This window comes from Onychostruthus taczanowskii, unplaced genomic scaffold, assembly GCF_017590055.1.
Source record: "Onychostruthus taczanowskii isolate IOZ18803 unplaced genomic scaffold, ASM1759005v1 scaffold10, whole genome shotgun sequence".
Lineage (NCBI taxonomy): Eukaryota > Metazoa > Chordata > Aves > Passeriformes > Passeridae > Onychostruthus > Onychostruthus taczanowskii.
The window spans coordinates 6,269,264-6,553,991 of record NW_024496526.1 but is presented as its reverse complement, the minus strand read 5'-3'; the positions used below and the strand labels follow the sequence as shown (position 1 = coordinate 6,553,991).

Below are 284,728 nucleotides of genomic sequence, written 5' to 3'. Positions count from 1 at the left end.
TGATTCATCTGATATTAAGTAATAAGCAAGTATGCTGCAGCTGGAAAAAAGTTTGATTAGCAAGAATCCAAAATTAGCTGAGCACATTAGTGCACTGAGAAATAGTTTTTCCAATGGTGAAAATTTGAGTGCTGAAGACTATGATGCAAAGAGGAGACGTGCTAGAAATATGTTGGATAGAATTAAAGAAAAAAAAAAAAGGCAATGCTGAGAAGATTTCTTCCTTGAAAATATTTTCAAAGCCTGGTATCTCCCAGAAGGAGTTCCTGGATGGGTTGGCACCACTTTGGGAATTAAGATCTCCATGACATCACCTAATGGTTTAACCTGTGGCACTAAAATAAGGGAAAAGGGAAGTAAAAAGATGAACACCTGACTCAGTGCAGGTAGGAAATCCTGGCTGAGGGTGCATGGCCAGGGCACCCTGGGAAGGAAACCCAGCCCAGAGGCTTGGAGGCCACGTACGCCGAGCCAAGTGCGTGCTGCTGCACAGCTGTCCTGAGGGCAAAAACATTGTCCCCAACAAAATTATTCCAGAGCTGCCCACAGTTTCCCTTTTCCATCAGATTCACCTCATTTCACAGCAGTGCCTACGAGGCTCTTGTTCCTCCAGCAGCCATAGTTATTTACTGTCACATGCATGGCTTGAAAGAAATGAAGAAAGAAATATATCCCCAAATGAAAACATGGGGATAATTTTGGTGATTGTTGAAGTGATTACTGGGGGAAAAAAGGGAGAGACATTCTCTTTTTTCTAAAGTTTTGGCTTCCTTTTGGTTCTTCCAGCCCTTGCCAATGGCTTTGCACTTTTCAATTCTCAAACAGTTTAATTTTTGATCTAATTATGATGATGGTTGTGGTTACCTTCTGGCCAGCTACACAAGCAAAGTAATTGAGAAAATGAACCTTTGGATTCTTGGAGACTCCCACCTGAAAGCAATGAAACAATTTTTTCTCTCTCATGAACATCGCAAAGTGGTGTTAATCTATCACCCTTCAGACTCCCATGCCCACAGGTGATGACCCTCTATCTCCTTCTGTGGAAGTGTCCTTAAAAATCTATTTTAGTGCAAAGCACCTGAGCCTCAGTGGTGCAAAGAGCATGACCAAGAGCCTGAACTCAGAGCCTGGGCCAAAGAGATGTGAAAAGTCATCACATCTAAGCTGTCCAGGGGATAAAAATGGTCACACAGGCAAGTAACTTTCTGTCCCCAAATTCTAGGGCCAAAGTCTTGGTATAGCCAGCAGTGTCACCTGCAGTGTAACCTGTGCTGATCCCTCCTGGTGGGGCTCACCTGTGGGTGCCCAAGGAATTGCCAGCCCAGTGCTGGCTGTGCAGTGCTTGGCACTGGTGGGAGCTGTAGAAGGATGCAATTAAACCAATTACAGGCTAGTGATTTTGCATTCAATGGAATAATTACTCTTGAAAGCTGGCAGTATGGGTGAAACTCGCTCCCAGCCTTAATATCAGGTTTCACTATCTTGCCAGAAAGTGTGATTGACGTCAGCCTGTTATTGTGATAAAGGCTATAAACTCACAGGCTCATAAAGTAATTTAGTGTGGAAGGAGTCTTCAAAAGTCATCTGGCCTAGACTTTGCTCAGAGTGGGCCTCGGCCAAAGGCTGCTGGGTGTTGTACAGGGTCAGCAAGGGGAAGCCCATGGCCAGTGCTAGCCAGGAAATCCAACCAGAGATTATAAAAACCCATTCTTGCCTCAGATAACTTATGAATCAGTAAGAAAAGATTTTTGTCTTTCCAGTGTTGGGTGGGAGAAAAGTAAAACAACATAGGTGTGCTAAGCCATAATTATCTTTCAGTTTGTCCCTAAAGAATGTATATTTAAAAATTATATTTTACTTTACTTGGGATATACTTATTAATTTTCCCCAGTGAATAGAAAAAAATATAACTTGGCAACCACTTTCTACCAAGTTGGGCAGTTCTTGTGATGGTGTGTTGCCAGCTAAAGATGGAGCTTGCCACTAAAAACTTAAGGTTTTACTTGCTAATAGTACTGCTTCACAATGATGGGTGGGATTGGCAGTGTGAGGGGTCTGGGGGGCTTTAAATTGGGATGAAACTTCAATGGATGAGCTTTTCCATACTCTCCAGATGCCATCATGTTCCACATGTGCCTGGCAGAGCAGTCTACATTTTAGGGAGCCGGGGGAACCTGTGCTGTGAATGCATTAAACCTCCAGTCTGGGTTGTGCAATTGGTTATGTGTGCTGAAAATTCTCAGCTCAGGTTGCTTCTTCTCTTTTTCTGATGTCTCCAGATGTGAGAGGTTGCATTAACCTAGCGCTTTTTTGGGGTTTTTTTGGTTTGGTTTTTTTTTTTTGTGCGTGATGAAAGAACACACAATCAGGAGGAGAAATGGCTGTGGAGTTGGTGGATAAGAGATGCTTATCCTTAAGTTACAGTCTTGAAGTAAATAAAGATGCAAGCTGTTTTCAGTGCTTTTTAATTTGGATGGAAAGGCTGCAACTGGCAGGGCTTTCTGCCCTGAAACTAAGGTAATTCTTACCAGCTGAGCCTGGATCATGGGCTACAAGCACAAGAAGCATTACATGGTGCTTCATGTGTCTTCTTTGAGGAAAATCAAGATTGTGCCCCTTCAAAAAAGGGGAAATTCTAGAGGGAACTTGATGAGAAAACTCCTAATCACCCAAGTCGTGACCATGGGCTTCACACTGAAGAGCCCTGTTCTAAGTGCAGCTCTCTCCGAAGAACATGAGACACATGCTAGAAAGGGTTCTGACTTCAGGAAGATTTTAAATGTGGAAAATGGCATTATCTGATTATGATAATAAAATCACTTATGTATTTTAGGCTTTCTCCATTTAAAATCTTACTTCACACATTTTCTATTCAGAATAGTCCCTGCCAACATTACTGAGCTTCTGTAGATACTGTGGTCTGTTCAGTAGTAAATGCATCATGGAATTTCATTTCAAACTTCCTTAAAACAGTCTACCTGTGACTGATAAAGCTTCTGAGAAAGAGAGACTTATTCTGTTTCATAACAATTTTTTTTTGAGTAATTGATATTTAGGGTGAAAATACTACTTCAAAACTACAATTCAGCAAATGATAAATTTAGATTTTGCCATTCAAAATTACTCCTGCCTCATTTTCAAAATGGGATATTCTGACACTGACTTCTTTTCCCTTGGCAGAGTATTATTTAATTCATTGTTCACCTCAGTAAATTAAAGGCAGCAGAGCAGGGTAGAACACGAACTGCTTAAGGTGCATTTTTATTTATCAAGTTATTTAGCCTGTACACTCTGTTCTCACTGCTTTGAGAACACAAACTGTTTTCTGAACAGGTACTTGATGTGATGGCTTGGCCCCAAGACCCATGGAATTATGTTTGATAGGTCTGGATGCCTCCTGAGTATTGTTGCAGCATCCCTGGGACCAGCACAGCTGAGATATATAGGGTTAATAGGAACTTTCTTAGAATTAAGGCCAGCCTTTACTACTTAATCTGTAACATTTTATTTCTTTATGTATTTTAGTGGAGTGTCTTTAAAAGGCCTTAAAAAAACATGGTGTTTGTCTGCAGGAATTTTTTGTTGTTGAGTTTTCTCAGCATATAAGAGGCAGCCATGCTTGGTATGTCCTAGTTCTTGCAAAGATTGCTGAAAAAAGGGCAGGATTTTTTTTTTTACACTTTTGTTATGTCCAGATGGACTTTTGGGGAGTTGATGATCTTTCTTTTCCATATAATCTTTATGAAGAGGAGAAACTCTGTAGTGCAAAAATTGTTTTGGACTGTCAGAAACCTGTGGCAGTAACTGAACTAGTGAAACATGGCTAAACCCTCTTTTCCACAGGGAGAAGATGGGATGGATGTGACTGCTCAGTGTTGAGGTTGGCACACAGTGCAGCCAGAGGCATCCCTTGGTGGTGGTCAGTGAAGTAGCACTGTGTTACAGAGCTGGCCAGGCTGTGCATCCTGCCACACTGACCAACACCTGCCCTGTATATTCTTGAGTAAGAATTTTTCTGTAGCACTTGATACCCAGCAACACTTCTCTTTGAAAGGCTTGCTTGAGTATTTAGATATTCCCAAGCAGATCCAAAGAATTTATGGGTTGATAAAATATTTTCCACCACAAACTGTGACTGAGCTGTAGGGCTGGTTGTGCTGGACAGCTGCAAAAATGGATGAGGTGTATGTTGTACTGCAGCTGAAGCTCTTGGATGTTTGTATCAGCCTTCTTGAGGGTCACTGGAGCAGCACTTAGAGATGTTACTGAATAGAAAGCCCTGCTGTACCAAATAGTGGGGGAAGTTATTCAGGAGTACTCATGCTTATAGCAACTCTGTCTTTAGGTCTATTGATCTTTCTTTGTGTGTGCTCCTTTTCCACCTAATTTGGCACAGCTCTGTTGCCAGTTGGTTGCTGATATTATGATGTAGGGGTTGATAAGCTCTTGCCAGCATTCAGAAACTTTCCATTCCCACACTTTGCAAGCCCTGGCCAATTTTCAAGCCTGTCAATTGAAGCTGTTTGAATCATGGAAGAACAATGACAAGTGAGGGAGAATCTGTTACTACTGATATTTATCTGGTAGCCTCCTTTGGTGCAATTACCAGCTGGGGAGATAAAAAGTGTGGTGCAAAGAGTGTGTTTGGATGATGGTCAAAAAACAGAGGTTAGTGCGCTCTAGGAGAAGCTGGAGAGCGCTGGATCAGCACCAAGCAGTCACAGCTTGTGTCACACTGCACAGGCTGCGTCCTCCACATGGGAAAATGAAGCCAGGGACACTCCTGGGACAAGGAGCAGAGAGCCCTGGCTTCACCTGTTCCCACTGTCACTGGAAATTTAGAGCTCAGAGGTGGAACTCCCTGCCCTGTGCAGGCAAGAACAATATTTGATCTTGCTGCACAGGTAAGGCAGGAGCCATGAGAGTCACCAGTGAATGCTCTGACGTTTCCTGTCTGTGCCCCACAAGTCCTCAAGAGTTTGTGATCCTGTGAACTAGCAAGGGGTAAAATCCTCATATAGGCATAGTGAGCTTGTTATTCACTGCTTTGCTGATCAAAGTAAACCTTTCCTCCCCCACCCTTGTACATTTTCTGTGTTCTGGTGTTGTGTGTCCAGACAGCCCCAGGAACTGATGTGTGTGTTAATGACCACTCACTACACACTCATAGGTAAGATCAAAAAACACTTGCCACGTGCTTCCTCTTCCACAGTATTTTGTTTCCATGCCCCCATCCCCAACCTTTATTCTTTCAGGTTTTCCATGTGTTATTTGCCCTGCTCTTGCTGCTGACCCTGCACTGCTTGTCTCTGGATGAGCTGTCTGTGCCTGGGATGGGCTCTCACAGCAGGATGTGTCTGCCTGCTGCACTGACCCCCAGAGATTCCTGCCCTGCATTCCATTTCTGCTGGGCTGTGGAGGCAGCCCTGTGCCCGTGTGTGTGCAGAGACTACTCCAGGTTAGAAATAAATGACTGGTTGTGACTTGGAAGAATTTACTAATCTGATTCATCTCATAGCTACAACAATGGGTATGTTGGTCCAAGGCAGTGTGTTTGAGGTGGCTGGGGAGAGAAAATGCACGTTCAAATGTGACAGGAGCAGCCTCACATGAAGACTGTGTGTCTTGTCCTCTTTCAGACAATACAGAAAGGTCAGCAGTGAAGCTGTGCTACACCCAGGGGGCTGGTTTTGGTTTTCAGTCGAGTGTGAATGAGGAGCCACATCTCCAACCTCTGTGAGCACCCCCTGTGATGGTTTAACTTCATCATCTTCCTACCACATTGCCTCTCAGTCCCTTCATCTCATCTCCCACGATGTCTCTGGCACAGCTTGTGTCAAACCTGGATTGTGAGAGGGGTGAGCACTTGAAGAAAATTGTTTTAAGCAGGGTCAGGTGCCCGATCTGATCCTTGATACCCCCACCCCAGGGTGCTGAAGCCCATCAGCAGGAAGAGCTGGGGTGCGTGGCTTGGCTGTGCCCTGCCAAGGCTAACCCGAGCTCTTTGCTGCTCCTTAGGGAGGTGAGCATGAACTCATCAAGTGGTTTATGTATCTGATTGAGCTCCTCAGCCAGGGATGAGGCAATTAACTAGTAAAAATCCACAGGCCCGTAGAGAGACAGCAAAAGTCTCCTGAGGAAGCTGGCAGCACTGTGCATCCAGAGCTGCGTGCAGCTTCCAGCAGCAAGGGCGGTGCAGCCCCAGCTCCTTACACTTGAACTTCCTTTAAAAAGCAGTGTCAGTACCATTATTACTTGGTGTGGGCTACTGTTTAATCACCCAGTGGAGCCCTCACTATTTTCATTCTTCCACTAAGTACAGCTCCTTAAAAGACAAATAAATTCATGGTCTCTTTTTATTTTCTCTTGAGACAAAGCTGTAAAACAGCCAAAGCCCTTAGTGTCTCTCAGTGATTTTGTTAGTGCTCTCAAAACCTCACACTATGTAAAGCTTTAGGATTGCTCAAACCAGGAAACCTGACACAGAGCTCTCTTTTTTATCTGCAAAAAAAGACTTTGTGTCATGGATTTTTAGGAATAAAGCTGCAAAACAGCTTGATGTGGGTTTTTCTTTCAACCAAAACAACTTGTTGAAGCATTCCAGATGTGTCAGTTTACTGAAGTTCATGGGGTGTGTAGAAGTCTTAAGATCTTCTACCTGCAATGACACATAAATGGCAGCACCACTAATTTTGCTTAAATGCTTATTTTATGGAATAATAAACCTTATGGGAAAGTGCAACTTTTTCCATAAGGTTTGGCTCAGAACTGCTCTTTTGAGATGAGTTATGGATGCACCAATTCCTAGCAAGACAGCATGACCACAGAGGAGACTTGGTGCATGTGCTGGTTGATCATCACAGGTAGCCCTGCTGTGGCAAAACTGCTTTCACATGGGATTTAGCACTGCACAAAACAAACTGGGAGATGTTGTGGCTCGGCAAAAGTGAGGTAGTTGATGCACAGACCAAATCCTTACCCTGCAGTATTTTTTTTTTAGGTATTAACTGGGAAAAACCCCAAATACAGAGAGCTTGTCATTCTGCAGGGCAGCATGGAATAAATGAACTGGTTTGCTTTAGGCTGCTCACAGACCTTTTCAAACCTAAGTTCTGATTGCAGAGGCAGAAATTCCTCCTTGTAAATTCTGAATATGGGCAGTGGTAGAGAAACTGTAGATTTTCAGATGTTAAGAAGAAAGTGGCTAGTAATACCAGATTTGGAAAATTGTCTTTCAGAACAGAAAAATTTACTTTTTTTCCTTTTTTTTAGCATGAATATTGCTTGCTGAATGTGATTAGTATTTTTCTGTAGAATTAATGAGAATTGATTAGTGACCATTTTCTTTCTAGAAGAATGTACTGTATCATCAAAATTTCTGTTAAAGGAAGGAGTGGTTTGAGTTATCCTATGATGACAAACTCAAAGTCGAGAATGAGACCAGTCAATTCTGTGATTTCTTGCTATGGAAGAGATGCAGGCACATGCTATCATTTGTGATGTTCTTCACATCACAATCTAAAGGTGTTTCTAAATGCTGTGGCTGCTGTTATTGTTATGATCTATTGTGAATCAAGATGCATCACTTGATTTTTCACTCAGATTCCACTTGATCTAAGCAACTGGGTTCCCTGAGGGGATGCAAAGGTTTGTAGGTGAAGGGTAGGGTACAGGTGATCAGGGCAAAATCTGTGGTAAAGACACCATCTTTTGGTGCTATATTTGGAAAAAGTTGGCAGGTTTTGAGGCATGAAAGAACATTTTCAGCAGTACTGCCTTCTCCTTACAGACAGTGCCTTGCCTCTGCCCTTACACCAGCACAACCACTTCTGTCTTCTCAAAGCAGTCACTTCCTTGGTTGCCTTCAAGCATCACCCAAAACACTTCTTGTTTTTCCTGCAGCTCAAATACAAACAATATCACCTTTGGTTTGTGTTCAGCAATAATCCTGATAAGATTTCTCAGGAACCTCAACAGAACAAGTTAAAAGCAATTTCATTGACGCAGCTCTGCGGCGCACCAAAATACATCAAATTGTCATTTATGGCATACTTGTTTTCTTTCTTTGTCTCAGTCCAAAGACATAAATAATTGTAATGGATTATTTGTGGTGTTTGAAGAAAAAAATGTTCTAGTCGTGTGTTTTAGGTTTCTTTCTCTTTTGGCTGTAAGGTCTGGAAATAATTAAACCTACTAGACTTAGAAAGAAATGCATATGGAAAGAAAATATCTGGAGGTAGAACTTTAAATCTATTAAAGGGAGTGAGTAAATAGCATATCAAGATGAACTAGCCAGGGGATCACTGGCTTTGGGCCCTGGTTTATAGGTCATATTTATAGGAAGAGATAGACCTGAGGTCTCCATAGTGAATGACCCCAAAGCTGGGGCATCAAAAATCTTATTTGAAACCACCTCTAATGAAGATGTAGATCAACTGAAGAGATGGTTTTAAAATATCATAGTGTTAGTAACAAAGAGGATAAATGTGACATTAGTCTCCTTGAAATGCCATGAATTAGGAATGTGGATGATGATGGTTGGAAATGTAATTGTGTATGGATTAGCCTGCTGATGTGAGGGAACAGAGCAATGCTGTTATACACACTGACCAGCTCCTGAATGGCTTCCAGATCATATTGGAAGATAATTGTTTGTACAGCTGGATCTTCTCTGTCTGCTTTCAAACCACTCTGCAACCATGTGGAGAAGATTTTATTATATTTTAAATCTGGGTATCTTCAGAATATTCCAATACCCCCTGAGCTTGGAGAAGAACTCTAATTATTGCATAGCTCCAAAAACTCTGGACTGGAAACATTTTTACATCTCTGTGGAAGGAATATAATTCCTAAAATGAACCAAGTCCTTAAGACATGAGAGTGTTTCCACTCTTAAGGCCCTCTAAGAAAGCTCAAGACAAGGTGTTCATCATTCTTTTAATTTTTTTTTTTTTTTTTTTTTTAATTTCTGGGTACACACATGGCAATCTGGCTGTATAATTGCAGAGCTATTGAAATTAATCTGAGAATCAGGATGTTACTTTGGTGGTAGATGAAACAATAGTACAACTGTCATAAGAATGCTAGGGGTTTTTGGATAAATGATAGAGTAAAAAAAGTAGAGGCTTACATGCTTTGAACAGCAATTGTTTTGGTGGGGTTTTTTTAGTAACAGTAATTTTTAATATATTTTACCATACACAGATTCCTTCCATTAAAAGCCTTGGCCTGATAAATATATGGCCTTAATATAAAATGATATTTTTATTTTACAACATGAAGCTCTTAAGAAGAGGAGAACATAGTGGTGACATGCAGAATGCAGAATTTTTTTCTTGGCAGTGGTGGACATCAAATCAAGATTTATAACAAAACAAACATATTTTACTGAAATGAATTGGAGGCAGGAGCTGGTCAGGATGAGTAACATGCTTCTAAAAAGTCTCAATCTTCTCTGTCTGACTGGATCCACCCAGAGAAAGTTCCTTCAACTCCATCAACACACACAAGAACTTCTTAACTGCAGAAGTGCCACTCATGCCAACCATAAGAAAGGCAAAAGGATGGTAATGGAAGTGGCTGTTGGTGAAAACAAGGGCATCTGGAATTTTGTCTAGTGTTGGAGAAGCTGCCTTGATGTCTTATCCTTGGAAGAAGGATATGCAGAAGATGCTGTGCCAAAGTACTATTTGCAGTTGCTCTGATGGGGAGCCCTGGGGAAGCCCCCTTTCCTGCTCTGGGCCCAAATCTCCTCTAGCAGAACTGGCCCCTTCCCTTTGTGCTACTGCAGAGAAAGCAGTGGCAGCAAGGCTGAGCAGGAGGAAGGATGGAATAAGAGCTGGAGGCTGATAGCTGCTTTGGGACTTTCTTGTAGGCTTTGGTTATTGCATTTCTTCTTTCTTATTCATTGTTTTCTTTCTGGCTTTTTTGTTTTGTTTTGTTTTTGATTTTTTTCATATTCCCCCCAACTTATGTCAAACTATCTTAGATTACAAATGCCAAGGGCTAGTTTGAGTTACACTTCCATCACATTTTCAACTCCTGAGCATTACTGCCTAGCAGTAATCTGCTCCAGGACAAGTCTGAGACTCAGCCTTGATACAGTTTGGCCCCTTATGGAAAAGGGTTTTTGTGTCTGCACTGCTAGGGGGAAGGACAACTGCATGCAGGGAACCAGCCAGGCTGTGGGGTGTGAGCAGCACAGGTGTGGGGCAGGTGGATGGATGGAAGATGTGGAGGTGCCAGCTGCATGCAAGCAGCATGGGAGGGAGCTGTCTGGGATGGGCTGTGAGCACAGAAGGGACAATACATGATATCCCCTAAGCCAAGCCTAAAAATACTTTATCCTACCCTGCAGGCCTCAGGGAACTGCCTGGTGCAACTTGCTGCTTGGATGCAGAGCTGAGCCCTGCTCTGTTCACAGTCACACTGGGCTGTAGCTTGTGCTCCTGTACCTTTGATGCCTGACTGATACCTGCCAATCACTGTGTTTGAGTATGCCTGTGCTTTCACTTCCCACCTGGGCTCCCACCTGCTCCTACTCTAATGAAGGGGCCTCTCTGCTTTGCAGCAACCCACAGAGGCTTTGTGCTCTGGGCAGAGGTGCAAAAGAAGCCGACCAAGCCATTGCAGAGCAGTGCTGCCCTTGTTCTCCCCTCTTTTGAGAGCCCAGTGCCTGCTGCTCAATTTCCACCACAAGTTCTCACAGGACAGACCCTTTCCATCTGACAGTGGTCTGGTGTCCTTGATGCTCATGTGGTTGGCTGGTGGGATGCTCGGGGAGCAGTGTCTTCCTCCTTGCTTCTGCAGAAATGTTGCATTTCTGAAATGAAATATGTTGTTTGCATGTCAAATGGCACGGGGCATTTTCGCAGCTCTTCTGGCAGCCACAGGTTTGGCATATTGCAGGCTGAAGGGCTGCCAAGGGCAAGCATTCAGAAAAAAAAAAAAATTTAAAAATCCCTTGCAGGCAACTGCCAGAGTTTGGTGCCAGGTTAATCAGAACTCCCCATTGTCTCTCTGAGACAAATGTTCTGATTAAATCTATTGTTGTTGGGCTTGATGGGACAAAGTGTTACTGAGTTACATCACAGCTATAATGTGGAAACTGGAACACAGCACAATTTATGGTGGAATGTTCCCTGGTATTGTTCAGAAATATCACCACAGAAGAAGTTTGTGGGAATGATTATTTGAAAGCTGCTGGTCTAACAGTGGCTTGAGCCCAGCTCCAGGGTGTCTAACTAGGCTCTGCTCCATAGCTTAAGTAAACTACTTAACCTCCCTGTTTCTGCTTTGCCCTTTATGAGCAGTGGTGTTAAAGTGTTTGTCTGCCTTCCTGCAAGGATCTGCTCATGTTTCCAGCTGGCTCTGGCTTAGGCACCCGTGCTGGTGTTGCAGACTCTTGCTGTGCCTGTTGGACTGGGGGTTTTCTTTCTGTCCAACCTGGTCATTGTGTTCTCATCGCTGCAGCATCTCAGAGATGACTTGGAGTGACTCTGAGTCCTGCCTGCTGGGGCTGACATGGCAGAGAGAACCTCCACTCACTGCTTCCACAGTTTGCTCCTGCAGGTCTGGAGTCCAGCACCATGGGAAGAGCACTGGGACTCCCTGGTCTTTAAACAGTGCTGGCTTAAGGGCTGTTTTAAGCACAGTTCAGGCTTAAGGACTATGTGGTTCTTAAACATGAAAAAGAAGCAAGTTGGTTGTGCAAGAGGCAACACTGATGAGACCTCAAAAAACAATTGCAGGACATGAAAGAGGTGGGAATCAGACTGTCTTGTCTAGCCACCTTATGTCACTTAATAAAATACATATATATCCATGTAGTGCATGAGATTGCAGCCAGATTTTGTGGCTCCCATCCATGCTCACACAACCTGAGTGCTGCCTGGCTCCTGGCTGTCCTCAGCTAACGGGGCTCACCGAGGTGTCACAGCACACTAGATAACTTGAGCAACCTTAGGATCATCAGTATTAAGCTGAACACTGAAATCTGGAGAGAAGGTCATCTGTCTCTTTCTCACTGACTCTTTTGTGTAGCAAACAACGAGGTTTGCGTGAGCACCCTCTGACATTTGATAATGTCATCTCTGCAAAGTGTCATTGTGCTGTAGAACAGGAGACTGAGGAAAGCAAGTAACAGAGCATACAGGGGTCTAAAATGAAGTCTGGGTGGGATCTAGCTGGTCAGGTTTATCATGATAATGGATCATAATATCTCATCTTATAGCTGAAATTTTTTGAAGATACTCCAGGTTCCCAAACTCTCAGGAAAATGTTTTATGATGCCAAAAATTCTCAGCCTTTGATGGCTCTCCCTGACCTGGCTGAGTCACCTGTTCAGCTGCCTTTCTTCCCCTTGTGCAGTTTGGGGTGGAGGAGAAACAGCACTTTCCTTCATCTCATCTTGTCTTTGCCTTTATCTTTTTTCTTTCTATTTTTGTTTTGTTTTACCTGGGTTTGGGGAGAAGGATGATTTACAAGCTAAAAAAATGCAGCCTGTGGCTGGGAGGGAGAGCAGGGAGCTTTCATATTGTAATCACCTGGGTTGTGTTATAGCTTTGTTGGTATTTTGGCCATAAACACACCACTCTCACTTAAAGCACAAAGACCATGCTGTAAGTTAATTTTGCTTGGCAGTATGTGCTTAAAAACTAAAAGGTTTCTTTTTGTCACATGTGTTTAACATATCAGCTAATGGGAAAGGAATGTTAACATATGGCATTAACCACCAGCTGCAACATAACAGCAAAGCTAAATTTGGTACTAGTGAAGGGCATAACCCAAGTACCCAGACCAGCAGACAATGGTTAGTGTTACCAAAAAGGGTTTTTGATATCAAAACAAGCAGGAACAGTTCAGCAGGCAGCTTGTAGATTGACATTAGGATCAGAGGTGTAGACAGAAATGAAAAAATAAAGTGACAGAACAGTTTTGAAAAGAGACGACTGCGTGGATTAGTTGCCTCATCAATTGATGAAGTTAGTTTGAGTACCAGCTGGTGAAGCTGTACCAATGATTTTCATGAGCCATGACAACTTATGGCTTATGGGCTACAATGGAGGAAAGTGCTGAAAATGTGTTCAGTGCTGTGAGGAATGGATTCAAGATGATGTGAACTGGGAGTATGTGGTGTGTTCTCATCCCTGGAGGGGAAGAATAAAACAGTCTAAAACTGTTTAGGGAATAGCATCTCAACGTAGTCGCAAGGACACCACAAGAAATAAAATATTAATTGGAGAGCTTCCAAAGATGGGAAATTATTGACCCAGAAACCCTGCTTCTTTCAAAGAGCAATGAAATTAGAGAAGTCCATAAAGATACTAGGAATGGTAAAAGGAAATTCTGCCAGCAATGAACCTGATCGTGGGTCCTAAGCACTGAATATTATAGCAGTGTATAATGAGGCAAAACAATGATCTGGGTTAGAGTATCTGGTGATATGATTTTTTCATCAATGAAAATCAAAGAGAGATAGTAGCTCAACATACAGAAGGAGTAAAGCCTTCCTGAGGGGAAAATAAGGGGGGAAAGTTGAGTGCGAGCAAAGGAAGTAAGACGCCTCCTAACACTGAGGAAGAAATTAGTGGTTGATGAGAAGAATGAAACACTAGACTCAAGCCTTCAGAGAAAAAAATACACCAATTTTTTGACTTGGGAATGCAGACATTGCATGTGGTGGGTGACAGTATCTGCTGGGATGAGACAGTGTAATGCTGTTACCAAACACGCTGAATTAACGAGGTATTTTTCTCAGGATCCAGATTTGTTAAATGTCTGTAACTCCTATATTTTTATGAGATATACTACACTCTGCCTTTTCTAGAAGACATTTATTAGACAGAGACTGTCAGTGGTCAGAACAAATGTTTCCTTGAAGATGAATTTATGATATTTTGGATGTAGTCAGATGATAACTTTAGCTAAGCTGAACAGGAGTCACTCCAGGCAGATGTCATTGAAAGAAACCCTCAGTATTCAGTGATGCAGCTCCACACAGATCTGCCTTCTGGAAAAATGCCATCTCCCTTGCCTGAGAAACTGAAATACTTAAAATAGATGGTGACTTAGGAACTGGAGGGGAACAAAAGTAGTTTTACTGTCACTGCCAGACCCAGTGCCTGATCCTGCTGTCTCTCAAGGCCTGGCAGAGATAAGATCTTGACATACACAGTCTGGTTTTTCATGTCAAGAAAACTTGGATTGCTTGGCCTGGAGGAAGCTATGGTATTACCCAGTAATGAAAAATGGATCTGGTGTCAGTAGAGCAGGAAGCACTCGGTCCTGCACTGTCTGGTGCCGAAACCATTCCAGGTAAAATGGCAATCTGTGCTTAGGAGTCATCTTTAGCCCTCCAAAAATCAAGTATCTTGTCTAAGCTAGTGATTTCCTATCCCACTATTGTCAGCTTGCATGGAGTAACTAGTCCAGCCCGCTTCAGGTCACTACACACGTTTGGGGTGAATCCTGCTTAAATGCAGAAGGAGACTGTGTGACCAGCATACACTGGTGATGAGCTTGTAAATGCTGAAGAGTGAATTAGTTGAGCCCAAACCTCCTTAAGTGTACCCCTCTCTTTTCTGGAAAGAGAGGAATTGCTCCAATCTTCTCTGAGTGCCTCCCTGTGGAAAGCTGCAGTTTTCTGTGCTTGGGTGGGTCAGTGTGATGCTCTTGAAGTGGGAGCATTCCTGCAGCCTCATTTCAGGCAGTTTTCTTGTTCAGTTGTTTTCTTGTTCAGTTTGACATTACCTGTTTCCTAATATGTTTACAAATTTTGACTTCCTTTTGTCCTGCATTCTGCTGTTCCAGGCATTTTTATTTTCAGCTTTCTGCTTCACAAAATGTCTGCAGCTTTTAATGGAGCTGAAATGTACCTTAGAAGGGCTAAACATTCATCATCAAAATCCTTCTAGGAGTAATTTCATTATTTTGAAAATGCTTTAAAGTGAAATGTTTTAAATGTTTTAGAAGTGAGGCCAAGCAGTTATTTGCCTGAACAACACCTTAAGGTGTTTAAACCCCAGCACAGCTGTAACCTATGTGACTGCTGCCCCCATGTCAGGTGAGCTTTGTCCAGTAAAAAATACACCTGATACAAAATCATTGCTGTGTTATCTCCAGTTCAAGGAAATAAAAATAAAAATGCAGATTAATTTCTCACTCCAAGAACTGCACGTGCATTGAGCTAGGAAGGACACCTTCCATCAGCATGACAACTTTGCCTGTGCTGCCAGCTTGACCAATGTTGCCCAGTGGGTCCCTAATTTCCAGCTATAGTTAATGATCTTCTTGTAAACATGCTCACAGGTAAGATTCTCCCTTGGAAAACGTCCTGGTATCAGGACTTCTGCCAGGCTTTGGACTAGTCTGTGGAGATTCGAGTTTGCTGGAAATGTCTGGCATGACATTTCAGTTGAGTCACCACCCTGGAGGTATTTAAAAGCTGTGTAGATGTGGTGATTAGGGACATGGTTCAGTGCTGGACTTGGCAGTGCTGGGTTAATGGACTCAGTGATCTTAGAGGTCTTTTCCAACCTAAATGACAGATTCTGTGATTCAGCTTGTCACTGCAGCCTGCTGTGCTCCCTGCCTGCTGTGTGGCTATGAGAGGGCTGTCCTGTGACTGCCTAAACCAGCGTGGTGGCACTCCTTTGTCTTCCCCGGTGTGTGAAAACTGTCTAGAGTGACGAGTGACTGAGGATTTTGTGTGCCCAGCTAGAGACAGGTCATCAGACACCTTCATTTTTATCTTATGTGTGTTTTAAAGTAGCAACATGTAAATCCACGTGCCACCTTAGGAAAGTCCCTGTGATTTAGCAGTAGGAGACCACAGACACACGAGTGCATCACGAGGGAAAGCTGCAACACCGCGACGCCTGAACCCCTTGACTGGCACCTGCCTCCACCTCCAGCTTTGTGGGAGGTAGTTAATGCTGAGGTGAACTGAGGACACATTCACAACAACTTATGCTTTTATATGTGCGTTATCTGAGATGCAGTTTATATGTGTGAAAGTATAGTAACCCCAGACTGATGGCAATCAGTATTATTGGCAAATAGTATCTACTTATTGTCACTGTTGGGAGTAGTGTACAATTAGAAGGATTTTCATAACTACCCAGAGCAGTGTGTCAAGGATCATTTCCCCTTGGCTTTCCTTGCAAGAGACTGATTGCTGATAGAAAGGACATAAATTTCGACCTGTTTGAGCTGGTTGCAGCCAGTTTTCCATAAACGCATTACAGTTTAACACCAAGGAATGCTCTTTAGAACAGATGGTGAGAAGGAATGGCACCCATTCAAACCAACATGGCTGAAGAAATTTTGGGTATGTTTTTGCATAATGAACATAATGCATGCAAATGTGTGTGTTCTTACTTATAGGTAGTACTTTCATTTATATAATTCTCAGTAAATAATCTCGACTCATTTTTCAGCTGTCAAATACCTATAGAAATATCAGCCACATTTTTCTGCTGTCTTGGTCATTTGCTCAGTATTATATAGGCTTTTGTTCTTCTAGTGACAAGACGGAAATCATTCACATTGATATGGTAACTGGAAATTTATTACTGTAAATCTTCTGTTTTAATTGTTAGAGATAGAACATACAGTGTGCTGATGCTGACGCTGGAAAATGTTGTTTGCTTTATCACAGTGCTTGTTTTTCAAAGGGCTGCCAATAAGTTTTTAAAAAGTTCTGAAAATATATTCAACAATATACAATCCCTATCAGAGCATTGACTTCCTCTATGAAACACAGATTTCCTCTGTCCTAGTTTTAATAGAATAGAATTTCATATGTGCCATACTTGAAGAGATTCTAAGTTGTTCTGAAAAAATATGAATACTAATTGACTATAGAGCTGGCCAGCTGTGTTTTCAGACATGATTTGCACACATGTGCTCACACTCCTACAGGGCTCCTCCTTACATGGGCTGTATAGGACAACACCAAGGTGGTCTGTGGCTCAAGTTCTCCAGTTTGCCCCACCAGCTACACGTGCTGACAGCAGTTTTCACACTGAGGGGAAATTACAAACCTAGCTGAAGGTTTGTGTTTTTGCAAAGTGTCTGGAGTAGCAATGAACACCCTTGTTCTTGCAGGAGCTTCCAGGAAAACCTTCCCTGTAACAAGATCAGATCATCTTGTTCGGATTAGCAAGTTGTCAGTCTGGTTGTTGCTCCTGCTTTTCTTTAATTTCTAATCTAGTGACAAGCTGTGAGTTATTTGATTTGATTCTTATGGTGGATCCAGGGAAAAAATGCAATGCCTTGAGGATCACTGTGTAGCTGAGAGTGAAAACGTATGTCCAGTCTAGAAGTCTGCTTTTTATGAACTCCTCAGTGATGATATGAAGCGCAAACTTGAAATCCCTGCCCGGGCAGTCTGAGAAATACGGATTTTATGAGATACTTAAGGAATTTGCAAACATTTTTGAGGGGAGAACCAACAGTTGTTTCAAATATATTTATCTGTGACCTAGAAAAATTGTTCTTGTGGTTTTGTGAGCTAATGTGGCTTGTGCTATAGACGTCCACAATGACTTTTAATAACCAATTCATTACCAGTAGTGCAAATCTGCAGACCAAAGACACCTTGAACAGCCATAAGAGCTCTGAGAGCATTTCAATTACGTTACACAAACAACATACTACTGTGTATGAAAGAGCTGTGCGACTTGTATTTTTGCTTCAGTTAAAATATAACCAAAACATAATCTTTTGTACATGGCCTTATGAAAGACTGAATCACGTGCAGCAGCACAGAATAGCGGCACTACCATAAAAATTAAGTGGTTGTTAAAGGATTTAAGATATGGCCCTTGAAGTTTGTAAAAGGCACTTCTTCTAAATGGGGGGGATATTAATCTCCACAGTTCTAGTAATTATATTTTATTACAATGTGTCATATTTTATTTTTGTGCTTTTTGTCACGGCCGAAGCAACTGGTGTGTATTTGAGGTGTAGTTTTAAAGCACTAATAGTGCTTTTGGAAGTTGGTTGCATTTCAGTGGTGGGGAAGTATCAAGTATGTGACTAAAATTTCAGTAGGTTTGTAGCTTCTAATTATATCATTCATTTGCCTGCTCAGCTGGGTTATGCTGCTTTCATCAGGTATGGGTGAGATTGACACTGGCATAGAACCTTCACCTCTAGAGCTTTTAAAATAAATATTAAAAAATTAATGGGGCACAGAAAAGTGCCCCCAAAGGGGGTCTTCTTTTACACTAAGAGAAGTAAGAAACTCTCTTTGTCTTTAGCATATGATAGGGCAGGCTAACTTTATTACCCTGAGTAGCTGCAGCAGCAAGAACAGCATGCCATTTCTTCTGGAAAGAGCAGCAAGGTGAAGGGTTTGCAGCTGAAGAGAGATGCTGGTACTTAAAAATAAAGCATAACTTTTAATGGGAGGGTGATTAGCCAAACTACAATGGGGTGGCATTGATTATCTGCCTCCTGGTAACTACTGCATGAGGTCCTTGCTGAAGGGTATGTTTTAGTCATACCAAAGTACTATTTTAAACAGAAGAAGCTGTTTCAGTAAATAGAAAGGGAACTACTGAAAGCAATATGGTTCATTCTGCCTTTAAATTCTCTGAATTGTCAAGGTACTGCTGTTTTTTGCAGCCATGCCATTTATGAAGTCTACCTTTCTCCAGTGTGCAGTCCTGGGAAAAGACCCAGCTAGTCCAAGGCCAGATGCTCAAAGATAAATGTTTGATGTTTATTCCTTTCTGCTACATTCAGTGGGTTTTATGCCATTATATATTTCATGATACTTGGATCCTTTCTGGGAAGGTAGGTGCATATGTGTGTTTTGTGTTGTTTTCCCCTCTTTTGGAGAGGGATGTGGCTTGCAGTGAGGTTAGGGAGACCCATGCTGAGCTTTTTATGAGACATCAGCCCTGTGCAAACATTGGGCTGAATATTTCTCAAAATCTGTGTCTTTGGATAATAGTGTTACAGATGTACAGTATTTTGTACTCCACCTCTTGGCAAACACATTTATTAATTGTGCATTTGGTAAAAAAATCCTCATATATGGTGGTAGGAAAAAATTAGATGGAAAAACCTTTTGCTCAATTCTCAGAACATGTGAAAAGTATTTGGGAAACACTTGGATGAGCAGTGTAAGAGTGCACATCAATTCATGATAATGAAAATTGCATCAGCTATCCTTCTGGAATTTTGGGGTTTACATATGATGCCCCCATGGCTACAAGGACCGTGTGTTCTCCTCAGCTGACTGTAGACAAGCTGGTGAGGAGCACTAATGTCAGCAGAATGTAGCAATGCTCCCCAGTGCGTGGTTCCCTTTGCTCTGTGTCTGGCCTCCCATGTTGGTGCTCTGCTCTCCGTGCCTGTGTTCTCACGACCGTCTCTGGTTCCTATCATGGGGCAGAAAACCTTCCCTTGGCAAAAAGGTCCTCCCTTGACCATCTTCCTTCATCTCAGTTGTTTGTTCCCAGATGAGTTATTGATCTGGTGCTGGTAGCCTTGAGCATTGTTTCCAAACAGCAGAGACAGAAGCTGCTTGGAAAAGCAGTGATGAAACCAGAATGATAATTGCTGTTAGTTATGAAGCATTTCTGCAGTCTCAACCAGGCAGGGACCGGTGGGTGGCCAAGGCATGGCTGAGGGACAGAACTGATCTCAAGACTGAGAATTGCTCATTTAAAGGTGAGTCAGGGATCTGATGGCAGGCAGTGCAGATGGATTATTGGCAGCAGACATCCTTCCACAGACCTGTGTTTCCTCCAGCATGAGAGAAATGGGGTGGTTTCTGAGCTTGCAAGTTGGAGTCTGTCTGAAAATGGTCTTAACCATTGCCAGGGGACCATCTCCCTCCCTCTGCCTTGGCGCTCCGTGAGCCTGCTTTTCAACAGCCTCTACAGCCATCCCCCTTCTGAAATTTATTAGAGGAAAAAATTGCTAATACTGGAAATGACCTGTTCACCTTCAGATGCCTTCATGCAGGCTCTGTCGGGGAATTTCATGTATTCTTTTTCGATAATGAAGTAAGCTGGCAATGGAGAGTTTTCTTTGCAGGACATCATTAAATAGCCCACGTGCTGGGCTGGCCGTTACACGTGTGCCCTTTTGCCCTCCTGGAACCAGCAAAAGGTGTGTCATAAGGACATTATTCCTGTAGATGAATCAATCCACTAACCCACTTTCCAGCAGCAACATTAGGTTCCTCTGTTCCTTGTCACCCTGAAGCGCTGGGTGGATGCTGTCTGTGGCTGGCTGATGTCTCTGAAGCTGAAATGACCCAATGACCAGCCAAGCAGACTTTTGTCTCCAGCAAATGTGTGCAAGAAACCGCTTTGCCAGCATGCACATGGACTGCTTGGAAGGTGTTGCATTAGAGCCTCTTCCTAATGAGCTGTGGGATCTGGGAGTTGTGCATTAGGCTAATCTTTCCAGGAATTTGACTTGAAAGCTTACCACATTTCCAAGTACAGGACATGCCCATGCAAATGAAGAGTAGGGTGTCTGAACTCCTATTTGACTGTATTTATTCTAGACATGTATTTGCCCTTGTTCTTGCAGGACTTTTTAAAGTCCAGTATAATGTCAGATGTGCTGAATGCTGTAAAATCCCTGACTCATCAATCTTGATGGATTTTTGTTTGGCACTTACAGGTTAGGCCTGGAGACACAGCCCTTTTATAAGTGTGCTGTGTGCTTTTAAACTCATACATAAGGACATTGAGGCATGAGGTTTGCATTTGCTTTGCACTGACCCAAGCCTGCAAACGAACCAGCACAGCAGTGCTGTATTTTCCTGCTCTCTGTGATGGTAGGACTCCCACAACCTGCTGAGGCTGGTCACCACCAGCCCTGTGCCCCAAATCCCTGGAGCCTGGGGCTGACACGCTAACAGGGGGAGCAGCCTCCTGCTGCAGAAGGACAGCCCATCTCCTGCCGAGTCCTGCTGTGGCAGCTGCATCACCTGGAGCCCATCCTGTCCTCGCTGTCAGACTGTTTTTTGCCATTCCAGCCTGTCAGTGTACCGCAGCCATCAACATAGACATTCCAGGGGAAGTTGTGCAACTGTCCCTGCTTAATCATTAACTGGGACGTTCTAGCTGTTAAATTTTTTTATTTATGTCTAGATTTTTGTGAGGGGAGACACTTGTTGGCCAGGGCAGGCTGAATTGCACACAGAGCTCTGGCGCTCAGCCGAGCTCTGCCCTGTGCACATGAAGCTGAGCGGTGCAAGGCTGGCCAGAATTGAAAGCAGGGCTTCCAGAGACAAAGTGAAGCAAAGCTGTTACTCCTAAGGAGCACTGGCTTTGCTGAAGGTCCTGGCTGGGAGCTTCTCCGTGCTGGGTGTTGCAGGTGTCAGCACGAGGAGCCTGCCCTAAAGGGGCAAAGCCAAGGCACAGGGGGTGACCCACGGCCAGGACTTGGGTACCTGTGTGTGGAGAGTCGGGCTGTCACAGCAAGAACCAAATCCCATCACAGTGGGAGGATCCCTGGAGGCTCACCGGGGCTGGGGTGTGTGGGGAGGGCTGCAGGGTGGTGCAGGTGGGGATTTCTTTCCCCAGCATGTGGAATTTGTGGCTCTTGCACTGGGGCTCAGAGCTCTCCTTTAGGCAATGCCGAGCCAGTTCCAGCTCACTCCTGGCTAGAGGTGGTTGGTGGGGAGATCATCCCTTCTTCCTCCTTCTTCCCCCACCTGATGCTGCATTTTACTGCTCAGCTGGGGCATATCTTGGTTTGAGTCAGTGTTTTGGCCACACTCACTGATTTCAGAAATTTGTGTATATGGAACACTGGAACAGCATGGCTTGATCAGCAGAGAAGCTGTCCGAATCCCTGCCCATTTTTCATGGGGTCTACTATGTCCCCGCTAAGCACCCCTCTCTGATTCACTATCACAGTGGATATTTTGGAAGGTGTGAGTGATAGCAGCTACAGCAGACAGCTCTTGAGACTGTTCTTTCATCTCTAGCTTGCAAGGTCCTGCCAAAGCCACAAGAACGGAGGAGCAGAGGTGAGAGCCGTCCCTGGGGCAGAGCCAGGGAGAGGGAATCTGTGTTCCCATCTCGTCTTCCCTGCGCCATTACCCCTGGGATCAGGAGCAGTGCAGCAAGGTTAAGGCAACATATTTTGCACCCAAAATATACTGAGCAAGGAATCAATCTAGCAAACAATCTCATGCTCCACAGAGAAACCCTTTAGCTGTGTTTGCTGTTGTTTGCAGCCTTGCTGCACCATGGCTTCCCAGTGAGGTCACTGAGCCCAGCTGGGTGTAACTGAGGGTGGTGCTCACATTGTCTGGGCTAAATGTCAGCAAGGAACAGCAGCAGTTGAACAAAATGGATTTCCAAGCATTTCCCTTCTTCTGGTCCCACAGAGCCCTCATTTTTGGATGACTGAGGCAAAAAAGACAAGAGCAAAGTTATTTTAGATGGAAAAGTACCTAAATGTTTTGTTCTTTGTGCATAGAAATAAACAGAAATGAGCTCTGGGTCTTGTAAACATCAACACCCAGTTTTGTATATATAGCCCAGCTGCTAGGAAAGTGTGGTGTGTTCTAACTCCACTTTGAGTTTAAGGAATAAACAGGATTCACTGCTCAGCCCATGGAGTTCCTGACCATGCTTCTGAGGATGCCCAGCCCAGACTTGAGAGTTTTCTGTACTGATGTGAACTGCCTTCCTTCACACTGGGCAAAATCAGCTGGGCTGGCCCGGAGCTGCCTCTGAAACTGTTTGATCCAGATGAATGGTCAGAGTGCTCTCGGGCAGATGGACCATAACCTGCTCCTGGATGCTTGTGTTGGTGTCCAAAGTTTCTCAGCTACTGCATCCACTGGTGTGACTAACACAGGTGATAGGAGAACACTGAGAAAAGCCCCTGGTTCTAAGACTTCCCAAAGAATGTGACCCAGAATTTGGACCAGATGTGAAATACACGACCTTCCTTTACCCTGATGCAAGTCTTAAAATGTCCTTGGTAAGGCACTGACTCTTCAGTGATGGTGTAGGGGGACGTGGGCCATGCTCCAAGAGGAGCTGCTGTCAGATGAAAGTCTGCTGTAAGTCTCTAAGACGTTAAAGACTGGCATATTTACATTGAATGTTTTGCTAATGTTGGTCTTCCAAGATACCAGTTGTAAAACTTGCTGCAGGACTGCTTCTGCAATTGTGTGCCAGACAGCAACTGGAGCCTTGTGTCCAGGACAGGGCCTTGTGAGCTGCTGTCTAGGAAACACTTCTGCACAAGGCAAACCCTTGGTTTTCTGTGTTTACTGTACTGTCTTATTGTGAAACCTGTTCTGAAATATTGTTCCTAACTAGAAATTATTTGAAACGGATTCCTTCTTGCCATCCTTTTTGTGGTGCTCAGTAAAGACTTGATTTTTTAATTCTTGACTGAAATTTTATTACAGTAACCAAGATATCCAAGTCAGAAGGGAAGAGGACATTTGGTCTTAACCTGACCTTCCAATAAGCATAGATACTGTTCCACTTTTCTAAAATTATGTGAAACTGGACTTGGTTTGTGTTCTTTTTGTACAGAGTTGAACTCTTCTGGAGTACATGTATTTATAAGTATTTATAAACTGAAAGTACATCAGCAGTGGGAAAGGAAACGGACAACTTTTAGTGTCTGCATGGACTGGCATGACTGTAGGCATAAAACTTGTAGATGTAGAGAACTGAAAAGCTATGATTTCCTAGGCTGTGAGGTGATGTTGGTGAGTTTGCTTGATCTTGCAGCTGTCACGTCTGTTGGGAGCCTGGCTGCCACACGCTGACAGCAAAGCTGGGCTCTGTGCAGGACAGCATTGTGCCCAGCACGTGCATTCTGCAGGACTCTTCTGCTCCCTTCTGGCCAAGTCTTGCAATCCAAACCAGAGAAGATTTTCTTCACATCTTGGCTGGATATCAGGATTGATTTTAGACGTTCTGTGGTAGACACAGTCCTTGATGCTGGTGGTACAGGAAATGAAGGGTGGGCATGAGTGTGCCCCATCATCAAACAAGTGCAACCATTTATGGGTCCCATTTCTCTTTCCTTTTCACCCACAGACTTCATGGTAACCAGTTTCTTCTAGAAATTGTTGAGGTCCTCAGAGGATATGTGCTCAAGAGTCACAGTTACTGCAGTGCTGCAGCAAGTTTGTGATTACTTTTCTCCTGCTTGGGGCTTGCTTTTCATGCTGATTTCTCTTCCTGGTGGCTGTATTCCTAATGTTTAAACTCAGGGACATCCTCACCGAACTACAGCCCGGACCCTGCAGTAATGGCACAGAACTGTCCTGTTTTTCTCCAGGGTAGCTGATTTTGATGTGGAGACAACTTCTGTCTCACAAGGCTTGAGAACTTTGGAAGTGGCAAAGTGCTGCCCATCACACCTCAGTGCCTCAGTGCTTGTCTGCAAGTCAGTGTGCTTATTCTTGACCAAAATTTAGTATACTGTTGAATTAAATGAAAGAGAATTTATAACCATGAATTGTGTTTGCAGAGGAGCTCTCCCCTCTTTTAGCATACTATTCAGCTGCTCTTAATATTTGAGACAAGTGGGATCCCACATGGGATTAGTGTCCCCTTTGAGGGACAGGAAACTTGGACACAAAGATACATGACTAAGTCCATATAGGGTCCTATATCCAAGGCCACATAAGGAGCTCAGTGTCCTCTCTAGAGGCATTGACCCAGGCACAGGGGTCCTCTAATTGATGGGGAAAGAGAGTTGTGCCACATTCAGACTCAGGGTCTCTACCTTGTGTGTCCCATGCCACTGCCCCCAGCAGACTGTGGGTGTTGCCATGGGTTCACACTGCAGTGCTGCTCTGCTCTGGGGATACAATGACCTAATCCTACACACCTGGCTCTGGCTGCAGTTCCCAGGATGAAAAAAATTCACCTTTATCTGTAATCAAAGTTTTAACCTGCACAACTGACAACCCTAAACAAAAGGCAGTTAAAAAAGAAGCCCAATGTTTATTACCTAACATGTTTTCAAAACCCCATGATGTTTAACCTAAACATACTGCTCTTAGGGGGTGTGAGTCATGTCTTTAATCACTAAGATTTGACAACAGCAGGTAAATTAGCAGGTCGCAATACAGGAAACCTTTTTTAGAATGTCACATTGCCAATCCTGTTGCAGGGTTGGGACCTCAGGTGTGTCTTCCAAGAACCTACCTAGGCTGTGGACCAGTATTAGTTAGATATGTTCAAATCCAGTGCAGCTGTGCTGGCAAAAGTTCCTGTGTAAAAATCAAGATGGTAAAAAAAGCCTTTTGTTGGATGAGTTGTATTACTCAGGCTAACCTGCCCCAGCATGAGAACTTTTGTAAGCTGTGTGCACGTGTGTCTTCATGCTAGTGGAATTACATTGGAGAAATTCTGTGAATAGACTTGTGTTGTCTTCCTACAGACACTCATGTCTCCAGGTGTCCACGGCATAGAATATAAATGGGTTATTCATCATCATGGACCAGCTAATGTTAAACTTTGCTGGGATTTAAAATAGCATCCCATTGGTTTCCTACCATCTTTCCAGCTATTAAATGACTACTGTTTTGTTTATATGACTCTTTTCTGGTACACACATATAACCTATGCCAATATTTTTGTTATTTTAATTATGTTGAAAGTGTTCTCCCATCTTTTTCTCATTTTTCTGTTCCTTCTCAGCCTTCTGCAAGCTTTCCTTTTTTCATCTAACCTCCCACAGACTACTGCTGCTAAAGGTATGGACACTGGATCACCACTAAGAAAAAAATCTGCTGATTGATGATGTTCTTATAGATATCTGCACTTCTTTTATATTATTACTTCTGTATATCTGTACCAAGTGGGAGAGTCTTGCCTTTCAGACCTTGTTTGCTCTTTTACCACTTCATTACCTGCCTTGTGCCCCCCACTCACCTGTGCCCTATGAAATGCTTATGAGCATCCTCAATGTCCTTATAAGGAGCCTGTGTCCAGCAGAGCTCAATGGCAGGGCTTCAAAGGAGACTGTAAGAAACAGAGAGCAAAACCAGGTATTTTCTCCTCCAAAGTCTATGTCTGTAATAAGTACTGATATAAGAACCAGTAGGCTAACAACTGCTAAGGGGGGCAGCACAGATGGAGTTAATGCACAGGTACTAGTGAGCTTACCTGTAGATTTGCACACTGCAAACTGATGTTGAATTATATATATTTCCATTTATATCCTCACCTAGTTCCTCCTGTATTTGCTGCTCATCTTTATAAGCTGTAAGCTCTTTAAGGTAGAGATTTCTGTATAACACCTGTCAGTCTTGACTGAGGACACAGCTACTTAATAATGATGCTAGATAAAAATGAGTGTGCTGGTCATGACCCCAGGTTCTCATTTATCCACAGCTTCATGTTGATTTCTTGATGAGAATCTCCTTGGAAGCTGAGGAAACTGGAACGTCTTGGACTTGGCATATGACACCAAGAATCTGCAAACTTTAGAGGCTCTGTTGAGAGTAAGTTAAGAGACAAACCACGTTTTTTAATTTCTAGGCTTCATGCTGTGCAGCTGGGTTCTTGTGAGAACCCGGCACTCTTACTAACAGGACATGCCTCAAGCCTTATGAATTCTGCCTAAGGTAGCACCACAGGCAGATGGTATAGCTCCATGGGCTTCCATGGTCAGGAAGAAGTTGACAGTTCTAAGGTTTGTCTTTTCTTCATAATGGAACTGCTAAGTTTGGGGCAACTCTAATTTTGAGTTGTATTCACCACTGACATTTTTAATTTTCTTCCTGGGCTTCATATTGCCTCGCTTTAGCCAAGAAGCAGGACGTGAGATATGGGAGGTTTGGTCTGACCCAGAGAAGTCCAGCAGCTGATCTGCCAGGAGCACAGCACCATTAATGAACCCCGGGGGTTCGTGAGCCCAGATCCCTGGAGTTCTGACTCTTGTGGAAGGGCTGAGCAGGAATGTCTTACTGCACAAACTCACTATGTCCAGGCAAGGCTTGCAGCAGATTGTCTTCTCCATGCATTGGAATACATTGTCCTTTGGTCTAGAAAAATAACAGGAAGGGAGTTTTACATATGAGGCTTTTGCCATGTTGTTTAGATTCTGATGTATCTTATCCAAGTTTTTAATGGAAAGCTTTCTTCTCCATTCCTACAGGCCAGATACTCAGCTGGTGTGAACACAAATGCCATCACTGCTGTGTTCTTTGACGCAAGGTTAGGGCTGAGCTCATGGTGGTGTTGTGTCTGGGAATATTTTTATCCTTTAGAGATATTTGCCCCCTCTCCCCCTCTGTCTCCTCAACGATTCCTTCTTCTCAGCAAATGTGCTCCTCTATCTGGAACATATGGGACAAGTATTTTCTTCCATTCCTTCACTACTCAAAAACAGTCAAATCAATTTGGCTAAAATTAAAACCTTTTGGGTTGAATCTTAGCCTAGAAAACCTCATCTCCCCGTGGAGTCCTTGAAGAAATTTGTGAGCAATTTCCAAAAAGGATGGAGCTGTTGATGCTTTAGGTTTTAGCTTTTATATTTTTCAGATTCTGTGCTGCTATAGTGCGTAGTTCTGAGTTTCATGTTAGGGGATGGTAAGTACTCTTCACAGAGTAGGTAGACAAAACAATTCCTTCTCTAACTTGGAACCAAGGACATATGATCCAAATTTCAGGCCCAAGAACATAAACAATGTGGACAGAAGAAAGAAAAACAAGGATGGGACTTCATAAGGTAAAGCTATAATTGGACAATTAACCCCAATATGCAAATGGACCAGAACTTATAAATGAGAGACCGTGTGACCAGTCATCCATTTTTTGTGACGATTTTGGGTTCATCTTAGGTGTAGCCCTGGCAGGGCTCTTGTACTCTCCAAGGTGTATCCATTGAGGCCTTTTAGTAAATCCCTACTTTATTTTTTAACTCTGTCTAGCCTCTGTTCTAGGTCGGCCTTGACAAGGCATCACTGTCTTATAAAAAAGAGCTGGTGCAGAAACCAATTGGAAAAGCCCTTTGGTAGTAGTTACACCCATGCCTTCAAGTGTACAACTTTGAGTGTCACACGAGAAGGAAGGGTGGCTGGTGACTTCTGCAGCTCTATGCAATCAGCAGGGTAATCAATTCTAGTGACCAAGGCATGCCCTTCCCCACCTCTGTTTTTCATCTGTGTGAGTCCTTACACTTCTGCTCTTGGCTGGAAATGTAAATGACTAAGTATTTGGTACCAGACTTTGCAGACTTCAGAAGGTCAAATAGCTTGGAAAAGCTTTTTAAGTTTTGGATTGTTTAACCCAATCCTTTGAGATTCACAGAAAATTATATAAAAAGCTGTCATCTTTGTGGATGAAATAGTGAAGGGTACAATGGTGAACTAGCAACAAGACTAATTCTTACAGTAAAACTTAGTTAGTTTTGTTCTAATTAAGCGACTACTGTCCTGATAACTGTCCTTCCAACCTGGGATTTTCTTTTTTTTTTTTTTCTTGGATATTGAATTGAGTCAGAGTAAGCTCTACCCTGGACTTGTAGCAGTTACAGTAGTGGGTGAATCACTAGCAGTTTGATTAATTCAGTGTGAGAAAGAGCTAATGTGGTTGTAGCCTGGTGAAGAGCATTATCTGATTTGGGCAGGGTGATTAGGACTTCTTGTTCACAGTGATTCATCCAAGGAGAGGACCTATACAAGGAATAAAAGGCGTTCACACCAAATGAACTTTCAAGTCCTGTACCACATCTGACATCAGTTATTACAGACACATTTCTAGCACCTTATATTGAGGAAACAGGACCTGACTGGTATGAAATACCTGCTTTGCCATAGAATTAGTTTCTTAGTAGCCCTGATGCCTTTGTTCTGTGCACTAGCACAGGTGGGACTGAAGCCTGGTTACATCTGACTTTTTATATGCCTTCAAAGTCTGCACAGAAAATCCAGTCATTATGATTAGAGCAATTCTTTGTAGCATATCCAGCAGACACTTTTTAAAGAACATTGCTCGAAGCTGGAACAAGTACTCTATCTCTGTCAGGTTAGAATTCCTATCAGAACACCTAAATGATGGTGTTTAAACATCAGACTTTACCTTTTGCAGATGTCTTTGCCCTTTTTAAGCACTTGAAACATGTTATACTACAGCCCAGTTTTTTCCTTTATTTACTGTAGCACATGCAACAGTGTTAGGCATGATATCTTTACAAAACAAGGAGAAGAAAAAGCTTTTTGGTAAATCCTAGTTGTTCTTCTAAATCCCATTGTTCCAGAGTACATATATCTTGAGGGTTGGCTTTACAGAGAACTAGAGACCTTCTGCAAGTTCTCCTTGCCCTCTTAGCACCCATCCCCTGCTTTGCACTCAGTATGTCACTCAGGGTATTGATAAAAACGTCACTGTGACATGTGCTGGATAATCTGACCATCTCTTTGCTGCTAAAGAACCTTTGTCCTCAGACTGGATATCAGTACCTTGAAAAGAAAACTTCTCTAAATTAGCTGGGAGATATTTTAAATGCCTATTGACTGGAAAACTGAAGGATATAGACAGAACAGGACCTGGAACCTGAAGTCCCTCTCCCAGCTCTGAGAAGTGGTCTGTGGGATGTCTGAGCTCTCTGCTTGGCAAGTGTGCCTCCGGGCCATTCTCATTTGCTGTACAAGCAGCCAGTGACCTGTGCCTGAGGCATCATCCAGGGCAGGCATGATCACACCCACTCAGGCACACACAGCAGCTTATTGTGCCCCCAGGCAAAGCCAACTGGGTTTTCTAGGGCTAAGCACAGAAGAGCAGGCAGAAGCCTGTGCTGCTCAAACCTGCTCTCTCAAACCAGGACAGGCATGACCTCTCCTTCTCAGATTTCCCCCTCTGTCAACCAGGAACTGTGACACTGCCTTCCTTTATTAGATACTTTGACATACACTGAAGGTTTTTTTTCCTGCTGTCAGGATTCCTAACCATGCAGAAAGATCTGCTAGGCTGACAGCAAAGAAAATATTGTGGTGTAACAAAAGGTTGAGCCTGCAATCTTAGTAGAAAGCAAAAAGCCTGCAATATTAGTAGAAAGTAGGCATTACGGATAGATAAATATTTTGGGGTAAACATGGGTGTTGTATATTCCTCAGGAGTCTATGGCTATATTCTTCCTGCCCTAGTTTCACCCAAAAATGTTGCTGCGTGCAGTATATGAAGAATTACTACTCATGCAAATTTAAATATTTACACTAAAATTGAAAGAGATTGTTCAGGTCATTGCTTCCTTATAGCAGATTGTAGCTGTAGTGCTCCCTGGATCATGGTTTTCACTCACTCTTGTTTTCATAATGCCTGTGACTATTGAATTTCTGTTACAAACAAAAAATTGCAAAAAAAGCAATGCTACAAGAAGATTATTTAGCACAGCACACTGGTAAGGACAAAAGCTCCTCACTTCAGTGTAAACACACTACAGAGCAACACAAAGATGTCTCTGAGGACACAGACCTGAACAGAAGCTGGGCATCTAAACCATTAGTGAAGGTGTGGCGTTTGTTGTAGGTGACTTATGTCCATGCTGGTGTTAAATAATCCTTGGTTGTGTTTGTTGGTGTTAAGTTCAAGTAGTTGTCTTGCATTTAAACAATTCCCAAAATTCTGTCAAAATATGGTGGAGAAGGGAGGAGACTGAGCACTCATGGCATTCATGGAGTTTGCTGTGTGTGTGCAGAGGTGGAGTAAAAGCAGAATTCTGCCTCTGTCCTCACCTTTGCTCGGTGCAAAACGCCAGGAACAAGAGATGGACTTGTATGCTTAGGATGGCAGGTGGGCACAGGAGGTTCAGCAGCTTGTTCTTCAACTCAGTTTGCATGGCTCTTGGATGGAAACATACCTCCAGGAAAAACCAAATGAAGCTTTCTGAAGGACTTTTCTTTGTGCAGGAATCCAGATGTGGGAACATGAGATTTTCTGCCTGGGTTTTTTCCTGCATGACCCACTGAAGCTAGATGGATCCACCTTAGGTGAGGGATAAGCCATCTGCAAGTAGGCTCAAAGGGATATTTAGTTCCATGTTTGACTCAGCAGGTCTGAAAATAAGTAGTCAATTTGGATGAAATGTCACAATGATATTTAGCTTGCTAAGTAGAAATCTGGGTGCACGGATAAGAATTAGGGTGTTGAATGCTTTCAAGATGACGTTGTGAATCTGTGATGCATCTGTGTCATGAAAATAGGAGGATTCTTTACCCCACTGAGCAACTTGATAGGATCAGCCATATTAAGGATTTAGATATGTTGAGGGAAGGAGGTAATAAGTGGAAGATTCCTCATGGCTGAATCAAAAGCATTCAATAAGTTTCTCCCTCTCACCCTCTCTTTACTTGATGCACCAAGATGGCCAGATAGAAAGTGCACTGTGAAAGGCTGAGCCACAGCCTCCCTTTGCTGAGCTCAGCAAGGTCTGGCTTGTTTGCTGTTTGTTCTGGATTTTCTCAGGCACAGCCAGCATGCACAGCTCTGCTTTTGACCACTGCTGTTTCACCTGCTGAGCCACCTCCAAATCCCAAACTCCTAACAATGCTCTGGCTGGAAATCTCCTCCATCCAGCCCATATAGAACAAAGGGGATATTGCCAAGCATGATGCAGTCCCAAGGAATATACTGAACTTGGTGAGATAAATGGATTATGTTACTGGATCTCATCAGTCAATACCAGTTGCTAATAATACCATTAGTACCAGTCAATACCAGCTGAGGGCTTGGTCTCTTGTGCTTCAAGGAAATCTTTCATAGTGCATGTGGCTGGCTGGGTCAAAGGATGCCTCTCCTCTTTGAAGGTGTGTGGCAATGAGATCAGTCTGTGCCAGGCAGGGTTTTTGGAGGTACCCACACCTGCCTGGGGGAGATGGGTACATCCACATCTCTTAGAACACCTTGCAGAGATCTCACTCAGGTGCCTGGAGTGGCATAATTATATGGGGTTTAATTAAGGATGTCCTGTCTGTGTGACATGCCAATTAGGGATGTGTGGTGTTCCCAGACTGGGAACTGCTCTAATGACAACTCTTCTTGCATAAAAACAGGTTTGCCTTATACTGGGAACTACATACAAGTGTCTATGACTGCTGAGAGAGATCTCCTGAGGATTTGAGCTGCAAAACAGGAATTCGCTCAGCTCTGAAGTTGTTTAGCTGAAATTAAGGGCAGTAAAGGAAATTTGCACCTTTTGCCCCTAATTATTGTAACATTTCTTGCAAACTTTGTAGTGAATTTCAGTGAAAACTCTCATACTCAGAATGAGGAGATCATCCATACTTAGGTGACATGCTGCTTCCCTAGGCTTTGGGACCAGGCATTTGAGTCAAGGAAGGCTCCTGCTGCCTTTATGGGCTTTGTTCAAATCTCAGAACCTCTGAAAGCAGCAAGCTTACGTTGAACCTTTTACTGCTGAATATGGTATTTACATCTGCTCAAATCCACAGAAAGCTGCACATGCCTGCACTTACACAGCCAGAGAAAGACCTGAAAATCCCCATTCCATTCAAAGGACAGAGGTTTGCCTTCCATTCCTCTGCCAGTCAAATCCTATGGAAAATAGTCCTATCTGAGCAGTAAATCTCAGATGCTTCTGCATGTTTATTCTCTATTTCCATCTCATTGGCCCGAGTTCATTTTTAACCTTTGATTAGGGCAGCTATGTAGTGGAGGCAGGCTGAGTGGGTATGTTTTTTTTTTTTTCTTTCTAACTATGCTTTAAAAAAAAAAAAAAAAAAAAAAAGTCATCTAGCAAAAGAGTAGGGCAGATGGTGACAGAAAGACTGGCTTTGCTTAGCAGTGCAAATAAGTGGTCCCTCCTTCTTCCTCTCCCTGTGATAGGTTAGACTGGAACCAACTGACTTGGTTCTGCCTGAGCCAGCTCCAGAGAGATGATAACAGCCAAGGGTAAAAACAAATTAAATACCTGCATGGTGTTTCAGTGTTGCAAACTGCAGTGTTTGCAACAAAGCTCTACAAAAATTTGGGTCAAATCAAGACCAGTCTGTTGGCCATCTGACCAAAATAATTTATTGTGTTTTATGCAGTACTTGCTCTTTGACTATTTTAGCATATGGCCTCAGTTTCTTGGACTCATTCAATTTCAGGTGGGCTCCTGAAATGCAACCTAAATTCAATTCAGTGCAATAACTAGACATGGATAACTGCCATGGAGAGATACCCTTAAAATTTCTACAGTTTGCAATTTGAGACATATGATGTGGGCCTGGATCTGCCCTTACAACAGCTCCTTGCTTCCTCTGGGTATGAAAATTAAAATTGTTCCCTACCAGAAATAGTAGTCTTGGCAAAATATAGGATCAGCAGAATACAGATGGGCAGTGCTACTTGTCTGCACTGCAGACAGGTTTCCTGTCTAGCTTTTAGGAGCTGATATGGACACTTTATAAACAATAATAAGCTTTCTTAAGACCTATACAAATGAGGTACTTTTCCCACAACAGGGTTACATTTTTGATGGGTAAGGCAAGAGCAAAAATATTACCTAAAAGATGTAATATAGATAAAATCACGTTCATGCTGGTGCTGTGATGCATTGGGATGATGCTTAAGTTGGAGCATCTCACATGGTGTGATGCTGAGCTGGAAAAAGAGGCACTATGAACATATAGAAATTCTGACAGTTGGTAGCCTTTATGTAAGAAATGCCATGTACAAACAGAGCTTTATTTGCAAGGTGTGACGCTGTCACCAGTAATTTCATGGCAACCATGACTACTAGGGTAGTAAAGTCTGCCAGCTGAGAGGACCATTCTTTAACTCAATTGATGAGTTAAAAACAAAGTTTAGGAGTTATTACCTCTCTAATTGTTCCCAACAGCATTTCTCTATATCTCCCTTAACCTCCTGCACAGAAATGTACATATTGATCAGTATGAACTTTCATCTCTCCTTCTGAACGCAAATTGAAGTCGGACCCTTTGACATGAAGAAGATGTGTGTACCTGCATTACCCTTTTCCTGCACCTTCATTTCCATGTTGGCCTCCCTTTATCTCCCTCATGACACTGTGGTGTCTGGGAAAGGGTCTGCCAGACATGTTCATTCTGTCCATAGCTGGCTGGTCTCCAACCCTCACTTACTTGGATGTGTCACTATGATTTCCAGATGTAAGTAAACGTGTCCCTTAGCCAGCTCATTCTGTAGGCAGACAAGACAAGATGGAGAGGGGTTTTGCAATAAAATTTTTTTCCAATGCTGACAGAGGAATCCTGTGGGCTTTAAAATGCGCAGAAATCTCATTCCTAGTAAATTTTCTGAAGAAGCTGGAGGTTGGTTGGTACAGGAAATATGCACAGGTTCTTCTTTTAGTTCTCTCACTTCTGATGCTTTGAGTACAGGTATAGTTTTTCTGGCAGATGATGGAAGGTTTGCATGTTGCATGCTGAAAAGCAGCCTTTTTTCTAGCCAAGCATGTACAGGAAATAATAGCTTTCTGGGATTTATTAAAAGCACTGTTTTTAATAACTTATCCAGTGTGACTGATGGGAAGGAAAAACTCTATAGTCACACAGAAGAAGATTCCAAACTGTCTGTGTTTGGGGGAAATAGGAGATTTATGTAGTAGTTAACATGCAGCTGTTTCAGCAACCATAGTGAAAAACAGTGATGTACTTCAGTCAGGATTCAGAAGTCAGCAAGCAAGTCTGGCCTCATATTCAAGGGATGGCCATCAAATACTGCAAAAAGCAGTGAACTGCAGTCATGCTCTGCACGACTACAGGGCAGGGATGCTGCAAAAGACTATTAGAGCTTGGATTTTATCCTTTGAGCAACTGAGGTATTACAGTGACACAGAGCTTCTAAATTCAGTTTCATGTGACCTAAGTCTAAAGATAAATTTGTGGGGCAATCTCAGGGAGATGAATACATTTCCATATATAGATAAGTGGCCAGTTCATCCTCTGATGTAAATGAGCATATAACCATTATTTCAATGGTTGTGGATATATTCCAGTGCAGTGACCTGGCACATAAGATTTAGAAATGTACAAAATCTGGTTCTCAAGATTGGCACCGATTTAACTCAACTGGCCTTATTTGTCTCTGCTGGTATTAACTCCACTAAGTACTTTGCATTTCATCTGTAAACAGCTTTTGGTCTTTCATCAGTTCCTTTACCATACATGGATTTTTTCATGTACCCTTCACATCATTAAAACAATGATGCAAACAAGAATCAGAAGAAACAGAGAACCCAGGGACTGAACAAAGCTTGACTGCTGCAACCATTTTACTTACCCATCTCTTTGGGGGACACTAATCTGCACCAAAAAAGCGCAAAATTGTGCAAAGAACATCACATAAAAATTTGTGCTTACATAAAAAGAGAATGTGTTTTTAATATTGGAAGAACTGTAAGATGTGCCAGGTTCTCAGCTGGAGTAACTGAGCACAGCTACCCAGATTTACATCAGCTGAAGTTCTGCCCAGATGTTTGGAGATGGGTGGAGAGAGAAATCTTCCAGTTAAGTGTTATTTAGATTGACAGCTAATTCCCAAGCTCAATAGTTCTTCAAAGACGCAGAATTATCTTGTAAAAAATCCAGATATAATTGTCAAATCCCCATTTTTTCCATGGATCTCAGAAAATACAAAGGATTGTTGGCTCATTCTGCAATCTTGTGGGTGAAGGCCACATGAACATTGTAAGCCTACTGAAGTACCTCCACCCAACTTGGAAGATGGGTTCTGAGAAGGATTCATGGGCAGGTTGGGTCAGGCTGAGTTTTTCTGGAGAAATGCACTTCTGTTTTGTCAGGGTAAATGCTGGAAGGTGATGTGCAGGGGGCAAGGGATGTTGACTGGAGTCTGACTGACTTGTCCAGCTGGGCTGAGGGACAGGAAGGGCAGGGCAGAACCATCACCACAGGGAAAGGAATAGGGAGAAAAGCATGCTCTGCTTGGTGAAATCCTCAGGGGAGCTTCCTCAGCCTGGCTGAATGGGAAATCGCCTGCAACCCTGAGAAATACAAAGGGCAAATGGAAAGAGTTAGCACATACCAGTGCTGCTCTGTGGAAATATTTACCAAGAAAAGCTCGAGATTGTGTTAAGATACTGAGCACAGTGACAAAAGTGTGAGATCAGATAAAAGATGAAGCCTTGACTCACAGCTTTAGCATTTTTGATGTCCCCTTGTCAACTGAGCAAGGACAGCACATGCCCCTTGCTGGATGGAGTCCTGTGGAAGTACCACCACCTCTGCTTGCTTCACTTGTAGCCAGGTCCCTTGCAGGGTAGTGGGTACTGTGCTTTTCTCTGGACAGTGCCCTGCTTTAGCAAATGTCACTCATGGTGCCTTTCCCTTTCAAGAAGCCAACAGCAGGTGCCTGTCTGCCTAAGCTCTCTGGGGTCTTGTCTGAGGTCTTCTGTGCTTTTCAGCATGAATGATGTGTTCTGAGACTTGTGAGAGGCAACAGGGCATTCCCTGCTTGTAGAGAATAGAGAGAGGGATGTCACAGTCTGTAAAGTTGTATTTTGCATGCCTTAGGAGATTTTTAGGATTCCAAAAGCCCTGGCAGAATGAAAGCAAGTGATGGCTTTGAGCTGAGGGCATACAGATCCCTGCAAGCTTTGATGTGCCAGTTTGGCTTCTTTTGGGTCAAAATTTGTGCTGCCCATTACCACATCTGGTCAGAGAAAGCACCTAATGAACACAATGAAGTCATCACATTCTTACCCAATTTAGCTGGTATTTCCAGGGACAATAGCTGTCTTCAACAGATTGCAAAGACTTGTGCACGTGATGAATCATAAGGTTGTGCTCAGAGATGGCATAGCTGATTTTATGTGGTGCACCCTATAACTATATGCTTGCTGGAGGACTTCTCCTTGACTTGTAGGCTTCACCTCTTGACCTCATTTTCAAGCAGAAGTTAAACTGTAACTGAATTGCTTTGCAGGTTGGTACAAATGGAGCCTGAGGCGCTCTCTGCATTCTTCTCAATTAAAACAGAGAGTAGAAGCACTTTGGACAGTGGACCAAACCTCAGAGTGACGTGGCATGGCCAAAGAAGCAACTCTGCTGGCTGGACCTATGTGCTCTGCCTGTGGATCTCATGGACTAGAGAGAAAGAACACAGGTTATTTCTGACTTTGCTTCACAGGCACTGGGTGGTCCTATAGAGCTTTTTGTGTTGGATAGCTTTTACCTCTAATGTGATCAGGAAGTAGTTTGTGCTTCCACATTTCCACAGCACCAATCCCAATGAGAACCCTGCCTGTGATGGAGGACTCCTAGGTTCTAGCTCGATATGTAGAATAAATATTTGTATTAATGATAAATGAATATTTGTATTCATTTATCATTAGATAAATTAAGATGCAGTCTATAGGGCCTGACAGCAGTTGAAGAAGAGGAGGAAAGAAAAGCACAGAGAGAGTGACTTTCAGGTGCAGCGCGTAGCTCTGGGTTCCCCAATATTACTCTCCGACAAATCCAGCCAATCTCCTATTTTTGTTTGTTTGCAAGACAGGATTAATTACAAAAAAACCTCAAAACCAAACCTGAAGCTTTCTTCTGCACTGACTTGCTATGATGCTTTTTTCTTAGTTGGAAAGAAGCTGTGGTAATGTGACAATACAGGTTTGTATTGCTACAAGTACATTTGGTTTTTTTTGTTTTTCTATTGGTAAAACCTCAGAGCTTTTGAATACATTGTGTTAATACGTGGCACTGAGATGTAATTTGGCTTTCACTCTTTAATTACATCTCTTCAAGCACAGAGCTAGCCCCATTAGTACCTGCCCCTCCTTCCTCTGTACATCTCTTGAAACAAACTTGTTCAAAAGATGTGGCAAAACAGTGTGCATTTCAGGGAATGCTGAAGACTTGTTTGAGAGGGGTCACTTTGGTCCTCTGGTATTGTGTGGCTGCTGGGAAGTTTTTTGAGGTCTTGGTTCATTTCAGCAAACACACTGATCTTGGCAAACCTTTGTGTGATGGAGAGGCAGGGTGTGAGAAAACAAGATTAGCATTTGCAGAATGGCTTTGCACCTGTGACTACAATGCACATGCAAAGGATTCCCTTCCCCGGACTTCCCAGAGGGATCCTGACTGCAGCACCCCCACTGCTCTGCGTGGCACAGGGCCCACCATGGACTGTGGATCCTGTGGATCTCCCACTACATGTGGAGACCAAGTGACCGCAGCCAGACAGAAACCTGGATGCAGGAGGCACCTAGGCCTGCCACTCTTTTTTTTTGTTGTTTTTTTTTTCTTTTTCTTTTTTTTCCCCTTATGAGGCTAGTGATATAGTAGCAAAAATCACACAAATAACTTCATTTATTATGGGAGAGAGAGTAGAAAATTCAAACTCTGAGTAAAGAATAGGTGGGGAAGGATTCTACTCTGCTGAGAAAGAGCATCTGCATTTGTGCTCCTTACTAAAATAACAGTACTTGCTGGAGTGCTGGCAGCTCAGCTCAGACTCCAGCTCTTCCTTTACTTCTGCATTACTGTCTGCTGCGGTGTTACCATGGGAAAGCCTGCCCAGCTGTTGGTAACAGTCAGAATGTCCTGAAGGATTTTGGAAAACATCTGTGCCTTTTCTTCATTCAGGCTTCTCAAATGGTTGTGCAGCACTGGCGCTGAGTGTCACACAGATGTCATTCTGCAGCCAGCCTGGAGCAGTGGTTAATGCACAGACAGAGACTGCATTTAATGTGCTGTGTGCAGATATTCACCCTGCTGGTGAGCAGCCACCTCCTGGGGTCTGCGATGGCAGCTGCTAAATGCTGCACAGCAGTGTTAGGTAATGTGTGGGAGAGGAGGAGAAGTAAACAGAGCCCTGCTGAAGTTTGTGGGAGCCCATAGTAAACAACTGCTGTCAGTCATGGAATATCCTGAGTTGGATGGGACTCACAAAGATCACCGAGTCCAAGTGACCTAGCTCCTGCTCTGCGACCCTTGCTGAATCTCTTTGAATTTACTGGTGGGTCCTTCCTCGTGGAAGCAGTCCCTAATCTCTCTTTCAGCTGGAGCAAGATTGTTTTCCCTGTCTGGTTGTTCGTTCTCCTTCAGACTCTGAGGAGAAAAGGCACTCTATTACTCAGGCCCCCAGGCCATCCCTTTTCTTTTGCGTGTTTTCAGTACTTGAATTTTCCTGCATTCACAGGTCTGTCCCACCACCCTACATTTTCAATAAGCTGGTTTTGGTCTGTGTGTGCTCCCTCCCTTTCTGACATTTGCATCTGGGCAAAGAACCTGTCTGCTCCAGTGTGCCCCATGCAGCTGATCCCTGCCTGTGCCAGGGAAAGCTGAAACCTCAGCTGTGTGTGGGGAGGGGAGGCAGGCTCAGAGCCTTGCTGGCATGTGGATCTGTGTCCTTTTACCTTTGCAGTCACTCTGAGCTACAAGGTGAACATGCATTTGGGAGCAGGGACAGACCTGGGCCAAAACTCTCCAGAAGCTTAAAACACCTTGAACTGTTTAGGGGAGGTAAAAGAGTGATGTTGTTTGTAGTTTGGCCTTAGGCAGGAGGCACTGGACGTCTGGTTCTGTTTGTTTGGAAGTGGAAATTATATTCAGCTTTGGAAGTGCTCATGAAAATTTGCAATGCTTAATGTGATTTTAGTGAGCTGGAAATTTGGTGATTATGCTGATTAATTGGGGGTAGGGGAGTTGATTCAGGAGTTAGAGGCACTGACTTGTGACTGCTCCTTCTGTCACTTGATACTGCTTACTTGCAGTTTTTCCTCATGTGGATTTTCCCCAAGGAAACACTGAAATCAGTAAACACATCCAACTTATATCAAAAGCAAAGTATATAAAAAATGAAGCTTCTTGGTTTCTCTTTCAGTTTTCCCACCTGTTAAAATGGTGTTTGGAAAATACTTTGAAAATGCAGTTTGAAAATATGCTGATAAAATGAATCATGCATAATCCCTCCCTGTCTTGCTCTGCAAAGCATATTGAACCACAAGGAGCTGCCAACATCCCACCTGCTGGGCAGGGACAGGCTGCACAGGCCTGCACAGGGCCCTCCATGGCCTGCGGGAGGGGTTTTGCTGCCTTCCTCAGGGTAAGTTGTCACAGATACAACATTCCTGAAAGTTCACTGGGTTTTTTTGAGGAGCTGAGCACGGATGGCGCGACAGGAGGAATATGGGTACTGCTTTGTGTCTGGGAGCACCCACTCCCAGTGGGTGTGATGGAGCGCGTGTGGGCGGCTCGGGAGAGTGCTGCTCCTGTGCTCTGAGGGCAGAGCAGTCATGGCTCACTGCTGGGCACTTGAGCTCATTTTAATGTTTCTTGGGATGAGTGCTCTACACCTACACAGTGTTTGTGACACATCATCTCCAGCCTCGACCTCTTCCTGCAGCTGGGAGCTGCGAGCTGCATTCTGTGCTCAGCATGCAGCCCTCAAAACCCCTTGGGAGGTGACAGAGGGAAATTTTTTTCTGCTTACAGCAAGTTTTCTTATATTTCTTTATGTATTTCCTGTCTCATATTTATAACTCTCTATACTGGGCTTGCTTCCCTTCTTATGTTAGGCTTTCTTTCTTTCTGTTGTATTACTCAACCATCCCCATCAGGCCTTGCTTTTGCCTAAAGCCTTCCTGGATGTAAACCAGCACTAGGCTAGCCATTATTTAAGTTATACATTAATTCAAAGCTATAGTAGGACTCCATTATTTGCCTGTAACAGATTACTTATAAATAGTAAAGTATTTAGTGGTTTTGATTTTGTTACTCCAAGAAAGCTCAAATGACTTAAAGCCAGGCTATACTAACAAACCATGCCTGGGGACCAAAAGGAGTTAAGAAATAGTTACAATGAACTGATTTCACCTCATACCTGAGGATGTGGACCCATCTTTGATACTATTTTATCTTCAGTGAAGAATTTACGTGACAAATTCTGACTTTCTTCAGACTGTGCTGATTTCAGGTCAACTAAGCAAACATGAAAGACAAATCCAAATAAAAAATCCTGCCATCTTTTCTGGGATTCAGCCTCATGATTTTGTGAAAAAGAATAAGATTTTTTGCAGTTTTTCACAACAAAAAGAAAAAGGCAGCATAGTGCCACCACTGGGAGTTTGTCACAAGAATAAGATTTTTTGCAGTTTTTCACAACAAAAAGAAAAAAAGGCAGCATAGTGCCACCACCGGGAGTTTGTCACCCCTTGAGCCCCCTTGTGAAAGTGCAGCTTACCTTTACAAGTCACAGCTCCCATGTAGTAAAGCTATCATATTGTTCCTGTTTCCCAGTTCCTTATTTATAATGTAAACATACATCCTTTTGGGAACCTGACCTTTTCCAGTGCTTGTGCTTGATTATAATGGAACTATTTGCATAGGAGACCAATTTTCATTCTCTGCTCTTGTGGCGAGTACACTGCGTTTTCTATTAAAGGCGTCGGTTTTCTGATTGCTAAGGAAACTAGGAAGGTTTACAGACAATAATGTCATAAAACATGCAAAGTTCTTAAAAGTACACCCTATTCTTTCATTTTATAGGCAGACCAGGATGTTAGAGGAGTCCTTCTCCAGTCTCCCAATCCCTGCCTGGTTGTTTACCAAAGTGATCAAAGTTCCCAGGCTCAAAGTTCTGCTTTGCCTCTTGAGGCTTCTGTATGAAGGGTTTTCATGTCTGTTCCCTCAGGCTTCAGCCTTGCAAACTTAACAGGGGTTCAGTAGTTAAGCCCTGGATTTTCTGCATCATCTTGGTTGATTGTAGCAAAATGTTTCTGGGGCATGTGGGTTTGTTCTGGTTTGGCTCAAATGGAAGAAATCTTGGGAAGGGCTTGAGTCAGCTGTGATGCATGGACTATTCTAGATCCTGTGCCAGCACAGGCAATGATCTGTACCAGCTGAGCTGGCTGAAGGGATAAGCTAAACATCAGGAGAAATCTGCCTGCAGAGCCTCTGGGTCAAGGTTTGGAGCACCAAGTGGTTTAGCCTTAAAGGCAGTGCTTAGGAAGAGGCAGTGCTGGCCTGGGATGACCTCCTGTGGCACATAAAAGTAGCATCGCATAGTAAATCGGCTGGAAGAACCTCAGGAGGTCTCTGGTCCAACTCCCTGCTATAATCGGTGCTGATTTTGGGTCAGGTTTCTTGGAGCCTTGCAGGGACGTGTGCTGGAAGTGCAGGGGCTGGATGCCTACAGCTTGTGGATGTGGGCAAAGAAGGGTGAGATATCCCTGAGAGCCCACAACTTCCCAGGCTGTTTTTCTTCAAGAAACTTTTAAAAAACTCTCTTTCTTGGTGAGTGGGAGCTGACCTGGGGTGTGAAGGAATTGCCTGTCCCAGGGTAGATGGTGCTGGGATGCAGCAGGGTAGAAGTCTCAAAGGATGGGCTTTTTAGGACATTGTGCTGCCCTTGCTCAGGACACAGCTGTCCCTTCTGCCACACCCCATGGAGGGCTCAGGTGCCTCCACCACCTTGTGCTGCTGCTCATCCCCACGGTGGGGCAGCCAGCACTGAGCCACTTGTGTGCCTTGCCTTGTTAAAGCCTGTTTTGCAGGACACAATGTCACACGACACCAAGTCATCTGGGGACAGTGTCGCCCAGGCCAGATCTCAGAGGGTGTTGTGCTTTGATCTGCTTTTCCCCCCAAATGCAAGAAACCGCAAAGACTTCAACTCCCTCAGAAATTGCCACGAGATGAAAATCCTGTGGAAGAACAATAGCTGCAGCATGGTTAGAACATGCTTTTATTTTTGTTCCTACGTGTTTCGTGCAATGTCAGGCTGTGGTTATGCTCGTGGAGAAAACAGCCAGTTCCCTACTGTTGCTGTGCGGCAGAAGCACTCCAGAGATGTGAATGTGAGAAGGAGCCATTGCAATCATATGTTGGCTCACATGTGCCTTGAGCAAAAACCTTCTCTCATTTCGGCTGCCCTAGCCCATAAATTAGATGATAATTGGGATGGCCTGGGCCTGGCCTGAAGAACAGCTTCATCCAAGCTTGCCAGGGTGTGTAGGGCTGCTGTGATAGCTCAGGCTGGGACCAGCCTTGTGCTGAGGCTCCTAGGCTGGTGTGAGAGCTCAGCATAGTGTACATGTAACTGCACTGCAGTTAGTGCAGAAGCAGTGAGTTAAATCTAACAGCATGCAAACAGCTTATCTTTAAATGGGCTTCTTTTAAAAATGTTTTATGTATGCCCATGTCAGATACTGTCAGATACTGTCAGGCCTGCCCCAGAAACTGAGTTTGCCACCCCTGAAAAATCCCACAGGAGGACATGGATCTGATCTGTTGAGGGATCAACAGATCAAATCTGGGTCAAATCCACCCACACCCCCCCCAGATATTTTATTCTGCTGGTTGATTGTCACTCTCACAGTTAAAGATTAAGCTAAGGAGAGCTGTGTGTGAGCTTATTACACTTCAGTTATTGCTTTATTCTTCTATAAAATTACTCACAAGCAGAGGTGCTGGTGTGTTGAGCATGTGGTAGGGGAAGTGAATGAATCTCTTGCAAGGTCAGCCTAGCCTTGCTGGCCCTGGCACATTTGCATCATTCATTTTTTTATTCTTTCCTGTGAGCCAAACACCATCAAAGAGCACTCCACATCTATAAAACCTCAGTTAATTGTAATCACTTTCTTTGTAAGAGAGTTTTATAACCTGCCAAAGCAAGTGGCTAAAGAAGCATCTCTGGGAACACCCACTGGGGCCAGCACCAGAGCTCTTTGTTCAGGGGGCTCAGAGCTGGCAAACTGTAACTATGCCCTGGGGGGCAGCCCCCAGGAATCCCCGAATTCCCTAGGTAAGCTGTGGCTCTGCCTTTTGGTTACAAGCAGAAGGACATTTCTGACCTTAGAAAGCTTTTGCAGGAGGTGTTAGGATGGTGGGTGTGCTGGGGGGGCTGCCAGGGGGAGCAGGAGCTGGGTTGCTCCAGAGTCCATTTGCTTGGTGATTACCTGAGTTCTCTGGAAAATGGTGTTTCCCTGAGTGATGCAGGCAAGGCTGCAGATGAAGTCTGTGGTGGCAGTGGGGCCCGGAGCCGAACACCACAACCCAGCCTCAGAGCATCGGTCTTTTCCGCAAAAACGAGCCCACTCCCAAGCTCGTTCAGAAACAAACATTCCTTTTCCTTTTTCCCTTTTTTCCTTTTTCCCCTTTTTCCTTTTTCCCCTTTTTTTCCTTTTTCCCCTTTTTTCCTTTTTCCCCTTTTTTCCTTTTCCCTTTTTTCCTTTTCCCTTTTTTCCTTTTCCCTTTTTTCCCTTTTTTCCTTTTCCCTTTTTTCCTTTTCCCTTTTTTCCTTTTCCCTTTTTTCCTCTTTTCTTCCCTTTTTTCCTCCCCCCCCCCCTTTTTTTTTCCTTTGCCTTTTGCTTTTTCCTTTTCCTTTCTTTGTGACAAGGAAGGAGGCCTTCAGAAGGCCGCACGGAGCAGAAATTCCCGGCTCTCCCGACGCCCCGGTCTCCCGGGGCAGCCGGAGCGGTGCGGGTCCCTCTCGCGGTCGCGCAGCTCCATCTGCTGTCGCTGGGCGCATCCCGGAGCGCGGCTGCGGCTTTTCCTCTGGCAACTGGGGTTAGCCTTAGGTTTGCCTGCTCACCACAAGGGGCTTAAGGAATTGTGAGTAAAGAGTCTTACTTTTGTTCTGCAGCTGGCAGAAAAGTTTTAGATCTGATTCAGCTGGAAGGGAAAGCCCAAGTCTTGCTCCCAGCCCGCCAAGATCCTACCCGACCCCACGGCAGCTTTTGGTGTGATCAGTGCTTTGTGGCTCTGAGAAGGCTGGAGGTAAGGGGGTCCAGGGCATTCTCAGAACCTGCAGATGGCTGATTACTGCCCTGAGAATTTTCTTGGGATCCAGAGATGCAGTGTCTGGTCCATCCTGCTTGGGAAGCCCACCCTGACCCCTTTTTTTTTTTTTCATCTTTTTTTTTCATGTATGGCCTCAAAAGGGGGACAGCTGGTGGCAGGGACTGGTGTCGAGGCTAGAACCAGACCTTCTTCTCCCCCAGTTTGCAATCTTGTAGTTTTTAGTCATATAAACAAATCCCATGGTTTTCAGGGTGATGGGAGTGATAATTTGGGAATAATGTGAGATTGTTTTCCTCTGAGAAAAGGCCAAAAGTCTTTGTAGCTGTGAAGTGGAAAATGTTAATGGATTTATTTCTTCTTGAATTTCACTTTTTTACAAGCCCTTCTCCCACCAGCTTTTCAGATCACTTCCCTGTTAAATAGTGGGAAAATGTCAGGAGTCTGTTTAATTCCCAGTCTTTATTATTCATGACTTGGAAAGATAATGTTGAAAAGATTACAAACATACATTAAAAAAATTACCCCTCTCCATGCTCTGGTCCAGATTTTGGAGTTATTATAACTTCTTAAAATATAGAGGGCTGGCCATGCACCTTTTCCACTGATGCTGAGTAATTTCCTCTATGCCAGTGCTAAAAGCCCTTTAAACACCTGAGCTCTCTCTGTCTCTTTCCTATTACTAAAATGGGGTTAACACCCCCTAATCTTGAGAGAGTTTTGTCAGGATGAAAAGACCCCTAAAAACTATGTGGAGCTGCTCAGTTACCACAGTGAGGGCACTCCCTTTTGCAAGTAGCTAAAGAACAGTGTGCTGAACAGCTGCCACAAATGTCTTTGGACAACTAATGGAAATTACTATGCCTTTTTGTTGAGAGCAACCTGAGCACCAGATATTCATACCAGACTGTAGCCTGCCACTCCCCTAGCCAATGTTTTCTGCTTTTCCCTGTACTTCAAAAGCTTGCCTCCCTCCACAGCTGTATGTTTATCTCAGCTGCTCCAGATGTTGAGGGTAACATCTGCACACTGCTCCTCTCTCTGCAGGCTCTTACTAGAGAGCACCCCCAGCAGCTCTGTGGCTGGGAGGTGACCTGAATATAAAGGTTCTGGCCTCTGCTGAGAGGGCAAGGACAAAGTCCTCAAGTCTTTCCAGCTCCTAAAGCCTCTGTCAATTCTGCCAGAGATTAAGCCAAGCACTAATCCTGGAGGAGCTTTGAAGGTTTTAAGAAAACCCCAGACACAAAGCTGCTCAGAAACTTGAGGAACGTGAGAGTTGTCTTTTGGGCAATTGGACTTTGAGGAGGAGCACTGTACTGGAGTCTGTCAAGTGTTTAGACTTGGCTTCACCACTCAAACGCAGAACAAATGCCAAAACTGTTTGGCCAGAGAGTCAGGGAGAGGAAAGGCTGTTACAGCTCTCTCCTGCACACAGATTTAATGACCAGGCTTTCTTCTGTCCCACCCTCAGATTCATCAGGGCAATTAGCTGACTGGTTACTGGTATGGCCAAACAGCAGGGCTGTCTCCTGAGTAACTCTAGGCTAAGCCCCACCAGCGTGGAAGAAATCCAGATAGTCTCTCTATAGTTCTGTCACCTTTTGAGGACCTTGATCTGTGATGTTGCTATCTTTTTCTTGGTGCAAAGGTAGTTGTCTTTTGGATAGTAACACCAGTTGGTATTGGAAAAGTTATTTGTTGTTGCTCCAAACTTACCTGTTAATTTTTGTTTAAGTCTGCAAATCAGGCTAAAAGCTTAACATGTTCCTCAAGGCTGTGTGTCTGTGGGAATGACACTGGGCAGCCCCTTGGAGCTACTCAGCATGACCTTGCTCTCTGGCCTTGCACCCCCAGCAAGTCCTCAGTGCTTTGTGTCAAGAAATGATTTGATTAATGAAGTGAAACCTAGGCAGAAATCTGTTCAAAGGCAGCCTTTCCTCCAGCAAATGTCTCCAAAGGCCATGGGAAGGAGCTGATTTTAAAACAGGAACATGTGTCCTGACATCTGTGGTGGAGATGGTGTTGGGACGGGGTGCAGCTACTGGATGGTGCTGGAGCACAAGCCCCTGGGGCCTTGCTGCTGGTTTACCCAGTGTGGTGGGACACGAGGGAGCTGAGCCCCATGTTCTGTTAAGAATGGGCAGTTTTTAACTACTGCTGAAAGCTCAGTACAACCCACATGGAGGTGACCCTGCTTGTTGTGGGTCAGGAGGGGGATCAGGTGCCAGATGGACATCCTGGGAGATGCCCATGACATCCATGAGACTTCTGTGCCCATGAAGGTTTCCACCTCTGCCCATCACCAGTGGGCAGGGCAGGATCACACACAAGTGAGAAGAGTTCACAACTTTCTAAGGGGAATGCCAGTATGAAGTGGCAAGCTGCTCACCTCCAGTGCTGGAGATCCATCCTGATGGGTCAGAGCATCAGGCAGACATGCACACCCACATCAGGGATGAAGCAAGTCAAGGACCTCTGGAACCATGTCTCTGCAGTTCTGTGACACAGATCTAAGGCAGCATTTAAATTTTTGGGGGTTTTTTTGTTGTTTTGTTTGGGTTTTTTTGTTTTATTTTGGTTTGGCTTTTTTTTTTTTTTTTTTTTTTTTTTTGGGGTTTTTTTTTTTTTTTTTGTTTGGGTTTTGTGGTTTTTTTTTGTTTTTTTTTTTTTTTGTTTTGTTTTTTGGGCTTTTTTTTTTTTTTTTTTTTTTTTTTTGGGGTTTTTTTTTTTTTTTTTGTTTGGGTTTTGTGGTTTTTTTTTGTTTTTTTTTTTTTTTGTTTTGTTTTTTGTTTTTTTTACCCAGACAACTTGCCTTCTCATCAGCTGAAGGATTTTCTGGGTCACCATGGACTCTGTGCATGGCTCACACCACGAGGCCCTCACTGACAGCAGTGCAGGTGTGCTGGTCCCAGGGACAGGAGGACATGGTGGGGGATGCAGGGTACCATCTCTGGGACCTACCTCCTGAAACTAGGTCACCTCCTGTGACAATAGAAATGACTCTCAGCACAGATGGCAGGTGGGACCTGGGAGTGACCTTGCCCTGTGGTCATTTTCTCATGCAGAGGCTCAGCTGGTGCACTGCAGGTAGCTGTTTGGTGACATGTGCAGCAGGTGCTGAGCTCACTGTGGCCAAGTTGTTTCTACAGCCATGGGGATATCTGGGAAAGCCACTTTTGCCTTGTGGCATTGTGCCTCCCCCTCCAGAGCAAGGAGGTGTCCTGCCACAGCTCATCCCAGAAAATGTGACAGGTCCCTTTCCCTTCTGCTCTTCTCTCTTTTCCTTTCATGCAGCCTAAGGGAAGGGCATCCCTTAGGAAATAATGGGACACATATAATGAGTCTGCTCCACCTCTCAGGCATCAAATTCAGACCAGTACTTTGAAGTAAAGAAAAGCAAACCATCACTTATTGCACAGAGACAGCTGGAAATGCTGCAAGGTCCTTTTAAGACTCACCAATTTTACTCATGTCTGGTTATTGCTGGGAAAAGCTCACATAGTACAATAATGTAGGTTCTTATCTCATCCAGCTTTAGTGGGCCATTTAAAATGCTTTAACTGAGCTCAAAAGTGGTGCTGTTTTCTCTCCCTTGAAAATACATTTAAAAGGCATTACATTTGTTTGAGAACTTTGCTGATTGACTCTAGGTAAAAATAAGCACCGTCTTGTATTACATTGTTATGTCACATAAGCACCTTGCATAATTACCTTAGCACCAACATAATTTTAATTATGTTAGAATTGGTGCAAAGAATTTTATCTGAGACTCATGTAAATATTTTGTGCTCTCAATACTTTGATGTGCCTAGAAAGAGATTAATGTTTGCTTTGATAATTAGTCTGTTGCATGTGGCCAAAAATTCATTACAAACACAGTTAATTAAGTTGTCAACAAACCTTTGGTCTCCGGCTGGTGAGAATAATTCAATAATTTTGTTCAGCTTGATGGGGGATTTTCTTTTTTATTGCTATCAACCCCAGCTGTCCTGGGGAGCCCATGGCACAGCAGCATTTTCTGGGAGGTCATGCAAAACTGGACAGGACACAATGCACATGGTGCTGCCCCGAGGCTGTAACACAAGGAAAGAAAATGAATACAAGCAAGAGCTTCCTTACTGTGCAGTGACCAAGCACTGGTAAAGGCTGCACAGAGAGGTTGTGGAGTCTCCCTCACTGGAGATACTCCAGAACTGTCTGGAGGAGAATCTGTGCCATGTGGCTCTAGGGTGGCCTTGCTTGAGCAGGGTGGCTGGACCAGGTGACCCACTGTGGTCCCTTCCAGCCTCACCCGCTCTGTGATTCTGGAGGGTGCCACTCCAGAGGTGGCACTGTGGCTCTGTGCCACAGGATAGAGGTGAGCATGGGCTCTAGTTCTGAGCTTGGGGGAAGCAAGGGATGCTGATGTTTATCCCCCAAAAAGTTATCTGCTTCTGCTGAGGGATGAGGAGCCCCAGTCCTGCTGCTTGGAGCTCATAAAAGATGGCATAGAGAACCTGCCTTGTGTCTGGGGAGATGGTCTGGAGCTTACCTACTGGCTGTTAATATTATGGGTCCAGAGAGGGGACAAATGCCACCATGTGCTCTAGTAATACAGCCCATGCCATAAGAAATCAAGGTCTTTTCCCCAAACAGCCTTTCTCTGTTGCAGGAACTCTTCAGGGGACTGTAGCCTGGCAGGATCTCTCTGTACCCCTGCAGCCCCCTGCCCCAGTGCTGTGATTGTGCTACAGTGGGAGCACAGACCTCTCTGGTGCCAAGGACCTCTTAGCACTGTGCTCACGCTTCGAGCTGGTGTGGCATGCCCCATCCTTTTTGTCTGAGAGCTGCAGCTGCCACTGGACTTGGACTCAGGTAGGTGAAAGAGAGCCCCAGGAGGAGTGTGGGTTTGGGGCATCACTCAAGGACCAAACATCCAGTACCTCCAAGTGACTCATTTCCATTTCAAAGAGCCCATTTGTTTTATCTGGCAATTAGCTTGCATCCTCTGTAGAAAATTACTCCATAAATACCACCGAGCTCCCAGCCAATCTCCCCTTTTAAATATATTTTAAGTGCATGATTAATACACTTTCCCAGCCCCTGTCTGGGACTGTGCAGGGAGGTCAGGGAGCAGGTAAATGAAAGAAAATGGCTTCACTCGGCATTGACTGGGCTATTAATCACTGCCCATTTTCTATAAATCATGGCAGATGGCAGGAGCAGGCAGGTACTCATGGGAAATGACACACTGTGCATGACGGGAATCGCAGATCGCAGCAGACGCTGCCAAGGGAAGAGGCTGCTCCTCACCCTGGTGTCCCCAGCACAGGGAGGCCATGGCACTACACCTGTGACTCACCTCCACGTGGCAGCTCTCCCCTGCAAGAATGGATGTAAAAGTTTGCAGGAGCCCTGGAGAATTCAGGGTATCACAGCTGGGCTGGATGGGCCTGTCTGGGGATGGCTCTGCTTCTCATCAGGTGCAGGGCAGCAGAGGGGAGGATTTGCTGCACGTGGGTAGTGAGTGTTTAGAAGGATGAGTCCTGAGTATCAGCAACTTCTAACCACCATGGTCAGAGATACTTCTAATCAGAGCAACAATTAAAATTTTTGCTCCTGACACTGAATGCTCATGATTGCTTTGCTTCAGAGCAGATGCAGGTGGGAAACGTGAGAGAAGAAGTTAGATTGATAAAGTGAGGGGGACAGATACATCCTAAAATGAACATGCATTTGGCAGCAGCATTCATCTAGGCATTTTCTGTGCTGTAGTCTTGGAGGGATTCCCTTTTCATGCCTGGGAAATGCAGGCTCTTCTCTCCTGGAATGGATGACCTTCCAATACTGCCTGGCAGTGCTGTGGGAGTTGTGCTTCCCTGTATTTGTAGTGTACCTATTGGGGGGTGGAAAGCAGCTACTTTTTTTTAGGAGGACAGACAACACTATATGTATAAATTAATTAAAAGAGTATTTTAAATGGAGGCGGTATGAAAGATTAAAAAAATTACAAATTATGGGCTCTCTTCTCCTGCACATTGCCAGTCCCAGTGAAACCAGTTGAAATAATCCTCTGCTGCACTTGGTATTTCTTCCACAGAGAATGGAATTTTTCTGTCACCTCTCTTTTCTACCAGAGAAGCAAAGGGATGTGTTTTAATCTCCTTTGGTGCAAGGAGAGCTTATGTTGAGCTAATCAGTTTTGCTTTTCCATAGCCTTGCATTGCCCTGCTTACCCCAGCCAGACCTGCAGCTGGACACCCTTGATGCTGCTTGGCAAGGAGAGCAGCATTGCTGGCCACAGCACCTCCTGCACAGCTCTCCCCTCCAGCCCTGCTACACAGCAACAACAGCTCATGTTTTGCTGGCAAAATAGTTGGAAGAGCAAACTAGGCTGGCTGCCAGGGACTCCCAGTTAAGTCACAACCAGCAGGGAGAAAATGGTCCAGAGTAGAGAAAACCAGGATCATCTGCTCCAGGCCAGAGTCTGTCCCGTCAGCAGGGAAAAGAATGGACGAGGGTGAGGGGGATGGACATAGTAAGTGGATTTAAGACTTGTGAAGGACAGCTTCTGTCCATCCCTATGAAGGTTAACATGGAGAATGACTCCCTGAGGGGTGTTTTGGGTACTTGGGCATGCTGAGGTAAGTGTGTGCTGCTGGGCATGAGAGTCACAGGGACCTGCAGGGTGACCGATGCAGAAAGTGAGCAGCAAAGTAATTTTGGAAACGTGTGACCAGCAAAGGAAGAAACAGCCTCAAAAAGCCAAAAGGACCCATAAAGAGAGTGGGAGATGTGAAGCAGAAGACATGTGAGATCAGGAAAGGAGAGATTAATATGCCACAGCCAAGAAAGCTTCACATTATAAAGCGCAGGCGGGGTGATGGAGAGGATGGCACGGGGACTTCAAACAGCAGCTGGGTGGCCTTGGTGCTTGCTGAAGTCATCTCCCCCAGCCCAGGAGCTGCTTGGGGATGTTGTGTGGCTCCCGCTGCTCCATCAGCACAGCTGGATCAGGCGAGGAGGAGGGCTGGTCGCCTCCACAGGCAGCTGTGTGCAGATGTTTTCCACTGAGGGAAGAGCAGCGAGGGCATAGTTTGAAAGGAAAGGGAAAAATCATAGCAGGAGCTGGAGAAAAATTGTTGCTGAAGGAAACCTTGCTCTCAGGCTGTCTGAAGCAATGTAGGGTGAAACCCTGTTTTTTTGGCACTGAGGTTCTTCCTTCCACCCAATGCTATTTAAACCGGATGTTTCTTACCCCAAACAAGCCGTGTTTGGCTGCGCTGGATTCCTCAGCTGCTCCACATCCCCACTGCCCTGGCTGTGGCTGGGCTGGAGGATTTGTAAGGAGAACTCGGGGGAGGGCTGGGTCCCCCACCCCTTCCTAATCCCCTCCCCAGCTCCCCCACAGGCCTCACGGGAGCCTAATATTTGTGCATGTGTGTTTTAACACGGCATATGGTCTTCATTACACACAGACTTCTCGCTTCCATAATTATACCATGATGGGAGTTCCTGTCAAAGCCATAAAGCAAATTCTCTTCCCCCTGCCGTGTCCCTCCGCCCCCATGAGCCCTACCCATAAAACTCACAGGGGTCTCCAGTTTTCCAGGAGGACCCTCCCTCGCTGGTGGAATTAACCCTTTGCCTCCTCCCATCCGGCAGCTGCTGGAAGAAAGCGGAGCTTTCCCCATGGGCGCTTGCTTACCAGAAAAGGGGAAGGTGTTGTTGTCCAGATTTCAGCCCTGTGAGAAAGAGCCGAGAGAGCCAGCAGTGCCTAAGCCACGCTGGGGAGGTGGAGAGGCAAGCAGCAGCCTAAGCCAGTGCCCTTGTTGCTGCTCTCTCAGCATCCTTGAGCGTGCCAAACCCACCCACTGCCGAAGCACAAGCGCCTCTGGGCAGCGCGTGGCAGCTGTTTAACAACACGCTGCAACACTACCCCACAGCTCAGGACAGGAAATGAAGGCGGCTGCATCTGCAGGGGGAATTTGAGTGCACAGGCTGCAATTACCTGCGCTGGAGTTTGGCCAGAGCCCCGCTCCTGCGAGCATCGCCACGGGGCCGGACGCCGGCGGCTGGCGCTCAGGTGCTGTGGGGTCCAGCACAGCTCTGGGGGGGCCTTGTGGGTCATGCCCAAACCTCAGCTGGGGTGAATGGAGGCAGGAAAGCATGGAGAATTTATGCACAAAGGGGAAGTTCAGCTTTACGTGTATGTGGGTACTGCATTGGGAGGCATTGGGATGATGCAAATTTAGGTGCCCTTTTTCTTGGTGATCAACTGGAAAATAGGCTTGGACAGTCTGTAATTGCACTAGACATAGTGAGTAATGGAGGGGACAACTTCTCCCAAAAAGTCTTTGTGGCCCCTAAGCCAGGGTGCTCCTGAGAGTCAGGAAAGAAACCATTTCTGGAGCTGCCCTGGCCTTTGTGGCCACTGGGATATCCCCAGTGAGCATGGGCTGCAAAGGGTTTGCTCAGGATCACACCAGAGATCCTGCTCTGCTCTGTGCTCAGCATGACAGGAAAAATTCTGTTTCCCACTAGGTGGTAGAGAAGAGCTTGGCTGAAAATCCTCCAGCTTCTCACAGCTCAGCAAGAAAGAGGGGGGGTTATATAAAACTGAAGACCTCTGTTTTAGCCAAGACTCCAGCAGACCCAAATGTAAGAGGGGTGTCACTGCAGAGGGCTGGGGGAGAGGTGCTGAGCAGGGCACAGGTGCCACCCAGCAAACACTGGGTCCTACTCATCATCAGCCACTGTGTGCCAGCCACTGGTGGCACATTTTTTTTGACATCTGTGGATATTTTATGACTCTTTACTGATTGGTTTTGGGAAATATGGTTTGAAATGGGTTGTATCTAGTAAAAGAAAGAGGGGAGCAGGGGAAGCATTAATGCATTTTCATCTAGCACATGCAGGTCCAGCATCACCCCAGCCTATCACAGAGCTAGTGAGCTTTGCCCACAAAGCTCACTGCCTGCATAGCAGTGACAGTACCTTTAGTATTTCCACTGATGTTAACTCCTTGTATCACCCTGGTATTTTCCCTCCCACTAGTCAAGCACATCTTCATTGACAGTGGTTTTAACTAGACACAGGAGTTATTCCATGGCAGGATTCATGCTCAGCCTGGACAGAGGGACAAGAAGGTTGGCAGGAGGAGCTCTGACACCTCAAGAAGGTGGTTTCCTATTGACATCTCCAGTCCCCACAGAGACAGCCCAGGGCTGGGATTCACAGTTGCCCCAGAGGACTGCCAGAGCTCCTTTTCCACACCCTGAAAGATCAGAGGAGTGGCAGTAGCTTAAAGAAGTCACACCTGAAGGCAGGATCAAAAACACTTGGCTCTTATTAGACAGGTGTTCTTTCATCTGACCACTGCTTAAATGGCTCTAATGAGGTAATTCTGCAGCTTGCCCTCAGTCTGCACTATCCTTATCCTTACAGAGATTTTCTTGCTCTCTAACTTTAATCTCTTTTTTGCCACACTTGATGCCCCTGACTTCTTTTGCAATACACCCTGGGCAGGAAAAGTGTTTTTCCTTTAGACTATAGTTTATTGCATATCTGAAGCCCAGTCCCACACCTGCACTCAGACCCCAGTATTTCCTGATCTTACCTCTACCCCTTGCACACATCTTCTGTGTGCTCTTACCCATTATCCAAATCTTCCTTGAGGTTTGGGCTCAGCAGATCCATGCAAAGTGATTAAACAATCACAGATCAGCACCCAGGACACTTAACTCCTGCTAGACCAAAGATTGGCTTGAATTTTCAGTACCTGCTTGCTTTAGTTTGTGCTTTCCAGGCATCTTTGTGAAGCTGGACCCTCAGTGAGGGGTTGAAGCAGGGAGTGAGGCACTCCCTCAGCATTCCATGCTCTTCCCTGACTCTGGAATATCACATTTCACCTTAGGAATTTTTTGCACTATCTAAAATAATAGTTCAATGGATGAAGGGTGACAGGTGCTGTGGACTGAGGGTGTGTCAGGATCCCATCACTCAAACGTCCTGCCTGGATCTATATTTGCACACCTCAGTAATTCAGAGGAGGATGGAAGTGCTGGCTATGTTTCTTTGAATTATCTGAAGTCTAGATGGATGAGCTGCATGTGATGGCATGAAAGCAGGAACTCTGTCTTAGCTCTGCTGGGCAAAGTGGATGAATGGAAGCTGTGCAGCTCAGCAGTTAGGGCTGGTCTCATCCTGGAGTGCTTGTGATCCCAGCACTGCACAACACTGGCTCATAACCTTTTTCTAAGCACACCAGTCTTGATTGGGATGGGGTACGATGAAAGGTCTGACCCAGCTGAAAGGACCAGTAATGCCTCTCAATCTGAAGGTACCTGCAATAACTTTGGGAGGTTTCTGCAGCCCTGAGGTGGTTGTTTTCATGGCATGAGTACTCAGAGGCAGTGTGTCCTGTGCTGAGTTGTCTAGGATAAGTGCTTAAATAGAAATAACTCACTTTTCTTCAGATAGGCTCGTGATAATGGTAAACATTTCCTAATAGAGCCTGAGAAATAGTGGACCTGAATTTTAGGTGTTTTTTTTTTTTTTTTTGTCAGTTGAAGGAGTAACATAGAGTGTTAACTTGCCTGGAGAGAAATGTCCTTTTTCAGGAATGTGCATCTCATGGGTGCAGAAGGAAAATAAACATGCAGCATGGTGCTGCAGATTGAATTGGAGGGCATTCAGCTCCCAGCTGGCTCCACACTTCTGGAATAGTGGCTGCCTCGTGTGAAAAGCAGAGGTCCTGGAAGCCTCACTGTCCTGTGCTAAAATACAAAACCACATTCCCCATGTGATGTGACCCTGGGCAGTGCATACTGTGCCAAAACACACTGTTAGAGTGAGATTTCCTCCAGGACAGGCAGACATGCAAGCCTTCAGGTTTGGAGGTTCATCAAATGGAAGGAAGGAGGAAGGAAGCAGGGCTGTGTGCTTGAGGAGTGGGGTTACAGTACAAAGGGGTCTCTAACCCTAACTCTGCAGGAGGTTTGTGCCAGGAGGTGCCTGCTGGGTTTGGGGGTTCAGTGTGAGCTACCCTGAAGCCACAACAGGGCAAGGCAAAGGAGGGACACATCTGACACCTGGTGGCTGAGCCCTTTCAGACTATGTGGCTCCAGGCTTTGCATTTGGGTCAAAGAGCAGAAAAGTCTGAAACCATCAGACTCTGTTCACAAGGAGAACTCTGAGTGGTTCTGAGTGCTGAAGGCTCCTTGGGGAATTCAGTAAGTTTTGCTTCTTCTTGAGCACAGTTTTCACAATAGTTTCCAAACCTCCTATTCCTGAGAGCATTCCTAGATACCCACACACTGTGCAGTCCCCTCTGGAGCACAGAGAGGGTTGCATTTGTTCTGCTTTAATTTGAACCTTCAAACCTCCCTTGGACAGTAACAACAAGTAATAAACAAGCCTTGTGTTGAAATACACTCCTCCTCAGTGCTACACTGACCTAACTTGCTTTTCCTATGGACAGTCTTGATACTTTGTTCTTTAATGCATTAATATTCACAAGATTCCCGGGATGCTGGGAAATGCTGCTGTTTCTCTCTCCCTCTTGTTTTTATGGGTAGGGAACTGAGATCCTAAGTATCACACAATCAACTAAATGCTGTTGAAAGTGCTTTTTTTTCACCTTTTCAGAAAACCCAGAGGCCAGCAGAGTGGGGTATGTGTGCTATGGAGGTAGATTGGACCAGAATTGACTGGATTGAAGAGCTCGTGTTGACCTGAGGATTTTTTCCTGCAAAGGAAGGTCTGAAGCTCCCACTGGACTTTGCTCACCTCCCAGCACAGAGCAAAGCTGGTGTCCCCTGGCAATGGAAACCAGCAGGTGGGTGATTTGGTGGTGTCTTCTGCTCTTGGTGTATTACCAGCTGCTTTGAGTTCCTGCTGCAGGGCCTGAAGCAGCCAGGCAGCCCCAAGCCTGCCTGCTTGGCAGACCCATTGGGACTTCTTGTCTCCCTTGTAATGTTTTGGAGTGAGGAGCTTTCCAGACAGTTGTGATGTCAAGTGTCAGTGCTGGTGGGAAGGGGGTGAGAGGGGCCCCCCTGTCACTGTGAGTGCTACTGGACCCCCCAAAAGTCTGAGAGCTTGGAAAGCATCCACACAGTCGATCACTTCCCTGAACTATCTGTGCTTCGTGGGCCTCCAGCTCATGAATCTTGGAAGGAAAGACCTTCTCAGGAGATTTGTGGTGCATCCAGTCCCAGCTAGAAATACCACAAGAAAAGCCTCTCTTGGGGAGATCCCAGTTCTAAGCAGGAAATTCAGAGTGATGTGAGAGTGAGAAGAAATCCAGATGTGGCCACTATCTGCTTTATTTTACTCTGGGAAACCAAGTTCTCTTTTGTGGGATATAGTTTTGTCAAGCATCGTTCTCAGGCATATCTAGCCCTTGTGTTCGCCAGTTGTAATTGAGTCAGAGCCACATATCAAAGCTCTGTGTGTGCGTGTCTGTGTGTCCGCTCTGTGTGTGCGTGTCTGTGTGTCCGCTCTGTGTCCGCGTGCCTGTGTGTGGAGACAGCTTCCAGCAGATCACTTTCTGTTGTTTTTCTGCTAACAGACTGAGCAGAGCTACTCACTCCCACATATAGACAGAGCTCTGGCTCACACAGCTGCCTGGGGAGAAGCACTGGCTTTTCTCCTCTTGGGCCAGTGTTGCATTTTTGAATTACTTTACCAAGAAGTGTTTAAGTATTTGAGTTTTTCAAAGCGAAACAGCTTCTCCGCTACCAAACCTTTGTTTCCTGGTGCAGTTCAGAAATTTTCTTTGCAGTGTTATCTTGTTTGCAGTCCCAGCCCAGCCTGGGAAACATGCAGCATAGTTCAATGCTGAGGAAAGTAACTCTTTCCTTTTAAAAGGGACTACTTGGTGTGAGTGACAGCGACCCAGGGGTGGGAGATATTTGCTGGATTTTGGAGGTATGCACAGGCTGTGGAGGGGTATTTGCAGGGAAGGAAAATATCCTGGACTTGCCAGGTAAATGCAAGCCTGAAGACATTTTATGACCTTGTGTGACATGGGTGCTTGCAGTGCTCTTGTGTGAGCTTTGCTCTCCTTGGCTCTTGCTCTGTGGGGTCGCTGTGATGTCCAGGCTCTTGTGGTGCCAGGGAGCAGGAGAACACTATGCACATATCCACAAGCAGCCAAATCTTTATTAAACCTCGAAAAGATCATTAATCTCACCCAAATATTTGCTATTTCTAAAATTACGTAGGGGGTAGATACCCTCAGGTGTTTGGCAGCTGACACTTATAATTAAAATTAATAACAGGAGCAACAAAGTGGAACTGCTGGTCATAATTCCCCTGCCCCTCACACTTTTTTTGAGTGCATCCAGTTGGCCCCAAACCAGTACTATTCCCCAGCAGAAACTTTCCAGCATTTATTCATCACACACAGAGTTGACAAGTGCCTCCAATTCTCTAGTTACCAATGCACTAATGAACATCTGCTAGTCTTTCTTGCAAGTTCAAGGACTTGGGCAGGGAGTAGACTGGGGACTGAATTTCTCTGTGTGTCTGAATAAGGTTAAAAGTGTATTTTACATGAGGGCAGAGCCTTACTCTGGGGTTCCTCATACTTCTCAATTAATGGCTTCCAAAGTCCCAACCTTTTGGTTAACAGCTGTTTCTGAGAAATGGGGCTTTGAGGGAAGGAGTGAATGTGTATTCACTCCTTCCCTCAGCAATACTATCAGAAAAACAAGAAATAGAGATAATTTTTAGCTTGTGAGGAAGTTAAACTATTCCAAGTAGTCTTTGCTGTTGCTAGTCCTGGAGAACTCGAAAACTTCTGACAACCATGCAAGGTCTTGCTTTGCTGCCTCTTGCTAGTAGGAATGTAAAAATTGCCCAACAATATATCAGCCAAACCAACAATCATCAGTTCCCACAATGAGTAACTTGACAGACAGCTAATTACTTCTCCAAAACCTGGGAATATTTGCTCTGGAGAACCATCAAATAGCAAGATCTGTCCTGTACAACAAAAACTGCTCTAGAGCTTCTGCACTGTCACTTTAGTCCTGCCACTGTTTTATTGCTGGATGTTACATACAGGAAGAAAATTCAGCTTTGACTTAACCCCTTGGATTAATAGCAGGTACAAACTGCAGTGGCATTTAACTCAGTCTTCTAGAAAGTAACTTGTTTGTGTTTGATGATTTCTGTCTTTCTTACACCAGCATTTAACTCTCTCATTCTGTGCCTTGTCACCCATTACCACCCAGCATGTTGTTTCCGGTGTGAAACTGGGATGTGGAAATGGCTGGAAATAGGGAACCCAGCTCCAAGGAGTATGTGCTACCTGGTGGGTATTGCATAGCCATGCAAGGAAGCCTAAGAGCTCTGAAAAATAAGAAAGGTACATGTGAAAGCTGGTGCATTTAACCACTGGGGCATCTTGTTTAGGAGGTCACTGTCAGCACTTTTCTTGGAGGCTGGAGCTGTCTGTAGGTGGCTGGTTACAGGTGCCTGTGCAGGGCAGTGGTGTCGGTATGAACTGCTGTGCAGCACACAAATCATTTCTGATGAAAATTAAATACCCAAAAAAGAAATTCCACTACCAATGGAGTGAGCAAATCATGCACAAATGACTAATAAATAGCACCACAATCTCTCCTTAAGCTGTGATTTATCTGTCTGGAGACTTATTAAAGAAATGTTCCTGCTGTTTGCACAGTTTTTATGATGGCGCTGCTTCTTGACCCTCTCGAGTGTCAAAGCCTCTTTCTGTGCTCTGGCAGTCCCAGAAAAAGCCCCACATGTCCCCTCCACTCTGCAGTGCCTGTGACTAAGTGCCCCCACACCCTGATGCCCTGGCCCTACTCTCTCCCAGCCTCACACAGTTGCTCTGTGCTGCAGTGAAATGCCCTTCTTGTGGTCTGTACCAGTGAAGGAGCTTTCTGTGTTTTGTCATCTCCTGATCAAGCATGGGACTCAAGGGAATGACAGGAAGGTGAGTCGGGAAGTTTAGGTTGGATAGTAGGAAAAGGCTCTTCACCCAGAGGGTGTTTGGGTACTGGAACAGGCTCCCCAGGGAAGTTGCCACAGCACCGAGCCTGTCTGAGTTCAATGAGTGCTTGGACAGTGCTCTTAGGCCCATGGTGGAATTCTTGGGATATCTTGTACAGGGCCAGCAGTTAGACTCAATGATCCTGATGTATCCCTTCTAACTCACCGTAATCTATGATCCTATGATCCTATGATTAGCTTTTCCAGGGCTGTTGCATCACTGCTTGGGGAGAAGCTTATGCAAGACCTTCCTCTTTCTCCGAGGCAAAACTCACCCAAGTCTGTTTGGACCAGTAACTTTTGGAATGTGAGTGGGTCAGGCTGTTTTGGGCAAAGCTGTGGGAGCTGTGGAGCTTTGCCTGGCTGCTCCTGCCCCCTTGTCTGTCTCTGCTCTCCGCAGTGCACTCAGAAATACTGAGCTAAGGCCAGATAGAGGAAAATCTCAAAGACATGACTTCAAAAATAAATACTTTTTTCTTTCTTTTAGCTAAAATGTGCACTTTGCATAGCTGGTTCATGAGTTCCAGCACATTTGGGGTCAGCAATACTTGGAGGTTCCAGTGTCTTGCTGACATTATTGGATGATGGGGCAACAAAACCCTACATGTCTTTTTGATGTGTGGGACATGACAGAAGCAGCTAAAGCTGTTCTGACTCAGCCCTCAAGCATTTCTGACATCAAAGTGCAGACCCAGGCAGTTCTGAATGGTCAGGACTTTGTGTTGAATCTTTTCTCACTGCTATCTGGGGGAAAAAAAAAAATCTTTAGCTGTCAATGAGGTTGACTTCCACTCTGACAATAGTTCATCCTGTAGAATATATAGTGTTATGTGACATGTAAAATTGAGGTATGATGTAATGTAGAGTTTCCTGCCCTCTTTGTGAGATGCACATCCAGTGCACATCCCCTTTAATAGTTAAAACAGTGGAGTATTTAGAAAGTCTCAGTGTTCAGAGTGGGAAATGGGAGGAGAAAAAGGCACTGATACTCAGTATCAGCTTTGACTGCCCTTTGCAGTGCAGGACAGGGAATATCTGCACTCATGTGTGTTGTCCCAGTCCATTGTTCAGAATCATCTCCAGCCTCGAGCCTGCTGTGGCACCAGCTGAATGAGCAAGTCCTGCTACCCACCGTGCTCCTCTCTCCCCAAGGCTGAGGGACTCTCCCAGGAACCTGCCATACAAGCTGGCTTCCCAGATGTTCCCAGGTGTGCACACAGAAGCACAGAAGCCACACTGCACATTGGATTGTCACATTCCTGACTGCAAGTATGTCCACAGAGGCTGAGGCCTGGTGACAGCAATGCTAGTAACAGATCCAGCTGAAATTAAGTTTATTTCATGAAAAAATTCATGCAGGAGATGGTCTTCAATAAAGTCAGCAAACTCTCTAGATCAGCTCTATTTACTTTTTTTTGGGATATTGCTTCAAAATCATAACCCTCTTTGTTGGGACTTTCAGGAATATCACCACCCTTCCAGCACCAGCTGGGGCAGCCAGGGCTGCTGGAACCCATCATCTGGGCTGTGGTCCGTGCTCTGGCTGCCCAGCTGTGCTCTGCAGCTCCCAGTCCTGAGGGGTCCTGCCCTGGGGCACAGCACACTCGCTCATACCCTGACAAATAAACGTAGCTGAGAAAGGTTGGAAGTTTCCTGCTTAGTGTCTGCTGTCAGAAAACACTGCCCTGCTACAGTCGAGCCATCCCCATGGGAGTGTGTCAGTTTGGACAAACTTAAGTTTAGGGGGGGGGGAAAAACCCCAGAATAACTCATTTCAATAAATTCAGAGCAGTCAGCAGTCAGCTGTCAGAATGGCACATTTCAAGTTTTGAGTCTCAAATGCCTTCTCTTTGGCACCACTGTGCATTAATGTATACAAGAGTACAAATTCTTACATGAAATAATGCAAAATGAATTATGAAGCAGAAGAATGTGATACAAATGTGGACTGGAATAGAAACATGGAGTCCTCAAAATATGAAATATACATTAAATATAAGCATAATGGAATGGAAAAGAAAAAATCAAAAAATGCAAACAAATACTTCAGTTGACATGAAAGGAAGTGTTTCCAGAATATTGTTTTGTAAGGGATTGTTGACAACCCCAAATTTCACCTTTCCTGTTCAGTTTTTAGTCTTATGTCAGAAATCCTAGATGGAGGGAAATCCAGGGCAGTAGATGCATGAATGTTTCTATACATACACAGATATAACTCTGCGTTGTTATTCTATTTGTCTCTTTTCTTCTTTTTCCTACAGCATCTATCCCATTCTATAAACTGAAGCTGTTTTTACTTCCTATGATGGAGTTAATTACAAAGCAATTAATTGACACAGTTATTCATGAGAGGTTTTGGTCATCCCATGGCTGACAGGACTTCAAGCTCCTTTTATTTTTCTTTCATGTCACAACCAGGGCAATCACAGCAAATCTAGTGGTAGCAGCCATGTGCCCAGGAAGGTGGGGAAGGCTGACCTCTTTCCATTTCTTTTCTTCCAGGGAACTCTGGTGGTCCACAGTCAATATGTTGGTCCCTGTGGGTGCTGGTGAATCTGACCTGCACTGCAGGCACTAAATTCAATACTGCATTCATCCCTGCATGTGCACGCTCAGGCAGAGTGTGTGTGTGTGGAGGAGGAATGTGCAGCTGCTGAGGTTTTGAAACTCTTTAGCAAGGCTTAAGAGACACAGGTTGCTGCTTTTTTGACCTAAGAGGAAGAAAAATTACTTTACTGCAAACAAATTTTAAGTAAGGATGGCCAAACCCTGCATCCAGCAGTGACTCTCCTGCATTGCCACAGGTCAAGGGCAGGGTGTGGATTTGAAGGTGGATGTTTCCTAATGTGCAGTCGTTGGTAACCTAAAGCAGGTTTATGACAGAGCCAAGATCAGGCATTAATGCAATAGACTGGTAATTCAATCACTTTATAGAAGTTGATCTGTCCTTTTTATTACAATTATTGTCAGCCCGGGTGTTTCGTTCCATCACTGAAAATAAACATCATTTATCATACTTGTAAAGATTAGCCCCTGACAGCTCCAGCTCTGCTTTGCATAAATGTGTATTAATGTCGGCTCTGTCTGAAGTGGAGAGAGAAGTCTATATTTCACAAGAATGATTAGACAGTGTCACCACTGCTTTAAGTAATGTCTTATCATGACGGATAATCAAACTGTGAAAAAAAACCAACAAAAAAAAGGCAATTTATTGCATATGCATTTTTTGCTTTATTGGGCTGAGAAATAGCAATATTTTTGCTAGTGCATTTTTGAGGTTTGTAATGCCCAGGGTCTGGGCTGATGATACTTTTCTGGGTTTCAGGGGCCACATGATGTTTCAGCTCATCAGCAGAGCTGGGACCTCCACCTCTCTGCAAGGCTGCCTTGAGTCTTCCCATTTGAAGACCCAGGAGTCTACAACTTTGCCAGGCTTTCAACAGTCTGTGGCTTGGGCTGAGTTAAATTTGGAAAGTTTCAAACTAAAATATGATGACATTGGTTAGAATGAGATTAAGGGAAAATATGATGCCCAAGCTAAAATATTCCTGCAGACATTTTCCAGAGAATATCTAGGGCTCCAGGGTCTTGAAGCAGGAACTCAACAGTTGGCATGCACCTGCCCTCAGGTCAGGGCTGCGCTTTTGCTCCTCCCATCAAAATGCACCTGCATTTACTGCAGGAAAAAAAAAGAATTGTTTGTCAGGGTGTACTTTAGAGATGTTGGAGCTCAACAGCCAAACTCTGTGTGTTCAAGTTCTCAGCTAACAAGAGGGAAGGAGCCCTGTTCCAGTGACTGTGTCTCCTGGCAGTGGCCATGGAAGACGTCTCTCTGGCATCCGGAATGAAGAACAGCTAAAGACATGAGCTGAAGTCTCGCTCTTTGCCAGTCAAGCCAGGGCAATGCCAAGAATGGTTTTTTGTCACCTGAACCATTAATTCACTGAGAGGGAAATGCACATGGGCACCGATGTCCATCACACACTGACTGTGAGTCAGCTCTGTGCTGCAGTGCACAAAAACAACTCTGCAACTTTTGTGAAGAAGGTCAGAAGTGAAGCAAATTCCTTATTGCCAGTATCAGGGTAGGTACTGGGCCTATTTAATCAGTTTTAGAAACTGAAGAAGGGAAACCAAACCCAACCCCATGTGTGTTTTCAGGTGCCACTTTGTTTTTTTGCTGAAGTTTGAGTAGTGCACTGAAAAGCCTATGATTTCTGGGAATTACATCTGGGTTTTGTAAAGCCCCAGGCTGCAGAGTAGGAGTTCTTTTGTGAGAGTATCTGCTTTCATTCTTGCTGGTTTTAAAAGAAATTTCCAAACTTTGTGCCTTCATGGGGGAAAAAACAAAGCACACAACAACTTGGAGACATGGATCCTCAAAAGAAAATGTCAAATAAAACCTTTTTTAAAATAATCTTATAATTTCTAAGCCAGCCACCTTATTTTGGAAGGCTTGTGTTTGAGATCAGTGTTAATTGAAGATGACACCTTAAAATTAGCCCACTGTGGAGGTATCTCATTGAATTAAATCCTAAAGGAGCAGTAATACATTAAGTACCATACATGAAAATAAATAAACCTCTTCCCTGCATAACTAATAGCTACTTCTGCATTAAAGCTGAAGTACTTAATGCACTGAAACTATACTGAGTGCTTATACTACTATTTTTTTCCTTTCCCCCCTCCCCCCTTTTAATGACAGCCTGTTTATTTCCTTTCAGACTACAGTTACCTCCAGTTTTACCTCGTTTTCCCTGATTTGGTGCTGGTGGTGGTACAAAAAACACTGTGGCACAGCTTTCCCTTTGCTACAGAACCTGAAACTTCACTCTGGAAAAAAAACTGAAAAAAACCCAAAAAAGCAAAAGCAGTGCATGTGAAGGAGCCAGTTGGTGGTGGTGGAGGGAAGGAGTGGGTGAGGATGGGGACCATTAACGATTGAAGAAATGCTGATTTTAGCCAGTGGTATTAGCAACTGGCACTTTTTAAAGTGCTAAAAGCTTTGGACACAGATTACCATGCGCATATTTCAATTTCCTTTAAATCCAGGGAGATTTCCTCTTAAAGCACACTCTCTCTGCTCTCTGACTCTTTTTTTTTTTTTATTCAGCTAGATTGTTCTTGATGGGGACTGTTAACTGAATGCAGCATATTATATATTACTTCAATAAATCACCAACAGCCGAAGCATTCAATATCATGCAGAGCAGTAATCAGGGGAAGTCTTAATCACACTTTAAATGGTTTGGATTTATGCTCTGCTTTCCACGGGCTACTGCCACTGCTGGAAAGGCACAGAAGCACGGCTCCGTGGTGGCCAGCCAGGACCTGGGAGCACAGCCAGGATGCAGGGTGTGTGCCAGGGGTGCAGTGCTCGAGCCAGAGAGGATGAACAGCCTCCAGGGCTTTCCTGGAGCTGTTTTTACCTATGCAATGGTCTCTTCAGATTGCCTGGGCATTTTGGTGTAAAAATATGTCACTCTGACAATGTAAACAGCTGCTCTTATTGCATCAAGGTTGTACAGATGTGCAGCAAATCCTGGCTTTGTTTTGATTGAAAAAAATGCGTTTTAACATAGAATTTATTTCTAAATAAATCATCAGATTAGAGCAAAACCAGCTGCTATATTCCTTTGCCTTTTGCTTTATGTCCAGGAGATTAGAAACACCTCCTGGATTTTTGTCAGGGTGTGGGAGAAGTAAAGAAAAAATGCTGGCTTAAAAAAACTAAACAAGCCACAAAACCCCTTAAATATAATTTTTAATTTATGACTGGTGACCCACCGAGGCTTTCCATGAAAGCAAAACTTTCCAGCTAGGATCTGTGGCCACGAGGTCTGTGTGGGTCTCAGGGAGGTGAGTGCCAAGTGTCAGCCAAGGCAGAGGATGAGAACCTTCCTCCCCTGCACCGTCACACGCCCGACCTTCACCTGCACCCTTTTAACGACGTACAGATGTGCAGTGACGTCGTCTGCCTTGGCCACAGGGAGAAATCACAGCAGAAAACAATAGCCCCTTTTGGGGGGAAGTTAGTAATTTTGGTTAACCCCGTGGACTGGAGCACGGCACAGACACGAGGGCAGTCACCGGCCATCGGCACTCGCTGGGGATGGGGACAAGGCACTGGCGGGTGGGAGGTCAGCAGGCTTGTCCAGCACATCTGGCTGGGAGAGCCCTGGGCACACTGTGAGCTGCTTTCCCAGCTCAGAAACAATCTGCAGGCCTCCTCAGCTGGAGGGAGTGAGTCTCCCTTCCACCCCGGTGTTACAAATAGTGAAACTGCTTCCACCATAAATTACTGCTCTAGCACTGGAAATTTGAACAAGACCAAGCAGAGTGGAGACACAGCAGCTGAGATGGTTAAACAATAGCCCTGCACACAGGAAACTCTCCCATAATGGTGGATTTAAGTTCCAAGGAGCTTTGGTACCTGACCATTGGGTTCATTCCCTCCACCCCCTGTTTTGTTTTTCATTCAGTTCCATGTTGTTCATGTCTCTTAATAGGGCATCCTTCATTATCATTATCCCTAATAGTGGTTTATTGTATTAGTTACAGTTAATTTAAATGTTACCGAAGCATTGAAAACAGATTGCAGATGTTTTGAAACAGATGTTATTTTAATGTTAAACAAAATCATGAATATTTATGGGTCATTATTGCCTGGGTTGAATTAAGCTCTTTAAATAGTAATGTATGGGCTTAATGTCTTTTGAAGGAAATGCTCCAAAAAAAGGTGAATGGAAAAACACTGTCATATAAAGATGTATTAATCAGTTCTTCTGGCAATACTGTGTTTTTCCTCTATGAACAGACAGAATTAATTTCTGTTATATTGCTAAAACAGGTACTGTTCTTGTTCTCTAGCTCAAGTTAACCTAAGAAAATTTTTTGAGCTCAGAAACACTTATAGAGCTCTCTATTTCATAGTGAAGGGGCCCACCTGCTCCCTGGAAGCAGACCTAAAGTTGCAGGAATATTTTGAGGTGGAATAATCAGTTTTAAAGGAAAATAAGATGAAGATGACGCAAGCACTCAACACACTTGGTGTCAGTCTTTCCTACAGAAACACAAAGAGGGTTTGTTAATGCCACATGCAGGCTGTCTCTGCTTGAGTCATATTTCTTTCTTTATGGAGATGGAGTTAGTCTTTAAGGCAGCAGCTCAGAATGGCCTTTCATTCATTACAAAGTTATTTAGTTACGGGTAGGTAACTCTGAATGACATTTCTACATCTTGCACTTTATTAGTTGATCCTAGCTGCTAAATGACATGGAGAGATCAGCATATTATGGCAGGGGAGCTCAGTTGTTTTGGCCAGTTTTGGATGGGGTCCAACCCACTTGAGTTGAAAATTTGCATGTGAGATGATGAACTCAAGGGGTGTTGATGATGATTAACTCAAGAGGAAGAGGGTGGGATAATACAGTGGAAATGTAAAAATAATAAGTCTGTAAACACAGGGATGATTTCCTCCTCCGCAGACATGCAACACTTCCACTGCCTTAGGATGACTCATGTCCTGTATTTAGAAGAGAAATGGCCCAAGCATTCTTTTGTCAGCACTGAGTCTGGATGATGCTGGGACAGGAATGGTGCAGGCAAGGGGACATGCAGCCACAACCCATCTCTGCTTGTGTCCACTGGGACTGTGTGCTCTAACCTGCAGCACTGAGTCTTTGTCCTTTTTTCTTCCCTTTTTCCTCTCCAAATTTATACTGTGGAGGAAAGCCTGAGCTCTCCTGAAGCTGGCAGAACTCCTTGTCTCGAGTCACAAAACCCCAGAGCAGATGGGCACAGGTTTTGGCTCACCACAGTGGCAGTTGTTAAGCATTAAGGTCTGTAATCTCATCCAGGAGCATCTGAGCATTCCCGTTCTCCCTTGGCCGAGGGGAGCGAGTGTGTCCCACGATGCTCAGGCTGATATGCAGCACAAATATCTCACTGCTGCCACAGTGCAGGGGTTTGCCCCAGGGCCTCCTGCGTGTCAGGAAAGGAAGCAGGAATGTACCAGCCTTTCAGCTTCCAGTGTGATGTAGGTATAGGGGTGACAGGAGAAGTGCTGAAGAGCTGCACATTGCATCTTGAGCAGAGGCAAAGAACAGATGTGATTGGAATCATCAGACTCTGTTTTGCTTTCCAGAAGTTGGTCAGGAAAGTTTTCTATTGTGGTCTAATCTCTTGACTTAAAAGCCATACTGAGAAATCACATACATCCAACTGAAGAGGTGCTCCTTCAACAGATTGGACTTGCAGTTCACTGCTCTCATGTCCTGAGTAAAGTCTGGTACAGTACATTATATTCAGTAGACTGCCAGAAAGGGAGTTCATTTAGTTTGATGACAGATTAATACTGATTCACAAATTAATTTTGTCTCTTTGTATATCAAGGGTGTCCGCAACTTATTTAATTTGTAATAAATATAATTATAGAAATGAATGAGCTATCAAGATTTTTAAAGTATGATCCATCAACGTTGGCACGACTTGTAATCCTGGTCATTATAAATAAAATGGGTCTTTTGCAATATGGAATGCAATTTTCCCTGTAGTTTGTCTCATTATTTTCTGACATGTGGGTTAATATTAAATTACAATGCCTTAATTTTCAAATCAGGGCTCAATTTGTAAATAAGAGGTTAATAAATAACCTTTCCAGCTGGAGGCCTTATTGTGACTTCATTAAAATAAACTTTTAAATGAGATGAAGCCTTGATGGTATCCACATAGTCTCATCCAGTACACTGCAAAACAACAAAAAAAAAATCTCCTGTGGCTGCCAAAAGAACCTACCCAAAGTCATTGTGCCTCCAACACATTCCAGTGGTCTTTTAACTGTCCCATATAACTGGGCTTGCTCCATCTCCTGCTTCCTGACACATGGAGCACACGCTGAGCTGTCCTTTGAGAGTGACCTTGAGCACGCTGTGGAGGCTGCAGGTGGCTGGTGCGACCCCTTGTGCTGTACATCTTCGTGGTCCCTCAGTGGATGCAGCTTCCCATTTCTGTCACTAAGCTCAGACCTACTCCTGCTTCTTTGTCTGCTTTCTGCTGCATTTCATGTAAATAGGTTGGAATTTAGATAGGATATTAGGGAAAATTTCTTCACTGAAAGGGCTGTGAAGCATTGGAATAGGCTTCCCAGGGGAGTGGTGGAATCACCATCCCTGGAAGTATTAAAAAAAAGTGTAGGTGTGGTGCTTTGGGACATTGTCAGGGGGTGGATTTGGCCATGTTTTATGGTTGGACTTTATGATCTTTGAGATCTTTTCCAACCTAAATGATTCTGTGATTCTCTAATGCTCATGGTCGTGTCTCTCATTACAACTTCCAGTGAAAAAGAAAAGGCTTTTCTCAACAGGTGCCACATTCTTCACAGGAATTTTGTGTTCTGAGCTGGATTTCTGCAGTTGGAGAGGTGGAAGGAAAGCTCAGACTTCTCCATTGAAGGCACACACCTGTGACTGGCATTATTTGGGCCCTGGACCTAAACTAAGTTTAGGTTTGTTCTTTTCCCACTGCTGATTGCAGCTTGGACAAAGGCTATTTTCTTTGTAAAGGGGGAGTTTCCCCTGAGAGAAGAATAATATATGCAAGTTTATAAATATAAAACCCCAAACACCCAACCCCAAAATAAGAACTCCAAGATATGGCAGGAAAACTCAAAAAATCAGCCCAATCTTAAAGGAAGCAGCAGGTTGCTCTGTGAGAAAGAGGTTGAAATAGTTTTGCCCATGAGTGATGCTGCGTTGTGCTTTAACTGTGATAAATGGCAGGCTCAAAATTTGTTGCATTTAGAAAAAACAAATGACCAAAAAACCCAGGTCATTAGAGGATTCCCTCCCCCCCCAATTTAAGTAGTTTTCATTTATGGTAATAGAGAACACTGAAGCATGTACACAAGACTTAGTTTACATTTAATTGCAATCCCCTGATGGTTCTCCTGCTATTTATATTTAAAAAAAAAAAAAAGTTTTTTTTTTCAGTAGTACTAAAAGCATTGGAAATATCTTAAAATAATAAACCTTGCCCTGTCTATCATTAGGGTTTATTCAGAGGGGATAAAGTACCCTTTTTGTTCACCAGTTGTGCTCACAAAAAGCAATTTCTAAGTCCTGCTGAATCTGTTGGAACATCTGTGGGCCAGTGCTTTGCCTGAAGGACTTTGTCAGCACTTAAATAAGGGCTGGGAAAGAGGTTTTACCTCAGCTAATCTAATTGTAACACAAAACTGTATTTTGTGTGTTATCTGGAATAATTTTGAACGCCACTAAAAATGTGGTTTTTCCTGTTAAAAGGAGGGATGATGCTAATCTAAAAGGCCCCCAGCCACTTACGTTATTTTATACCTTTTTCTTTTGTGAGATCTCAATCCCAACTTCCTGCAAGTGAAACAACTCTGTAGAAAAATCAGGAGTGGAAAACAATTCTATGTGAGCTCCTTAGAGACTTAACTTTTTCTGGTACTGATTCACCTGTGATTAAACCAGCCCATGTCTCTGCAGAATAAATCTTTCTTTTTAAAAAAAAAAAATATAAATGACAGTTAAAACATTATTGAAGAAATGTGCAGATAGTGGTTTAGCTGAAAATCTTTTTGATGTCACTTTTTTACAAGAGTACTTAAGAAGTCATGTCTCAGCCCAATGCTCTTGTAAATTCAAGGTTTAGATTTGGAGGAGTTTCAGGATAAAATTGTTGATGTATTATTAGTAGATGTTAAATTTTGGGAAAGCATTTGAATGGGTTCAGGTTTTAAATTTCCCTCGTAATGTGGGCAAATACAGACCATTTTTTGGAAGTATTCAATGACCACAAAGCTGCCTCTTGTCACTAAGAAAAGGTTCTCAAACACATTGGTGTCATTGGTGCTTTCAACACAGAGACCACTGCTGATTTGTTCAAAATGCTCCCACTTATTTCCAGTTAATGATGGAAATGCTGGGATCTATTTTCTTTTTTCCAATTAAATAGAAACCTTCACCTGGCTCAGCCCCAGTTCCTATTCCCTGAAAACATCTTTCACATTCTCTGACAAATCTCCTGACATGGCTAAGACAAGCTATCATTTCCTCAGTGGTCCTCAAGCAAGGTGAGCCCAGTTTGGTCCTTGGCTGGCTGCTAGGAGGGCAAATTCACTGGCCTGCAGGATGCAATTAGGATCACCCCGTGGAGCACCCTGGAGCTGGTGCTACAGGGTGTTCAGCCTTTTGGACTGCAGAGCAAAGCCCATTTTCTCACCCCTCCTGCAGATCTCCCAGATACGCCGCCCTTTCAGTGCGCCTGGAGTGATGTTTAATCCTCTGTGCTTTTCATCGGATTTCACTTATCGTCATTATTGATGAGTGACACAGAGGTTAAACGATTCGCATCAAGACATTCTGCTCAAAAAAAAAAAAGGAAAAGAAAGAAAAAAAAGAAGAAAAAAAGAACACATCAGTTTTGAGTCCGTGGAGACACTTTGCTCAGATGCCAATCAGAGGGGTAAGTGCAGCAGGCAGGTACCTTCCCAGAGGGCTGCTTTGCCAGTTGGGAAACGGGCCCAGTGAAGCCACCTGGAGATTTCCAAGTTCATGCTGTACCGTAACAGAGGCAGAAAGGGAGAAGCACGTTTGCTTCTTGCAGCTTGGCTGAGCTGCAGAGCCTGGGAGTGCCTTTGCTCTGAGCTCTACAGCCAAGGGCAGGATGCTGGTGCTGCCAAAGGGTGGGGCAGCCCACCTACAGACTCCAGGCCTGGGGCTGGAGTGCCTTTCCAAGCGTGCTGCAAATCCATCCCAGCTGCGTTCCTCGGCTGCTGTCCCTGCCATGGTCATTTCCATGGGAGCAGGTGGCTGGAGCTCTCTGGTCACAGCACCTTCCCAGGGATGGCTGCTTGCACAACTGGTCAACAGAGTAGTCAGCAAAAGAGTTAACAGAGCTAAAAGTGGTGCTCTTGTTTCAGAAGTCCTTTATGTGAAGCTTTTCAGACCTAAATTCTTCAAAAACAGGTTTCTCTTACACCCTCTTAAGCATCACTACTTTGTTTTGTTTTTGTCATGGCCAGTCACACCTCATGGCCCATGGAATTTTCCAAGTGGAAGACACACTGGAGACACAAAGCCATGAACAAAATGAGCCCAGCTTTGTCCAGAGTTTTGCTTCCTTCCCTGCTGCTCTCCTCATTTCATTTGATCTATTTTAACCACTACCACCACACTGGAACACAGATCTTGGTGCTTTGGCCAACATCCAGCTGTGAAATGTGTGCTCTTCTGCTGCTGATTCACTCCGCAGGTGTCAGAAAGGTCAGGAAAGCTGTTCCTCATAGTCCTGAGTCCAAAAACGTCTGTCTGTCAAAGCCTGGTAGAGAAGATGTTTGTATAGGCAGAGCACTCTGGGGTCCTTCCCAAAGAGGAACTGAAAAGGGACAGTGGCAGGGGAGAGAGGGGACATTTGTGAACGTTGCCTTCGTCTGTACTCTTTCTGTACAGTGAATGGAGAAAGGGAAAGGGGAAGAGAGAGTCCTTTAGAAGACATTCAGAGCATCAGACCAAGCTTCTGCTTCAAAGTGCTTCCTTAAACATCCTTTTTCTATGAAGACTATTCTGGAGAGTTAAGGCTGGAGAGAGGAATGTAGATAACATGTTTATGTAGTCTTATTCCCTGTTTTTCAGTGCAGAAGCTGCCTTTTGGGGTGTGTTGCTACACCTTCTGCTGCCTGCTGATACCCACCTTACACAGGATGGTAAAACAAGCTCTGACAGGCAAAGGTATCAGCCACAGAGTTTGCTTTTAGGTAAGCCATCAACACTTGGAGAGACGTTTCCAGCAAGTGCACTGTATTTGTGTGCAGCATCTCTTCCAAAGGTGACAGCAGGCATGCCACCATGCCCCCTACATATCTGCCTGACAGGTCAGTGTGGGGAAAATGGAAATAAGGGAGGCAAAGGGACCCATGTCATGAATCAGAAGTGCTGGTGCAGTTGGAGGAAGCCACAGTAGTCACAAACCCTCAGCATATGTGAAAACATTGCATTGTTCTTCTTTTTTTTTTTTTTCACCAAACATATTTAATATGGCCATTTCAAGTTTTACATGAAGCATAAATCAAAGAGAAATAAGTGTACTGGGCACAACACAGGTTGTTTTGTAGCTTCTAAATTTCTTAAGTGTTAGGTCATTTTACTTACAAGTTAAATGGCTGTCTGCAAGAGGCCTTGGTTGGTCATAAATTGTCCTTCCAATAACATAAAACACACCATTTGTTTACCACACGTATGCGCTTCCAAGTAGATCCAACAGCTCGTAAAGAACAAGAGCCCCTATGTCATCCCCACAGAGACCACTGCAATAAAGAGCTGCTGGAATGATTCTGTACTCAGTAAGTGCAATCAGATCCAGCAACAGTAGCTTTTATGGGCTTTTTTCTCCCCTCCAGGAAAACCTGAGATATTAGTGCAATATTAAAGAGCTGTGATGGTTTTACCCAGAGTGGGATCTCACTCTTCCTATGCTCCCACTGGTTTTGGGAGTGGAGTGAGGTTAACACTCAACAAAGAAGGTCAGAATCAGATCTGTTAGGATGGTTTGTTTCCATAAGGGATACGATTGATTAAAAAGAAGGTTAATTGAATATTATGCAGCTGCCACAGTAGTATAAACTCCAAGCTCTGGCTTATAAACAACATTTGCTGCAGAAGGGTTATTACCTGCTTACAATTGGAGCAGTAAGCCTTTCATTCCTTGTTTATTCCAGGATGGTAAAGCAGTAAAAATGCACATGCTGGTACATGACCTCAGGTGGACTCCTAGGAAATCTTAGCCCAGTTTAAGTAATAAATATGTTCTCACACTGGCAGAGGTGTGCCCCGATTGAACTCTGAAGAGAAACACCAGCTAAAAGCATCATTTGATCTAGATTAGAAACCTACTTTAAGTGTTTGAAGTAGAAAAGCAGTAGGAGCTGATCTGAGTCTCCAAAACCTTTTGTCAATAGAAAAGATCTGAACAATTTTCCGTTTAATAAAATGACCGCATTTTTATTGTGATTTCTGTAGTTCATGGACAGTATAGAGAGGTGTGATATTTATCCAATAAATAACAGGCTAACAGGATTGCTAACACTTCCACTGATTCAAACCCAGATCATGCTGAGGATGACCAGATTGGTGTAAGAGAGCCACAGGAGTACAAGGTTCACCTTGCCCCACTGGAGAACGCATCTAAGATGGCTCCTTGGGGTCTCTCTGTAATCAATGAGGAGAGTGATACGTCTTTTAGAGATAAAGTCCACCCCGTTCCATGTGTCTAAAACAGAAAAGATGAATTTCACAAGAGGGATGTGCCAATCTCTTGCCATGATGGACTTTGAAGGAACCCAGAGGGCTCATCCCATATACAGGAATCCTGAAGACAGGGTGAGGATTTGTCCCATAGGTACCTGATTCTGCCAATCAGCTCAGGAGGGATCCCACAGAGAGGAAAAGGAGTGCATCCCCTTCAGTTGCTTCTGCATGAAACTGCTGGTTCATTTACCAAGTGTATTTCACTGATTCACTGGCCAGCTGCTTTGCTCAGCAGTTTTCATTCCAAGCTCGTTGCTGTGCCCACGAGGATCACCTGTGAGCCTCCTCACCCTCCCTTAAGGCTCTAACCCTGTGCACACCAACCCACCTCTACAAAAACAAGTTGAAAGTCAGTCTCTTGAGTAGCTGAGCTAACTCTTGCTGCAGCCAAATTAAATCTTTCTCATCAAGGAGCTGGATGAGACTCTAACTAGTCACAACTGATGTATCTATCAGTTGCTCACCCAATAATTGCTTCCCATCACATACATAATGCACAGATTAATTTCTCCTTTCTCCAAACCCAATATTCAATTTGCCACTGTCATGGCCCATCACAGCTCCGCTAATCTGTCCTATTTTCTGTCTCCTTTTGGACAACGACCAAGTCAGTCAACAGGCCATTTTTATCATAAATCTTCTGGTTGACAAATTAGTCCAGCCCTTGCTCTGAGCCCTGCTCCTGTACAATCCCTGCTACACTGCCACTGTACTTCAAATCACCCCTGCCAAGAGGCAGTGAAAGACACCTGGGCAGCAGGAATGTGCTCACCGCACACACTCACCTTGCTGCCTCTTTCTGCCACCTCCAGCTCACTGTTAAGTAGAAGCTCTTCAAGGCAAGACCATTGCACATCTGTGCTGTATCACACATGCCCTGCCAGCTCCTCACCAACTGTTCCTAAGCACCACCAGAGTCAAACTGACAGTGTTGGTGTGGAAACAACACACCAAAACCGAACAACATTAGCCAATAAAAAGAAATAACAAGACACAATGAATTATGAAAAAAAATTATTTTTTAATGTACAAAAGGTTTATATACAGGTTCAGCATGTTACCTCCATTCTTATGATGTAGAAAACAGCTAAAAATGTTCTTAGGATATAAATTTGACCGAACAATTCACCTACAGTACTTTTAGTAATGATGTCTTCTATACATAATATGTACAGTGCTGGAAAGATTATTATAATACTTTTTCAGTAAATGAAGGAAGACCACCACTGGAAAGTCCAAAAAAATCTCAAGTCATTGGAGATTTGGTTTTGCTTCTGTATCTGAACTTTTGCTAATGAGATATCTGTGAGGAGGGACTCGGGAGCCATTGCTGCCCTATGCAGCTGTTAAAAAAGTCATTAGCAATCAAAGGACACATGAAAGCCTGATCCATCTCAGCATAAGGGATGCCCAGTTGTACTCCAAGTGTCCAGGACAACACACAATGTCCTAAAAACATGTACTGCCCTCTTTTCATAAATGCGAAGGCAAGGGCAAGGTCAGTAACTGCAGGAGAATATATACAGCAGACTATAAAACAATCCCTTTAAACACAACTTTCACAGGAGACACAAATAAACAGCCAGGCACCTTGCTTTGCTTCCCTGTCCTCATGCACCCTGGACATCAGCAGGAATCATTGGGGGGTGAAGGGCAGGGCTGAGAGCAGCCAGTGTGCACCCTCTGCATTTGGGATGAGGATGATGAGACTGCAGGATGCTGAGCAGCACCTCCCTGCACCAGCTGTACCCAGGGATACCTGGCAGCAAAGCTCTCCCAATCCACCACTGCCAAGCACAGCTCCTGCCTTCCTGATATCACAGAGTTTGCCTGGAGGTAGCATGTGGCCTTTTCATGTCAGCCCCTGGTGATACTGGGAGGAGTGATCCTGACATCAGTTTGTGCAAAAGGAAAGCAAAGACACCAGAAAACACCTTTCTAGAGCTGTCCTGGTCATGTGCAGGGGACAGAGTAGGTGCAAATGAGAACATGACAATGACATGACAGGGAGATGGGAAGGAAAGAGTGAAGCTCTACAGATGCTTACTCAGTCCAGCTGTAAAAACCTGGGGGGAATGTCACACTTGTTCCCTGCTCTTCAATGTATGGGGTAATAAGTATTTGAGGCTATGAGAGCAGGATGAGAGGAGTTGTCCTTGTCCAACGCAGTCTGAAGTTAAGCAAGGCCTCCTCCCAAATACATGCACCCCACTGCTTCTACCCTTTTGTCTAACGACAGCAAAAATAAATAATGCAACAAAGATCAACTTACTGGCAGGTGGGACTGTCTTGGAAACAGCTGATCACTATTATGAGCAGTTATATTCTGGTGGAGAATGTGACTTCAGGAGGCCCTGCTCCTCCCACCTCTTTTCCAGTGATGATTCCAAGAGATTCTCACTGACCAAGCTACTATTCTGACTCAAATACTGTTTTGAGACTATACACGTTTAGTGCTGCAGGTGCAGTCTGCTAGTGCAGGTGCTGCAGGCTGCAGGTGCAGTCTGCTAGTCAAATGAACTACTCAGGTTTACTGTGGTGTATTTTTTGGATGCAGCAGTTTTTTTTCATGCTGTGGGACATGTTAAGCTAGCACTGGGTGCGTGCCAACAAGCCTGCTTGTGGGGCAAGGTGTTTTGGCTTATGCTTGGCCCCACATCAGCGCAGCAAGGCAACTGCTGGGCAGATGGAGCCCGGGCAGAACCCTGCATTGAGCACATCACACAGATGAACCCTGGCAGATTACCCTGTTCCCCCAGTGCTGCCACAGTGCACACACTGGGCTGGAACAAGCATAAAAGTCTCTCCATCACCATCACTTGTTTATGTGAACACCTCAGCATGGAAAACCCACCAGAGAGCAAAGCTGCTGCAAAGCTGCACAGGGATCCAGAAATGTGTGCTCCAGCACTCTGACATTAGAGATGCATGCGGGGCACTTGCAGAAAGTCACTGTGTTCAGAAGGTGCAAAGTTATGCATGTGTGTCAGTCTGCATGCCAGAGCCTTCCTGCCACGGGGGATTATTTCCCAGTGATTGCTGTTCCCAGACCTCTGCTCCACTCTGCACATGATATAAACCACGTTGTAAACACATCTGATCAAAGTGTGCATTCACCTTTTATGTGTCTCATCAATGTGTCTTTCCAATGTTTTCTCAGAAACACCACTATGTTTTTATAAATGTACATTTTATATACGCTTCTGACAATACACTATATTTGATTTTTAAAGGAAGAGAGGCCTTGGCTACTTAACAAGAAAGCATGGTAAGGCACTTTGCTGAGAAGCCATTTGGAAACGTCGCTCTTTGCAAGGTACAAAGGTATTTATGGTATAAAACAATACTGCTGGCAGAGGGCTTGTTTGGAGACGTAACTAAACCCTACTCTCATCAGAGCAGAATACATAGTATGGCTTTTATTCTAACCAAAACCGCATCCTCCCATTTCTTTCTGGGGTGGGTTGAAAACGGAATTCTTTTGCAAATGAAACTAACGGAAAAATGATGAGGAGGGCTATTTACAGGGCTTCCCAGAAGGGAGGGTTTCATCTCTAACCACCCTCATGCTGTCTCCTAGCTTGGTGGTGATACCGTTCAGTGCTCCGGGAAACCAAGCTAAAAAAATAATACTAGAGGTGCACCCTTGTGGTACTGAACTGCCTGCATATAGTTTACATAATTCTGTACACAGACTTTTTAAAATTTTCATTTTGAAATCCTTTAATGTATTTAACACTTATAAAAAACCCTACCCTATTGAAACAGATTATTTTTGAAAAGCACATTCATACAACTGCTTCACGCAGAGCCCCTTGGATAGCACCAAGGCCTTGTGCTTTACTGTTACGACATCATGTTTAGAAATTTACTCTCTTCTGCCAGCGTGGTTAGCATGGAGCTCATATCACCTATTGCCATATTGCTTATCCCCGCAGGTATGGTGGGCAGTGTCAGAGAGTTTCGTGGAGTCGTCAGGCGAGAGGAGTTCTGGGAGAGGTTCTGCAGGATGCTGGGGCTCAGGGTTCCCGACATCAGGCTCGAATGGTCCCCATCGTCCATGATGGCATCAAAATCTATCTGGGGCGGCTCAAGACCTTGAGAGTCCACTGTGCTGGACACCTGGTTTGTTCCTGGGGAAGGCAGAGTGGCTGGCTTGCTGTTTTGTGTGCACTGCTGCTGCCTGACCCGACAGTCCGCGTGGTTATCGAAGCCGTTGTTCTGTTCGTACATGTGGATTTGGCCGTAATAGTACATCAAGCTGTTGTCCCTCGTGCCGTCCGCGCACTGCTGGGCTGGTGCCAGCAACATGTCGCTGGTTCTTTTGTGCATGGCCTCCGCTGTCTCCTGGCTGGGGCTGATGGTGTTCGTAGGATGGGGAGTTCTCATGTAGCCCAGCTGCTGGGCGGTGCGGACCCCTCGGGGTCTGCTGCCCGGGTTTGGCTCCGGTGGAGGATGAGGCTGGATCATGCCAGGCGGATATGCCTGCGCAGCTGAACCCATCACGCTCTGCTGAGGCTCAAAACTCGGCTGATTGGAGGTCATGATGGGCTGAGGAAAGGTTTCCTGAGCCACAGGGAAGTTCAGGTGGCTTGGCTGAGATGAGTAGTTCTGCTGACTCGGTTCGTGCATGACCTGTCCCAGCGCTGCGCGCTCACTGCTGCCCCTGACCATCAAAGAAGGGTTGGCTGCCATGTCCATTTGCTGAGGGTGAAGGTGGGGTCCAGACTTTGCTGCCATGTTGCTGCAATTAGGAGAGATCTGATTTGGATTGCCATTGACTGCACTGGGGCTCAGCATCTGATGTGGTTGGTTATATCCTGTGTGCAAGCCCATGTCGGGGTTCATGCTGGGACCTAGGCTCATGTGCTGCTGCCGCAGCTGCATGCAGTTTAGCCTCTGCCCATCCATGCCCACGTTTCTCTGCATAAAGCTCTGCTGTGTTGCATTCATGCTGTTGTCTGGCAGCTGCATCTGCTGCTGGTTGTAGTTCTGGTACTGACCAAAGTTCTGCTTCTGCTGGACCACCGCTAAGTTCCCTTGTGAAAACTGCTGCTTCGACTGATTGGACATGATATCAACTGTGCCCGAGCTGACTTCATTCCACTGGACAGGCATGTTATTTTTATTCATGTCTGAAGAAGTATCAAAACTCATGGAACACTCTGCCATCATGGGTCCCAAGTGGCTCATGCTTGCCTCAGCCACTGCCATCCTGCGCTGGCTGGGCAAGGCTGGAGGCTGCAGCTTCCCATTTCCTTGGAAGTTCTGCATCTCATTGCTGTACCCCATGGAAGTACTCTCAGCCACTGTCCCATTGTTCTGGGATTTGATGTACTGTACCACATCATCTGGCAGCACGATGTCATCATCTCCAATGGGCACGTCTGTCTCCCCAGACATGGCTTCCATGGCGATGTTTTCACTGATGCTCAGTGGCCGGGGTGAGTAGGAGTGCCGGGGCAGGCTCCCATCTGAGCGCCCATAGCTCTGGAGACCAAAATTCCTCCTGTCAGTGGGGTGTGGAGGATGGAAGGGGTTCACACTGTTGGTGCTGTTGAAGCGGTGAACTCGTGGCGGAGCCTGGGGGTCTCCAGGAGGTCTCCTCACAGGGTCACTTGCCCGTCTTGTGCAGTTGCCCTGCACCTCATGAGGAAATGCTGGAGCTGATGGGTAGCCATAGGTGTTACCATCGCTGCAACGCCTGGGGCCTGGTGGGAGGCGGAGGGAGGGCAAGGTGGGGTCTGGTCCATCCATCAGTGAGATCCTGTTCTTCAGGGTCATCCTCTCCATGTTTGGCAGGGGAGTCGGAGGAGGGCCCCCTGTGGCAGCAGCGTACTTGGCTTTCAGCCTGTAGTGCTGAGCTGGTGTCAGGTTCAGCAGCCCCGGCATCCCGCTGCACTGGCTCGCCTCGCTCGAGCGGCGGGAGGCATCCGTGGAAATCGGGTCGTAGGAGTCAGCAGAGCTCGTGTTGTTGGGGCGGTGCCCGAGATGCGAAGCCTCGCTGGAACGGCGGCTGGAGAAGTACGGGGAGATCCCCGAGGATCTGCGGCTGACAGTGTAGGCAGAGCTGACGGTGCTTGTTGTACTGTCACGGCGCTCGTTGAGTTGGTTCAGCATTGTAACCTCGTTGACAGACAGCTCCATTATTCTGGGGTTAGGCAGCATAGCAGAAGAACCACCACTGTTTTCTAGAATAGAGCCTGAAAGAAAGGTTGCAGGGAAGGAAAAGGTTTAGTTAGCTGAGAAATCTCACTTTGTAGTGTTCTAGGTGCCAGAATACTGACCCACAAAGCTACCCCCAAGTATTTCATGGGAGTGATGATGAGTTTCATGTGCTGCTAGCAAATTCAAAGCTTCATTTCTAGCTCTATGTTCATGCAAAGGGAGAAAGAAGTCTGGAGAGAAAAGTTAAGAAGTCCCTGCTGCAGAGTGTTTATAACATGTACACCCCTTATACTCAGCTTCTGAGGAAATGCCTCCACGTGGGCTTCCCTCAGTAGGACAAAGATAGGACTGGTGTGAACAGTGCCACAGGGACAGCATACAGCTATAACCACAGCTACTCTCTGGGTCAGATGCACAGCAGTCATGGAGAGCAGGCCAAGACATTCCAAAGGCTGACATTCAAAGGCTCTTCCAAGAGCAACCCAAGAAGCTCTGATATCTAGTATAACCCAGACACTATGCCTTTGGGTTTCTTGGCAAAGTTAGAGGACCTCTAGAAGGTTCAAAAAGATACTTTTACCAGGAACCACCAGCCAGTGGAAAACAAGCATATGAAGCTGGAGGCAATAGCCAGGAGCTTCTGAGTGACAAAAAGCTTCTGTCAGAGCAAGATTATGGAGGGAGGTCTTGTCTGGATTCTTGCTATGCTCCAGCGGTCTCCCAGGAAGCATATTAGCCCTTGGGGAAATCTTACTGCTAGAAAAAAATGCAAGCAGTCTTGCAGCTGTAACTGAGACAATGGGGACAGCTGTGTCTGGGTTCTGGGCAAGCTCAGAAACAAGGACACCCAAACCTCTGTCTCCCTTCATAGGTCTGTAGAAATGAGCACCTGGGTTTCTCTTGCACATCACCAGATGGCTGTGTTTATACCCAAGCTGTCCATTGTACCTGACATCTTTATCTATCAAAGCATGACTCAGAGGCAATAAGGAATGATCTTCATTCCTCCAGGGTAGACTCTTGGTTATGAAACCAGAGTCAAACTCTGAAATGTTCCTACAGGACATGGTCCAGGCCCAGGGCTTACCATTTCCTGAGATGGGAGGCAGCTTGGTATTTCTGGCTTGTGGAGCTGGGCTCACCCATGAGCAGGAATCCTTAACTGTCTTGAGTTTCTCTTTCTTGAGCTGTTCAAGTCGCTGCATCGTCGTCATGTGTTTCCTTAGCTGCAGGCTGACTGCCGAGTTACCAGACGAGACCGTTGAGTCCACGACAGGAGCGTTGTCATCCAACGCCGTCAGATCTCCCAGACTTCCCCCGCTGTGCATGTTCATTTCTACTCCACTGTCATTGTTGTTGGTGCTGCCAAGGGGTGATGGTTCACTGCTGCATGACGACTGGCCACCAGGACTGGACTGACACATCTTGGGGAGGGAAAAGAGGAAAAAGAGTTGGGCAGGTGAAAACATGGATGGAAAGAAATCTGGAGCCCAACATCTCCAGTGTTAGTCCTGGAGGATACAGAGCTCCTATCCTAGATTCTCCCCTGCCTTGTTATCCCTCCCTGCTGCAGGATCCCAGCTTTTCCAAAAGGCAGATGCCTCCTCCCTGTGAGAGGAGGATGGGACAGCACTCACAGCTGGAAAAACCATGGTGATTCAACTGCAAGATGGAGAGAAACGAAATGCTCTTCCTCCAAAAGAAGGACAGATGTTTCTCAAAGAAAAGCAGCATGTCACCTGGTTTTGCAAGATATATTGCAGCAAACACTGGCTTATCTAACATGAGATCAAGGTTTAAGTATTTCAGACACAACGTATTTCTGCCTTTAATAAACCCTAACATATAATTATGTTAGCTGACAAACTTCCCTGCCAGATAAAAACCTGGCTCACTGTTTGCAAACTCCCACTTGCAGATAAGGCAGATAAGCACCACAAATATTTATTTTATTTACATTAGGAATGTAAACTACTCACATTGAGTAGTTTATTTGCAGCAGACACTATGTGGTCTGAACTTGCTCTGCTGCTGCTACCAAACAGGATGCCTGGCTTTTCTGCTCCAGGCCCTTGCTCCAGCCAAAAATGGGAGTGCTGAAAAGGCAAAGTACTCTGCCCTGGACCAAGGTGGGAATGAGGAGTGCTGCAGTGTTGTTACTTTGCTCCCTAGCAGCCCCACCATGGGCAGGGTTGACTGGCTCTGACTGCCCTTCCGTCTAGATGACAGAGATTGCAATCCCAATATTTAATGGCAGGTTGTGATGCTGGGAGAAAGGTGGCAAAGGGAATGCTTGGGCACTGCATCCTCCCCCTTTCTGCACTCAAGAAAATTTCTCCTATCCCTCCCCACTGGCCCACATACTTCCACTTCCACCCTGCAAGGGTTAAATGGAGACAGAGGTCTGCAGGACATCATGCTTTATACAGCTATTTTAATACAAAGGATTTCTTTGCTCACCTTAGTACCGACTGTCCTTAGGAAGGTAGAGTAAGGAAGGGTAAGTGGGAATAAAGAACAGGTTGTTAGGACAAAGACAGCATTAACAAAAAGGACCAGGTTAGTAAAAGGAGGAAGAAGGAAATGCAGAATAAAGCGCAAATTACCAACATATCCCCCACTCCCATACCCCATCTTCCCTGCCTTCCCTCTTCGGAGGCACAAATAAAAGCTTCTAGGAGAGACTTTCTACCTGATTCCATGGATTTGGGGTGACACACAAATATGGGTGAAAACAAGGAGCCTGGGAATGATGGGAACAGTGAGGCATCTCACCCCTCCCACCACCCTGACCTTAACCACAAACAGGAGATGGATGTGGACCCCCCAGATGAGATGCCACTTGTCAGATGTGCACAAGGGAAGCACGCAGTGCTAGAGAGGGACAGTGAAGAGAAACACGACCCAGGGCCCTGCGGCCAGTGAGATGGCTTAGCTGGAACCTTGGGAGTACAGACTGCTAGGAAAACAAGCCCACACCTTCAAGAGAAGCAGGGTGGGGAGCTGTAATTGTGTCAGTGTTTTCACAGGAAAAAACCCACAAAACACATGGAGGAAGAGTATTGGAGAAAGGTTAGTCTGTCCAGTGGTTCTCACACTCAGCTTTTGTAACACTGTACAGAACCTCATGACAGGAAACTGTTTCTTTAGTCAATTAGAGGCATGCTGGATGTATAAATACTAAATTTTTCTTAACTGAAACATTCTGCTCATTAGTAATTTGTCCAACAACACATCCCCTAACCCTTCTGAGAAAATCTTTGTAGCTCCAGGGCATGTTTTTCACAGGAATAACAATCTTTTAGCCTGGATTCAAATCAAGAAAATATATATTTTGGAGCTCAAAGTCCTTTCAGCTCAAGTAGGAAGTCTGGGGAATATGTGAACACTTCTTCGCAGGTGAAGGTCTTTTCTTCTGCATCCAGCCCATACCCTGTCCCACTCTGAGCTGATGCAGCAGACCAGAACTTTGGGTACAAAAATGAAAAGAAACATAAAAAGGTAAAAGTGATTCATGTGTTGCAATGCTCCATTTCCTCCTCCATCCTGAACGGGGTGGAAGAGGTTTGATGTGTTTGAAAGCACCACTCTACACAGCTCTTTAGTACCACTGACCACACGACTGCCAATTGTGGAGCTGCTGTAATGGACGGAAAGCTGATAAATGGTCTTTGCTTCAGGTGCTGGAGCTGTAAAGCTTGATCATGGCTGACTGACAGTCTGTACTCTGTGGGCAACAGCACTGCTCCCATGTTTATTCCTAATTTCACTCTCCTGCCCCATCACCTCGCTACAATTTTCTATGGCAGCTGGGAGTCATGTACTGAATTTCTGTACTCCTGAGCAATCTGCTCTAGCCAACCTCGGCTGATCAGGGAGGTGGGACTAGATGATCTCACAAGGTCCCTGACAACCCCAGGGATTTTGTGCTTCTATGTATGGTGGACAAGATCAAGGAATTGAACTTGCTTTAAGATACTCAACAAAAATAGAACAGCTAGTTTTATCCCCACTGGCTTCATCAAACAGCAGCAGACTAGAAAGAAAAGGAATGGAGGGTGCAGGGAGGAGGAGAAAAGGGACTGCTTAAGCCAGGACCTTTGCTTCAAGAAGCATTCATCAATCTGTGCCCTGTGGTCATTGCTCAATTTAAACTGGTGAGGTAGGTAAAGCTCATTTGACCACAACACTCTTGGGTTTTACCCACTTTCATAGCACAGGAATGCCAACCTCAGGAGAGGGCATCACATGGCCCCCGTGACTACAAGGGCAGGAATTTATGATGTTGGGTAGGAAGGCAGAAAATGTAGTGGACTGTGCCCTGACCTGCAGTTTCATTTCTGGACTTGAACTCTAGGGTTGAAGGGCACCTGCCCACAGAGGTAAAATGAATACAAATGCTTCATGCCCCTACTGCATCAGAGAGATCAGGAACCACGTCATTTCTGCCAAAAGCAACTGCTCTTACCACAGAATTCTCTGTTTTTATCGTTTTGACTTGTAAGCAATCCTCCATGCTCCTTGTAGTGCTGTTGGCCTCGGGGCTCTCCTCTGCCACCTTGCTGCTCTGCTTGGCGCTGGCCTCATTGTCCCCGTTTTCCTTGAGTGGAGGTGGCCTCGGGTGAACGTCATTGCGCTGCTTCTTTGTGACATGAGCGTCGGGCCCGTGCACCGTCTTGACGTGTTTTCTGAGGGAACTGGGGTCCGTGTACCGCTTCGTGCAGCCGGGGATTTTACACACGTAGGGTTTCTGTCAACGCAAACAAATCTTTGGTTATATTTAGAATAAGCCCAAACATTCCAGGTACAGTGTATGGGCCAAGAAAATACAATGAGCATAGCAGCAGGCAGCAGCAAAACGCGGAGCATCTGCTCCACAGGACTCTGTAAAGACCGAGATATGGAAGATGTGATATATGGGCTGCTGCTGATCCACACAGACTTGGCTGGTCATTTCATGTTGGCTAAACTTCTTGTTTTCAGTTTCTGGATCAAAAGACAGCTAAGAATTCACAAAATACTTTCCTAGTATTACTTTCCCTGTATGTATTTGCTCGGGTGGCCACAGGAATGTTTCCTGATTAAGGATGGGAAGGAGGTGATGTAGTGGACTGGGCATAACACATTTGCTCTACTAAGGTGGGGTCTACACCAAGAAAATGTCTGAAACCTTTTGGCTGATGGAAGTCCAGTGAATTCAAGCCAGACTGGATTCACCCTACTCAATCTATCACACCACTCCAGCACCTGCCACCTTGAAATCTGCTATTGTGCAAAACAAACCACAGGCATGCAATGTTTTTTTCAGACGACAGCACTCTATCCTGAACTCATGAATCATTGATTGCCACAGGAAAACAAGGCTGAAGCCATGCTTCTGAAAACAAAAATCGGCAACAGATATTTTTATTCTTTTAAATTCTTCTATTTTACTGAGTATCCAATTCCAAAGTGTATTAGCACTGCAGTTGTTTGAGCTGGTGCTGCTGCACTGGAAGTTCTGAATTCATCACAAGTTCCACTTTTAGCCTCATAACTACTCTATGTATTTTTCTGCCAATGCACTATGATAGATCCATAAGAAAAAACAGACAGATGTTATTTGAAGGCTACCCAAAATGACCATTCCTATTAATTTTTTTAAAAAATCTGTTTTGTAATTTTGTGCATGAACTTAAGTGAAAAAATACAAAGGAGTATATATTCTTTGCAGAAAGCCAGCATCATCAGATGAAAAACACTGCAAGTCTGTTTTGTATTCAAAAGCTTCCTGACTGATCTTGGCACATCATTCAAACCAGCTAAATCCATGTAGCACCCCACTGAGGTAAATATATTTTAAAGCTGGTAAACCAAAGCACAAAAATTAAAATAGTTTGTTTAAAAATATCATGCAGCCTTTTAGACAAGCATTATAGAAGTAGTATTACTGCTATTAAGACTTATTACAAAGAACAGAATCCCCATGACATGTGCTGAAAAAATCCTGTAGATCAACAGCTCAAAGACTTTTTATAAATATCCTTTAGGCTCAACAGTTCTGATTTTTCAGACCGCAGAAATTAGGGTAACATGATCACTGTTGCTTAGACAGCAGACACTCCCCCTAAGGGGATTCAATTGTCCTCTTCATCAGGCCATACCGCTTGCAACTGAGCTAAGCACAACTGCCCATTCACTGCTGTGCCTTCATTTATCCCTGGGTTATCCAGATTCTGACACCTAGTGACATCTTCACCCTAGTGAAGTCAAGAGTTTAGATGGCTCAGATGCCTCCCTCCTATGCTCATGCACATACAGGGTAATACTCCTTAGGGTGAGAGAACTGGAGAACTCCCCACACACAAAGCAGAACTGGATTTATGTGTTTTACCCTTGTTCAGCTTGAGTTACTGAAAATGTCACTCTGAGTCTTTGGCTGGCAATGAACTCAAGGCACTCCTCTGTGTATGCACTGGAGAGTGGTCACAGGATGAAAGCCCTTTTTCCAGGTGTAACTTTGAAGGTATCCCCTGAAGGGATTCAAACAGTCACTGAAAGTTTAAAATATAGTGTGTATGACATTTCAACAATCAAACCAAAGACAGTGTGGTAACACATCCCCAGCCCTGAACTTCAGCATGTTTGGACCATACACCTACGTCCTGTCACACAATGATAGTGACAAACTCAGGGAACTTCCCCCTTAGAGGAGACTTGGATGACTAACTCTGAAACTGGTGTATTCCAAGTAAACACTACAAGCAGAGGAAAATATTTAGAAGGTAGCTAGAAACCACAATAGAGTTACCAATGGGTAATGGGAAATATTCACAGCCACAAACTTCTGCTTTGCATTTGTGCGGTTTTGTGAGCCAAGGTCTCGGTAGAGTTTGCTAAGCCAGTGGTCATGGCCACAGCTGGATGCAGGACCTTTGCCTGGGCCTGCTGCCCAGTGTGATGAGCTTTGCTGTGAGGGATACCAGCTGGTGTAAAGGATCATGTTATGTGATCCTCAAAAAGAGGGTGTCAAAAATAAGGCCCAGAGAGCCATTGTATGCAGCCTACAGATCTCCCACAATCTTGGGGTGTTTCTGTACTGCATCAAGGAGGGTTGAACAGCAGTTGAGGAATCAGCATGACTGCAAAATGTAAGATCATTTGAATAGCGGCAGTGCCTTACAGTTCCTGTGGCAGGGCCAGCTGGTCTGGTACAGATCCTCCACTAGTGGCTGTGCTGCTCCTACACCAGAGAAGGGGTAGGTGTCCTTCAGGGGAAGCAACTGCAGAGGATAAAATCTCTATCTGTTACCTGAGTCTTTGATTTGTGTTGTTTGAAAGCAGCTTGTGCCAAGTGTCAGCATATTTAGATCAGGGTCCACAAGAGACATGGAGCTGGATGCTCCTGCCCTACAGCCTCACCTTCTTGCACAAGGGGAACCCAAATGATCTGACTTTCAAGTGTGTTCAAGCTCTGCTCAGATGAAGTGAGGAGACATCTTCTGATCTGGATCACTTGGGAATCTGAACCCATTGGAGAAATTACATTTACTAACACATTCAAAATGAAAATTCCACATGGGGCATTAGGTGGCTCAGGTGGGAAACTGCCCTGCCTAGTGAAGCTCCTGGTAAAGCTCCAGGGATCTGAGCTTGAGTGATCTACAGGCAAAAAAGTCGCTCACATTCTGTCAGTGTGCACAAACTGGGATGAGTGAGTTTCCAGCACTAAAAGCTGTACCAACAGTATGATCCATTCACATGAGAATCCTTAGGAATCCAAGGGAGATGCAAATTTCCTTAAAGGCAGGAAACAATGTTGCAAAAATGTAAATCTTCAGTGGCTTGACTGATTTATTCAGCTTATGAGCAAGAATACGGAGAGTGGCTTAACACTGCAAAATTAAGAGGTGGAAATACCAACAATGAATGGGACAACGGATCCAGCACTGGATTAAGGCAGAAAAAGCATCCAGGGCTGGAGAATGAGCAATTTCCAACAACTAAAATGTGATATTAAACCACAATTGTCTACCTTTCAGGGGAAGAAGCTTTAACATAGAAAAATTACATAGTCAAACACTGCTCCCTGGGAATGTAGGACGCCAAGCGGACGAGAGGCTGCAACCTATGTTTTTGGTCCCTCCTGGCCTCAAGGTTGGTGTAGCCTTAAAACAACTCCAAACTATCCAGTTTAAGTGTGGATATGGGTTAATTTTAACCTGTGTCTTGCTGGTGGAGAACAATCCTGATGTTTGGGTTCATACCCAAACCAGTTCAAACAACCCTGGGATCCTAGTCATTCATTGGTCCATCTCAGCATCATCTCAGCCTGGAAGAGGATTCTAGATTCGGAGTCCTTATTCTGACTCAAACAGAATCTCTGAAACCTACCGAGCTTTGGTTATCACTGACTGATATCTTCCAGAGATAAAAATACTCCCAACAAGCCCTTTGTAGACACAGCATCGCTTCAAAAGGCTGTCAACCGTGGCAACTGCGTTCCATTCTCCAATAGTCTATATTTAACTGTTGCAAATTAGGCTACAGACTGAATTCTTCATGGCTGAAAACACTATTAGAAGTTTAGAGTGTTGTTTTTCTTCCCCTGTCAGCTAATTAGTGGTAATATAAATTTCAATCGTCGGCCGTGGTTGATTGCAACAGACCATCACATGCGTTACAATAAAGGCAATTTCCTCTGCTCCCCAACTACTAATAGTGGGTCTTAATTATCCAAGGTTAACAAAGCATTGCATTGTGCTTTATCATTGTACATCAAATGATGGAGGCACTATTATTTCCAGAGCATCAGGATCCAGGGTAGCTGTTATATTACTGCAAGTCTGCTCCACAGTAATATTAAACTTGCACAACTGTACTATACTATCTGTGCTATTAAAAATTATGTATTTGGAAAATGCTTGTTTTCATTTCCAAAGTCGATTAAAAAGTTTGCATACTTTAACATCTGTTTATGATTTCAAACACAGCTTTCATAAATATAAAGCTAATGTGGTCTGGCTCCCCAGCAAAAATAAATCCCATTAAAAAATAAGATAAACCTCTCATTACAGAAGGTTTCTTTTTACATGCGTCCAGTGTGTAAAGTGTATGTTTATTGTCAGCAAAATTTAAAAAAAGCCCTCAGTTGAGCTGTGGTGAGCCCAGGCTTACCTCATTGGAATGTGTCCTGTTCTGGTGCTTGGCTCTGTCCGAGGCATTGGAAAAGGCTTTATTGCAGCCTTCGTGTTCACAGACATAAGGTTTTTCTCCAGTGTGGGACCTCAGGTGTGTCTTTAAGTTCTCCAGGCGGGAATAGGCTTTGGAACAACCCTCAAACTAAAATAAAAAAACCACATGAGGAGTGATTAATTAACCAGAAAAATTTGATTTTCCCCCTGCCTAAACCTTTCCAATCTGTTTCTCATTCTTTCTTTTTTTCCTTCTTTTTAAAGGGCTTGTGTTTTAGGGAACAACATCCACTTTGTTAGGAGAATTTGCTTCCCTAGGCAGGCTGAGAGTTTCAGCAGTGAGTCATATTTGAGGTGCTACTCCTTGTTGCGTACCCACCTGACATTTCAACAAGTGACTCTTTTTTTCCAGCAGTGCTAAACACCTCTCCACTCCTCCCAGAGCTCTCTTAGCCCCTCGTGCCACTCCTCTGCATCTGAAACACTCAGAAACAGGGGCCCCCTCCTTCCCACCTAGGGAACTGACAGCTTCTCCACGGTCTGACCAGCATTGCAACTTCACTAGCACCAACACTGGAAAGAGCAGACAGTTCCCTAACACACAAACAGAAATCTAGCAAGCTTTAAAGTTTCCCAAATTACAGCTTGGGTTTACTCTTGGAGGATGCTGTGGTCAGGCTGTCTGACATTACCAGTTTAAAAAACAAGACTCTAAATCTTGAAGACAGATGGATTTTTGGATGACAAAACAGGCCAGGAACCTTCCTCCTGGAAGGAAACCAGCTGCCCACACAATGAGAAGGAGCAGCTTGGGAGACGTGGTGAGGCTTCGGGTGATTAAAGTCCTGCCACCCTCCATTCTGGCTGGGCTGGAGGTTCTCCCTGCACCTGCCCTGTCTCAGCATGGGAGGATTTTACCTCCAACCAACGAGTCTCTAAAGTGCTTTGACAAAACAAGTGGGAGGTTTTAAGAAATGCAAGGCTCCCTTGCAAATTCTAGCTAAATGTTGCACTGCCTGTTCATCTGGGAGCACTGAAAAGCCCAGACTGTACTTCCTATACAAAAAACACCCTTTAAATTTCAGTAAGCAGCCCCTGCTGCTGTAATGTATGTGTTGTATTCTAGTCACATCACTTGAACATGTCTACAAGTTCAGTCCAGTTGTGACAAGACTTCACATTACTCTGTTTGAGTCTTTGCCAGTGAAGAAACTGGAGCCACAGCAGGTCATGCTCCATGTCTGATTTTCCCATGGGCAGCTGAGTGGTTCTACACATCCAAAGGTCTGGCCAAAGGCACCTGCATTCAGTAGCAACAGCTCCTGCTGCCTTGGGCTCCACATGCACAGCACCTGAGGGACTGCTAGGCAGGGAGGCAAACATGCAGCCCATGAAACCCATGAAGCAGGTAGGCACAGGCTGATCCCATGAACTTTGTTGTATTGGCAAAGAAGGTTTACTTAAGATCCCCTTTAAGGTCCAGCAAAGGCAGATTTGCTCTGCTCTTGAGATATTCACATCTCTTCAAGGACCAGTAGGAGCATCTTGCAACAGCTGATTCCTTCCACAGCTTTTGCAGGGCAGGATGGATCCAGTTTTTCTTCCTCAGACAACTTTCATTAGCCCATTTGTCCCACAGAATATGCCACAGCTCTGAGGTAGCACAGTATATCTCTTTCTTCTCTTGCCCTGTACAAACAATCCTTTACAACTCAAGTCACTTACAGTTACTGAAATACATCATTCCTCTTGCTGGAAAACAAAGGGAACTCAGCATGAGACAACTCATGCGTCCATTCTAGTTTTGCTGGATACTGACACAAAAATGCAGTTATTAAGAGCAAAAGTTCTAAGGCCATATTTTCAAATAAAAGCTTCACAGCAAAGCAGCCTGTGCATGTTCAAAGCAGTTGTTCCCACTCTTATGTGTGGATTTGATTATGCCAGTGGGAGTTCTAGCTGTCATCTGTTGAATAATCCTTGACCAAATCCCAGGCTGCAACCGGGCTCATCTGTAGCTTTATGTACACCACAAACTTCTTGTCTGAAACCAATGTTGCTTTGAAAAATCACTGCCAGACTTGGACAAGGAATGCTCTGCCACAGAAGGGCACCGTCTGCAGAACTGCCATTATCCCAGACATCTGGAACTGGTGGTTCTCCAGTTTGGGGACAGTTGCTGCAACATACTGCACATGGAGGGCCTGCAGTTCTCCAGGAGGCAGAGGATGACTTGAGACTCAAACACAGCCTTGCCATTGCCCCAGTGTGACCAAACTGAGGCAGGACTGTGCAGCAGTGTTTTTCCCTGCTTGACCACAGCACTAAAGAGGATTCAGCCAATGCTGTTTTTGTCTCCTGAGTCCCTCTGCCTACAAGGGCAGGCTAGACTTGCCCTCAGTGCTCACTTTGTATGCACCAACAATCAATATTTCTTGATACTTTTAAGGAAGATTGGTAAAGCACTAGACTGGGCAAAGTGCTTTAGAAGATTAAAACAAAGGACATGGCCCTGTGCCCCGGGGGAGCTTATGCTCTAAATTAAATGAACACAAGGCTGGAAGATTGATAAAGGAGTCATGCAGCAAGCAAATCATACATATCCTAATATTTGTAAGCAGGAGCTGGGGCAGAGCCAGGGAGCAAGCAGGGCTGGAATTGGCTAATGGAGCAGAAGAGGAGGCAGATATGAGAGGAGGGCTCAGACATTTGCTGAAGAGGGAGAGACTCATCCCCAAGACTCTGGGGAGAGAAACAGTGCAATGCTGACCACAGAGGAGGTACAAAATGCCATCAGGAGGAGAAGGCAGAGAGCAGAGGATAACAAAAGACAGGGAGGAAAAGACCTTTGGGAGGAATAAAGGCTGGAGGAGATGAGGAAGGAGATTGTGAACACCTCTCCCAACAGCTGACCACAGTCACTGAACTCCATAACTGTGCCCCCCTCTTGTGCCTTGCATCAGGCATCCTTGGCTGCCCTATATCCACAAGCAGTGTGGTGAGAGGCTCCAACTGTGAAGGCACATATGGGATTTTGTATCTTGAGGCAAAGGAGGAGGAGAGCCCAGCTCTCCCATGTGGTCAGTGAGCCTGCACCCACAGGGCTGAGATACAAAACAGTACCCCACACTCTCCCTCAAGCAGTTGAACTCTAGACACAGTGCTGCTGGTATGCAGAAGGTCGGGGGACTGAGCCCTTCTTGGGGTTTAAGTACCTATGGCTTAACCTCATCTCTGCATTAGGAGAGCAGAGGCAGGAGGTGTTAGCCTAGATTCCCAGGCTAGAAAGAGGCATGTGGGCATGCTTGGGTCTGTGGATGAGGGAATCTTGCATTCCCAGCAGCTGTAGTGGATGATGCCAGGTTAGACACAACCAGGGGTAGGCGGCTCCCCACAGTGTGGCATTACTGGATTTCTTTCTTGGATGTAGGCAAGTAAATTGGCTGGATTTTCACCTTAAGTGATTTGTCCTGAGTTGCTTTGGATCTCTGTGGTAGTTCTGAGATAGCTCTTCCCAAGGAAAAGCAGTTTTGCCCACTAAAACCTCAACCACACTCCTCAACCTCTTGTCCTCTTGGCCCCAGGGTCTAACCTGCAAGTAAGTAGCTGTAACCCAGACACAGATGGACTGGCTCTGAGCCACTGCCAGTGGCTGGCCTGGCAGAGCCCTACCTGAAGCCATGCCCATGTCTGCAACCACATTTTTGTGACCACCCCAGCCTGGTGTCCCACTTGCCAAGTGAGATGTGCCCTGCCAGCTCACCGTGCACTTGTGTGGCTTCTCTCCCGTGTGCCTTCGCATGTGCACCACCAACATGTACTGAGCCTTGAAGGGCTTCTGCTCCCGTGTGCAGTCCTGCCAGCGGCAGACAAACTCCTTCTTCTCCCCGTGGATGTGATCGTTGTTGATGTGCTGGTAGGAGAGAAAGGAAAACCAGGTCACTCCTGGAAGAGCTGATGCCAGTGAATCATGCACAGTGCTCCAAGAGCCACATGTTCCCTCCCCAGTGCTTGTCAGGCACTGCAGCACCTGGGTGCCAGGTGCACAGGTGACACCAGGGACGTGGACCCAGCACTGTCATCTGGTGTGTCCTGCACACAAAGGTGTGCAGCACCCAGCACACTGGGTACAAAGCAGGCTAAAAATGGGAGGTTTGCAAAAGCAATGGAGCTTTTGGGAGAAGGGAGCCCTCTCAGTGTGCCCCCAGCTGCTTGATGCCACTCTTGACAGGGATGACAGAGTAATTTTTGTTTCTGTGAACCCTCCTGTGCTGCATTTACACAATTGAGACCCCTTCCTGGCATGCTGCTGGAGGATGACGGACAGGAGAGAAGCCTTGGTTGGATTCAATAATCTTAAAGGTTGTTTCCAACCTAAATGATCCTATGCATCTAAGTCCATATGCTGGCCCCATGACATCCACCTGCCTTCCAGAGCTGGTGGCTGGCAGGAAATGACAGCATCTAAGAGCTATGCAGCAGGGAGAGCTCCATTACTGCTAATTACTCAGGCCCATGAAACACTGTGCTGGAGTGTTGAAAAGCCAGATCCAGAATGGTGCCTTCATCCACCCTGGTATGGAGAAGTGGGCTGTTTTTTCCCAGTGCAGGGCAGATGAAGCCCTGCCAAAAATAAACAGAGCCAGGGGCCAGCCCGTCGGCAGCGCCATTCCCGCGGCGGCCTTGTCTCTCTGAATGGGGTCTCATTGCCAAAAATAATGCCTGTCCTCGCTCCTGTGTTTTCAGAAGATATTCACTGACAGGAAATCCTAAAATAAACCACTTTGGTTTTGGGTTTTGACTTTTTTTGTGCTGAGATCTTTTCCAGCCCCCGCCTTCATCCCCCGGCTAAGGCCAGACACACATGTTGCAGCTAGGGATGAGACTCTCTTGGGGCAGTGAGGCAGCACGAGGACACAAAAGTACATTAAAACAGATTCATCAGCCTTCACAGTTCCAGCTGAATCCAGTCTCAGGGTTCTGTGTGCTGCAGTCCAATCCTGGGGTCAGGGTCCTGTTGCCTGGGGTCCCAGTACTACCCAGAGACAAGAGGAGGTATGTGGGGAGAGCTGGGGGAGCCTGGATTTGGGAGCGGTTTTGTATGGGTTTAGAGTCCTGCTGCCTACAGTTCTGGTTTTACAACAACAGATTTTAGCCTCAGATGGTGGAAATCTGATGAACCTTCCCAGACACCCATGGACATGCTAAACCATGTCCAGACCAGACTGGGGAGATACATCTCCAGGCTCTGCTCGTGTGGGAGTCTAACTTGCAACCAAGACTATGCACAGCAATGCTGGGAGTGTGGGAGAGCACAGGCTTACCCTTTTTGTCTTGTTTGAGCCAGAGGAAGAACATTTACAGAAAGGGAACTGTAACCCCCATTCAGCACTATTCACCCCCTGTCTAGGCAACATCTGCTTCCCATCACATGGTGTAGGAGGAGTTGCACAGCTCACCCCACTTCAGCTACAGCTCCTTAGCCCCTACCTGGCTGAAGGCTTTGCTTGGGCTTCTCTCAAATTGAGTGTGACCTTTGAGGTTGGGAACAGCAGCAATGTTTGCAAAAATATGTCATCACTGCTGCTGCTCCCTGTTGACATGCACTTCTCCCACAAGCATACTGTGTATGAGGAACAGGCCCTGCTCACCCATGTACTTTGCTCTGCACACAAACTAGAGTTTTTCCACACATGGTGAGATTGCACCTTCTCAGAAGCTGGCCCATGACATCTGTATTTCATTTGCCTGTGTATTTTGGGCATCCCAAATCCACAACCCCATGTTGCTAGTAATCACAGTACAGAAGACTCAATTTTTGTAACCTTCCAAATTTAGAAAAATCTTGGGATATTTCATCAAATGGTTTTTTTTTTTTGTTTTTTTTTTTTTCCCTGGAATTGTGCTGAGCTGCCTGGTGCTCTGCACTTTACTCTGGGCAGAGTTAGTTTTTTGTACATCTGAGAGGGAAACACACAAAAACTGCTGGACACGTGTGAGCCCAGCCCATCTGACAGGCATGCTGTGGTTTAACCCCAAAAAGCAATGCCCCATGGCATGCAATGTGCAACCCATTAAGCACCTTATCGCTCAACTGGCCTTGAAAACTGTTTCCAAATCTGTCTGTACTCAAGGACTTGACGCACTGAACCAGTGGCTTCTGGCAGAGATGGGCAGGCACTTGCCTTAGATGGAAGAAGAACATGTGCCCAAAATTATAATTTAGAGTGTAGTCCCTCTGCACAATGTTTGTGTGCAGAACATGGACAAATGGTGACTGATGCCAATTTGGGGGCATCTAAATGTATCCAAAATGAAGGTATATAAAAAATGGTGAAAGCTGGCACAAGCCCTCAGGAAGGGGGCTACATGTGTGCTGCACATGTGTGGCCCCTGGCAAGCTGGGAGCCTGTTTGAGACAAGCATCTAAAGGCTGAAGGAAAAGGAAAAAGTAGCAGCTCCTGTTGCAAAATGTGTTTAATCCAAAACTCTGCTGCAAGCATAAGGGCTGCTGGGCTGGTGAATTCCCAGCAGATATGGGCTGGCTTCAAAGAAATACGATTCGCACCACAGACCCAAAATAAGGACTGGGAGGGTGTTGGGCTGGAAGCAAAATGGGACTTGGACACAGATCATGTTTGATTTCACAGGCACTTCCCAGAGGATGAGGAATTTGTTGACCCCAGAAGCCAAAGGAAACCAAGTGGTGGATACCCAGATGAAGCAAAGCATACAAAAGGTTCTTGGAATTAATTAGAACTGAAAATCTGATTAATGACTTGGTTTGGGGATCCTTCAGAGAGCACTTCTGACACTGGTTTGGGAACATCACTGTGATTATGGAAGCCCTGTTGCCCAAGTTTTAGAAAATCAACCCACTTTCTGTACTTCAGACACTGGAGCATATCTCCAAAGTCTGAAAGTGCTCTGTTTCTGTGGGAGGGACGAGCTGAGCAGGTCAACAGCCTCTAAGTGATATGGCTCCACAGCTCATTAACAGCAGCATTAGAGAAGCTTTCCCAGGCTGGACTAGGACTGAGTACAGCATAGATGATCCCTGATGCATAGCTGGTGTACCTCGGTGGGAAGGGCTCAGCCCCTTTCCCCATTTTCTGATCCAGCCTTCTGCACTGAGCCTTCTGTCATTGGGCCATGCACAAGGGAGACTGAAAGTGCAGCCTCAGCAGCTGAGAAGGGAGCAATATCACATAATCTATGAGAGGCTTCTTTCAGCTGAACTCCTCGGGGAGCAGCGACCTGCTTTGGCAGTGTTTACACACCGTATCTCTGATTTGCACCTTTAGTAGCTCCCAGGGTGAGCTCTGGCTGTACAGCAGCTAGTGATAAAAAATGAGGACAAGTGCACAGAAACCCAAATTTATCGCTGGGGTTTCCTCCCAACCATTACTCACATGGACGAGCTGCTCCTGAGTGTCATATTCCTTTGTGCACCCTTCCCAGTGGCAGTTAGTCTCATAAATAACCTCAGGCTCCTGTTTACATTCATCCTTATCAAGATCTTCTTTCAGGTCTGTCAGATGCTCCTGCAACACATAACGGTGCATTGTATAAGGTGAACTTCTTTCATCTGAATTCCTCCATCACTCATAGATTACAGGGCAAGTATCAACTGATCACAAAATCATGCTTGTTGTGGCTACATAACATCCACAATTACTGTGAAATAAGGAGCTACAGGATTTTGGCAGAAGTGGATCAGAGCTGACAACAAAATATGAAACACCCCGAAGTCACTGTTGAAGCAGTGCCTGGATTCAGCTGGGTCATGGGCAGTCCCAGGAAAAACTGAAAAAAGGAAAGAACTGGCTTCTGACCTTTGGTTGTACTCTATACTTGAGCAAAACAACTGATCTGGGCGCAGTGGAGAAACATGAGCATAAAGAAATCACAGGGCAGTCAGAGACCAGAGCCCACGCTCACCTGACACGGGCTGGGCAGGGGGTTCCTGTTTTCTGCATCTCTCAGTAGATGAGAAAATGATACCTAACCCAAAGATTTATGCCTGCAGAATGCTCCATAGGGACAAAGTGTCGAGCTCTCAAAGCAGTTCTCTGAGAAGGGAATTTGGAAAGCTTCAGCAAGACCCAGTGAAGAGTAGGTTGCAGAACAGAGCTTCTGGGACTTTGGACTCATAAATGAGTTACTTTTATGCTGGCTACACTGTGAGCTCTCTCCTTAACTTCTCTGTCTAGCCAGCTCCTCAGTGCTAAATGAAGCGCAGAAGATTTTTGTTCTGGCTGCTAGGATTAAAGCATGGGCAACTACACAACAGTGCAACATACAACATAGTTAGTACAAATGTGAGTAAGGACAACTGTCAACTCTGCATGCGTCAATACCTGCACTACAGACAAGGCCATCAGCACCCAGTACTGGCTTGGGAATCTAGCAAGACAAAACTCTGTAGGTTTTGACCCCCTTCATTCCCTTTCCTCCCAGATGCTACTGTTACCTAGCACAAAGCATCCTGCCTCCAGGACACCTTCAGACAGAAGAGATTTGTTTTAATTAACTCTTATTAAAAAAAAATATATATTGCAAGGTGGCTGTTGGGACAGGAAACTGTAGTAATTTACAGAAAGACTTCTGGAGATTCAAACTATACCAGAGCGCAGAGCTATAGTCTGAGAAAGTTCAAACAGCAGCTTTTTTTGCCCTGCCACTCCTATTTGTTTGAGCTTTAAACACTGATTTTTTAAAATGTTTGTCTCTGTACAAAGTGCAGTTCCCAGACAACTGTAATTTTCTACTAAAAATCTTACTTTGCCAAAATTTTTATACTTACTGTTGGAAAAACAGAACCGTAACAATTCAGTTTGTTGAAAATGATTGACTTGTTTCATTTCTAGCTAGTCCAATGCTAGTCTGAATCTGTACTGGAGCTCTCTTGTGGCACTGCAGAAGTTCAGTAACTCAGGTCCCTCATGCCTGGTACCTCACTGTGTCCCACAAATCTTGTCTGATTGTATTTTTTACAGCACAAGCCATCATGGGAGATACTGTCTTGCCAAGGATTGCAAACACCCAAACCACAACTCACATGAGGTGTTTCAAATGCAGCATTTCCAAAACAAAACATACACATTTTTGGGGATAGATAACTTCATAGTCAGCAAAAAGTAGATCAGTCAATTACTAACTGACTGTAACACAACTTTTCAGCACGGTCTCCTGCAGAAAAGGAATTTCTAAATTTAATTAATTCTTCTTGCTTAGACCAGAGTAGACACCCACTATATTCAGTTTTTTAATCTGTTCTCCTCGCCAAGAATGAGCTTTTATATGGTGCCTTCTAGTAATTTCCCAGTCAATACTGAAATACTGCAAGATGTGGAACCTACACGTCTCTTGGGGAATTACTTCACATACTGCCTCATTAGGAACTATTAGATGATCAGCATGCATTTTCCTACCCCTAATTTCACCTTGCTATTCTAATAAAATCTCATTGCATTACTTTAAACTGCTCCATTCAGTGCCAATTTCAGTGTTTTTAAGGCCCAGTGGATAAAACCCCTGGAGCAGGGCTGCAGGGGTGAGCCAGGCTGGCGCTATCCAAGCACTCCCAAGCTGGGCGCACATGGCTTTGCATGGAGCAGTGCACAGAGGATGGCAGCCATTGAGCAAGCAGCTGTCTGTCCCACAGCTCCTCCACTAACACATGCTTTGAGAAAGCAAATGATGGCTTTCAAATATTTTTTCATTTGCTGGAAGAAATAAACACATTGCCCTATTAGGCCAGGAGGTGGCCAGATTGGTTTTTCAGGGCATGTGATTTTGCAGCAGTGTGTAGATGCACTCCTAAACTCAAAGCTCCAGAGAGGTGCCTCTTTGCCCTAATCGTGCTGACTACAGCATGTTTATCTTTCCCTGATATGCTATCTTCATCAATTTTACCAGCCCCCTGATGACTGCACACGTTGCTGTCCCCATGCATCATGCTGAGACCTGCTCCTGAACCAGGGCAGAAGGAGAAATTTGTCATCAACTCTTCCATTCGCTTGACAATAACACGGCTTAATATTTCATGAAAATGAAGTGCCCAGAGCACTCCTGATAGTTTACAGTTGTGATAAAGGACGGTCAGATGGATACTGTCAGCCATTAAGCAGTTTGCAATCACAGGGCTTCAGAAAGAAAGCAAAGGCCTCTGGGCCCTTCTTGGTGTCAAATGTTGTGTCACCAGTGTAAAGGATGTTTCTAGGAGCAATTCCTTGTTGAATCAAGAAGTCATCCTTTTTTTTGCAAGCTTTCTACCTACATGCAAGTTTCCCTCATAATCTATGTTCGCTCTGAGACACTAATACTGCTTGCTTTGCAGCACAGAAAACTCAGACATCATTTTTACATTATTGCACTTGATATATTTGCTCTCTCCTTTTTTTCCTATCCAAGCACAGCAACAGCAAGCTGAGTCCCAAGTACCCATGGAATGCTTCACTCAAGTCACTGCAGCTCTGCCCTGTCCCTTCCTGGGCTTTGTGCTCCAAGAGACACTTGCCTGCCTGGCAGATTTTGCTGGAGCAACCCAGCTACAACAAAAGATGCCAAGAGGATCATTCCCAAAGATGAGACCCAGCAGCTCACCACCTCAACCCCACAACATGGCTCACAGCAGGGAGGTTACCTGTGTGTTTGGGGACACTGGGGGCAAGCCCTCAACTTCAGTCTTGACTTTGCTGCGTTTGTTAATTACTGGATTGACGGTGCTGCTCACGGCCGACTCACTGCTCTGCTTGCTCTAGGAAAGAAAACCAGGCAAGAAATGGCACGGGGGTTTGGGACGACACACAGACAGTGGCCCACTTCCTCATTGAAAACCAACTTAAAAATCAGTCAAGGTTGAGCATCAGGAGGGGCAGGGGAAAGCAGGGTTGGTCTGGGGCTCATATTAAAACCAGCTCATGAGGGTTTGTGTAAGGCAGAGGGATGGGAGAGAGGGGTAAGAAGAATCAAGGGCAGCCCCAGCTTCTGCAGCTCACTGGCGAGCGTGGCCTCACCACTGCTGCTCTGTTTCAGAGCAATCCAGTCCATGGTATAGCCATCAAAGCCTTATACAACCCCCACCCAAGCCAGTTTTATTTCTCAATGTGACACAATGATTTGTTGAGAAAATTAATTCCTGGGGGAAGCCGGGGGCTCTGGTTATAAGTGAGGGCTCTGGCATCCTGTGTCCATGAAAGACTATGTGTCTAATTTGCTGAGCTCTTAAAAAATAAGAACAATTTCAGGAGAAAAAAACATCCCATTGTATGTGCATAAAATTAGAACATTAACATTTTAAATACTCTTGCTAATTGCTCAAGATTGGTCCTGCAAATTTTTAGACAGAGGCAGAACTCCTTCCAGCCACATTATTTTGTTAGCCAGTTTGTAAGGAGAAAACAAAAACAATCAATCAAATAACCTGCAATAACAGAGTTTGCAGTGCAGCAGCCATGAGAAACCCTAAAACAATATACCAGTCTTAAAACTTCAGTATGATACTACTAAAACAACGAATTGAAATGGGAGTTACATACATTGAAGTAAGTCTTCGGGGAGAAAAGCAACTGCAATTCAGACTTGGAAATAAAGTACGTGGAAAAGAAAAATTATTAAGAATGTGCGAGGCATATTCACTAACTCAGTACATATGCAGGCCTTGTGCACACATATATGTGCTTGTGTGCTCACAGGTATTAGTAAGGATGCATTTAAGGCGTGGCATCTCATTCCTAGTTTTCAAAATCTGGCCCCTGGTTTTGCAAAATTTAGTAGTAAAAATCAACAGCAGGGACACACTGAGAAAAAACCTACTGAAAAAGAAGATTTCTCTCAATTTCATAGGACACAGCATGTTCAAGGAGATTTCCTGCCTAGGATGACCTTGCATATTGTGTTCAATACTTTGATAGACCAAAGCCTTTGGTTTCTGCAAGGGTAGATGCAAGGAAGGGAGATGAATGCAAAATTTGTCTGTGACTAATTCGGAAACACTTGCCAGGAAAAGGAAAAAGCAACAAAAAAGGACAGAGTGAGTACAAAAGAGAATTGTTAAACTCCCACAATCACCATGAGGGGAAGTCCATGTCCCATGGAGAAGGTGCCTCCATTTCCACACGTGCCATGCAGGATGGCTGTCCCTACCTGGCTGGAGTCGGAGATGCAGTTGTTGTTGCTGCTGCTCTGGGCTGGTGATGGGTTCACGGAGATGACTGCCATGTGCTGCCGTGTGGGGAAGGTTGGGGATGGCTGGATCAGGGGAGGAGTGTGTCCAAAGGCTGAGCTCAGGCCTCTTTGCTGGGTCAGGATCTGCTGGTATGTCACGGGGTTAAGCGGGTGGGGGAAGCTGAATGCAGGACTGCAGCAACAGGAGAAAGAGAAAGAGAAATGATGAGGAGTTATTTTAAACAATATTTACCATATTAGGCAGTCACTGATTCAAATTTGGCTTCTAGGAGACTCCAGGAACCAGGCTGTAATGCCCAGATAGATGCCTCCAATGCCAGGATAAGCCTGACTGCCTGCTTTACCGCAAAGTCACGATTTGACTTGCACCTGCCTCAGCAAACTTGTGAATCATTTTCACACAAGCATTACACTGATCTTGATTTCTTTGCTTACTCTGTAAAAAAGCCCAACAAAAGACCTTGGGAGTTCATAAGAGGATGGGACTTGGGCAAATCTGGCTTTGCAGCCCCTAAGGCTCCTGGGTTTTCCCAGGCAGACCTCTTTTGCAAACTTGCAGCTTTGGGGTTATGCTAACCTGGATATGAAAAACAAGCATCACCTGGCTCACCTGGCCCAGATTACAGCAGGGATGAATAAGTATCCACACTTAACACAGTCCAAAACCACGCAATTTACTCTGCATTCAGGTGAGGGGAGTGCTGGCTCAGGGGACTGCTAAGCATGTCACCCTTCCTAAGTAGGTCACTGGTTCATCTCCAATCTAGGTCAGCGGTGACCAGGAACACCACTCGCTCCTGGCTGCTTGGGCAGTAAGTGGGGCAACAGGTCTGAGAGAGGATGCAGCAGTGGGGAGCAGTAAAAGCAAAGCTCTCCTTTTGGAAAAAAGGGATTCACTCCCAGGGGCAAGTCCACTGGGCAGAGAGAGAGAAGCACAGAGGATGCTCTGTGGTAACTCTACATGTATGATTCACGAACCATAGACTGCCCAAAAATTCATTATTTGCCACCTTCAAGAAGTGGCTGCCCTGAACCTTTACCCTCATGGTATTTTCACCACAAAAACTGCCCAAGGTGTGTGTGCTCAGAAAATAGGGCCATAATTAGAAACACGCTTAATAACCAATTTTGCTTTTGGAGAGACTATTTCATTTGTGCCTCCAAGATGCTGTTAAAATAATAACAAAAAAGTCTTTTCATACCAAATTTCTGGCAGTTATGCTGCTATATATATGTTACCCATTTTACAAATCCTGACATTTAGGATATATTTTTAGAACACTGAGAAGGGGTTCAAATTCTTTATTATTAGTTGATTATTCCCTTGGAGGCTGAAAGTTGACCATTAGGTCAGTCCCTGGACTCCACTGACTGGTTAAAAATACAAGGTATTACTCTTAACGTCTGAGTATAAGTTGAGATGCTACAGGTATGTGCAGCTAATGACAACAGGTAAAAAGACTAGAAAAAAATATGATTACCAGATAAGAACTTGCAATTTGTTTATGTCAGCCTTATGTTTGATTTTACAGTCAATTTCTAAATTATGCTGCTGGATAAAATAGCTTACATAATTAATGCTACACTTATTAATAAGAACATCTCTGTTTTCCCCCACAAGTTTTAAGCATGCATAATCTTTGTAACCCTCTGCTTTGCAACATCAGTGTTAATTAGATCTAACATTTTTAACAGTTAAGTAACAAAAAGAATAATAACATTGTGAAACTTGGGTGAAGCAATCACAGTAGGGATTGACAACAGTCAGCCGCCTAATGTAAGTGCTTTTTAATTAAGATTTGAACAAAACTTTACTCAAGGGTTTAGATTTGGTTTAAATATGCTTTTAGAATTAGGCTCTTCTGTGCACCCAGGCAACATTTTTTCTAAATGTGGGCCAGTAATTTGGAGAGTACTTTGGGGCAATCTCTTAAATCAGAGTGTTTCTTAACCAGTCAAACTGCTCACAATGAGCATTTTTTATGATAAATTTATTATCTGTTTCTGCTTGCAGGGAGGCATGATCATACTGTAATTACTGGAAACGTGGTAGCCAATAACCCCAATCCATCCAAAGAAACCCCACCCCAAATGCCACAAAATACCCTTCCACATGCAATACCAGATGGGGGCTTTGATTTACTATGCTACACAGCCCTGATGCACAAAAGCAGAGGCTGCAAGGAAGGGAAGCTCTCCCTTGCTGAAGGATCATCCCTTCTTTCGTGCAGATGGTTCCTCAGCTGAATGGAGCCGATCCCAGAGCTTTACCTGATTGTCCCGGCAGATAAATGGCCGTAGGAGCCACTCGCTGCTGAACTGCTCCTGGAGTTGTTGATATATGCCACAAGAGAGTTTGGGGAGGTCCTGATCATTGTCTGGAGATCAATGCTGGCATCAGAGAGCGGGGAGATAGACAGGGCTCGTTTCCGGCTTAATCTTGGAGTCACCCGCGGGCTCGAAAACCGGGACACTGCAGGAAAGAGAGGCTTTGTCAGACAAGACCAAAGGGCTGCTCCCTTCCTACAGGCGGGCTGGAAGTGCTGAGAACTGCTGCACTCATGATTGCTGTGGGATGTTCAGGACCCAGGAGCAGCTCAGAGACCAAGTGCCCTTTGATGGGAGGTCTCCTCTCTTCTGGGCGCTGAATCACAGGGGTTGGGCAGCGCCATGAATGCCCGCTTGCTTTGCTGTCCTCAGGGGACACAGAATCTTGTCCATCACCCCCTTTCATGGGCACTAAATTAACTTAAAAGGGAGAAGGCCTGCAAGGTTTCCATGAGTGCAGCCATGCCTGTTGACGCGGTGTCAGGAGCAGCAGGCCAGGGGAGCTGCACATCCAAGCCGGGCGACCATTGCAAATGGTGAGTGTGTGCCTGTGCGTGGGGGAACGGAAACCAAACGAGCATGAGCACAGTGCTGACCATCCAATTAATGAAGGAGGCGAGGCTCCAGAAACCCTGAAAGTAAATTAAGAGTTTTAAGAAAACCAATTTGGCAGCTCAGGCACAAAGTTCAAGCTCTCCCCCTCTGAGGGGACCTGCCAGTGCCTGGACCCTATTAGCAATTGTCAATCATTCAGGCATGAAGTAATTTCCAACCCTGCCAGGCCCATTTATGGATCTGCAACACATGATGGGTTACTACTGTAAAAGTTTGGCATCCCTCAGTGTTTCAGCACTGCTAACTGGAACGACTTACTTCACCCAAAGGAAACTCTGCCCAGGCCTGACCCACCTGCAGATCTCTAAGGTGGCGTGGAAGGGAGTTGCAGATGGGCCATACCACAATCTTCCTCTGTACCAGGGTACTAGATCCAAACCCTGCCTGGAATGACTCATCCCTCCAAAGCAAAGCAGTGTTTGGATTGTGTATTTAAAAAAAATAAAAACCTGAGGGTAACATATAGCACTTGGCAATGGGTCCTGGCTGGCAATCCCTACCATCCACCCAGGGGTGCAGGAGGGCTCAGCTGTTCCAGCTCCTTCAATTGATGAGCACAGCAATGTATCACCACTTGACTTTTCCGGTGATGTCTCCCCAGAAAGCATGCTATGAGTTTATCTTATTAAATGCTGTGAATAAAACACTGAACTGCCCAGACAGGCAGTATGAGCCATTTTCCTCTAGCTGGTTGAAGGCACTGATTTTGGCTGCATATCACCAAATACAAGCTTGGCACTTTGTAAGAGCATGAACATTCCATAATGACGACAGCGCTGGTATGTGAGAGAGTGACTGGGATGTAGAAGGAGGTAAGATGTGTCCTGCTGGTGTGATCAAACAATTCCTTGATTTGTGTTGGCTCACAGGAGTCTGTGTCAGCATTTCATTGAGACCAGTGGCTGGGTCGCAGTGTCCCAGCTTGCACATGACCCACCCGTGTACCAAATTGGCTCTGCCATTACCATGCCTGGGTGCTGTGTAATCAATGGGGTTTAGTATCAGCATCCTCAGTGCCCATAATGACCCTCACTGCACAAGATAAATGACTTGCCCAACACCTCACTGGAAATCCAAGGCTAAGTTGGTACTTGAACCAAGCACTCTTGTGACTTTTGTTCTACACTTAAGCAGCTTCAAGAGTTGTTAGATGCAATGCATTTACCGAAAAACTGACAATACTTGGAATTTCTCTTAAAAATCAGATTGTTGCACATATATTCAACACATTGTTACAATATTTTTTACAACTACACTGAGCAGCCTCATGGAGCAGAGGTGCTAGAAAACACGACTCAAAGATCAGACAGCAAACACAAAGGGCAGCAGTCTATAAAAAACACCCTGTGAGTGTTAAAGCTGTTCCACGATTTGGAGGGACTAGGCTCAAACTTCCCAAATGCTTGCAGCTGGAAGAGTCTAGCTCTACGTGACACTTCCCTGGAAGCTAGAAGAGATGCAGCCACTTTGTAGAGCCACTGTGGACAAAACCAAATTGTGCAAATGAACTTGCTTCAGCAAAGGCTGGCCCAAAAGACTGAAATGGAGACTTCCCAAACTTCACATCTGGTTCCTGAAATCTGAGCCCTGCCAGAGCCCTGGAACAAACAACATGAAGGCTGCTTGGGCCTAGATCATAATGGTCCTCTGGCCATAAGGAATCTTGATTCAATACATGCACCACAACCTGGAAAGACCTGGGTGCTCCTCCCAGTCCTCTTCAGCCACACTTCCTTGAGCAAGTTGCTGCCTCTTTCTGTATCCCTATTTCCCAGTGTCATCTATTTAGATGAGCTCCTTTAGACAGGGCTTGTATTTTATTCTGTACATACTGCACCAAGTGCGATGGGGCCCCATCTCAGATGAGTTGTCAGGATTTCTGTCCTACAAATAATATGCGTATTTCCAGATATAGATATTGCTTCCTGCATTTGCATTCCCACAGTCTCCTCCTTCTCTAACAGAAGGAAGCAGGCCAGATTTGACAGTCATATTTATCTCTGTTACTCCCACATCTCAAGGGAGATCTGTTTATTAATGTGCCACTTCCCTTGATAAATTACTAAATAGAAAGAAAAGTCTTGTACTCATTTCTCGCTCTTCCTTCACATGATTTATGCTCACAGTGCTGGATCAGCCATTGGTCCCCATTAATTTGCAGAGGGAAGAAGACCTGATGTCCAACAGAAATCTGGGCTTTAGCAGTGCAGACGATGTGGGCACTCCTCTCTGCTGCACACAGGTTTGTCATTTTTCGCCCGTGTAAAACTCTGTGGAAAGATGTCAGATTATCAAGCTCTCCTGGGAATTCTCCAGCCCAAAACCAGTAATATGCATTGTGTCAGTGCCCACTCTAATTTAGATCCTGCAAGTACTGAAATGTTTGATAGCAGATCCAACAGGTTGGGCTCATGCTTTACACAAAAGCCTCTTAGGTCTTGCAGGCTTCCACAGAAAGCTGTGACCTAAAATTGTGCTATGGATGAACAATTCCTCTCTTAATGACAGCCTGCCCAAGGTGCCTGGGAAGAGAATCATCTGGGAAATGAAAAAGGAGTTTAGGATATTTTCAAAATTATTATTTCAAAGCAGATTAACAACACTGGGATTGTTCTAAATAATAAAGTTTGCCTGATCTGAATCTTCTTATCTGAGGACATGGAGCATGAATGTTAAATGGTACCAGGCAGCAGCAGTGGTCAGCATTTGTGTGGCTGTACAAAGCAAGGTGTCCAACACAGGCTGACTGACAGCCACTGGGGCACATAAACGAAGCCCTCTGCTGCCTGAGGTCCAGTGTTGCTCCAAAAGAAAAATCACACACAACTGTTCAGCAGGGACTGTGCCCAGAGAAGTAACTAAAGGCGGGATCCATTTTTCAGACACACAGATGGAAAACTTTGGGAACATTTATCACTAACACTCCTCTCTACTCTCCCCTTTAAAAATGCTGACTTCTTCAAATGAACAGGATTAGTTTAAAGAATTTTTTATGTTTGGAAAATATGTCGGGGGAAGTTCCCCAGGCAGCTCAGAGCTGGGAGGGAAGTCTAAATTTCTTTGCTAGAAGAAAGAGTATCCTTGGCACTTTCCTGTGGTGCCTATGAATTATCACATCCACAAGTTGCTCAGAAACTGGGATACTCCTCCCAAATTTCGATTAATCCACAACAGGATTAATGGTCAGCTCTTACATGTGGCAGCTTGTGGACCAACTCTGGTGCCTGATGCCAGTGCCCAAGGCCAGGATCAGATCCCAACTTGTTTGGGAGGTGGGAGCAGAGGTTCCTGCTCTGACCACTTCTGTGGCGGTGCGCTATCAGAGGGATTCTACAAGAGATGTTTTTTTCTGGAGTGAGAATTCAGACCTTATGTCACACTAGGAATAGTGGCAGCAAAGCCCTCCTGAAAGGAAACGCCAGGCACTCAGTGGGAGCTCCCTGGAGGCTCCTCCAGGGTAAGGAAATTTCAGGCAACCCTTTACAGACAAACATATTGCTGTGATCACAACAGCACAGGATCATCAGGGGCATGTGCTCCCTAACATGCGAGCCTATAAGGCACATGGGCTGCAGATGGCTCACACCCTGCCTGCCCCCCCTCCCGCCTCACTGAAACCTGGCCAGAGCCACTGCTTCCCCTCCATCCCCTGGCCAAGGCCCAGGATAAATACTGTGTTATCAAAATGGTCCCTCTCCCTCACCATTCACCAAGAAAACTCCATCCAAAGTGTACACAAATATCCCCCCCACTCCCACCATCAAATTAAAACCAAGGGCCCTATAAAAACACAGGATGGTCCCGTAACTGATAAGCGGCAATAAACTACAAACACTCTTTGTGTAACCAGTTCCTTATTCCCCTCTTTCCTTCTGCAAAGGCAACACACCTCTTTTTTAGACTGCAGCAGATGCTGGACATTTGTTCTGGCACCAGACACTGCCCTGGGACTCTTCTTTCTTCTCTCCATAGGCTGATCAACTTTGCAGTTCAAGGAATACTAATGCTTCCCTCAAATCCTAGCTGAAAGACAAGGCTGCATTCTTCTACTCCCAACCCACAAGGTAACTGTTTAGTCGACCCAACTTGCATATGTAAATTGAATTCTTTAGAAACCAGAGTGCAGCAGGATTCCAGACACAGCACTTATGGGGTGCTCTGGGACTTTTGCTCTCTTCTGCACATATTTTTCTGGGGAGGAAAACAGAACTGCTGGCTAGAAATGGGTGGGAAATTGTTTCCCATTCTCTGAACCTTTTCTGTGATTTCAGCAAGTTTCCATTCTATGCTGGGACAAAGAAAACAGAAAAAAAAAATAAGCCTTTGAGAATTTTTAAGGAAGCGACTACAGGGCGCGCCGTCTACCCAGAGTAGCCAACAGCTGGCTTGGTTGGGAAGTCATCTGTGATCCAGCACATCCAGCCTACAAACCCAGGGCTGCTGTCCCTCCAGCCCCAGGGGAAGCACTTCCTTCCTAGGTCCCCCTGAGGCTCGGCTCTCTGCTTTTGTCCTGATGGAGCAGTTGCTCCTCAGTTGCTCTCTCCTGCTGGACAGAGTCCCGAGCTCACCTCTCCCGGCCACGTGCCTGCGGACTGCAGTCACCACCCAGCTGCACTGCCAGCCCTGCTCCTTACCCTGCTGGCTATTAAATCACTTCCTTCAAGGAGAAAGGCTCCAGCAACACCGGCTGAAAGAGGCTGGTGAAGCTGAATCACTGTTTGATTTGGGGAAATAAAGTCCTGCTTTGTGATTTGCCCACATCCCCGGCAACTGTGCCAGCTGCTGGCCATGCTGCACTGAACAAAGCCTTTTCCCTCTCAAACTGCTGATTGTGAATCAAGACATTTGTGACACCATTTGTGGCACCAGGCAGCAAAAAACAGGGTAGAGGTCCCCCCACTAGCTCCAGAAATGGGCAAAATGCAATGACAGCACTGCAGGGTCATCCCTGCTATTGGTGACTGTTGCACAAACACATCTATCCAGCCTTCCTGACACGAGGGTCTACCTTGGACCTAACTTGTGCTCAAGATGTTTTTTCCCCCATTCCCTTATTCAGCCTGTACAACCCAATCAGTCTCTCAAAGCTGTGCAAAGTGGTGGACTTAAAGATGATCTCTAATTTCCACCCTGGCCTTATTCCAAAGATCTTGCTCCTAAAGCTGCCACTACTCAGCTCACTGGTCTCCTTTTCCTTTGTGGTCGCCAGTGATGAAATGGCTTTGCTTTGTACAGCACTTTGAGATCTGCCGGTGTACAGGGCTAGAACAGCAGCAGCATCAAGTCAGTGTGGGTGGACTCCTCTTGAGAGAAAATGGTTCCTCCTGAAGGGCTGAGGGTAATCACAGAAAGCCCTGTGCCTAAGGGAAAAAGCAGCTGGAAGTACTAAACATGAAAGTGGTAGCCATCTCCAGGGTCATTGTGTTCCCCACCAGTCTTTCCTGCCTCAGGGATGCTCTTACACAATCACTTCATCACCTGGAATAATCTACCATGTAGCACTACTTCTTAAAAAGAAATGCAAAAGATTGTTTTGGTCTGGTGAATAGAACCTGTAGATAGTCCCAAACGTATCCCATCAGCAATGTTGTGACATTAGAAAGTGATTAACTTTTGATATGAAAGAATAGGCTTTCCAGAAAATAGGATTAAGACTAGATTCAAACTCCACTCTTGGATTTTGAGTCCGTATTTGGATGAGGAAATAGAACAGGAGAACCAACTGAACAGTTGTTTAGTCTCCACTGGGACTGGCCTGAACACCATAGTAATCTGGTACATAAAACTTAAATCTGGTCTTTAACTTCTTTAGCTTTAACTTCTTCTAGCTGTACGCTGAAAACCCAGCAGAGATGCAGCTCTGGGCAGCCCAACTCAGCCGACCTGGCACAGGGTTGGCACCAACGAGCTCCAGCTGACATTCACACCCTATTACCTTTCCTGACCTCAGACATGTGATGGAGTGAAAAACACTGACAAAAACCATGAAGGCGCTGAGAAATTCTCTGAGAAACGCAATTACAGGAACCAGAAAGGCACAGGTATGTGTCTGTGGAAGAACCGCCATAGCCCGTGTCCACAGCTCCCATGGACCAACCTGCAGATATTTGGAAGTGATGTGACACTGAAAAGGCCAGATTTAATATATGCTTATCTCCTGCTTTTCCTTTTGCAGGTGCCAGTGTTATCACAGATGAATGATGGTGCTGCATGTGGTTTAACAAGAGCTACCTGCATTTTCAGCAAACTAATTCTTGTAAAGTTTCTAGGTTCCCAGACTGGGAAGAAAAGGGCTCTCTGAATGACAGATGCAGCGAGGCGGTGACTCGCTGGGGTTTATGCATGCTACTAATATTGTTGTCTCAGAAAAACACCATAAGAGGATGCTTTATTAAATTATCTGTTCAACTATTTACTTTTAGGCCCAGCTGATTCAAATTTTTGCAATAACTTTCTAAAAAGAGAAGGAGACACTGTCTCCTCATCGAGCATTGCAGAGCCATCCATTTTACTCTCTGCTTTAATAATGTACAATTTTCTCTTTTCTCTGGATGATGGATAAACCCAGGCACATGGACTGGTACTGGACTGGTGCTCTTTTACACATTCTTAAAAAGTAGTGTCTCGTGCCACATTCTCATGTTTGTTCAAGTTTCCATCTCACGCAGAACACGTGAAGGCCCAGAAAAGGTTTTCCAGTTAATCACCAACAAAGCTTTTTCGAAAGATCGTAATAAATTCTTGGTGAGCCCTGGCTCCGCAGTGAATCATGGTTATGAGCTTGGCTGCAGGAAACTGAGACCTTTGATACATGATTCACTCTAGAGCTGTTTTCAGGAGAAGGCAAACAATATGAGAGTCTTCTGCCAAGGGGAGTATCTCAGTACCTCAGATAAAGATTGATCTTCAGCAAACCAGAGGATGAGCATCTTGGTGTGCTGGGAGCCAGACTATACCACCATGAAAACAGTTGTGTTTGCTTCCCTCACTGGTTGTTTATCTGGCACTTCAGTGAGGCACTGCTGGTCAGAGATGGACTAATAAGGAGGCAAGGAGGAAGGAGTCTTGTTCATGAGCCCGAGGAGAACTTGGCAGGGCTCGTTTGCATCCATCTGCTATAACCACAGTCATTAACCCTTGGGAGAGAATACAGACCAGTCTTACTGACCAGATGCTTTGCAGCAGAAAAGCCTGAGATATATTGATATATTTCGAGTGTTAGAGGGCAGGATGGTACCAAGCAGCTTGTGCTCTCTCTGACTGGGATCCAGGTTCCAAATTAATCTAGGAACTGGCAGCACAAAATGACTGTTCAGGTAAAACTTCCACAGCAGCCACAGATGAGAAACTGTTTTTTCCATTAGAAGTATCTGTAAACTCCCATCACTGAACAGCCAGAACAGCTTTTATCATTCTAAACCAGTCACTTTATGAAGCAGCAAGACCACAAAGTCTTTCATCTTAAAAGCTCAACAACAGAAACTTTGAAGCAGTAATGAAATGATGCAGATCTCCCCTCCAAAAATTGTAATGGTCCACAGGCAAATCCAAAGAATCCCAGGAAACAGATGCCGAATCTGAAAGTTGAGCTGAGATTTCTCCTTCTTGCAGCAGAAGTAATCCTCAAACTGCCCTCTGTAATATCTGTACAACCCCAGTTCTTGCAAGATGTAGAATGAAGTGAAAGGAAAGGCATTTCTAACAGCTCTAAAAACCATTTGGACCTCATATATGCTTCCAGACAGACTCTTCCCAGAACAGCAGTCAGGCCACAGGGGTGACTCAGCACTGCAGTGCCTAACATGACTCTATTTCTTCTTCATGTAGCCAGGAGAGAGAGTTTTCTGAGTTTATAACACACAATGATATCACAAATACCACATTCCTGCCTTTTTAAATTTCCTTGCTCAAAGTACTATTATATTCTTTCCACTCTATCTCCCCATTCAGGTATTTTCTCTCCTTGTGGACCTGAGAGGTCCTAACCAAGATGAGATGTCCACTGTGCCTAGCACAGCTTTGCATGCACGTGGCCCAACTTCACCCCAGACACCAAGCAGGCAAAACACAGGGTGGGATGGGGAAGAACTACTAGAGATGTAGTTTGTCCCTAGGCACGCTCTGGTCACCCATGGTCAATGCAGCAGGACAGCAGCAATGCCCAGCTTGCTGGACCAGCCCATCTCCTACCCATGCTGCAGCCATGCCACCCTCCCTAAGAGACCAGAATGCACCTATTTTAGGTTATGTATATTTTATATATACTTATGGAAGGAGGTGACCTTTTGAGCCAAAAATTATAGTGCAGTGCCCAAAGGTTCCAGCAGGGCACAGTGACCAGACTCAGCAGCCTCCACCTGGAGGGCAGTCCCATCCCATCCCAAAATTTCAGCCATGCCAGGAAGAACCCAAGCTGCTACTCACCATCAACAGGGCTGAGGTAATCGTGGAGATGGGCTGTGCTGGCTGCTCCCCCGCCCTGCATGAGGAGGTCCCCATAGGGGTTTGGGTGGCCGGCCATCAACGTCATTTGGTGGTAGTAGTCAGCAGGGTTGGCTCCCGGTGGTGGCGGGGGCAGCCCGAAGAGGCCTCGTTCCTTCAGGTGCTCATGAGCCACTGTTGGAGCCACAGGCGAGGAGAGAAACATGGGGAGAAGGTTCCCACTGCAGTGTTAGACCTTGGAGCTGACGCTGGCGGCCCCGGCTCCCCCCACGCCCCCCGCCAGCCCCAGCCGCACGGCTCCGCGTAGGGCGCGCGTGACGTGCGCCTGGGCGTGCTTCTGTGGACAAAGGAGACCAGGCTGGGGCCTCTGCATTCCTCCATTTCCGCAAATTTATAAACAATCTCTCGTTCCCCCTTCTAATAATCCTCCCGTTCGGACGCAGCCAGCACCCCTGGGAGGGGGGGAGAGGGCCCAGGCTGCCGACAGCAGTAACCCTGTCAGCATTAACATCCCTGCCTATTAGGAAGGAAAGACAAATGCAGCCCAGTTCCCGATAGCAGCGTGAGGAAATTAAAGCCAAGGTCTAATGCATAGAACTAGGTTTAGTGTCTGGCAGCATAAAACCATTTTGGCTGCCAAAGCCAATTACACTCACTTTCTCCCAGCTGTAATTTTTCAAACCTGCCTCCCCACCCGCTTGCCCCATTAACTTATTTACCACCACCTTAAACAAGGAGGAAAAAAAAAGGAGGAAAAGAAAAGCAACCCAAAATGCAATGCCTTTCTTCCACAGCAAACAATGAAACTTGTTTTGGAAGGAGAGGACAGGGCAGAACACACACACACACACACAAGCCATCAGACTCTCTCTGGCGGGTGCCTGAGAGTTCAAAATTACGTTTTAAGGGGAGGGAAGAAGAAGACATATGCATGTCCCGATCACTACAGTGATGTTGTTTTAGCCATACAAGATAGTTTTATGCTGCCAGATACTAATCCAGGGGCCTTGTTGCTCTCTGGTACACTTTGCTTTGCAGTGCTGAAGGGCCGCTGGCCCCTGCAGCAGCTTGGGAGCCGAGGGATGTTGGGATTTGCTGGGCATGCAGAGACCAGGTCCCCAGCTATTCCCTGGGCACTGAGCCAGCCACCTGCAATGGTGTAATGAAGCTCTTCTGACGAAGTAAGGCATGACTTACACCTAGCCAAGTGAAAGCAATGATGTGCATTTTCCCCTTTCCCTGTTGGATGTCTTTGTCCCCAGCTCTCCAACATGGGGTCTGATAGGGCTCAGAGAGCATGATCACTGCTGTCGGCACCCAGCACCAACTCCCCCCACATCCTTGCCTTCCCTGAAGGTTGCTGCAGAGCAGCTCAGGAGTAAAGAGGAAGAAAGTATGGCCCCTCGCCTTCACTCAGCAGCCACGCTGACCCCAGACACAAAGCCAACAGGGGATAACCCAGCTGGCGTTGTCTCCTCTGCAACATCAGTCTCAGCCAGGCCAGGCAGCCAGAAAAACTGTGACCCTCTCTGGGGAAAGCTAGGTCTCAGCAGAGACATAAGAACAGGGAAGCTCCTAAGAGAGAAAGAGAGCGCTGCAGAAAGGAACGTACTTTAAGCAAAATATTTATAATATGATCCAGCAGTAATAGCTATTCTCACGCTCTGCTTTCTCAGTGCGATGATGCAAAACAAATGTGTAGTTAAAGGGGAAAAAAAAAAAACAACAAAAAGAAAAAGAGACAGCTCTCCCACTTCAGAGAGCAGCTGCCGAGCCTTTGCAGCTGTAAATCCCTGGGTTTTAGGGAATTTCAGTCCTGGTGAGCTACAAAATCGCTGCAGTACCAGTAGCACAGTGTCTTACCGTCGGCAGGACTGAGGCCCCTGGCAGCGGAGATGACGGAGAGCGTGGGGCTGCTGTGCACAGAGCGGAGGTAGTGCTCCATGTGGGGTGCCACGTAGGGGTGAGGGGGGCTGAAGGGCGACTCGCCAGGCCCGGCAGGGTGCGGAGACAGGCGGATGAGGGAGATGTCGGAGATGACAGGGCTGCCGCTCAGAGGAGGAGGCCTGGGAAGGAAAACAGAGACATGCTGTCACTCACAGCCAGCCAGAACAGGCACAACTGCTTGCCACCCCTCTCTGTCCTGCCCCACCGCTTTTGCCCACAAGAGAGGAGCTCAAGCACATAGCGGGACAATCCTCTCTTCCTAGCATATGCAGAGTCTGAAGTTCCCAAGCTTCTGGTGGACATGCACCAATATTGCATTAAACATGTATTTGTGCAAAGTGGCTCACCCCAACTGGGCTGCTGAGGAAAGGGGCATGAGCTGCTTTAGGCAGTGCCTGCACATAGAGGAGGCATGGAACACACGCTGTGCTAGAGATCCCACCCCATCTCCTCGCACAGGGAGGCTGGCCACACAACGATATTTGAGGAAAACGTGGGGTTTGCAAGCTCCTCGCTGCCCCTGGATATCCAGATGTTTAGTGCTGTCATGTGCAGAAAGCCCTAGACAGGGCAAAGATGGAAATGTTGCAAGGAGAACTTATGTGATGTTGAGCTGTGCTTTGCCCAGCCCAGCACGCGTGGCTTGGCCCGTGCTGGCGCAGCAGCCCCACCTCCTGCGTCCATCATGGCCAGCACAAACCTCCTTGACAGGTTGGTGGTACGGTTCAGAGGGCAAAAGTTCATGAGAGGTTTTACTGCATGCTTTCTGGGGGCCACCTCTCTTAAATCCCTCAGATCTTCCCCAGGCCAAGTGCTACCTGAGAATAAAGTCAGTAAATACTGAGGGATTCAGCAGGTAACAAAAAAACGTCACATGCACGTTTTAGTGCTTAAGCGGTTTTTTGAAGGATGAACAAGGATGGAAGAGAAAGTCTGCAGACTTCTCCCAGACATGTGCTCTACGGTACCCTCCAGCCTCTTAGACAAACCACAGAGGGTGCAAAGGAGAAAAAGTTACTCACCCTGACCTGAGAAGCAGAAAATCTGACATAGACACCAAAGGAGGCAGAGCTGTCATTAGGCAAAATAGAAGAGAAAAATCTGCTTTGCATTAGCTCTCTCTGTACTCACAGACTGCTGGAAGCAGAGCTAGTGTTGACACACAGGTCACAGCAGGGACAGCATTTGTCCCTGACTGGGTGCTCTGGCAAAGCTAAGGGAGATGGATGTGCGCCCCATGGGGCTGCACCCTGAGCACAGAATACAACAGGGATTTGGAGGTCAGGATCTGGGACGTGGGCTGATCTAAGGGAAGGAATTACAAAGGCCCAACACTAAGACTATCCAAATATGCCATTAGTGAGTGCATGTAAGATCTGTCTCTCCATGCACAGACAACCACAAACATGATGGTCTGAGCAGTTTCAACACGCCACCAGCACCTCAGGATCTCAGTCCCACCCTGCCTTATCAACAGTTCAGGTGCATTTTAATTTATTTGTAATACTTGCATATCAACAAAACCACACAGAAATGTAATATAAGTCTGCAGACTTATTCAGCAATTTAACAAGCATGTTTGTCTTTGTTTGATCTTCTGTGTGTTTCTCTGTCTTTCTGATAAATTAGTAAACCTTGTGGCTTTTTGAACACTTTCTGCTGATGGGTAGTAAATTAAATGCCTTCTGAAATATTTATAGTTCAAAGTACTTTCCTGTAGCAATGCACTCTGTGGCTTGGTGGTGTGAAATACCAGGCAGTGAAAACCTGTCACACATAAAGGCTTTGTGGAGATGCACAGCCACCAAAACAGGTGGCTCATCAGACCCAGGCCAGGGTTTTGCCAGAGAAACACCCACCAGCATCGACCCTGTTTTCTTTCATGACACTGAAAGACAAACTGATGATGGCATGGCTATTTCAGACCTCATAACCTCCCCACCTGTGTTGCCATGGCCTTCCATTACCAAAATTATGGGGTGACCAAAGTCACTCCCTGGTGCCTCTCGCCATGACATCAGCCGTGGCGGCGGCGAGCTCAGGAAGCTGCAGCCGAGGCCGCTGGGGCTGGTTTCTGTCGAGGCTGCTAATAAAGGCATCCGAGCACGGAGCCGACCAATTTATTTCTACTGGGGAGGAGGGAGAAGTGAATCAAAGTCTCTGTTCCAGATTTAGTTTCAATTCATTTCTAATAATCTCCACCGCCTCATCTGGAAAAAATGAAACAGGATTAAAAAAAATGATGTCATTAAGAAAACATCTGACTAATTTTTCTTCTGACGAAGACTTAATATAAGTGAGGGGCGATGTAAATTAAAAGCAGCCCCAATCTTCCCTGGGCCACAGAGCCTGCCTTAATACATAAGCCATGAAAGAGGTTTTCTTACATATACAATAAGTTCCCTCTTTCATCAGTACTCACAGCTTCTCCCAAAAGGGTTGTGAACTTCTTTGATGCAGTCCTGGAACTATGTATTACCAGGTTTACGAGCCTTTGGAGCCTCTGCTGATCAAACTGTGAGGCCGACATCTAAAATGCGTATAACAATATGAAGGGTTTGCTGTTCATTTTCTCTGTGCTAAATTAGGCAGAAATGCTGGAGTCCCTCAGAATAGGAAAACTCCACCCTGAACAAAGAGGTAACACTGGGAAAAAGATCAAGAATTTCCCCCCAAATGCATGCAGCTGGAAACGCAGCTGGTGTTTGAACATGAGGTTGGCCCTGTGCACAAAGACTGGGCTACAGAGTAGGCAGCTCCTTATGGCTTTGCTTAAAGCCTGTCCTTGCTCACTGGTCCATCTGTGGACTAGGAGAGCCATACTTCTATCAAGGTCTGGCTCCTGTGAGCCCTCCCAGGCAGAGATCACCTCTCACTGTTGTACACCTACAATTCTAGCAAAACAATATCCCACAGTGCAGCATGTTGCAAAATAATGTGGCTTCCAGGAGCTGTCTCCCAGGAACAACTCACTCAGCCAGGGGCATCCTCTGCTCCTAACTCCCCAAAGGTTTGACTTTTTCCCCACTGCATTATTTCTTATCTCATCCCACACTGAGCCATTGCATTGGCTCTACAACAACACAGTGAGAGGCAGCTGTATCCTCACAGGTCTGCTCCTTGCAGAGACCACCACATCCTGCTCTTTAGAGGCAGTGGATGAGAGATGAAGCAGTGCAGGAGCAAGGCAGCTCTGTCCCCATGTCCAGCTCGCATCCAGGGCATGCAGGGCTCTCCATGCCCATGTCCCAGACCCTGCAGTGGGACAGCCTTCAGCTTGGTGTGGTGCAATGCAGTGAAACCATGGTGCCAGAGCTGCGTTCTTCAGCCTGTCCATAGAGCTCTCTGTCCAGACCTGTGCTAACCATGTCACTCCCCACTTCTTTCCTGAATCCCATAGATAGCATGAGGAAAACACCCCACCACCTGAGGGAGAGCTCCTGGCTTTGCTGAACACAATGCTGTAAAAATGTCGCTGTCTGCAGTGGGATGAGGGATTTCACCTGACCACATATATATCTGGAGAAAGTGGGATTCTGGTTTTCAAATAGGCTAAGGGAATTGGGTGTCCAAACACCATTAAATTTAATGTGAGCCAGGGGCCTGTTTTCCCTGTGGCTCCAGCAAGAAGCCCAGGCTCTATAATTAATGCTCAGAATTTGTAGAGCAATTTGCATCTCTGACGAAGCACGTGAGCCTGGATTCATTTCCTCCCCCACCCAGGAGAGGCTTTTCCTTTGCTGCTCTTTAACAGAGGGATGCCACCTAAGAGCTGAAGGGCCTCATGGTGGTGCTGGGGGCATACAAGCTACTAAAGGCTTTACAGAGCAGGTCTTTGCCAGTGCAGTGGATGACCCCTCTGGGAGAGCTGAAATCCTGGTGCAATTTACCTGGTTTCAGCCGCCTGTGGAGCAGAACCGTGGGGCAGTGGTTAACACTTGACAGCAGAGGAACACAATCAGCAAAATGAGAGAAACCAGCATCTGAGACATGACACACACTGCCTGTGGGACACTGGGAGACTTCTGGTGGTTTCCCAGGAGCTGGTCACTCTGGAACAGTCCTTCACTGGGGAAAAGAGATCTGCTTAATTTTCTCGCCTCTTGGGTTTTGCTGAAAGGAGTGACAGCTCATCTGGAGCTCTGCAGTCTCATCCCAAAGTCTGGGGGAAGGAGCTGGCAGTTTCCTTTGAAAACCGAGGGAAAGAAACCTCAGCCCATGGTTTTTAGTGAGGCAGAGCACCATTCTCCTGTGTGTGCCTTGGAGCCTGGCAGGTGCTTGTCTTCGATGCCACTGCTGGATGCAGTGCTGAGAAAGAAGCCTTGTGGTCCCATGGCAGAGGAGCAGCATCCTCTCTGAGGAATTGGGCTGGGCTCTTGGGAAGGGAAAACCTCAGGAACTGGCAAAACCAGTGTTGGCTGCTATGAAAAGGGCCTTGGGGTGATTTTTTCCCGCTCTCCCTCAGTGGATATGCATCAGCAATCCCCAAATCTTGCGTGACGAAGATGAGGCAACATCTTGCCACTGCTGTGAGCCTGCAGCCTCTGCAAGGGGCACTCAGCAATGAATGTAACAGTTAAAGAAGTTGCACATTTCTGAAATAATCTCCATCAGTTAAATAAACCCCAGAAAAATGTGGACAATTACCAAGCACTAATGTTCCATGACTACTCTAAATTAATACTTATGTGACAAATAAATTCATTCTGCACAAAACAAAGGGCTGAATACTTTTCCATATGCTTAATGGAATATGGACACTTGAAGGCAATTGTTTTGCTCTACAATAAAGAAACACATAGCTGCTAAACAGACATAGAAGCAAGGAACAGAACTGCTTATGGGGATCATGGGGAGGGGTATCATACTCTGGTAAAGTTTTGCTATTTAAAAATAAACTTTTAAAGCAAACAATCATTTTTTAAACCCCACTCTTAAACCCCAAAACTTCCTTTTGTTTTGTTTTACCTAAAACTTCCTAGCTGTTTTTTCCAAGTCCTGTGTACCCAGAACACCACCTTTGTCTGAAGGAGATGGAGTAAAGCCATACAGATGACTGAAAAATGGACTGCTGTCATGGCAGACACTGTATGGATGGGATGCCAAAGCTGTATTCAACAGGAAGCCTAAAATGCCCCAGGATTCATGCTAAATGATTCAGTCTAAACAGCTCTCACCAGCCCCTCAGCTTCACCTCTGTTTATTTCTGATTTAAAGTCCCTTACAACAGGAAGGGCGAGAGGTCGCAACAGTTGTGCGGTACCCTGAGGATCAAACCCCGCGAGGTCCCTCAGAACAAGGTAACTTCCAGGGGTCAAACCTGGGCCACGACTATCAAATTCACATGGCATTTGATCATTCACAAAGATTTCCCTCCCTGCCGCTGTTTCAGCTCGGAGAGCAGAGGATGTGCTGCAGGAGCGGCACAGAGCTGCCTCGCAGCCGCCTCTCCCCACAGCCGCTCCTGGGAGCGCTGGTAATGAGGCGATGGGGAATCACTTGCTCTTCCCAGCTCTCCCAGCACTGCAACAAGTTGGTAATTACCTAGTAAAGTGACCTGATGATCGAATATAAGACTATCAACTTGGAGAGCCAGCCTCTGTGTCCCTCTACAAAGACATCGAGACAGGGACTCCAGAGACATCACTGCTATCTTCCAGCCCCCACTCCATCGGGACAGCACAAGTAGTATTTTTTTTCCCCTGAATCTTCTCAGCTCTAAAATAAGGTTAATAAGTTTTTTTTTCATACTAACAAAGAGGAATATATAGAAAATCAGAGCTACTATGACTAATTCAACAGTTAATGCTCTCACTTATAAGATGTTGTAGAGATTGTGAATCTGAACAAAAATTGTTACAGCTTTTCTGCAGAAATTTAATGGGCGTGTTTCATGCAGTCTGTATTTTCTCTTTTCCCCTCAAACATGTCTTTGAGCAAAAAAGGAAGCATAAAAGTAATAATAATAAAGGGTTTATAACAATAAAATATCGATTTTAAAAGATATTTTTATCAACAAGGGTAAGTTCCCCATTAGATGGGTTTTTGGATAGAATTGGTAAATTCAGCATTGCAACAAGACTGTACAGCAAAACCAGATGCCTTTTTAAAAGATGGGCTTAAAGTGCACAGCAAGGTTTGGAGTTCTAATAGTAGGAAACAGTAATTTCTCTCACAGTAGAAATGAAAGAGGGGAATCCTATGGCCAGTGCTGCAGATGTCAGATCAGATAACTGTGGTAATTCCATTGGGCCTTAACAGATAAAAAACTCTGAATATGAAATCCCTTATTTGTGAATTTGTGGTTTGGGCAGTGCTATGGGAAGGATTTAGGTAGACACTAGGAAAATCCCACTCCACATCCATTGGCAATGGTAGTTCTCATGCCTTAAGTCTGATCTCATACTACTGAAATCAAAGAAATCCAATGGGAGGAATAACAAGAACAGGTCTCCAACACAACTCCTATGTTTTTCATCTACACAGCATCACAATCTAAGGCAGGTAAAATTTCTTTGCATGATTTTTTTCCCCGCCCCTTAGAGTTAATGCTACTTCTAGCATGTGAGTAATTTAAAATACTTGCTCCAGATAAGAAAAATAATTTTTTGTCACAAAGGTAGAAAAAAACAGTGGTAAACATCTTTCATTTTTCCTTTTGAAAGATGATTCCATATTCAAACATACCTGACTCCAATCCTATATCTAAAACATCTAAATCCAAGAACAAATCAAACAACCTATTTGATTTCACCTGATATATATTATTTTTTAATAATGAAATCAAAAGTGTTTTGGTTTAGAGCTTGAAACCTTTCTTCATCTAAGTTCCAAGATAAGTTAACAATGATTTTAAGCTCACAGGTTGTTGGCAGCCTCAGTGGGGAGAGGGGCAACTTTTGAAGAGAGCAAAGCTGGGAACCTGAGCACAGGGATTGGTTCTCAGATTAAAAACTCTCCTGACCACATATGGTTTCTCATTGTATTTGTGCTGCATTTACCACAACAAGGGTTGAGTATTGGCTGACATTTGTAGTCAAAACAGCAACACAACAACAATAACAGTATTTGCTTTTAAAATGGAAGAAAACCACAAATTTTTATAAATAAGGTTGCCCTCCATTATACAACACACAAAGAAGTAAGACATCAAAGGTAGAAATTAGGGTTGATACAGGACCTTCAAACCCATATCAAATTAGTGTCTTAGGGAGAGATCTTTGATTTAAGCTTAATAGTGGTGATTTTTTGTCGGATTGTTTTATACTTAATCAGCCACACAACCCACTGTGCAGACATATGTTCCAAAAGCACATCAAAGCAAGTAAACATTCTGTTTCAGATCCTAATATCCTTTTTTTAATCTAATTATCTTACTTACATGATCTTTTAATTTAAGTTCTGAAAGCCCACCTTTTCACACAAGCTTTCCTTTAGGAATGGAGGTAGAAGGATGACCAGCTCAGTTCTTGTGAGATACTTACCAAAAAAAACTGCACAAGGTATAAATCAAAGCACAGCAGATGAGGCTCTAAGATAGTTTCTTGAGAGATTAATGATGAAAGCCTTCAGAGAAGAAGCGTATTTTAAGAAGGGAAACTTCAAGGAAGGTAGCTGAGGGGGAGAGAAGGAAGAAAAGTGAGAGAAAAGGCATGAAGGAAAGCATGGATAGAAGTGTAGGAGCCAGTGAGAAGGAGCAGTGCAAACCTGGAGGCATGTGAGCTTCAGGCTGAAACCACCATGCATGAGAACTTGATTCCAGTAGCCACAAATTTTGGCAGTTGTGCTGTCAAAACCCTGCAGGGTCAGGGTGGGGAGGGGATGAAGCCAGGGCAGTGGCATGGCTGATTGAAGGAGCAAGCCAGCTGGGAATCAGTGGGGAGAAAGATGGAGAGAGGTGTAGACGCAGACCAGATCCTGATGGCAGAGCTGAGGGAGATCTGAGAGGAGTCAACACTGGTGGGATGTGGGAAATGGGTGCTAGAGAGATGTGTCAGATGTGACACAGCCATTTCTCTGCATCTCATTGTTTTCCCTTGGGACACATGTTGAGGACATTAGCACTTTCAAGTGAATACTTTGCTTGTAGCTGTGAAGAAATTGGGCTTGGGAAAACAAATGGAAGTGCATGTTTGTGGGGAAGAAACCGGAGTTTTTGAATCCCTGCCCAGTGTCTTCTTCCTATGCTGCTTTTGGGTGGAGGCTCCTCTCCCTTAAAAGGTTATAACATTCAAGTGCTATGGAAGGGTTTAGCATTTAAAAGACAATTCCTATACTACTTTGGAAAAGTCTGTTTCCATGTTATGCCAGCACTAACCCATTGAGGAGAGAGAAAGTCAGTGGTAGCAACACCACAGCAACAGGGCTCATGGAAGAGTCAGGCAAACCACAAAAAATGCTTATTCATTCATTACACTTTAAATCTGCCTTGGCTCCATACCTGTCATATCCCAGAAAAGCAAAAAAAGACCATTCCTCTTCATCATGACTGTAATACAATCAACTGGCTGCAGCATTACTCTAACCAACGTTAACTAACAGAGTCTGTGTCTGACATCTATAATTTCATGTTAACAAATTAGGTAAGACTCCTGCATTTCCTGGTACCTTGAATGCCCAAGAAGCTCATAACTTTTCTTTATATGCAAAATGTCAGGGAAAGGGCAAACAATGTTATGCCAGAAGACCATAGCCAAATCACTTGGTTGGAATGTGCTGTAAATCACGGGGTGAATGGAAAATGAATCTTTGTTCCAGGACAACGACTTCCAGCATTAATGTTTCTGCTAATATGCTCCTTTTCTGTTGGGAATGTCCTCTTCCCATAATCCAAGGTCCTATAACTTAAAACCTATAGCTAAACAAGACACCAAGGAGGAAAACCTCCATCCAATTAATCACAAAACTCTGAAATGTCCTGCTTCTCTTTTCTAAAGTACAGGGGAAAATCACTGGTGTTCAAACCTTAGAAAAATGACACACTTGCCCTAAGCAGCAGTAAGCTGCTGTAACTAACTGGAAGTAACCAAACCCCATAGTTTACAAAGGGGAATATAACAAAATGGGAACAGGTACAGCACAGATCTCTAAAGAGCCTTTCCAGACACAGCACACAGAGGAGCTCCGTCAGTACATAAAGGTGATTGTGATAGCTGTGCAGAAATACATCTCAAACACACACGGACACATGGCAGGCATTCTGCTGGTGTGCTGTGTGTCTACCTGCCCCTGGTGCACCACAGCACAAATGAGTAAGGGACATGCCTTCCCATAATAACAAAGCTTTTGGCTGGGGCTCCCTGTGTTTTCTGCAGGAATTAATTTTACTGGCATTTGACACATTTTAAACAGCAACAGTACTCACAGTAACCTCCAAAGGGAAATATTCCTGAACAATATATAATAAATACATTGATTTCTAATAATAACCATCTGCCCTAAATCTTTTTGCTGACAGGTTTAGTTGGACCAAAGGCCCTTTTCACATCTCCTTCATGACAGTTCCCATCACTACATAAAGACTTTGAAGTGCCCTAACGTGCAGTAAAATGCGAGATAACCTACCAAACTGTCAATATTTCTTCACTTCTAAAAGGAAATGCTAATGGCACTCAAAGAGCTCAAGATGTAATGTAAGATCTGATCCAGCAGACTGGCTGATTTAACCAGCCTTTGCTTTGCAACGAGGATGCTGAAAAGCAAGCAATTATATGGTGAAGAGCAGAACTAGGTAAAAGTTTTTCACTGATATGACTGTAGGGAATAAACCCTTTTTATTCCAAATAAGCTTTTCTCTTGAAGTATCTGGAGTTTTCTGTACAAAATGAGAAAATTAACAATAAATCAGCACTTCAACACTATTTTCTTCTTTTTAACCTATCACTTTTTCTCTTTCTATTTGCTTTTTTAACATTAGAGAGAAAATGAACATGAATGAGAAATAAATGGTTGTTTAAAATCTGGACAGCATTCCACTAGGGTTTAATTTTTCATAGGGAAAAGCTGAGCACAAAAAATTCAGAGAAAGCAGAGTCTCTCTCCAATTGCCTGCAACAAACAACTGGCATTTCTCTACCAGCTGTAGCCTGCAATGTAAGACTGAGAAAGGCTCTATGGCAGGAGAAAGTAGAAGCAATAAACAGAAGCCCAGTCCTATGGTAAAACCCCAGCCCTGCTCACTGCACTGTACAACTTGAACATACTTCAAAGGAGCCAGGATGCTTCCCCTGCCCCCCAAATCACCATCTGATGGTAAGAAAAGATGAGGTGTTTCATACCTCCTCTGCCACGTAACCACCCAAAAAACCTTCTTTGCAAAACTCCTTTGCTCCCAGATCCACTGGTGTCATTGACTACAGCTGCTCTCCTGTTCTTTCAGTTTTTCAACAGTGTAGGAAAATATAACACATTTATCAGGGAAGGAATAGGGATCTGATGTTCCCCAGCTGTTTACTGCTGAAAGTTTACACTAGTGCTTTTCAACCTGTGGTTTGCAAAACCCTTGGAAAACACTAAAAACTCCTTTAGGGGCTGTGAAAGACAGTGAAAAACCTCTGCAAATCTCTTGTTATTCAGGCCAAATTCATGATACTATGTTTAACAACTCTGCTAGAAATTTTTTAGGGAGGCCACAGACTGTAATAGCTTGAAAACCCCTCGCTGACCATATGCTTCCCAAAATCAGTAAAAATTACACACAAAACATTCTTAGAGTAATCCCTGATGACACCCACCCACCAACATCAGCTGGTGCAGGAGCAGGCACATGTGATTTAGGGAACTTTGCTATGCTGGTGCAGAGGTAACCCCATCTCCTGTGTCTGCTGTGTACCTACAGCAATACCTCCTTCCCAACACCATGCAAAGGGAGACCTGTGGGCCTCATCTTTCATTCTCTTATCTCATGCAGCTATTCCTTATGCAGACACATTTCTGTATACAAATCCCATTATACTTGACCCTCAGTTCACCCTGTTTCCATTACAACGCTGTAGACTCAACCAGACTTGCTCCAGTGCCAACTCTGTGCTGTCATTCCTTGCGCAGAGTGGTAATAAAGAAATCACTGTTTTAAGCTGACAAAGAACAGATTTCTTACTAAGTAAACACTGATGTTTTGGTAGGGAAATTAAGTTATAAAATTGTGTCTACAAAGGGAGACCATACAGATGGAGTTTGTTAAGAGACAGCAATACAGTCAACAGTGGTTAATTCAATTGCCTGCTACTTATCAGATTTTTTTTAAAAAAAGGCTTATCCAGCTTTTGTAAATGCAAATGCAGAAGACCATTTCAAAGAGCCGTTGTCATTGTAGCTGGAGAGTGATGTACACACGCACATGGTCTTTCCAGGCCAAAGAACCCAGCCCAGCCCTGCATATCTGCCGTGGCTGTGTTGGTGCCCAGCGGGTCTGGCGCTCACCAGCCTGGCAGGAGAGGAGGCCTGGGCACAGATAGCTCATCACCATGCCACCACCCACCAGTGGCTTCTGTCCTTAGGGCTAGCCCATGGCCTCACTTCTCCTGGCCACTGCTCTCACCTGCCTCTCTGTCCCTCTCACCGGCCTCACTTCTCCTGGCCACTGCTCTCACCTGCCTCTCACATCAATATCAGACACCCCGGACATTCCTTCAACTCAGGTTAAAACTGGGTGCTAAGCTCAGCTGGGTAAAAGCAGCAAGTTCAGTACCTCCAGTCCTCAGCTGACCCTTAAGTTATGCCAGGCTGACCTCAAATGTCACATCTAATTCCCAAAAGCACCAGGCTGATGCCAAGTTGCTGAAACTGTTTCTCTCCTAAATGCTCCAATGGCAGAGGCACAACCACTCTTTATGCTCCCCCTTCCAGGGAACTGCAGCTGGGTTTGGGGTGCTGCCTGACATGGGTTTGGGGTGCTGCCTGAAAAACATGGGGTTTTTTGCAGCATCAGTGCTGGCCAAGGCCCCCAGACATCCTCCTCACACTAACAGTTCTGGCCTCCTGTACTGCTGATCCAGGGGCAGAAGCAGGATGATCTTCATCACCCCACAACCTCAAAACCCACCCCTCCTGCATCTCACCACAAACCAGTGTATGTGGCATTAAAGTGGTGAGAGGGACGAGACGCCCAGCCCTGTTTGTGCACACTCAAACTACGCAGAGCCGGGAAGAGATGGCTGCACGGGCAACTGCAGGTGCTCAACTCGCAGCTTACAGCCACTGCTTTCCACAACAGCAGCCCAGCTCTGTCTGAGATGGTCATCTAGGTAGTTCGAACACAACCTCAATGCAATTCACAATGACCAGAGAGTTGTGGAGGGGTTCTCTGGAAAATTTTATCATGAAAGATAGAGAACATGATTTATTTTTTGCATAGGATAAAGTTCACTATGGGATGCAGCGTGTAGCATGACGTAAAGTCTCAGGCAAGCCAAAAGGTGTTAACATTGTGTGCCCTTTAAATGAGGCAATTAGTCAGTAAAACAAGATGTGCTTAGGTTGGAACTATGTAAATACACTCATTTTATTAATATAAGGCAAAATCTAAAAAATATATATTGCTGGGCAATTAAGTCACCAAGTATTGGTTCTATTTAAAATTCAAGAGGAGGGATATTAAACATACTCAAATTTTAATGAAAACATTTGCATCAGTTTTAATAATTCAGCACAAAATGTTATTTAAACATTTCTCTCTGGTTTTGGAAAAGGCAAACACAAGGCCATTGTATACTGTGGTCTGGAAATGAGAAATCAGAACTGCTCAGGTGCAGTGGATTTCTTTACTCACTTTAAACAACTCAGTGGCAAACAAACCAAGCCTGGCAATCAAAGCTATGCTGTAATCCCAGTTGTGAGGTTTTCCATGTAGTAGAAGCTTTTGGAAGTCACATCAGTCATCTTTTTGCACCATCAAGTATCACTTCCAGCCCAAGTTGATTTCAGTGGGGTATAAGCTCTTACATACCTTCATTGTAGGAAAAGGCTGTATACAGGATTTTGATAAAAAATTCTCCTATATTGAAGTTTAGTTTTAAAATAGAACTTAAGATCCTGCACTTTGCATGTTTTGGGGTTTTTTTATTTAGTTGTATCAGCTGCTTGATTTATTTAAATAAGCAAAGGACGTAACAGGTGAACATAATGTTGATTTAAAAAATATTTTATGGTTTAAATAATCTAAAGTATTAGTAGTAACCAAAGAAATTCAACTATCTGGATCTGAACTGCCAATACTCACAATTCTATTTGTGCATGTCACATTATAGTCCAGGAAAGCTGCTCACAATGTAATGGCAATGTAACTGCTCTTACCCAGCATGCAGTACATGTTTGGTACTCATGAAAACTGAAAGGATTAATACAACCATTCATGCCTACTGTAAAAGACTTTCTAGCCAATGAAAAAAAAGGTACAAGAATGCACAGGCCATGTTCTAAGGTCAGTCATAGAGTATCTGAGGTACAGAGCAAGTGCAGGAAGTTATAAGGACCTATTGGTAGGAGATAAACGTTTAATTACAAAAATTCCACATGAAAGCTTTCATTCTCCTGTTCATGAAGGAGGACAAAAGTTTGACAAGTCAAAAATTATTAACAAATGCAGCTTGTGGTATTATACACGTGGATTTTTACAGGCATATTTGTCAAGCTCTTGTAACACCTCCCAAGATGCCAGATTGCTGAGCTGCATGTCCACATTCTACTTTCAGCCTTCAAGGAAAGCTTCTGAAAGTCTGCAATTTCATTTTAATTAAAGATTACCTCCTGGACACCACTGGCTCTTTCAACTGAATCTCAAATGCGACTGGGGAGTGCAGACCATGGTGCACTGTAGGCCAGGAGATTACTTTCAGCCCAGCTTTCAGCCAGTGAGGATGGTAACAGGAGGAGGAGGCTAGACTGAGACCTTACACTGCTAAGTAAGGAAGACTCCACACACACACCCTATGTTCACAAATCCTTACTGCACTGGAAGTTCACAGATCACAGCAATTTTGCTGGTGAATATGTGAACCACAAAATTGCCCTGCCTGAGAGAAAAGCATCAATGAACACAGAGCTGGAAGAGTTTGGTTTATGAAACACAAAGTAATTAAGTCAATCACAGAAACCAGATCCTGGAAAATGTCCAGTTTGGCAACACAGTCAAAAACCAAATGAAGGGATAGGAAACCACTGCATCCACTGCAAGACTTTGGCAGGGAGCACAATCTGCTGCTTTTCAGTGCAAGATTATTATGGAATCTTCTGTCCCTCAATTTGTGCCATTTACTGACTGAGTCACCCTAGGAAAGGTCACTCACCCAATATGCTGCACCAGAGGGACATACCTGAAGCAATGGGACATCTGCACAGAAATCAAACCCAAGTCTCTGCTCACCATCCATCCTTATCAGAAACTGTCACATAATTCACCAGAAATGCAAACCCTGCTCTGCAGGCATCAAGCAAGGAAGAAACTGGGTTGACAGAATCCTAAGCTCCAGCAGTACATCAGGACTTGAAGGGAAAGAAGTTACAGCTCACAGAGCTCCTACCTTCTTCACATTTGGCAGAAGTCGTCTCTTAAACAAACAAACAAACAAACAACTCTTTGAAGAGATTCTTATTCTTGTGGTAACACTCATCCAGGCACTGACAGGATTCAAACCAGACGTGGTTGAGGGAAGTCTGGAGTCATACCAGGTTTAGATCTTGCATGCCAAGAGAGGTCAAGACCTAGCCAAGCCTTGAGCAGACAATCCCAGGACATAGAGGAAGTGGTGTTGGTGGGAGAATGCCTTTCCCTCCAAGTCACTGGGCAAAGCCACGTGATGATGCTCTGGTGAGGAATATGAAGTGGTTTTCATTGCTATCCACTAAAGCCCTCAAGTCCAGTGTATTTGTCCTCTGGAACCCTTAGAAGACATGACTTCTAAAATACCTAAGCTGGCTCAATTCCATTTGAGTGTCTTGCATTCTGGTCATCTCATATCCTGCATAAGGGTTTGAATTTCTCTGACCTAGCCTGAAAAGTGGTTGGATTATGTGTTTGTGTGCAATTTCTTTTCCAAAGATGGCTAGAAATCTATTTGACTTTGGAAGGCTACTATTTTGTCAAGTGAATAAAGTGGTTTGGGGTCTGCTGACACTGGTTTTATATGACCATTTCTCTGTTTAGAGACTTCTATTGAAAACAATATACAAACAGGTTGCAACTATTGAAGCTTCAAAATGTACTGGATAAAACTTTGCAGATACTTCACTGTCCATCAGTTCCTAGCAATACTTCTTACAGAGAATCAGCTGGGCTGGAGGACTAGGAACAAAAAGAAAAATAGAAATCAGTTCTATATGATTTCTCTCCTGGGAACCAACTGCAAAATCCTTCCACCTGGTCTATAGAAAATAGAATTATTCAACCTGACCTGATCCCTGTAATGTACCAACTCCCATGTTGTACCTTGATCCCAAAAGATGTCACCACAAAATGTGTGCCTTGTAATCAGGGTAAAACAGCAGCAAAGGCCTCATTTTAGAGGTCAGAGAACTGAAAGTGTCATTTGCTCCTTGAGAGTCTTTTCAAACCAACAGCACCAACACAGTCTGACCTGAGTGGTTAACAGTTACTCAAAGCAGCACCTCTGGTAATTCCTTGAAAATTTGGTCATCGTAGGAAGCAGACACTGGAATATTTTGTCTGCACAGTAACATGGCTAGACTCCTCAAAACTGGCCTGTTTGACACCACTTCTAGGACCTCTGTGATAATGCTGGAATCACAGCAATGCTGTGTGGAAGTAACCACCACAGCTCCAGAGTCCCTCGTCATTAAACCTGGACTTAAACTTTGCAAAAATCATCTAAAGAATCATAACTGAAGTCTTTCATGAGAATACCAGCAGATAATCCACTGCTGTAAGAGGTCTGAAGTTAACAGACAAGTCCATATCGACACAAGAAAAATTACTAATATGAACTAATTTTAGAGCACAAATACACCAGCAGGATTTAGTAAGCATTTCTATTCTGTGGTATCTTCAGAAGAGCACTCTCCTCAGGACAGCATGCGAACATTCAATAAAGTTTCTCTGAAGTCAACAGACCTAAACAGGCATTTCTAATTAATACACTCACACATTTTCCTGAATAGGAAGAGGCTTGAAAACAGTTCTTTAGCCCAGAGCACTTTCTGTGTGACCCTCTGCATTATCAACTCATCTCTTAGATGATACTTTTCAATAAGATACTTTTCAAGTATCTTCTACAAATCTTCTCCTTCTTGCTAGTCCTCATTAGATTGATCTTCCTTTAATTTACTGATATGATGACTGAATACATTAATTCCTTCAACTCCCCATCATTCTACACTCTGCTTTCTGTCATCTACAATGCAGTTTTCTCTTATAAAATATCATACTTCACTTGAGTGAGAATGAAAGACAGCCTATGAAATCAAGTGTTTTATCTCAGAGTGAAGACAAACAGTCTTCAAGTATGTGCATGTAAGAACATCACCCTAATGCAGCTGTAAGCTTGAAACTTTTCTATTTTTAATGTACTAACCACACTTGGGTAGACTTCCTCTACCAGTGGTACTTTGGGATGTGTGGTTACTCTGTGGGATCTTAAGAGGCTTTCAGTCGAAGCATTCAGTCAGCAGGTACCATGTCCAGCAGCTGGTTTGCAAATCAAAAGCCATGTAAGTAGCTCCACAACCAAGCTAGGAAAGTCTCTTTTGAAGGGGCAAGAGAAGGAATAAGACAAATTCTTCTCCAGGATGCTTTCACAGGATCAAAAGGAAAATATCTTAAAGGCCCTTACTGGATTTAAGAACGCACATTTATTACGTGAGAGACTTAAAAAGCTGAATGTGACTGCATTTTACACAGCCCCAACATATTTTTTCAGTCTTGCCTGACTGTACCCAGCTGCTGTTTAAAGTGACTTTGGCTCACGTGTGCAGAGTAGGGAGAGGTGTAAGAGTGAGATAGAATGAGTTGTGCAGGAAGAAATACCCCTGCTGTGAGGAGGCTCTACCTGTGCAAAAGAAACACTGGCACACCACTGCAGCCAGAGAAAGGGCAGCAGGCAGGGGTGGAGCCTAATTCTCACATTTAATCTAACAGCATGAGCTCAGCAGCAGGGAAACCACAATACAGGTCCTTCTACTGCCCAGGGGGTGAAAAAGGACAGCTCCTACCATGCTCCAAGGCACTCCCCCCTCCGACCAGTATCTGCTTAAAAAAATCATCAAAAGGCTCACATTCTCCTGGTTCACTATCAGCTACCACGATCAATTATATCAAAACCCAACCCCACATACGCCAATGAAGCTGAGAGCAGGGAATGCAGTAAACTTGCTCTTGAAGTGGAGCCTGGCCAACTGATATCATCTTAAGCTTGAATGTGTTTTTTCCATAGCACATCCTCCCATGAGATTTGCCATGTGCATGCTTCTACAACAGAGAGGAGACGGGGCAGGAAACATCCCCATTGATCCTGCGGGAGCTGCATGGCCTGGGCATGCACGCTGGGCTCCAAGCATGCACAAGCCACCTCATTAACATGTCTGTGTTTCTTAACTCCACTCCAGCCACTTTATGAATTTTTAGGTACTTAACTCCTTTACTAGAGATGGCTTTAGTATCCTGATTTTCAACAGAGGTTGGAGTAGTTTGACCTTAAATAGGATCCAGCTTGTTTGAAAAACCCATTGAGCCTTTGCATTACTAGCACTTGACAAGCCAGCCCTAAGAGTCAACACTATTTTGAAACCCACAACACCCACTTTCAAATGCTATTAGCCAGACCCAGTACACTGGGATTTATGATCTGAAATAACACAGGCACTTTTAAAAGTTTGACCCTTGAGAAATGCTCTAAATTTTAGCTGTTAGCTGTCTATTTAATATCAATGGTGAAACATAAAAGAACAAGAATCAAGAGTCTCCAAGGCAGAAAATTGTGTAAAATCACAAATTCTCAAAATGGTCTGGCACACAGAAGAAAAACATACTTATGTGGTTTAGTGTCAGAGCCAGGGCTCTAGAAAGCCCGCTAAAACACACGCACTCCCATGGGAGTGATGTGCAGATCTGAGATTTGCCAGGGTAACAGCACCCAATTCTGCAGTCTCTTTGGTTTTTGCAGATGTGTCTGCAGGGTGTCAGCTGCATGCAGGGTATCAAGATCCACAGCTCTGCCAAACAGGGTCCTTTTCACATTGGTATTTTTCTTTTAACTTTTCCCCCAGCCATCTGGGTGGTCCAAGAATCAGACCCAAAATACCTAGGATCCCTCGAACCACATGTTCTAATCCCAGCAGAATTGACTCAGACCTTCATCCATCCAGGGTAAATTGACTTCCCGGCTCTTTGCTGCGTGGGGGGAACTTTGGATGAGATTTAAAAATTTCTGCTCTGTATGGACATTAAAAACCCTACATTTTTCTTCCAGCCAACATCACAAGCCAGCATTCCTGCCATTAGTTTTTATCTCTCAGCACCCTGTGTAATTTGCTCCCCATGGCCACTGGTAGCTGGGAATCCAGATTAACCAGCACCTGAAAAGTGATGTGCCGCAGGCTTCATTCCACAAGCCAATGGGATGGATGCGTTTTGTCCATTTATCTTCACACACACTGGAAGGATTTCAGAGAAACACAGTGAAAATGAGGAGGCTGAGTGGATTGATATTTGACTATATGCTGCAGGCTGCAGCCTGGCCAGTTCATTAGAGCAGGGAGGAGGATATGACAACATGCAGCAAATATCTGGAGGGACGTGTTACACAAGGAGGTGTGCTAGCAGCAGGAGGGTGAAATTCAAGGACAGAAAAAAAGGACAGTGGACCAGAAAGGTGAACTGCATGGAAAGCTTTATATACTGAGAAATGATTTGCTACAGGATAGAGTAAAAGTTCAACCAATATATACAAGATACAAGACCACGACATACAAGGCGGAACCCAAAGACCCCTGTGCAGTACAAGAGAAAGTGGTACAGAGGAGAAGAATACTGCAACAAGTCTCAGCATCTCTTGTCTTTATACCGCAAGAAGCTGGTGAGAGGGGAAATACCATCTAGAGAGGTGATTTATTTAGGATTAAGAAAAAGAAGAGGCCAGGAAGGGCAGTGCTCCCCATTTAGCTGAGAGAAAACTTGAGAAACAAATTCAGAACACTGGAGTTTAAAAGGGCAGGAAGTTGGCACCGAACATTTATCCATTTTCACAGATGCTGAAAGCATTGGAGAATGGGCAATCCTATTGAGATAGCTTCTGAAAGACACGCACCCTCTGTTTAGAAAGTCTTTAGAAAGCAGCAGGAAAAGAAAGTTCAAATAAATTTTTTTCCTAAAGCACAAGCTTAACAGCGGATAAGGTGGAAGCATGAAGTCACTTTTAATCTACTATAAAGTGAGGTAAGCAAAGGGATTATCACTTAAGACTCGCTGACATGAAGCTCTGAGAATGACATTTAAAAGCAATGGTGGATTACAGAGTGACATCATATTAAATGAACACATGCCAGAGGTTTACATAAAAGACCTCAAAGATCATGCTTTTGTTCTCAGCACTAAAACCTCTTAGCCATTTTTAAACTTCTGGCAGTGATTAGGCTAAATTAGAGGTGCAGTTTTTCACAGCACCAGCAACTCGGTGGCCCAGATCTTCACTAGGTGTGAAGAGGCACGGCTCCATCTGAGCTCACCCAGGCCCCTCGCTCCAGCCCGATGTCACAGCATTCAGCAACCGGAGAGCCAGCCCACACGTTTCCAAGCCCAATCTGCATTTCATTGCACAGTTTAGTGAGTCTGGAACCACACCCCTTCGGGTCCCTCAGGACTTCAGGTTTCAGTTATTCAAAGTACTCTGAAGGCTATTTAACTAAATGCACATGACAAAACTATCCCGAATTTAAAGAACAGCACAGATGTGTAAATCTCTCTCATAATGGAATATGCTTGAACATCTTTAAAAAGAGTCAGAAGAGAAAGCTGTGTGGGTTTGTATTTCATTGGTTTGGTTTTGTTTGTTTGTCTGTTTGCATTTTGGTTTGTTTTTTTTTTTGCAGAATAGTTTATGAGACAGGAAAAGCCTCCAGAAACATACTAGCCCTGATCAGTGCTCTGGATTATGCCTTCCCCATTCTCTGAAGACCTGATCAGCCTGTCCTCCCACTGAGGCCAGATGTTTGGCATGTAGCTTCTCAGTTTCTGCACAGGCAGGTAGCGCTGTGTACCTCTTCCCTGGTGCCTGAAAATGGCTACAAGACCAATCTTGGAAACCAAAGAAATCTTTTTCTTAGCTCTCAGGCTATCAAAAGGGTGAATATTACTCTGACAACATTTTAGAGATGAGGAAAATAAAGCACAGATAGAATTCAAGTAATTTTTCCAGCTCCCAAAACATGACAGCCAAAGCCTAGTGTTTCATCTGTGGTCTCTTAGAGATGGAGATCAAGTGACGATCAAGTATTAATCTTGGAACTGACAGTCCTCCAAATCACCTCTTGTAGGTTACCAAAGAGCCACCTCAAAGCAACAGACTCCTGCTAATTATAGATCAGGGAGAGGTTTGAACCAGCCTTCTGGAGGGGACCAGCCCCTGCAAACCACTGAAAACTTACACATTCTGATTTTCTTAAATAAATAAAAGAAGCATGTGGGAAAGAAGGGGACAGAATAAATTGGATGTGGGAGCCCCCAAACCTGTTTCCCAGATGAGCAATGTATCTATTTGGTGAAAGTCGTAAAACTTTGCAAAACACATAAGAAGGCCTCTCTGAGCAGCGTTTGCTTTGACTCCGGAGGGAGCTCGCTCTGTCTCCTAAGCAGCACAGCACCATCCATCATGACCTGCCAAAGATTTTCTACTCCAGTAGCAAAGTAAATATGAAAACACACAGGTTTTATTGGTATGTACGTTCTGTGGCTCAGCCGAGAGGCATCCTTGCTGCAGGAATGACCATCACCAGGGGTCCCATCCCCATCCCGTGACAGGATCCCAGCTGCGGCCCCGGGACAGCGGTGCCCCATGGAAGGCAACCAAAGGCACTCTGTGCACGCCTCGTAGTGCACAAAGGCAGCTCCCAGAGCACGCTCTGCAAACAGCTCCTCTCCTCCATGGAGTCAGGAACTCCCCTGGATGGAAGGGACGGCAGAGAGACCTCAGCAGGGAACAGGGAGCACCATCAGGTGAGCCCTGGCAAGGTTCAGCTGAAGTGTGGTCAGGGCCACAGGGCAGCCAGAAAATTTCACCACAAAACTCTGACACCCCTTCAATGCATGTATTGGAAACAAGATTTTTCAAAGGATTCCTATCTGCAAAATTGATGGGACTTTGTGTGTGTTTTTGTAGAATGGGAACAGCAAAAGGCACATCTGTGACAATAACAAATTCCAGCTCTAAAGCAAGAGACAGTGGTGTTTCTAAAAGCAGTTATAAGATGATGATGATTATTTTTTGTATGGCTAAACAACATATTTTCCCTTAACCCCACTTGGCCTCCCTTGGCTGAATCTCACAAAAAACAACAAAGGAAAGAGAGAACCAGACTGGAACAGATATTAAACATGGAAAATCTTGGGTTTGACATTAAATTTGGCATATTTGTAAACACTTGAGACATAGTCTTTTTATGATGAAAAGTTTAACAGTCAACTCCTCTGCCTGTGAATCACCCTGCGTAAACAGCTCAGGAATATTTTAACTGGTCTGAAAAAGTATTCTGTAATTTCTAACACAGTAAAAAGGAAACAAACTTCAACAGGGAGGGGTAATACAATCAGATAAAGAAAAATGGTGTAGGCTGGATATCAGGAATAATCTGTAATAATATATTAAGATTTCAGGGAAATGGAGGAATATCCATGATTAAGTGAGATAAAATCCCTACCAGAGGGAAAATAAGGGCAACTCCACATTATTATGGAGATGGAGTCATCTCTATGTTTAGGTCTTTGGGACAATTCAGTCCTAATGAAAGCCATGGAATTTGTGATTATCAGCTCAGGGTTTGGGGTTTTTTCTACTATTTTTTGTCTGGACAGAAGAGCGACAACAATTATTTTGTTAATAAATAATGTCAGAACTGCATCCTAAAACACCACCAGGATGTTGGTAGAAAAACAAGGCTGCTTTTGTTTTTTACAGTGCATAATGCCTGATGGGTTTTAACCACAGTTTAGGAGCTACTGTTAAAAAGCTTCTTGCTGAGTCAAGCCTAGGCATGCTGTTTACTAGGGTTAGCCCCGAAGGCTCTTGCATTGGCAGGGACTTTTAAGCTGAGCTAAGGAGTTTTCAGTTATTTTTGTTGTGATTTAAAAAAAAATAATAATAAAAAAACAGGTAAGCATGTAATCACCTCCCATATCTGCCAGCAACTTTCCTCTGGAGTCAAGGGCTTGGTCTTGCAAAGCTGATGCTGTCCCTTAGCTTAAAGCAGAGACCAGGCCCCACTGGATTAGGTTTTTGTGAAGAAGTTCACTAAAATACAAAATACCCCTTTTGTTAGAAAAGGGCCTGTACTAACGTAGGAAGTTAATTTCTCTGGTTCAGCTTTGAGCCTCCACACACCTGGCTGATGACTTTTGCTCAAATAGTGCTGACCTACATCCAACAGCGAAGAGTGAAATTCTGACAAATCAATAAAAGCTGCATGCAGAAAATACATGTAAGACCCACCACTGCTCTTCCACGGAGCCTGGGCCATCCTGTGCTCTGGAAGAGAGTATGACAAGAAAAAAGAGTATGTGGCTCTGTAATTTGATCCTGTATCTCCAGAATACTGCAGAACCTCCAAATTTGTCTTCTGTCTTTTCTTAGCCTTTAAGTATTGTAGTATTACTGTTAAAGGAATGTTATGTTGTGCATCAATACAATTTCTTCATTCTGCTCTAGTTCTACATTCCTGAAATAGACTTCATCCCATATTCAGTTTCACTCCATTCTCCACTGCATCATTTACAACGTCCACTGGACTCCAATCCTGCCTCTCCCTCTCATCCTCCATAATACCACAGGCACACTATTATTGCAAACCAGGACAATCATCTGAATAAGATAATTTATTTTTCTAGACAAGCCAAGTGAACACCACAACTCTGCTGAATTGTTAATGCCAAGAAAAAAAGTCCAAATATTAAAGATGTCCAAAAATTCACGACCCAACAAGTAAAACTAACAGTAGTTGTACAGAAAGTGGGTTGTCCTAAGGACTGGAGAAACACCAAAACAATCTCTAAAAGTAGAATTCAAGGAAGTCCCAACATAATCTGCTTCTGGAGATATATAATAAATCCTTAGTGGTTTAGAAGAAGACTCAAGTCCTGAAAATTATTTGTCATGCTGCTTAACAAGAAAATCACTGAGACACCAGGAATGACAACACTGAGGAGAAACGCAGCAAGTCTTTCAGGCCCGTCTTGGCAAAAGGGTCCTCTTAAACTCAAGTTTTTCACATTCCCATCTGTGTTACCAAGCAAAGGGTCCCACAGGTGGCTCTGCTCAAGAGAGCCTTGCAGATTGAGCTCTCTCCAGTTGAGATAAAATAACGTATGTTCTCATTAGGCCGAATGCAAACAGTGATGAAGGGGAATGCACTGCCAGGTCACATCGAGCAATCAGGAAACAAACCTTTGACATAATGCAGCAGGCAGATAATAAGACCCCATAGTTAGCAACAAATGAGACTGCACTTAATTTGCTGTGCAACGTTCACATAATTAGATAAATTTGGTACCGTCAAGACAGCAGACAGGTAGAATATAGACTTGATGAATTGGGGGCTCTCTGTCAGGCACCCATCACATTAATCATAAAGCCAAAACTCAGTGACGCAATTTTTCTTCCAAACATTTGCCATAATTTTCTAGAGTGAGAATATGCATATGCCCTTGGGGTTTTCTTACGCGTTTTGTTTACTTTTGAAACAAGAAGGATTGATTTCTGCCCCACCAGGACAGAGTACAAACTTCTAGAAGCTCATCTGTGCCCAGAGAGTATTGAACAAGGCTGCCGGGAATACCGTAATTCAGTTTGATTTCACTGGACAACAGCCCGAATGGGCTGGTGGCATAAATTGTCCAGCATGTTGGACAAGAGCCATGCAATCACTGAGTATGTTCTAGCCCAGGTTTACCACCATGTCTGGATGATTTCACACTGGACATCCTCCAGCGAGGAGGGTGAGCACTACGTTGTAACCTCCAGAGAACAGACTGGAGGAGAGAGAAGACAAAAGAGACATAGAATAAAAAACAAGAGGAGTAAAGGGGAAGACATGACTTTAGGATGTTGGCAGATAAAATTTGAAAAGGAAAAAGGATTGAGACCACAGCTGCAGAGAATTTTCCCAATATGGTTGTGCCATAGTGCAGGGTACTTCTTGACAAACAGCCAAATGGAAGTGGCATTCCCTAAACCCTAAAAAATTGTCACAGCCAAGAAGCACTTGGCTGCTGAGCTTTGGAGGTTCTCCAGCCACAAAGGCACCTTTCAGTGCAGTGCCCAGGCAGCTTCAAAGAGGAGTATGTTTTCTCTTTAAGACCCGCAACCAAGTTTTCTCTCCCGTAGCTCGCAAGTTAGTTTTGTGAGAGGAGCTGCTGGGAAGGAGAGGAATCCCAAATGCAACAGGTATTTGCCAACAACTCTACCAAAATACTAAGCAGGACATGCTTGGTCCACTGATAGACAAATGTGGTAACTGCTAACACAGCAGACTCTTAATGGTGCAGATGAATTGAAACCTGATCTGCCAGGGCCGTACACTTGGCCAGGGTCGATCAGCTGGACAAAGCCAATATGAAAAAATACTGGGGTTACTGGGGATATGATTCACAGGCATCTAGCATCAGTGGCAAGCTCTCAGTTGCGTTTTGTAGAAGACCTTGCCTCACGACCCCACCAAAGAAACCGCTGTGAACCCCCAGTGTATATGCAGTGCCCCCAAACCTCCTTGTGAGGACTGAAGGGGAGCACGGAGTGGGGCACACAAATAACCTGTGACAAACATCAGAACATCTGCCAGCCTCTCTTCTAACCACTGTTTTGAATAGCTCCCTCTTCCGTACATGCTTTATTAGCCAGAGATCTGGTTTATTAACTATCTCCGAGCAAGTTATTATTCTGTCATTTTTTTCTACAACTTTTGCATGAAAGACCAGAACTGTTTTATGCAGACTCCCGAATCCCCCCCGTTTCCCATATTAGCAACCTGCTTTGTCATTTCCCTTTGCACACAGCATGGAAGAAGTTGCTCTGCCCCTTTAAACATCCAGTCAAATTGACTGTCAGCCTAAAAGATGATGACTTGTCTTTTGGTAAGATCTGGGGGAATGCCCTATCATTTATTTCTTGCAGTATTCTGCAGGAAGCAGAATAAAGCTGTAGTAGCTGTGGGGCTCCACAGATCTGGCTGCTGCTGTCTGCATTACTTGCTTCTCAGGGTCTGTTCCCTGCTCACACCTACCCAGAAGCAACACAGCTCCACAAACAGCCCCTGCAAAGCTGGGTTAGCACAGCCCCTGGCCACACAGCAAGGATGCAAGAGGACTCCAGGGGATCAAACGAGAATTAAGTCATGAGCCCTAGTTGTTCTTTCCTTGTTCTTGCAAAATTATTCTGGCCCTCAGTGATTCCCCTACACTGAGCGCTCTGGCACCTGTCCCTCAGCCTATGTCTGAGTCCTGTGTTACAGTTGTGGGTTGAAGGATTTTGGGATGGCCACGGGACTGCCAACCCCATCACACTGCTCCTCACCTCTCATGGGAAAGGTGCATGTCAGGGACTAGAAGAAACACTTCCAGCCTCACCATCACTAGAACCTCTGCTCACATCCCTGCTGGTTCCATTTTCCTTGCCCTGATCAAAGCTTACAGGAGGTGAAACAGATCTCTCTGTAAACATCTCCTTCAAGACATCAAGAACTATTGAGCTGTCACGTCCCTGGATGAGGAGATTAACCACAAACCCCCCTCTCAGGGTGTAGCCCCTGACCAGTCTCTGTGCTCACTGCTCATCAGCTACCTCAGGGAGAGGAGGCTTTCATGAGAAGGTCACCACCAAAACCCAGAGTCCTACCCCTCCAGGGTGGACATGGACACCCCCATGAGTACCTGATTTATTACTGCTTTTAGAAAATGCTACCAGCCCATTCAGGCTGTTGTCCAGCGAAATCAAACTGGATTACGGCATTCCCGGCAGCATTTTGCCACCATCCCCACAACTGGCAGGCAGGGAGGAATGGTATGTAAGGTCTCCAAAGAGAGGGAGCAGTGCTGGGTCTTTGCCAAGATGGTGACAGAAATGACCCAGGCAAGGCATGATGTGAAAAACACAGCGGGTGCAAAAACACAAGTCAAGCCTGTTCCCGGGACCTGAGCTGGATAATGACAAAGAAGCCCTATACTCCCATCCTGTTGCTATAGGGCATTTCTACCAGCTTAACAGAGCTGTAAAGCCCTCCTGCCAGGCAGGCCAGTATTGTCACTGGATGGGGACAATGAGGTGGAGGGTGGCCAGTAGGGCCAGCTTGCCAGAAGGGCAGTGAGTCCCAGGGACTTTAGCAGTGGGATTCGGAATACTGCAGGTGGCTGACATTTTAGCGAGGCACGGGAGTGGAGGTGTAAGACTTACCCGTGGATAGCGTGGATAGAGTGAGGTTCGTAATGGTATCGTCCTTCCTGGTGGCGCATGTCAATTGGCAAAGGAGCGTGGAAGGCCGGAAAAATGTGCTGCGGCACTGTTATGGGGAATAGAAGAAAAAAAAAGGGACTTCAAAAACTTTTCCTTCCCTTTTAAAACAATTTCAAAGGCACTAAATCTCCATGAATTTCAGAGCAAGAGCAGTGCAAGACAAGGGGTCTTCATGATATCAGCGCTATCATACACCAGAGAAGTGGAATGAATAAATAATCAAAGTCATGCGGAAAAATCCTACATCTTCGACATAAAAGATCTCCAACAGGGTTTTTGACAAAGACAAGCAGCTAAGCGCTCTTTGAACTTGAGGAGATTATAGCAAGCACCAAGGAAAACTAGACTTGCAACGCAAATCAGACTCAACAGAGCCTGGTGGGATCCAGACCTGCATCGTCCCTCAAGCCTGGAGTGGCAGCAAACACTGTTCCTGAAGGTCTGTACACACGACTTGGAAATATTTACCTAAAAATATAACAGCAAGAGCAGCGCTGAAGCAGAATGTCTAGGCAGTCAGAAGAGGCTCAGAAGTGCCTACTGCCAGGTTCTGAGAGAGGAGCTCAAATTGCTCTCACTTGTAATCACTTGAGGCCCTATTTTTTATTCATTTGAGAAGCTTGTTTCATCTTTGATGGAAAGATAAAGTGGTCTCAAAAGGCAGCGAACACCTACATTGACTTATTAAATCTACAGGTTTTAATATTTATTATTGACCCCAAAAGTTAACGGCGAGAATATTTGAGTGAGTTGAGCTGATGGAAAATTCATCAGGTTATTTCTCCTCACCACCCCCAACAATACTGCCTGGCCGCCTGAGCCTTTCCTGCTAAAATTACAGAAGCTAAAGAAATAGAATTAGCAGAGCCTCCTCGATAGCGATACCGCACAACCGCAATAGCGATCCCATACAACCACAATAGCGATCCCGTACAACCACCCTCTGACAGGGCCCCGCGCATCTCTAAAGATGCCCCTTTCTACATCTGTGGCAGCGACCAGCTTCAAGATAAAAGGCTGGTCTTGCTCTGCCTTTACAAACAGTCAGAAGTTCTTCATTAAAGATTACTTAATATTGTTGCAGGTTTTACCATTCTTTCTCTGGCTTCTTGGCCTTTCTGTCTAGCCGGAGACCAAAAATAAAACAAACCCATGCTCCTAAGTGAGCAATTCAAAACCCAGTTGTGCTCGGTATTTCACTGTAACTTGCCTCCGCGACAGGTACCATCTCTCTGGAGACTGGGGAAGCACCATCCAAAACCAAAGTGTCAAGGCTTGGGCCAAGTCTCTTGCTGTCGCTCAGCAAACTTCAGAAATGCCAAACTCTTTTTCTACGAAAGACTTAAAATTCAGCCTTTTGCATCTGTGACTCCAGCTGCACCAGAGCTATGCCGACTCTGTGTGGTGGGGCTGCGCTCCGCTCGGGTCCGTCGCGCAAAGCCTGCGTGTAATCCTCATATACGTCTTTCCCGGCATATCAGCAAGAGGATCTGCGGCTCCTACTCCCATTGCAGCGCTCAATCCCTGAGCACAGCACGGCACAGGCGCGTCAGCCAGGCTGCTGGGAGAGGTGAGAGACTACACAAAAACAACCCTCCTGCCAACTCTGCTGAAAGGCGTTAAGCTAAGGTAGCCGGGGTGGAAAGTATTTAAGGCTCTGCAGCAGACTTGCTCTCCGTGCTCCAGCAAAGGGCTGGCACCTCACACTACCTGATACACTGGGAGCTTTTTTGCAGCTCGCCTAATGTCAGGACACAGTAGAGTAACTGTTAACCACCTCCCCCGCTTCTGCCCCCCTCCCCTCCTCTCCCAAAAGCAGCTCAGGGAGAGAATGAACTTGGATCCTTCAGGATTCACTTTTGCAGGAGGAAGATTCACCCTTTAACTGTCCTGAGTAGGGACCATCTGTTACATAAGGACACTTGTAGGGAGTCTTCATTTTAAGAGGCAAAGCGTGTTTTTCCAGATCAAAAATACACCAGAGTTTAGCTGTCACATCCTATCCCCTGCTCACAGAGCACAGTAAAGCCTCTGGTCTCCCCAAACCATGCTCAGCTCAAACTCCAACCTATGCTGGAAGACACCTACAGCTGCTGTCCTCCTCCCTGGGGACACTGCTGTTCCCTGGCCACAGCTGCTGCCACAACCTACGGCTGCTGTGGGGACCAGAGGGAGTCGAGCTTTTACATCATCCCATACAAAGCATGGTCACAAAATCAACTGTCCCTTCACAGACATCCAGTGGCAAACAACACAAACACCTCCTCCAGCCTGAGGCCCTAGACTGGGCTTCCTGCAGTGCTCACCCCATATTTACGCTGCACAAATAAACCAAAAGGAGTAAGAGAACTTCTGTGGTTCTAGGATCAACCTAAAGTGCTGCTGGTGGCATCCCTATAGCTGAGGATTAGCAACCTCCCAAAGTAAGTTGGTCACTTTGCCTCTAATGGACAGGTCTGGGGCTGAGTTCCTGCACTTCCCCAGAGTGCAGGAAAGTGAGAGCTGAAACTGTATGGGCCATCACAGCTGAATTTTAATGATGTGGAGAGTCGCCCTAATCCTTTGGCCTGTCCCCTAGGGCAATTTAATTTATTAATAATGATAAAACGACTAAAAACAGGTCAAACTGAATATCTTAAAAGCCAGGCCAGCTATGTTTTATTTTGTACCTATGCATTTCTACATGATTGATTGCTGAGATAATACTAGAAATTTCTGTGCTAAAAGAGTCTCTCCTTGTCACTCAGGAGAGCTGGGAAATAGAAAACACAGGCTGTTTGCTGCCTGGCCTCCTTTCCTAGCTATCTGTTGGTATAAAATTGACATCTGAAGAGAATTTCTCCCTCCTCACACCTCTGATTATTAATGGGAGAAAAATTTCCATGAACTTCCTCCTTCTCACTGCACTCTTAGCTTGTTTTTAGCATTTCAACCTATTTTGCCCATGGGAAGCTCAGCAATGCCTCTGCCTTGGGTATCTGTTTCACACTCCCAATTGTAACCCCACCATGCTTTGCTGCCACTAATGGCAAGGGAAAGGGTTGGTTTTTTTGACATCCCTTAGCAACATTCCCCTTCATGACCTCCCCTCTGCTTCCCTGCCTGGGAGCACCAGCCAAGCCTACGGGCCCCAGTGGCTGGTGCTGTTCATTTTTATTCTCTTCCAGGTGCTTGGTCAGAAATAATGAATGGTTTTATAGGCAATCAACTACCAATTCATAAACGTCAGCCTGGCTCTGCTTCTTGTTCCCACCCCTCCAGAGGAGGACTGTGAGCTGGCAGCAGAACAGCAACACACGCTGTTAACAAAGATGGATGTTTTACACATACGAGTTAAAAAGACAATTATATTCAATTACTTCAAGTAAGTTACGGTGATGTATTCCTGAATAGCCACGGGAAGGGCAATATGATGATTAGGGCAATGAATTTGCCAACTTTAATCTAATCAAGGCAATCTTTTGTTTAGCATTATCTGCTTTGCAGTGGCAGAGGATTTACCAAACCCAAGCAATCTTTGTAGATTTAACCCCAAAGCTGCCCAATTAGAGCTAATGATGATTGCTTTACACAAGAGGGAGGGAGATTTTAGTGGGAGGCCCGGGGAAAGCTTTTCCCCTGGAAAAGGTTGGGCTGTACCAAGGATGTAATACAATACTCTGAGGGGCAAAGGCACGACATGGCACCTCCAAAAGTCCCTAAGCACTCCAACCACAGATAAACATTTTCTCTGGTTCCTGCTGAAGGAAGAGAAAGCCGAAGAACACATCAAAAGCAGCACGCAAGGGGCAGGGACAATGAGAGAACAGCGCGTTTTGCACAGAAACAACCCAGTTCTACACCAAGTTGGCGAAGCAGGGCGGCAGAGCACAAGGCACACTCAGGAGGCCCCACCTTCCACCCCACCGGGCTCCTGCAGGAATGTCTGCTCCGCAGCGCCATTTGATAAGGGGGAAGACGCTGCTACCTGTCCCCACTTGTCGGAGCCGATTTTCTGGCCAAGGTTTATGAGCAAGACACGGACCTCCCACTGCTGTGTTCTCATCCTTGTCTATTCAAAGGCCAGCCAACCCTCTGGCTTCAAAGAGAAAAGATAGGAGGCAGAAATGCAAGTTTAAAGGGGATGTCCGTTTGCTGAAAATCCCAGGAATCAGGGAGGGAGGCATCAGAAACAGCCCTTATTTGAGCATGATGCAGGCTTTTGATTATCTCTACAGATAAGTCTGTGCTTCAAGAGAAACAAGACTGCCTGTATGGGTTTGCATAGCGAGCAAAGGAGCTGTTTTGACATCACTCATAGCAGAACCTTTTCTGAGCTCCAAAGTGAGAATTAGGAAGGGTCTAGCAAGCTTTTTCTATTCCAAATACTTCAGCTTACACACGTTTGCTGAAAAGAAAAAAAAAAAAAAAAGAAGAAAATAAATCAGACCCCATGGCACTGAAGTGGGTTTCGTTTGCAGTTTGCTTTGACAAAAGCAATTCAGAAAGCCCTTGGAAAAGGACTTAAGTTGCCACTTGCAACTGTGGTGCTGCAGCAAGACTGGCTGGGAAGAGGCCCTGAGAAGCCCCCCACACACCCTTGGTACCACACAGAAGGTACTGGGCTCCCCCTGCTTTATCTGATGCACATGTGAGTCGTGGAGGCCACCATATGGGCTAAAAAATATACAGCTTTCCTATGGGTGTCCAACAGTCTCCTGGGGGAACAAGCAGTCCAGGCTGTAAGCAGGCTTCTCTGCCATCAGAAATAGTGCACAAATATTTTGCAATCAACAGTGAAAGTCATTCATTGAGGAAAATGTAAAATATCATTGGATAATGTACCTCAGTACCTGTCATGCTTTTCTCAACAAATTTGCAAAAAAAAGATTCCATAGAAATTGATATATTATAAAAGAGGAAACACAAATTCTGATTTCTTGAGATGCTTTTTGGTTTGATTTCCTATGGAGCCAATGATGCATGGGACACAACTTTCATAAAGGGACCACAAGATCCCTTGCAAACAGTAACAAAGCTTCAATTCTCTTTAGGAAGGGAAGAAAACATGCATTTGAAAAACAGTCCTGTTTTTTAACTCAAGAGGGGCTGAAGCAGGCTAATGTAAAATAACTTGCACAAGTCTACACAGTCAAAGAAGAGCAGGATACCAATGAACCTCAATCACAGCAGGCAGAAACTTTATCAGCTTTATCTCTAAAAACCTTCAGAGCCCTGGGGTACTGGATTGATTTGTGTTAGTGGGCAAAAAACTTTTCCAGACACCAGCTCACACTCTCCTATCACTGCAGTGTCATTAGCAGCTGTGCACAAGCAACTGACAGAAAAAATGAGTAAGGGATATCCCAGAGGATGCTTGTGAGATTTCACCAGTACTTCCACAGGTGAACTGAGCTGTGCTGTCAGAGGCCAAAACCCTCTTACTGGGGAAGCTGGGATGGCACCTGATCTGACAAAGCAGCTTACAACAAATTTTGCTTTTTTTTTCTCCCAGGTCCAGCTTCTTTGAAAAAGATAATAGTAAAACAATGGATATCTGCAAAGGCCCTTCTTGCTGCCCACATTTGTTCCCGGATGCCCAAATCTCACTCTTTCTCCAGAACAAGGTTAAGGTACAACAAACATGAAGTGTTCTTCACTCAGTAATCTCCCAGGGAAGCCCAAAGCATCATGTCAGAAAGAAATCTTAGGCAGCATTAGTTTTTCATGTTCTACGTTTAAGTGTCCCAATTTTACTCATCCACAGCATATATTTAAAAAGATGTATCTTGGCATCCACCAAGCACAGTGGCTGTGAAACAGCAAAGACAGGACCATGCTTTGTTCCCCAGCTTTCCTGTGGTGATTTTCCTCACATCAGAGCTCTCCTAGAGTTGGTGAGTTCTGAGCATCCCTGGACAGTCTCAGTGTGTGAGCAGGGGAGGCAAACGTGGCCTCCAGCGACTGAGTCTGTGTGTGGCTACTTGACTCCCTTTGATAGTCCCTCCTGGGCGTTTCACTGTTGTATTTGGATGGCCGCCCCTCTGGCAAAGCGCTGCAGGACTGTAGGTGTCGGCAAGGGAGATGTTTTTGTGTTTGTGTGACGTCCACAGAATAATGATCTAGCTGTTTAAGTGAGCTGAGCGAATGAATGAGCACAAGAAAAACATCTTCACTGAAAGCGCAGCCAAAGTTAATGCACCATTAATAATGGTCTGGGTGAATGATTGGAAGGGATAATAGGCCTGGGGTCAGGGAAGGTCTGAGACAAAGAACAGGGAAAATTGGGTCACAGAAACATGACAGAGCAGATCACACTGATGCGTCCGTGGGATTCTCCTCGAATGAAGTCATATACCACCATGCAGAATATTAAGGGCTTTGCAGGGACAGCTATTCCCAGAACCACCACTCAGATCAATATGGGAAGGAGCAGGAACAGTCACACAAGGCTACAGTAGCTGCCTCTTAGTCCCCCTTTGAGAGATTGACTTTAATGTTGTTTAGCTGCTTTGTGAAATACACCATATGCCTCCTTCAAAAAAGGATACTTATGCAATGGCTAATTACACCAATCTGAGAATTTTCTAAGCAAACAGAGGTGTCTGGACAAGTGTGCCTCTTCCCTGAATGGCAGCACCATTCATTTCACAAAAAACAGGTGCTTCAACAGCTCTCTTTTTCTGTCTCCAAAACTGTGGAAGGAGCTGCAACCCCTGCTCCCGCCCTATCAGCTGCCTGTCTTCACAACACTAAATTACTGACTAACCTCGCTTTGTCAGAATTTCTCTTCTTTAAAATGGAGATAATAATACCTCCCTACCTCAGAGGTTTGGTTAATGTTTATACAGCTCTTTAAAAATGATGTGGTAATTAAGTGCTCAGTATTATTATATCAACGTCTATAATGATTCCAGCAGACAGCCCTATAAACAGGGCTGCACCATGCCTACTTTCCTTTTGTTTGGCTTGTTAGCATTTAGTTTGGTTTTCATACAGCATACTTCAATTATTACTGGTTAATTATTCTGTTGTTTTATTACCTGCTCAATGGCTTTGACAAAAATAAAAGAGGAACTACACAAGAAGAATAATAGGAAATATTCATTTTGGCCCACTGGGAACATTATAGCAAGGAGAAGCAGGAGGCAGGCCCCCACCAGCTCACCTGGGGAGACCTCTTTCCTGCCCCAGGCACTACAGACCATTTGAAATACATCCAGCCAGCTGTTGCCACCCTAAGGGATGCAGAATAAGCTTTCTCTTCTTATAACAAAACTAATGGAGAAATATGGTGGTAGCCTGATTTACAAAACTATGTTTTTCAGACAATGTATGTGAGGATGTTGGAGAAGACAACATGCTTAGTTTAACGGCAGGCTGGGTACAGCATCCCATCCAGATAAGAAATAAAGTTCACACAACTAACTTCTGTTGGGCAAACAGCTCAAGTAATGGTAAATGCCCTGTAGGAGAGTTGGAAGGAGAAGGGGCCTTGCTGGGATGCAAATATGTGAAAAGTAAACAAGAAATACTAAAAACCACATTGCCCCTTTAGCTATAAAATCACAAAAAATAATGCCTTGAAAAGCACCGACACCTCAAAGCACCTGCAGGACAGAGTCAATGTGACCTCACACTCAGAGAAGTTGGGGTGCAGTGAGAAGCAGAGAGAGAATAAGGCTTGTCTCTCCACTGCAATACTGCTGGAGCCCCTGCATGCACCTCAGTGCCACAGACAGACCCAGGAGCCACTGGGTTACACAGACTTCGCATGCACATGTAGGCACTTACTTGACACAGAATAAAGCCCATTCCTGGGTTACCTGCACAAAAAAATGCCATTGTTAAATCCATGAAAGATGGCAAACATCTCCCTCAGACACAGCAAATGGCAGGATGTCTCCCTCCGCCGTCCCAGAGGGAACTGGCTCGGATGCAATCACAATAACCATCCGTCCTCTTGGGGACGGCCCAGAGGAGCTTATCCTCCTACAAAGTTTATTCTACTGATTCAGCTCAGGTGGAAGAACAAAAAAAAAAATAAAAATTCATTTGAAGCTGCTCAGGGATGCCCTTACCCATCCCCTGCCTAGGACCCAGGCACTGTTGGCACAAGGCAAGCGCAATCACGGCTCTGGTGGCCGTGCAGGCGGGAACACATCTCATCCCGGCCGGGCTCCGGAGCCGGGCAGCGCTGTGAGCCGCGGGCTGTGTCCGACAGCCGGGCGGGCAGGCAGGCAGGCAGGAGGCTGCCGAGCGAGCTGGCTCTTGCAGCTGGGATGGGGCGAGATTAGATCAGCGAGCTCCCCCCGCAGCCCCGTGGCCGACTCGAGGCAACACCGAAGGAATTTGCCCATAAATTTCCTCCCCACCCCGAGAAGGAGACAGCGCACTTAAATGAACTCGGGCCCTAATGGAAGTAGGATATTCTTGTTCAGCTCAATGTCTAACCCATCCTGAAGTTCCTGGCAGCTCCACTCAGCTCTCTCCCATGCAGTGCCTGACCTTTGGTAAGGGCATTAAAACTGTCCATCTTTTCCTGGGCAAAAGAGACAGAACAATTACAGTGAGGCTAAAAATGGCCTTTCCCTCTACATGGAAAATTTATATTAAAAATTGAAGAGTTCATTGACATTTTCCATAAGAACACAGAATTGTCATTAAAAAAATCAAACTCTAAAATTCCTTCGATGCTATCTACATCTCTGAAACCCATCATGAGGGGCTTTCCTGCCTCATCCACCAAAGGAGCAGGGACAGCTGCTGCTGGAAGGGACAGGAGGAGACCCCAGGAACCTCTTCATCATGCTGCCATGCAGCACCCAGCTTTGCAGCACCCTTCTTGTGTGACCAAAAATGGGGCATTTCACTTCTTGGTGAGAAAACAAGTTTTCTGAAGCCTGCTGACGTGGGAAGTCCTGAATTTGGTTGTGCAAAACAGGCTGTACCCAAAACTTTTGAAAATCTTAAAATGGTGTGGGGGGATGAATATATTAATATATTCAGGTCTACAGAAGTATTTTCAAACATTCAGATTAGCATTTGTTCATGAAGGCAATGCATTAACTATTATTCTACAAGAATTCCTGGGGTCTTCAGGTTACTGATAAGTGGCAGCCTTAGGGGGACAAACCATTATTATTATTATACCTCTGGGAAGAGTAAATAAGATGAAAGCAGAGCTCTCCTGCGGCCAGGAGGAATCCCACAAGCACAAGGAAGTCCCGCAGTGGGGTGCCCAAACACCAAATCTCTGATGGCTTTTTGAGGAGCAGTAATTAGAAAAGTCCCTTGATCAGCCTTGCCTCCACCAGTCACCTTCTTCAATCCCAAATAGCTGGAGCTGGGAGAAGCTTTAAGGCAGAACACTTTTTCATCAGTTAATGTTTTACAGGTAGCTGCACCTTCTGTAAGAAGCAGCACAGAAAAGATTAAGATGGTTTAAGATCTATTATATTTTAGACTACAAGAACATGGAAGTGATGAAGCTGAAATGCCCTGACTTTATTTCAACAGTATCTGCTGAAATAGATTTGAAAGGGACTGCTGAGCATTTGTGCTTCCTGGAAAATTAAAAAGAAATCAAAATTGCCTTTCTCTGCTAAATAAGCACTGGATTCTTTGTGACACAATGAAATCTGAAACAGCAGCACTGCACATTTCCATTGCAAAGGAAACCCGCTCCACTCACACACTGCTGCTGGAGAAGCTGCAGGATGCCAATCCCACCTGGGACGTACCAGTCTACCCCACCATACCTGATCAGGAGTTTCTACATCCATGCTGAGCATTTCCAGAGTGAGACTTTCCCACTAGCGCTAGCTTTGTATTAGCTGGGTAAGGTGATATGACCACTGAAAGGCAGAAAAGAAACCCAGAAGGAAAGGCCTAATGCAGCTTATTAATTCCACAGGTGAGCTGCAAATGCTGAGAGTCTTGAAAATCACTTAATTGCCAGGCTGTCAGGCCAAGATGTGTTTTGAGGACGCTGCCAATCTGACAGTTATTAACAAACAAAGAGGCCACAAGCCCTGACTGCACCGAGATCCTTGTTATTTCTACTCATGTGCCACCTCCCAACAGGAAGTACTTAATAAGAATAATAATATCCCGAAAGGCCAACCTACGGCAGTGCAATTAAAAAGCTTTTCTGTCTCGCTTTGAGGAGAGGAAAAAAAAAAAAAGAGGGGGAAATTAAAATCAGACAGGAAATTCCACTAGAACAAGTTAGCTTATGTCCTAATAACACAGGATTGTGCCAACTCTTCCAGAAAGTAGAGGAGGGAAAGAAAATAAAAGGGGAAAAAAAGGAAGAACAGAAACAGAGAAAGAGAAAAGCAGCCCTCTAGACTGACTCAGATCTGAGGCTACATTGTGGTTCGGCTGTGGCTGCAATTCTAAAGGGAGAAAGGCAGCACAAGCAAATAAAAGGCAGTTTGCTTTTCAGAGAAGTTGCTGTTATATGATGTAACTCTTGTATGAAAGCACGGCCACTGTTGCTTTGTTGAGAAAAGACACAGCCTGATAAGCTCGAAGGACCAGATGGATCTTGGGGCTTGTTCTCCCAACAGCTGCTGCCGGATAATGGAAAGAAGAAAAAAAAAAAAAAAAGAAGAAAAATCCCAACCAGGAAGGAAGAAATCCCAGCACGCGAGGGGCGGGCAGGGAGGTGGGGCAGACCAGATGGTGGTTCAGCTTGTGCCTGCCTGGACGGGCAGTAAGAGAAAAATCAGTTTGTAAAAACTTCTACGAAAACTTCCAAGGAGAAATATTTTCCACAAGTTGTTATCATCCTGCTCCCTGGAAGCCAGTAGGGTTCAGCAACCGCCAGCACCTCCAGCTGATCTACCAACTTCCAGAAGAAGTGGGCAAAGAGGATTTGCCCCTGACTTGTCTGGGACCAGGCCTACAGATGACAAACCGTGCCTGTTTCACAGTAAAACTCATTTCACAGTGGAACACACCTTACTTCAAACCAGCTGGTGAAACTGGAATATGTGAACCTCAGCTGACTGCCCAGAGTACACCCCACTACCCCTTGCCTTTCTCCCACTGTCCCCAACACCTGGCTGAGAGTCCCCAAAGTCCTCAGCAGGACTTTTTTTTTTTTTTTTTTTTCTCTGGGTATCCAGAGGAGAGAGAAATGCATGTGATGCCTGTGCAAACATGGCCCTGACAGCAGTCCTGCCTCCTGCTGTAGTGACTCTGGGGAGCTGAGAACCAGAGCCTGAGTCCATAGTTACCTGAGCATGTAGTTCAATATGGCTCAGGTGTTCCTGGAGCTTGATTTTACATCTGAGCTGTTTTCCTTCCAAACTTCCAAAGGAGTTTTTCTTGGTTCCCTGAAGTGCAAATGCTTCAGGTCACCTATAATACAAGGCTAAATTGTGTATTGCCATTAGATTGAGGCGTTATGGGAGAAAGCACTAACTGGCATTTATGACCAGGAGGCAGCAGGAGCACCAAATTACACTGCTGCCCTCAGCTGCTTCTGACCTGACCAAGCCCAGGATCTCTGTTGGTGAGATGTGGAGGGACAGGGAAGTTGAGCAACTTCAGATTGGAAACCACAAGACTGGTGGAGTACCAAAGGGCAAGGCAGTAAATGAAGATGGAGGCAGAGCACATCAGCTATCACACAGCACCTTCTGGACAACACTCATGTGAGCAGAGCCCTGACCGTGCACCTTCCACTCATGCAAACAAAACCTTATTGAGGAGTTTCATCCCAAGCCACATTTCTAGGAGCAGATCTACAGATGGAGATGTCTTTTAGCTTTCACGCCCCCTTTCATGCATTCACACCTCTCCCCTGAGGTGCCACTGGCACTCACTCAATCGCACACTGAGCCAGCTCAGGGAGTTCATCCAGTTGAAAACTAATCACCTAAAATTTTATTGCAGAGGGTTTGGCTGGATCAGCTCCCTGAACCAGTTTTCTATGAGATCGATGGTGAAGAAAAAGCAAAAGCCCTCAGGCTGCTGTTCAGCAGCCACTTCCAGCCCAGGCTGCTATTGAAAGCATTACCCCGACCTCCCTTGGCCACTTGTCCCCACAACACAGCACACCCTATTACGGTGGCCAGGATGATTTCTGTGACTGCAGGGCTGACTGGACTGAGGAGTACATCTCAATGAAAGATAACATATCCCTCCTCAGCAGCTGATGCTCACAGCCCAGCTTGCAGGTCTCACTAGGCACAGCTGCTTCAACATGTATGGAGTAGTTGGGCTGACTGGCCATTGCTAACTAAATACACTTCCCCAAATCCATCAGGTAGCACGCTACGAGCTGTCTGCTCAACCAGCCAACACAGCTTGCAGGAGCTGGAAAGCTGTCTTGCAGAAGGAAAACTCCCAAGCAGATGCCTAAATCCTGTGAAAACTCAGGTGCCAATGCCAACAAGAAAGGGCGTGCCAGCCCGCCCTGAGCACAGACCTACCTGAATGGTCTCTGCCACTGCAGGGCTGCCTGCTGCCGTGGTGGGGACACCTGTACTGCCTCATGCCACAAAGACTTGCTCAATCTTTCAGGACAAGGCTGTGCTTCAAATTCAGCGCTGGCATTTCGAGCCTCTCTAATCCAAACCACAGGAGTCAGTTTGCTTTCTTTATGCATATGCTCCTCCAGGCATTAAAACAAACTGAAATCAAACTGTTCCTATAGGCAATGGCTTGAAAAATTTCCCCTTCGTATGAAAGGTCTGTTTATATAATTTGTAAAATTGAACTGATCGAGCCTGGAAAAAACCCTTGCAGTGTCTGCTGTGCATTTTGACCAAACTTTTTGCTGGAAATGGAAGAAAAGATGTCCGCTCTTCACTAGTTGTGATAAAATTTCAGGGCTGGGTATTTTTTTTCCTTGCACTTATACCCAGGTGATAAGCATCTAGGCAGCCTTCAAAGAAGAATTTTGGGAGCTTTCATGCTTCAGGACACCAGTCCCCAAAGCAGTCCTAGCTGATAAAGACTGAGAGGATACTGCACGAGCTGGCTTTTAACCAGGCATAAGGCAGCCTGCTGCTCTTAACTAAGCACAAGGTCTGATGAGGAGAGGGGTGAGGAAGTTATCTGTTTTACCCAGCTGTGGTTTTGGTGCAGGCTAATAACTCCCATGTATCATCCTGCCTTCCTATGAAAATTTTCCGACTGGTATTAAAAATGGTCCCAGTGCAGTTTGCAGCAGATTCTCTGGGCAGCTCATGCAAAGTGCTGGTTGTTAGCATGCTGCTTGTGTAATGAGGGTGCTTAAGACTGTAAGGGGTCTCTGGAAGGTCCTTAAGAGTGATTGCAGTTCAGGAGACTCACCCACCTGGCAACACGCTGATTTATAGCCTGCTCAGTTAATAGCCCTGCTTAACACAGGAGTTTGTCGAGATTAAGTAATTGCCTGAAACAAAAAGTTTATTATCTTTAAGTCTCTGCTGATGAATGACTGGGTGTTGGAAGAATCATGTGAAAGATCATCTGTGATTCCCTCCCACTTTAGGGGAGAGGGAAAAAAAAGGAAAATATAATAAGGTTTTAAAAGACAAGCTCTTCCAAAAGCAGTCTGAAAGCTCACAATGTACACTCAAACCTGGTCGTGGTTACAAGGAGGGGATTTCACACCTAGGGTGCCATCTAATAAATGTCTCAAGTAAAAACAGTTCTGTGATGCATCTTCCCCCAAGTACTGCAAGTGTTTTGTAAACATTAATTAATACCACCCCTTGAGAGATAACTGATCCTGTCACACAATAATAAGATTGGGAATAAATCAAGATGCAAAGCCTGTTTAGTTTCCATACATAGTGGCCTTTCACATCCTACAAAAATCTGGAAATTTTCCCATCTAGGAAAGACTGCAGATAACTGCAAAGTTAAAAGATGCTGCATGCTAAATTCTGCCACAATTATTTCTCGTCTCCATTTCCAGATGCTTCAGCAAGGTTAATCAGCTTGATTAAGGTCACACACACACTGCCTCATGAAACTGAGATCCAGAGTGCACCAGAGCACAGGACTTTGGGACTTGCTCTGTTCCACCCCCACCCCGAGATGAGCTGCCTGCCTGCAGTGGGGCTCATGCTAGGAGATCACACGATCCAAACCTCTCCTCCTTCATCCCTCGTTTTCATTCCACCCACGAATTTTCTCAGGTGGCACATGAGCACGGGAGTTTGGACACAAGGGAAAGAGGACTGACAAGAAACCCCATGTCCACTGCAGCCACTAGGAAACATTCCCACAGCCCCAGATGTCAGACACACTGTCCCTCCTCACATCATTTCAAGGCCTTCCTGCAATAAAATGGGAATTGGCTCCAGCTTTTCTTAGCACTTCTCACATTACCTTTTAATCCAAATACATATGGTTCAGGGAACACTGAGAGACTTGCATGAAAGGATGTACACCAAGAGAATGCAAACCCTGGAAAAAAAGGGATTAGATCTGCAAGACTCCCTTGGCCCCAAACATGTGCCCCCCAATTCCCCAGTACATTAATCAAGAGTCTGATGAGATTCCTTTTGAAATCCCCCAAAAGATTTCTGTAGACTTCAGTGGCTTTTGGATCAGGCTACAAAGTCAGAATAAATCATAAACTGGCTACATCTGCCAAGTTTATTTCTTTCTTTTCCAGGTTTCAGAACAAATCCATTTTACTGCTGGGAAAAAGCAGAATGAAATAACTGACAAGAGTTCAAATATCCTGTATCGCTCCTCATATTAATTCAGTCAGTCAATCTATCCCATAACTTTGGGAAGTGAAGCAGATTACTTTGGCCAGATCAAACCACAAAACTGTGCTGCTTCGTTTATGTGCAGTTTATTATTTAAGGCAACCTGTGCAAACCCCTTTCTCTTGGGTTAGAAGCGACAATGTGGGGGACTAAAACAGAGCCTTAAGCTAAGCTACAGTTAACCAAAATACATTTGCACTGAAAAAACCTAATGATCACCACAACCACCTCAGCCCACAATCAATTTTGGCGAGTCTCTCTTATTATAAAATATCCGACCTTAAAGGGTACAGAAAAAGCAAACACTTAAAAATGTGACCCAGATCTCTGGAGCCTCATGTTTTGCATAAATTTGGATGGGTTTATTAATCTGTGGTTAACATATTGCCCTTCTCTTCTTTTTTGTTTTTTTACTCTATTTATCACTGATAGCAAATTCCCCATGCATAAAAGACCTCATTACACTTCTAAGCTGGGTGATTCTGTAGCATGTCTCTCTCTCACCGAGCAGACAGAGTTGTTTCCCCATTTTCAATTCAGAGCCCGGCTGATGTGTGCTGATAACTTCAAGATACCTGGAGAGATCTGTAACATGGGGAACTTCCTATGGCAAACAGCTTCAGATATAATTTAGGGTTTAATTTATTCATTCATCACCTGCTGAAAGCAGCACTAGCACTGGCTTTGAGTTGAAAAGCCACTGCACAATGGATACAGCATCATACTGAACTTTTCTCTCATTTTCAGTGCCTTCAGGAAAAACAGCCAGACATCCTGACAAGAGAACACTCTCAGATTTGCTTGACCCAACGCCTGGAGCTCCTTGTGCCATTTCAGGATGGGATCTACACAAACACTTGTGAACTGGGCCCACAGACTAGGGTAACAGCAGTAAGTTCTTCAGAAATGCAGTAGTGGCAGATCAAAACATCTGTGAACACTGTGTTTTACTGACAACACTCTTCTAACTTTGAAACAGGTTCTGCTATCAGGCTTTTAGTACAAGCACTTTACTTTGAAGTATGTACTGTAATTCTTGCAATTTTACTCCCAGCTCTGGTATTCATTTGGCTCAGGTTACTTCTATAATTTATCTTCCCACTGGAAAAATTCAGCTTGTAATACACCCATCCAGAGTGGTACAGGTATATGCACCCTCTTTCTGTGCCCCTCTTTTATCCTGCATGATATTTTCAATGAGAAACTTTAAAGGGAAAAAAGAAAAAAAAAAAAAAAAAGGAAGACGTTTTCAATCCCAGTGATGCTAGCTCTCAGTTTTTCCCATGAGAAAATCACTTAGCACTTCTCTGGCTTGAGGTGACTCATTGCTGCTCGCCTGCTGAGGCTCCGTGCTCCCCTCGCGGTGTTTAACCCAGGCACGTAACTCGCCCGGTGTGGTGGGTGTGTTGGCATTTGCTAATAGGCTTCCTGGGCTGTCACCTGCATGTGATGGCTGAGACAAAAGCTTACGTGATGATTTCTGTTTACAGAGCAGTTATGATAAACTGACATTTGCCTCTAGCTGTTGGGTTTGATAACTCAAATATGGCCTACATGAGCGCTCCTGTGAGCTGGTGACACTCTTGTTGAGAGTGGTTTTAGAGGAACTTTTCCACTTATGCTCTTGAAAATTATAAGTGAATTTCTAATGCATGTGAATGAGGCTGCACTGACAGCTGAGGAAGCTGTAGGGCCTTAATCTCTGCACTCATATTTTCACATGTCGTGTCACCCGTGCCACCTTGCTGGCAGCGGTCAGCGCTCTCACGGATGCTCAGTTTCCCAGCTCCCAATCTGAGGAATATTTCCTTCACCCAGCCCCACAAATATTAGTATAAATACGTCCCTCAGATGGGGCACCCGCTGCCTGGGAGCATCCTGAGCAGCAAAGCTGCAGCAGCAGATGCCTTTGAACACCTAAATGAGCATTTTCCCAGCACCAACCCTGATTTCACAACTCTTCACTTGCAAACAAACAGCCTGTGTGTGCTCAAAAGGAGAAGGGATCTGGGTCAGGGACTGAGGAGCCAAAGAAACCACACTGAAAGAAGACTGCTTTTGTTCCTCACGGAACAACAGTGCCAGGTAGGCACCAGCACGCTGAAACATTGCTGGGGCTGCTGAGGAAGAGGAAGGAAAGAAAGCACCAAGATAAACTCATGTTGGCATCACTTGGGTTGTCAAAGCCACAACTGGTGGAGGTCATGGCAGACCTAACCACACTGGTGAGTTCACAGTGCCCTATTCCATTTCTCCAGGAGTCAGGTGGTAGTTATCCTGACACGTTTGCTCAGTAAAGAAAAAGAAGAGGTGTAAGAAACAGAGCAAGGGAAGCTGTGATGTGAAGAAAGGGATGACAGGCTATTGCAGCCACCTTTCTAAACTGCTAATTGAACACCAACGGCCACAAATCACTATGGCTATGTTTAATTATTCACACTCATCCCTGTGAGATTTTCAGTTACTTGGCTGGCCAGCAAGTGTGTTTGTGGGCACAGCAATTTTCCAGATTGCTGGGTTTTCTCAATTTCTCAGAATGCATTCTTCTCTCATCTTCTCCTGACTTATCTCATCTAGTATCAGGGCAAGCCACATCCATAGCCCAAAAGAGTTGCCAAACACAGCTTTGATAGTACATACATGTGCTAATTAATATTATTAAACTGTTGCAACCACAGCTCCCAGCCAAGAAGAGACTTCTAGAGTATAATCCAAATCACAGGTACTCCTAAATCACCTCCCCTGGCAAATGCCATGTGGTTGACATACAGCTGGGAAATGGAGGCAAACTGGTTAATACATTTTCCTCTGATTCAAATGACTGCGTGATCACATGAAAGAAATCTGTTGGCAGCTGGGCAAATAAGGGAAATTAATTGTTGTCCACTTTCAGCTACGATATGTTTCTTCTTTTATCAGTATCTGGTCCTAAGAAACCATTAATTTGTTATTTGTAAGTCAAGTGTTGCTACATTTGCTTATGTCCTGTAATACCGTAGTTTGCAAACAGTTTCGCTGATTTAAGGGAGCTGTGACTGGATGGCACATTCAGGCTTTGGAAAACAGCTCTCAGTTCAGGAAAGTGATGGTGCATATCCTTATCTCCATCACAGCATAGCTATCCCTCTTTTCACAGCCTCAACTTTCAAGTGACACAACACACCTCAGTCATGCAGAGGTGGTGAGAGAGGCATGGCCAGGTCTGCATGCACCCTTGTCAGGCACTCTCCAGTGCTCCAGCCTTCCACCCTGGGTCAAGAGGAAAAGACAATTCTGCTGCCCAAACTGGGACACTCTACATTAAACCATCATAACTGGAAGCATATCTGAGCTGTCAAGGAGGCAGAAAAGCAGAGAGATGATCTGCCTTGAGAAAAATCAGTACTGATCCCTCTCCATCCTAAGCAAACTTCTGAGACTCTGGCTCCCAGTGGAAACAAAATGACCATTTTTATCACCTCGCCTCATCCTGGGTCTGTAGAGAAATGAAAGGCAAATGCAGTGACTGCTAATATCTTTAGCCACATTTACTGAAACCTTTTGACACCAAGGCTATTTTTATTACCTAAGTGCACTATGCCTGTATCAGGATGCAAGTTTTATTGCTTACAGTTGAGCCTTGCAAAAAGCCTTTTCCAATAACTGTCTGTGGCAAAGATATGCCTTAATGACATAGGGAGAGGCTACAGTACCTCCTAGCACAGCCTGGCACTAAGAGCAGCGTTAGACATCCCACACACCTCTTCCCTCCCACAGCCTTCACTCCCCTGCAGAGCTCTCTGTGCACCAGGGCTGCGCCCAAAATCACCTGCCTTGGCCAAGCAGCTGGACATGTCAGAAGTGTATGCACAAAACTGGAATGAAACACAGCTCTCTACAAGTTTTGCTTGGCTTTTCAAAACAGCACAATAAGCAGATTTTACTACTTAGAATTGGATGGTACATTCAGCCTCCTCCTCCTCCTCCCGACCTCCTGACCAGAAGCTGCAATACCCTGCGGTGCCCAAGGACCTCTAAGCAGCTCCACCAGGGTGGAGCTCAGGGTGTCCCATCTCCAGCAGTAAGATGGGAGAGGGCCAGAAGATGCCTACCATCATACTCTAGAGTCCTCCCCCCAGGCAATTTCCCATCTTGGGTCCTGAGCCAGAGATGTGCCTTGCAGAGGTTTCCCTTCTGACTGCTGCCCAGCAGCAGGAGAAAAAAGGCTGCCTTAGTTTTATAAGAATCTCTTAACAACAATACCACTGCCTGCAAATGGCAATAAAAAAGACTGGACAGAAATCTGTGCATATGTATGTAAAACCCTTAATTTTTAAATTTTCTTTCAATTACATGGCATTCACTTGTCTGTTCTTTTTTCCTGGAACTGCTGACTCTTTCAAATAGTAAAATGTATCCCAAGCAAACAAAAGTAGTTCAGAGTGATACAATCTTGGTGTCTTACACCCTCAGAGCATCGCATGCAACACCTATATTGAGAAACCAGGAACTCGAACAGATGCAGTCAGACTGCCCGCGGTGGGAGTTCAGAGACAAATAATTCAACCTTTCATCACTCTCTAATCCCAGGAAAGATATCAAGGTTAAACTACTGAGAAAAATACAGCGAGTGTTAAGCAACATGGATCTCTCCCTCAAAAGGCATAATTAGTCAGGTAGCCATGGTCACCCAGCTCAGGAATTTGAACCTACAGTAATTTCTCTCTTCCCAAGATGCACAACCCAAGTAGGTGCATTCAATGTCTGCAGCCACGGCGTGGGTTTGGTGTCAGCTGCTCGCTCTATAATTGGCTCTTTATTGTGAGTTATCACGAAAGGCTCCAGGCAGTCCCCACAGACCTTGCCCTTGATCTGGGTTAAGATACTTTGACCCATGATCCTTTATAATAAATGATATCCCCCTGCTGAAGAATGCTGCCTTCAACAATATAGGCCTGCCCTCAGGAAATGGGAAAGGAATTTTCCTATAAAGGCAGATTAACGAAATTCCACGCAAATTTCATGCATTTTGAATAATCATCTGAACCGTGACGAACCAGCTTCCCCTTGCACAGATCCTGCTCCAAATCTTTGTAGTTTGAAGACAAATTTAGCTGTCTCTTTCTTGGCTGCAAAGTGTGTTGTTTTTCTTGGACTTGGCATGTCAGGCTGAGAGTGGTGCTCAGGGCAGCTCGTCCCCCAGGCTTGGCTGCCCAGCAGACAGAAAACACCACCCAGGCACCTGTGTACTCATGTGCAAGAATGGCTGTAATTTGAAGTTTATACACAGCCCAATATTCCCTGTTGAGCTGGGAAAAACTCCAGTGCAGGGATCAAAGAGGATTTCTTCTTGTGCTGATATCCCCTCCTCCTTGGCCCAGCTGGTAACAGAAGCAGTGAAACCTTCCCTCCTGGTACTTTCTTCCTCTGTTTTTGACAGCTCATAAAATTCTGGGTTTGGGACAGGGCTGTGCTCAGCAGCTGCACCACCTGCAATGATGGCATCTGACTGAGGTAAAGTCACCCATCAGTCGTTCTTTCCCAGGCATCTTCCTCTGGGGCAGCTCTGAATATCCTTCTCTCAATATTTTCCTTTTGCTTAATTTCTGGCCTCTCTAAACAGTCTCCCCAAACATGATGACAATAGGTGCCTCACTTTTGCATCCCTGGGCACCTCTCCAGCTCCTTCCCCAGGGGTCTTCCCAGCTCTGAGGGTACCAGCATCCATCAGGTTCCCCATCAAACCCCTTTTCCTAGGGACATTGTCCAAGGCACATCTCCACCACCCTCAGGCACCCCAACTTCCCCCTACCAGATGTTTACCATTCCTCCCAATACCTTCTCCCTGAGGGTCAAGGTTGTTTCTGCCTCAGCACTTTTGAGGCTCACCTCCTGCATTTTGATTCTTGAGCCAAAGTCCTCAGGTAAGGCATGGTATTCTCACATCCTCCTGCTCACCAGGGTCAAACCAAGAAGCAGCAAAGGATCATCTACTTTAAATTTTAGTTTCCTAAAGAAAATTGTTTATTTTAAGGGATATTGTTGTGTTAGACATGAGCATTTTTTCCTAGAGTGGTGTGTAGTGATGGAATCCCACGGGACAATAAGAATTTTAAAGCATTAAATTTTTTAAAAGATACAATACAAACTATAACAACTTTCACTGTTCCTCCACCAGTTTATATAGAAATATTTTCCTGATACTCATGAAAATATCAGATGAGAAAACCTTCAGTTTACAAAAAGAGTCTTAGGAGTCTTTCACATGCAGCAATGTTAATGAGACTACAGCCACAAGGAGTGAAAGCACAGGAGAACAGTGTTTGTAGTGTATATACCAGCCCTCATGTGTGCTTTCAGAGGAGGAAGCAAACAAAATGTTTTGCCAAGCTCCTGAAATGGTATGATGTTAGGATAAACTCCTGCACACCTTTACTTACTGGAACATAAAAAAATGCAAGTAACTATCAGTTGTCATTACTGCAGCTAAACTAGGTGATATTCAAAAACAATGCTATCTTCCTGGCAATTACCACCACAATAAAAGACAGAGGGACAGTTGCTCTGAAAAGGATGGCACTTCCTTGATTCAAGTAAATAATTTAGAAAATTGAGATCTTTTAAATGAAAAAGTTTAGGAAAATTGTATTGCAGTTAACAGCAAAGCAGACAGCAGCACACTAACAGCCTGACATAAAGTCTATTGAAATCAATGGGAGTCTTTCCACCAACTTCATTGAGGTTTGGATCAAATCCTCCAGGAGAATGAGCTATTCTGCAATATCTATTATTACGCACTGTTTTGTCCTGGTAATTAGATGCCGGGAGAGCGCAGTGCGATTGTTTAAGGCACTGATCACTCACCCATGGAGACCCGTGTTCAGAGCCTGGGTGGGTTGAACTCAGAGGGGCTGTAGATTCCCACTGGCGCCTGTCTGCATTCCCAGCCCCACTGCTGCTCCCAGGTAGACAAGACAGGAAAAGGCAAGAGAAAGCAAAGGTCAGGGCTGAGCCGGCAGAAATGTGGCAAGCCCCTGCCCAAAAATACCTGGTTCCTGCCCTTCCTCCAACTCCTCAATTTCCCCATGCACCATCACGCACGCATAATATTTTCAAAGAAGTGGACAGCCAGCAGCTCTCAGGTCTGCACAAAGCAGCTCTGTACAGCCCCAGGCATTTCGCACAGTGCACTGAGCGTCACCAGAATTACTGACTACGCAGGGAACACCACTCTGTGTTTGCATCTTGTTTCTAAGGTAAAACATACTGCTCCTTGGAGGACGGGTTTGAGGGAAGGACTGCAAGTCCCCTGCAACCAAAATACAAACAGAAGGGGTAAACCACGCAGAGAGGATTCCCACCATGAAGCTATACATTTAGATCACTATGAATACAGGACTCCATGCCATCAACAGCCAAGAGAGAAGACAGTACATCCTGAATTCTCAGAGACCAGTATCGCAAAGCTCTGCCTCTGCAATGAGGCTCAATGCAGAGAGTGAGCAAAACTGTGCTCATCAGTTGAAAAAAAAAGAAACCAGGCAACTAAGGAAGTTCAGCAGGTTGTGCTGGGATGAAGACAGCACTACAGGTTGCTAGTTCACAGTCTCTTCCCATGGAAGACCTGCAAGCCACCAGGTAACACAGAGAGGATGCAGGCAACAATGATCAAACACGTTCCCTTGCACAGTTCAAAGCCTATCTGTGGCACTGCTCACTGTAGGATGGTGCTCACACTAAAAGGATGTATCATTTCAGAAAATTACTACAAATTAATGGAAGAAAAATCCCGTGATGCCACCTGGAAATCAGCTGGTCCTTGAACTGCAACATTTGCGAGGCTGTGAGAACACCACCGGGAAGCTGCTTCCGCACCTGCACTGCAACTGAGCGCTCCTGCCTCTCTGAAGCTGGAGACAGAGGTAGACAGACCTTGACCTCGACCTAAGCTGCTGCTGCTCCTGAGCTAAGTTTCATGGATACCCTTCCCTGACACAGCCTGGCAGCATGTGGAAGCAGTGGGGAGGCTGGGAAGTGACCAGCCTGGCATTAATGGCAATGCCTGCTTGTGTCACGTCTCCCTTATCCCCAATGTCTTTTGTGCAGCTAAACATCCGAACTAATCTACAGCTGCCAGTATTTCCAACAGCGGGGGAAAAAAATCAGGTGAGGAATATTTCCAAATGCCTGCAGCAACTGCGGATCCTTCCCTTTTGCTATTTTTTGTGTTAAGGGTGGCCTCTTGCAATCCCCAGCTCCCAACCCCAAACTATCTTTTGGTCTGGGAGCTGGCTCTTCTGCATCAGCAAGAGGTTACACTTCAATCCCTGATATTCTGGCAGAGCTGATGGCTTCAGATGTGCCACTAGCTCAGATGCAGAGCAGTTATCATGCACCACGCTCCACCTAGAATGCCTGGCTATCTCTCTGCCACTGCTGGGCCTCAAAAGGCCAGGATACCAACTCTTGCCTTCGCCACTCCCCATCTCAGATGTCACAGGTTATTACGAAGACATGGTAGAAACAGTCTACAAGAACAATTAAAGCAACTGAATTAACTGAAGGTGTTTGGTCATGTCAGTGTGGAAATGCCCCCACGGGCAGCGGACTAGGATGGATCCAACACGGGGAACACAGGGCCTGGTGTGGAGCAGTGCTGCAGAAGTGAGCCCCGTGCAGTTGGAAGTGAGGCCTCCCTCCCTGCGCCGCTCCGACATCTTAGAGATCTGCAAAAGCTATTTGCAGTGAGAGGCTCACTTGTGAAACATAAATGAATACCAGCTGTCCGGGCAGGCTCAGAGGGCAGCCTCCCTCCTTGGATGGGCTGCGGTCCCTGGGGAAGCCGGCCGGGCTGGCAGGACGTGCCTTGTCTCTCCATCCAAGGGAGACGCACAGGCAGTGGTGTGGTGAAAGGGCAGCAGTGTTTTCCTCCTGAGGTGTCGCTTGGTAAGCAAACTAACTGCTTTTTCCCCTCAGAGGGGAAAACATAGTTTTTTTATCATCCCTGATTTTTTTTTTTTTAAATACATTTCTTTTTAACCTTGAAAACAAATCCCATTTTATGTTACCCACGAAGAAAGTCTGAATCTTCCTCACTGCCCCAGAGACCTGCTTTGGATGCACTCATCCACTGCTCTCCTTCAAGCACAAGCACATTCCTGCCCTGATGCTGGGTTCCAGCAGGGTCTGCCTCTGCATATCCCAGGACTCCAGCTGGGTTCCTCTGCCCGTTTCTTTTTTTTAAATTTACCTTGGAAATAATATTTCCTGGCAACTTATTAATGCCCTTTTCAAGGCTCGAAAGAGAATCCAAACAGCAGCACAGACCAGAAGCCAAGCGTCTGAGCAGGGAGAATGGTACCTGCTTTATACCTAAATATTTATAATTTGCTAATGCTGCCATTAATACTTAGTTTTATTTTACTTATGTGTTTTATCTGTTTAAATAGTTACTTGGCCTTCCCCATGTTAAAACATCAGTGACTTTGGCCACTGTTTCACTCTTCTCACACTGACCCAACAGACCTGACTTTGATTTGTTAGGTTTTTTTCCCTGCTTATGAGCAAATGCAAACATGCAAAAGACAGCACTCTTTGCTCTTGCTGCACCTCAAGACTTTCACAATGACAGTATGGTGGGACACCAGGCTTTCCCAGCTTCCCAAAGGGGCAGAGCAAGGCCCATCCATGTCAGGGACAGCATCCCCGACTCCAGCTGCTCTGGGCACTGGGGTGACACAACCACAGAAATACACTGCAGTGAGTGTGCAGGGCAATGTTCAAGTGCTGGCTTTAAGCATTTGCCTGCTGGGAGTTTTAACCTTCAAAATTATTTGCAGGTGTAAATGGCAGCTTGCAACCCTCAAAGCCCCATGTTGAGTGACAGCTGAATCCTGATGCACCTGAAGGTTTTTGCACAGGAAGGAATCAGAATAGCACTGAGGCAGGTCTGAATGGTTGGCTGGAATCAGCAGCCACAAGCCAACCTGAGCGAGTGTTGCTCTGGGGCAGAGCACGGCCGTGTGTAGTTTGGAGCTGGTGTGATTGGTTTGGTGCAGCTGCTGGCCGAGCCAGTGGCCCTGGGGGAAGCAGGAGGCCAGCAGCGAGTGCCCAGCCAAGGCAGCAGCCTGCCAGCCCCAGAGGAGCTGCAGGGCTCACTGCCACTTCCATCCCCTCGCAGCAGAGACTTCAACAACTTGTCTCACTTGTGTCCTCAAACCACGGCGAACCTGAGGTATCAGGAATGCTAATCGCTGCTCAGCTGAACATTTCCCTGTAATAACCTTTAATGACTCTGTAATTACTCTTTAAACCATTGACTTTGCAATCATTTTTTAATTCCCCTTTGCCACATCTCTCCCTGTGCTACCAAGCTGGAAGGCTGAACTGTAAGTGAATATTAGCCCGCTAAGGCGAGGGCTGTACCACTGCAGCTGTGCTTAATGCGAGGGCTTTGAAAGAGTTTGGAGGGCAGGGGGAGGGGAGGGAGGAAACAAAAAGCACAGCAAGATTTTCCCCAAATTGGTTTCCCTCAAAACAAAGCCCTACCACTTTGCTAAGCTGCTTTGGGGAACGTTTGGAAAAAGCAGGGATTCCTTAGCAACTTGCTCCGCTAACTCTGCAAATAGACTCCTGTGCTGCGAGCACTGATTTTCAGCTGAAACAAATACTAGAAACTACATAGTGATAATATAGGGGGAAGGCAAGTCCCTCGCTGAATGAACTCAACTGAATCTGCCCCACTGGAAACCAGTATTTTGGCGGAGGGGGGATACAGAAGCAGTAAAAGAAACTTGAGTGTCCAAGACTCAGCGTGAAGCCAGCACAAAGCAGGCAGGAACGGGCAATTTCTTTTCAAGCCTTCGCCTCCAGGAACAATGGCCCTATTGCAACCACCCTTTGCTTTTCTTCCCGTGATTAACATGCAGCCCATGTGGGAAGAATGGGAATTTATTCTGCAGTTGAGATTCCAGAGGTGCTATCGGGTCAGGTGGCTAATCGTTAAATCAAACTGCTGTCATCTTCATTCAGGTCCTGTCACCCGGGGCCACATTATTACTTGGGTTTATGCAAAATAAACAGCTTTGCTAAACATTCCTCTAAAAGAGGGTTAAATAAAGAAGGGAAGGAGGAGATACACCACCGACATCCAGTAAATCCCGCATTCCCTCCCACCCCTGCTCCAGCTCTGTCCTGGACTGATTAGAAGGGGATGGGGGAAGGAAGGTTTTCAAGTTTTTAAGCTTTTGTTTTTATCAGCATGCCATTTTTCTCTTTTCTAATTCCACTCAAGGCTCCTTAGTGAGTACTGTTAACTTATTCTTGTCTGGGTCTGGCTAATTCAGTTTCTTTCTTGAACTACATAGACTTACAATTCTGTATTTTCTATAGGTGAACTCAGCCATAAGAAATCTCTTCTAACTCCTCCATAAAAGACAATCTCTCAGAGGTTTCCTTCAAGACACATACAGAGATGCTTAATGCAAGGCACTCAGAAGGAATGTTAATTGCAGTACTGCGCACACACATTTTTGGATCAGTGGATTATTTGGAAATCTTGGGCTTGCTGCTGTAACAGGTAGCTGAGAAGAGAAGGTCTGCTGAAGTGTTTCCCGTTACTAATGGGCCAAGGCCTTGTGAGGGAGCAAATGTACTGACTAGCATGGTGTGGTAGAGGGAGAACAGCATGGGATTTTTCAGCAAGAAGAGAAACAGCATCTCCAACCTCTCTTGCATCACTCTTCTCACAGCTTGGCTTCAGAACCCATTTTCAAGGACAACAAATGCATGGATCCAAATACTGCCTCATCCCAGTTCCTCCCACCACAGAGCACCACAGTCAAGGACAATTCACAGACTGGCCCAGCTTCGTGCTCATGAGATACAAAGTCCTGGCCAATCTGCACAGCAGCCTGATGTCCCAAAAATAGCCAGACAGAATGTATGACTGTCAATGCCAAAGAGCAGAAGTATTGTCCTAGATAAAGGAGCAAAATGATACCCATTTGAAATGAGGCACTCTCCTATTCCAGTTCCTTCAGACCAACAGCAGTCAAAAAAACTCAAAATAAACAAATAAAAACCCCCAAAACCAAAGCAAACAAAAAAACCCCAACAAAACAAAAAACTACAAAAACAAAAAAAAAAATTACACACCAGAAAAAAAAACCAAAAAACCCCAAAACACACAAAAAACCCTAACCAAAAATCCCTAAATCCCACCCTCATGATTAACATTCATCTGCCTTGAACTTTTAAAATATGTTTTTGTTCTCTGTGGCTTGTTGATCCCCGTCAAAAAGTCAAAACTGGGATTAAAACTGGAGGGCTGTAGCCAGGAGACTGTCACTTCTAGTTTTTCTTCCCTCAAGGATTAAAAAGTTACTTTTAATTAATGTTGTTTCAAGATGTCAGGCCTGGCGTGGCTGCCCCCAGCGCTGTTTCCAAAGGCTGCGTGAGCGAGGAGAGCGTGCTTCAGGCTCTTCCCACACTTCCCACAATCTGCCTTTTGTGGCACACGCTCCCCCAGGCTGGCAGACATCAGCTGTCCTGGGGTGTGATGTGCCTGTGAAGCCGGGGCAGGGTGCCCCCGTGGTGGGCTTGGGTGGGCAAGGGCAGGTAAACTTCAGCTTTGAAATACGCTCACACAGCACGGCTGTGTGCAGGATGAGCTCCGGCATCTTTTACAAAAATATTTTCATTGCCTGGGCTCCCCGGGGGAGATATTGATCTTGCCTGAGCACCAAAAGCCTGTTTCATGTATGAAGAAATCCCCTCCTAGCCCAAACATCAAAACATCTAAGCATGAGTCCAGCTTTACAGAATTATGCCTGGTTATTCCTGGACTGTACACAAATTGGATGCTAAACACACACCAGGGCGTATGACTAACACATGTCGCTTCCTTCCTGCATGCTCTGGCAGCAAGTTCAATTGAAACAGGACTGTCTGAAAAATCCTGCCCCAAAAGGTCAGACACAGAGTGTCTCGGTTCTTCTGGTGTTTCACAGAGAATCTGGTATGAGGAAAAATTACGGCAAGCAAAAACTGGAGCACAAATGTGACCACAGCCCTGACCTCTGATTGAAAATGCCTCATTGCTAGTTCAACCACAGACAGACAGACATGATTTAATCCAACTTTTTCACTCCCTTTGCTGCATGGAGCTCACTCGCACTTTTGCTGCTCCTCGGGGGTATAAAACTTTTTTTTATCCACTCACGGTAGCCAAGGTACATACGCCACAACCACCAACTATGAATTTATTCAAGGTGCGCTTAGAAATTGGCAGGGCTAACCAAATGTGGAACAGTTTAAGATGCCCTGGAACATTTTTACATCACATGTCCAAGGAATCATGTATCTGTTGAGGCATTTGGGGAAGGAGGTAGTGCCAAAAGTGCTGGGGAGCTCTCTAAACAAATACTCGTGTCAAGTGGAAAGATCCCACTCCCCAGAAGGATAGGCAGACCCAAGTCTTGAACTGCACTTCCCACCACCAACTGAAAACTCAGTGTGTGGTGAATGGAGAGGTTCCATGCTCACAGCCAGGGCAGCTGCCAGAAATTCTGCCCTGTCATGGCTGGGCCAGCATCTCCCTGGCATGTGGGGCCACGAGGCTTTGAGGACAAGGTGAACACCTGGTGCATATCGGCCCAGACTGCCTCCATTGCTCCTGTACATGACACCAGGAGCACCACTAGTGCTTCACAGATAAAAACATGAATAATCTGGTCACCTTTCACCGTCTGGCAGAGGAATCAACAGTGAGAGCTATTGGAGCAACCCATTTCCCATCCTTCACCAGTGGGAAGCAAAAGAGCCAAATCTCACCAAGTGCTCAGGAGAGGCAGGAATCAAAACCAGACAATGAATGGAAAGACTGAAAAGCACCAGCATGAGATTCTGGTGGCCCAAGAACAAGAGATTTGAGTGCTCTGTGAATAAAGACCAGTACAAAGTGTTTGCCATTAAAAATTTCCACAAAATTACATTTTTGCTCTATTTTGCAGGGATTGTAGATCACAGGAAATAAGCCATATAACTTGTCACCCATATAAGCCCATCCATTTGCAAGCAACTGACAATAAGCAGTCAGAAAGCAAAATATTACAATTAAAGCAAGTAAGCGAACCCTTCATTGCTCTGAGACAGGCAGCACAAGAAAACTTACCTCTGTGCATAGTATGGAAAGAAATGTTTATCAGCTTTGGATCACCCTTTGGATCACCTCCAGTGAACAGGAGGATTGGAACCATGTGACCACTGTTTTAAGAAAGGGAAAAGGCAAGAGGGGGAGGGAAACCAGAGAGAGGAAGAGTGCAATAGTGATCCCATTCATCTATAGATTGTTGAGGGTCGACATAATGAGTCTTGCAAACTGGACCAAGCAGCTCTGCAAGGCATTATTGCTAGTAAATAAATCACTTAGCAGGAGAAGAAAATGCATGTATAAATCTTCTGTGCTGGTAGCAGACATGTTTCACTAGCAACTACCTTCTGAATAACATGCCGAGAAAGCCAATAGAGAGAGTTTGTGAATGCATGTCCAAAGCTTCTTAGCAAACTGTCATATTGATCTAGCACAGCCTAAGGAAGCCTAAGAAGACTCAAGGAGTTTGGGCAAATGCTTGTATTAGTGTTCCTTTCCTCTTAAGAGTTTGCTGAGACGGCACTTCAGTGTTTCCCAAGTAGTGCACCTCCGACCCTGGCAATCCATCAAGTGAATGCAAATTGCGGACCAGACAAAACCAGGCAAACAGCAATGCTGCTTAATAATAATGTACTCCCAAAGAGAAGGACTTCCTCTACAATGATTGCTGTGTACACATTTAAACTAAACACCCAAACTTCTTATTAGCCTCATCATGATTTGTGTTTTTGTTCCCTTTGAAATGCTCCAAAGTAAATGGTACAAGTTTACTCAAGGCTAACCTCAAACAGTAGGCTTTCTGAACTGTGCAAACGAACAAAAGTTGGGCTATATATAGATGGCCCACATTTATTATAAGGCCCTTTTGAAAACCAACACCCAGCAAAGTAGAGCTAAGGAGCATGTTTGAAAAGAAAATAATCTCAGTAATCACCACTCTCTTTGCATTTGGTCTGACCGGCCCTAATTTGGTGGGGATTGTCCAAGACAATGCCCAGGGGCAGCTTCCCTAAAGTCCATCTCCAGCCATATAATTAGCAGGAGTCAGCTCAAGTTAGAAGAGCAGTAGCAGTTTCCTTCTGATCTGCACAAGGTGTTCCTGCTGCCAATACCATTTTTCAGAGCCTTTCACATTCAGGGGAAGAAAAAAACAAAGGGAAAAAAAAAAAAGAGTGATCCAGAGTGCTTATTTATTCACTGCATGTTAAACACTGAAAGTGGTCCCATGAGCACGGGGTAGCCCAAAATATCACAGATCCAAGGCTGACCTTCTGCCAAAGCATTTTTGATGCAGCTCTTAAGAAATGTGGTTATCACAGTGTTTGTTTTAAACTCCTGTTTATGAATCTGGCAGATCTACTCTGAGTACCTCATTAAATTATATTTAACCTTGTTAATTTAACTCAAGAATTAATGAGTATATTCTAATAAGCTTTCTATTTGTCGTTTTTCACTTGTATTTGCAAAATCCCTTCTATGCAATGGAAGCTTTCCTATCTGTTATAATGGGAACATTCCCAAAGTATCTAAGTGCTTAGGTTTGGCTTGACTTGGACCATCGCTACTACATTTTTTAGCTTAGAAAAGAAAAACACTGCCACACACATGCTCAGATTTGTCATGGGTTCACAGGATGTATGAACACACAGAAGGAGAAAAGAGCGTGTGCTGGCTGCCACAGACTGGCTGTGGTGCCCCTTGTTGGAAGGGATCAAAATCACTTTTCCATGGAGTCAGGCCAAACCCACTTATGAGTCACTGCCTTCAAAGACCCATTGTAAAATGTGTGCAGAAGTCCTCTAAGGCCACTGAGACTAGAGCTGCAATAGCAAGTTGCCTCTTGTAAAAAAACCACACATACCCTCAAAATGCACTAAAAATCAATCAGCAGATCAACTAATAATCACACAGAGTCAGGTTTCACTGACCATATTCTCAGCCATTTGGAGCTTATTCTGGAGCACTCCAGAAACCTTCAGTGGTGAGCACTGACACTACAGTAAAGTGCCTGTAAAGTGCTGCCTACTGGCACTTACACACATGAAGGTACAAAAATACTGACTCCAATATGAAGCAAGACTGCCATGCAGCAGACACAGAACTGTCACTCTTTGGTGTCAGCCAAAGGCATGGTGATGTACTCCACTGAAGCCTCTGTTTAAGCACAGTCTGGGTATGATTGCTCCATCCTGAGCAGTCGGCAATACAAATTCACTGTCAGCGTCACTGGAGCCAGACATCATAACAGTACTGCAGGAGCAATGCCAGAACCAAGAAAAAAACAGAAATTTGGCTTCTTAAGATGATGAGAGCTGATTCCCAAACAGTTGGGCCAAAAGCATCAGAGCTGATTATGAAATAACAGGGCTTTGCCCAAGCAGATCCTGATGGTGGGTTTCACGTAATTTCTGCTTGTCTTTCCATTATGAAATGGAATTGGCAACCCAATGGTTACTTTGGGAAATAAACACTATGCTGGAATAAACTATGGCCAAAAAGGCCATCATCCCTCAAGCACAGGACAGAGCAGAGGAAAGAAGAGAACAGCAATGGCTTTGCAACTGGCCATTACTTCAGTCAACTCCAGCGTCAGGGAGCTTCCTTGGGATGCGGCCACCAGTCTGGGCTACTCCAGAAAACTCCTCAGTACATGAGCTGGGCCTGTGCTAGTGAGCAAGTTATTATGTTGTTAGTTGGGATGGGCCAACATTCTTCTGGCCTTGACTTAAAGGGGGGAAATGTGTTTACATATCTTTGCTGCTGCTGAAGTGTCTGAATACCACAGTTCCCAAGCAGGAAGCCATTGATGACGGGTGTGTGAAAAATAGAAAATAGCCTGTTTGTGGTGCACCATTCAGTATTACCAGGAGCACAGTATCCAAATTGTCTGGGTGAGAGCCTTTAGGGCAAGCCACGCTCCAAATCTCTACCCTCTTAAGAGCAGGTTGAAGAGGGTGTAATGAGCCTCAACACACTCAGAGAATTATTTCAAGAGCATTCTAAGAGATTTTGAAAGTCCCATTTGAGACTCTGTGCTGCTTTCAGACAGCTTGTGTCTCATGCTGGTGAAACATTCAGCATTCATGCTTCAAGCCTGAAAACCCATAATCACAGATCCATAGACTGTTTTCTGCTGGAAGAAACCTTCAAAGATCAACTAATCCAAAACCTCTCCCATCTTTACTAGATCAGGTTGCACAAAGCCCCATCCAACGTGGCCTTGGACATTTTCAGTGATTGGGCATCCACAGCTCCAGGCAACTTGCTCCAGCGCCTTACCACCTCACAATACAATATCTTCTCCTAATGCTCATTCTAAACATACTCTCTTTCAGTTTAAAACGACTACACCCTGGTCCTTGGCAGAAAGTCTTTCTCCATCTTTTTTGTAAGCCCCCTTTAAGTATTTAATGGCTGTGAATGAGGTCTTCTCTGAGCCTTCTCTTCTGCAGGCTGGACAACCCAAACTCTCTCAGCCTGTCTTCATAGGAGAGGTGCTCTAGCCCTCTGGTCACTTTTGTGGCCTCCTCTGTGCTCTCTTGTGCTGGGGTGCCCCAGAGCTGGACGCAGCACTCCAGGTGGGGTCTTACAAGGGCAGAGCAGAGGGGCAGAATCATCCCTCTAAACCTGCCAGCCAAACTTCTTGTTGTGCAAGTTTGGTTCAAAAGGAGGCCAAGGATGTGATTTTCACTTGTGAGTTTGTCCCTGCTTGCCTTGGGCCTATTTCAAAAGCTCTGTCTGAACAATTAAACATTCTGGGCTTGAAAAGCATTCGCGCATCTTCTGTGAGAGGGAGATTAAAATGTTTGCACAAATTAGAAACTAAATTCTATCTCTTCCCACATCTCTAAGTTTTAATTTTTGCAAACACACTAATGCATGGCTGCACTTAAGGCTCACACAAATTAGATCTACAATACAAATTACAGTGCATTCTTTAAGAGTTAGTCTCTTTCTCAATATGAATTAGCTGTTCTGTAACTAAGAAACAATCTCCTCCTTTTTCTCTCTCCCTCTTGTTTTGTTTTAGGTCACTGACTAGAAGTAATGTCTGTGCAGAGCTACCATAACCATTTCCTATACATCTGAGAAACCAAAGTCATAAACTGAATCCAAAACAAGGAAATAAGCAAACAAAAAAGAACCAAAGGAAATGAAACAACATTAATGTTACTGGTTTTCATCTGTGTTTGAGAAGAGGTGCGGAGTTGGGAAGGACAGTACCTTAGCGTGGCTTACTGAGCTTAGTAAGAGAAGTGAGGGAATAAGAACTGAGACACTGCAACAAGGCCATAAAACCCAGGGAAGACCAAGAATTCCTTCTGCTGAGTGGTTCAGCTTTTCACATGGGCACTTGCACACCAGCAGCAACCTCCAGCACCTTTCAGGTCTGAGACACCAACCCACCTCACTTGGGTGTACACAGACATAAGCAAAGTCATAGGCACATCACCATCCTCTCTGCTGCTGTGTATGTTCATATCTACTAAGCTGCTCCTTCAGCTGACTCCAAGGGAACCACCACTGCACTCAATGCTTTCCCATTTTTACAGTAATTGCAAAAATTCCCACTGAGCAGAGCGTGGACTGACAGATCCCTGTCCAGGCTCTTTCAGGGCTGCAGGTACCCAGCCACTGATGGGGTACCTTGGCTATGATCAGCACAAGCAATCTGCATTCCCAGACTTCCCAGAGAATTGCCCAGCAGTGTAAGCAATGGTGTGGGTGACTTAACCAGCAAAGAAACTGGGTAGCTGCTCCAAGGGACACCTCCCCATCCCTGAAATTCAGCATCCTGATTCTGTAGCAAGAGGTGACAAGTAAAACTGCAGAGGTGAGCACTGGAGATTTGCTCACCAAATCTCCAGTGCTCACCTCTCTGCAGGAAATGGGATGGTCTCTGGAAAATCAGCTAATGCAAAAGTTAATTTATACCACGAGTATATGAACAATGACTGAGCATCAGGAGTTACAGCTGAGTAAGGATTTCTGGGCTTGGCTCAGAAGAGCTAAACACTACAGAAGAAAAATCCACTTCACTTCATATATGCAAATTGAAGCTTACAAGAGCACATAACTCTCATTAAACCTTTCAACACACACGCTGTGTATTTCTGCCAGCACCTGATTGTATGTTAAAGTGCATTCAGTTTCAAACTATCAGTCTCTGGACCCCTACTACATGGCATGAATAGACAAAGCATGTAATTAGGGTCAAATTTCTATCTGATGGCCACTGAAGATATTTTGTTTGTTTTGGAAGGGGGGGTAGAGGGGGGTAGGAGGGAAGAGTTTGGTTCAAAAACAATGTTTATTTTGAGCAGCCTGAGCAGAACTGCAAAGCATTTCAAGAGTAAAGAATATTTTCTTTGTTAAAATCTTCAAGCAAGCCTCATAGCAGCAAACTGATGAGAGGGTAACATTCCTCACTGCTAATTATAAGCAATGTATTAAATTTCATTCAACAGTAAAGTAGCGTAGAAACATAATGAAAAAGCTACAGCACAGCTAAAATACCCCAAGTTGTTAATGAAAAGTAGCTGAAATAACATACTGGTTTGGTCAAATCTGTGAACATAAAAGATGCATTTATATTAGAGTGGCACATGGGAAAAAAAAAAAAAGATGACGACAATACTATTTCTGTGGAATACTAAATGATTAAAGGCAATAAAGATTTCTGTACAGCTGGGAGAAACTCCTTATGGTCTCAGCTCCTACAAAGTGCGCTGCATGAGCTCTGATAAGAGTCTCTGTACAAAGAAAAAAAGGTCCCTGACAGCAAAGATTCTCCTAAGAATGTATACACACAAACTCCTGTGAATCAGAAAGCCCCTAAATATATACCCCCAGTTCAGTTAAACCAAACAACTGGCTCAGTCTCTGTGCTAGAAGTTACCTTTATTGTCATTTAAAAAGCACAGCAATTTGTAATGAGAAAATACTGATCTTCGAGAGGTGAATGCAAACAAAGATTAAGAGGCAGCCCTGGCCTCTGGAAGCCCAGGAGCTCAGAGGGATGTTAGGAGGATAAGTATTTCAGAGCAAAGTACAAAGGCAGCACCGCTCATCTCGCCCACAATTCAGTCTCTGAATAAATGCTGCTGTGCTGTCTCAGAGACATGCTGATTTCTAGCTCCTGCTTAATGGGACGACTTGTTACTACTCAACAGGAATACTTATAACAGAGTTTAGCCTCTTGAGATTCGACCTATTCAAGTTTAGATAGATTTCAAGATGTAGTTTGTCATGTTCTTTGTCCTTAGGATGCCACTCCAGATTGGCACCCATAATCTATTACTACACAAGGCACCAGCACGCAAATAAAATAATTTCTGCCAAACTGAGAGAGCTTTCAGGATGATTGTATATTGATAAGAAAAAGCTGCATTCATCTGCAGTCATAGGACTTTACTCCACAACTGCTTAAACCTCACAAATGCTTAGTAAGGAAATTCTTTTTCTTCTTTTTGTCTGACAGAGAAATAGCAATAATGTTTTTCCCTTCCCAAATTTGTCTGAAAGGTCTTTCCAGCTTGCCTTGGTAACTGGGAACACACTCCAAATTGTTCCCAATGCTCCTGTAGATCTAATATCACGTTGCAAATAGGTCCTAGTCCAATGCTTACTGAAGTCAACAGCTATAAACTGGTACACTAACAGCTTTCCAAGGCACTGCTAAAGCATGTACTCACAGAGTAATAACCTGGGGCCAAATAAAGAGCTAAATTTAGGAGTCCCAACACTTCCCAGTAACTCTGTTCTCACCACCAAACAACTCCAGATCTTATATAGGAAAACAGTAAAAGGTGACCCCTTTTTGGAACAAGGAAGAGCAAAGATGCCACTGCAGCCATTGCAAGTACCAGGAACAGCGAGCAGCTGGCGAGCAGGGAGCCGCTGCTGGGCACTGCCAGGAACCGGCTGCTCGTGCTCAGCGGGACAGCACAGGACAAATGGGGGCCCCACAGAGCAAGGGGAACAGGCTGCTTGCATGGGCCACCCCACACAGACCAAAAGCTAGTGTGACTCTCCTATACTAGAGGTCACAAGCTGCTGCAGGCACCAGTTCCCCAGGCTTCCCACCATGCTGCCAGCATCCTTGGTTTCTCTCATCAAACATGCTCATCCTTGATTCCTTGACATGAACCACTGTGAGCAACCCTGTGCTATTTTCCAGTGCTGCTGGACCTTTTCAGGCTGTTGGCTACCTTAGCTGCAATCCACACAACACAGGGGGAACAGAAGTACCAATACAAACCCATCAGGAATGGATGTGCATTTAACTGTAAAATGACAGCTGCTTCACTGGAGCTTGGATTAGGGAGGTTACAATGTGGCTAATTACAAAGTTAGCTTCAGCATGTGAAAACATGGCTCACAAAAGTTTAATGTCAGATTTTCTTAGTCTCTTGTATGAATTTTGGATGCTTTTTTCTCTGCAGCTGCCAAAATGCTAGCTGTTGACAAACTAGTCTAAGTGCTACCAAAGCATCTTTCATGAGCTGACTGTGTACATCTGAACAGATACATTCCTCATTAATGTGCTATATTTCAAGCTAGAGAAAACAATGCATGTCGAGAGACTATAAACCACAAGTACAAATGATCCAGGTCACCTATGATGAATATAATCAGCATTACACGAAACATGACACATTGGGCTCTCTTCTTGGGGAGAAGAAAAAAAAAGTAGAAAAGATGCAGAAGGATTCTATATTCTTATCAATTCCTCTCTTTTGAAATCCGTTGGAGCCAGGGAGATTTTCAGAATTTTTTCCTTACTGTTTTGTACACAGGGTGCTTTCCCCTCCCACCAGACACCACCCGTCCTGCAGGAACATCAAAAGAAACCGAGTTTGAATCCAGATTAGTTTCTAAATCCAGGATTAAGCTGATGGCTAAGATAGAAAAAAGGGCTCAATTTGGGAAGCAGAAGATCTGAACATTAGGCTCTTGCCTGGTTGCCCATTTCTGCATCCTTGTGAGATGAAATTACACAAAAAGGAATTTTTGTGGTGAGAGTCTGTTTTTCCCCACACCAGAAAAGTTAGAAGATTGACCTGGGGCAGAACTCCCTTCAGTCCCTCCTCAAAACAGATACCCCAGCTTTGCTGAGCTGCTGAAACCAAAACATTTGACTAATTCTACTGATTTAAAGTTCAATTAAATTATGTTCCTTGTTGAAACAGATGTCAGATAGGATTTGATTCTGTGTGCTTTGCTTGAATCTGCACACTTTTCTGAATAGATGAGCAATTTATAATTTTGATAAGCTTACAAGTATCTCCAGAAAGGCACAAGTAAAAAAAAACAAACAAAAAATAACAAAAACCCAACCAGTTAATAAATTACTATTATAGAAGAAATATATGACAAACAATGCTCTCTATGTATTCATTAGCCCATACCTACTTTAGAAACTAAATCTTGAGAGATTTTATAATTCATGCCTTCATGCTCATCAAAACATTTTTTAAAGCAATCACTTTTGTGACACATTCCCCCTCCCTTCATTTGAAGTAAGCAGAGTTATGGAACAGTCACACTACAAAAATACCTGCAAAGTAGCAGCTGCCCAGGAAAAGGCCTAGATATAATATGACTGCTGATTTTTGAACTGCTATGCATGCTGTGTATGCCTGGAAACATAACAAATGTGCATGGCTTGGCTTGTAGCACCTAATTTGCAATAATATTGAAGTCCCCCACAATAACTCATTTACTCTTATAATAAATATATAAAAAAAGACAAATTGCTACATCGAACATGCATTTTCTTCACTGCAAGTAGCTGCTACCCCAGGGAGAAAGCCCTGTGCTGCTAACTAATAGTAAATCCTTTGGAAAATCATGTGTCATAATGATGGACAACCAGGGAAAGGGTATTAAATAGATTTAGAGGTTAGATACTCTAACAAGAACAAAAGAGGCCTTTTGCAAGCTAGTACCAATCAGAGCTGGCTCATTGGTATGATTAGCACCAAATCCAAAGAAAGTTTCCATTACGAGACAAGACAAGAGGGAGAATATAACCCAAAATCTTTCTAGGAAGATCTGTTTGGGATAGATCAAGTCCCCAAAAGACTGGGTAACTTTCTGGTTCTCAGGAGATACTATGGTATCTTCAAACTACATTTAGGCAGGGGTGATTTTGCTCCATCTGTTATTTTATCTATTGGCACATCATTAGGCAAAGCACATCTGAGTCAGAATGTATTACAATTATATGATGCCAACAAAAAAATACAGACTGTCTGAAAACACACCTGATGGACAAAAAAAGGGGCATTATCTAGAAGCTGAGGCAACACAAGACAAAAACATTTCTTTGCTTCATCTTTAGAAAACTATTAAATGCATAAATTTATCTAGAAGGGTAATTTTTTTTTTTTTTTTTGGCAGGAGCGAGTTCAAAATACCAGTGTTCTTCAGAATTGTACAAACTGGAATGATCACGTCCAGATCGCGACTTCAGATCCAGACAGGATTTTGGCCTAAATTGATTTCCACCAGCACTTTCTAATTAGATTTGATACACTGGGGGTGTGGGAACCTTAATTCATCATAAATGTCTTGAGTTTATTTCATGCAGAAGCAAGGAACAGCCCAGTCTTGACAGAAACAAAGGGAGAGAGTCTTTTAATTTGTAATTTTGAGGACTCCCTGGTATCTTTCATATCTGCAGAACACCCAGCTGTTCCCCTAACGGCTCCAAACTTCTTCCTCCAAGAACATTTTCTATTGTTTGATACATCATCCCATAGTGATTTATCGCTATTTTGTGATCATTATCAGTTTACTATTTTGACCAATACACCATAAATCAAGAAGAAGAATGTTAGGTGGGACTTCATAGTGTAGCTTTCATTCATTACCTGCAATGATTATAGCCATTTCATAAAAACCAATATGAGAGAAAGAAGCTTATTGGCAAGGACCAGTGAAATTCATTTCATGCTTCAAAAGTTTGTGATTGGTCTGCTAAGAAAAAGACCCCTCAATTGTTGGAAATTGTTTTTTCTTTCAAACCAGCAAATGCCTGAAGACTGAGCTATATCAATTGTTTGCTGTATTTCCTACTCAAATGCCATGGAGGCCATTCCATATCTGTCCTTGTAAAACCCACTGTGCTTACTATTCATGAACTGCAGGAGAGAGAGATACATAAAACACAGGTCCCCAGTACATTACACTGCTCTGGAGAGTGTGGCACTCTGAAACGTGGCTCTGGGAAAGTCAGCTGCACACTTGGCACGGCGTGTCCTGCTCATGCAGGGGACAGCCAGAAGGGAATGACATACCGCCTACCCCTCTGGAAGTCGACTCAAGATCAAAACCAAAAACCTCCCCCACATCTTTATGCAGAGAAAACTAAATGAACTGGGACAAATTCCTTTCATTAGTATTTGTCATTCCTGAATGTCTGCTGTCCTTATTAATTCTAGGCTCTTCTCTGAACTGCTAAAAAACTTCTCAGGCTAGTCCAACGCTGCTTTTTGATACCTCCTTCTTCTACTCACTTCTCATTGGATCTCAGAACACAAATGAGTGTTCTATATCATCCTCCACTGTCCTGACATGGTTTGTTAGAAATATCCACTTTCTAATAGGGTTAACCTTGTGCTTACTTATTTTCTCCCTATAGCAAGACTCTTTGCAATTTTTTAAAATCTTGCACAAGTCCACCTGCTTGGACAAATCTATCTTTACTAATCACAGGGTGATTATTAGCATCTAGTGGTTATCTTCTCGGCCAGAGCAGGATCAGTGAAGCTGAAGTCCCACCAGGGAACTACTGGGTCCTCTGTGTGACTGAGGGCAGCTATCCTGCTATCCTGCCAGGAGGCAGTGGGCACATCTCACAGGAGAGCACTGGTCTGGGACTGTTTCTGGGATGTGGTGCAGACAAGCCCCCTCTGCTTTGGGGATTGATACTCTGCAGTACAGCTGTGTGGATTCAGGTGGTTAAACTGGACCACAGGACCAGAGATGATGCTGTGCCCTGATCCCTTCAACTGTTTAAGTGCAACCAGGAAGAGGAAAGATAGGGTCCATCTCTTGTACGTGCAACTTTTTGTTAGTTCCCTTTCATTAGTGGATGGAGTCTTCCAAAAGCAAATTTCCCAACCATTTTAGAAATCCATCCTCCAGATCAGATGAAGAACTCCCTGGATGTGCATCTATAACTGTGCCAGTGGTTTAACTGATTCATCATAAACTGTGTGCTTTTGAGTCAGGTTACGTTAACACGTCTGACATGTTCTATCAAGAGACACAACTAATTATCAAATTACTAACCCAGCAGGACAAACCACAGAGATTGCAGGGACTGAGCCTTGGCTTTCAAAACCCAGAGCTGAGATTCCATCTGGGTAAGCCACTTTCTCCTAGGAGAAGGAACCTGGCTCCACCACTCCTTATGGGCACAAATGGTCTGAGCCCAGAGACTTGGACATTTAACAGAATCAGCAGAAGGTCAGGGAATGGGAAACCTGCTCTCCAGCCCACCTCTGAATGCCATCTGACTTGGAGCTCCTCTGCAAGGGGGTCTTGCAGCACCAATGCACTGGGAGGTCTCATTAGTTGCATGTTGGGCATGTGCTTGGAGAACTGACACACAGAACTTTTCAAGTTCCCTTCCTATTTTCCTTTTTTCCGAAGAGAATAGACTCAGCCGCCTCCTCTCCACATCCTGAGTCTCAGGAACGTGCATCAAACTTAGGTTGCACAGAAAGCACAAGCAAACACTGCTAATTTACACTTTAAGAGGCAGAAGAGAAACCTTTCCCTTCGAGTTACCATTTGTTACTCAAATGCTTTTCTCCCTGTCACAGTTACTGGGAGAAAGCTGCTGAACTGGAGCTGTGGAGCTCCTGCACAAGGCTTCTTGAAGTCGCGTATGGACTGAACATCAAGTGGACGGCTGTGCACAAAGGTGTGGTTACCATGAATCATTTATTACCTCAGCTAAAGCTTTAGGAACAACATTCACTAATGTAAAAGATAACTTGACTCTGGGAATACTGCTGTCACTATGGCTGCATATTTTACAAGGGGAAAAGATTCCTTTAGGTCTGTTTGTTGCATTAACCCTTTCAAGCCTGCACCTCTACTGCGGGGACAGTTTGATCTTTTTCTTTTTCTTGCAAACAGAGAATAACAAACAGCACCCTGAGTTTTTATTTAAGTTTCTATACAGTACACCCAACCATTTCAAAATACTTGTGGGTCCTGAAAAAATGTTGGAAAAGAAAGCTCTCACCAAAGACAGGAACAGCATATCTTTATTTCCCTGTGTACCCAGTTGTGCAGCTACCTCTAAAATATTTGAACCACACTGCATGATTATAAATAACAAGAATGCAAAAATAGCACATTCTGTCCTCTGCACATCACCAGAACGTAACCTCAGCCAGAATTTATCTGAGGGCAAGTGTAAATGCAAAGTAGGAAAAATTTCCCTTATTCAACAAGAGCTATTAAATTAACGATCCTCCAAGATGCTCAAGAATATTTCCTAATTTGCTCTCGGCGTTTTGATACAGAGAAGAAACCTGTATGCCAGTGGGTGCATCAGTATGACACAGGGGACACACCACACCTTCCCAGTGGGAGACCACTGCCAAACACGCAGAATTTACACTTTTCTGTGTACAAAGAGAGCCAGGTAACTTCCACTTGCATGACCTCACTGCAGATTAAGAAGAGACAACTGCAACTTCATGACTCTGACAACCTCCACTGAGATTAATGCTGAATTGTCACCTATCTCTGAAAAGAGTACAAAGCTTAAAAATTTAAACACATAATAAACAAAATGCAACAGGCAAGCTAAATGATGCCTACTCTGCCTCTAGCTACAACTTGATGACTCTCCAAAAGGCCAGATTATTGTCAGACACTTCCAAATGCTGGGATATTTACTTGCACTTCTTTGATCCATAAAAATAGCACAAGAAGTGAGAGAGAAAAGCCCCTGTTGCAGATTTTCAGGGCTTCTAGAAATAGGCAGAAAACACAGAAGCAACAAAAATGGAATTAACTACGTTTGTGCAAAGAGAAGAGCCTACACTGGGCTTTTAAAGCTGGCTTAAACACTCTTTAAACTGGTCTTAAATACTCCTTAAGTATTTAATCTTGTTTTCCAACATTCAACAGCTCTTGCTATCCAAATTCCTCACCCCCAAGGAAGCATCTCACACAGGCATGTGTGGTCAGTGAGGGAGAGGCACACTATGGGCATAGCCTGCCCACGTGGCCGGAGCAGCCAGCAAAAGGCAGCAGCACCAGAGGACAACCCAACCTCTGCCTGTGCCCACCAAGAGTGGCTTTCTCTGGTGATGTGGCTAGGGGGTCCTCAGAGTGCCCTCAGAGTGTCAGTGACCACTTCTACTGAAAGGAATTTAGATTTGCCCACAGCAAGAGGTCACCTGCTCTCAACCTCCCCAGCACCTGGCATACCTCCTTTTGATTACAAATGGTTTCTTCTGACGACATGGCTTTTGAAAAAAAAAAAATTCTCTTTTTTTTTGCATATACACGTGTATATGTATGTATTTATATGCACACACATCGCACATACATGTGACTCATGCCGGCAGCATGCAAGGAAGGACGAAAGGACACAGAGCTATTTGCTTCCATTGGCGAGAACATGATTTGATCCACCACGCCAATCTACCATTGAAACAGAAACTCCGGAAGGCTTTCTCAGCCACCAGCCTGACAGAGAGACAGACCCTGAGGGACACTGCCTTCTTAGCAACACCTAACTGCTGAGCACCACTGAATACTCCTCCGGGGCCACTTGCCACACGCTGGGACCCGTGGGTTTGGGCGGTGGGCGAGCGGAGCCGTGCTCACCCAGCGCCGCGCGGCACAACGGCACAGATCGACCTCTGCTCAGGGCTGGGCAGGAGAAGACCCACACTGGGGGTACTTCATTGGCAGAGCCCCTCCCCTCCCCCTGCAGCCACACCGAGCTCATTCCACACATCTATAATGAATCAGGCTCCAACTCATTAATAAAAAATGACAAGCCATCATCTCATTGAATCTTCTACGCTGGTACGGCATGCAGATAAAACCCCCAACTCTCTCTCCTTAATTCCTCTGTGGCCCAGCAGCTAATGAGACTACAAGATGGACAGGACAAAGTGGGCTGCAATTGCACAGAACTTAACTTGAGAGAGAAGGGGAAATAACCTTTTCATTACAGTCATGAGACTTTAATTTTAATGCCCTTTTTTTTCCCTTTTTTCTTTTTCTCCCTATACTAACAAAAAGGTAGGATCAGAGGCCTTGCTAGGGCCACCAACCAGGTCACTGAGCTGCAGAAGTGTCACGAGACACAAAGGAGTTGAGCTTTGCTATAGTAATGAGCTGTTCAGTACTTAGCTCCCAAGTCAACATGATTCTTAAGTGCAAGATTTCTAAGTGTTAGCAATAATCAAATACTAGGAAGGTAAAATAAAATAAACAGGCTGATGAGATTCACAGACACTGAACTCTTCCCAGGGGGTTTTCTAGTCACTTTGAGTCACAGACACTCAAGTCACTCCTGCTGACCTCCTCTCCATCTCCAGTATCTCTGACCCACTGTTATGATGCTGAAAAGCCACAATCCAAATGTTCTGTTCTTCTAAGTGAGATGAAAAGTAATAAAGAGGGATCAACAAAAGGAAATGGTAAAACCAAATTGCATTGTCTACTTGATATTAAGAACTACATCCAGCCACATCCTTATTTAATAAACTTGACTTATACGGAGAAGAAAATACAAATTACAGATCACGATTTCATATATACAGCACCAACTTCAGTCTGCATAGCATCCTTTATGGAAACTACAGCCCAAAATGTTTTACACAATTAGAAGGATGAGTAACAGCAGAGAGAGGGGCGGGGGGAGAAAGGTAGTCCCATAGCACCGGGAAGGGAAAGTTTCCAAATGAGACTTGGAAAGGGACAGGCAACAGAAGGGGAGGGTCAGCAACAGTATGATCAGCTGAGAATTGCCATAGAGGGGATGCAATGTGCCCCAGAATCAAACCCCCTTTTTAACACATGGCCCAAGCTTCTGCTTTTCCCCTCTGTCTCACTTTGGTTTGAATCCCTTTAATTAGCACATTATAGAGACCTCTGTTACAGTGCTGTAGGTCTGTGGTTCAAACCCCACAGGTGGTTGGAAAGGAAACAGAAATATCATTTTTGGGCACAGTGGAACTGGCATTTTCTATGAAGAAAACAAAGAAATTTCACTTTGGAAAGATGAAAAATGTAAGTCTTTCCTATTAGACAAATAGGAGGATTGATTCATGAACTTCAAAGGAAATGCAGAAGTTTGGGCTGCTCAGACTACCTTGCATATATTAATACAGGCTTTAATTACATAATCACACATAATTTTTGTCCCCAATGTCTTTGTCTTAACCTTAAGGGAATCACTTCAGACTAGGACAGACATCTGAGAAGGTAAATAAGGGAAGACAGTCATTAGACTGATACAAGCAGGAAGTACAGCACTGCACAAGCCATCAGGAGTAAAATATAGCTAAGTACTGGTGGGCGGCTGGGATTTTTAGCTCTATGGTGATATATAACATTAGATCATAGTTATTTGTAACGTGATAGTGCTATGTAAAGCTGCAGCAAAAACCACCTCTGCTCTACTCTTTGCATGTGATGTGAGAAGATGACCCTGGTCCAAAAAGTCTGTAGTCTCAGCAGTTGTCAAAACAAACCCGAGGGACAGGGTGGAGTAAAACCACGATAACGCTGAGATAATGTGAACCAGGGCTAAAAAGCTATGGTTAAAACATGCTGGCTGCTCCCTGATTCCCAAGACACTGGATCTGAGCTTAGCGATGCTACTGCTCCTTCAGTTCAGGCCAAATATTCCGATGATTCAACAGGAAGGCCAGAAACTGTCAGCATCCCAAACGTCTTCAGCCAGCCCACCCCTAAAGCAGGAATAATGAAGTCAGTTTTACAAACAAAAGTTGCGCATCTGCCAGTTCTGATTGCAGATTGCACATTCCAGCACCACAACCAGACAACAGAGAAAAAAAGAGCATCGTGTTGTCCTGGGGTCAAGTAATCATTTATTTCTTTCCCCTGTGTGCCGTAGACAGAGTGAAATTATGTTTCCTTTCTGGAAAATATTTATTTGTTTGAATAAAAAAAAAAAAATCCCAGACCCTTCACATTTAAATAAAAAAAAAAAATTGCTTAGAATTAAGATAATATCTTCAGGGGCTCTTCTTTTTTTACTTTTTCTTTGACTGTGAAGACTTATGTTTTTCTAGTGTGCAGAAATGCTGAGTTGACAGTGTGAACTGTCCATGAAACTCTCTGTGGACTTCTTCCCCCCACCCCCAATAAAAAAATACAACCTAAAGAGTATGAGCTTTCCCACAAAGCAGAAGGATGTCTTCAGAATGGAGAGGTTAGGCACTTGAAACGCAGGCTGAATAACAATCCTATTTTAATTTCACACACACATACACACAACAGGGTGTCCTTGCACAGACATTTAAAAACCAGAGGCTATAAGCCAGTAAAGTACCTCACACCACACAAGGGCCAGTCTGGCTTCTACCTACCTTTACTAGTTTTGTTGTTTTTTTTTTTCATCTGTAATTACTATTTGCAGCCAAAAGGAGTATCAATAGTATCAATCAATAAATGTCCCCTGAACTGTGCCTTAAGGAGCTCCTGACTACCTGTGGGTGAGCAGCTGCAGATGAATTTCTAACCTCAGAGACCAGGACCAGCACCTGCCTCCCCAAATGCAGGGGACAAACCAAGGTGTAACGACACAAGCAGGGGCATAGGGAAGTTGGTGTCCAGGACTCAAAACACAAGGGCAGTTTATGTAACTGGCAACTCATACTAAAATGAAATTACATGCATTCTTATGTACATAAAAATATACCAAATTTTTTCTGAAATAAGTTATTTGTGTCCACAGTGCTGCAAAGCCACTGCAGCTAAGGATGGCTTATGTGTTTCGGGCTCTCTGTGCTGTAAGGAAATGTCACACAGGGATGAAAATAGGAACATGAAGGGTGGGGGGTTCTGAAGTACTCAGTGCTAATTTAACTTGCTCTTCGCTTCTTTCCTCCCCACCCCTTGATGTTCTTCAAGACTTGCTGTCATTCTTTTCAAACAGCAGAAAAGTTGAACTGCTGCCACCTGCTTTAAGGAAATCCCAGCCCTAATGACACGTTCAAAACAACTGGAGTAGTTTGTGACAGAATGTAACTCTTCAGGCCTAGTCCAGTGTTCTAATAAATAATAGATAGATAAATAAATACATAAATCACTGTTCTCTAAGCCTGAGCAGTCTGCAGCATTCCTGCAGCTGACTGGGGCAGTGAGGGAAGCCCAGGCTGCTGTGACCACAGGGATGCAGGCAGGGCTGCCCCACCACCATGCAGCATGATGGCCATTCCTGGGAGCTGCACTGCACCCTGCACATACTTACTGGAATAGTTCATTACTTTTGCCTTGACAATTGCAAATGATGGTACGTATCAAAGAAGTTCCAAAATTTACATGACGGTTTTGTAGGCACAGGAACAAGCTTTCAGCATACACAGCAGCAGTCCTGCAGGGTGGGAGAGATGTGCAGCGGAGAAAGGAGAAGCATGTCCATGGCCAGCTAATATTTTTCAGGCAATTTACACCCCACATCAAATCCTACGCTAGAAGCGGGGGAAAGAAAGCAAAGAAGAAAACTAGGTGCATTTTGTACACAGCATTCCTGTGTTTCAGCCTCTTGGACTCACTTATTTTACGAAATCAAGTTATCTGAATCTTAATGTGTAGTACGGCAGGAATTCAAAGCCTCTTCTTTACCCACTAAACTTGATCTGAGGCTCAACTTGACAATGTCGATAAATATGTTGTGCTGCATTATTCATGCCCCTTCCCTTGCCTTCCCCTGCCTCTGCCTGGCAAGCGGCAGCCGCCACTGGTGCAAAGTTGTGAGCTGGGAGCAGAGAGACCTGCCCTGTATAAATACCTGCAATAAATAAAAGATAAACAAGGTATGTTGCTTGGCGACATCTGCCTCTTTGCCTCTCTGTGCTGGGCTCCCAGCACAGCAGCCGCTCAGGGGGGCCTGGGAAGGGGGTTCACGGGCTCTGCAGCTGGAAGTCACCATGCTGGAGGTTTGGCTGCAGCTGTATTAAATAAACCACTTGGATAAGGACAGAAAACACCCCAGCACTAAAATATCTGAGAACTGAAATTCTGCTGATGAGCGTCAGGAGATCAGTGGTTTACAATGCGAGCAACATTCCTTCAGCTACTCATCATCATCGTAATCATCATTATAAATCTTGGCAACCAGCAAAAAACAGCCATTGTTTCTATCCCTCACTTCTTTCCCCTCCAGATCTGCAGACTTAGTGACGAGGATATTTTGTTGTGGTTTAACCCTCAGTGGTTTACCCAGGCAATACAGGGGGCTGTCTCAGATGAAAACACTGCTGCAGCTTTGAGCAGCTGTAGGTAGTGGCCAAATCGAGAGAAACAGGAACTTTGGTTTCCTCTCTTAATTGCTGTCAAATGGGCTGAAACTTCTAGTTTTCATGTTCTTCCTCTGATGCCATGATCTTAACCTTTCCAGCCTTAAGTTTGCTCATTTGTACACCACCACCATTATGTCCTAAATAGATTTTATGTGGTTTCAGGAAAACTTCTCTGTTCAGCTTCACAGAAATAGTATCTAATCCAAAGGCTTTCTTCTACAACATACATTTTGCTCCAACAAGGAAAACCATTAAGTCCCAAAGAAAATTAGAACTGAGTCACATTTGCATTTTCACTGCATCTAGTCTGGAATCCACAAAGATTTCAGGGCTGCTTAAAGAAGAATAAACCATAAAAATATAGGTATAGACACACACACACTCAAGAGTTTCTGCAGGAACAAACTTCCATGATGGTGAACATAAGTCTCTGTCCTTGCAGAAACTGAGTCATCACAACATCTGACCCTTGAAGCTGCAAAACTGAGATGATGGCACATTACTGTGAAATGAGGCAGCATCACAAGAGTCACACAAAAACCACACTGTGCAGAAAGGAACATCTAGAATTTATTCAAACATGGAAAAGGTCAACAAAACAGAGATATCTCTAAAGGCTGCAGCAAAGCACAGCTCTTAATGCAATCTAGGAAGTGGTGAAAGCCTCAAGAGCAGCACTGTCCCACTGACAAGGTATTCACATGTTCACCTCCTTGAAATTGCACACTTCTGCTGCATGACTGGAAGAAGCCAAAGGAAAATGACTCCAGGAGTGACAGGATATTCCCTGTAGTCACTTTTAGTGGCTTAAAGATTCCCTCTACTGCGTCTATTATGTTCTTGTAACTAATACTCCATGCAGCTGCCAATTCAAGCCTTATTAAAATGAACTCTGTGTGTTCATTTCTTGTAGGAACACTGGTGTCTGAATTCTGGGAACCAACTGAGATTTGGGAGGCACTGTGGCTTGGGGCAAAGAGCTCTTTTTTTAAAGAGCTTTGCCAAGTCAGGACTGAATGGTTTTCCCCACTTATAGCCTCCAGACCTTTATTATGCTTGAGCTGCAACATATACCCAGCTCCACCTCTGCCAGACTCAAGCTGTTACTTTGCTTCTGAGTCATAGCAGGCAGAAATACTCATCCTTCAGTACGTATCTAGTCTGGGATACACTCTCCTTCAGCTGAGACTGGCTATAGGAAAAGAATGGGGTACAAGTCACGTAGAAGAGCTGGTCCTGCTCTGTACATTCGCTGGTCTGCGCTGTGACCTGGAGCACTGCAAGCCATGAAAGTGGGGATGTTCAGGGCTAACAGCTCTTTACGCCACTGACTGCTGTTTGCTGTCCAGCCCTTCGGTACAAATCCATGGCTTTCATCCTTTATTAGGGGAAGCTGCTCATCTGTACCAAGCTGAAGTGTGGGAGTTTGGCCTCAGGACAGGATATTTCTGCACAGGGCTGGTGTGGATTTTGCAGTCTGGGCTATTAGGTTCAGCTATTGCTGCTATCTGAACAACAGGTTTACCTGCTAAACTTAGGGATCCCACTGAACCTGGTGGTTGTTTAGTCATCAGATTTTTCCATTCAGCTCATGCTCTTCAGGCCTAGTTTTTGCCTGAAGCCCTGGTTTCTCTGGTGAGAAAATGTAGCTGGAGTGGTCATACCTGTCACCCACAGTGGGTGCCAGAGCCCTTGCCAGGATGGACTACAGGGAAAGGATGTATCTGCACCAGAGAGCTTTGATCGAGACCTGCTTCATTCCCAAACCCAGCAGTACTGGGATCTCTGGGTGCTTGGCTCCAGGCCATTTCCTTATTAAATACAATTACAAAGTGGTACTCTTACCACCAGTTGAAGTTTGTACTTGTTAGATCAGGAAGAAAAAAATACATATTGAAATAAGTTTCTCCTGATCTGACATGCACAAACATTATCTATGCACCCAAACACATGCACTCATAAATACACAGGCCTACAATAGATACATACAATATATTGACATATACAATAGGTGCTGCCTCCCCCAATGGTCAGACCCTGAAACCTGAGGGCTTCCCCCTCATGTCATGTTTTATGTAATCTAACAAACTATGGGAGATAATAGTTGCAATAAATGCATCCTGCAGATCAATAAATGCATCCTGCAGGAGAAGGTAAGGTGGCATATATAAGAATCAGATATTTGTCAATATCATCCTCAGAGCTGGCTGGGTAACCAGGAGCATGTGTCAACCCAGGGCACTTCTAGCCAGATACTGATGCTCTTCTCCCTGCAAAACATTATCCCATTCTGGGGATACTCCTCCTATAAATCAATACAGGTATTCAGAGAGTAATTAGTCAGAGTAACAGAATCTGAGTGTCCTCCTTTATAAACACTAGCTAATTAATTTTCACAGTGTCTCTAAGGAGTCAAGAAAATACGATGACCATTATCTAAAATATATGACAAGAACATTACTATTATTAAAACCAGACCTTGAAAAAGAATGGGAAGAGCCCCACCAAGGAGATGTATATCAACAGTTGACTGCTTCTACACTTTAAGTATTTTTTAACAAAACTCAGAGATGAAAATTTATTTTACAAGTGCAAAAAACCTTAACCTCTGTAAAAAAGTCTTACACTCTGTTAAAATATATGCATTTTCTTTGCAGTCCTGAGCAACCTCCTGTTTTCACCATTCTGCCTGAGTACTTCTTCTGGAAGGGGACTATAGGATGCTGGAACAGCCCTTGGAAGATTTCAGAAGTCTGTTGTGGTGTTCATGAGGCTTCCTCTATACTGTGTACAAGCCACATAAAACAGAGCATCAGTACCTCTGCGGCAAGGCTTGGCATATCTCTGTATACTGAATCAACATAATTATTTAGAATCCATCTCTCTGCATGTAATTTCTTTATCCCGCTATTGTGTTGCAAAGAATGAAAACCATGAAGAGCTGATCATCCAGGCACCCTCCCTCCTGGGTTTGTTTTTTTTTTAAGTTAAAAATTACTGGTTGTGACAGAGGTAGTCTCAAAACTGGAAGCTGTCAGCCTCAAAAAAAACACAGTCAGAAGCAAAGGTGGCTGCTCAAATGCAACCCTGAAGTCTCCACTCGAGACAGTCAGCTGTAACACACCACTCATCACTGCCTGCAAATGTAAGAGATTTTGGCATGTGGCTTCCCAGGGGAACCTTTTGCCATCAGAAATTAGCGTGAAAAAAACTTCAGGAAAAGTCTTAAAATACCTGAGCACATCTGTAAGGATAACAGCACTGACTGTAAATAATCAAGTTAAAGGATGGACTTGGGAAAGGAAGAAGTTTAAATGCTCCACTGCTCCTGAGGCAAGGTCTTGTTCATCTGTTTTTTTTAAGGAGGTAGCCCAATACAGAAGGTTGAACTGCTGAACCATACTTTCCTAAGCCTTAGAAGACCCAGGAAAAGGAGGAAATTACATCCTGTGAAAAGTGAGTTTTATCATGGGGAAAAGTCTAAGAGGAAATGATTGTTCAAAACATATAAATAAATAAAATTTTAAAATAAATAAATAGATAGATAGAAACAGTGATCTCAAACAGGCAACTGCAAAAGCTCCTTCACAGCAAATCTTCTCCAACCATTCTCTCATAATTATTGACCACAGGACTAACTCTTTATCAAAACAAATTTGTTCTTCATTAAGAAATGTACCTGGATAGAATGACTGGCAAGATGTATGGGATTACAATGAAAATCTCACAAGGCAACCCCTCTGGGTCAAACAAACTGGATTTTTTCATTATAAAAAATACTAACTGTAAGTGTAAATGTCAACCATCTCGGTAGATTCTGCCTTATCAAAGAGCCATGTTCATAAACAGCAGACTCTTTGCAAGACGAGTTTCTGTGCAGCCATGAAACACAAACGGTTACTATGCAATCTCCCAGGGAAATCAAATTAATATAATAAAAATAGTTTCACATGTGCATGATACAGCATACAGATGCTGCTTATACAACACTAAGAGCCGTTACAGTATAACTCATCCATGATCATAATCGCTTCTTTCTTAAATCCTGGAATCCCAAACAGAAGTGCACATGTAACTGCACGCCTGCTTTTGCATATACAACTGCTGTCGCTGCGAGCATAAATTAAGTATGTATATTGCTACATAAAAACCTACTCAGTTACAGATGTGAGTTTTTCTCAAACTCCTTCCAGCTTCTCCTGGGCTGGACTTCTGGCTTGGTGCTAACAGAGCTCCCTTTTACGCTCTCTAGTTTTTTACTGCATTCCCAGCATGTAAGAAGGTAACGCCTATTCTTAACTGCGAGCAACTGTACAGAATTGCAAAGGTGAAGGGCAAAACCAGGCAGAACCTTACAGTGTTTTTTACACTGACATCCCCATTCAGTCCAACTTTTGTGCTCAAAACTTCAACTTAGGTATTTCTAAACTCAGCAGGGACCACAACAAAGTGCTCTGGAAGCAGAGCACTGACACTCATGGGGTAAGGATTGCTATTTGGTGAAGAAGGGGCTTGGAACTCTGCAAGGAGAATCAGGAGCGCCTGCAGGGAGCAGAGCACAGCCTGGTCTCCACCCTCAAACAGATTACTGAGAGGCTTTACCCTGCTCATTCCTGCTGGACACTGCGAGTGGGGCTGTGGATGAGTCTTCAAGCTACCATGCAAACCCAGAAAGCTCCAGTTTCAGCTCAAGTGTGTGGTGTCTGGGCAGCCTCCACGGGGCAAAATGGGGCAATCTTCAGAGAAAAAGGGGCTGGTAAAGAGGAAAACAAACCTGACCTTCAGAACCCCACTAATGGGCGAAACATTCCCCCATGATAAAATGACTTTCTGCCCCAATTTTAAGGCTGAAAGGGACTTGCAGAGAAGTGGCGCCTACCCCATCTCTTCAAGAGTTCAAGGCCAGGCTGGATGGGGCATTGAGCAACCTGGTCTAGTGGATGGAAATTATGTCTGTTCATGGCAGGGGTTTCGAAAAAAAATATTGTAAGGTCCCTTCAAAACCAAACCATTCTATGAATCTTCTAGTCTCCTGGCTCCTCCTGGTCCTAGGAGGAGATAAGAACTATGCTTACAGCACGGAGCTGGACTGGTGGCCAGCACATGCACATACACACACACACACAGGGCTTTAGCAAAACACCTTCAGTATAAAAAAAAGAGCAGAATCAATCCCTTTATCCTTGACAGGTGTAAAAGAAGTGCATAATACTGCACATTTGATTGCACTTTTAAAAATCACCTACTGGATGGGTTGTCTGAAAAGGGAGAACAAAGCAATGCATGCCTTTTAAGTAATGGAATGCTGAGGAATGGTGTTAAACAAAATTTGCTGATACATTCTTGCCAAAACTGCAATAATGATAAATCCACTATAAAGAACAAAATGTCTATTCGCAGGGGAGAAATGGAGGGATCTGTGCTCCAAATTCCATTGGAAGCTTTTGAAATCCCACCCTTAAATAGCACAGTCTGGTGCCAAACTTCACAAATCTGCTAGTAACTACTTGCAAAATTACTCGAGAATCAAACCAGCAACAAGTTTTGCTACCCATGGGTGTTGATTGTAACCACATCCAATAAATATAGGAAAAAAATAAGAATAACAAAGAGTATATAAATGGTTACTATTTTCTTAACACACTCCCTTAATCAGTGTTGCAGGAACACAAAGACCTCCAAACTTTCTAAGATTCATTTTCAGGAGGCTTCTGCAAGGCCAGGATGTTCTTCCAGCATTCACCAGGTCTGAAATTTTATAGAAGCAAGTTCTGTGGAGGACATTTTCTTAACAACTGTGTCAGTAAATGGACTTGTGAGTCCTTGATTTTCTTCATGGATTTACCCAAATAAGCTTTAACAAAGAGCAGCTTTTCTGTTTCCCACTTCTATTTGCGTGCAGAACATGAATACTTTTCTACCTCAAAGGACTTGATTTTCTAAATCACTTTGAAATCCTCAAAAGCTGCTATAAAACCAGTTATCTTGACTGAGATCGGGACAGGAAAAAGGGCACAGAAGGATCCCCACTGGGTGAGTTTGACAGGACCATGTGTGGGACCTCTGCAACGCTGCACAGGATTTAGTGTATCAGGACATCACTCTCACAGAAGTCAGAGTGGCTGCCTGTCAGTAGCATTAAATTGTTTGCATTTGATTTTGTTAAAGTAAGAACAGAAAGTGGAAAATAATTAATTGCAGCAAATCAATCAGATTAAAAATAATTGTCAACAACAAAAGTAATATTTGAACAACTGGGGAATAACGGAAACCCACTTTGTAGCTTAACCATATCAGTTCCATCTGTTATTTTAAGGGGCGAAGGCTGAACTGAGAAATCTGTGTCACACAGAGGCCGGCAGGTTTGTGAACTCTATCGGGAGCTGCTTAACAGTTGGTCTTAATCGTTTTCCAAGGCACAAAGCCGAGATCAAGATGAATCTGTTTCCCACATTGTTTCCTCCCAACAGGGTTGGATTTCAGATTTGCCGGGATTAGAGTAAAGCCACCGGAATTCCCCACCTGGACATTAAGGTTGGAGGCCTTGATTTCAAAGACAAGTGGTATGCAGTAATTCCAACCTTGCCCCACGGGACTACAACTTTTCATTTCTAATCAGTGAACTGTCTTTGTGCAAAAAATTTCTTTAAGAGGAGAAGTGGAGGGGGGGGGGGAGAGATTTTATTACATCTTCCCCTTTACTTTATAATTTTCTTTCAGAGCCAACATATTTTTAGCCTAAATACTAATGAATTAAAAGCAGTATCATTAGTTCACCTTTTCCAGAGAAATTAATAACAGGGCTGAGATTTTTAAATCCCATACTGTTCTTCTGCCTCACCCTGAATTTGCTCATGTGTTACTTTTTCACATAATCGGCTTGGGCTCAGTGGCTGTGCCAAGCTGTGCTTTAGTCTCACAGCATGTTGTAACAGCAGTGACCAGGACTTGAACCATCTGCACCTTTATCCTACAAGTGCATTTACCCAAAGGAACAGTCCTACTTCAGCTCAAGAGCTGGAGAGGAAGAAGGTCGAAGCTTCTCAAAAGCCTTCTAGGCTAATGGGAAGAATGGCACCCCTTCTCTTGCAAAGCCACAAATATTGTGGCATGGTTAAATCTCTGCACAATGCCTCTTTGTGCTCTTCCCCTTGATATAATGGGTCCAGGCTGAACCAGCCACCCCACATCCAATCTGCAAGCACTGTGGATGTCTTCAGCTCCCCTGCAATGGGATGGGTCTTGGTACTTTTCCTGTATACCCTGCTCCACCATCTTCAAGTCCAGACAGATGCTTTGGCAAAAAAAAAAAAAAAAAAAAAAAAGACAAAAAGCTGTACCACCAAAAGGCTGCTTCTGCCACCACCCACACAGGCACCCATCAGGACACCCTGATATGAGTATGCCCCACTGGTCTGGAAAAGTCCAAGTGTTTGTCTTGGCAAACTCCAGCTCATCTCAATGTTTTATCCATTGAGTTTCCATTAGCTCCCCAAGAAGGTTTACCCTGACAAATATTTCCCTGTTCCAGGCAATGAGTAAAACTTAATTTAATAGACTTTAGAGGAAGAGCTTTGGTTTTTACCCCTACAAAGACCTACTTCTGCAAGAGAACCAGAAACAAAGGAAACAACAGCATTTGCATCACCCATGTGGATGGGTGGAGTTTTCAAACATTACTGACTTGAATCTGGAGGATGGAGATGGTTAGACCAGTCATCTCAGATGAGCCAGGATAAAATCTTTTCATTTTCTTCTGCTGAAGGCCAGGTGTCTCTGGCTCTCTGACAGGCAGAGGTGGCAGGACTTGGGATGGCTGATGGAGTTACCACTTCCACAGTTATCCGTTATCAATCCACTCCTGGGACTTGACAATTTACAACAGGCATTTAAGCAATCACCCAGTTCCATTTGCCTTAACCATCACTCAAGTGCAGCACTTGAGAATGCTGGTGACAGACAAGCCATGGTCCACTCATCAGCTGCCCCAAGCCACCCTAACTAAGCTTTCATTTTTCCTTAACCATTGTGAAGTACAGAGAGAGCAAAAGTGTAAAAATTTGGACAATTCCCCCACATCTTCTCTCTATTTGTGATATTTCAATGCAAGGCTGTGCTTTTGCAGGTCAAGAAGAAATTCCTGAAGTCATCATGAGAAAAGCATCTATTTCCCTCCTCTGGCTGTAATACAGCAATCCTGTTTCATTTCCATGGAGGCAACGAGACTTTAAACAACATGCAGGACTGGACAATGTTACATACCAGAGGAATACTGAAATTTGGACAAAATCTCACATTCACATGGAAAAGAAGAACCACATCTCTAGACTCAGAACAATAACCGGAAACGAAAGCCACCGACCACTCGTTCAAACACGTCTGGTTTTTGCCTCATTAGACTCAATCCTCTGTGCCACACAACAAAACAGCAAACCAAAGTGCTAAATATATGATCAAAAAATTTTTTAAAATCTTTACAGCCACCACATTATGATGTCGGTCGGTTTTGTCGGAACACATTTTCATCTGATAGCATGTGTTTTCAATACAGACATATTTGGGCCTGCATGTCGCTATTTTAGTGCTAACATTTACAAGCTTATTTGCTGAAGGCAATTTTTGAAGACATTTTGTCCGTGGCCAAGTCCAACTTCCATTGAAGTTTAGTGGAAGACTCCCATTGACCTCAATAGGAAACAGCTCAGACAGACAGGGCAGGATTCAGAGCTGCTGTAACTCACTGAAATGCCACAAGTTGAGAACAGATCTCTGAGAGCAAAATGGGTAAGCCCAGGAGGAAAACACCACCAAGAGAAGTAACAGGAGAATATCCATCAATAAGTACATTGAAACATGGTACCATGGAATTTCTTCCCTGGCTGTGCCAGTGTAACAGGTTTGCAGTCCATGTCACAGCTCACCACCAGCTGCTGCCAACGGGAACCTTTGTGGGGCTGTGCACTACTGCTTGTGCTCACTGAACCTGATTGGGGGAGGGCAACTAAAGCAAAAAACTGCACAAGGTAGGATGTTTTCAGCAGTTCAGAGTGATCTTGCTGAAATAACAAGATCAATTCAGACTGCTGAAGTCAGGCATAGACAAAAGCCCTGAAAGAATCCCACATTTACTGTCTTCTTTCAGATAATTATTTTCCTCTAGTTCATCACAACTAGGAAAACTTTGTTTAATAGCTTGTAATATTGCTATCATGACTGTAACTGTACTTCCTTCATTTGAGTGGAGAAAGAGCTTGAAAAAATTCCTTGCAGACAGCGGTTTTTTCCCCCACTTTTTCTTGTTATAAAATCTACACTTTCTGCAAGGGCACAAGGGATGGAAAAAGTATTTAATTAGTATTTCCAGAAATATCCTCGCCTAACCCATAATGAGGTCATGCCAGATCATAATCCTCCTCAAATACAAGAGACAAAGTGATTTCCTTTTCATACAACATCCTTTTTTGGGTGCAGCATCGACAGCTTTTCTGTGGTTTCAAAGGAAAAATAAAATTGAGACAGTCTGAGTGGGGGAAGTCCAGAAACATCTGATACATCTTCCTGTGAGATAAATTCAGCAGTGAAGACATGGGTGGGATCTAATACAACCAGGATAGAAGGAAAAAAACCCAGACCAAAACCACAGCTCCAATCACCAGGTGCCCAACTGAACTCCTTTGAACCGTCTGCTCAAATAATATTTCTCTGAAATCAGGGAGGGGTGTGTTTGGGCTACCTGTGTCTATTTGCTATTCCTCTCACTTGCCAGAACCAAACCTGAGTCTTGGGTGGACCCCTGAAAACATGGAGCCCTGTGGACACCACAGGGCCAGTGGCCCAGGGAGGGGCGACACTGGCACTGCTGCTGCCAGGGCTTGGCTTGCACCAAAGAGGTGCTGGCAGCAGGTGCCAGGACCAGCTGAGACCAACCTTCTCATTGCAAGTCATCCCTCCTCCCTCAGTGTTTCCAGGGACCAGAGCACTACTGTGTTGTCAAGACACCAAAACAAAAACCCATCCCTCAAGTGGCCCTTCCCGGACAGGGAAGCTCAGGATACTCTGATGTTAGCTTGTACATGGCAAAAATACTAACCAGGAGGAAAGTTAGTTCCAATCTCATCTTGATGAAGACATCAAGAGTTTGAAACCCCACTAGCTCCCTTAGTGGCTCATCCCAATAATTATTCAACTCCACTGTCACGTTCAGGCAGGGAGCAGAGCTCAGGTAGATGCCCAGGTTTAGCTTGCAGCTGGTGATGGCTCATCAGCTTTTCCCCACTGGAATAAGGGGCCAGAGAGCACAAAGAACTTTCTCTCCTTTAATATTCCATACTTAAATAAATCAGAAAAAGGACATTACCTGCTGTAGTTGCCCTCTTCTGCAAACACACCATGTGTTATTTCACTACAGAAATCACTGGACAAAGCTGATTTACTGGTCAGCCTCAGGAAGGCAGTGATTCTCCAGCTCTCTCTCCCATCCCCCAAAGTTTATTATTGAGTTCTTGGAACATCAAGTACAGAGTGTAAAATAATTTAATGGTGGGGGGGATTTTCATCCTCCTTCTCTATCCCAATATGACTAAATTTATTGATTTTGGATTGCTGTAAATTATAATGTAATTATCCTGCTGCACAAGCAGCTTCCCATTCCAGAAATTAAAAAGCAATTCAGGTAAATGATCTTTAGTTATCATGGTGCATCCCTGCAGAACTCATTAGGCTGGGGGATTAGATGGCACACCAAAACTCTTACAGGGCGGGTGACATTGAAAACTATCACGCCTGACAATACAGAACTTCCTTGGGAAGATAATGGGCAAAACTGCTGGTGTGGCACCTTTTTTTTCCCTTTCCTGACAAATTGGAGATGCTATCAACTTGTACTTCTCCCAGCATCTCTAACACTCACTTACTGACCCTTCTAAAAAATAAACACCCTTCCTTTGAGATGAGAATGTCATTAAGTGGAATTTAAGAAATGGACAACATCACAAGGCCATCTGTAGAACATTGTCATTTGATCCCACTGGATCTCAGGTGGAAAAGCAGCTCATGTGAGTCGGAGTCAGCAACTATACTTTTTGAGGTGGGAGACTGCCAACTGGCACAAAAGAGAGCTCACACCAGATTTCCAGACAGCTAAGGTGAATTTTCCAGCTTTCCTGAAAGAAAGCTCTATCTGATGGGATTGCTAAAAGATCTGATTGACTGTAGTCACATAAGATCTGTGCACTTTGCCAGCACAAGTGTTCTCAATCCCTTTGTCTTGCCCAAAGGTTATGTTTTGCCTCCCTAAATCTGCCTGCACTTCAGGTATTTTCCACTTGCTGTTCTACACTGTTGTGATGGCTAAGCAGCCATCATCAGGCTTCACACTGAAGGTGGCTGCAGTCCTTGGCAGATGAAAGGATACGTGTGCACATAGTTTGCACATCATTAAGTTCGCAAAACGCTTTGAGGATGAAATGTGCTACATAAATATAACAGGTTATTAAATTTCTTGGTGCCTGCAGTGGTCTTCGATGGATTGTGCCTAAACCTGCTACTGCTTTTAGCTTTTTAGCTTCCTGGCCTTTTTTTTTTTTGGGGGCTTTTTTTTTTTTTTTTTACCCCCATGCCCCAGAAAATTTTAAGTTTCTCCCTGGAGCCAAGGAGTCTTTCACACCTTTTGGTGGCCCATGGAGCTGCTGTGCAGACATGGGGAGTCATGCTGGCTTTCGGCTGCATGTGTGCAGTCTCTGCTCATTTCCTCTGAAAGTGGTGGCTGCCAGACTTGAAAGACCCCTCTTGCTCCCCCTGCTCTTCCCTAATACAGCCCTTAATTAATACTGACGGCTGCTACGACTTTTGAGTAGGACAGTGCAGATCCTTGGTATATTAGTCAAACACCACAGAGATTTATGAACTCATCAGCGTGACCAGGATATTCAGAAAAGAAGCAAAACCCTTCAATTTAAAATTCTCCTACACCATCAGAAATTTCAACTTCATCTACAAGTTCTTCGTACTGTGAAAGTTCACTAGTTCTGTTATTTCACTTCTAGTAAGGAACACATCCTAATATGGACATTTTTGCAGCATTCAGCTAAATTATGAAGATATATGAGGTACCCTGGTAGCCCTTTCTCCCATTAAAAACAACCTATTAACTCAGTCTCATGAAAGCCCAAGTCATATCTGGTCTCTGTTTCTAGCAGAGATGGTGCAGCAACCTCTTTCTCCCCATCTCAACAACACACAGTGCCACAGTTACACAAGGCATTGGGGCTCAAGCATGGGACATCAGTGAAAATCTCTGTTCTTTTTTGGGATGCATGCATACTTTTCAAATTTCCTAAAAGGAGAGGTTACTTGGTTTTGGCCAGGCATCTGAAACCACTCACAGGCCACACACAAGTTACCGAGTAAGCAGACGACATCCTTTTCTTAAACCCTTATGGACACAAACAGATTTTGAAAACATGTAGTTCAACCACCTCAGCAAATTGTTTCCCCAGTGTGTTGGTGTTGGGAGTCCAGTGCCTGCCCTTCCTCCCTCTCCTCACCCCCCCATTCACTGTTTACAGCAAGAAGGACATTAGTGCTGCACTGAACCTGCTCCAGTTCTTTTATATAGATTTAGACCACGTAATTTGATCATGACCACCGGCAGTTTTATTGCCCTGATTTATATGTGGTCTTGCAGGGGTTTGGAGCTTTTTTCCCTTTATTTGGTAAAAAAGTGAAACTCATACCAGTTCCTTCTCTGCTGCAGCCTGAGGACAAGCTGCGGGAGCTCCATAGAGCTGCCACCTTCCCTCTGCCCTTGCTGTGGTCTCAGAGGGGAATACACACACTGCAGGAGCTGGCTGAAGCTTCTCCAGCAGAAATTCTCCCTGTGGCCCTCACTGCCTCACAGCACTTGGCTTGTCCTGCCCAAGAGAATGGTCCAAGTGACATCCAGGGGAATCGATGTTGCCACTCCCCCTGTCCACGTGTGTGACACCCTGACAGAAACTCCAGTGTCATTCCCTCTCTTGCCTGCTAACCCTCCTCCCAGGGAAGTCAGTAAAAGGCTTCTTTGGCCAAGTTATCACTTTTACAATCCAAATAGCAGGGGATAAAAATCCAGGCAGCTCTGCCATGGAGCTAAGGGAGATGTGGCTGTTGGGCCAGGCACGTTGCTACCAACCATATGCATTCCCAGGGCACACTAAATCTGGGATCTCTATTAGTATTCTCCAGCAGGCATCTGGCAGATATTAAATACCAGGCTCCCTGGAGAACTTGTTACCTCCTCATGCTTGACTGGGTGAATATAACTGAGCACCGTGCTTGTATCTGTTACCTGAAGAGCCTAGATGAAGCATATCTGAAACATGCCAAGACTCCGTATCTGTCATTACCATACCAATTTCCTGAATGAAATCCTGCCTGTCCTTCATTTAATCTGTCTTCTCTCTCATTACGTGACCAGAACACGCTGCACTAATTACAAAGACAGGTCAGTATGTGACTCAAAACCTAATTTCTGTTACTCACCTAAAATGATTACTGCCTGGACGAGCATGATGTTTTGGAATAAGAATAACAAAGCCCACCAATCGTTCTGCCCTGTCACTAGCATGTGAAGAACTAATTTTGCACTGGCCCATGGGCTTAGAGAAAAGGTTCATCAGAAATCCAGTCATCTCGCCTTGGTAACTTCATCTTCACAACGTGTACTTTTTTCTAGCTTATCAACCTTTTGTCTTTTTCTGCACCCAGCCATTTTCCTCTTACACTTCTGCATGTGTAATATTTACTAACTTTTCCCTTTGCTACCAATTTCTCCTCCTGAGGATCCCACAAAATGGTGTCTTGTGGCTCAAACCCTGCTGTTACATTCTTGTTTCTCATATCACTGTACAGCAGCTGGTCAAAGGCCTTCAGATCCCTCTGCACAGCTTAGCCCTCCTCCCACACAACTTGTCCAGGCTACTTCTGCTGCTTTGTATATCATTTTATCTGAGTAAAGCCTTTTGACTTTAGTCCACCATGATTTCCATAAAGGACTCTCAGCTTCTCTCTACTACTCTGAGGTCACTGGCACCTTGTGTCCTACCCATCAAGTAATAATTTTGCAGAAGTTTGAAGCAGAAATCAAACCCTTCCCTAGTTATGGGGTTCACACTGATCAAATATTCCTGGCCTTTTCTTTTGCCTCACTCAACATAACAACTGCCCAGAAAAAGAATTTCAAAACTACCTGCAGAACTGTTACCAGAAAACTCCCAGGTGACATGAGCCACCATCCACTTCATGTGCACCCAGAGGCAGACTGGGAATGCTGGGCACAGCTGCACCCTTTTTAAGCGTATAGAGAGACATCAACCCTTATTTGTGCTATCCATAACCATGGCTTTCAAGGGCCAATTCCTTCTTCTCTTCTGGTGCCTTATTCAGCTGGCATTGCCTTCAAATCCCCACTGGTTTGGCCCATCAGCCCTGTGTCATACAAACCACAAGGTTAAGTGAAGCAAATTCAGGAAGACATTTCTATTCTGCCCTCATGACTTAAGTGTGGGAAGGTTTTGAGGCTGGAAAAGAATATTTTTTTCATTATGGTCACAGAAAGGAAGAATAAACTAAAACCACTGCAGATACAGTCACTGAGGAAAGGCCCTTTGGGCTGATACTTAGAGAAGCTCATTTCTATCCGCACTCAAGTGCTACAGAGGTTAAAGACGTGCTACAACCTGCCATAAAAGGCAAACCCCACATTAATAGGAAATGTGTTCCCCTCCCCCATTCCAAATGTATTTTTTATGAGTAAACATTTCTGTATTAAGACTTACTGTCTTCAAAGATCCCTTTTATGTCCCAAAGGTAACCATTTAAGTGTTCTTATAACAGCCGTTACTTATCTTTACAATGGGCAATGCATGTGAACTCAGTGTCTGAAACTTTAATTTTGCTATATATTTTTTAGTAACTACATATAAATCCAGCCTGTTTCAGGTGTCAGTGACTCTATGTGACCAAAAGATAGCCTTGGATCTTATTTCACCTGCAAAGACATTGTTCTGAGTGGAATTAAAAGCAGCAAAAAATTTTGCAAAACTCTCAACCCTTTTAACTTGCTTGCATAAGTGATGCAGAATGCACACAGCTCACAATATGAGATGCAAATGTTTTTCACACATTCAGTCATCTCATATCTATTTTAAGTCACTGCTCCAGCAGTTGAAACACAGGACCCTGCAGTAAAGATGTTTTAAGAATGTCTTTTTAACAGCACAGCAAAGTTCCTCTGGAGTTTTCAAGGGGAAAAAAAATTGCACCGAACAAGAATACTGCCAGCTCCTCTGCAGCTGATTACAGTATCAGACTGTGCATGTGCACAGCAGACTAATGGGAAGGTAAGCTGAAACTAAGTTTCTCTCCAAATCATTATCCCATGACAATGATTTTATCCTTCCATCACCTAGCATCCGAGAGTCTAATTACAAAGGACTTTGCTACGACCACTGTCTGTTGCTAGACTGGGTGAATATACATGTCTGTTGAGTGTCTGTTGCTTGGGTTAGGGTAAACCTTGAAGCTCTCCATGGTTTCTGTAAATACAACCAGGTGTATCCAAAACCCCACCCAGGCACTTGGAGCTTACACACAGACTACATATGTAGGAAACTGTTTTGAACTAAAAAAAATAATTTTCTCTTGTTTTGATACAGAGTATTTACATTTACAAGTTGTTATTAACAACTTGATGTTCTCCTGCTGAATTCCAGGTAAGATCACCTGAAAAACTTTCTCAATTCAGAGCAAGCATGGCCCTTTGGAATACACTCAATCTCTATACCCCCAAATGGTCTCTCCACTGCAGATATTAAAAACACCTTCACTGTAAGTACTTAAACTTATCTTCCCAAACTATGAAAAACTGTTTTACGTTTCTCTTTGGACAAGATATGTGACACCTAAGACATACGAACAAGGTCACCCTTGTAAGGCAGCACCCAGGGGCAGCAGCACCCTCTTGCAGGTGGTGGGGAGTGGGAAATGGCAACAACCCCACAGTCTGACCCACTAAGTGTTTCCTTGTGACTGAAGCCATAAACATGCTAACCAGATGCTGATGGATGGGCCTGGAGGCCCAAAGAACAACTCGAGTTCATTATATAAATGAGGGAGCAAAGGGAAGTCAAGCAGCTTTCCCAAAATCATGGAGGAAGTTTGGGACTTCATCAGGAACTGAAACTAATTTTCTCCAGGCTCAGTTCTGTGCCCTCACTGTGGGGAGCCACCAAAAAATTGGGTATCTTCACACAAGCAGCCTCTGGGAGTCGGATCAGCTTCCCACAACACATAATAATTCCTCTCGTTAAAACGGGACGTGCAAACCAATGCCTAAAGTCCTCACCTTTGTGTTTCTCTGGTTTTACTTTATAGTGTGGCTGTAAATGCCTCTGAAAGAACATCATCAGCTGTACCTGCAAACCGACACAAACAGATTGGGCTTAACCTCAAGCCTCACCTGCAAGAAGGCACTTGCACACATTAACACAGGACAGGGATATTCACTCCAGCCAGGATGGAGGAAATTCCCTCCCAATCACTGCAGGTCCATCCCACAAAGAGTAGCCATAAACCAGGGTAAGTCTCAGGTAGAAAAACTGAGCAAGAAAGGTAATTTCATCACCTCACAAACAGAAAAATTTCATTTCAGAAAAATCTAAATATTAACCAACATCCCGGTTCCAGGGTCAGCAGTGCTGACCTCCCATCACTCTCTCTCGGCTCAGAGCATCTCGACAGGGGCATAAAACCTCTGCTTTCTTTAAAAGATTAAACTGTTGTTGAAGCAGCACACACAGGGCCAGGAGCTTAGAGGAAGATACCTCCTCTACTGGATAGTTTTCAGGAATGTCAGACACTGATCTTTTATATCAATACAACTGAAGCCATCAAAACATCAACTTTAACTGTTTACTTAAGGATGCATCTGTTGCCAGCTGTGATTTTTTCTGAAAATCTGTCAGTCAGGGGCTGATCACTGTAAGAAAAGAGAACAGAATAGAACAGGTTTCTGGCTAAAATGGTACCATTCAATCCCTGCAAATGTCACTGAATTTTAAAAATCAGATACTGGTGGCAGTAAATATAAATATTTTGCTTAAAATCCTCCTGTTCTTACTTATGATTTACTTATAATTGGAAGCATTTTCAATGGGATAATCTTAAAAAGATCTGGGATTCCAGGAGAAGGAAAGAGGTATTAAAAAAAAAAAAAAAAAAGAGGAGAGAAACCCCCACTGAGCTCTCTAACTAACTACAGAAAAGGCAGAATTTATTTCAGTCAAGTTTGTGATCATGTGGGATCACATTCAATTTTTTAAATTTTCATTTTGGACTCAGCCTATGTGCCCAAAGTTTTGCTCAGTTCTTTCCAGCAAAGTTTGCCTGATTTCAACCCAACACCACCATGGGAGTCACAGAACACCCAGCACAGGTCATTTTCAACACATATAAAGTCACGAGTTTAACATAATTCTGAAGAAGTTTGCATGAAAATACTATATCCCCTTCATTCCTTCATGAGCTAAATTTACAATCTTGGCTGAGGTTTTATTCTCTGTCATTACCATTAAGATCAGAGAACTCATCCTGTCAAGCATAGTCCCCACACAGAATTCATGGGATATCAATTTATTTCAGAACTTAAGGTTTCTGCAATTTTTGTCTCACTTGGTTCTGGAAAAAACTGTAGTCTCTAATTATGAGCCCACTGTGCTAGGTACTGAACAAAGGCACTGCTGGGTTAGTTTAAATTCAGTGATAACCTATTTGTGCTACTGAGCATTTTCATAGCCTTATGCAACCAAGAGGAATGAAGCTGACTGCTGCAGCGTGATGTTCTCAGAGGCTCTGGATGATGCATAGACAACTTGTGCTCATCTCTCCTGAAGGGAAAGAAACAACGCCTCCGTTTGGCAGATGGGCATGAGGATTTGAGTCATCTGACCATGATTACATGGCATATCATTGAGAGAGGAAGGGCTTGCTAGAAGATATGGTGAACCAAGGAACCTGGGCTACGACCTCTGTACTATTATCCATGTCCCATGTATACCACGTAACTTCTCAAGTCCCAGAGATAATCCCTTCTTGACATTCCCCTGAAACAGCTCAACCAATTTCAGCCACTTTAGCCCTGGAAAAAATCCCCTGTGCTCCCTGTCTGCAGAACGGGAGCAATGACATCTCCCTGTCTTGCCAGGATGTTCATATGCAGACAGATGCTGAAGTGCTGAGGCTGTGTGGGGGCTGCACAAAGCAAGAAATCCCCCCACAAGCCCTGGGCTCCCCAGAAGCCACCAGACAGCACAATTCATCTTCTCTAATTATAAAAAATAATACAAATAGCACAGTGGAACTGGCTGTGTCCTCTCAGGCCTCTGCACCTCACTCATCACCACACGAAACCATGAAAACAGATAACCTGATTTCATGGGGGGCAGTTTAACAAGGTGAGGAACAATGCCAAGTCTCCTTTTCACTGCAAGGTCTATGGATGCCTTCTCAAGGCCACTTCTTTGGGGGTACTGGGAATACAAGCCCTGTTTCTTGGTGCTGGTATTGGAAGCACAGCATTTCTAGGAACATTTTTCTTTGCCACTTGTTTGACCTCAGGAGCAGTCCCACTGCTCTGTGCAGGCAGCCATGGAATGCTCTGCCAAACCCTATCAATTATTTAGCATCCAAAGGTAGACCTAATCTGTGTGATAAAAGGATGGATTTTATCTAAGGTTTGTTCCCTTTAAAGTGATTTACACAACTGGCCTCTCTAGTTGCTTCCCTTAACATAATTATTTACTTTTGCATTAATAGCCTTCCTCCATTTAGGTTATTTTTAGGAGCTTTTTGTAGCCCTGAGAATTTACTATGGTTTTTCCCCTTGTAGTTTTAGTGTGGATTTTAAATTTCCCATCTCTCTGAATGGGCTGTTAAAACACTAGTTTTGCCAATGCTGGTGTGAAGCAGGAGCAGCTCTGGGAAGCAGCCCCCTGGCCGTGTTGACATCTGGGTGCTGAGTTTGCCTCTAACTTGAGAAGCCATGGGTGAGATTTCAGCTCAGAGCTGGCAGTCAGGACTCCCAGACCACTCATCAGGCTATGGACTGATGAACATGAATGAAAGGCTTTAAAGTATTAATCCAGTCCCACCTTGGTTTCTCGCTTTAACCCCACTCCACAATTTTGGCAAAGTTGGGAAGACTGGGATTTTTCCACCTAACATTAAATCAGGCACGAAGCCCTCAAGGGAATAAAGCAGGCACAACGTGTTTCACTCCACCCTAATGCAAAAGCATCCCAAACTAGATACCTAAGACTTGGGCAGCCAACTTTAGACAAAATAACTCCCATCCTTTGTCCTCCCATGATTACGGCAGGCTCAAATGCCTTGGCTAATGGGTGGTGTTGGGAGAATTTATTTATAAAACCTGCACAAATTCACCGATATTCAGGCAAAAAGCTGCCAGAGATAAAAATTCAAGCTATGGGGACATGCTGGCAGAAGTGACAATCCAGGAGATAATCCATTATCACCACTGGATTTTCTTACTTGACTACAACTGACCAATCCACAATAGGTAAGTTTAGCATCAGTTAGAAAGGTTATATTTAGGTACCCTCTGAGGGCACTTAAATGAAGTCTAAACTGGGCCCCAGAAAAGAAGACTTACCAGTATTTGCCAGAATAAACTTATGCAGCTTATAGAGGACTAATAGAAATGTGGAAGTTATTATTATTACAATTATTATTAATGATAATATAATACACTGACAAAATACAAAGGTCTTCCAAGTGGTGCTTAATGGTTGGGATCACCAATGCCAGAACCAGCCTGTGAAGAATAACTTTTTCTATTTTAAAGTCATAAAAGCTTTTCAACTTGGTGTGCAAACCTGCAGCGTTGTTAGGGATGAGATAAAATTACTCCGTCTTCAAAAGTACCTCTGCATCTCTAACGACCTGAAATTATAGGAACTTTTGCTATAACATTGTGGAGGAGCTGTATACAATAAGGAATGCTAGCTGATGCCATGAATTATAGAATTGTTTAGGTTGGAAGAGCTTTAAGATCATCAAATCCAACCATAAAGCTGTTGTATCATCTAAGGGCTACACATTTTGAATCAAAAAGTCTGTAAACATTAATGGTTATCCACTCTGAGTCACACCTTTGCCCACAGGGCTGGCTACCACACAAAGTCAGTAAAGAAGCCTGGGCAAGGAGTTTTCCCCACGAGGAAAAAAAGAAAACAAACCAAGAAGTCAGACTCCAATCACACATTTAAGCAAAGCAAAGGATTACCTGGGCTGACTCTTTTGAAAAATAAACTAGGGAGACAGCATTGCAAGCTGTGGATAAAAGAGAAAGGGCAGGCAGAAGACAAGATGTGCTTTTGTAGCACAGTTTGTGGAAATCTCAATTATCAAAATTCTGCCACAGTAACTGAAGAACTAAACCTGCTGCCCCCAGAGTGCTCTCTGCCAGGCCCACACCCCAGATACTGCTCATGAAACACAAAAATGGTGGAGCATGGCTTTGACTTCATCTTTCTCTACACAAATCCTTCTAAACTATCCCAAAGTGCAGGTGTCAGATGACCAGCAGGAGACAAAGATGGCAAGCTTGTCACTGTCCTTGATATGCTGTGATTGAGGAACAGTCTCAGTACTGCACAGTCTGAGCATCCGAGACATCCAGCTGCCCAAAGGGACGTGACTGGGTACACAAGAGTCTGCAGGCAAGCTGCCCGCTCAGAAGGGCTACAGTAGCAAAGAAATACACTTTAGGACCCAACAGAATCAGTTTCCTGAAAGGCTGACAGAAACAGTCAGAGAAGAAATACAGCTCTTGATTGCTGCTGCTCTTGTGGCAGCACTGCGCTGAAGCCTTACCCAAGGTGGGGGCCACTGAAGTCTATGCAGTAGATGCACGGAAATAGACAGTGGCTGTCAGGAGAATTTCTCAGTCTGAATTACAGGATTTTCCCATCATTCTGTTTTAACCACTTGCCCCCTTTCGCCCTGAAGCCAATCCCAGCTTTTCTGTTGAATGCATCTCTCAGCATTTTAAACTGTACACGGCAAAGCAGTGCAGGGCAGGGAAATTAAGAATGTGCTTGTACTGGTTATGTTCCCTTTCCTGGAAAATGTGAACTGAATGAAAAACACTCTTCAAGAAGATCCCTGCCTCTCCAGGGTGGACATAGGAGATGACTTCATTGGGGCTGTTCTCATTCTAATTTGTCTGAGTCTTGGGCCACACAAACTATATATTTTTTCAGTCGCTGAGGTGTGCTGGGATGCTGGCATTTCCTCCTCCTCATTTACATGGTCTTCCCATAATCCAGCACTAAGACAAGCTGAACTGCATAAGGACTCCCTGCCAATGCCACTTGGGGCTTGCTTATGGAAGACCTCTGGAGAGCGATGGGAGGTGCTCCCTGCCCTTCTCCTCTGCCTGTGAAAGGGCTGAGTGTGCTACTTCTGCAGAACTAAGCATTCCTGCCAGCCCATAAATCAAGTGAGCAAACTCCATCCCAATCTCTGATCTGCTGCAGAAAAGCCCCATACTCTGCCTTTACAGCACACACAGGGCAAAGAGCTGTATTTCATCAACTGAAGCCTTAATATCAGAGGAGAGTCGTTACCTCCTGGAAAAAAAAAAAAAAAAAAGCACAGCCAGAGTCTTACTAGTCCTGCAGCTTGGCTTCCCCATGTTTACACCAAATGACTTGTTGAACTTCATTATATACAAAGTATTTCCATAGATCAGAGGCAGGGAGACCTGTGCAGCTAACATAAAATAAATTACCACCCTGTGATAAATGGTTCTATTAGCAATCCAGATTGTTAAACTCAGATACAACAGGATGAAGGGAGCACTGCCCCATTCATTCTCCCTGCGGCAGATACTGAGTTGTAAATAGGTTATTTTGTGTGTAAATAACACATTAAAACTCAGCATTAGCCGTGTCTTTTGATAGAGAGGAAATTGTTCCAAATAAATAATTTCGGACAGGAATGTAAAATAAGCCAGATTTAATAGTGCATGCCTGCTGTAGCTGTGTTAAACATGACTAAAATGATAAACCCCAGAATATACTAATAGTAAACTATGCTCTGACATCAAAGTAATGAGGCTGTATTTTTACCCAGCTTTAGAAATGCTAAAATTAGTCTTGACAGAGCCAGACATCAGAAAAATGTTTCAAACATAAACACCATCAATTTGGGAACTTGGAGTTTGTGTCATGCAGAGGGTGGGGAGGCGAGGGAAAGGTGCATTCTGGACCTTGTTAAAGTTGGGCAGTTAGCATTTAGGAGAATTTGTATTTAATTTTTATTACGAGATGAACGACCTATCTTCCTAAATATCTCTGCCTTTGAGAGAGTGGCTCATTTAAATTTCCCCTACAGTCATGTGCCTGGGCTTCCTCATGCCTGTAGGTACAGAGGATGTGTCAGTGCCAGCCTGAAGGACACAACCCAGCCTCACTTGTGGTGCTCTGCACCACCCTCCTACCCTACACAGCAATATGGAATTTGGCATTCAACGAAAGGGTTTTTTGAACTTTAATTGTTTTAAGTTGCCCTTCCAGAAGTAGGGACAATAAAACCAAGAGCCTCTTCTTTAGATCTAACTTGTCTATAGCTCCTACATACTGTCAATATAAACACTTTCCATCTCAGTCACACATACACATGTGCCCCTACTGCAAGTGAAAAGAAGAGCTTTGACTCCTTGGCGAATATGATTTATGGAAAACCAGAAAATTAGGATAGACTTTCCTGATGTCATATCTGTGAGGCCAATTTCTGAACATCTGATCAATGAGTTACTATAAAAAAACTGTCGCAGATGATGTTTAAAATGGCAGCTTCAGAAGACTAAAAATATGGGATGCAAATTTTTAGTACAAAAGGACTCTTCTCTACTGCCACCATCAACAATATTGATCTCTTTTCCTACAGCTATAACTTAATTTGTTAGAGGCTGGAAACATTTGGGACAAATACCCCAAGCAAAGGAACTAGAAATGCAGACTGAACATATTATCTTATAAAAATACAGACTAAATAGTAATATAATCAAATAGTTATTCTTCAATTATTTAACTAATATTCAGTTTATTTCTTCAATTAATTAGAAATAAATCCTTATGAATATATTAATTCCTACAAGTGAAAAAGAAAACCTTATGATCTGAGAAACATACAGAACATGCTATGATGGCACTCCTTCAGTGTGACTCAGTAGAATAAAGAAACGTATTGCAAATTACATTTGCTTGGCTCTGGAGAGCAGCTTGGTGATTTGCAGCACTGGCTGAGCCTCACTGCCACTTTCTCACATGCTAGTACAAAGAGTCAAACCTCTGCAATAAATGAAACCAAGAGTTTGTCTTGGATGAGAATAAAGACTTGCTCGTATGGCCCCAAAGCATGGTGGGGAGCTGAGAGGGCCCCCCTTTAAAGCTGATGCCTTCCTCAAGCTGAACTTCCTAATTAATCTCCATGTCTCGTTTGCTTTCTTCTGTAAAAATATGAGCATAAATACTTGTAGTTCTGGTCTGTTGTGAGTAATTACTTCAGTTTAGGGAATCAAACATGTTGCATTAGCATGAATACCATGTAAGTAGAATCTCATCTCTAGCCAGCCTTTTTGCCATCACCTGCTACATCACACCTTGCAGTTAACTCATGTTAGAAGACAACTCTGTATCAATTTTTCTACTTTCAAGCACACGCACAAGCATGCTGCTGGCTTTCAGGAGCCTGTATTATGTCTAGCCAGAGTTCAAAGGAAAGCACGTGGAACCACAGGAGCACGTGCATCACCTGCAGCGTCCCGGGCCAGCGTCCGGCCACACACTGCTCGCCCGCTGCCCATTTTGGGTCATTTATGAGCACTTTTCTTCACAGCATGACATAGATTTCACTCTTTACATCTCATTACACAACACTTTTATCACAATTCCCCTGACATCTTCAAACAATCCTCAACTTACTTCTCCACTTCCTCCTACTAAAAGGAGAAATATTGAGGCCATAAATCACTTTTTCCAAAGGTGAGAGCACACTGCTAACAGAACATATTATGCTGGACGCTTAAAAACCAATTAGGTCTCCAGGGATGCCAAACGGGCTGATGGACACTCCACCTCGGGGCATCCTCATTTGGATCTCTGGAAAGGTTGTGACTGCTTCCTCAGTGGAGGTACTCCCAAGGCAAGTGCCAAGTGGGGAGAAGGTGTTTATTCATAACAGCACATCTATGGGTTGTAATTTTAGAATATGTTTGGACTATGTTGGGGCCAATCAACCCTTCAGTCTGCCACCACTGAGATGATATCTCAAGTGGGCTGCCTCAGAAGTTCCTACAGCCTTTGCTTCTTCAGGGATTTGCTGGGGGATGCCAAGCTTCTGCACGTTGCTGTCCCCCCTATTTCAGCCTCCTGCAAGCCTTCCTTTCTGCCACTTTGTGCAGTGCTCATAAGGAAAGTGGCTCAGACACATCCAGGACCACAAAACTGCATTTCCCTCCAAGCAATTTTGTAAAAGACTTTCTGGTTGCTTGTTAAAAAAAAGTTTATCAAACACATGAACTAATCTGATAGATTATTAGCCACTCCTACTTTATTCTGTTCATCTGAATCTTCACAGGTCAATTGGAAAAAGAAACCTGAGTAGCAAAGTTTACAAAAAAGGAGAGATAAAGCAGATTTAAACCTTTTTGGTCGGAAACTATCTTCAAAACTCAGGCAACCAAAAACTCAAACTCTCCAGCCAATCTAGGTAAGAAAGAGAAGAGCTCACAGAAGAGTCGTTCTGTTCTCCTGGGGTGATGAAATACCACCCCACAGTGAAGGAAAGGGAGGGGACAGGTTCATTTTGAGGTAGACTCTGACTAGCAATAACGTGCATTTCAAAAAAGAAAAAAAAGCTGTCTGCAAAATTTACACAGCCGGGGTGTCTCTTGTAACATCCAAACTGCTGCAGCCTCGCCTAAATTTGTCTCTTATACCCTGCCCAGAGATGACAACCAGTCCCCAGCGAGGGCAGCTGTGGTGGCTCCCCAGTGGGCAGGCACAGCCTTGCCCACAGCTGTGCCACCATGATGGGCCCTGGCACTACTCTGGAGATCCACCAGCACACGTGTACCAGAGATTTTTGTGTTTTGCCTGCCACAGCAAGCAGGAAGAGGCAGGAGCAACATCCCTGCATGTTTACCTGCACACCACAGTTACATCCACCAGTAATGTGGCTTCCACAAGAGCTTCCCCGCTGACTTCAACAACAGCAAGACCAAAATCTTGCTTAACACACTGATTTGAACAGGAACAGCACAAGTGGAGGGGTTTCTTTATGAACATTCTTCCAGTGGGTCTGGACATTCCCAATTCCTCTCTAACCATGAAATCCCAGCAGCAATGACTGAAGACTGTGCACTCTGTTTAGCTCATTAGCAGGATCACAGCTGGCACATGATACCCCTTTCTGACCAGGATAATGAGGTGCTCCCCATCTCCAGCCAGCCCCACCAGGCACTCTTAACTCCACCATGAACGAGTGGAGGGCACAGCGCTGCCAACACTGTGCAGCACCAGTCAGCTTGTGCAAGTATTGATGGGATGCCCCAACTCCCCCACAGCCACCTCTCACCACCCATCCCCTGTCTCATCCCAGCCCAGTTCTCCATCACACTACATTGATGCTTAGATGCCACACAGTGACACAGCTTCCAGTTCCTCTGACAGCCAAGAACCCCAATAAACTCAGCGTGTTCACAGGAAGACAGATACCGCCATACTTATTAAATTCTTACAGTCTAATGAAAAACACCCCTGCTGCTTTCAAATTGTGGAAAACAAAGTACCTCCTTGTGCCACTGCTGCTCCTGTTGCTGCTAAAGGAGGGGGTTTCTTCCCCGTCTCTGTAAAGCCATTCCCCTCCAGAACAGCACCTTTCCCTTCTTTTTTCCCAGCAGCTGTTGAAGCAGAAGTTTCCATCTTAGACGGGCATCTTCCAGCTCAGGAACCCTACAGGATATAAAACAAAACCAGATTCTGGTCACCACTCACAAAACAGGCAAAATCAGCTCCATGAAGCGGAAGATGGTTGGCAGAGTTCAAAAGCAAATGGCAAGCAGCAAAGAATTCCTGGGTTCCTAACTCCAGCAGTCACAGGCACAAAGGCCACAACCATGTAAAGGACTGGGTGTTCCCAAAGATCTACAAAGATCAGGACTAAAAAACAATCCCCAGCTAAACCTGGACTACACAGTAAAGTTTACAGGTCCAAAGGACTTTCCAGGATTACAGGATAGGTGAGATACAAATATTTAGCACACATAAAACGGATTTACCCATTGTATGCATGACCTAGACCATCCTAAGAAAAAACTCAGCTAAAAATTTCCAATAAAACACAGATAAACATATATTTAAAGTGTTTTGTTTTTTGTTTGTTTTTTTTTTCTATCCCACAGTGGATGCTTATGCTGTGGGCTGGCTTGGAACCAGCATCATGATCAGAACTTTTCAGCAATGCTTACAGATAAACCACAGCAGGTCTGCCACATCCCATCAAGTTCTCACTGGTGAAATCTAATAATGCTGATTGCTGTCTCTGCCAAAAAAGTTATATCCTGAGCAACTGCATCTGAAAATCAGCTACAGTTTTAATCCATTACAAATGGTGAATTAAATGCCATGAAATATCCACAAAACAAGAAGATACCAAAGTACAAATAACCTAGGTTTTTAAACTTAGGTTGATAAAACATAGCAGCTCCTGAACTTTTTGCCAGCTTGACCATTTTTTTCTGCATGACTCAGACTTAAATGGTCTCCCAAAAGCAAACATATTGGTATCCCAAACTTATTGTAAAAACGGAGTTTCTTTTAAATGAAGAGGCATACTTTGTTTCTGAATGCAAACACTTTGTTCCTCTCATTTTACCTTGTTTGATTTCACATGTCTCCACCTGACTCCTGCTTGCACACAACCAGACAGTTACCTGGCACTACCAGCCCCAGGCTGGTCTTGGGAAAACCCACTGCTAATTCCGCTTTCCTTTCTAATTTTAATGCAGATCTGCGATTTTTCACATGCAAATTTTCAAATGCAAATTTTTCACCTCCTGAAATACTCTGGAGCACACTGGCTGTTTACCTTACTTACTGGAATTAATGGGATCAGGGGAATATCTGGGAAACCAGAACATTTTTTTGTGTGTGTGCGGGTAGTTTTATCGCCATTGTGTCAATTCAAAACTTCCCTCCCTTTGCTCTGGAGGACTGACTGACTCCTGAACATATTGAACTAAAAGGTAAACTCTCCTAAAAACTTTAAAGCACAAAGATTTCAGGAATCCACACCCTGAGAGGGACCTGGTGCCCACCACACAGCCGTGTGCTGCAGCCCGAGAGCTCAGCCCAGGAGCCTTCAGGCGTGGCTTGCATTAACGGGACAACGAAGTGATGGATCTGTGGTCACAGTCTGCAGCTGTAAACTGCAGAGCTCGCATTGGAAATGACAGGACCCACAATTACAGGCTTTACTGATGACACAAGACTCCACTGAATACCGAGGTGGCCCCTCAAGGTCCTGCCCCGGCATGTGCTGGGCTTGATGGCAAGCATGGGATGGGTTCCTGGGGGCCAGGACTTTACAGTGGTTTAATCCAGGAATCAGGTTGGGTTACAGGCCACGTATGAAATAAATACACCCAAACTGCAGGAGTATTTGACCTAGGTCTGACAGCCTGGGCTTCTGTTCGTTAAGCAAATAAACTTCAGAGGCTCTATTACTAACCCCCCACCTGTTTCTTCTTAGTCCCTCCTTTCAAGGCTTTGCACTTTTGTTTGAAACCAGACGCTGGCCCTCACACCCCAACCCCCTTCTCTGGATACCCTGACCCTGGGGGCAGCCCCGGGGCTGAGGGAGCATCCTCGGGCACTGCAAAGCTCAGCAGTCAGCGAGGGGAAGGAAGGAACTGGTAACAGGACTTGTTCTGTGAAACATGCAGATTAGAGCCATGGTTTTTTCCCAGAGATGCCTGAAGCAAAATCTCTACATCCCTGCCACAGACACCTCAGTAAGGACCCAGTTTTTCAGATGTGTCATTTATCCAACTGGAATGTGACAGGAGATCATGCCTGTATTTGCAAATCTGGTCTTTGCAGCTGTAATGCTCTCTTTTCAGATGAATTATGAATTTAAAACAATACTCAAGTGTTTGCAATAAGTGGTTGTATTAAACAGGTAAATCCTCAAATACCAGATTAGAAAAAAAATAAATAATGCAACTACTCTAATCTCACAGGATTTAGGGTAGTAAGTCTATAATTATTTTTGCTTCGTAAAGGTGCCTGGGGCAGAGCAGGCTGGCTATGAGGTTCTGAGCTTTTCCCCAAGTCAGCAGCAACTAAAAGTCATTTTCCTTTCACAGCATCCCACAGCCAGAGCTGATCATCTCAGCCCAGGAAGACACAAGCATCCTTCCTGCCAGATCCTGCTCTGCCCAGCACCTCTGCCCACAGACCAGGACAGAGACCAGTGAGCAAAGGAGCACCAGCACTGATTTCATATCCCACCTTCTGAGGTTTCACAGACACTGGCCAAGAGCTGGTGACCAGCAGTCATCCCAGTGGTGCAAGGTGTGACCAGGACACAGCGCTGGAACTCTGGAGATTTAGGTCCCCATCATGGACCTGCTACAGACGCCTCAGTGTCCCTGGGCAAAAAGCTTAACTTTTCTCTTGCAACCAGTTTCCACAGCCATAAAATAGGAAATAGTACTTTGCCCTATTTGCAAAGTGCTTTGAGATCCTTTGAGGCACAAGGCTATGGAAGTGTTTTTATTACCAGTATAAGAAGATATATTGGTGGAGGCAGTCAATCCACACTATCCAGGAGCACAACATTCATTTTTTAAGCAATGCATACTTTGCTTTCTGTTCGATGCTAAACTTTTTCTGCTGCTCTGTGCCACACAGAATTTATAAATTCAATGACAGATTAATCTTAGCAGTGAGCCATTTGGCATGAAAAAGGGTTTCACAGGGAGCCTGCTTTTTCCTGTAAAGAGCATGCATTTAGGAGTGACTATACAGAGAAAGACCCTATGCACTTATTCAAGCACAACTCTCTGCCCTCCGTCATTACTCAGAATTAGAAAACCAGAATGGATTACTCAGATTTTTCCTAAGGTTTGTAGCTTTCTCTGCAGGAGGAGGGCTGGGTAATTGATTTTGACACTAATACCAGCACTATTCATATGCCCTGTAATGTAATTCTGCAGTGACACTAAAAAGGCAGCCATCTGAGATCTGAACAAGGAAAGTGCTATATGATTTGCCCTAGACAACCCTAGCTATTTTAACAGCTGTGTTGTATATTAAAAGGGAGAAATCCCAACAGAATTAAAAACAACAAAGTCACATTTGCCTTTGAGGGAAAACAAGAAGCCGTAAACTTTCCTAATAAAACAATCCCTCCTGCCAAGTGCTTGAGGAATGGTCTAAAGTGCTGTCCGAAAATGCCTGTCTCGATTGGAGGGCATCAGCCTGAGCAGGACTGCTGGCAAACTCAGGAATGAACAGACAGTCATCAGCCATACCCTCTGCACACCCTTTTTTTTTTTTCAAAAAGGCAATTATTTCCTTCTTCAGGATTGTTCTTTCATCAGGAAACCCCCTTCTCCTCCCCTAGACAGGGCAGAAAACATATTTTTTTTCCTTCTCTGTGAAAAATGAATGACCAATTTTGCCAACTTCTGCTCAAAGATTAAGTAGCATCATGGGAGTGATCCTCTCTGGCAGAGGGCAGGCACTCCCCAGTGACACTGTGACTCAGATCCAATCCTGAGTGCCACCCTCAAGCCTGGTAGCCCCATGGAAGGGGCAGAAAGGGATTTCCAAAGCATGCTTCCAGAAGCCATCTCACTTTTTGGGAATATTTTGGGCTTTCTCAGAGCAGTGTGTATTCTCTCTTCATTCTGAGTTCATCCCCACCTGATCTCCCGATGCACAGCCCTAGCAGAGCCAGTGAGGTGGCGTCACCTCCAGGGGACACGCTGGAGGTGTGCTGGCTGCTGACACCAGTGCAGCACCACAGCCACTATCCATCACCACTGCTGTTGGCTCCAGGCAGGACTGATGGGAGCTGGGATAACCAAGGGCAGCCTTTGCACAGCTCTCACCCAGTTTGTGCTCAGGCACCCACAAGGAGACAGTCAATTCTGCCACATCAGCCCTATGCAGACACGATCCCAGGTCTAAGAGCTTTTCCTGGCATGCTGCTTTAGTTAAGATAAACAAGGACATACTCCTGCCATCTCTTCTTTTGCAGTGGACTGTGTCATACAGCTCAAGCCTTCTGAATACATGATCTACTCATGAAATTCAGTGTGAGCCAACTGCTCTGAACATTGGCTTAATACAGTGGCTGCTGTGATCCTTTTGAGTCTCCCAGGGTTTGAGCCAAATTATGTTCTCAATTACACGGAAGTAGCAGCAGTTAACCCGGTGAAGTCACAGGCTCTGTACCACAGCAAAACTTAACCCCTTTATTTTCTTTTATATCAGCAAATGCTTCAAATTACTGAAGAAAGTTTTTTCTGTCTAAATGCCACTAGTAAATCTTGGGACTATCCAAACAGGCTGTCTGCTGCTGAAGGACCTACAACTGTTTACAGAATATCAATCTCAGGTAAAAGCAGCATAAATATTAATTCAGAACTAATCACTTTTGAGGTCCTCCTGACAAAAGGTTTCCCATCTTGACATTTCTTGGGAATGGTTTGCTTGGGCCAATCCTACAGGGTTGATTACACATGAAAATTAGAGCTGTACATTGTGGCAGCAGCTCTCTGTCTGGGGGTCGCTCCTGCTCCTTCCCCTCAAAAAACCTTCTGTGGTGGGTCCCTACCAGCTTCTGGGATGAAAGGAAGCAGAGACAAACCCATGCTGGCAGAAGTAGGGCTAGAAGGGCACAGAGCTGCTCAGGGGTTATTCTACTTTTCTACCCCCTGCCCTGACTCCTGCTCAGAGAAGAGTAGTACCAGGCTGCCGAAGGGAGGGAGGGAGGAGGGAGCTGTGCTAGCAGCCAACAGGATAGGAAGACACACAAGTTCTGCCTCCCTACTCCCAAAGGTAAGGCTAAAATTGCTGAGAAATCTGAGAAAGCTTCACGAAACAGGTCCAGCCCATGGCAAAAGTTGTATCACTCAAAAAATGAAAAGAGTAAAAAAGAAAAGGGGGGGGGGGGAGAAGAGACAAAAAATACCCCCAGTAGAGTTGGCAAAACTGCAATAGTTATACAGGTTCTGGAATGTACAAAGGCTGAAATCAGAGACTTAGCATCTCTTTTGAACTTCAAAAACAACAAGTCTCTTCAAATCACTCAGTTAATTGGCTTTAAATTAGAGTTCTAAGTTTAATGAACAAATCCTTCGCGTACGGCATGAAACGGATACACTTCTAGATTAACTTCCTGATCAACACCATCTGCCATTTCCATATGGCAACAGCAAACCAAAAGCACGAGGAGAAGCAGCTCTGCAATACCATGAGGGGTCAAAGTGCACCCAGAACTGACTGGGGCTTGCTAGTGTCTCTCTGTACTGTACTAGCATCACCTCCAGCCAGCTCCACAAGTCCTGGGATATTTCAGGCACAACTTTGTCCAGGAAGGCAAAGAAAGAAAAAATGCAGGGTAGGAAGGAGGCATGAGAGAAGGAGGGATGTTTGCAAGGATGACTGGATGGATGTGGAAAGAGCAGCAAGTTCCTGAAGATGGACAAGGGCCTGGAAAACAAGAAATAAGGGGAAGGGGGATAACCTTACTGAAGAGTATGAGTGAATGAAGCACAGACAATGGCAAGTCCTGTGGAAACAGAGAAGCATGGAAAAGAAGAAGCAAGACTATAGGCAGACCTGGTTCCCCAAGAGATGGAGATACATGCACTGCTGGGGCAGGGGAAAGCGTAACATAACATCTCTCATGGCTGGGACAGAACAGGGAAGCAGGGGCACAGAGGTAAGAGAGACACAGGGAATAAAAGTGACATGCAAGGGTCTCTGGTAGAAGAAATATGCCCTGCAAACAGCTTCAAAGAATGTGGCCTTCCAGCCTGCTCCATCACTCTTTGTACATGGAGTACCTAAGACTTTGTGTCTAGGCACAAAAAGAATTTACTGCTTCAGGTGGTCCCAGCCATGTGAAAGGAAACCATCTCAAAAAGAGCCACAAGTGCTGTCCCCCCTGCTTACACTGACACTGACCACAGCAGCTTTCCACTTGCATCAAACAAGGACAGTGGAGTTAGTGGTGGCACTCAGAAATTATCACCATATGGACTGTCTGTAAATATTCAGCTACCTGCTGAAGAACCAGCCTTCAGCAGCCCCTGGGAGACCTTCCAGCAGGAGCCAGTCACTGATGGGGCCCTGGGCAGCAAGGCTGCAATGCCAGTATCCACAGAGGGGCAGCCAGCCCTTGGGCCCCCTGGTCCTGGGCAGGGTTGACAGAGGTAACATAGCACTTGTGGGAGAGACATGTCCTTCAGGAATGTCAACCACAAGCCAGGCTATCCTAGGACACTCTGTGGCACCAAATGACAGTACTGAGGCTACTGTATTGCAACATAAATGACTTTTCCCTTTCTAAAGCCATTTTACTTTCTGGGCTGCATTTATTGGAAAGGGGATGATATTAAATAGAGGAACTAACATTTCAGCCATTTTCAGGTCTAGTCTGGTGTTCCTATTTTTCACAAACACTAATGTCACTTAAACATCACTGCTTCATTACAAACAAGTCTGATTTATAAAATAGCAGAACATCTGAATTGTTTCCCCACTTTCAGTGTATTTTCAAGTGCCAACCTTACAGCCTTGAACAAAAATTATCTTTCAGATGCTGGGTTTAAAACAATCACAATACATCATCAAAACATACGAACAGACATAAAAGCTCAAAGCCAGACACAGAATCAGCACTGGTCCTTGCCGAGGCATGCAGGCTGGGGTACCTGACTTTCCCTCCTTTCCCTCAGAAGTTATCTTTGTTTCTTACTTTGGAAGAACTCAGAAGATGGAGGAGTGGGGGCTGGAGGGAAGAGTCTTTTGTGGTAGAACAGGAAAACAAAGTCATGCTTGTAATTTTACAAAACCAATCCTACATGTCTTATCATGAGAAAATTTCCACTAAGCAAATTCCAACATGCGAAAAAACCGTCAAAGAAGATAATCAAGACACTCCTGCAGTCAGACTCTGTATTAACATGCTGCAAAAAATATGGGAGGATGCCACCAGGTAAACAAAAATTGCTTAAAAGTGATGCGTCACCATTATAACTGGTCCATGAATCTTCACTTGGGTTTTGCTTATTTGTTTGCTTTTGTTTTAAGAGTGGGAGAATTGCGGCAAAACGTCGTCTAAGTTTGTGTTTTTGATGTAAATCCAAAGAAGTTTTCAATTTCCTGTTACACAACTGTCTGTGTTTTTTCCAAAAACAGAACCAACAAGACAAATACTACCTATGTGTGCACACATGTATCTAATGAAGAAGTATTGTTTTCATTTTAGGAAATCTTTGCACACCAAAAGAAAAAAAAAAAGGCAATACAGAACCCCCCAAAAACCCCCTTCATCAAGTCTTCATGCTCCAACAAGAGCAGAAATTGCTAATAACTGAGATGTCAAAGAAAACATCTGTGGTGCTTGGCAGCTACTCCAGGGTGGGTTACAGCCAAACAGGGTGGGTGACAGACTGCATGAGACCAGGGTGGAGGACCATTAAACAGTTTACCACAAAATTAGACTCTAATTGCAAATCACTAATAACCTAATGACTTTTCATCAGGTTTATGAGTAAAAGATACTACAAAAGTAAATTTCACATACTACAAGAGGAGCAGAAACTGATTCTGAGCAGAGATGTTTATGCAGATTCCACAGAATGGAGAAGGGTCAGTGCAGGAGATTTGGCTAACAGGAAAAGAGCTGCCTTGATATTGGATTCAAGGGAGGTTTTGAGAAGTGAATGTTTTGTTGGCTTGGTGGTGACTGAAGGAGAATCCTCTCAGGGTTTCACTTCCGTGCTGCAGTAGTTTGGGCACTTTCAACTCTCATGAATGAAACCCCAAATACAAACCACATGCACTGAAGTTTAATGGGTTTGCTTTATGTAGGGATGGGATGAGTAATAATGTCTTGTAGTGGCTAGTCCATCCAGATGACACTGAACAGGCTCCAAAGCTTGGACAAGAAACCCCTCATTTGGCTCAAGAAATGAAAATCTTTATTTTGAGCAATGAAAGATTAAGGACTGCATCCTTGCAAAACAGCAACTAGGTTCTTTCAGAACATGTTTCATTACAAAATTTTGGTTTATTTTTAAACATCACAGTTCTGTTCATCAGCCTATTGAATTCTCCCTCCAGAGGCACACATGTAAGCATGCAGAAGAGAGAAGCCTGGGAAGAAAACGAGAATGTAATTAAAAACAAAAAAGCAACACTTCAGTTGGCTCATTTTCCTCTGCTGAACACATACACCACACAAGCTGCTATTCCACACTCTATTCCACTCCACATATTGTCTTTGTAAGACTCCAGTTGCCAGCTGAAGGCAGGATGGAGACCACATAAAATGGATGGCAGTTCATCAACAGGAGAATGGAGAAAAATTCATCCAGATGAGAACGGGAGAAGAGTTTCTCAGGGGAACATAGAGTATCTAGGATTGGGAAAGACTCATGGAGGTCACAAGGTCAGTCTCATGCTCATAACCAGCATCTGAAAACCCCAAAACTGTTGAAATATCTGACAGGCTTTAGTAGGAGAGGTTGGAGTTATATGGGATGTACCCATGAACCACAACAAAGACTAATCTGCAAGAACACAAGCATGCTGGTGAAGAAAAAATTTAGGGAGAACCAAGAATCCTTGCAAGGAATGTTACAAAAGGAAGAATGAAATCAATACTTTGAAGAGCATTCCGTTTCTGTGAGCTGTGACTCAAATTACAAAGCTATATATTTTTCCAGAAATTAACAGTTAAGTAAGTGGTGACTAGCAGAGCCCCTATGTTTTCAGCAGTGCAGGTCCATCTTCTACAGAGAAAAGAAACTGTACAATGTGGCTGGCTGTCATTACAGTGGATGGGAATAAGTCTTTCAGGAGACAGGCTAAAGTATTCAGGAGGGTATTAAGCTAATGACAAAAGACAAGGGTGAAAATGAGCACTCATTTAGCCAGAAATCAAGATGTCAAGATTAAAATTAATCAAGGTACCAAGGGACTCAAAGAGAAGAGATTCCTTAATTGTGTAGATTGTAACACTACGAACACGCGTAATAAACAAGAAGTGGAATAGCTCCTTTAATACACAAATTAGTCCTGACTGGTATTACTGAATCTGGTGGAAACATTCATATGAATGGGAAGTTAAAATCATTTTGTGTATCAGGGACTGGAAACAAATACAGAGTCATGAAGCCTGTCAGTGACGAATGGCTGTTGACATGGTAAATAAAGATGATTGCTTTATACCAGTGAGATGCTCTCCATGCCTAGATGGCCTAGATAAAGATTATAGGTTCTAAAGCAACCACATACAAGGCCACACATCTGGAAAATAATTGATTAAAATGAAAACTGTCTGAGAAACAGTGACTGGAGATTACTTGAAGTTTATGGTGGGCAGACAGTGGCTGAGAAGCTCTATGGAGGGTACCAACATTAAAACGATTAAAGCAATATGTGTTTGTCTGCACAGAGTTTGGGAGGCTGTTATGCCTCTCTGCCTAACCCTGAACTGACAGCATGTGCAGCTCTGGTGCCCACAGTCCAAGAAGAGAGATGAAAACTGCAGAGGCTCCTGTGCCACACATGAGAAAAATGAAAGAGAGGTCAACAGAGAGGCACTTGCAGAACGACCTGATCAGTAATATTAATACATACGCAACTGCAAAGGCTGAGACAGACATTAAACTAGAGAAATTGAGATTAGAAACGAGGCTCCCAGTTTCAACAGAAGAGAGCATTAGATTCAGGCTGGTGCCAGACTTTCTAGCATGGCAGAGCTGACATTTTGTTTAGGTGTTTTTCCAGGAGGTCTGCTGTAGTCTAAGACTTATCACAGAACATAGGTTTTAAGTACAGCATGGGTTTAAGTACAGGAAAGTCCTCTGACAGTATGAAAGAGAAGGTTAGACTAGAACAGCACCTTGATCCTCTGTGCACCTATGTATCGGGGTATTATTAATAGTTGGTTTGCCATACCGTCACACATCATAACATCTGCATTTATTATGACTAAATGTTAGCATGTCTGTCTCTGCTGACAACAAAACTAATGTCTTACCTTCCAACTTCCCGATTTTTTTTCTTTTGTGATAAGGACTTAGGACAGGTGTTTATGTCCTGCCAATGGCAATGTTGCAGAATATACATTCTTTCACTATGCAGTTATGTCTACTGTGCTACAAGTATTTTGATGACTAAGACAAATTATAAAACCATTCACCAACAGAATATAATGCAATCTTCAGTTTGTAGTCTATACAGACTCACTTGGTTTCTTGATCTGGTAAGCAGCTGCCAGCATCAAAACAAGGAAAGGAACAACACTGTAATTTATTTCATTCTCTTGTTAAAAAAGCGAAGGGAAAAACCTCCCATCTCAACCCCAGCAGTGGTGTCTCCACAGCCCAGAAGAAGACTGGGAATACAAGGAGGTCTGGCCCGCCGCAGCCCTGCAGCGTCTGCTTCACATACAAAACAAGCTGGGCTGACAAGCCAGAACATCTCATGTCCCCAAAACTCACTGCAACAAAACACAGGCCAGAGTGAACTTGTAGCAAACACGAGCAGGTTGCTATGGCTCAGGGGAAAGGTTTGGGGACCACGTTGTGTGTATGTGACAGTGCAGTTGAAGCAAGTGAAGCAGAAGAACTGCGAGTGGTGGCAGCCAGGCCAGGGCCCCAACACTGGGAACATTTGCACCTGTAGAGCCCCCACAGATTTTCACAGGCTGAACCCGAATTCAAGGCACAGTGACTGATGTGGCCACTAGACACAAGAAGATTCTTTCAACTATTTCATTACATAAGACTCAAGTCTAAGGCTAACCTGAGAAGATTCTGTAAATCCTCCCTCCTTATTTGCTTTCATTCCTTGATAGTTTCTAATTTAAGACAAAATGCAAAGGATTCATATCCATTCTTCAGGACAGAACTCTTGCACAGGAGCCTGTGTGTATACACACATACACTTACATCCGGTTTTAGTTATAGTTGTTATTTAGTTATAACTAAACCAGTTATAACTAACATATAACTATTTACTAAAAAAGTTACAATATACCTTGCAGTTATTTTGCATTATTTCTGCTGGATATTAATGCACATAATTATATTCTACATCCATATCTTTTTCTGCATGCAAGCTTGTTAAGCTCTTTGAGAAAACAGTAAAAACAAGCAAATTCTTTTACCACCCATCTACAACTTCCTCCCTGCTCCTGAAGTTTCATCTGCTCTTTCCTTTAATAATGTCACTCCTCCACAACCATCTTCTAAAACATGCCACAGCCACTTTTTTTGCTCTGCTTGCTCTTTCTCTCTTTTTTCCCCTCTTTTTTCTGGTCTGCCTCCCTCTAAACCCAAAATCCCAGTTGTGTCTATAACTCTTTCCATCTTCCTTCTTGTTCACTACAGCTAAGCTGTATTCAAAGCCCAGTTGCCTCTGGGCTTTCTCTCCACTAAATCTTACCTACACTTTACTGTCAGATTGACCTAGTTTGGACCTAATTCCCTCCAACCACACAGAAACTTCAGTCTGTCTCTCAAATAACTCTCACAGAAGTCTGGCCATGGTTAGAAGCTAGCAAAGGATGCCAAATGCTGTAGAAGTGGATAGCATCTTGTTTGTTATCCAAGTTTGAAACCTGGGGTGGTCCTCAAGATTCCTCCAACCTCACTGTAAGATTTTGCCTCTAGGCCACCTCTGACTCCTGCTTCTTCCTTCTGCACAGTGTCTCAGAGTTTGGCATTTCCTTCAGCTTCCTGCCACTCACCTACACATCTGAACTCAAAACACCAGCCTCTCACCCATTCATTTTCATTTACAGCAAGTTCCTTTACATTGGCTCTAATGAGTACAAAGCTGATTTCACAGCCATTCAGAATGTGGGAACAAAGAACATTTTCCTAGCTTGTCACTTTTTTCCTGTCACTTCGCTTTACATCCTTTGATGGCATGCTCTTTTGTTTTGCCTCAGCCATTGTCTCCTCTTTCAAAGCCTATCAAAGCCTACCACACTATGCTTTCAATCTCACTGGCTTCAGGAAGACTTCAGCAAATGCATATGCACTTGCTGCCATCAGAGCCTAAATACGTGTTCTTTGAGTGGGTTTGGTCATACAGGTCAGAGATATCTGCCCGCTCCCAGTCTCATTCATAATTAGTTTTCAACACTGAAACTACTAACTTGAGCTGCCTTCTGTTTCATTACAGGCCTCCAAGATAAGAGAATCAGATCCCCTGAGAAAATCAGGAACCAGTTCTGATTTTCCTGTTCTGTTTTCAGAAGTACTAGGGCTCCACAGTAAACTCTATTTTTCCTCCTGTAAGGGAATAATCACTTGCATAACTCATTTACCATAACTCATTTATCCCTCACAAAAAAAAAGGATTATATTTCTTCTATCCCTTTGCTCTCTGCATAACACAGTGTCAGAAAATCTTGACATTCAAAATTATACACTACAAATACTGGAAAACCTCTTCAAGTATGCATTTTAATTGCTGTCATAACCTAGCACTTGACTGAAAACCCAGTTAGCTTTTTCTCTACTGAAGAAATTAAACATCTATTTTTCCCCATCTCTACATTCATCCTTTTGAGTCCAAACTTTCATAGAACTCAAGGCACAGGGATGGGGGACTTGTCACCAGCTATAGATGACCACACAATTTCTTGTTTTTAAACCATAGCTACCCAACATTTGGTCCCCCCTTGTCCTGTTGGACACTTGCCAGCCTTTCATGTATTCTAAGTGAGACAGCTCAACATACTTTCTGTCTTGGAGACAGTATCATCACTGCAAACTCAGCACTTCACAGGTTTATTGCTAATAAATGCTTATAAATGTTAATTAAAAAACAAAACAAAGAAAAATGTTATTTTTTTGAAAACAAAAATTGATGGACATCCCCCAATCATTAGTGGCAAATTGAGAAAACAGTAGATGTCTTCCCTCAGCACCCTTGCAACCAAAGATTTTTCTTTATTTAGAGAACACATTCAGGCAGATGCCTTCAGAGAAAGACCTGAAGCATTTGCTGGACTGGTTTCCATTGCTTCTCAGCTCGCTGAGATTTTTACAACACAAGACTGCAGGCTGTGAACATTCCTTAATGTTCAGGCCTTCCCTTGTGCTGATCAGTGCAATGACACAACACAGCCCCAAGGCCACGTGGCTGCTGCCTGGCCCTTTGGCTGGGACCTGGACACTCACACCGAGTCATGCAGAAAACCTAGTTTTTACCAAACCTGTGGCCTTTTGGGCTCCAGCCCCCACAGCCCCCAGGGGCACTGGCAGCTGAAGGCCTTTTTCAGACCGTGAGAGCCGGCAATCAAAGAACGAACCATCCGCAACTCCGGCACCACATCCAAATTACAGAGCATGCAAGACCTCAAAGCAAACAACTGTGTGTGTAAACAACTTCAGGGAAAACACACATAGGAAGAGATCTATTTGTTAGAGAAATAAATGATTCCTGTCTCCTCAGGTGCAATGGAGCAGACCTCAGCTCCAAGAACAGGCCCACTTGGAAGGAACACACTGCTGTCCCACCCCACTGTGTTACACAGACCTGTGTCCCTGCCAAGAATTGTGACTGTATTACCAATAAGCACAAAAATAATTAACTGAACTACCTTCTTAGGAAGAGTGTAGTAAACTACAGCCTACTGAGAAAAGCGATAAAATAAAGGTGCAAAAAGGTTCCATTGCTTCTAAAAAATCCTCCATACAGACCCCTGGCTTACTTGCCCCTGCCACAGTAAACACTGCCCAAGAAACCAAACAGATATCAAAACAGCACTAAATATTGCCCATTCTGTTTTGCTATTGTCAAAGTTGAGGGGAAAATAAAGTGAAGCGACAATGAAAAGCTTTTGCAATGCAATTTTGCTGCTGTGACAGTACATTAGAACAGAGAGATGACCAGAGAGCTCTTCACTCAAATCCAGCTTAATGCAGATGCAAATGGTTTTGGATACATATATATTCACTATAAAATGAATCAAAATAATTTCAAGAAACAGCTGAAATTTATGTAATAATTATGATAGCCCCAAATATCCAACAAAAGAGTTTTGTTATATACACATTTAACATATTTAAATTAGTATCCTTTGCCTGACTCATAACAAATGTCCAGTTGATCAGCCCTTGAGATCCACACCACCTTAACCTCCTCTAATCACAGCAGCACACAGTACAATTGCTTTTCATGCCATCCTTGGAAAACCTCTCTGTTGAGCCTTCCTGGAATGGGGTTGCATCATCCAAGTCATTTTGCTCTGCAACATCAGTACTAATCCCCAACATCCTTAATAAATGCAAACACACACTTTCCCAGAGCTCTGTTCCCAGAGCAGCTTTACTTTGCTAGTGACCACAAAGGTGTGAAGATTTCTAGAGAGTCGCTCGATGCTAGTAGAGAAAATATGCACACCCAGGTACTTGCAGTCACTTTTCACATCTAATTTTGGCTTTTACTGGTCTTGGGTCCTCCGAGAGATCCAAGTCTTACCTGCCCTCCCACATTTATTTCTCTGACCCAGAAAATCCCTCAGCTGCAGCTTCCAGCTTAAACTTTCACCCTATACAGGACCCTCACTGAGGAAAAAAAAAGGCTCTCCAACTCTTCAGACATTCCCAAAGTTTCCTGATCTGCCAGTAAAACCCCAGGGCTGATGCATCTCACCTTCAACAGCCAGCTCCTTTGTTCTGCAGAGGGAACATCACGGCCACACATCCCCACGGGAGAGGCTGGAAAAATTCTCCTCACAGCTGTCCCGAGAAATTTCTGCCTGTTTTGTGAACATTTGAAGTTTGGAGGTTGATGATGATGCACCTCTCTACAAACACCAAAGCACGCCACAATGCAGCAATGATGTATTCAAGCACAGACAGAACCCCCAAATTGTCACAGCACCGCCTAAGGACTGTCACACCGCAACAGACAAATGGTCCCACTCATCCAACACCCTGTCTGACAGCAACCAGTGATGGATTCCTCAGACTAAAATACAAAAAGGTCATTTGCTTTGCCCAGTATTACAGCAAGGTAGCAGAGGGCAAGGACTTTTGCAAGCTGGGGCAGCAGATGATCTCTTTGTGCTATGTCAGATGAAGTCAGAAACTGGGGAAGCATCTCTGCAGAAGGTTGTTGTTGTTCATTCGCAGTCAGAAAGTGCTTAGAGATCATCAGATCAGAGATAATACAGAAGCACAAATTATTACCGTTAGGGCTTCTCTAGATTTGAATACTGCAACCAGAAACACTATTACCTTATTGTAGAAATACCTCAATCTTTCCTGAAGCTTGCAGAGCTACACGCTATTTTAATAAATGCACCATAAACATACTTCCACTTCTGAAGTTAATCACAATTGCCTTACAGGAGATTAACACCATAAAGCACTTTCACAGCTGACGTGTCTTTAAAAAAATTCCCAGAGTTAAACTTGTATAAATAATGTAAGTGACAAGAAATATAATTATTAAATGTTGTCATTTTGGAAGAAAATTAATTAGCGATAGCTGTAGCTGTCTTGCGTCTATTTAAGCAGTGTGCATCTCAATTAAAATTTAATTGCAACAGATTCAGTCACAGCAGGGAAAAGTGATGGAAATGAAAAGCAGTCTGATTCTATACTGCTGTCTACAAGAGAAAGCATAGTAGAAACTGTGGGGGAAGGGGAGGAGAGAGGCATGAAGATAAGAAAGCAAACCCACAGAGCTGTGCTGGTGCACAGCCAGGATGCCCAGCTCCAGTGGGTGCTGTTTATTTCCAAAGCTGCTGCTGGAAGGGCTGCTGCTTCCCATCACAGTACCTCACATACCCACTCACATACCCATTGTGGTATGAGAGATGGCATCCTTCTCCACACCACTACGCCCTTTGCTTTCACCACCTCCTCCAGATCATCCTGGAAAACCCCAAAAGCAGAACTGAGAGGGGTCTTCCTTAGGGAAGAACCAGAAAGATCTTGAAGACAAAGCCCACTCTAAGTCACTAGAGGTACAAAGATTTAGTTTGAGGAAGAACAGTCCCCTTCATGTGACTTGGAAGCAGCCAGCGTCCTGTATGAGTCTGCATTATCTTCTCTACCAGAGTGACCCAGGTTTCTCCTTTGTTCACTTCTGGAGGATTTTGGATGTCCATAAGATGCTTTAAAGAAATTATACAGCCAGAAGGAGTTAAGATACCTGGCCCATCGCTACAGATACAAGGTATTCCAGAGTGTCCCTAAAATTCCAGCAGCCAAGTCTCTACACTGACTGGAAAATACTGTCCTGTGTCTTAACTGAAGCACTGAAACAGCTCTTCCTTCACCATTCATTTCTCAAGATTCAAACTATCTACTACCCGCTTACTTAAATTAGTAATGTCCATCTCAGAGAAAAGTGAGTATTTCTGTAGGTGTGTAGGATGCAAATTGTATTGAAGCAAAAAACAAAAGGTGCAGAGTCCTGAGTTAATTTATGACAAGTAAATGAAATGGGAACCAAAAATGAGATGCTCTGGTCTTAAAACTTCAGCTATTTATAAAATACTTGCTGAGTATAACATCACTGAACTACATAAATATTCTTGAAATATTTCTGTTAGGACTTATTCAGCTTCCAAATGAGAAAAATATATTTTTGCCAAATTCCCAGGGCACATTCTCAGTCAACCTGAAAACCAAGTTATATTGTTTCTGACATCATAATTATAATGTAAGTTTACAGTACTTGATCATTTTGTTGATGATACTGAAGTCATAAGAGAATCAAACTCATTCTCCTGCCATTATGCAACTCTGTTTGGTCATAAAAATCGTTGTTTTCTGCTATCAGAATTAGGGATAGCAACCTGAAATGGTACGCTGCTGTTGAGTACAGAGATAGATAGTTATGAAAACAATCATAATCCTAATAACAATACTGTCACAGTCTTCCAATGCTACTAAGGCATAGCTATGATACAGCCCTAGTGAAACTAAGATTTCATTAAAATTTGGTAATCCTAATCTGGTTTTATCTTAAATACTGTCTAACTGCAGTTTCCTTATCAAAGTCTTAGGATAAAACAGAAAATAAGTGTGTATACATGATCTAATGTAAAAGTCTGCAGTTATAACAAAGCCAGACCTTTTCTGGTGGCAAATGACGCGACACTTCCTAGAGAGTTCAGGATAGGTGTTCAGGAAAGTTTTCTCCAGGAAGACCATGCAGTGCTGGACCAGGTCACCCTCAAGAGGCTGAGGCACCTCCTTCCAAAGAGGTTTGCAAGACTCCACTAAACAAGCCACGACCAATTTAACCCAGTGCTGGTGGCAGGCCCCAGCGGGGCTGGAGGCTGGGGACAGAGCCCCGCCCTCAGCTTTCTGTCACCTGAAATTTCTGGGATTCTGTGATCCTGCCGAAGAGGAGGTGAGAAATCTCAATGCTTTGGAAGATCATCCAGTTAGCTAAGGATTCACTGCTGCTGCTTGAAATGCTCAGCATCAACCAGTCTGAGTGCCTACCCCACAGGTCAGAGGCAGCAAACTACAGGGAAGGTGCCACGTTTACCATTGAGCCTTTTTGCTAAAACCAATACCAGCTATGCATGAAGTAAAACCTGCATCAAAGGTGCAACTGGTGATGAACAAGCTGAAACATGACTTTAAAATATTTCTTCCTTCTTTAAAAACAAACAAAAAGATAACCCCCCAAACTTTTCACTGGAGAAATATTTAACTTTCAAACAAGATGATCAGCAACTTCTTTCCTTCTATAAATCATTTCAAAATGGGGATCGGGGGGGGGGGGGGGGGGGGGGCAACAGGGGAGAGAAAAACAAACTCCTAAGCCTAATTTACAAAAGTCTGCAATATTTTTGTTAAGGTTATCACATGTCTTCTATCTCAGCATAACTAAAGCCCAAAGAAAGGCCAGCCTGTTCACTGGCACATATGCTGATCTCACAGATCTAATGCAGAAAGCACATGTCTTCCTGTGTACAGCACTCCATATAGTTTATGTGTAAGCTTTCCAAATGTTTTCAAACACACAGAATAACACATAATACAGTGTAATTTTTTTTTAATCTCTTCTCACTTTTTTCCATATTAATATATATAATTATATGCAGGTTTTCCTCTGCTCTTGACTGCTGCTAAGTGGGACTAGAGACAATTCTTTTTTCATACACTTTTCAGCTCACCATAAAGCTAAACTCATATAACTTCAGATCCTGAATCCAACTGCTGAACATACCTTTCATCACATCACATTATTTGGTCTTCATTTAGCTGTCACAAAACCATTTCCTTTCGTCTACAGATTAATTACAGCCTGGTGAGGTTTCAGAACAAATACCTTTGCCCATTGGAGCCTCTGCAAAGACAGTGATTCATGCAGTATCTATGCCTCTGGAAGGGAAAATAAAGCTGAGGCGGGACATGCAAGCTGTGAGTGGATCCGATATCAAAAGAGCTGGAGCCTCCAGTGAACACCCAGCCATACCAACACAAATAAGTTTCTGCACGACTTGTGCAAGAGCCACAGCTGAACATGAGCCACCACTTTAGTTCGGCACTAAGCTGATTTAGCTACACCATTCATTCATCCAGGACTAAAGATGACAAGGCAGGAAGCGTCACTCAGTCATGAATTATATGTGACACAAAAAAGCCACAGGTGTGGTTTGAGAGACTATGCATGCAGCCGCTGCAGCCCTGGATTCCAGTTAATTGCTGTAAGTAACTATGGAAAATGGACAGTGGGAAACTCCGTAGAAATGCGGAGAGCAAAGCAGTCCAAGAACACTTTCCCACTTGTTCAAAGCAGCGAGATACACCCTTTAAACATGTGTCAACTGTATCTGATGACGACCATGTCAGTGTATTAGGTCTGGGTGGTTAGACACAAAGGGCTGGATTCTCTGCGGTGCCAGAGCCGTGCTGGCAGCGAGCTGCCTGCTGCTGCTGCTGTCTCCCAGCTGCCTGTGGGCCATGGGCAGGCTCTGCTCCTGCTGCTCAGCGCACACCCACGGGGTCTGGCAGCACACGGAGCACCTCGGCCATCACCCTGCTCCTGGGAGCCTCCTCTGCCAGCCTGGGATGGAGGGGTTTGCCCTCAACCACAGCCGGCCTTTTTGTTGCTTTCTTCTTTGGGGCACGCTGAAAAGTTCCCCTCCTTTTAAAGCGATGGGATTGGAGAAAGGGAAACAAATTCAAGGATTTTTACCCATTTAGAGCTCAGATACACATGCCACATAAAACAGAACTCCTAATACCTGAAATGAGACAGAGGATCCTGACTTCTGATCGGATCTGGACCAACTTTTGTGTGGTATTGACAAAGTCACCTCTCTGCCATGAAATCCTGGCAAAACCTTCCTGACAGTCCCCTCCTGCCAACTTCTTCCATTGCGCAAGTGGAGCTGTTTTGCCAGCTGCTATGGGTGTGCATGAGGCCACTTGTGTGGCCTGTTTGGGAAATAAGAGCTAAGCAAGGGATTATGGATCCAGTTGAACTCATCCTTGCAATCATTGAGAGCTAAATATATCAGCGAAGTTGATGTTTGCTCACCTTTTCTCTTCAAGAGCAAAATACACTTATTCTGGTGGCAAGTCAGCTCAGCCTCCATTCCCACCTCTCCCAGTGCTGATTTTGGGACAAAAATTTCTCTATAAGAACCTTCAAAATGAATGCATTTTTTGCATTTTGAATTGAATTTTCCCTTCACACTCTGACATATCCAGCTATTTTCTAAAAGCCAGTGTATTAAATCTCCTGAAAAATCTTGCATCCATCTGATCAGACATACAGAGCACAGAGATTTCAAGACCAATATTTGCTGCTTTCTCAGTGATATTGAGTGTAATTTTTTTACTTTTTTGAGGAGAAGAGCTTTGTTCTTTGGGGTCAACTTCCTCCCTTCCTCCAAGAGAGGTCCATCTGCTGCATGTGGATGCTGTGGCTCTCAGGCAGGCACCCAGCAAGCTCCACCCAGCCACCAGGGACAGTCCCAGCAGTATTCTGGCCTCAAAACCACACAGAACAGCTAGTCCTTTCCAGTGTGATAACCCTGCCAACAATAATCAACTGGTGTTTTGGAGAAATCACCAAATGAGAGGGTTTTTTTTTTGGTCTGGCTTTAAATTGTACTAAATATCTGCAGTCCTCTTCAGTAACAAACGGCACAAAGAAAGGAGGGAAAAAAAAAAAAAGACCTGCTTCTTTAGATTTTTTTGCTGATTTTGGAAAAGTTCCTGGATCAAAGCTCAAAAAGCTGCAAGTTGTGGAAGGCACATTAGCAGCAATGCTTAGTGAGGAAAAATTAGTGAACTGTGTAAGAAAGACAACCGACCCAAGGCAGAGGATGGAGTCAATGGGCAAACTTCAGAAGAACAATTCAGCAGGAGGAAGTATGCTGAGAGCCTTCAGACAATTCAACAGCACCCACCCTGCACTCAAACCCAAGGCAGGTCACAGCGTGAAAAAGTACCAAGAAGAGGAGATGTATTTTAATTCATTAGATTGTATTTTAATTCATTAGATTGTATTTTACAAGAAATGGAGTCTCCAGGGAAGCCATTATTCTCATATAGATGTACTCCGGTGAAACAGATGAAAAAATACCTAGACTCCCTGATGCGAGAGGTCAAACAATTACAATTTCCTTAATTTCATATCCAGTTGGGAAATTAAACAACAGAACTATGGAAGCTTTACACTTCATTTTGAGGAAAGTGGCAATTTAAATTAATTTTTTTAATGTTATAAGAATCGATGAGTGAGTAGAGGAGGGGGCTTTTCCCCAGTGACATTCCCCACCACCCTTTTTAAGCAATCTTGCTCATTCAATGGAAAAATAAATAAATAAATCAGGGAACACAAAGTCTTTCATAAAAGACTGATTCCTTCACAGACAAAGCACTAGGCATTGCTCCTCATGAAGCTGTTTTATTTCATTAATAGTTTTCTCTGCACAACTCAACAAGCTTTGTCCATGAAATGGTTCCCAAAGTTGGGAATATTAGCCTCTGGAAAGAAGCACCATCCTTTCCTCATGCTATAATAGATAGGAATAATTTACAGGAATGAAAAAGGAAACAGGAGACCTGTGGTCCATCTAGGCTTGGGCTGTGTCTCTCTTCCACAACCCCATAAGCTAAGTCATGGTTATGCTTTTCTAGTTCCTACAAAACCGGAAAAAAAATCAAGGGCTTTATCGGCAAAGAATTCACCTAAGGTCCTGCCCTTTGACACGGCTCCTTCGAAGCCTGGTGCAGGTAGGATCCCATAACACAGGATGGACATGGATGAGAGAGACTGGGAGGGTACACCAAGAAACCTACATGGCTTCTGCCCTGGCTCCAGTCACCGCATTCCCACAGAGTCTCTCATCAGAAGCAGGCTGCAGTCTGGAGTCACATACAACTCTCTCAGTGCTACCCAGCACACGATATGCACAAAACCTGGCAGCAGCACCCAGACCACAAAGCTACAGCCAGGAAGAGCACGGCACTGATAGGAAACAAGCCAATGCTTGACACAGAGCAAACAGGCTCAGGATACCTAACTACAGGACAAAACCAGAAAAATACAACACAAAACAAAAAATGCATTAGCACTTGTACAGAGACAGTGAAAATAAACAGTCTGCTGGCCATTGGGGATGAAGATGAGAAAATGAATCAAAGACCTTTTTTAGTGGTTCACTGGTGGAAAAATTTGAATTAGAGGGGGTGGTTTTTTGGCCACAAGCAACTCATGAAAATCTGCAAGCAGGATTCAATGGACACTGCTATCCCTCAGGCTCAAGAGATAATTTTTTAAAACTTTACGTGTAAAACCAGCAAGTCAACAGAACTTATACTACATAGCTGCAAACTCTGGCACCCACGTGTGACTCTGCAGACACTAAAGATTTTCTAATTAAAGACAAGGCCATTTGCAAGACAGATGATTCCAGTTTACTGTCAAGCCCATTGGGGGACACGGCTGAAGCACAGCTAGAGGTGTGCAGAGAACAGCTCGTAGACAGGCTAGGCCAGGACAGTCACTCTGTGTCCCAGGATGTTCCTGCAAACAGTAGTAGGGAAAAAAGCAACCCAGCCAGAAGCACTGAAAGCCAAAGTAATTTTTTTGTCTTGATGCAGTAGGTGATTGAAGGAAAGGCAGCTGTACCGACAGTTATGAGTACATAGCAATGCCTAGTGAGAAAAGGAAAAAAAATCAGCCTGACATTTGCAGGCTGCAAAACCCTTGGTGTGCATGTGCTCAGAGCAGCCTCTGGGGACCAGCCTTCGTCCTGGAGCTGCTCAATGAGAGATTCAGCTCCAGCTACAGAATAATCCCAGTTACTGATACACAGGATCACACTGCAGAAGCACAACCAAGCACGATGACATAGAGTGAAACCAACTGATTAAAAAAATAAATCAAAAAAACTAAAAGACAGAATTACTTAGGCTGTGTAGTAGCTGAGATACAGGATTACCTCCACTGGCTTGGGAGGTCAGTCAATGGACTTTTTTGCTATTCTCCTGCACAAATCATCTTCAAATTTATGCCTCACCAGCCACCACAGATACAGCCTGTTCCAGCAACCAAGGAGACAGCCTACACCAAACCAAGCCTGGATGCTGTGATCCCATTGTCCTGCCTGCCCCCATCTTCCCTCCCATTCTCCTGTGCTCATATTAATGCAATCACAGTGTCAATCAGTTCAGGGAACTGATCCAGCTAAAAAACAGGATTCTGGGAGGAAGTTTTAAAAAATCTGTTTTCAGCATGTGAATGTGTATCATGTATGACCACAAGAGTGCCAGAAGGGTAGAGATGGAAACACGATTGTAACAGCTGGAACATTTTAAGTTGCATTTGACCAATACCTTGCAGAGGAAAAATTCTAAATACATTCTCTCTCAAGCAGCAGAGACTGGGGCATCCTGGTGCAAGTGGAGGGGCCAGAAAGTCCATGGACATGGCTCCACAAGGCACCGTGGACAATTTTTCAGCCTCTCAGAGGCAGGCATTTGCACTGGGGGGACTAGTGATGGCTTCCAGGCAAGGCATGTGGGCTCCAAGTCCCATCCTGACAGCATTCCTGTGAATCTGCCACTGACCAAGAGGAGTACAAGTGAGTCTGAAAATCATCTGCCTCCCAAGTGAGGCCACCAGGCAGCAGCTGGAGAACAGCACAATCAGAAGGAGATGTGCAAAGCTCCAACTGCTGTGCATTAACCTCTTCTCACAAGCTTTATTGTAACTATTTTTAAACCACTAATCACTGATTTCAATAAAAAGTGCAAATGGATGGTGCCAGGGACAGTCAGGCATTCCCCCACAGCTGCTCCTCTGGGGACCTTCTCCCCCTTGGCATAACAGCTTGCTTGCCTCATTTCAGGCTGCAGAGCTGAAGGTCCCAAGGAAACTCCTGGTCTTTGAGAACCATAAAACGTATTTTTTTTTAAATACAAAGTTCTCTAATACAAAATATTACAGCACCTGGCAGGGGCAGTTGAGGTTCTGGATTGTTTTTATACCCTAATGATAGAAATCCACATCACCTGAAAGCATCTCCAACATGTCATGTTACACAAGCAGCAAAGTCCAATGACTAAACTGCTAAACAGCCACCTCTTTCCTCAACCACTTTAAACTCCCATCTCACTGCAACTACCATGATATATGGACATGATGGCCCTGCAGGCTGAGCCTCACCCTTTTTAACCCTGACCAGGCCCTGTATCAACAAATAAGTTTTACAGATCTTTGTTTCTTCACCTGTGAAACGAGGAAATCTGTGCTTACTCGTCTTTGTTAATACTCTTTTGTTCGTGTTTTGTAAATGATCTTAGAGAACATTTATCCCACTGAGGAGCACTGTGCAAATTATTTTTAAAAGTTCCTGCAAAGTACACTGCGTAGGATCCATAAAACAACACTGCTTTTATCTCTCTCTCTGCATGCCGCTCTATCTCCCGCCTTAGCATAACAAAGAAGACGATGTTTAGGGGCATCAAAACAGATTTTTCGAGGGTAAAAGAACAACAGCCGGTGGCTAAATAAATGTATGTGGAAACGGAGTAATCAAAACGGAGGAGATAGATTGGTGATGTCTCAAGTAAATCTCAAAGTTTTCCAAACTAAACATTCTTGGAAACTGATATTCTCACTCTCCTAAATCATTGCTCCATGGCTGGAAATCCTGCTTCCAGAAAAACATTTGGTGCTGCTTTTTGTGCAGTGAGGAATGTAAAGAATAAAAATCCTGCAGCCCCATGTTTTTATTGTGGTTTCTACAAAGCTGCACTGCTGGAAAAACTCAATGGAAAGTGCAGCTTTCTGTGGATGGTGAGGAATTATTTTTTCCAGGCGCACATGCAGAGGGTTTTGCTCGCAGGGCTGGGCTCCCCCGGAACACGGGCAGGGTGTGAATGCGGAGTCAGCCACTCACCCACGCGCCGCTCCATTTCCTGGATTTAGTGAGTGGTCTTTGTTGGAGCTGAAAGGCTGCAGCTGGGGTGGAGGATACAAGTTCACCAGGGGTTATTTAGCTCCAGACAGTCTTCATAAAAGCACAACTAAGTCAGAGCAAACTTTCTTTTTTTTTTTTTTTTCCCTCCTTTTTTTTTGCCTCCCCCAAGCTATGAACTTCTGAACTCTGCTATTGCGAGTCGAGATATGACAGGACAGTAGAGGACTGCTAATTTGCATTTCGCTGATCTGCACAGCCCATAACTCACAGAAACACATGCAGAGCAAACACGTTTCTCCATACTTCTCAGAAAAGATTTAATAGTGAAGCGTATGGCTGAGGTCTCCTATTACTTATGCTGTTAAGTTTTCCAAAACACACAATACTTTTACTATATCTGAAAACAAGTAATACTTTAAAGTGCTCCATATGCACCAAGCCTGGGAAAAAAATACATTAGGTGATGTATTATCCTTTCTTTTTTATTATGGACCTTTGCTTCATCACTAATGAGTGGAACTAAATTGCTCTTACAGCTGTGAGCGAATTCACACGGGGCGAGTTTCATAAAAGGGAAAGCTCTAAAATAGCGAGGTCACAAAGCAGAAAGGGAATAACTCAGATGTTTCTGGTTTATTGATCTCCTGCTTACAACTGCTTGGATACCATCATTAAGCTCCTATCCAAACAGAGACCTGCAAAAGCAGATTCCCCAACTGAGTTCTGCTCCAGCAATACTCCAAATCTTAATGGCACTGTACAGCTTTATCAGCAGTGTGCTACATATTGCATATATACCAAAACCTGTGTACAAGAGGTCAGGAGCTCCTGTCACAAGAGATTTCCAGTAGAAATCATCAGGTTGTCCACACTGGAAATGTCTATGGCTCTTCATCAGTTAGAGGTAACTGCTTGTGGGCTGGGTCAGAATGCTGCTTATTCCTCAGCAGCTGTCCAGGAAGACACCCAAACTCCCCAGCTTCTGTTCCCAGGAAACCCCACCTCATGGACTGCCTTCTGCACCTGGGAGCCGGGATGCCCATCCCAAGCTGCTGGCAGGAGCACAAAGCTTCTGAGAACTCCATGAGTCCAAACTCTACATGAAGCTTAAGGGGGGCTTTAAGCCCTCTTTCCCTGGGAGTGGGGAGTTGGAGCAGACAGCTGCTCTCTTTCATTTCAGAGTAATCAACTAAAACCAGTTTTGGGGGTTTTTTTTCTTTTTTTTTTTTTCTTCCAGAGCAAAAAAATGTATGGAATTTCCTCTCTGTGAGACCCTCTTAAGAGGTCTGTTGGAAAACGGAGTGAATTTTCACAAAATATTTTCCCCAAAAGCAGAAATGTCAGCTAGCACCAGCTCCAATAATATGACAATTCATTTCTTGTCAGACAACCAAAATTGAGATCCATCTTATCCTTGGACAAGTCCCTTTACAACCTTTTTTTGCACCCCTTAGTCAAACACACAAACTTCCAAAGACTGAAGAATCCTGTATGTGAACTGCCTGAAGAGAAGGTGGTGATTCGTAACACAAGGGAAAATGTGTGATAAAGCAGAGGAGCTTATCCCAGCTGTTGAAAGGGATGTGTAGAAATCCATGCAAGATTAAAATGCCAGGTTTCCATTTTCTTTGGATATTCAAAGGGAGAGATGCAATCTTTGCATCCTGCCAAACTCTAGCCCAACAGGAATGTGTGCAGTTGTTTTGACAAACTGCAGCTTACTAGAGAAAACTTAATTTTCACATCATAAACTTTCCTTAAGCTGGCTTCAGGCTTCATTCTTGCAAAACCTCCGCTACAAAAATGTTATTCAAAACCAGGAAAGTTTAGGGACACCAGCACAATTCTGTGTCTGAACCACATCTCCAAAATCTAAAGCTTGGTTCTGCAGCTCTCAGTGATCTCAAGCAGCACTTAAGACATATGGTCTACCCAAGACCCATGTTGCTTTTCATTGCATGTTACATATATATAATTAAACCCTTCTGGCTCAACACAAACCAGAGTTTAAGATGCAGTTTGATCACTACCAGAAGCTCTCTCCTCCTCTCCCTGCTCCCATACACACATGGCCCTACAACAGCTATCAGAATTTATGGGTGTAAACCATAACAGAGGGAGACCAATTCAGGGCTCCAGCACTGGTTGGTTGCTAATTATTCCACATCTATTTCTACATTCCTAAGGGAGTTTTAGTCTAGTGTGCCTGCTAGCTCTGGAAGTCATTTGCAGACACGGCTGTGCTGTGTGTGGAGCATGTTAAGGCACCTCTGGGCTGGGGCTGGCCAGTCCAAGGCAACCCAGTCCAAGGCAGCTCAACCTCACCAGTGAGCTGCCAGGACACTGCTAAACCTGCCTTACCATTTGCTCATCTGATGCCTGCTCAGAGGTGCTGGAGCTGCACCTCACCCCACAGCACACACCAAGGGAACCCATCCCAGCACTGCCCTTTCCTCCTGGCCCTCAGGAGAGACGTGGAGGACACAGCTCAGAGTTATGGCCTCTCACTTTCCCATCTTGTCAAAGAAAAGCGACAAGAAATTATTCATCCAGAGTGGACATACTGCAAAGACAGCTGATTTTGTGGACATCCTAATAAATCCTGGAAAATTTGTTCTGCATTAGAATATAGGATCCTGGAATTCTGGCAGACCTTAAGCCACTTCTGCAGTGGGACAGAGGTGGGGACCATGAAGCAGTGGTCTGATTCCCAGGACAGGGAGCAAAGGGCCCCCATTCTCTGACACTGTTATCAGGTGTTCTGATACCCCTGACTGTCCATCTGTGACTCAGCTTCTTAACACAAACATCTGGTACATAATATTCAAGCATTTCTTTAAAGCACTTAAGAGACATATGGGAAGAAAATACTTGTATTGGTGTTTATGGAAAGAAACAACATCCTTTAGCTCTTCAGTCACTGCTGGATTTGTTGTGAAATGAGAATGCATCAGGGGAAAAACTTCCATCACCTATGGCTGGTACCATCTCCTCAGTTTTCTAAATTAATGTGCAAACTAAGTGAATAAAATATGTAGCTCTAAGCATAAGCTAGTTCATCTGCAACTTATGGCAGCTAACAATAAATAAAATACTAAGTTTTGCCAAGGAAAATAACTGAAACTGTGATATAAGGCTTTTCTTGGGAAAACAGAATACAAAAGTCACTGAGAACCATGTTAGCATCCAACACATCAGAAAGCAACAACAAACTAACAAGTCAGAGCACTTCCTACTCTAAGAGGTAAATAAAATAAACTTCTGTTGACACAATGCACCTTTTGACAGAATTACTGTTCTGTTGCTTATTTATTCCATTTTTAAACCCCATACTTGGCTTCCAACAGATCTTGTGGAGAGACATCTTATTTATACATAAACAAAAATAAGGTACTGTTAGTATATGCTGCATGTATAGAAGGCCTAAATCCACTCTTATGGAATGCTTAAACTCAAAATCAGAGGTAGCACATAGTTTTTACATGAGGTTACAAGGACACTCAACTATAGTTCACATCAGCAGCACTTGGCGTCCTGAAGCCATTAGCTGAACACAGGGAATTTCTCCTATTGAAAGTTTACATCTGTGCAGACCAAACTAAAGAGCTTTCTTTGAAAGCTGGAAGAGATTTCACTGAAAGCTAAATGAACATTATAAACATTTACTCTTGGAGGCCCGCAGTGCTGGGCTGAGGAGCAGGACTTGCAAGAGATAAAGGCAGGGCACTAGTATGGAGTAATGAAGGATAGATGCCCTGGAAAAGGACAAAAGGCAGTAAAGAAACTGTGCAACTGTCAGCAAAATTAGCTGAAAACTTTCCAACCTTTAAATGCATCTGAAAAAAACTAACATTGTATTTTAAATCAAAATAATCTGATTCCATTGCCTGGCTTTCACATATACTCGTTTATGTTTTCTCATATTGTAGAAGAAAAAGAAAGGCATGTTCCTTGCACTTGGGCTGACTCCCTCCCTCAGTTCTGGCTTCTCCTCATGCCCTGCCAGAAGGAGGGTTTGGGTGCTGATCTGTCCTTTTTGGGGGCAGCCAGTGAGACATCTGTTTCACAGCAGGGGGAGAGCGGCAAAGGCCACGCACAACTGAAACTCTTTCGCAGTTACTATGGGGAAATGTAATGAGACAGACTACTGCTTTATTAATCAAACATCCACAGCAAATTAATCCTTTCACTGCACAAGCTGGCTCAAGATTTTCCATTGCCCTTAACAGATAAGGAGGAAGGGCAGCCTTTTTCTTTCTTATACTGACAAAAAAAAAAGTACGCTTACTGTGCCTTAGAGTCTGCCATGCTGCACAGGCTGGCTCTTGCAAGCCAGGACTTCTGGGAGCTGAATCTCTGCTGCTCCTGCTGGTACTTCACAGCTCCCAACCATCTCCCTGGCCCGTCAGCTGTAGGTTATCAACTCAGACCAACAAGGCGGGGAATACTCCAGTGCTCCAGATCGTAATCCAGCCCTGCTGTGAAGTTAAAACTGGCCTGGACTGCTGTGGTGACCCCAAAATTTTCTGCAGTTTATTCCAAGGTACCCTTTCCCCCCCAAACACTTCCCTCAGTTGCTTCAGGCTTGGTTGCTTCAGGCTTGGCTTTTGCAAAGATATCTTTCGCTATCAAGGTTCGGAGAAGTTTGCAGCAACAATTAAAAGAAGCCTGACCAGGTTTACACTGTCCTCTTGAGGAGTGCCTGCCTGGAAAGTCTGCCTTGTAAATGGGTTGGGCCTAAGTCTTCTAATAGAGGTGCAAAAGTATCATCAATCAACCTCCAGGGAAAAAAACTCCAGTGATGTCTCCTGCAAATGCTATTAGAGACCCCCAGCTGCATAATTAAAATTCCTTTTTAAAGTGGCCTCAGAAGTAAGGTAGGGAGGATAATTGATACTCCTGCACAGCAGTGAAACCAAACAATTTTTTAAAAATAATTCTGGAGTCATACTGACATAAATGATTTATTTTTGCTGAATGAAAACCACTTAGATTAAGGTGGCAAACTTGAGGTAGCTTAGTGGTTATGCTGCTCTCCTGAGACGATGGGGCCTGAGCACACATCCACTCTTGGTCTGGATGTGAAAAGTAGTTCAAAGCAAAGCTCTCCTCTCCAGGAGTGTACTCTCACCACAGCCCTCAGCAATGGGAATGCAATGAAGACACAATTGTTTTGACATTTCGCCACATACAAAATTCCCCATGAAAACCATCCACCAAATTAATCCAGTTCTGAGGAGACCAAAACTGCATTTTTCAGCAAGAAAAATATTCCTCCCCATGCAGAGGAGAATGAAACCCTTCAGCAGTTCTTTCTTCCCACAGACTGAGAGAGGATATAATTCAGAAATTTCCCTGAAGCGTATGGACACAGACCTCTTCAGGGACAGCATGAGCAATACAAAACACATTTAAGAACAATTATAAAAGACACTTTCAGCTCGTCTCATTTATGCTCCAAGAATGCCAGTGCTTTAAAGTTTTCTGTCCTCCCTCTCTTCAACAAAATAGCCAAGTTTCCAGTGTGTGCTAAGTGCTACAGCTGCATTTGTTTCTCTATTTACATTAATCTGCCATCTTCCCTGTGCTACCATTTTAGTTGAGATAACTAACTTGTTTTACACACCTAGTTAACCTAATTTTCTAATTTAGCCCATCTAGATTAGGAAAAGCAAAATGCATTCAAGAGTCACTCTTAAGCATACAGAGTAGAGAAATGAATCTTTCCTCAGTTACTGTGGAGGACACTTTAAAATGACAGACAATGCAGTGTGTTCTGCCAGTAGGAAAGTGATCCTCTGACCTTAGTTTGCATTTCAAGTGAAGTGAAAAGCAGCAGAAGAAATGGGAGTTTCTAAAGAAAAAGTTAAGGTACAGTATTGTAGATTTATAAAAGATCATAGACCATGTGTATCAAGGGGAGCTTGTTTGTCCTGATTTCTTTGAAGCAAAGTGGGAGATTTCTTGGTGCAGAGCTGCAGCATAACTTTGATATCTATTCCAGAGAGCATAAGTGAACTAACCCCCAAAAGGTAACACTACAGCACCTGGATGGGAGAAGTGTGGAAGGTAAAAGAAGGTCCTGATCAAAGAGCAGATACTACTGACCTGGCCAAGCTTGCCAGGCCAGCAGGGCCATCCGGGCTGAGCTGTGGCTCAAGAGGTTGCTCACACCCCTGCCTTCATCACCACCACAACACCAGGAGCTGCTATGTCACACCCAGACTTGGTGCATGTGTGGAGAGGCACAGCAGCTTTGGTGTATGGTTTGCATGCCTCTGCATCAAATATATAAAACACAAAAGGCATGATTTGAAACTGTCCTTAATAAAGACTCTGGAAAACTCTGGCTTCTTCAGCAAACAGGGTTGTGCCCTAAACAGTGAGCAACAGGACTACTGCTGGAAAAGCAGCCCATGGCTTAATACATCACACTGTCAAAAAGCTTCTCCCATTATTCAACTGAAATTTGCCTTCTCTTAAATTTCATCCCATTACTTCTAGTTACACCCCATTGTACCACTCTAAATAATTCTTCATAGCCTTGGTGTTTACACCCTTCAGATATTTGTAGATTTATATCTCAACCACCCCATTTGTCATCCTTTAGCCAAGTTATCTATATTCAGCTCTTTCGGTCTTCTCTTGTAAGTCAATCCTTCAAGCTCTCTTCTTACTTCTTTTTTTCTCCTGAACTCCCTCCAATTTGTCAATCTCTATTGTAATGGAGTGAAGCAGACCTGAATGCATTACACTTTCTGCAGTTACCAGTGCTGTGTCCTCAGTCCCATCTGCTGCCTCAGCACAGGACAAGCAACCAAACCTTTTTTTTTTTTTTTGGGGGGGGGGTCTTTCTCGGTTACAAAAAGCAGCAAATTTGCAAGATCTTCATGCTCAGTTATTAATGCCCAAGGATCTAGGTATCCCAATAGATGCTGTATCCTGGATGTCCACTCCACTGGATTTTTTCCCCCCATATAATCTAGTTGTTTTTCCTACTTGAATCCCATTTTGAAGTGTTGTGCTGCTTCTTGCATGGTCTCCACAAGTCACCTTCCCCAAACACTGAGTCTGCCTGCCACGCTGCTTCCAGACTCGAGGATTTATTTCTCCATCCAGGATGCCACAATGGAGAACTCCTTCACCATCATTTCCACTAGTTTACCAGGTGACCTCACAGAGTATTCCTATGATTCTCTGATTCCACCAGAGACTTTCAGTTCAACAGGAAATGGGACACCAAACCTATGCAGGGCTGGTGTTACAAACCTCTGTGCTAAATCATGTGTTCTGCCTTCCACAACAGCCCAGATAATCACAGAACACACAGTGCCCTGCGGGACTCCAGTGCAAAATGAAGCACAAACAGATGACATTCCTCCAACATGTGCATCTCCATAAAGCCAGCGTTGTTTCTCCCAGTCCTGTGAACATGTCTTGCTGCACAGCTCCTTCAACAAAACTGTCTGGACAAATCAGAGGAGGACTGCTGAAAACAGCTGACAGGGGTTAAAACCACAACTGAACAGGTTCTCATTTGTGCAAGCACAAACCTCACAGCAGGACAAAGGCCCTGGAGAGTAACCCTGGGAAGCAGAACTTGTGGCTGGGGAGGCACTCAAATCCCCTCTGGTGACAAGGGCACCCTTTTGAAGGGTAATGAGCAAAGGCACATATGACTTCTAACTGAAGAGCTGCCTTTCAGCTTTCCTGGCTACTGCTGGTCTACCTGGAAGGAAACTGAGTGCTTTTCTAGACTGTGCTCTGATCTGTGTGAACATCCCCAGTTTGAGAAGATATCCCATAAATCTACAGTTCAGGCGTACAGCAGATGAGCACTCACATCTCTTCAACACATTCACTCTGACTAATATTAACACCACGTCTTCACCACATGACTTTTGAAGAGAAAAGCTATTTTGCATACCTATTAAAAATAGTAATTCTCCTCCCTAATTGTAACTTTCGTATAGCATCTAAAATCATCAGATCACAGTGCTGCAAAAAACCATCTAATAAGAACTCAGACACACTCTATTGTAGGCATGAATGATAAATTCTGCTTTTAAGATTACATATACAGTCAAGTTATTATAAAGCTCAGCTTTGTACAAACAACAACAAAGCAAAAGTCTTCAAAAACTGTGAAAGACAGTGAGGTCCTGAAGCCATGTCAGAGATGCATTCAAAGCCAGGTGGGACCGATCAGCTCCAGTTCAAGGCCTCTCTCCCCACAGCAGAAAGCGTGGTGGGGAAGGACAAAAGCTGACCCCTCAGGGAACAGCTATAAAAAGCATCCAAAAAACACACAGCAAGCTCTGGCAAGAAGTTTGCATTTGCCATCACTTAAATTAACAGCAAAGGAATCCCCAGGAGGGAGGAAATTTGGACTCTGTCCAACATGCAAGTGTGCTGTGTGAGGAGCTGTGGGGGGAAGAAAGAGCCACAAACAAGCACTGTGGATTCAGAGGAAACCAACACAAACTGCCAGCAACTCTGAACCCTTATAAAAGGCAGAAGCTTGGTTTTACTACATTGACAGTCATCAGGAGAGAAGTTTATTGCAGGTGATCACAAACAGAATTGCCACTGTCAGTTATCAACTTCCCATAAGCTGTCTTTAGAAAACAAAGTCTTTTATATTTAAAAAAAAACTCAACAAGTTATCTTAAAGTATCTCAAGAATTTACAAAAAATGAAGCAATCAAAAATATCACAGTTGGCAACATAGCTAATGTAACACTGGGAATAGTTCCCTTGCTATCTTACACATTGAGTTGTTATCTATACCTACACCACATGCAGGTCATGCTGACTTCCAGAAGACTCAAATCCCAGTCAGCACTTATTTAGCTTATGACACAAAGGATAGCTGCTCCACTCTTCCATAACAGCCTAAAGAGTTACGATGTATTTTGGATTAAGTCCTTCTAAAACACCTAAACAGATGGGGGTTTTTACCCCACAAAAGTCATTATTAAGTTAAGAAGTAATTTGGTCATGTAAGTTTAACTTAAGCTAGTAAATCAAATAACATCTTTCTAAAAGCAGTAAAGTGTTCAGAACTTAATCCATTTAATTCCTGTTTATCCCCTTGGCACCTAGACTATTTTTATTCTAGTCACTTTTGCAGTAATAAAAAGTTAATAAAAGAGCGCAAGTAGTCAGACAAGTTACAGAAATAATGAAGACTGGTTTCCTACAGGTTTGGTGTCTTACTTCCCTTCTTTCCCCCACAGTATTTTCCCAGCTGCCACCAGGTTGTCTGTGCATCTGTCTCCTTGGGACTCCTTCATGTCCCTTAACTACTCATGAGCCAAGTGCTTGCTTGGGAGCCTACTGTGGTTTTGTACCAGCCTGCAGGTCTAGCAGAGTAGAGAGCTGGTATTATCACGTTCCAGCCTCCTCTTCTGCTGGGGCACCGGCTCTTCTGCTAAAGAGCAACCAATTTAAGTCAAAGATCTCCCTTGTGAAAATAGACAGTGAAAGTTTTATGAACTTCCTACATAGTAATGCAATAGTTTTTCTAAGATAACCCACAAAGGTATTGTTACCAACTAGAACTGTAATACATGCATGTCCCACAAATGCCCTGAAAGTAAGGTGATCTTTGCAGGCCACAGGAAGGGCTCCCTCAGATAAGAAAAGGGCAGGGAACGCACTGCTTTCTGAGAAGCCCCATGGGAAATAATCAAACTTACAACCAGTTCTTTCATAAATCAAGGGGATCAGGTTCAAATAGCTTCTCATGTACCACCGTGACAAGTGTCACAAAGGAAAGGTCTGTCCCAACCATGCAAATCCTTAGCATGGTGGACATTTCCAGTTTATAGCAATCATCTCAAAATGCCCCTGACTACTTGTATGCAGACAAAGCACAGGGAAACACAGTGTATATCACTGGTTGTGGAAGGCTGAAGAGTAAGCCACCATTCTGCTCCAGCACAAGCTCTGCATGGTTCCAAGGCACAGCTCCAGATCTAACACATCAGTACAAAAAGGTCACAGGGGTCCACGTGAGAGGCAACTGGTAACACACAAGGCAGGACGTGCCCTCCTGGTCACACGTGGCCTCACAAAGCAGTTATCACTCGCTAGCTCTTTGCTATGAACCTGGGACATAAAGAGCAGCCCTGTGCCCTTGGTGAGGGAGCCAGAGCTGCAACATTTACTGGTATTTCTAAGGGACTAAGCTGTGGGTCCTGAGTGAGCTAGTGGGTGAAGTGGTGAAGCCACCATCCACCATATTTGAGAAGTTGTGGCACTCTGGTGAAGTTCCCACTGACTTCAAGAGGGGAAACATAGCACCCATTTTTCCTCCCCACAGATACAAGCTATACAATCAACTCTGTACACAGGAGTCTCTCTGCCTTACGCTGGTGGTCCCAGCACAGCCACTTGCTGTGTCCCTGCAACACAGCTGGGTTGCTGCGTCCAGATGAACACTGCAGCTCCCCAGGAAACACGAGGGACTGGTGAGGAAGGAGGTCCCAGGAAAGCAGGAGTTGTCAAATTGATCTGTCAGAGACACAGCCCAGTGGAAAACCCTGCACTTGTGTGGGATGGTACCAGGTTTCTTTCGGAACACAGTACATCTCATCATTCAAGCATCACACTCATAATTATACCTAAACATGAAACACAAACTTTCTATTATTGTTTTCATAGAAAACAAATAAATCTTTCATTTCTACTGAAAAGAGAATTACAAGCCCAACACGCTTAAGACACAGGCTGTGATCCACATGGATTCAAATCTAAGCTTTTGTGTGCAATAAGTGAGCAGACTCATTCAGTCCCCAGTATGACCAGTCCACTTGCAAACTGGGATATCAGATGGCACACCCAGCACATAAGCTCATAGGTGGAAATACCACCTACAATTACAAGGTACAGCTGGATGCAGGTACTTGCATAAATCCCATTCATGGCAGTGTTTAAAAAAAAACCAAAACAAAACAAACAAACAAAAAAAACCAAACAAACAAACAAACAAACAGGAAAAACAGAAGGAATACAAATTAAGTAAGATGCATTTTCAGCAGTGGTCTAGCTAGCTACACATAGGTGTGATGCATGTACAATCCCTTGCACCATCTGCTCGGGTCTTCCCAGCCCTATCCTTTATCCTAACATTATTCCCCAGGAGTTTCTTGCTTATCAGAGATGTGATCTGCACTTCTGCCACTGGACCAATTCAACACTCCTTTCTGCAGAAACCCAAGCAGTGGCTTTCCCGGGTAGCCCTTTTTTCCTTGGTACAGTGAACTTAATAGAGATGTCGAGCACAAGCGCTGGCTGCTTCCTACCCCTGCTGAAATTGGGAGCAGACCTCCTGCAAGGAGGCAGCCCCAGGGAGCAGCTCTAATGCGAAGCAGCCTTTACCATTCACGAGAGCCGCAGCGCCAGGCTGCTGCTGCCAACTTTTCTGCCACGTTCATCCTGGCACTGCAGATCAGGAGGAGGAGCGGCATCCCGTGGCCACACTGCCGGAGGGACACCCGCGCACCCCAGGGGTGGCTGGACTCTGACCTCCCATTTGAGCACAACTTGGTCACAAATCGGAAAGCTCCACTGCTGCAGACTGGGGGGACGGGCAGAACAACATTTTAGAGGCAAATGCCCTAGGAGCCACGCTCGTCACTGACAGAACCCAAGAGATCTGGATTAATTTGCCTTTTTGCTTTCAGTTTACTTTTTGCGACCTCACAGTAAACCGCTTAACCTTGTAGGCAATAAAGTGAGATGCCAGCATGTTCAGCTCATACTACTCACACTATGCTCTAATCCAGTTTGCATGTCCAGTCCTGTCATTAGCTGGAGGAAACATTAATCCAAGACAGTAGAAAAGAAGGAGTAAAAAATTGTTTCTGGAAACGCAATTATTCTAATGGCAAACTGTGGAGGTTTGTTATCTAGACCCACAGCTGAGTTAAATTGAAACATATTATATTTCATGAAAAAAAAGTTTTAACCATATGTTTAGTCATTTGTGAGCTCTTGATCCTAACGCACAACATAAGCTGCAATATCAGTGTCAAAAGTGCCTGATTTAAAGCGTAAGAGGCAGAGTTACATGAAGTCAAGTTAAAATCACTTCTGCAACTTTGCGGGCAGAGACCTTCACATGGAGTGACAGGTACAGGGGAACACATCCTGGGGTCTGCACCAGACAGGGGGAAAGGAAAGTTTTTTCATTAAAAGTTTTTCTGTGAGATTGGCTAGGGGGAAGATGATATAGCTGGGGGGGAAGACTGAGACAGCTAAAGAATAACACATGGTAGGCTTTCAAAACATACAGCAACATGTGACATTCGTCTGCAAGTCTGGCGCTGAGGAGCCTGTGGTCTGGCACCAGAGAGAATTTCTGCTTTTTATTTCTTAAATCATTGCAGGCATTTGAACTAAACTCCCCACCTAACAGTCTGAGGGGTAGAACATAAAATCAGATTTTACGTACCGTACTTTCAGTCAGCCATTTTCTCAGCGGATTTTTATCCTCCAACTCAATTCCCACATCATTAAAGAGATGCTGTCTCTTTAAAACACAATGTGGTGCCGTGCCAAAGCCTGCAATAAGAATCACTGGCACCAAAACAGTCAAAGCACACAGCTTAATTCTCTACTTAATAAGACAATTAAAGAAGAGTATTTGGATACAGCAGTCTGCAAGTACCAACACAGAGCACTGATGTCTCCAAAGGCATGTTGATCTGAAAGCTTTATCAGAAAGCATCTGTCACAACCAGATGCCATCAACACCTGAGAAAAGTGTGAAATAAAGTGGGTTAATGTGGCCGTGATACGCACAAAGGCTTGCACTGCCCAAGTCCCTATTTGTGAGCATTTAAGAGGGTGCAGGATAAAGTGCCCAGATGTAAAATTGCTCATAGATTAAAATAAATTGAAATACATGTATACAGCTACATCTGTTAAAATAGAGTCTTGTGCAAATTACTCAAATTACAATGGAATTAAGAGTGCTGTGTACTTTGAGTATTCACTGCCATAATCATAGAAAGGCTTAGAGCAAGGCTGTTTTTAAATACTGTGCCTGGACAGATGCATTAATACATGTAGATGAATTGGGGTACAGAGACTAACACAGGCACCAGTGATTGCTCATATGGACTCCCTTGACCATATCTGCCTCTAAGTTTCCAATCAGGTAATTCTCAGATGTCATCTCCTAGCAGGCTTCATCATGCAGAGCTGAACCAAAGCTAGAGAGAAAGATAACAGCAGCGACATATGAACTGATTAGTCATTTGATTAGCTGGCAAGAAGACAAGGTCCTGCAGTTCTGTGACCTAAAAATGCCACTGATGACCTTAAAACTCCATCTCAAGGGTGTCTGGAAATCTGTAACCTCCAGGGAGAGAGAGAGAAATGGGTGATGCCTAAACTGCATTAGCTCACATGAGATGTTGAAAGAGCACAGATGTTAAGCCGAGGATAGGTGTGACATTTGAAGCACTCAGCCAGCAAAAGAGCACCTGCAGCACTGCACTCTGTTTGAACTGCTGCACCAAGGACTCCCAGTCCAGCCTACATGGGAGGTTTGTGGGACGAGTGGTTTAGCACACCCAGAAAGCACACCAGGACCACAGACCTCATCCTAGCAACCCAACAACACACAGCAAGAGAGGAAAAAAATAAACCAGATAAAAACCCCCAACTGCTCCCCATTCATTAGAGCAGGGCTAACAGCCTGCCAGTCCCAGGCAGCAGCCCCTGGGCTACACCACGCCAGGAGAAGAGAGTGGCTGAGGAAAGGAGGGAGAAGTCACTTTGAAGAATTCTGAGTGGTTGCCTTCTTCACTTCCACTGGAGGGTTCTACACTTCACTGGAGATCTGATTCTGGTAAATTCCATGAATGCACTAGTTATTCCACATGCAGTAGCAGGAGGAGGGAGTGGGGTGATGGCAGGAGGCTGCAAAGTTGCATCTTCAATAGCAAAGGAGGAAGACACCAAAATGACCAGGGTTAGGGGTCCCAAGCTGTTCTGTGACCCCTTCCTCCAGCCTGACCGCTGGAGCATGTCATCACCTGGCTGCACCCAATGCACTAAAAATTTCCAGCCTAAACTAAGGCAGTGCCTCCCTGGAAAGCCACCACCTGGTACAGAGGAACCCACAGTGACCAGAAATGGGCCAGCCCAAAGTGGGCAGCAGAAAAGCAACACAGACTCACAAGCAGTGAGTTCCTCTCTACCAAGAAAGCCCATCTCATCTCCCACCTTCGACAGCTGGGATGGAGTCTGATTCTCAGGTGTCTCTATACCCTGAGAAGAGATTAAAGGAAACAAATGCATTGGCAAAGATGCCCTCTGGAATGGAGAAGAGGAAGACCCCTCAGCCTGCACACTCCTGGGAGAATGGCGCAACCTCCAGCAGCTGCCAGCACTGCCCCGTTTCATCCCCGTCCTCTCCACACAGATCTAGACCTGCCTTTCACCACCCACTTCCCCCATGTGCTTTGACCCAGAGGGATGAAATCACCTCCAGCATCAGTGAATTTCTCAGAAGAAGTCCAACACATAGTTTAAATTTTACCAACCCCTGCCAGAGGCCTTGGAGTAAAATGCAGAAGTAGGAACATTTTCTCAAATAGGAAATGGAGATTTAGAGTGCTGCAGCAGGGTCTCTAAAGAAGTGCAAGCTTTGCTGGGATAATGCAACCTCAATATGCACAATGTTTCCCCCCTCATTCCCTTTTCTCTGAAGAAAATGGGAAAAATACCCCAACAGCACACACAATAAATCAAACATGAAAAAAACTGGCCATGGACATGGTTCAGTAACACATGTGCTGTGCTCAGCCCTGCGTTCCCTTACAGCTCTCAGAAGCAGCGAGCAAAGTTAAGAATCCAGTTATGCAGTTACAAAGAAATTTACGGTTTCCAAATCTGACTTATTGTGAATTGAAACAAAACCTCAAAATGCTGAAATTCTCCACAAAAGGAATTCTAAAACAATCACTTGGAGTCCACTGGAAAAGCAATTATATTGCTACTGTATTTCTTACAATGGAATTATACTTAAAAATTCTAAACAGAAACTTACTTCAACACAAAGCATGTAAAACAATGAATTGTTAACACTCTCAGAAAAATCTTCCATCTCTTTTTTCTGCAACTTTTTTTACAACATTGACCTGGTTTTGTAGAAGATTTTAGTGTTGAATGACGCCAGATATTGGAATATGATTCCATCAACGAGTCCTAGCCAGGAAATACCAAAGCTGGGGTTGCCAAAGCAACATAATTAACTTGATCACGGTACATACACTGTGTGCCACTTCCCAAACGGCCCTTTAACACCCAGCTAAATCCTTGGCTTGAATGGCTCATCCGAATGAATTTCTCTTCCAAGTTCCTCAAGAACGCAGAGCAAAAGGAGAAGTTGTCAAAATTACTAAAAGCCAAGTACCACTCTGCTCCCTGGCCAATGGTCCCCTGGGCTTGAAGAGGTCAAAGAGCAATTCTTGAGCCTGCTGCCACAACTATGAACTGTAGCAATCATAGAAACTCATGACTCTCTTGCATTTTATAAAAATTCACTTTTAATTCACTGTTACCAAATTTAAGAGGTTTGATTCTTTCATGTCATTATCAGTAAAATTACTACCGTTCGGGCAGGGAGGCCTGAATGCTGGTGCTAAACCTTGATCCTGGGGCCACAAACTTCAAAACCTGAATATGCTGTCACTAACTCAATGTGTACAATGTATCAAAAATAAAAATCTTCCTGTTCATTTGGAAAAAAAAATAAAGTAAGAAACAGAAAAAAAAATTGAGTGATGGGCTTTCAGCCTGTCATCAGACCACTGTGACCTCAATTTTTGAGAAATAAAGTCAAAATCTATTCTTATCTTCAGAGATTCAAGATGTATTTATGTGTCAAACTTTCTCCCCCTTGTCCTTAGCCTTTGGGAAGCACACTAAAAATTATATCAAAGCCTGAAAACCCTGCGATCACATTCACATTCACCTCTGACCCAGGATGCCTGCAGCTCTCACCAGCTCCTCAGTGCATCCTCACCACGCGGCAAAGGCAGCAGGACTGGGAGCAAATGGCTAAGGATGAAATAAAGGCCACTTTGCATAGCAAAATTGTGCTGCCCTGCTCAAATTCTGAAGGCCAAAAAAGTTTTCTTTGGCAGTTTTCTGCTTCTTTGTATCTGTGAAGGATATTTCACCACCATCTTCCTCTCCTTACATACAAATATTTGATTATTCTCTTTGAAATGTCTCTGTAACATCTACAGGCATAGGATGCCGAATGCAAACACTGATTGATTCTTTCTTAGCCATCAAATGTGCTTACACAGCAACTACACACAGCAAATGCACACAAATCTCACATTTCACGTTTTAAAATATGAACATGCTGTGTTTTTTTTTTTTACTCAAACATAATGAATGAGCTTAAATATTAGAACTTGAAATTATTAAGTAAATCATGGCACCTGTAAAGCTTTTATTTGCATAACATTAATTCTTGATGGCATGTAAAACAAATTCATCACTCTCACTATATTGTAGTCTGATTTATGTTAGAATTGGAAAAAATAAAAATCTTGAGCACAAAATTATGTTGGCAGGATGTACGTGCTTTTCGAAGCACAAGATTTTTTTCTTTTCTGAAGCATCAAAACAACTAAATTATGGGAAAGAGGGCTGGGAGAAAGCATCTTTAAAAATGAATAACATACTAGCGTCACACATACACACTCTACAGTTATTAATGTCAAGCATGGTGAAGATACTCTAGAAAATCATTACCATTCATAGCTACTAACAGCCATTAAATTTCAATCAATTCAACTTAACACAAGTGTACTTCAGCAGCCCTTACAGTTCCTTACAGAGGTGGCTCAGAAAGTCCTGTCTGACTTATTGCATTGTCCCCCGCACAAAGGGGCATTGCTGAGCATCGCCGTGAAAAGGAGCGAGCTTGGTGTTGGCAACTGATGCTCTTTTAACACCGCTGCAATCAACAGACCTTGCTTTTAAAGACGGTGTGATAAAAGGGCTCTAATAGAGCTCCTCAGGTCAGCATGGAGGGGAGAAACACACTGATTCTAGCTAGGAATGCCACTTCCCAAGCTGAAAAAAAAATAAATGCTGAGAACTTTTCAAGGGGTTTTCAATGAATTTTAGTGACAGAATCAAACTGCTTAACGCAGTGCTAAACAACTTCCAGGCGATCTGCTTGCTAGAATAGAATACAATCACTAAATATACATTTAAACAAAACAGGATTTAACTTCCAGAGCCTGGATATTTAAAGCTCCTAGTGATGAATATAAGCCACAGCACCGTAATACTACAGAATCTGCAGTCTTCTGGAATTGCATTTTGTAACACGGGACGTTTTTGCACTGCCACTGCAGGAATTAAGCTGTGCAGCTAACCATCCCTTGCAGATTCCGGGAAGAAGCAGCTGGTCCCCTGCTGGGGGTATCTGCCACTCATGGTGGGGTGGTGGACTGTGACCACAGGGTGCTCCTCTCTGAGGGGCTGGACCCACACTGCCTTCTGCTGTGCAGCACAGAGAAGGTGTCTTCCTCTGGAGAGATTGCATTAGTTTCAGGCGAGTGGGTTATCTACACTAAAATCCTACATTTCACAGGGGATAGGAGACGTTTTATTACTCTTTCCCTCCCACAGCCCTTCCCCCCGGAAGCCCAGATTTTTCCAGCAGGGTTCATTCTGCTGGGCATTAAGTCCTTTCCCGAGATTTACAGGCAGCTGAAGCTTGCAAGTGTCTACTCCTACAGAACAGAGAGTCACTCCATGCACAGAAAAACAGATGTGCCATCACCGTAGCTGAAATTAGAAGCTCAAGTCCAGAGTCCCTTTTGTGGATTTTAGATCATCCCTTAGAAGTATCAGGATTGATGCTACTATTCATTGGGAGAGTACTTGGGACTGTTCTACAGAACTCTATGGTTTTGCTTCCCCTGGGATTTAGACTTAGCATTTAACATGGGTTAGCAGTAAAGTTCTTTAGAACCAAGAAACATCCAAGTAATCTCTCAGGCAGATATATGCTTCATTTTAACTCATTTGCCTACACTTACAAGCTGCACTAAATGAAATGAAATTAATGTTAAAAGGGACATTTATTGAAAAATCTTCCAGTGACAAGTTCAGAAAGTGCCAGAGTTCAAGTAAATCGTTCCATGGAAAATGTTAGCAAAGCTTAATCATACTGGAAGCCACATTTAATTACAGCTTTTTAAGTCCATCTGGGAAAAAAGAAGCGACTTAAATATGTCACCTGAGATGATCTAGATACTGAAACTATTTGTAAGTTAACAAAAGCATTTGCATCACAAAGCGCTCTGGGGCAGCACCACGGCAAAGCAGATGTGTAATGAACAAGGATCACAGCACCAACACAATCAGGACTGTAAATAACTACTACTAATCTGCAATCATTTAAATTTGGATTTAATTGCTAGGCAGCAAATACATTTAATTCCTGAAGAGGTAAATGCTCTGCCGAATACACACTTAAAGGTATTTAGTGACAGAAGCACCACAATCAAGAATCCAAATGTCAGGAAGGCAGAGAAAAGCCAAGGAGCAGAGCTGGGGCTGCCTGAGTTCACAACTTTAAACAAACTTTTCCCTAGAAGAGAATTAATAATGCGGCCATCCCCACTGTACATACTGTAACTGCTGCAGGAGTGACACAATGAGGCACATGGGAGGCAAGAGGGTAGTGACTATAGAACAAAATTCAATCTAGTGACTAATGAATAAAAAGTTCCTTTTATTTCTCAGTTGTTTTTGGTTCATTAAATTTTCCACAGATTTGCAGAGAAGAAAACGTGATCAATAAACCTTGACAAAAGTGAACATGTGAAATAGGCGAGAGAAAGGCACAGGAAGATAAAAGTGATATCCCGATCACAGATTTCAGAGGCAGATGACCAGAGCTCTGGGCTGCTGAATAATCTGAATAGACCATCATTTCTTTACAGCCTTTTACTTTCTTTTCCCTGACTGTTGGAACTCTTCATTCAATACAATAGTAAATGCACTAAAACTTTTTTTCTTATGCTAATGGTCGAAATCGGGCGCTCAGAGTTAAAACACACTTCCCACCAACTTGTTTTCTTAAAAAAAAAAAAAAAATTAACCTATTCAAGTTAAACTAAAATGTCAAAGACAGCTTAAGGCTTACTCTCACCATTCCTCAAAATTAATGGTTTTCTCCCCAGTAGATACAAAAAGAAAAGACTTGAATAAGGATAAAGCTGCAAGACTCTTTTCATATGAAAAAGAACACTTAGAAAGTAAAAAGAAATACATCCAGTACAAAGATCCTGGTACCTACAGTTCTAATTTGTATTGTTTCCTCTTAGAATATTTATAATTGCAGAAAGGTGACAGCCAATCACAAATAATTGTGAAACTATAAGAAAAGATTCACCAGTGACTAATGTATTTGGGCAGTCATGCCCATGACAGTATCAGAAACGCTTCCACTCATTACAATAGGAGCCCAAGGGAGCCTATTTTCAATTTTTTTCTAATTTGGGTGTCCACTTCCAGGCACTGAGGCCTCTTTTTGCTGTGGTACTGAATATTCACAAATCCCAAACAATTTTTACAGCTCTGACCTTCTGAATTAAAGGACAATTTTCCTGTTCCCTTTGTGCAACACTTTTCATCTTTAGTGCATTTGGGTTCACTTTGTTTCTAAGAAGTTAAAGATTATGTGTTGTGGTTTTACAGTACCCAAAAGCGAACGAACAAAAGTTCTGTGGCCTCTCCTGGACTACACACATCGAACATGTATTCACTCCCAACTGGAACTGGTCTGTAGAAAATTTGACCTGATTACCCACTATTTCCATTCCAGTCACTTGTTCGCAAGTGAAACATGCAATTTTGCCTCTTCAGCTATCAAGATTGCCATGCAAGATGCAATTTTCATTCCTTTTACATCGAACACCAGTTAGTTTCTAGAAGATGTGTATGTATGGGATCTGCTGTATACACAGGTCATGAACTGTGTTTATTCCATGCATGCACACCAAAGTGTGTACATACATGCAGACATGCACAGGCACACATGTATTATCTGCCTTTCTAACACAATGCCTTCTTGCTGCCATTCATACGAGGATTCATTCTTTGCTGTTATTTTATTTAGTGTTGGATTAATTAATTCCCAAATACCTACAAGTTGTTTTGGTTTTCTTTAAAAAGGTCCTGGCAACAGAGCTGAAGCAAACCCTAAATACCACTTAATGCTTTGTGGCAAGTTGTCCAAATGTGCAACTGTTTAAAATATTTACCCAGGTACATAAGGGGGTTGTGCAGCTCTCGAACAATGCCCTGGAATCTTTCCCATCAGCAAGAAAGCGGACAAAAAGCAGAGACTGCTTAACCTCAATGCCTCAGCAGCAAGTGAGAAGTGCAAATATTGCATTTCTATAAAGCCCTAGAAGCTTCATAGAAATGGAGTGGCAACTAATTAGTTTGATGCTATAGTCACATCTAATGTTCCTAAGTAGCTTCTTTGAAAAAACTCACTGCCTTGAAATCCTCGGCCAGATTATTAAGTGGAGGCTTTGTGATGGGGCAATAGATAGGTGTTTGCTCCACAAATACATACAGATTTTGGTAACTGCTTACTGAATCCACTGCCTTCACTAATCTGCACTGGAAACTTCACTATGAACAGAGCACTTCTCAGACTACAAAAGCATGAAGTATCTGTGTACCTTTCAGACTACAGGGCAAACAACTGGCTTACAGTAGGCCACCAAAAACAGGGGCAGGCAGTTAACCAAGTGTCTTCTGTACTTGCAAAGAGAGAATGAGAATATTGCAACTGCTGTTAGGTCATATGCTCTACCCTATCCTTTAATTAAAAAAAGATGGGTCCAGAGGACTGAAAAAATCAAACACTCTCAATAGAAATAAAGTATCAGGATCATGAAAAATGTATTTTCAAGTTAGACAAAACTGTAGCGACCACATAACCCTTTCTGTATACAGCTGATCACACAGCCCCAGAGCCTGTGCAGCTTCTACACAACTGTGCCACTGAAAGGGAAGTTGTGGTATAACTTGTAAGATCATTAGGATCACAGAAAACATAATCAAAAATGGTTCTTTGACATAGAAGTTCAAACTGGTTTTCAAAACAATGACAAAAATACTGCTCATTATATATATGCAGCCAGAAGGCTGTCTTTTCTAAATGTGACTTCAGTGTGACATTTGGGAATGCAAGCTGCTATGTACTGGATGTCTGAGGTCAAGTTCTATTCTCTTTTATCCAAGTATAACCTGGAGCAGCTTCAATGAAATTATGCTAGATTTATATTGACATATGCGACTAGTTCAAATTCTTCTATGGCTCTAATTTTTCTCTAATTGAATGACCTAACGCAAATAGTATTTGTCCATCTGTATACATCCCCTTTGACACACTGGAGGAAAAAAAAAAAAAAGACAGACATTGAAAGGAAGTTGGAAACAGTCCTCGAGATCTGTTTTCCTTTGAAGAGCAGCAGTTGCATTTCTGGGCACTTCAAAGTCACATACTTTAAGCAATAATAACATTCAAGATGAAGTGAATCTTACCTAAACTTGCTTTAAAGATCAACTCTTTCACAAACACACACCAGAGGTTGGATATACACATACCTATAGATTAACAAGTTCATCTTCAGTCAATCAGGCACTTTGCAGTGCTACAGATAGGTCATGCTTTCAATCAAATGACAAATTTCCAGGAGTTGTTTACACTGGAAAAGCCATAATGAATTTAATTCGCTTCTTAAAAGTTGTCAGTTTTGCAATAACATTCAATACTACATTTTTATTGCAATTCAAAGTTTGACAGGTGTCACCATTTCCTGAAGTCACAGCCAAAATACAAATTACCATATCCACCCATCAGAAAAGCTGAACCAAACCAATTCACCAACTGTTGTTGCTGTATGCAGCAATTATCACGCAATTCAAACATCAGCAGCATAAACAATTACTTAATTATTTAGCAATATCCTCTTTTCCAGGTGAATTTAGTTTCTTTTCTAATGAAGTTAATTTTATTAGGTTTAGTTTAGAACTTTGAAAAAACCAAAACAAAACCAACCCCAAAAAGACCTCCAAAGTTTTTCTTAAAGCAAGGTAGCTAGAACAAGCAGATAAAATCAGCAAGTCTTATAACAAATCAGTCTATTCCACTTGTGTGTATTTTGAATTTCATGGCTTATTTACTTAACTTTTTTGGCACCAACTTCACAGCACATGCCAATACAATATTTGTTTAAATGCTGTTTTACGCACATGCTAGTAACGCTTACTTTCAAATTCTTGTACATCCCAAGAGCCTCAGTTGAAAAAAAAAAAAAGGAAGAAAGAAAAAGAAAAAAGAAGGGGATTGGTAGGGGGTAGACAAGGTTTTACAACTAGCGCTGTTTATCTGTGGCTGTAAAAATATAAACACCATGCACCAATAAAATGCTAATTTCTGTAAGCACGAAGTTTTCCAGCACCTGGGGCAGTACGAAATGCGAGGGCAGCTATAGGAAGACACAAGTTTCACTGGCCCGGCCGGCGGTGACCCCCTCCCTTGGACATGTGGCCACCCGGGCCATGCACGGGGCAGAGCCGGGTCCCGGCCCCGCGGAGCGGACACCGCACCGCAGCGCGCCCGCGGCTAAGCCGCAGCCCCGGCCCGGGAAGTTTTGAAGCCCTGGCTGCAGGTTAGCTAAATGAATAAATAAATAAATAAGCCCGTTAAGCTCGGAAAAGCCGGCAGCAGGACCACTGATAAATCACCCTAAGCCCCCGCGCTGGAAAAGTCAGGTTTCCCAGGAAATGATGGCAATCACTTGAGGCAGAAAAGGCATCTAGATGAGCCCATCTCCCTCCCCTCCTCCCTGATTGTTTTAAAGCCACCGAGTCCGGGGGAAAAACTCTCAACTCTCTAAGTCCTTAATAGGATTGGAGTCCGGGTCTCTCCAAGCCGCTCCTCATCACACAGGGATCAAGTTGCAGCAGGGAATTTTTTAAATTCCTCAGCAAATATACTTGTCGAAAGATTGCCCCTCCCGGATGGGGGGATGACAAGGAGGCGAGGGGGCAACTTCATTTTTCTTCTGAAAAAAAGAGACAAACTCAATTCTGGCTTCGGGGAGCTCTGCCGTCCTCCGGGAGCCAGGGCAAGGCGGTCCCGGCTGCAGCCCGGGGCTGGGACTGTCACCGCAGCCCCCGGGAAAAACAATGGCCGTGGAGGCACGGTCCCGGAGGGGTCTGGACGGGGAAAGGGGGGGCACACCGGACACACGCGCGGCCCCATCCTCCCCGCTCACCTGCGAGGTCGGGGGGACACACGGGACGGGCCCCCTCAGGCACCCGCTGCGAGGAGAGACCCTCACCAAACTGCACCCTCCCTCACACACACCCCCACCGGCGCAGGGCAGCTCCAACCAAAGCGGCAGAAGAGGAGGGGGGAAAAAAAAAAGAATAAAAAGCACAATGAAAAGACACAATAAGCATCAACTTTACCCAAAAAGCGGAGCAGCAAGTTTTCAGCAGACCAGCGGTTGCCGCGGAGCAGCGCTGCTCCTCCGGACCCCCATCATAAACTTGGGGGAGGGGGGCGTGGGAGGGACTTTCCCTCCGTCCTTCCCTTTTGTGCCTCTCCCCCGCTCCGCTCCGCTCCTCGCCAAAAGCTGCCGCGGATCCCGGCGGCTGCGGCGCGGTGCTCTCCGGGCTGCAGCCGCGGAGCAGCTCCGCGGAGGCGGGCGGGGAGGGCCGGGGAGAGGGAGGGAGGGCCGGGGAGGGCCGGGGGCGGCGTGCAGAGGTGAGGGGCTCCTGCTGCCCATCCGCCCGGGCCGCCGGCGGGACACGGCGCGCACACGTACGCGTACTTTATGTATATAATAGATATACGCACACATGCACACACAGGAGGGATGAAGTTGAGCAGCCTGCAGGAAGACGCTGGAGCGCTTTCAAGCCCTGACACAAGAGGAAAACTGGCTCTAGGGTCTGTTTTCTCTTCCACCCGCCCTTTATTAAAAAAAAAAAAAAAAAAAAAAAAAAAAAAAGGGAAATCTAAACCTTCCCACCCTTTTGGCGCGGGAGCAGCGCACCGCTCCGGATCTTCTCTCTCCTCCCCCAGCCCCTTTCATCCCAGATCGCCCCCTCCCTCTCCTCAGCGAACAGCACCATTTTGGGTGCGGGGCTTTCTGAGGGGCGCGGTGGGATCCGCTCCGCCGCGCCGCTCGGGAGCGCCGGCAGCCCCCGCACACCCCGCTCAGCTGGAGCACATCTGCAGCGAACCCACCACACAAATCCCCCTTCCTCGAGGAAAGCTGCCCCCTCCTCCCCAAACAGCACAAGTTTGGCTTGTGCAGATCCGCTCGCTCAGAGGCGGGGATGGAGCTGGGGGTGGTTTTCCTCAACTTTGGTGGTTGCTTTTTCCCCGAGAGTTTGCGCGACTTTTTCAAGCCCCCGCCACAGGAGGGCTGGAGGCAGCAGAGCTCCGCGGAACATCCTCGCACACGGGCGGCTTTACCCGCCCAGCAGCACGTAGGGGGAGAAACGCGTTCATTAAAGACTGTTCCCTAAACGCGATAAGCAAGCTCACCGGAGGTTGAATGTAGTTCCATCCTCTTGTTTTGGGACTAAGGCTACGAGGAGGGGAGAAAGAATCTCCAGAAAGTGCCCCGCTCCCACCCCGAATATCTTCTCTTTTGCTCCGATCTACATTAAACAGTAGTACCAATGAGAAACGCAGCAGCCTGAACTTGGACTTTGGCCAGGCTGGGCTTGTTATTTAAATTGTTTTGATTTCTTTGGCTATGGAATTTATCAAAAGTTTAAAACACAACCAGATGCTGTTGGGAAGGGTCACTGCGCTGTACTCCAGAGCAAGCTCAAACTCGCCGTATCATCAGGGTATCTGACTCCGGCAGGATTATGGCCAGTACCATGGCAACCGCATGCCACATCAGCCCCCAGCTTCACTTTCAGTCCCTTGGGCAGTGTTAACATTTGCCAGCGGATTTGCCCGACACGCAGCCCAGGTCCGGGCAAGTGGAAAATGAACACAAACCACTCAGAAACCTTCCTCTTCTAGCCTGTGCAAAGCAACCTGGCTGGACTGCTTCACACTACAATTTTGATCCTAAAAACCAGCTACCAATTTGGGTGCATTTTATCTGAAATTTTGCACACCATTAATTTCCATTCAGATAGCCCAGGAAGGACTGTGAGACAGGTTATTTTGCCAACCACCAATACTGCAACTTTTTTTTTTTTTTTTTTGTCAAAATCTCACATTAATATGCACTCACTTTTATCCAAAGAAATTCCCTCCTCTCTCCGTGGTACACATGCAGTCGGTGCTTGCACAGCAGCACAACCTTACCCCATTCAAATGGACAATTTTGTGCTGAGAGGAGTTTCATTGCACCTACTACTGATGGGCACCATGCAAGGGAGAGGAGGCTTTGGTTACCAAAAGAAGGATCAAAAAAAGTCTTTGATCTCCAAAAACAAAGCTCACTTTTATTCCCAGGTTACTTTACTTGGGAAAGATGACCCAGCAGCTTGGGAGAAAGGTTAGAATAACGGGGTTTTGGATGGATCAAAATGACGAACTGGCAAAACATTAACACTAGATATGTTCTAAATTCTTTCTGCACAGTTATAAACGTGTACATTTAGACTGCTGGCCAAGAACATATTTAAAATCAAAAGAAGGAAGAATTAAAGGATTAATTCAGAGTTACGTAAAGAAGGACAGTTTTCCCTTCTAGAATTCTCACATGCCAATCTTTTAGAAGATGGAGATTTTTAAGCCTGAATGGAAACTCCTCCTTTTTGTCTGAAGGATGACGGCTGGCGACGGCTGGAGTTTTTTGAGAACTTTGAGTTGGCTTTTACATTATCTGCCTGCTGTAGCTCATCTATCCTTCCCTCTCCTGCTCTGCTCATTGAACTGTCCTCTCTTAATCTTCCATAGGTGTCCGAGATTAAATAGACGACAGAATGACTGACATTTGGTACACATAAAAGAACCAAAATATGAACAACGGGTCAAAGTGCAAACCTTCCCTCTTGTCTTCCCTCCTGCTCTTGTACAACTTGATAGGGATGAAACCAAGAAGGGATGTAAAGATATATGACAACGTGCACTTACTATATCTTGCTGTAGCATGATCATGTGGATATAGAAAGTACATTCCAAAGTGTTCAGGACTAAGGAAAGAGAGTCTTTTAATCACAATTTTAAAAAAAACCCCTCTTGCAATGATAAAAGATTGACATACCACCAGGTTGAGGATTGCTAATCTGGGATCTGTCCCATTTCTATTAGGTCAATGGAAAGAATCTGGAAGTTAGACTAGCCTCAAAAGGCACAAATCTAGCTACTAAAATATTTTATATAGTTCTGAAAATGGACTGTAATTCTTTATTAAAGTACATCTTAAAAGAAAATTGCTGAAAAATCAATGGGGAATGCTCCATTCTGTTCTGTTCATGTCTATAGAATTTATTTCTATAAATCTTCATAAATCCTTATGATAAATTAAAAGGCCCATTTGAGTATTCCAAAGGATACTCACAGGTAGAAGCTACCAGGAAAAAAAAAATCACATTTAAATATGCTTCTCTTTTAGAACGTAGAAAATAATTACATGTGGGATGATCACTAGGAGATAGAAGCCTAAAACCACGTTTCATGCAACTCATATCTTTATGATGCCTGTTTTAAGTCCAAGTGGGAAGTAGTACATGACCACTTCTGCCCTGATTTAAACAGCTGTACCAGCTCTGGGGTCAATGAAGTTGCACTGAACCTGAATGCACCTCGTATCTATTGAATGTAATTAATCACAGTGATATTTAATGAATTAACAATGCCACGTGTAATGCTGGCTCAGAATTTTACTGAGAACGGGAAAGATTTTTTGGCACAGTAAATTCCTTTCTTTTTTTAAAGTTGCCCTCTTACCTGGGGGAAATGTAACTGTGGGTAGACAATGAGCCAATACTCATGGGGATGATATGCAGCTCTGATTCCTATCTGCCTCCATGTATGTGTTGTCTCTTGTTTAAAGCTTCAGTGTTAAGTTTCTCAAGGGAGGTGCCATCTTCCTGCATTCTACATTTTGATTAAGCCTTATTTTATTTTTCCTCTCTCCAAAGTATATTCAAATTATAACTTCAATGCTAATTTCCTGATAGTTGCTGCTTTGGTTTTGTTTTTTTGTTTTCGTGTTTGATTTGGTTTTGGAGGTTTTTTTCTGCATTGGAAGGATCAATTTTTGGCTGGTTTAATCTATATTGGATCATGAATATTGAACTAATACCATAAACTCTTCTATGGGTTTTCTGTGATTACAAAATGATACTTCTATGCTATATTAGCAAAGAAGGTGGCACTTCTATTTACTGCTAACCTGGCCTGGAAGCCTGCCTGTCATCTCAGAGAGCTTGCAAGATCTTATTCAACTTCAAATTGAAATTCCCTGCTAAAACAAGACCTTATTCATATGACTATATACACTGAAATTTCTGCTCGTAAAATGATAAATAAACCATTTGAATGGGCATTCACAATGGACCAGGGATACACACACCATCCTTACCTGTCTTAGCAGAAGGACAGAAGCTTCTTCAAAGTGCACAGAGCCCTTCATGTCTGCGTGGTTTTCAAGAAGTGCTGCACTTGTGGCTGCCTTTGCCAGACCCAGCCTGTTGTCACACTGTGAGAGAGCCCTTCTCACTCAGGTCTGAAAAAGGAAGCACAGTTTGCTCTAAGACTGGCAACTCCAAGCTCAAACTACAGAAAGTTTAATATGAAAAAGTCAGGGATAAGTTATGCCTCTCACAGTGTTTCCAGTTGCAGAAAAGCAGCAGTGCATTCTGCTTATGTGGGGGAAGGAAAACAAGCAACCCTGCAGAAGCCCTGCTCTCTGGCATAGATGTGAAAGCAAAATGTGCAGCTTCTGAGGGATAGTCTTTTCTCATTATCCTTTGCAGTTTCTCATTCTTTATTCCTCTTCTCCCTGTCCCTCTAACTGCAGCCCCCTCTGCCAGCCAGGAATGGACTACAGGGCTCTGCCTGCCTGGGGGCTTGAGGAGGGAGCAGGGCAGCACAGCAGCCTTGCAGGGCTCCTCTGGGCTTCATCTGTCCCCAGCAAAATGCTTGATTTGATGAGAGCCCAGATCACAATTCTCTTCCTGGGGTTGATTGGGTTACTGGAAATCTGTTATAGGGAGGAGGGGAAGAGAGCAGGCACAGGAATGCACAGAATAGTAACTGGGATACCTGTAAGTGGCATTGTGTGAGGAACTGCAAACAGCTGGAATTGGCAACGAACAGAAAGCAAAACTCGGACATTGATATAAAGTCAATGAGATTTGTTGGAAGCTGTATTTATATTTCATGTGGGAAAACTAACAAGAAGACTTTTCATTCTACTCCAGGAAGAGAAAATTCGTTAGGCTTTGCAGAAGAAGAGAAATCCTTGTCAGTACAAAATGTATAACCTGGTGCTGTACACATTATGCCATATTGCATATACACAGTGTATATATACTGATAAATAATTTGCACTGATTTACCTTGAGGTTGGAATGCTGAAACATTATCTACTGTGCCCAGTGCCTGTAATAAAAGTTTGTGCTTTCCTCCAGCCAAAAAACTTTATCCATTTAAACTTCATAGTTGTATAACCATTAATTAGGATCTCCAATGCTTATCTAATCCAAGGCCAGATAAAGAATCCCTGATACAGCTGGAAAGGAAATCCCAATTCATAGACCCAAATTCAGGCTACTAGATAATGCTGTCTCACAAAGAAATCCTTTGCCAGAGCTCAGTCTGCTTTATTCTGCCCTGACTTTAAGGGTATATAAAGCATTCAAACTGATCTCTTCTTATTTACTTTTGTAAATCACTTTTTCTAAGTCTTTGGAGGAATTACAAATCCTCCATGCTGGATGGCATTTTAGCAAAAGCATGAACTCTTGTGCTAGTCCTAGTTTTAGGAGGCTGTAAAGGAATAAAAGGATAAGGAATAAGAATATGATCACATCACTGACATCTCACAGTTCTTGTGTACTAAGGGCCCCTTTTTCCAGGTAACACATCCAGGGATTGCAGAACAACAGGCAAAGTTGTATAAATACTAAAAGTTCTGGAAAGGGCTCCAATATTTCAGTACTGAGATTTTCAGGGGTAGCCTGCCTTCTTCAGAAATGAGCTGTCTGTGAGTTATCTCAAGTCAAGCATCCAAAATACCCAACCTTTACCGTAAATCCTGACTAACATCTTATGGTGATGAGCAAAGAATGTGGCCACAGATATATGAAACTGCTGGCTGAACAGCAGGAGGTGTCTGAAAACTCTACCAAGCCAATGTGAATTTCCATTCCATTTGTTGAATAAATGAGTGGCACAAACATCTGGAATCAGAAGTACCCGAAATCCCTAAATTATAGCCCTCCTATGTACTGCCCACAGAGGTCCAGCCCACTTTTGCTGAAGAGGCAAGGAACATTTGCAATCATACCTAATATATTTCAAATTGGTTATATTGTTTATAGATTGCTTATGTCAAAACTGGTGAATTCTCTGGTGTGCTTTAGGATTTATGTATTCTAGTTCTTTGAAAGGTTTGTTCTTATTTGTTGCTACCTGCAAAAATATATATCTTGGCCCCAATTCACAGTGGAACAATGTTAGGTCATTATTCCTTGAATTGTTAGGCTGTAAAGAAGCAATTTCTCACTAACCTGTGACACAGGAAATTGTGATTCTGATGTCAGGTCATTGCTGGAGTTCCTTTTACAACAATCTGTTTTTCTTGTCAGCAAATGACATTTATGTATTATTTCTAGAAAGTGTAGGCTTCAGTATTTTTGTATGTATTCATTCAATATTTCTCTTCTGCCTCTTATTCTGCATAGCCGGGAGTTTTAATATATGATTCAACTGATAAATAAATATATTTTGATTGATAGTGCAAATACCTGGCAGCTGAAACTAGTGCTATCTGAGAGTGCTTCTCAGAATAGTTGAGTTTCCTGCTTTTGTTTTCCCTGCGATTTCTTTCATGAAGCATTGCAATGAATGATTAATGCTTGGATGCCCCTTTTCTCTGGATTCGCTGCTGAACTTAATGTGTTACTTTGTGCTCTGCATGGAGGGAACACAACCCAAACTGCCACCGTGGCAAGATTCTATACCCTATTTAATTGGGCTTGGTGTTAGGAACCACAGTCACTCATGAGCTTCAGTGCTCCCTGTGATGAGAATAAATATTTTTTACCAATGTACTGCAGCCTAATGCAGTTGTTTTATTCTATTCATTTGAAATTGGGTAACACGTAAAACATTGGACAGATGACAGTATGCATATGTTTTACCAATAAATATGCATATTGACTACACAAGAAGTGGTTTGCCAGCAGAATACGTTTTACATATACTTAGGGGACTGATGCTATAAAGCTACACATCCACAGAGACAAAAGTTATTTCCATTGAAACGCACACAGCATCAAACCTTTCCACAGAATTAAAGCACCTCTCTCTCTGTTAGTGGTTTTTAGGATAATATGCACAGAAAGGGAGCTCTATAATACTAACATGATCACTTTCTTCTGGAAAATCCCAAACATTTCCAAAACAGCCTAGATCCCACTGGCTCTACACACAGGAGGTGATCTGTGCATGTCTCATGGGGTAAGCAGATGGGATAAACTCCTCAGGGGAAGATAATATATACGCTAGGTCACATAAGCATAGGCAGGATAAACACTGGAACCACACTATAAAATTAACGTCTTTCTATTAAATGCAGAAGCTTTTTAATTATCCAAGACAACTAAGATCTGTTAGTATATTTACAGAACAATGGCATCAGCAGAAGGTGACTAGCAAGGACCACAAAACTTTCACCAGAAGTCTGAAATTAATTTCTACCACCTCCTAACCATCCATTCATTTTAATCCGTTGTTTCTGATGCATGGATTCAAATAAAGTTTTTCAAAACAGAATGAAAATTACAATATTTATACTAGTAAAAAAGCCAAGGTGAAATAAATTCCATCCCCAAAGACTTCCAAAATCTGGAGTGAACAAATCCTAGAAAATATACTAGTAGCAATTTTACACACAAGAAGAGAGGTTATGCTACTAATGTGTAGTTTGTTAATCTCTGATTTCCTCAGGATCAACAATCAAATAATTAGTTAGCATAAAACATGGAGGAAAAAAACCCCATTGTATTATTTTGATATTAAAATGTGGGGTAAATCTGTTTCTTTGATAATATGACCTCTTAATAGGACAATTATTCTCCTAGTATCACTGCAAATTTCTCAGTTCCAACTGGCAGAGCTGATATGACATAACCCAAATGCTAAATGTAACATGGTGAGAATGACCCCCCCCAGGCAGCCCCAAGGAGAGTGGAGCTTCCCCCAGCATAAGCTTGTGGCATGAACATCCCTACTCACCATGCAGATTCAAATCAGTGCAAAGAACAACTGCCCTCTCTTCAAAGATCATCTAAAGAAGCTGACAAACACTGAGTACATCCCAGGAGTCCCAGTATATAAATATATTCCAAATATCAGAAAGAATACTCTTAAAACTCCTTTTGCCATTTAGTTGCAGCACCCCTAAGCAACAGTAGGATCCCCAGAACTGGGATGGTAACTCATGGGATCCTGGTGCAGCCCAACAGTTTGTTACATCCTGAGACTTCTTTTAACACACTCTCCCCAAATTGTCTGAAACCTGAAATGTTCTGAAGTGAACACACTTAACCCAGTAAGCATTTTCTTGCACCACTAAATTACATTTTCCCCTTCTGACCACAGAAGAATAAATCTCAGTAAAAGTAATCAGGTACACCCTGAAGGATTGTCCTTTTCCGTAACTTTCACAGAACATCACAGCTGCCATCTGAAGTGTGCCACACTTTGGAAAACCATGACAAAAATAGAGTGAATCTACCAAGTATTACAGCAGAGCACTTTCCAGCAGCCTGGGATAAGTCCCTCATGCTCCCAGGGGTGCTAGGCACAGCCCACCTCTGTTCCTTGCCAAATGCTCTCTAGAAAATGCCCTTTTCTCCAGCTTTTCTAAAGAGTTAACTGCCCAGGACAAAGTTACTTAATCAGGTTCTGGATGAGTCCAGAGAAAAATGCAAAGCAAACTCGGAAAAAGGCTGGAGCTGATGCAACCTGAGACAGTGCACACTCTGTAGTCCAAAGGTGGAAAGCCCAGACTGTATTGTAGGAGAATAACTCAATCAAGGAGTGACGCAGGCAGAACCACGAGAAAGCCCACAATAAACAAACCCAGCAGCTCAGAAGCCCACAGTGAGCCCTGGGCCCTGCATGGGTACAGCCCCTGAGGAAATGGGCCATCCTAGATACAGTGCTTTCCTGGGAGCAAAGAGCTCCAGCCACAAGTGTGGTTCAGGGATTGCACAATTTGCAGCTGAGCTGCTGAACTGTGGCCTCCTTCCCACCACCACCTTCAAAACGAGCTCACTGCAAAGCAGCTTCCACAAAGCAGCTGGGGACTGAGAAGAAGGTACAGCAAGGACTCTGAGCATTGATGTTTAATTTTCTCAGCAATCATCACTGGAATCACTGAATAGCAGGAGAGGGGCTCACACGTTTCTAGTGCAGTGCCAACAACACAGTCACACAAACCGAAGTTGAAGAGCAGCTTTAAACAACTCCAGTCAACACTGGCAACAGCTCAGCAAGGGGAGCTCAGCCTCATGAAGTGCTGCCAGCAAAGGGGAAAGCTTTAGTGACATTCAGGAGGTCTGCATGGTGCTGTGGGGACTTTCACTGTAGAACATCTGGAAAAAGGGCTGGAAATGAGTTGCATATCTTTTTTTCTTAAATCCATTTTCCGAGATTTGAATTAGCTATCACATTTTTTTGACCACTTCAGTCTCCTGAAAGGGTATGCCAATTTTTTTTCCTACAAAACAGTTTGTAAGATCTTTTGGAAATAAATGGTCAGAGACCTCATCTTGCACTTTATCTGAAGTTTGTTGAAGCAAGCATTGCCTTCTCACATTGTGCTGGGCATCATCTCAATGCTGACCCAGCAAGAGGATTGCCATCAGCTGAGTCACCAAGACCACTTCCTGCAGCTCCTCTGTGGTCCTTGCGGATTCCAACTCCAGAGCAGCACTGACCTTGTCTGACCTCAGAGGGTTTTGGGAGCCCAGCACAAAGACATTTCCATGTGAGCTACTCTCTGAGGGGCTCCTTCATTTATACTAAGCTACCTGGTTCCATTGCAATGGGTAAAAGGTTATGAAGAGAAGGAAGCACAGTAGGTATCTCCCTGTATGGAAATCACATTTGTGATGATTTTACAGCACCCAGCAAAGACACGCTTAAGCAGCAGCTCAGTTTTGGTGCAGTGCATGGGGAGGGTACAAAACCCATGACAGGCAGATCTGATGGAGTGAGCTATGGAGATGCACTCATACAGGCAGCAAGACAATCCTCTGAAGCTTTCCATCCCGCGTTCTCTGTATATACCACATCTGCTCCAGAACGAAGGAAGACTATTTTAGGCACAGTTTATGGAGTTTTTAAAAATGTTATTGGGACTATATTTTGTATCCCTTTGCCAGTAAAGCCAGATGACTGCACCATGAGCTAGATCTCCAGATGGTTTAAATCACAGGTCTTGCTCTAATTTGCTCCAGCTAAGGATCTGGCCCCATGAGTCTAACTACACGAGGTAGATGAAGCTGTAAAGAATGTGCCAAATGAGCTAAAATAGCTTTTCTAAAAATAAATACCATAACAGGACTTCCAGTGCTACACATAGGCATTAGGCCTGTCAAAATAGAGTTGCCAATCCCAGGCATTCAAAAATCATGAGTTGGACATAAGGCTGGCTTAAAAAAAGCCCACAAGATTAAAAAGAAACAAGCAAACAGTAATATCTATGTACCTCTTTTGGTTTGCATTCTTGGTGTTTTTGAGTCTTCAGGACAAACCTTGGTCATCTTTTAAAGTTTTCTCTGTTTGTTTTTTTTTTTTTTTCTTTTTCCCCTTCTTTCCCCCTTGAAAGCATCAGGGCTAGAAACTTGCTGCTAAGAAAAGAATGTTAAAAAAAGAGAGATTCTCATGTAATTGCCTGACTTCAGAAACTAAGCTTTTAAGAAGAATATCATGAGACTCATGATAAAATCATGAGAGTTGGCAACACTATTAGTGAGCTGGAAATGATATAAAGCTCCCACTTCTGCAGTCTATGAAGTATTGGACTTTTAGTCACAAGCTTTTTATGCACAGAAAAACTGTCACTGCCATATAACTGGGCTTTTCATTGCCACAGTCTTCAGATTTCCATTAGATCAATTCAGATAGTTTCTAGGGACCTTCTGTTTGTATGCAGTCAAAAAGCACTTGGCAACAAAAGACTTTCAGCAAACTGCAGATGGACACAAACAGGAACGGGCTCGAAGCAGGCTGGGAGCCTGAAGAAAGGGCTACATCTGGGGGAAATGAAGTATTTCCACACGGCTGTATTTGCTGGACTTGTACAGCTCTCTGAAGAGCCAAACCCTCCCCCCAGAGATGGATCTGCAAATCCACCTTTTACACTGAAAAACTAGTAGTAGGGAAAGAACAAACAAACCCAGGGAATTGCTTTGACAGCTTGACATCTGCAAAAGGCATGGAAAAGATTACCATGTAACAAGGGCAAGGAAGCTCCCAGCAGCATGGGGCACTAGAAGTGTCCTGATTATTGTGTCCAGTCAGTGCTAATCCACCACAACAGGAGTAATTCAAATTAAATGTGTGAAGAAGTGAGATCACCACCTTCCAGGACATAGCCAGTTTGGGGCATCATTCCCCTCTCAAAAAGAGATTGTGTGACCTTTATGTGTTTGATGCTACCACGGTACAACAGGTCAGTCCAGTTGTAACAGGCTCCAGTCAACTCTGTGAGATGCCCAGGTCCTTACCTAGGTCACAGGAAAGTAGAAGAATGCTCCATGCCCTTGAAAACCTATTAGGAAGCATTGATCCTCTCAAATGAAAGTTTGAAAGACGTGCACTACAGTTAGGAAGACAGATACAGATAGGTGTGAGTACATCACACCTCCCTGAGACTGTTAAAAGGTCCCCACTGCTGAAACAACAGCACATGACAAAGTTAACACATCCTGAAGTGTAATTTGTTATTTGCCTTTGTATGCAAAGCTCACACATGTTCCTTCAGAAGTGAAATTTCAGGTGCCAGTGCCTGCTTAGTGGCTAATGGACCTTAAATCCCCAACACTGTTGGGAAAATCTGTGCTGCAGTTTTAGCTGGAGAGATCTTGATCTTAAACAGCTCATCTGCTTCCTCAGCACAGACTGCAGAGCCAGGAGAGCACTGTAGCAAACTGAGTCATGGGTAAGGGAGAAGTCACCAGGACCAACTGTCATCGATATGGCACCAATGTGAGGCAGGAAAAAAAATCCATTAAACTCCGTGAATGACACTAGCACAAGCTCCAATAGAATTTCTGAAGGTTGTAAGTAACAAGTTGCAGGGGAGAAAATCTGCACCTAGATGAAGTGTCCTGTGAGTCAAGATTATCTTTCCAGGTGTCTGTAAGAATTTATGGGTTTCAGTGAAACAAGAAAAATCTGGTAGTTATAGAAGAGTTTGAATTTTGAAGCCAGAACTGGAACCTGAAGAACCTCATTCAAGTGCAGGAGCATCAGGACAGCAGATTTTATTGCTGCAACTTTCTGAAGTCCTGGACCTGCCCAAATGAAAGGAGTTAATCTCTTGCAAGGGAAAAAGGCATTGAAAAACTCTGGAACACAGAGCAGGACAGCTCTTAGCTAGGAGCTAGCAGCTCTTAGGAAGTATGCTCAATTCCTTAAGCATTCAGAGAGGAAAAAAATTGGTTTTTGCTGTAGGGCTGGGCTTTTTGAGATGCCCCGTGTCCAGAAATTTGAAAGAGCCACAACACACATCCTAGATCTGCAGGAGAGTGGTTTGCCAACACACTCCTTCCTGCAGAGCCCTGGAGGAGCTGTGTAGGTCCTGTGAAGATGCAAAATGCATGTGATGTATGCCCTTCATTTCTCAGGAACCATGTGTCCTGCTGTGTAGGCACTGCAATGTCAGACTGAGCTCAGGTGAGATCCATCAATAAGTAAAAAAACTTGTTGAATTGTAAACAAATTGGTGAAGAGCAATCACCATATCTCTTCTGGTTCCAATGTATTCGTACGCAAAACAGGTCAACTACAAAGCTGGCAAGTAGACGATGCCAAATTAATGGAATGGACCTGAACGAGGATTTCGACTATGACAATCTGCCACCTAGTGGGAAAATGAAATTTACGCCTTAACCAGGCACTGAGATGGCAAAAAACCCTTTTGTGAAGTCTGGCAAGAGTGGAAGGACTTCTTTTAGAAAAGTGGGAGTTGCACAGAAAAGGCTCTCCATGGATAAGCAACCCTTGATTGGCATTTTAACCTCCCAAGGACAGTGAATCTGGCCATAAATGTCTAACAGGAATAAATGATGTGTTTACTCCATATATGATGCTCATAACATTACTTGTGTGTGTGTTCTTGTGTATTTACATCAGAACCAGACAGAATTTGGTTAAAAGCCACCATGTAGTCCCATTCATGTGATAACTGAGCACAGCCCAAGTCACCTTCCAGCTACCCAGCAACAAAATTTCACACAGCTAAGGCAGACTACACATGGATTCAGAGCAGTCCCAAGATGCGTATATAGAGCCAAATTTCCCCACAGCATCCTGTATCATTCTGTTGGTGATTAGCATCCTGAGGATCATACCACCATTCTGAAGCACAGGAAATCTGATTCTCAGGATACCTCTGAAGACAGCAACTTTTTTGTGAGGGAGACACTACTGAAGCTGTAGGATTAGAGTATTTTTGGAGAGAGCTGCTTAGGAGAGACAATCTGTAAGGGTCAGCACTTCTCAAGAAGTGAGCAACTTTTTGCTTATGGTAAATGTATTTGTGGAAGTTTAATGGTAACACTGGCTGTTTGCATCATGTGTATTTCTGGCATCTTTGGAATTAACTTTCAGTTGCTGATGGCTGGCTTTTGCCTGACCCTGGAAAACAAAGAGGTGCCACCAAAACACTCTTCAGTTCTCTTACATGTCACTATCCAGATGATTTCTTCCACTGTGGCCAGGGTATTCAGGAGGGAGCCCACATTTCATTGTCTGACTTCAGGCCTAGTCAGATCTGATCAGTTTGTTTGCTACTATTGGTATTATATTGATGTGCAATTCCTTGCCATGGAAAGATGTTTCTTTAATAACTGGCTCTTGTTTATTTGTTTTTCTACAGGACACAAAGACTTTTTTTAGCCTGAAGTTTTAGATTTTGTAGTTTACCCGAAAATGTAATTGTTCTAAGTCCAACTCTGCCATCTTGTGGTCCATATTAAAAGGTACTGTTTAACCTTTTGTAATTTCTGGCTCTAACTCTGTATACTGGATATAAAATGTTTGCTGAAGACCCATTATGCCAGCCTTCCAGAAACTGAAGGAGGCCGACAAGAAAGCTGGAGAGAGACTTTTACAAGGTCATGGAGTGATAGGACATGGGGAAATGGCATTAAACTGAAACATGGCAGGTTTAAACTAGATACGAGGAAGAAATTCTTCACTCTGAGTGCCGTGAGACATTGGCACAAGTTGCCCAGAGACTTTGTGGATGCCCCATCCACGGAAGTGTTCAAGGCCAGACTGGATGGGGCACTAAGCAAACTGGTTTAGTGGAAGGTGTCCCTGTCCAAGGCATAGGGCTTGAAGCTAGATGATCTTTGAGGTCCTTTCCATCCCAAAACATTCTACGATTTCACCATTATGAAGTATTTATAGTAAATATTCTCCTCTGCATTTCAAGGGAAACCTCCATCCTTTAAGGAGATAGGGTAAAAAGTGAATTACCTCGGAAGCTGTTTGCTTTACATTTTGTCTTGGATAATGAAAGGCTGACATTTGTTTCACATTTGTGAGGAGCTGGCTTGTAGTCAGGTTTACTTCCCAGTTCTCATGCAATGGTTCCATGCTGCAGTGTTTGGATTATAAACAGGGGACTATTTAAACTCAGGCAATTACTTTTCCTTCTCACTGAGGTCTAGGCAGGAGCCAAGTTTTGAACAAAGCAGTTCAGTCAATTATATGCAAAAATTATTATAAAGCAAAGAACCATTTAAACCTTTCTGGAAAACTGATATTTGCACAATGCCAAGACTCAACTCAAAGTAGTTTCCTCTCTGAAACCAGTGACCTAGCTTGTCTCCCACACTGGGAACAGACACTTCAGAGGAAGGAGTAAGAAATGCTACTTTCAGAGAGTGACTCATCTTGGTCTTTTCCTCCTTCCCTGTACAGCTAGCAGTTGGCAAGCCAGGGAAAACAAACACCTTGTTCTCACTGTGACGTTGCAGTCACACCTAGTGTAGCAACATGAACTTCCCCTCACCCTGTCTCACCATTCAGGTCTCAAGTGACCCTCTCTTGAAGTGAAACCTTGGCTTACTCAGTATCTGAAAAAGCCTCAGCTCTTCCCACCCACACCTTATAAAGGATTGAAGTGCTCATGGTCTGTGTGTCAAACAAAACCACTGCAGACTGGCAAGGAGCTCAGCTCCAGACACGGAGCAGAACACTGCCATGTTGAGCTCAGGGGAGTCTCCAGTCACCACAGTATTCAGGGTGGTTGAAGAGACCACCACTTTTTCAACCTTCACCTATTTGTGAAATTTGCATTTGTCCTATCTAACTTTATTCTGCTGACACCTTTAATACAGGTGTGCACATCATTTCCAATGTAGCAAGGCACTGGATTTGGAGCTCTGGTTTGAAACCACATCAAATTATATCAATCTTTTGAATATATAAACATAGATTGAAAGTTGTGGTGTGACCCTTCCCATTCCTCTATTCCCCTTTCCCTTCTTCTACTAAAATAATTTATGCATATAGAACTGCAAACTCATGAACAAACCTGTAGAAAATAAAAGGAGTCACAAAGGCCATGCAAATTAGTGCCTTACATCCAGCCAAGCACATCTCCTACTACCCAGTCATATCAAATTGTGATCTTTGTCCTCCCAGCTTCCTACCTGCTGCAGCGATGTGTCTCCTGTGGCACCTTGGAGGAGGCCAAGCTTGGCAGCTGAGGAACCCAGATGTCAAGGTCTACAAAGAAAGTTTTCAGCAGTGGCAGCTGCTTGTCAGATCACGTTCCCCCAAAGGCTTGTGTTTGGCTCTGACCGTGTATCTGTTGGTGGCCATGGCTGGTCTTCCTAAAAGTCATATGTGAGATCAGCTCCCAGTGGGAAACTCAAGTTTCTTCTCCTGAAAGGCAGTCTCCACTGATTTGCTGCTCTGAGAAAATGTTTGTTCTTTTTTCTCACGTTCTCAGAAAGAGTTTATCTTCCGTTTGTATAAAACTGAATTATTAAGAAAGGTAATTTTCCATAATTTCTAAAGAAGAGCATAAAACCCCTTTTATTTGTGCAGTTTTAAATGACAATTTCCATAATAACAAATACATACATTCCTACATACAAAAGCTTTTATCCTTGGGTAGGAACTGGCTTTGGGATACTTATGATGGGTACTGATTTTCATTTGAAGCAGAGATAACCAAGACAGATCCTTTTGAACTGAGGCACTCCACAAGCACTTAAAAGAGTCTTTGGTTATGAGATTACCTTGTAAACATAATGATCAAAAGAGGCTTCAGAATGACATGTTAGAAAAGTCAGCATTTACCACAAATTGAAAATATTTGAGACAATCTCTGTCACAAAGTAAACAGACACCTGTGTCATTAAATGAGACTTCACCTTGAGCTGTGAGTCAGGCAAACACCATGTCTGTCTTCAAGTACTCTTCCCCCTTTTCCTCTGGGCAGGTCTATTGGAAAATTGCATTTTTCTGCTGCTGCTGGTTGTGCTCTTGCTGCCTGGGCACTGGCTTGGTGGCTGGTCACAAACCTGGGACTGGAATTTTGGCTGCTGTTGCCTGTGAAAGGAGGAGAGCACACTGACACAGAGGACACAGTGTATTGATGAAACCCCTAGCCACAGTGGTGCTAAAGGCCCTGTAAATGGTCAGTTTGATGGCTAAGAAGAACAAATGCCTTGGACTGAGAAGAACATGACCCCTATTCCTGTTCTACCAGGGAGGGATGCCAGGTCCTGCTCCTGATCCCTGTGGCTGTCCCACCTGAGGAGCACTGTTACCAGCCTGGGCAATTCCTGAGGATTTGGATGCTGCAGTGCATACCTGAGTATCTAAGTAATTTGATTGTCACCCTCTCATCCTCTCAGACACTTCTTTGGACAGTGGATGACATCACCAATATGTGAGATAAAGACATTTAATTTCAGATTTTACATTTACAGTCCTTGAAGTTTATGAAGTGTTCCTCTTTAAGATTTTCTGAGGATACAAGGCACAAATCATACCCTGTTGAATTTCCATTCTTTTAGGTCAGAGCCTTCTTGTCCTGGAAACTTTTTACTTCTCTTTCTGCTTCTCTCTCTGCCCTTGACAGAATTTTTGGATTTTTTGTCAGATGCCACTGCTCACTGAAAACACCACTGCTGCTGAATGTGAGGCAGCAAACAGGCTCTTAATAAGGATCCTATAGGTCAGCTCGAGATACATGCAGATTACTAAAGTTTAATCTGAATAATTTCACTAGATTAAGAGATGTTTCACAATTTTTATGGTTACTTAATGAGTCAGTCTCTGCCATTTGCAAGGAGCTGCTTCATTATTCAGTCCCCTGATAGCATAACCCCATGTACAACCAAAACCTCTCTCACCTTTGGTCATTCTCCCACCTTCCCTACAAAGTTTCCTGGAGCAGCCTCAGTTGAGTTAGCTGTGATGATGTGAACTGTGCTGTACAGCTCAGAGCATCTGAGGGAAACACGCCCTACATGTATCATTGTTACAGCCACTGTGAACAGCAGTTTCATGGATCACCATGGAAGTTTTATGGGGGGGGGGGGGTTATGGTAATGACATTAAAAGAGAGACATGGGCTACAGGGAGGCTCTGGCATGCAAAGAGGAGTTTCAGAAGTGTCCAGCAGCCTGCCCATGGTGACAATCACAGTGGCTGCAGGGTGTGAGCTGGGGGCTATGCTCTAGTGCCAGTCTCCTGGCATGGATGCCACATGAACCTCTGTTTTGACCCCAGGGAAGCAGCCATATACCATCAGCATGGTGAAAGCTGCAGGATCTCCTCCCTGTCTCTCAGAGTGTCTCACTGCTGTTGGCATCTGTATGGGATCAGATGAGACTTATTTTGCCATACTACATGGACAAGGTTAAGGAATCCAGCAGATTCCTTTATGTTTCCTTCAGGCCAAAGAGATGCTCACCCATGGTTTCTGTCCAAACTCCAAGGCAAGTGCGCTGTATGACTGGTTAACATCTCTGTTCTCTTTAAATCACTGCAGCTTTCATCAGGACAGGTAGGTAGGATTTTTCGTGTTGTGTCAGGGCATCCACAGAGTAAAGCTTTTTTTACCTTTGTTGCACTTTTGCTACACCTTTCTCTGGTGATGCCCTCAGAGATCCAGGCAGGGACAGCCCCAGGCCAGGCAGTAGATGGCACCAATGTACAGCAGTTACAGTATGCACAAAAACAGTTATAGGAAAAAAAAAATCACTCTGCTCTTGCTGCTTACAGCCCTTCTGTTTGATCTGGGCTCAAAAATATTTTTTCTAATGATCATTTTTCCATAGCAAAACCCAGATTCCTGCACCTTCAGGTGCAAGCACAATTCAAGGCTCTCTGTGATCAGTGTTTCTCTTCTTCAATTCACCACTCTAAAAAATCAGCACAAGAATTAGGAATTAGGATCCCTTCATGTCTGTTTCATGCGTGTAGCAAATAATTAACATCCTGTACCACTCTCTTCCCAGCTGATAAATCTGTTTCATGCACAGACCCAAATTTCAAACTGCCAACCATAATTTAATGTGGAGGGAACTTCTTTGGGAAGGTTGCTGCTGATTCCCCTCCCTCTCTGTACTCTGGACCACAATCTGCTTCCCAGGAGCCATCAGTGAGTTTTCTCCAATGGAGATTTCTGCCTATCAAAGGGTCTTTGGACATCAGCAGAATTGTCTCTTTCTTGCTCTTATCCAGAAACATGTTCTAGTTTGTTTCACACCCTTTGCTATTGCTCTTAAGTTTCTGACAATATTTTATGGCCTATAAGATGGATTTTGATACAGGAGAAAGAGGCACATATAGACCTTTAAAACCTTCATGTATGTTAACATGGTTGCCTGCAATTTTTGAGGTCAGTCATGATCCAATTGTTTCTTTAGTCCTGATATCTTGGTGCCCTGAGGACTGCCTCATACTTTGCTTACCTGTACTCACAATTCCGGTTTAGATCTGCAGCAGCATGAGGAACTCTTGTCTTCCATGGCTTTGCTTACAAACGTGGAATACAAAGAAATACAGTCCATGGCACTACCCTAAATACCTCCTGAATAATTATGACAGAGCCATTTGGTGTCTCTACTCCTCTCTTCCCCTCCTGTAGTCATTCAGGGTTCAGATCTAGGCTGCCAAAACTAGCTAAGCATCTTCCAACTCTGTAAAGCCCACGTGGGGCAGACTGTTCTTACAGAGGGGTTTCATCTGAGACCTGCAGGGTCGCAGTTTCTCCAGAAACAGAAGGAGCAACACCTCCAGAGCTGCAAGAAACTATGCTGGCTACCATATATCTTAAAGTGTATCAAAGCATTATTTCTGTAGAACAGATAATTTTTCTGAAACTTTAAAATAGTGATTAAAAAAAAAAACCCACAAGAAAACCTGGCAAGCTGTCACTGTCCTCCTACAGCTTTTAGCCAGCTCTTCTTTATGATAAACACATTATTGGCCCTATATAATTTTCATATTCCCAGCAATTGTTCAGTTTGGTCTGCCCCCTTCTCTCCTACCTTAATTCCACTCTCCAAGGAGTTTGTTTCAAGGAACTTGAAGTTTTAAGATAAGTTTTATCTATGGTGTTGTGTCCACCTGAGTTCGTTAGAAGGTGAGTTCCCTTTGCTTAACCAAGTCAGAACAACTTTATTCTAAATAACATGTAGGTACTTGAGAGGTATCTCTTCGGCTCAGGAAGACAAATTATATGAGACTTCAAGTCTCAGTGGCCTCTCCAATAGTTCTGAAGATCCTGCTCTGTGGGGATTACAGATGGTCCAGTAGGCACTACAGAGAAATTTAGGAGACAGAGATTCTCTAGAAGCACTGATTTCTTTCCTGTCCTTGTCAGAATTGCTTAAATCTCTGCAGTCTCCTTTCCTCATCTCCCCTTCTTTTCCTCATCAGGGTGCAGTTACAAGACTGGAAGTAAACAGTCAGATATTTGCTCTGTGTTAATAAAACCATATATAGGTCCCTTCATCCCCAGTTCTAAGGACAATAAAGTAAAACATTTGTGAAGAATTATAATCCACTTTGTTCTGAAACAACCTTGAAAGCCAAAGAAGGATTTCACATCAGCATGTAGTTTTACACCAACAGGCACATTTAGAACATTATGACTCATATAAGTATTTCTGGGTCAGAGGAAAAAGGGTTATTTACCTTTTGCTGAAGAGCTACAGTCCTTCAAGGGAGAGGAAAAAGTGAATTGGAACATTGTAGCTGGGTCATCAGGACCAGGTTTGTACAGTCCCTGCCACAGTATATGAAAGGCAAGTAAGGAAAGAAATATGGAGTAAGGAAAAAAATTTCTCCTTTACCTTCCCCCCAGCCCTAGACATCTCTAATCACAAACCAGCTCTCAAAACTCAATTTAAACTTTCTCACCAAAGATCTAAAACTTCAAGAGTGGACCATGCAAGATGACAAATACAGGATAAATTAATGACACAGCCTGTTGGGGGTGGGGGGTGGTTCACTGTGACTCATGGGCATTTGTAGGTGAAACTGAGTGGGTGATCTCAGATTAGTAATGCTGATAACTGTTATTTGGCCACTTAATATAGGTGGATACAGTGGACAAGATTTAGAACGTACAGTCCTTGGGAAATGGACCGTGCACCATGCTGCAGAAAAGGACAAAACTATAGGAAGCAGAGACAGGTGTTGGTACCTGCTGTAGAAATGCTCTTTGCTCAGCCCAAACCTGGTGACTGATTTAAGCCTGGCCATGTGAAGAAAACACACCAAATAGATGCATTGCTCACAGCATTATGGCGCTCCCATACCCCTCAGCACTGTGTTTCCCTGGGAAGTGTCCCTCTTTCTGAAACAGTTGGGTCCCAAAACAAAACATTGCCCTGCTGAGCTAAATCTGCCACTGCCTGGGTATAGGAGTGATGGTCATCAGGGCTCTGTGTCATCAGGACTTTCTGTGCACCAAGGAGCTCTGCTGCAGATCAGCAGAGAGCCAGAAATGCCAGCATTTCAAAGGAACAGTTTAAAAGACTCTGCTTTAGTGGACACTGATGAAGTTGTACTCCTTTCTAGATGTACAGCCTAGAGTGTCATAAGAATGCTGTTCTGCGGTTGTTCAAGGTCAGAAAGGTACATATTTGAAGATATCTAGAGGTTATATTTCTTGGTAATGCATAACATCTATTGACTCATATATGTGCGAGGGTCTTCCCACCCTGGGTAATTCCTCTCCACCATCTGCTCCCAGCAGGCTTAAAGAAGTTACAATTTCTCTCTATGAGAGTTAGAGTTGTTTGAATAGAGGATGCTAAAAGGCCTGAAAGATCGTGTTGGGTGGGGAGCATCAGCTAGTTTAGCTTTGTCAGAGGAGGAGGATGAAATAAAGGCAGGCAACTGCTATTCTGGCTCCCGCATATGCTCAGTAGCTAGACCTAGTTAGAAAAATCTACT

The 284,728-nt window shown here is 44.2% G+C and overlaps 1 protein-coding gene across 1 annotated transcript; it reads right to left on the bottom strand.

Annotated features, from left to right (window-relative positions):
* Window positions 1-77,889: 77,889 nt before the first annotated feature.
* GLI2 (GLI family zinc finger 2) lies at window positions 77,890-263,332 on the bottom strand. Its single transcript, XM_041406384.1, has 14 exons — window positions 263,311-263,332; window positions 214,862-215,024; window positions 141,509-141,614; window positions 114,825-115,027; window positions 112,944-113,135; window positions 103,848-104,049; window positions 101,535-101,748; window positions 100,033-100,146; window positions 96,797-96,928; window positions 93,148-93,297; window positions 89,368-89,532; window positions 84,680-84,961; window positions 81,299-81,635; window positions 77,890-80,246 (listed from the first exon to the last, which is right to left on the bottom strand). Exons 2-14 carry the CDS (start codon window positions 214,992-214,994, stop codon window positions 77,890-77,892), a joined length of 4,587 nt encoding a protein of 1,528 aa, XP_041262318.1. The 5' UTR covers window positions 214,995-215,024; window positions 263,311-263,332.
* Between the last annotated feature and the right edge of the window lie 21,396 nt (window positions 263,333-284,728).

Coding starts and splice junctions, on each gene's coding strand:
- GLI2 (XM_041406384.1), bottom strand. CDS start 214,994: ATGGAAACTTCTGCTTCAACAGCTGCTGGGAAAAAAGAAGGGAAAGGT. Junction 89,533..93,147: donor AGAAGCCACACAAGTGCACG/GTGAGCTGGCAG, acceptor TTTTTATTTTAG/TTTGAGGGTTGTTCCAAAGC. Junction 84,962..89,367: donor ACAGGACACATTCCAATGAG/GTAAGCCTGGGC, acceptor TTGCGTTGACAG/AAACCCTACGTGTGTAAAAT.